Consider the following 288,358-nt stretch of genomic DNA (forward strand, 5'->3'; position numbering starts at 1 on the left):
CTGACAAACATGAAGAAGCTTTAGTGCAGTAAATGCAAAAGACTGGCAACTGTTATGAAGTTATAAAACAATTTATTGGGGTATATAAAAGCCATACTAGCAACCACAATGTACTCCTGATACTAACTTAAATACTGAAGGGTATGATTAGCTACAATTGTACCTTCTGGTATTATTTTCTGAGCATAAGCTATGTAAATTCAGCATGCTACCATTGGTTAAACTAGTAAAATATAGAAATGCACTCAGGAGTTTGCGTACTATTAACTGTATTGTGTAATTAAAAATGTTACTTTAACAGCAAATTTTAATATTTAAGCTACTTTAGATTATTGGAAGTCACCAAAATAGACACTCATTTACTCTTTTACTAAGAATCTGTGTTAGTTTCTTTAAAAAAAGGGGGGAGGAGCGTCTGGGTGACTCAGTTAAGCAGTAGACTTCAGCTCAGGTCATGATCTCAGTTTGTGGGTTCAAGCCCCTCATCGGGCTCTCTGCTGGCAGCTCAGAGCCTGGAGCCTGCTTCCAATTCTGTGTATCCCTCCCTCTTTATCCCTCCCCCGCGTGTGCTCTATCTCTCTCAAAAATAAACAGACATTAAAAAAAAAGATATTAAAAGGAATCTGTGTTAGTTTCTTATTGCTATGGTAACAAATTATCACAACCTTAGTGGCTTAGAACAACACATACTTGTTATTTTAGAGAGTTGCAGGTCAGAAGTCTGAACTGGGTCTTAAGCACTGAGATCAAGTTATGGACAGAACTGCGTTCCTTCTGGAGGCAGAGGAGAATCGGTTTCCTTGCTTTTCCTAGATTCTAGAGGCCATCTACATTCCTTCTCTCTTGGCATTCTTCCTTTTTCAAAGCATCACTACAGCCACTGCTTCTGTCATCACATCTCTTCTCTAACTCTGAACCTCCTGCCTTCCTCTTGTGTTATTGAATACCTACTGTAAGCCAGACCCTATGCTATGTGCTGGGCATATAATGATGAAGAAGACTTCTGTCATGTCAATGCAGCTTACATTTTGGTTGCAGAGACAGAATATAAAGTGTAAGAGTGAACACATTATCCACTGCACTTCGATGTCATTTTCTATGACTTACCTGAGCTTCTTGAATTGTGATGAAGATATTTTAAACTGGCAAATTTATCTCTGCAATTTTTGTTTCAACAGTTTGTTTGGAGTATCTTCGTTCCTTTTCAGCAAATGTGCAATCTTTCTCATTTCTTCCCCTCTCTTTCTTTCTTAGAAGGTGACTGGGGTAGATGGGGATTCCTGACCTTTCAGAGGTAGAAAAGGATCCAGCTGATACCACTACCTCCTCACAAGTCTTTGTTGTGATGAGCTGATCTGGTCTAGTTCTTGGGTCTACTTAAGTGACTTTAAGATGAGGCTACGGAATTTCTCTTTGGCTCTCTGGAGGAATTTCAGAGCTCAGTGGTTCTCCCTGACTGATTCAACCAATCATCTTTGTCTCTTAGGATGCTACATACTTTGCAGCCTATTGTGGCTGCCCAGACATCCTACGTGTGGACCCTGACGAGGCTGTCTACCTTGAAGCTGCTTTCACTGGGGTTACTCACTTGTGTGTATTATGGTTCCAAAAAGCATGTTGCCATTCTGTATTATCTCTGGGACATGGGGTAACTTCTGGGTCCCTTTTGGAAGGTGAGGGAGTTTCTCCAAGTCTCTCCTTCCCCCTTACCTTTTTCTTTTCTCCTTGCTCTCTAATCATGCTTTTTTTTGGCCACCATTGATCTTCTAAGGTTGCTATAAGACCATCTAGCTTGACAGTCTTGTCTCAAAGTCCTATTATGAAGGTGAGACAAAAATGCCCTCTGTTTTTGGCTTTTTTTTCCCAACCTATCTGAAATTTTCTTGCTCTTTATGCCAATATGCCTTGGGAAAAGGAATACTAATACACTCCTCATGCCTTTCCTGCCCTCTCCTTACCTCCTCTTCCCTACATGGGTTAGATAGAATCTTTTTTAGCTTCTAATATTATCATGTCCACAGTGGCTAGCTTTTGAAACATTGACAGAAAAAAATAATTTAGAATATTTTCATTTGATTAATTTAATGGCTAGTTTTTCATTATGAATTTAAAAAGAATCTTTATGGTTGCATATTAAAATATGAGCCCTATGTTCTTAGTAGTATCAGTTTCCTCCCTGACTCCATCCATTGATTTGATTAGTGGCAAAATGCAGGGCAAAAAAGATTTTTAGGATTTGAAAATACTTTGTAATTACCACAGATTTTCCTGATTATTATATTGTATGTAATATTTACAGGCTATGAGTTAATAAGGGAATGATATAAGGAATTATAAAAGGTTACTTATTTTATATTAGGCAGCCAAAGAATACTTTTCTGAAAAGTGACATTTGAGCTGAGACTAAAAAGAAGGAAATGAGCTGCCACTTGAGCATGAGGGGAAGTGTGTTTTAATAAGAAAAGTATGCAGACAATGAATATGCTGTGCGTCCAAAAAAAAAAAAAAATAGAATGAAGACTAGTGTGACAAGAATTGTAATGAGTGGGAAGATATATGGTTCAAGGTAGAGTTGGACAGATAGATGAGATCAAGATCTTAAAAGTCATGGAAGTTTGAATTAGATTTCAAGTATAAAAGTCATTTGAAAGTTTTAAGCTGAGTTGTGACATCCTTTCTGTGTTTTAAGTTTGTTACTATATGGAGAAGCACTGCCTAACAGAATTAGATTATGAGCCACAAATGTAAACCACATGTGTAATTTAAAATTTTCAAGTAGCTCCATTAAAAAAGTAAATAAGGAGGGGCACTTGTGTGGCTCAGTCAGTTAAGCATCTGACTTCAGCTCAGGTCATGGTGTTGTGTTGGGGTTTGTGGGTTTCAGGCCTGCGTCAGGCTCTATGAGCTCAGAGCCTGAAGCCTGCTTCAGATTCTGTGTCTCCCTCTCTCTCTGCCCCTCCCCTGCTCGCACTCTGTCTCTGCCTCTCTCTCTAAAAAATAAACATTCATATTTTTTTTTAATTTTTAAAAATAAATTAAAATTTTAAAAATAAATTATTTAATGCACACTCTATCTAAAACATCACTTTACCACATAACCATAAAAGGTTATTCATTAAAATATTTTATATTCTTATACTAAGTATTCAAAAATCATATGTGATTTTACACAGGTAAGCCATGTTTCAAGTGTTCCATAGCCACCTGTGGCTATTGTCTATCATAGTGGGAAGAACAGATATAGAGCTGGAGCAGGGAAACTTGTTATGGTTAGCATAATCTAAGTAAGAGGTGACTGGGTGGGGCAAGATGGTGGCAGCAGAGATGCAGGTGAAATGAGAAGACTCGTGGGGAGTCAGGCAAAGATGTGCATCAAGGAGGATTCATTGGAGAACTGCTGGTATTTTAGTTTAAAGAACTGAATAGCTGGTTTTATCATTTACTAAAATAGGGTCTGGGTGGTTTTGAAGGAAGACTAAAAGCATAAAAGAGAATTAATTTCTCTAGTTTTGGAAGATAAATGAACGGAAGAAATTAAGACTAGTAAGAAAATCTCTGGGTTTCTAAACTGCATTTCAGTTATAATTTTTCCATTTTTCTTTTACAACTCACCCAAAAGCAACATGAAAAGTGGGAAATTAAATTGTAAAATCCATCTTTGACAAACCAGAAGATACTTGATATCTTCAACCAAAGCCAGTAAATGTCAAACAAAGATATGAAAACAAGAGAGAGGAGACCTGGGTTTTCAATCATGCTTGTGATTGCTCAGGAAATCAATACTTACAGTGCCATCTAGAATTGTGCAGTTCAAAATTTGTGTAATCATTTTAATAGCCCTGCTTACAGACTTTAAGAACTCTCAGAATACACTTCTCTGAAGTTATAGTATACACTGGGGTACAAAACCAATGATGATTTATTTGCTGTATTTGGAAAGGGGGTGTGTAGACTTGTGGTAACTTCCTTGGACCCAGTGTGGTTTCAAAATGAAGCAGTAGACACAAGAATGAACAATGTATTACAAAAGACCAGCCACCTGGTGGTAATTTACAGTAGGCCACCTGTTTATTAGGGAAACATTAGCATTCTGAATACTCCTATGTTGTTGATTCTGATTGGCTGGGTAGAATTCATGCTATCCTGTCTCTGAAAGAAATTTCTGTCTACCTGGAACATGTCCTTGGCTGACTCTGCCACCAGAACACAGAAACTAAGAAAGCAAACAAAAATCTTTGATCCATCCTTCAAGAATGAGTAGTCAGAACAAAGATAGTACAGGAGAAGTGAGAAAATGAAAAAGCAAAGACCTATTAATAACACTCATCAATAAAATATTTCAAAAAGGATTGAGAGATAGGATCTTTATGATACATTTTTATTAAATCAAAAAATTTAAAAGTCCAAAGTTGAGAGCAGAAATAAGAGCTCAGGAAAATTGCAACCGGACAACAGAAAATGAAGCAACGTATGAACAGAAGTCAGAAGAGAAATGGGAAAGAAAACTTAAACTATAATAGCCAAGGCAGCCAGTTTGGAATTAGCCCCACTGAACAGGATAATATTGTAAAAAACACATTAAGTGACAAGGATATCAGAATTGAGAAAAGCAAGAAAAGTTTCTCCTTGGCTAAAATAAAGTTGCTAGCTAAGGAGAAAATTGTGGACATTTAAGACAAAGTAGATTGGATACATGCAATTGGTATCTTTGAAGATATGAAAAATAGAATAGTAAAAATATTAAAATTAATTTGTTTAGACATTGTAGAAATAAAAGCCAGTTCTCCATGTGGAAAGGGTGTAACAAGTGCCAGGCAAAATTGATATATAATATTTAACAATGAGACCTATCTTAAAATTACGAGATTTCAAACATAAAGCACAAATTGTTGGGGAAAAAAAAAAGATACTTAAATATAAGTATAAAGACATCAGTTTTCCTCATAGTCTTCTATCACAATGTTTGGTACTAGAGGAATTTGTATATTGTATATACAAATTGTATATTCAGCTGAAAAGTTGTTAAAGGGTAAAGGAATATGAACATGTAAGAACTCATGGATTTAAGTTTCTCTGATCCTTTCTTGGGAAAAAAAATACATATGTATGTATATGAGTATATATACATACATATACATACATATACATATATACATATATATATAGTTACAAATGTCATTCTAGAAAGCATTATTGGAGAACCTATGTCTAAAGAAATAACAATGAGCATGATTTCCGTTTAATGTATACTAATATAATTATATGTGAAGATGAACATTCTAAAGACAAATGTACATGTTTCAAATCCTGATAATATAAGAATGATAAAAACAACAAAAGTTGGAGGAAAAAGTGCTAGAATGGATGAAAAGTGGTGAAGTATGCTTATCTCCTCATCTTTTATTGCTAGTCATTAGAAGAATTAATTAAAATCCAAGAGAAAACAATAGACATATAAAAAGTTAAAAGGAAACACTAAGAAATTATATAATCAGCTAAAATTGATTATAAATTAGTAGGAAAATGAATGCAAAAATGTTTTTTATGTATAGTGTATTATATATAGCTATATATATAATATATTATATATAATATAATATATATCTATATCTATATATAGATATATATATCTATGTGTATATATATACATACATATATATACATACATATATATATACATATATATACACATAGATATATATATATCTATATTATGTATAGATAGTGAATTTATGGTCTTAAATGTAATCACTAGACAAAAATATAATCTTTACAAATTTTCAGACATCAAACTAATATAAATCATGTAGTGAAATACTTACAAAATGAAAATTCTGGAGAAACAAGAAAAAATATAAAATATCAGAACTGAGAATATATATATCTGCCATGCCCATAAATGTAAATAGGATAAAAATCACCTATTTTAAGACTTTCAGATTTGATCACAAAGTTTATACCCAGCTAAAAATGGTAAACAAGGGAAATAAGTATAGCAAAGTAGAAAGGAAGAAATTCAAAATACCAGTAAAGGGAGAAAACAAGGTTATTTTACTTAGGATTATGTTTATTTAAGATTGTGTAAATGAGGTAAAGGAAGGGCTTTCATAATCAATACTGGTATGTCAACATGAAGATCTAATTTATGGAGTTTATGGATCAGCATTCACAAAATTAAAATGGCAGGAAATAGAATGTGAAATGAACTAACATATCTTTGTTAAAATGCACAGAGTCATTTGAACTTGTATAACTGTTGAATTCTGTGCCTGAATACAGACATTGGTCCTATTTAAGTGTTCGTGGAAGATCCCCAAAATGACTCATATTAGGATATAATGTTAGGACAGAGCCATATACTATATATAGCCCATGTACCAAATCTGGTGTGCTGCCTGATTTTGTAAATTAAGTTTTATTGGAATACAGGCATGCTCATTCTTTCATGTATTGTGTATGCCTGGCTTTCTGTTCCAATGGTAAAGCTGAACAGTTGAGATGGAGACTGAGCATGGACCATGAACTTGAAAATATTTGCTATCTTGCCTGCTATACAAAAAATTTGCTGATCCCTAAATTAGTTTATCAACATAAATGGTTACAAAGTACAGAGAGTATAAATAGATATATATCAATATCTATATATCTGTATCACTGATCACCATATACTAACCATAGAAATGAAAAAGATATTAGAAAATAGCCACCACAGGATGCCTGCATGGCTCCATATGTTTAGAGACAGACTTCTGATTTCAGCTCAGGACATAATCTCATGGTTCGTGGGTTCAAAACCCACGTAGGGGCTCTGCACTGACAGCATGGAACCTGCTTGGGATTCTCTATCTCCCTCTCTCTCTCTGCTCCTCACTTGCTGATGGGCTCTCTCTCTGTTTCTCTCTCTCTCTCTCTCTCTCTCAAAAATAAATAAACCTTAAAAAAAAGAAAAAATTATATTTCTCTTCTCATTCTCTCTCATGGCAATCCTTTAAGTGTAGGCAGTGGACAACTGAGATCACTGACACTTTCAAGGAACTGCAAGATCAAATTATTTTAATAATAATATTAAAATAATCTTTGCCTTTCACTGTTGATATTTGCAGTGATGATGAAAAAGCAATGGTGGGTGAAACTGATGGTACCTAGTAGAAATCAAGACAGTGACACAAAACTTGTCATTGTATTCTTCACTATCCTGAACTTGTAGCAAACAAAATGCTGTTTAATTTAAGATTATCCTTGATAGAGCAGTAAAAAATTTTATCTTAGTAACTCAACTTTTGATTATGTTTGTAAAGTATCTTAAATGATAATGATAAATGTGCATAGAATACTTCTGCTTACAAAGTATAGTATTTTTCTTGGGGAAGAGAACGTGTGTGAATATTTGGGTTGTGAGTTGAACTAGCCACTTTTTAAGTGAAACACTCTTTTCACTTGAATGAATAACTGATAAATTAAGATTATTCAGACTTGGGTATTTGGCAGACATTTTTACAAAAATAAACAAAGTGTGTCTTAAACTTCAGAGAAAAAATTGACATTTGTTGACAATGAAAAAATGTGGGTTTCAAGTGAAAATTAGGAGTTGAGACAACCTGTATCCTCCACTATGGAATCTTCAGCTTCCCAGTACTTAAATATCTTTTGATAAATTTGTAATAATAGTATTGAACATAGATTTTTTTATACAGTATGATGAATCAATTTCTCAAATGACCATAACATAATGTTAAATAATCATAATTAGGTGAATCTATCCACTTAAAGTACAAACTGAGTGAGTGGATTTAATATGAAAAGAAGAAAAGTTTATTGATATAGTTTCAGATTCTACACTACAGCTAATCTTTAGAAAACTACCACTAGATGAGTTTTGATGTAATATTAAAGAAGACCAGTCACAAGGATCTTAAAAGACTATTAAAATAGTCTTCTGTGTGAGACATGCTCTCCTCATACATTTCAATCACAACATTATATCACACCACACAGACTACTATATGCTAGATACAGTCTTGGTTACAGTCTTAGAACACAACATTCAACCAGACTGATGAGACACTTGCTCTCGTTGAACATACATAATTATTTCTTGCTGTTTCTCTGGACCCTGGGACAAATAAGTATTCAATGATTACTGATTTAACTTTGCAAATAGTTCTGTTCTGATTTTACATTATCAGCTAATTTTGCTGATTTCTCTTTCACTATTTTCTACCCTTCTCTTTCGAAGTATGTATTTTTAGGGTACGGTTTTTATTCCCTCTGTACTTTCTTTCTTAGTATTTGTTCAACTTAAATATATTTACCTGTCACCAAATGCTCTTGACTCTTAAATATATGTTGGCCACTACCTTCAATTTCTAATTTTCTACTTCACTCCTTTGCATGAAAATAGCAATAACCATCCAAAACCAACATGTCACAAAACAATTCAATTCTCTATCTCCACTTCTTCATGGCAAAGACTTCTATAAAGACCATCTTGGTCAGTTAGCCAATTATATCACATCAGCAAAACGTGATCATATTTTTTTTTCCACATTGAAACTGAATAACACAGTCTGGTGTGTGTGTGTGTGTGTGTGTGTGTATGTGTATAATTTCACTACTGTTCTCATATGTATTATTTCATTATGCTTTAATGTCTAGCATGCTTTTATTTTGAGAACATTTTATTGAGATGAAATTCATATATACTAAATAAAACAAAAATATCTTAATGTAAAAAATTCAGTAACATTTACTACATTTACAGTGTTTTACAACTATTACTTGTATTTAGTTTCAAAATATTTCTGTCGTCCTCCAGCCCATGACAACCACTACCACTAATCTTTCTATTGGTATAGATCTACCTAATCTGGATATTTCACATAAACATGAAATGGATTCATTGACTTACCATAATGTTCTTGAGATTTATGAATGTTGTAGCATATATTCATATTTCATATTTATTTTAAAGTAACCCCTCTGATAAAAATCCAAGACACATGATGAAATTTTAGGAACCTCAGTCACGATGTAGAAATCATTAAGCTAGCTCAGAATTTAGAGATAAAGTTATACACTTAGAATAAAAATAGTAAAGCAGCACCTGGGTGTCTCAGTCAGGTAAGTGTCCGACTTCAGCTTAGGTCATTATCTCACAGTTCACGAGTTTGAGCCCCACAGATCCTCCGTCTCCCTTTCTTTCTGCCCTTCGTTCATGCTCTCTCTCTCAAAAATAAACATTTTATTTTTTTTTAAGTTTATTTATTTTGAGAGAGCATGAACAATGGACGGGCAGAGAGAGAGAGAGGGAGAGGGAGAATCCCATGCAGACTCTGCACTGACAGCACAGAGCCCAACGTGAGGCTTGAACTAAAAAACCATGAGATCATAACCTGAGCTGAAACCAAGAGTGGGTCATTTAGCTGAATGAGCCACCCAGGCACCCCAGAAATAAACGTTTAAAATTTTTTTTACGGGTGCCTGGGTGGCTCAGTTGGCTAAGCATTCAACTTCAGCACAGGTCTTTCAGTTTGTGGGTTCAAGCCCTGGGTCAGGCTCTGTGCTGACAGCTCAGAGCCTGGAGCCTGCTTCAGATTCTCTCTCTCTCTCTCTCTCTCTCTCTCTCTCTCTCTCTGCCCCTCCCCTGCTCGTGTTCTGTCTCTCTGTCTCTCTCTATCTCTCAAAAATAAACATTACAAAAATTAAAATTTTTTTAAAGAATAAAACTAGTAAAAAGCGAGTACAAAATGGATAACTTAGCTATCATCAGAAACACCTTAAGAGAAAATATCTTGGTGAATGCTGTCATTAGAAACTTGAGTGATATTATATCCAATCAAAAGAATCAAAAGGTATACCTGGCCTAAGGAAAGATGGAATTCATTCACTTGTGTTGTAATCTTATTTTCAGAAATAACGATGTGGTAATCACTAGTAGATATAATGAATTTGTAAGCATTTAGTTAACACAGTCGAAATGAAAAAGAAAATGTATCTGGAAGACACAGATATTTAATTCACAAGGGAAATCTATTTTGTTGTGAGGCAGAGATAGTTCATCAGGCTTCTCTTTAGATGGGATGAAATATCTCTCAAGACAATCTAATTCTCTTTGTTTTTATTCTGTGCTTATCAGGAGCCTTTGAGGTTATTTACTTAGAAGTTTTAGACAGATAAGTACTCCCATGGATAATGGACATGAGTACCTCCTTTTGGAAATAAACACACTGGTGTTTTGGTATACAAGGAATCTGTTTAGCATTAATTAGTCTATAACACCTAGCACAGTACCTGACACAAAACATACTCAATAAATGTAATTTGAATGAACTAGTAAGGGAACACTCATCTTTAATACTTTGTGCTTTGGGATGTTTAATCATTTCATTACTGGGTAGAAAAAGAATAAGTTAATTAATCTGCCTAAGATAATAAAATAAAGAGACAATTTGCTTGTGAAGTTAGAATTATTAATAGAGATTTTAATATAGTAAATATCCAGTAGAAATCAGGATAATTTTGTCAAATGCTATTATCTAGAAATAGGATATACAGGAATATTGTTCACCAGACACACTAGGTTTCTTAAGAATGACTCAGACTCTCAAGGTACACAAGAACTCTCAAGATTCCACTCTGGAAAATACTTTCCATTTGGAGAAATTGCTGATATAATTAACTCTGAAAAGCATGAGATCCCCATGGGCTTCCTTTTTGGTAAGAAATTTCAAGGACAATTGCAAGAGCCAGTTTTTAATAAGATGTAGTTATATTGTTGATTAGTTTGTTTTTTTCAAAGTTACATTTTTGTAATTCTTTAGTTGAAGATATTTCTGCTGTATTACAGCAATGTTGCACCTTGCTCAAAATTCAGCAGATTTTGCTCTCCAAGGATCCCAAGCTGTCTTAGTATATTATTCCTACTATTGAATCTTCCTATTGTGGTGAATCTATTCTAAATGAGTATACATTTAAAGTCTTTTTTCCTCTTATCTTTGTAGTAATTTTCAAAAGAGAATACTATTATATTAAGAGTTTATGAAAATAGTCTTCTGACTGTATTGCCTGGTAAGAGTTATGACAGCTTTCAAAATCATTTATATGGGCATCTTAGTCAATCACCATGAATGCTGCTTGTAGTGAATCCAAAGAGATTGAGTGTGTGTGTGGGGGGGGGGGGAGAACGGGGGGTTATGCAAAGTACCTGATTGCATCCTCCAAATTACAACAAATGTTCCAAAGTGCAACTACAAACAAGGTTGACAACTATATCTTGATTCATTCTCACGCTTTATTTTCTAAAAGAATCTTTGTACATTTTGTGGACATCTGCGGCATTAAGGAGTACCTTCCACAAAGGAGGCTAACAAATATCCCATCATTATCTCAGAAAGAGTTAAGTTAAAGCTGGCCAAAAGTAAGAAGTCTTTTTATTATTTTTGTTAATGTAAAAGGATTTTTTTCAAAAATGTGAAAATTTTAGGGCGACCATGTACTTTCTTATAAGAAAGAAATTTTCTAAGAAATTTCTCCTAAATTACATATGCAATCTCTCATTGAATTTAGTTGGTTACTTCTTCTGGGTATAATTAGATGCATAATTTCTATGTTCACCTAGTGCAATTAATTAAGTGGGAAGATTTCCCCTTGTTCCTGCTTAGAGAGGATGGCACAGATTGATGTATTACAGAGGGCTGGATTGGTTTCTAAAACAGAAATGTTCACATTGAAATTTGAATCACCTTGAAGTGATTGATGAATCGAGAAACTCTTTAAGACTGGGGACCACCGTATATCTTTATATCTCTTCACTCTCCATGTTTAGATAAATTTCTCTTTATGTTTACATGAGAGTTATCAATACTTATAATCAAAATATGCCTATAATCAAACAAAACTACTGAGCACAATTCCATCTATCTAGTCAAAAAACTTTTATATATTATCTGTTATAATCCAAATCCTGCTGGAGGCGCGCGCGCGCACACACACACACACACACACACACACACACACACAAATACCCTGCTTCCTGCTCCTAATCTTGCAATGCAGATACATAAGAGTTGATATGATAGAGGGCCAAACCTGGGGAGTCCTCAGAGAAGAGGATCTGTTTGAGACGGCACTTGAGAGAAAGTAAACACTTCCAGGAAGACCAAAGAATTAGAACTAGTTCAGTAGTTCAGGGGTGTGTGTGTTGTGTGTTTGGGGGAAAAGCAGAAGAAGCTTAAAAAAACAATAGCATTAAAAATCTGAAAGCCTTTGAAAGGATCAGTAGTGCAGTGTTCACATTTTAGGGTGAGAAAAGAGTCCAAGTAAAAGAGGGGACAGGAGTACATGATAGCTTTATAGGCTGTGTCAAGGACTTGGGACTTTTACCTTTTAGAAGATGAGTAAGCACTGCAGAGTTTTAAGTAGGGAATTTCTGTGTTGAAGAAATGTCATTCCCTAGGCATGTGAAGGATGAATTATGTAGAAACCCAAGAAGCAGAGAGATTAGTTAGGAAGCTGCTGATATTATCCAGGCAAGAGATGATAAATTAAGTATGGGAGTAGCATGGATGGAAGGGGAAGATACAATCAGGATGATGGGTCTAGCTCAAAGCTAAGAACATAATAAATGCAAAATGCTTTTTAGCCCTAAGGAGCTTATAAGTTACTTATGTATTTAATTGTCGGGATACAGGGGTGAAAACTGATAAAAATAATTACAAAATGACTAAATGTGTTATAAACACACAGTGTGATAAAAAATGTACACTGTTTAGTGATTTGAATACTTCAAAAACTAGTAAATCTATATGCTGAAGCTATGGCCGCACAGCTACAAAAATATTTCTATAATTCTCTAGCCTCCCCATTAGTCTGAACTTTCTCCAATGTCATTCTACTATAGAAATAGAAAATATCTTCTTCTTGATAAAATAATAGCTTAGGATAATACCAAGGAGGAAGTGGCCATTAAAGGGTGGATATGTTTTATAGGGAAAGTAGGAGATTTGTAGTGGAGGGCTAGCATAAGCACAGGTACAGAGGTAGGAACTGATACGGTGTATGCAAGAGGCAAGAGGAGAAGGATTTGATTGAAGCAGAAGAAAATCACAAGGATGAGAAAATACACTTACATTACTGTCCTGTAAAACATCCGTGTATGAGTGAACCTGCAAAGTTTAAACCCATGTCGTTCAAGGGTCAACCGTACGTGTTGTTTTCAAATCTTTTTCCATATATATGTGTTCTAAATATTCTCTCTTGGTCAAGGGCTTGCCTACTTTTTCTCTTAATTACGTGTTTTATTAAACAAAAGTTTTAAATTTTGAAGATGTCTGATTAAAAAAAAATATATGTCTAATGCTGTCTAAGCCTGTCTAAAAAAATCTTTTGCCTAGATCACACGGATATCCTTCAACTTTATTCCGTATACTTTATATTTTTGACTTTACGTTGAGGTATGTGATCATGTTCAAATAATTTTTCTGTGTGTTGTGAGGTTTCAGTCCATTTACGTTTAATGCAATCATTAGAATGTTTAGATTTATGACTATCATTTGATAAGCTGTTTGTATTTTCTTTATTGCCTTTTGGCTTAGTCATATATATGTTATTATGTTTTAATTTCTCTATTGGATTTTTAGCTGTAGCTCTGAATTATTTTAATGGTTTTTATGATTATCACTGTATGCATACTTAATTTGTCATCTACATTGTTGCATATAAGAAGACCCTTGAATGGTATAGTTCCATTTATCTTCATCTTTTGTCCTATTGTCCTATGTATCACATTTACATGAATTATAAAACCTACAATAGACTTTAATTTTTATTGAAATTTGTTATTTTAACAAAATGAAGAGAAGAAAAAACATTTTTTGTTTAGCTGCATGTAGCACATACCAGGTTTTTTCATTCCTTCCTATAAACCCAGTTTTATCCTACTTTTCATTTTGAAGGGTTTTTTTTTTTTTTTTTTTAAGTTTTTTTTTTTTTTTCAACGTTTTTTATTTATTTCTGGGACAGAGAGAGACAGAGCATGAATGGGGGAGGGGCAGAGAGAGAGGGAGACACAGAATCGGAAACAGGCTCCAGGCTCCGAGCCATCAGCCCAGAGCCTGACGCGGGGCTCGAACTCATGGACCGCGAGATCGTGACCTGGCTGAAGTCGGACGCTCAACCGACTGCGCCACCCAGGCGCCCCATTTTGAAGGGTTTTTTGTTTGTTTTGTTTTGATTTTAGGATCTAGAATTCTGAGTATATTTTTTTCTTTCAGCGCTTGTTTTATTGTTTATAGTCTCTATTATTATTGTGTTCATTTATACCATTATCTGCTTTCTCTAGTTATGGTAGTGATTTTCTCTTTATCTTTAGTTTTTAGCAGTTTAATTATGGTTTGCTTAGCTGTTCTTTCATTCAGTTTGTTTTACTTGAGGCTCATGACATTTTTGGATCTGCAAGTATATATTTAAAAAATGTTTTCAGGAAATTTTCTGCTAGTAATATGTTAAAATATTTTTCTGCCCCAATCTCTCACTTCATCTTATGACTACAATTCCTTGTATGCTCATTTTCTTGAAGTTGTCCTTCAAGTAATTGAGGCTCTCTTCTTTCTATCCCATGACTTTTCTTTCTGTTCTTCAGACTAGATAATTTCTACCAGTCTCTTAAGTTTATTGCCCCATCCAGCTGATGTCCAGTACATCCAGAAAACTTTAATTTTATTTTTTCTACTTCTCATTTCACAGTTCTCATTTGATTCATTTTCATAGTTTACCTTTTCTGAGATTCTCAATCTCTTTTTGCATTATGTCCATATTTTCCTTTAATTATGGAATGTATTTTAAATAGCTGTTTTAATAGGCTTGTCTGATAATTCTAACAGAAGTCTTTTCAGGGTTGGTCTTTATGAACTGCTTTTTCTCCTGATTATGTGTGACATTGCCTGGTGGCTTTTTGTTTGCTTTGTTTCTGTTTTCGTTTTTGTTTTTTATGCTTAAATTTTAAAAACTTCAGGGGTGCCTGGGTGGCTCATTTGGTTGAGCATCTTTCTGACTGATGGATTCAGCTCAGGTCATGATTTCACAGTTCGTGGGTTCAAGCCCCACACCTGCTTAGAATTCTCTCTCTCTCTCTCTCTCAGCCCCTCCCCTGCTTGTGATGTCTCTGTTTCTCTCAATAAATAAACAAAAGTTAAAAAGATAAAAATAAATTCATTTAAATGAATAAAAATTAAAAATAAAAAAAGATAAAATTGCATGTTGGACGTTACAGATGATATACTATAATGATGATTGGATTTTGTTCTACCAGGCAGATAGCTTGGCCAGACTCAAACACTTTCTCTCAGTAGAGAGCAATCAGAGTATCTACTTCTGTCCCTATGGCTACCATCTGCCTCCTTTCTTGGATACTCTCCTATATATGTAGTTAAGAGGTAAATCCAGGATCTGGTACATTTATACAGATTACCATGCATCTCCCTCTGTCTTTCTCAGCTCTGGAGATTCCGGGGCACTTTTTACCTATTCTGGCACACTGAAATTCTCACTTCTAATTCTTTATTTCTCAAGATAGTATGACAGGGGATTTCTGCCTGAGTCCTAGCATACATAATCTCCTTTTGGTGCATATTAGGGCATGCTTCCAGACAAAAGGACACATAAATGCGAATATCACCAAGTGTAGTTTGCCTCTTTAAAAATTGCCTCCTCTCTAATCCCTGCCTATCTCTGATCATTATACAGTACTTTAAATGCAGTCATCTCGGGGCGCCTGGGTGGCGCAGTCGGTTAAGCGTCCGACTTCAGCCAGGTCACGATCTCGCGGTCCGTGAGTTCGAGCCCCGCATCAGGCTCTGGGCTGATGGCTCGGAGCCTGGAGCCTGTTTCCGATTCTGTGTCTCCCTCTCTCTCTGCCCCTCCCCCGTTCATGCTCTGTCTCTCTCTGTCCCAAAAATAAATAAAAAAAAAAAAACGTTGAAAAAAAAAAAAAAAAAAAAAAAAAAAAATAAATGCAGTCATCTCTGCTCTAACAAAACATGTGTTCCTAAAAAATAATTATGACATGCAAAATACTGTAACAAAAACCGTATGATTTATAGAGAAAAAATGGTGTTAGAGATAGAACACTCAAAAACTTCATCTTGCCATTTAAAAAAAAAAAAGGAGGGGCGCCTGGGTGGCTTGGTCGGTTAAGCGTCCGACTTCGGCTCAGGTCATGATCTCATGGTCCGTGCGTTCGAGCCCCGCATCCGGCTCTGTGCTGACAGTTCAGAGCCTGGAGCCTGTTTCAGATTCTGTGTCTCCCTCTCTCTCTGACCCTTCCCCGTTCATGCTCTGTCTCTCTCTGTCTCAAAAATAAATAAGCGTTAAAAAAATTAAAAAAAAAAAAAGGAACATTGGTAAAAATGGTATCCCAGTTCTACATATGCTAAATGGTTAAGAAACACATAAATGCTAAAATAAATGTAGCATCTTACCATGTAAAAGACTTGAAATTTATAGAAGTGGGTGTTGGAAAGACTGCTTCTTAAGAATTCTGAGGTTATCTGAAATGCGACTGAGGTTATCTGAAAGTCGTTAACACCTGACATACATGAGTGTAGTTCATAATACACATGATGAAGTAAGGTAGCTAGTAATTGTGACGGGTGTATGTGTGTGTGTCTGCATTTTAGGTGTTCTTCCGTATCCATGCAGTTTGCTGCCTTTCTGTAATATGTAAAATTTCAGAGATGAAATTAAACACAAGCAAACATGAAATTTTAATTGTTTTCAAATTATGTCTTCATATATCAGTGGCTTTGGAACAAATTTAGTTTCCAGATAAGCATTCTATCGGAAGTGACTGCCGTTACTTTTTTTAGATTTAGACAAAATTTACAATTGTTATTTATAGGAGAATTAGTCTAAAGCTATTTGTTATTACTGAAAGCAGAACCTTCTTTTATTTCTTTTTCATTTTCAACATTATGTGTACTTTTTTTGGTGTCTGATATCTTTCACTTAGCATCATTTTTAAGATTTGTTGATGCTGTTAACATGTAGAAGTATTTTATTTCTTATTGCTGCATAGTATTTCATTTTATAAATATATCACAATTTAGTTTCCATTATACTGTTGATGGACATTTTCTTTATAGTTTTTTGTTATTTTGACTTAGGCTTCTGTGAAGAGTTGTTTGGTTATATTTTGGTCTGTGTTAAGAGTTTTGGGGTACTAGTGTATATGTACATATACCTGTTTTAGATACTGAAAAATAGTTTGCCAAATGAATTGTAACAATTTACATTCTTAGGAGCCTTGAATAAGAGGTCTAGTTGCTCTACATTTTTACTAGTACTTATTATTTTTACTCCTTTAAATTTGAGCTATTTTACTTGAGGTATAAACTCAACTATCTCATTATGGTTTTAATTTGCATTGTTCTAATGACTAGTGAAGTTGAGAACGTTTCATAGGCTTGTTGACCATTTGATCTGACTTGTAAAATGCCTGTATATTTTTTTGTCCGTGTTCTAAATTCAGGTGGCCATTTTCTTACTGGTTTATAGGAGTTCTGTATATGTCCTACATCAAAGCCATTTGTCAGATTCTGTAAATTTCATGTGCATTCAGTATTTGGCTTGCTGTTTTGCTTTCTTAAAGCTGTCTTTCAGTGTTTTATGTTATTTATATCATGTATTTTAATTCTCCCTCTAATCTAAAACACGCAAGACTATAATTATAATTGATCAATATTTACTCACATATTTATGCTTTGTTCTAATCTTATTCTTTCTTGTATTTTAATGCTTTCATGAGGAATCATTTCTTCAACAACTGCTTAAATAACTCTCTTGAAAATGTCTTTTATATTATGTCTCCTGGCAACCAGGTTTTATACTGTCTCTGTTTTTCTGTTTTTCTAGAAATGTATTGTTTGTCTATACATTGAAGAATAGTATTGTAACTACATAATTTTAGTTTAGCCCATGATCATAGCATTCATTCCAGTGTTGTTTAGCATTTATAAATGCGTCTGTCTGGAAATGTAAATGATAGGGACTATACTATTCTAAGGTGGAGGATAAGGAGAGATCATTGTGCCCTAATCCTTATTTTTAAGCATTGAATTTAAGGTATAGGATATGAAATAACTCAAGTAAGCAAAATCTAAGTAAAAATAATAGTTGGTTTCATATCCAGTCTTCCTGATATTTAGCAATGTTTCTTACGCTTTATATATGTCCATAAATATTTATTCATGGAGTTCATTTTTTTTTTCCTGTGGGCCTAACCCATGCTAGTACTATGCTAACCAATGGACAAATTATAGTTAGTGAGGTCGTTAGTCTCTTGGAGCTTGCATTCCATGAATGGAAAAGACAAAGAAAAGTAAACAATAGAATAAATGGGTATGTGAGATAATTTTCAGATAGTAGCAAGTACTTCAGAACAAACAAAACAGGCTAATAGAAATTAACTTTAGGAAGAGGTGGCAATTTAAAATATTATAATTAGGGCAGCCTCTGAGCTGAGACTTGAATGAATCTTGCAAAAATACAGGGGGAGCAAACTGGAGGGAGAGGGAATAAGAAAATGAAACAAGAAATGCACAACCCTGAGGCTGACACCAGCTTGACTCACTTATTGAACCTTGTGTGGAGCAAAGTAAATGATTTGTAGAAGGGTGAAAGATAAAGTTGGAAGACCATGCAAGGCATAGAACAATTAAGTTATTTTAGGCTCTTAAGTAGTTACTACAGGGTTTAAGTAGTAACGTTACAAGATCTGATTTGGACTTTAAACAAAAATCAAAAATACCTTTTCTTTTTAACTTGTTGATGTTTTGCTTGGTACATCCTATTGTGAATTCTAGGCATTCTTTAATATGCCTTATGCCTCTACCAATTTCCTTAAATTTCTTATTTCCCTATTCCTATTTAATAGTCTTAAGTATTCTGGAGACAAGTCTTTCCCTCTTGAAAGCTGAGGAAAATTACCAAATTTTATTAAATATAATTTAATTGATTTTTGTCTTTCCTGATATTTATATATTTAATACATTTTCTTATTTGTATTTTAGAAACATGCATTCATGATGTATTTCAGATTTAAGATGGTTAAAATACACACATAGCCTCCCAATGTGACAAGTTTGAAGGGGAAGCATTTGTGCTCACGTGTAAATAAATTCTAGTATATATGTTTAAAATTACCATTTTCTATAATAACTTTTATTTCTTTGTTACTGTTTGTTGTTTTTTTACTAGCTTAAGTTTATGAACAACCTTTAAGACAGGTTCATTCACAGTAGATACACATATGTAGTACACATTAATAATATGGACATAGAGTTCATATTTGTGCCTCTGTTTGTGTCAAACTAAATGTGTCTTCCTCTGTAGTTGGGGGAAGCAGGAAGTGTCAAAACCTGGCTCAGTAAGAAATTGAATGGCTGAGGGCAATTCTCCCTAAATCAAAGACTTGAAGTAGTCCAGAATGGTTACAATGATGCTTTACACAGAAGCACTTTATAGAATTTTCCCCTAATCTAGAAACCAAAGCACATATGTTCCTACCTTTGTGTGTATGAGGGAGGGGAGAGTCGTTTTAAAACATCATTGTAATGACTTTTTAGGAAGAATTATTTTTACTAAGGGTAAATGAAATAATGGTAGTTAAAAATTCATTGAATAACTGCTACTGACTCAGAGAATCCCTAAATTTCAGTGTAGTAAGTTTTGGTAACTTCATATTTCAGGTCAAATATCCAGTCTTTAAATTAATTCATTGTATCCTTTAAAGTCATTCAGTTGTTTTTTTTTTTTTTTTAATGGAAGAGCAGAATGTCAGTAACTTTAGACAATAGTTATCAAATGATTATAACTTATCAAATCAAAAAGGCTTCCAGCAATTCTTGTAGGTATAAAGAAAAAGCAGTCTGGAAATGAAATTGCAGCTTGAAATCCATGCTAGTTTTTACCTCAAATCTGCATATGCCCTGAATTAAGATTCCTTAAAATAATTATTATATCAAACTTAATACTAGGAAATGTGCCTGGTGAGTAGAAATTTTGGAGGGAGCAATGCACTATGCAAGTACCCATTTAGATTTTCTTTCTGACCTATGTGGAAAAAAAAAAATCTATAGAAGTTAAAGACCTAAAATTATATAGCATTACTAATGCTAAAGAAAGGAAAAAATGTGAAAGAGGTGCAAGTTTTTCAAGGAAGCCCATGGAGGAATTTACTTAGTTCCCAAGGTCACTGTAGTAAATAGGAAAAAGGTACAGTCCACTTCTAATTACAAGGAGTCTCTGGGGAAATAGATAAATGCAATCCAAATTTTCAATTCAGGCATTAGTTTCACCTGTTGGCCACAAATGCCTTTGCCAACAGGAATTTGATGTGACAGTTGTTTTTCAATCCATTTAATGTCCTCACCTTATCTCTTGTGGAAATGGTAGCAGAAGAACTAGAAGAAACCTAAATAATCACAACAAATTAGATAACCGAGCCTGCATTCTTCCTTTAGCTGCTCAGTGATGTAGAAACAAGTACAAGACAAGCAAATAGTTGCGAAAAGTCACACTGCTGATGGGAGTTTCAGGACTGCCATCCAGTGTCTTTAGAATTTCTAAGATAATATTTTCTTTCCTCTAGTGTATATTGCTATTGGGATTAACTAGTAAAACTCAGATGCCATATAGGTTTCTCTGTGAGAACATGGAGTATATTCTAATGGAAAAGACTAACAAAAATAAATGCACATGTATGTGTGTGTATCTTTATATTTGACCTCAAGAAAGAAGAGTTTCACTGCACTTGGGGAAGAGAAATAAGTAGCGACAACTCAAGGAAGAGCCTGATGGATTGTGTTACCGAAGACTCGACAGAAGAGGAAAAGGCAATTGCAGGATGAAATCACTACTCTGGTAGGCAGAAAGCAATTAAGCTATTAAATTCAGTCTCATCAGGGCAGATTATTGCTCACTGCTTGAGAAGAGAGAGAAAGAATAACACAAACAGAAGTGACGATAGAATTTTTAAAACCTCATTTGAAAAGACTGAAAACAGCTACTTTAAGCATCTATTGATTTTTAAGAAAATGCTGAAATGATAGCCCCAAACTGGGAAAACCAGATTTCTTTTTAACAGAAGTATTTGAGCCTGACTTATTGCAGGATAATCAGGTCCAGTTACTCTAGGTTTTGAGAATACCACAATTTAAGGTTGTTTGTTTGTTTGTTTTTTACCTTTTTAAGTTTACAAAATGTAGACTATGTTGATATGGTGATAATGCATACAGGTATTTAGCCTGCAACTTCAAACTTTTTCTCTATGTCACTATTCAGTTAATTGTATTGATATAAGCTTCTGTAATGTCACCTGAGAGATCAACGTGTCTAGGACTCTGATTTTTTAAATACAACTTGCAAATTTTGTTCTGAATACTGAAAATATATTTTATTCAGGGTCATTTATTAAATGGTTAGTTGGAACTTTTGGTTAAGAAATACCTAGGTCAACATTTTTAGTAATATTACTGTTTTGCAACTCATTTTTATGAGTCTTGGAAATAAGTTTTACCTTCATTATTTGGTTATATTAAAACTAACTTGTATATTTCTATTTTATTTATTGTCCTTTTTATATTATTTGAAATGTATGCAGAAAGAGCATCCTAACTTAAATTAGAGGCATATACAAAATCAGCAAACTACAGTTGCTTCTGAAAAACTATTAGCATAATGCAACTAATTAGTTGTAACAATAAAATATGGCAAGAAATAATTTGAGAAAGTAATTTTGTTATTTTAAAGGGAGAAATTTTGAATGTTAGAAATTTATAGTTTAGGGGCGCCTGGGTGGCTCAGTCGGTTAAGCGGCCGACTTCGGCTCAGGTCATGATCTCGCCGTCCGTGAGGGCTGTGAGTTCGAGCCCCGCATAGGGCTCTGTGCTGACAGCTCAGAGCCTGGAGCCTGTTTCAGATTCTGTGTCTCCCTCTCTCTGACCCTCCCCCGTTCATGCTCTGTCTCTCTCTGTCTCAAAAATAAATAAATGTTAAAAAAAAAAATTAAAAAAAAAATTTATAGTTTAGTTATTACTTATCTTAAGCATTGAGAAAATAAAAAGCAATGAATATTTTATAGTTAGAAAAGTGAAGTAAATTCTTACATATATATAAAATCCATGGGTATGTTTACACTTTCCAAAAAGTCAGACGGCTTGTATTTTCCAGGGTCATTGTAATTAGCAAGAAAAAAAAAAACAACCTTATTTTTATATAAAGAACTTTTAAGCCTGTCCATTATGATTATTTAAAATATTTTTTATTCAGCTCATAATGAGCCTTTTACCATTGTTTATTGTTATTAATAATAATATTGTAAAGATATATCTGTGCCCAATATACATATGATTTTAAAAATAAAAAAAATGTGGAGCGCCTGAGTGGCTCAGTTAGTTAAGTGTCCAACTTCTCCTCAGGTCATGATCTCACAGTTCATGAGTTTGAATTCTGTGTCGGGCTCTGTGCTGACAGCCCAGAGCCTGCTTCAGATTCTGTGTCTCCCTCTCTCTCTGCCCCTTCCCTGCTCATGCTATGTCTCTCAAAAATAAATAAACATTAAAAAAAAATTTTTAAGAAAAAATAAATTAAATTAAAAAAATGTAAAGAAAATACATCTTATTCTCTCTTTGTATAGAGACTCAATCCTGCTTGATATTTTAGTTAACAATTTAGTTTTGCCACTTAGCGCAGGAGTTAGAAGGAGTTGGATTTATAATCGAGATGTACAAATGCATTTTCAAGCTAAATTAATATCAACTAAAATGATTATTGAAATGATTTATTTTTTTATTAAAATGATTTTTTCTGAAACTACTTCATAGAAAATCTTATATGTGAATATGAGTTTGATATGAGATATTTTTCATCTATAGCAAAATTTTTCTGCCAAGACAAGAAAATATAACTATTAGTATGATATTTGGAAGAAATAAGCATGAAATGTTTAAATCATGTAAGAACCAATGTAAGCAAGCAGTAATCATCAAATTATTACTGTTGTTCAAAATAATTTTAAGGGAACCAAGAGTGAATTTGATGTGTCACAATAGTAAAATGTTAAAAATTTTTTCTTGTATTACTCAGTCACTCAACGCTCTTAAAGATGCACAGTTTGCTAGGCACTGCACTGGATGTTTAAAAAGAATAAATGCCTAAGGTGCAGACATTGTTGAGAATTTACTCATAATCCAGTGGGAATGATTATTGAGTGTAAACATGCTTATAATTTAATAAAAGATTTAAAAGAAACACTAGATACAAATGTACGGCTTGGATTTCAATGTACGTGTCAGGTTTCACATTTAGGTCTTTAATTTATTTTGTGTTTATTTTTGTGTATGGTATAAGAGAGTGGTCCAGTATCATTCTGTTGCATGTTGCTGTCCAACTTTCCCAACACTATTTGTTGAAGAGACATTATTTTTCCCATTGGATATTCTTTCTTGTCTTGTGGGTTCATTTCTGGGTTTTCTATTCCTTCTATTGTTTTACGTGTCTATTTTTGTGCCAGTACCATATTGTTTTGATTACTACAGCTTTGTAATAGTATAAGTTGAAGTCTGGAATTGTGATGCCTCCTTCTTTGCTTTTCTTTTTCAAGGTTGCTTTGGCTATTCGAGGTCTTTTGTAGTTCCACACAAATTTTAGAATTTTTTGTTCTACCTTGTGAAAATGCTGGTGGTATTTCGATAGAGACTGCATTAAATATGTAGATTGCTTTGGGTAGTATGGACATTTGAATAATATCTGTTCTGCTAATCCATGAGCATTGAATGTCTTTTCATTTCTTTGTGTCATCTCCAATTTCTTTCATCAGTATTCTACAGTTTTCAGAGTACTGGTAGTTCATCTCATTGGTTAGGTTTACTTCTGGGTATCTTATGGTTTTTGCTGCAATTGTAAGTGGGATTGATTCCTTAAATTCTCTTTCTGCTGCTTGATTATCGATGTATAGAAATGCAACATACTTCAGTACGTTGATTTTGTATCCTGCATCTTTACTGAATTCATTTATCAGTTCTAGTAGTAGTAGTTTTGAGTGGAATCTTTCAGATTTTCTATATAGAGCATGATGTTATCTGCAAAATAGTTAAAGTTTTTATTCTTCCTTGCTGATTTTGGATGCATTTCATTTCTTTTTGTTGTCTGCATTTTATTTCTTTTTGTTGTGTGACTAGAACTTCCAGTACTATGTTCAATAAAAATGGTGAGAGTTCACATGCCTGTCTTCTTCCTGACCATAGAGAAAAACTTCTCAGTTGTCCTCCCCATTGAGCATATTAGCTGTGCATTTTCATAGATGGCTTTTATTATCTTGAGCTATGTTCCCTCTAAATCTACTTTGTTGAGGGTTTTTATCATGAATGGATGTTATACTTTGTCAAATGCATTTTCTGCATCTATTGAAATGATCATATGGTTCTTACCCTTCATTTTATTAATGTGATGCATCATGTTGATTTACAAATATTGAGCCACCCTGGCAATCCAGGAGTAAATCCCACTTAATCATGGTGAATGATTTTTAGTGTATTGTTAGATTTGGTTTGCTATTATTTTATTGAGAAGTTTTGCATCCATGATCTTCAGGGGTATTGTGAATTTGGAAGTTTTCCTTCCTTTTCTATTTTATGGAGTAAAATTCTTCAAATGTTTGGTAGAATTCATCTGGGAAGCCATCTGGCCCAGGACTCTTGTTTGTTGGGAATTCTTTGATTATTGATTCAATTTCTTTGCTGGCAATCAGTCTGTTCAAGTTTTCTATTTCTTCCTGTTTCAGTTTTTGTAATTTATGTTTCTAGGAATTTATCCATTTCTTCTAGGTTGTCCAATTTGTTGGCATATAGTTTTTCAAAATATTCTAATTGTTTGTATTCTGTGTTGTTGGTTGTCATTTCTCCTCTTTCATTTGTGATTTTATTTATTTGGGTCCATTCTCTTTTCTTTTTATAGTCTGGCTAGAGGTTTATCCATTTTACTCATTTTTTTTCAAAGAACCAGCTCCTGGTTTCATTTATTTGTTCTATTGGTTTTTAGTTTCTATATCATTTGTTTCTGTTCTATTATTTATTATTTCCTTCCTCTGTTGGCTTTAGGCTTAGTTTATTATTCTTTTTCTAGCTCCTTTAGGTATAAGATTAGGTTGCTTATTTGAGATTTTTCTTGCCTCTTGATATAGGCCTGTACTTCTGTATACTTCCCTCTTAGAACTACTTTTGCTGAATCCCCAAAGTTGTGGACCATTGTGTTTTCATTTTCATTGGTTTCTATGTATTCTTTTAATTTTTTCTTTGATTTCCTGGTCAACCCATTCATTGTTTAATAGTATGTTGCTTGATTGCCATGTATTTGTGGTCTTTGCAATTTTTTTCTTGTGGTTGATTTCTAGTTTCATAGAATTGTGATCAGAAAAGATGTATGGTATGATTTTAATCTTTTTGTATTTGTTGAGGCCTGTTTTGTAGTCTTATATCTGATTTATTCTGGAAGATTTTCCCTGTGCATCTGAAAAGAATGTGTATTCTGCTGTTTTAGGATAGAATGTTCTGATTATATCTGTTAAGTCCATCTGGTCCAGTGTGCCATTCAAAGCCATTGTTTTCTTATTGATTTTCTGCTTAGATTATCTGTATCTGTATCTGTAATTGTGTTAAAGTCCACTACTATTGTCCATTGCTATAATTGTGTTAAAGTCCCCTATACTATTACTGTATTATCATCAGAGTCCCTTTATTTTTGTTGTTAATATTTTTGTATAGTTTGATTCTTTCAAGTTGGGTAATAAATATTTACAACTGTTATATCTTCTTGTTCAATTATCCTCTTCGTTATTACATAGTGTCTTTCTTTGTCTCTTGTTACATTCTTTCTTTTGAGGTCTATTTTGTCCAAAATAAGTACTGCTATTCTGGCTTTCTTTTTCTATCCATTTGCATGATAGTTCTTCATCTCTTCGTTTTCAATCTGCAGGTGTCTTTAGGTCTAAAATGAGTCTCTTCCAGTCAGCATATAGATGGATCTTGTCTTTTTATCAATTCTGACACCCTGTGTGTTTTGCTTGGAGCATGTAGTCCATTTACATTCAAAGTAATTACGGATATATATGAATTTATTGTCATTTTATTACTTGTTTGTGGTTGTTTCTGGAAATTTTCTCCAATAATTTCTTTCTCTTTTATGTTTTGCTGATTTTTCTTTAGTAATCTATTTGGATTTTTTTCTCTTTTGCATGTTTATTAGTGGTTTTTGATATATGGTTACCATATACTTGATATATGGTTTGTATGTAACCTCTTTTTCAAATAGCAGTCTATTAAGTTGATGATCATTCAAGTTTGAACCCATTTTTCACTCTTCTCCACATTTTAGGTATATGTTATCATATTTCATGTCCTTTTTTGTGTGTGAGTTCCTTGACTTGTTTTTACAGAAATATTCATTTTTACTGCTTTTGTGTTTCTTGCCTTTAAACTCTCACTTTTTGTCTCTCCACTTAAACATAACCCTTTAATATTAATTGCAGGGCTGGTTTAGTGGTCACAAAGTCCTTTTGTTTTTGTCTAGGAAACACTTTATCTCTCCTATTCTGAATGATAGCCTTGCTGGAAAGAGTATTCTTGACTGCAGATTTTTCCTATTCTGCATTTTGAATGTTTCATGCCACTCCTTTCTGGCTTGCCACATTTCTGTTGAGAAATCTCTAGCTAGCCTGTGGGTTTTCCCTTGTAAATTAAAGACTGACTTTGTCTTGCTGCTTTTAAGAATTTCTCTTTATCTTTTTTTTGCCAATTTTATTATAATTTATCTTGGTGTTAGCCTGCTTTCATTGATTTTAATGGGAGTTCTTTGTGCCTTCTGGATCTGGATATCTGTTTCTTTCTCCAGATTAGGGAATTCAGCTATTACTTCTTCAAAAACTTTTCTGCCCCTTTTTCTCTCTCTTCTTCTGGGACTCCTATAATATGAATATTATTATGCTTGATGGAGTCACTCAGTTCCCTAAGTGTATTCTCATTTTGCATAATTATTCTTTCATTCTTTTGTTCAGCTTCATTGCTTTCCATTACTTTGTCTTCTAGGTCATTAATTCCTCTGCTTCTTCCAGCCTGCTATTCTTTGCATCCAGCCTGTTTCTAACTTCATATATTGTACTCTTCATCTCTGATTCTTTTTTTTTTTTAACTTTATCTCTATGGTAAGAGTTTCACTGATGTCTTCTATTCTTTCCTCATGCCAAGTGAGTATCCTTATGGTTGTTGCTTTAAGTTCTCAATCAGGCATGTTACTTACATTTGCTTTGCTTAGATCTCTGGTTGTGGCCCTATCTTGTTCTTTCATTTGGGATAAATTCCTCTGTCTGAGCATTTTATCTCAGTCTCTGCCTTCTTCTGTGTTAGAAAAGCCAGTTATGTCTCCTGCTCCTGAAAGTAATGGCCTTATGAAAAAGTGATTCTATAGTGTCCAGGGCCTGGAGCTTCAGGGAGTGTCTCTGATGTGTGCTCCATGCACTCTGCTGTTGTGTTCTGGCTGTCTATCCTTCAGGTCAGTTATCTGCAGAGGTTCTCCTTGTCTGCTGTGGGAATGTTTGGTCCCTAGCATGAATGTGGTGAGTTTTAGAGTATGCTCTGGTCTGTTTGTGAAATGAGACCTGTCACCACCTCCATCAGAACTGAGGCCCTGCAAATCTCTCTGGTTGGGAGACATTGTGTGGATAGGGATTTTTGTTTGTCTTCTGGGGCATGGGCCCACTACACTGGCACTAAGGCAAGAATGGCTGAGAAAGTCCAATTTCACCAGAGCAGAGATGGTGGGGCTTGTTGTAAGCAAGTCAGGAAGCCAGTGTTAGCACTATACTGCTTCCTGTAGGTGACTCTGTTTATGCTGAGGGGGCAAGGAGGGAAATGGCACCCCAGCTCCTTTGTTCCTGAGAGATGTGTCTCTGTGAATGTTGCCTCTCAGGACAGGCTCTCAAAAAAGAAATACTTTCCCCTCCGTGTGCCCAAGGCACCCTTCAGATGTCTGTTTCCATGTTGTCTTCCCCCAGGTTGTTTCATTGTTTTCCTGCCTTTATGCTAAGAGCAACACAATCCCCTCTGGGCTCTATCCCAGCCAAGGCTGCTGATCTTTAAGCAGCAGCTTAAAGCTTAAAAAACTCCAGGAGTTAAGCCTTGCTAGTTGTGAGAACTCCAAAAAAATCAGCCCCTCTCATTTTCCAAGGCAGTGTCTTTGGGGAAACATTCTCCATGTGTGTTCCCCTGTGTGTTCCTTTCTCTCTCTCTCTTTCTTTCTCTCTCTCTCTCTCTCTCTCTCTCTCTTTCTTTCTTTCTCTCATTCCCTCTCCCTCTCTGCCCCCACCCTACTTCTCTGAAACCATGGCTCCCTCTCTTCCACAACAGCTATGGACAAGACCCAGAAAGAGCTGCACTGAGATTGTGGAGGTAAATTGATTATATACTTGGGGGTTGGGGAGGCAAAGACCAGGGGAAATTTCCAAAAGGATTTTCACATGCTAAAGAGAATTCACAGGGTCCTGGAGTCCTAGCTATTATAAAGCTAATGTTGTTTTTACCTCTGGCCACACATTAACATTAAGATAGTTGGGAGTTCCTGGAGGAGTGTCATCCTCTGCTTGTCTCAAGTATTTGTCAGCAGGCTGCAAGTTGTAAGAAAATTTAATTTTATCTACATTTCTTACTGCCTTTGTTTCCCACATTACCATTATTTGGTTTGATGAAAGGAAAAGAGAGAGAATTAAAATGGCTTTAGTGGAAAATAGTCTTATTTTCAAAAAGGGGAGACACATATATTAATTATTGGTGATTAAATAGATCTAGGGAACAAAAATAGTCATCTGTGTGAAGTGACTAGTACTTCTAACTGATTTTTATAAAGCATCAGTTTATAAAGCATATAAAGCATCAGTTTATATTTCCAAGCCAAGATCTCACTTTAGTCCCTTTGTTATTCAAAAAGTCCTAGTATCTTCATTATTGATGTATGTTTTTACTTTCCATCATTTCCTTAGGTAACTTACTTTCGATAGCTGAATATGGAAGTGAAACCAAAGAGATTATTAATAACTATATTCAGTCCGAAGTGATTAATGGGGTAAGAAATAGAGAACTAGAAAGTAAGAGAAATGCAAATCTGAAAAAGAATCCTGGAAAGGAGCTTTACATTCAGTATATTTATAAAGATGTCATAGCGAGGATCAAAATTGTTTGGGAGAAAAGTTAAGGTCAGTGGGAGGGGCATTCCTCTTTGGGCAGCACAGTAGAGTGGAAAGCACAAAACCAGGCTAGCTTGCTGACTGATTGAATCCTCACAACTCTACTACATAGTTGCTGCATGATTATTTAGCTTTTTGTTGGTTTATTTGTTTGTTTTGAGACAGAGAAAAAGAAGGGGAGGGGCAGAGAGGGAAAGAGAGAGAAAATCCCAAGCAGGCTCTAGACTGTCAGCATAGAGGCAGACATGGGGCTCAAACTCTCAAACCATAAGACATTGACCTGAGCTGAAGTTGGACACTCAACTGACTGAGTCACCAGGCACCCCTGATTATTTAACTTTTAAAATGCCACGATTTTTATTTTAAATTAGGTTGCTATTGTCTAATCCACAAGGTTGTTTTGAGTAATAATGAAAGAATATTTGTATAACATTTATTAAATAGTTTTCACTCTAACAAATATTAACCTTCTTTCACGAAAATGTCAGCGTGATATAATTAAAAATGCCTTACTTTCCATTAACATCAAGACATGTACTCTTAAAAGGAACTTTTGTGATATTTATATTCCATGAAATTTTCCCTCTATTATAACGAAACACATTTCTGTCTGTATTGAATTTTAAGTGCCTTTATTGAAGTAAATAAAGTTATTTGAAGTCAGGACTGTATCAGAATCTGAGGGGTTTGGTGTGATAAACATGAATGAAAACATGATCTTTAAATCAGAAGAGTGTATTCAAATCCTGTTCTATCATTTTCCACCTGAGCAGGAGCTTGTTGTAATGGCCTAGTAGTATTATTGATGTGTAACCTGGAGGAATGTTACATTTCTACTATAAAAGAAAAATTGCTTTAAGTTCTGTACTTATGGCACAAGAGGTATGGCACATGAGTGCACGGTAGTACCTCATCAACAGTGATTTGCTTTATGAAGTTTACTTATTATTGCAATACAGGCTAGAAAATTTATTGACGTAACTTCTAGCCTAAAAGTCCATCTCATAAATAGTCTGACCGTGAAAAGTTGTCTTCTTGGAATATTTTATAGTTTTTGCTAATATGGACAAAGTGACTTAGAAACATTGTTGCTGAAATAGCAACAGAGATTTGAATAGGTATAACCTGGCAGAGAAGGTTTGTGTTCTTTCCTCTCTCCTAACCAGAAAATAGAGTTTTGCTGTTACTTGATGCCTTTTTCTTCATAGGAAGAGCTAAACTTATTTGGTATGTTAGATCCAGAATGAGAGGAAGGGAACTTTCCAATAGACGTCTGCTTGCAAGTAGCACTTATGCTAATTTATCCTTCCATGGCAATTCCTCTGATATCTCTGACTCTTCATGCCTTGCCAAGTTGCTGGTAGACACCTGCTGGCCGAAACAGGGACACTTTGCAATACCAGCCTGTGGGGAAGAGTGTATCAATTCTGTCTACCACAGGTTTAATTTGTTTTATTTCATCCTGGTTCCTACAACCTTGACCCTATTTCTTATGTTGCATTTCCCATGTACTAAAAAAACAAAGTCAACACAAGAAGAAAACATTCAGGAACTGCTGAAAAGCACACTATAATATACCATCCTAAATTTAAGGACTATTCTAGTGGTGATGAAACTTGAAAAATGGAAACAACGTGACTTTCTTCTCAGAAGATGTATGGCTCAGCACAAAATAAAGCTCCACTCTCAGGCTCTGTGGTGAGATGGAAATAGTAAACATGCCTCAGAGAAGCTCTAGGTATTGGCCACTTAGCAAGGTTGTTAACTAATGATTTAAAAACATTGCTACCATTTTGAAATAGAAGTGGTTCATACAAAATTTTTATAAGTGTGATTTGTAAATATAACTTGATCAGTGACTTACACTATAAACTTTATCCTCTTGAAATGTACTGTTTCTTCAGTTTTATAGGTATAAGTTAAAAAAATCAGAATATAAGTGGTTTTTTTTTTAATTTTTTTTAACGTTTATTTATTTTTGAGACAGAGAGAGACAGAGCATGAACAGGGGAGGGGCAGAGAGAGAGGGAGACACAGAATCTGAAACAGGCTCCAGGCTCTGAGCTGTCAGCACAGAGCCTGACGGGGGGGCTCGAACTCACGGACCGGTGAGATCATGACCTGAGCCGAAGTCGGACGCTTAATCGACCGAGCCACCCAGGCGCCCCGGAATATAAGTGTTTTTAAGTGGAATGGCGCTATGACTTCACTTTATTGGCACCTGAACTCTGTTCAATATGAGGGGATCTGAGTTAACTATAGTGATTGGCAAGAGGAAGTGATGAAAGTTCACTTACTTCCATTCAAAATCTCTCTTTGGCCAACGTTCATTACTTACTTAACTAGATTATTTGTCAGCACATTATATTACCAAGAAGAGGAATATTGCAATGAAAATTTTCTACACCTCAAAAAAAAAAAGGTTGTTAAACTAAATAATGCTTTCTTTCTCTAAACCATATCTGTAAAAACAAAACAGGAAGGAAAAAACTTTATCCTTTGTTTGAAACAAAAAAACAAAATCCCCCAAAAATCTCATCCTACCTTTTGACGGGTTAATATTTCATAGGACTTTCAAAGAGGAATATGGAGCATGTAGTTTGATGAAATAGAACCGACAAGAATTAGTCATGTCTAACCTCTGACGCGTGAAGCACAGTGATAGTCTGAGAGACTAAAGAAAACTGCTCTTTTCTATTCTGCTCAAATAGTATGATGCTAAAATCCAAGACCTAGAGTTAGGGTGTTTGGATGGAAATTTCAACCACGCCACTTACTAGTGCCGTCCTCTTGGACAACTTTCTTAAATTCTTTGTGCCTTGTCTTTTTCATCCATAAAATGGGGATGTTGAAAGGAATAAATCAGTTAAAAAACGAAAAGGACTACGGACAGTGCTTGTCACACACTTCTCCATTCTCACTACTACTGCTATTACTTTCTTGAACAAACTAATTCCAAGGGACAGTCAGGGTCATCCTGGGGACTGTGTCAAAGAAACAGTATGTAGAAACAGAATACATCAAGTTCAGTATAGTGTGGTAAGGGAGCTATCAAGATCTTGGGCTTCTGGTTTGCTTGTTAGATTAGCAGACTATTTACGTGAAATGTTGGCTTTTGCACCTCACTTTCAATGTTAAATGAAAACATTCTTGCCAAATAAGTACACGATAAAGAATGTTATTTTTGTTAGCAGCTAGGTCAGGGGATGATGTTTCTTTTAACTGTTCGTCCTTAGACTGATAGAAGCTTTTCCAACTCAAAATATTTGGCCCTTAAAAAAATCTCATTTAGCATAATGAACTTGATATTCTGTTGAAATAACAAGACCCAAAACATATATAATTTTTTTGAAATGGGAAACAGAGAAACTTAACTGTATTTGCTGCCATTATCTGTGTTCCTTCAAATTATTTAAACGTTCATATTTTACATTTGATATATCACAGAAGCACATAGCACTTGTCTCTAGAAGTCAAAACTCCAAATAGCCTAGGCTTACATGGTGAGAAACAACCAATGTGAAGAAGATTAAAAGATATAATTTCCTTTAGCATAAACAAGGACTTATTTTTACCTTACGGATAATATTTTCTTTGACTTGAAGGAGCATAGTGATTCAGTGTTAAATAGGACAACATCTAAAAAATTTTAATCATTTATACTGCAAAAAAATGTTGTGTAATGTGTTGAGCTTAGAGTTATTTAGAGTTAATTAGATGTAAAGATAAGGCATAATGAAAATTAAAGTAAGATGATAACATCCTCCATCTTTACCTAGAATGGAATACCAAAAAGGAGGAGCATGTTAGGTAACATAGTAGATCACTGGACGCTTTAAAATAATTCATGTGGTGGTGGTGGTGGGGTGGAGGGGGCTTGGGTGGCTCAGTCAGTTAAGCGTTGGACTTCGGCTCAGGTCATGATCTCACAGTTCACAGTTTGAGCCCCCGTTGGGCTCTGTGCTGACAGCTCAGAGCTGGAGACTACTTCAGATTCTGTCTCCCTCTCTCTCTGCACCTCTCCTCCCTCCCTCTCTCTCTCTCTCAAAAATGAATAAGCAATAAAAAATTTAAATGAAAAATAAAATAATCCATGTTGGTTGGATTGTGGGTTAAAACATCACAGAAGAAAATAATTCGTGGAGATAAAAGAGATACTTACATTTGTGATCTAAAGACCAGGGAGCTTCCGTAAAATAATTCTGTATCTTTTATAGCGATAGTTGCAGGATCTGATCCTGTGGGTGGACAAATTACTTTGTAGGTTGAATTAAACTGACTGTGTCTTTCATGTGGAAGTTAGGATGTTGTTTGAGAAATGGGATTTCAAGTAATGGAACCTGGAAAATGTCAGTGCATTTCAATGATTCAAACAGTCAAAGCACATTAAGACTATCTTGCCACAGAAGTTGCTGCTTCTTTCTTATGAAGCTGGTCTTGCTTTTCTTTAAGGCCCTATCATTATCTTACCTTGTGGTGCACTTTGCCAAGTGATATGATGGTGTATCACTTACTTTATTACCATATTACCTTTAACTAGACAAATACCACCCTAGAAAAATAAGAATAAATCATCATCATCTAGATTTGGAAGACTTTTTATTGCAAATGAAATCTAGGAATGGATTTCTAGAGGAAGGGATATATGTTTAAATTGAATGAAATTTCATGGATGAGGGTAGACTTGGAGGAAAGCCTTGATTCCAACTATAGCTCAAGAAGATGGGAATAAGCCCAATGTTTTTTTTTTGTTTATTTGGTTTTTTTTTTTTTTTTTTTTTTTAGTTTTTCTTGGTTGGTTGGTTTTTGGCTAGTTCCTGGAAACATGAACTCAATTTACTCGTGCTAAGTGAAATTGAAATGGCAGAAATTCCAAGGTAACCTATAAAGGGAGGAACCAAAATACTTAAAAGATAGGAAAGTTGTGAAGAATTTGTTATATGCAATCCTTTGACCACTTTCTACCTATATCCCAAGAAGGCTGGGAAGATCCACTTTCTTCAACAAAATATTTAAAAGCACCATATTCTGTGAATCATGCATTCACTTGAAAATTGGGATGTGAAAATGTGTCCTTGACCCTATATTAAAAAAAAAACAAAACAAAACAAAACACACACACACACTAAAATGAGGTTTGTTAAAAAGAGAAATAAGTTTATACCTTTGACCAATAGACATGCCTTAAAAAAATTACTGGAAAAATTGTATTCATTCTCCTGTCACTGGGAGATAAGAAATCCTTTTAAAATATGAATATGGACTCACAACTGAACATGATTAAATTTTGCATTTTCTTGTTTTTATCTTTCATTGTTGAAGCTGTTTCAGAGGAAAGAGAATCTGTATCTGTAGGGCATTTTGGTGCTTATGCATATTTTATCATTAAGACAAAAGCTTGTGTTGGCATATTTGCTTGGTACAAATAAACTGCAGCACAGAAAAGATAAAACAATTTAAGAATCAGCTAATAAATGAAAATCTTAATTCTGTTTCTATATAAACTTTTTAAATGCTTTACACTAAATATAAACCAAAGTCACTAAGTATTAAAGAATATAATGATAAACTGAAAAACTTTGAGTTGGTTAGTTTTGAGGCATAACTTGTACATAATACAATTAACCAATTTTAAGCATATAATTTGATGTATTTTGACAGATTTACACGGTCACATAGCTATCACCAAAATCATGAAATCAAAAAGTTTCTATCACCCCCCAAAATTGCTTCAAACCATGATGCATTCAATCTCCTTCATTATGATGCTTTGGACACTGGCAACTACTTATCTGTTTTCTATCACTATGATTTTTCTAGACTTTCATATCAAAGTATTATATAATGTTTGTGCTTACATTTTTTTCACTTATGGTAATTTTTTAACTCATAATATCTGTTCTACTAGTTTTCTGCTCAAGCAAATATACACGTCTAGTCTTCTGAGGATTTTTTGTGTATATCAGTAATTTTGCTAAATTAATCCCTAAAGTTTCATGTTTCTTGATGCTAATATAAATTTCATGTTTTAAATTTCAGTTTTATATTGTCTATTGCTAATATACAGAAATGGAATCGGTATATATTGTCCTTTATCCTGTGATTTTTACTAAATCAACCTCCTAGTTATTGTAGCTTTCTGTATATTAGTTTTTTTTTATATAGACGATCACATTATCTGATAATAAATATAGCTTTATTTTTTCCTTTCAATCCATATTTCTTTTCCTGTACTTCTTGCTTTCCTTTCTTTGAATTTTATATTTATGCCTTAGTCACTGACCTACAACTCTAGTAACATGTGGTGAAGCAGACACCTGGTCCAGTTCTCCACCTTAGTAGAAAAAATACTCAGTTTTATGATTTCAACTACAGGAGATTTATAGATGTTATCTGTCAATGTGAGAACAGTTCCTTATATTCCTAGCTTGTTGAGAGTCTTTTTTTTTTTTTTTTTGACACAGGTGACTGTGGGAATTTATTGAAAACTTTTTCTAAATTTATTAGATGATCACTGGCTTTTCTTTTTAATCTGTTGATAAGAGAAATTACATTGTTTGGTTTTTAAATGTTAATCCAAACTTGCACCTTGTATCCCTGATATAAACCATATTTGATCATGAAATATTAAACATTTTATTTATGATTTGATTTAATTTGCCAAAAATTTTTTAAAGGCTCTTGCCTTCATGAATTTAATATTTTTAGTGTGTCTGATTTTGGTGCCCAGGTAAAGCTAGCCTCATAAAATATATAAAGAAGTATGACCTCTTTTTCTGTTATCTGGAAGAGTTTGTAGAAAGTGAGCCAGTGAAGCCATCTGGGCCCAGAATTTTCTCAGTGAGTATGTTTTTAACTATGGCTTGTATTTATTTAACCCATATAGACCATTTATGATATTTATTTCTTCTTAAATGAGGTTTAGTGTCATATAACATTCAGAAATTTTGTTTTCATTTCATCTAAGTTGTCAAATATGGTACAAAATTGTTCACAATAGTCACCTAGTAGAGTTTTAATGTCTATTGAATCTGTAGTGATGTCCTTTTCTCTCATTTCTTGTATTGATAATTTGTGTCTTCCTCTCTTTTTCCACAGTCTGGCTAAAGGTTCATTAATTTCATCATCTTTATAAAGAGCCAAATTTGGTGTTTATCTATTTTTTTCCTATTGTTTTGTACTATACTGTTCATTATTTATTATATCCTTCCTTATGCTTATTTGGAATTAATTTGATATTCTTTCTCCAGTTTATTAAGCTTAAGTTTTAGAAGCTTATCAACTTTTCACAATTTTTCTTCTTCCCTAATTAGAAGTTTTTAGTGTTACAAATTTTTTTTTTAAATACTGCCTTGGATGTATCCCATAATTTTTAAAGTTTTATTTTCATTTTAGTCAAAAATACTTACCATTTCCATTTTGATTATTTCAGTAGCCATGGATTACTTAGAAGTATGTGATTTAATTTAAATGTATTTGGACATTTTTTAGATATTCTGTTAATAATTCCTAATTCTTACTAGAGAAAATATTATTTCAATCCTTTTTTACTTTATTTTTATGGCCTAAAATATGGTCTATTTTGATCAGTGTGCACTTGAAAAAAATGTGTATTCAGTGTTTTTATAACTCTCTAAGTTTTTATTTTAATTCCAGTTAGTTAGCATCTGCTGTTATATTAGTTTCTGGTGTACATTATAGTGATTCAACACTTCCATATAGCCCCTGTGATCATCGTGACAAGTGCACCCCTTCATCCCCATTACCTGTTTATCCCATCCCCCCAGGTCCCTCTCCTCTGAGGGTCCCTATCAGTTCTCCATAATTAGGAATCTGTTTCTTGGTTTGCCTCTCTCTCTCTCTTTTTCCCTTTGCTTGTTTGTTTCTTAAATTCTACATATGAGTGATATCATATGGAATTTGTCTTTCTCTGACTGACTTATCTCATTTAACATTCTATTCTATAGCTCCATCCACGTCTTTGCAAATGGCAAGATTTCATTCTTTTTTTGTGGCTGAATAATATTCTATTGTACATACATACCACATCTTCTTTATCCAATCATTTATTGATGGACACGTGGGCTGTCTCCATATCTTGGCTATTGTAAATAATGCTGCCATAAAGATAGTGATGCATGTATTCCTTCGAATTAGTGTTTTGTATTTCTTGGGTATATACCCAATAGTATAATGGGTAAATCATAGGGCAGTTCTGTTTTTAACTTTTTGAGGAACCTCCATAAAATTTTCCACAGTGGCTACCAGTTTGTATTCCCATCAAATGTGTACCAAGTTTTCTTTTTTTTCAACCTCACCAACACCTCTTCTTTCTTGTGTTGTTGATTTTAGCCTTTCTGACAGGAATGAGGTAACATCTCATAGTTTTGATTTGCATTTCCCTGATTAGTGATGCTGAACATCTTTTCATGTGTTTGTTGGCCATCTCTATGTCTTCTTCAGAGAAATGTCTGTTGATGTTTCCTGATCATTTATACATTGGGTTACTTTCTTTTTGGGTGTTGATTTATAAATTCTTTGTATTTTTGGATACTAACCCTTTATCATATATGTCATTTGCAAATATCTTCTCCCATTTAGTAGGTTGCTTTTTGGTTTTGTTGACTATTTACTTAGCTGTGCAGAAGGTTTTTATTTTGGTGTAGTGCCAATAGTTTATTTTTGCTTTTGTTTTTCTTGCCTCAGGAGATGTACCTAGAAAATTGTTGCTATAGCTGATATCAGAGACACTACTACCTGTGCCCTCTAGTATTTTTTATGTTTTCAGGTCTCACGTTTAGGTCTTTAATCCATTTTTAGTTTATCTGTGTATGGTGTAAAAAAGTGGTCCACTTTCATTCTTTTGCATGTTGCTGTCCAGTTTTCTCAACACCATTTGTTGAAGAGACTGTCTTTTTCCCATCATGTTTTCATTCCTCCTTTGTTGAAAATTAATTGACCATGTAATGGTCATTTATGGATTTTCTAGTCTATTCTATTGATCTATGTGTCTATTTTTGAGCCTATACCATATTGTTTTGATTACTATGTCTTTGTAATATAACTTGGAGTTTAGAATTGAGATACTTCCAGCTTTGCTTTTCTTTTTCAAGGCTGCTTTGACTACTCAGGGTCTATTGTGGTTTCACACAAATTTTAGGATTGTTTGTTCTAACTCTATGAAAAATGCTGGTGTTTAATAGGGATTGAATTAAATGTGTAAATTGCTTTGGGTAGTATAGACATTTTAACAATATTTGTTCTTCCAATCCATGAACATGGAATATCTTTCCATTTCTTTGTGTCCTTTTCAATTCCTTTCATCAGTGTTCTACAGTTTTCAGAATACAGGTATTTCACCTCATTGGTTAGGTTTATTCCTAGGCATTTTATTCCTTTTGGTGCAATTATAAATGTAATTGTTTTCTTAATTTCACGTTCTTCTGCTTCATTATTGGCGTGAGAAATGCAATAGATTTCTGTACATTGATTTTGTATCCTGTGACTTGACTGAATTAGTTTATCAGTTCTAGCAGCTTTTTGATAGTCTTTTGGGTTTTCTATATAGAGTATCATGTCATCTGGAAATAAAGAAAGTTGTACTTATTCCTTTCTGATTTGGATGCATTTTATTTCTTTTTGTTGTCTGATTGCTGTGGCTAGAACTTCTAGTACTATACTGAATAAAAGTGATGAGAGTGGACATCTTCTTGTTCCTGACCTTAGGGGTAAAGGTCTCAATTGTTCTCCATTAAGGATGATTCTAGCTATGGGTTTTTCAAACATGGCCTTTGGTGCATGAGATATGTTCCTTCTAAACCTACTTTGTTTTTATCATGAATGGATGTTGTGCTTTGTCAAATGCTTTGTCTGCAACAATTGAAATGATCATATGTTTGTTATCCTTTATCTTATTAATGTGATGTATCATGTTGATCAACTTGTGAATATTGAATCACCACAATCCAGGAATAAATCCCACTTGATCATGGTGAATGATTTTTTAACATATTGTTGGATTTGGTTTGCTATTATTTTATTGAGAATTTTTGCATCCATGTTCTTCAGGGATATTGGCCTGTAGTTCTCCTTTTTAGTGGTCTTTATCTGGTTTTGGTACCATGGTAATACTGGCCTCATAGAATGAATTTGGAAGTTTTCCTTTCTTTTCTATTTTTGGAATAGTTTGAACAAAATAGGTACTAACAGAATAGGTATTAACTCTTTTTAAATGTTTGATAGAATTCTTCTATGAAACCATCTGGTCCTGGACTTTTGATTGTTGGGAAGTTTTTGATTACTGATTCAATTTCTTTGCCAGTAATTGGTCTGTTCAAATTTTCTATGTCTGTCTGATTCAGTTTGGGGAGATTAAATGTTTCTAGGAATTTATATATTTCCTCCAGGTTGTCCAATTAGTTGACATATATTTTCTTCAGAATATTCTCTTATAATTGTATGTAGTTCTGTGGTGTTGATTATTACTTCTCTCTCATTTGGATTTTATTCGAGTCCTTTCTCTTTTTTCTTGGTAAGTCTGCTAAAGGTTTACCAATTTTATTGATTTTTTTTTTCAAAGAAAACTCCTGGATTCTTTGACCTATGTTTGTTTTTTTTTGTTTGTTTGTTTGTTTTTTAGTTTTTATATCATTTATTTCTGCTCTAATCTTTATTATTTCCTTTCTTCTTCTGGTTTCAGGGTTTATTTGCTCTTTTTCTAGCTCCTTGAAGTGTAAGGTTAAGTTGAGATATTTTTTTCCTCCTTGAGGTAGACTTGTATTGCAATAAACTTACCTCTAAGAGATGCTTTTGCTGTATTTTGGACCATTGTGTTTTCATTTTCATTTGTTTCCATGTATGTTTTTAATTTCTTCTTTGGTTTCCTGGTTGACCCATTCATTGTTATAGCATGTTGCTTAACTTCTGTGGTCTTTCCAAAATTTTTCTTCTGGTTGACTTCTAGTTTCAGAGCATTGTGGTGAGAAAAGATGCATGATTTTGTTGAGGTCGATTTGGGACCTAGTCTGTGTACTATTCTGTAGAATATCCCATATGCACTTGAAAAGAATGTGTATTCTGCTGTTTTAGGATGAAATGTTCTGAATATATCTGTGAAGTCCATCTGGTGCAGTGTGACATTCATTGTTATTCTTTCCTTGTTGATTTTTTTTTTCTTAAAGTTTATTTATTTTGAGAGAGAGAGAGAGCATGCAAGTGAGTGGGAGAAGGGCAGAGAAAAAGGGAAAGAGAAAATCTCAAGCAGGCTCCATGCTATCAGTGCAGAGTCCACCACGGGGCTTGAACTATGAACTGCAAGATCATGACCTGAGCTGAAACCAAGAGTTGGACGCTCAACCGACTGATCCAACAGGTGCCCCTCTTCACTGATTTTCTATTTAGATGATATGTCCATTGACTTAAGTACAGTGATAAATTGCCCTACCATGAATGTATTACTATCCACTAGTTCCTTTATGTTTGTTATTAATTGTTTTATTTTTTGAGTGCTCCTATGTTGGTTGCATAATATTTTTAACTGTTGTATCTTCTTGTGGATTGTCCCTTTCATTATTATATAGTGTTCTTCTTTGTCTCTTGTTACAATCTTTATTTTGAAGTCTAGTTTGTCTGAAAAAGTATTGCCACTCTTTCTTTTGACCCATTTGCTTGGTAAATGTTTCTCTGTCCCCTCACTTTCAATCTGTAGGTGTCTTTAGGTCCAAAATGAGTTTCTTCTAGGCAGCATATAGATGGGTCTTATTTTTTTATCCATTTTGTCACCTTATGTCTTTTTATTGGAGTGTTCAGTTCATTTACATTCAAATTAATTATTGGTAGATCTATATTTGTTGTCATTTTGTTATTTTGTGGTTGTTTCTTAAGATTTTGTCTGATCCATCCTTTTTCTCTTTCAAGGTTTGTTGATTTTTTTAGTAATATATTTGGACTTATTTCTCTTTCTTCTTTGCATATTTTTTAGTGGTTTTTAATACATGGTTTACATTAGGTTTGTATATAACCTCTTCTACATATAGCAATCTATATTAAGTTGATGGTCATTTAAGTGCGCACCCATTCTTTCCTCTTCTCCTCCCCACACTTTAGGTACATGTTGTTATATTTTACATTCTTCTATTTTGTGAGTTCCTTGACCTTTTTTTTACAGAAAGATTCATTTTTTTGCTTTTGTGTGTCCTGCCTTTATACTGTCATTTTTGGTGTGTCGTTTCCACTCAGAGTCCTCTTTAATATTTCTTTCAGGGCTAGATTAGTGGTCGTGAACTCCTTTTTGTTTATCTGGGAAACTCTTTATCTCTCTTTCTATTCTGAATGGTAGCCTTGCTGTTAAGAGTATTCTTGGCTGCATATTTTTCCCATTCAGTGCTTTAAATATATCATGCCATATCTTCTGACTTGGAAAGCTTCTGCTGAAAAATCTCCTGCTAGCCTTATGGTTTCTCCTTGGAAGTTAATGTCTTCTTCTATCTTGTAGCTTTTAAAATTTTTTATTTATCACTATATTTTGCCCATTTACTAAAAATATGTCTTGATGTGGATCTGCTTTTGCCGATTTTGATGAGAATTCTCTGTGCTTGCTGGATCTGGATATCTGTTTCCTTCCTCAGATTAGGGAAGTTTTCAACTATTTCTTCAAATAAATGTTCTCCCCCTCTTTCTCTCTCTTCTTCTTAGAAACTCTTATAATATGATTGTTACTATATTTGATGGAGTCACCCAGTTCCCTAGGTCTATTGTTGTTTTGCATAATTCTTCTTTCTTTGTTTTTTTCAGTTTCATCACTTTCCATTACTTTGTCTTTTAGGTCACTATTTGTTCCTCTACTTCTTCCATCCTGTTGTTCCTTCCGTCAAGTGCGTTTCCCATTTCATTTATTGAGCCTTTATCTCTGTTATGTGATTCCTTTTCTCTGTGTTAAAGGTTTCACTCAAGTCTCCCACTCCATTCTTAAGTCCAGTAAGTATCCTTATGATCAGTACTTTAAATTCTCTATCAGTCATGTTACTTATATCTGCATCACTTAAATCTCTGGCCATGGCCTTGTCCTGTTCTTTAATTTGGGGTAAATTTCTCTGTCTTCTCATTTTTTCTGAGTCTTTCTGTCTGTTTTTCTGTGTTAGGAAAGTCAACTCTGTCTCCTCTTCTTAAGAGTAATGACCTTATGAAGAAGAGGTCCTGTAGAATGTGGTGTCCCCTGATCCCGTGTCTGGCACTTCCAAGAGTGTCCCCAATGCGTGCTGCATGTGCTTTGCTATTGGGTACTGGCTGGTTTATCCTTAAGGCCAGTCATCTGCAGAGGCTCTCCCTTCCTGTTGTGGGCAATGTTTGGTTCCTGGCCTGAATGTGGTGCATTTTAACTAGGCATGCTCTGGTCTGCTTGTAAAATGAGACCTGTTGTCACCGCTGCCAGACCAAGGCTCCACAAAAATTCCCTCATGAGGGCCATGGTGTAAGCAGGGGTTTGGACTCATCTTCTAGGGGGAGGGGTGCGCCTCATGGGAACTGAGGCAAGTGTGACTGGGAAGGGTGGTTCTAGCAGAGCCTGTGGGACAGGCCTTAGGGTAAGCAGTTTAAGTAGCGAATATAAGTGCTGTACTGGTTCTCACAGGTGGATCTGTGCTTATGCTGAGGGGTGGGAAAGGGAAATGGTGCTGGCCAGTTCCTTAGATTCTGGAGGGGGCTCTCTATGAATGCTCTCTCTGAGTTGTGCTCTGAGATGAGTGAATAACCTCCCCACTGTGTGTCCTGGGCACTCATCAGGTTGCTGTTTGCACACTGTATGTCCATGAGTTGTTTGCCTGCTTCCTCTCCAAGAAGTTCACAGTGCCCTCAGGGCTCTATCCCAGCCAAGCCTGTTGATCTTTAAAACTCCAGGCTTTAAGCCCTGCTGGTTGAAATTCAGCCCCTCTTGCTTCATTAGCCAATTGCTATGGGGACTTGTTTTCCCTGTGTGCTCCCTGTGTGCTAGTCTGTCTCTCATCCTTTTCCACATCTCTGGCTCCCTCCCCACTGCAGTGACTATAATCTGTTTCTCTCCCAAAGTCTGCACAGTTTTTAGATGGAGTGTTCTGTGAGGTTCAGTTTGGTCAGTTTGATGTTTTCCTTCTCTAGCCTTACTGCTTTCTGCTTACTTGTTCTGTCAATCATTGAGAGAGACAGATGTATAATCACTAAAACTGATCACAGTTGTGCATTTTTGCCTTCATATATTTTAAGAAAATGTTAATATTAATAATTTACAGGTAATAGAAATTTAATACCAAATTTATTAATTTTAAATTATTCTTATAATGATAATTCACAAACTTTCCATCAAAACTTTGTGATTTCCCCTTATAATGATTAAATTCAGAGACATTCAAATAGAATATTGTACAAAATCTTGAAATTTGCTGGAGCTATGTTCTAGAGTATTCATATTTTTCTCATTTCAAATAGCCCAGTATTGAATAATTTTTATATTTTATTTACAATACCATATGCATGATAAATTTAAGTTATCCTTTCATTATTTTATGAGTAATTCTTCCAAATGGAAATATGGGAGGAGACCAGATAATGTTAGGCCATATAGGCTACAGTGAAGATATGGAGTTTTACTCTAAATATAATAGAAAGCCATTATTCTGTTGGGAATGAAGAAGTGATAGGCTTTAGAAAAAACCCTTGAAGCTGCTATGTGGAGAACAAGCTAAGGGTGAAAACAAAGTCCTTTGTACTAGTATAGTAGTGTAGAAGCAGTGAAAGGAGTGTAAAGTGGTTGTAGGTACCACATAATTTCAAAGGCATTTCTAAGAGATTCTGCAGATGCATTGAAGAGAGTACAAGATTAAAAAAAAAAAAAAAAGTTAAGGCATGTGGGTGGCTCAGTCAGCTAAGCATCTGACTCTAGGTTTTGGCTCAGGTCATGAACTCACTGTTCATGGGTTCCAGCTCCACACTGTGCTCTGCACTGTCAGTGCTTGGGATTCTTTCTCCCTCTCTCTGCCCCTTGCCTGCTCCCCTACTCTCTCTCTCTCAAAATAAATAAATAAACTTAAAAAAAGAAAAAAAGTTAATGATGACTTTTTAGTAAACATCAAAGACATAAAAATAGGCGCTGAACTTGTGAGATTCTTCTTTGTGGATTAGAGATAGATTTTTGAAATCATCTACATAAAGATTTTGTGTGTTGGGGGGGAGACATCCTGGGACAATGAGATACTCTAGATATTCAATAAATTGATCTGAGGAGATAGTGGAAAGCTTAAAATTTAAATATTAGTAAAGAGGTAGATTTATTAAAAGAGACTAAGAAGGAAAGGCCAGTGAGATGAGGCAGAAAAGAAGATAATGTCACAGAAAAATATGTGAAAAATATTTTTATAAAAAAAAAGAACTATCTTTTGTGTTAAATGATGCTAACATGTCAAGTATGATAGGTACTGAGAATTAGCCCTGTTTTTGTGGACAAGGACATCTTTGGTACTATATTAAGAGTCGGCTCAGCAGTAGATGTATTCAAAATCTGATTACGTTGGAAAGTGTGGAGACAGGATTATAAAGAGCTCTTCAAAAAAATTTCTCTAAAGATCTCTGGTTGGATTTCGATTGAACAACTGGGTTAAGAACCTTCATCTTGGTGAATACTATCGCTAGGAGAGAGCAACAAAGCCAGGTTGAGATAGAAGTATTGTAATTCTACTAGTCTCACCTAGTTGATCATTCCCATGCTTCTTGATAGCAGGATTTTGTGCAGAGGATTGAAATATTTGCCTCAGCGAAAGTGCAAGTTGTTAACATGTCATTGACATTTGAACTTGTGAGTGGTTAGACACCTCATTTTTTTTAATTTAAAGTTTATTTATTTTGAGAGAGAGAGACAGAGGAAGAGAGAGAGAGAACAAGCAGGGGAGGGGCAGAGAGAGAAGAGGGCACAGAGGATCTGCAGCCAGCTCTGTGCAGACAGCACAGAGCCTGATGCAGGGCTCAAACTCCTGAACTGTGACATCACAATCTGAGCCAAAGTCAGAAGTTTAACCGACTGAGTCACCCAGGTGCCCCAGAAACCTCACTTTTTAAAATCACAAGACCACTGGGGATCACTTTTAATCAGTAGTGCCAACAAAGCTCTGGAAATTGCAAACAAGTTCTGCATAACATGGTGTCTATGTGCAATGACCCATTAAGGCTACTTAACTTTGTTTCACACACAGTAAGGAAAAGACATAAAGTAAGTCTGGCAGTGTTACTTCCTCTTCTATTTTTTGGAAGAATTTGAGGAAAACTGGTATTAATTCTTCTTTAAGTGTTTGATAGAATTTACCAGTGAAGTCATCAAGTTCTGGACTTCTTTCTTGGAAATTTTTGACTATTGATTCAATCTTATTACTAGTAATTGGTCTGTTCAGATTTTCTCTTTCTTCATGATTTAGTCTGGGTAGGTGCATATTTCTAGGAATTTATCTATAATTAATTCTTAATTCCTGATGACAATGTGAATTGTTAAAGCCACTTTGAAAAGCAATCTGTCACTGTTGATTAAATTGAAGAATGCATGTGCTCTTCGAGAAGCGATTCCTCAGGGAATCTCACCATAGAAATACAATCACCATCAGTTTACCATTTTTGTCCAAGGATGATTTTTGTAGTACTGTTTTAAGAAAATACCCATCAGCAGAAGAAATTATGATTAAATTAGAGAACACCCACATCATAAAACATTATGCAGCCATTAAAGAAATAATTCAGAGTGTGCTCACTTTGCACCTATCCTAAAAGGAATAATTCAGAGCTATATTAGTTGACTTGGAAAAATTTCTACAAGATATTTAATATTATCCCATTATTATAAAATAAAACATGTGTTAGGCATATGTGTGTAAAAGTATATAAATTACATGAACATGGAGATATATGAAAGGGTATAATTAAGTTTAATGTTGGTTGACTTGAGGCGTGCCTGGGTGGCTCAGTCAGCTGAGCGTCTGACTTTGGCTCAGGTCATGATCTCGTGGTCTGTGAGTTTGAGCCCCGCGTCGGGCTCTGTGCTGACAGTTCCTGTTTCAGAGACTGTGTCTCTCTCTCTCTCTCTCTCTGCCCCTCCCCTGCTCATGCTCTGTCTCTCTCTCTCTCTCTCTGTCAAAAATAAATAAATGTAAAAAAAAATTAATGTTGGTTGACTGGATAAAAAAATAGGCTGGATTGTTGTGAAATGGGAGATACATCTTAATACATAGAAGGCCCTATATATTTAGTGAATAATTGATTAATGATAATATCCTAAGAATATTAATATGATCCATGTCATGTCTGTAAGAGTGATTTCTAATAGTTATCCTCTTTTAAAAGCTACCCTCTAAAAATATATATATTTATTGAATGCCTACATACTCTAGATACTCTTCTAGGTGCTGGAGAACAGTAGAGAATAAGCTCAGGGGGGTTTTTTAGTACGGCATACCACAAGGTTCTGTTCTTTATCTTCAGTTGATCAACATGTTTAATAAGGTAAGGTTGAGAATAATCGCAAAACATACAGGATGGTGATTTTAATTGATAGAATCACGATTCATAAATGTCTCAATGGGTTTTATAAACTTTCTACTAAAAGATTAAACTTGGGGTGCCTGGCTGTCTCAGAGGAGCATGTGACCTTTGATCTCAGGGTTGTGAGTTCAAGCCCCAGGCTGGGTATATAAATTACTAAAAAAAATAAATAAATAAACCTTAATTAAAAAAAATATAAGTAGATTAACTTAATATTAACAATAAGGGGGGCGCCTGGGTGGCTCAGTCAGTTAAGCGTCCGACTTCAGCCCAGGTCACGATCTTGCGGTCCATGAGTTCCAGCCCCGCGTGGGGCTCTGGGCTGATGGCTCAGAGCCTGGAGCCTGCTTCCGGTTCCGTGTCTCCCTCTCTCTCTGCCCCTCCCCCATTCATGCTCTGTCTCTCTCTGTCTCAAAAAAAAAAAAAAAAAGTTAATAAAAAAAAAATATTAACAATAAGGCCATTTTTTTTTCCTTTTTGGTCAGAAACATCTACTACTCAAAGGATGGAAGAGTGGTGGTTTACTCATAGTACAAACAAGCTATTTAAAAGTTTTAGAATACTAGAATCTCAATGTTCCATTGGATGATAATATGGGATGACTTTCAGGAGAATGAAAAAAAAAACTAAAATTGTCTTAACAGAATTTCAGTGTGTAGTAAAACATAGTATATACCAGAGACTTGCATTTATATCATATACTGTATTGTAGGTAGACTAAACTCCAGTTGTGATAATTAAGTCTCTATGGAAAACTGTATTAGTAATGGAAAGGGAACAGAGTATCCTGCAAGAGAAACTCTAAGTGGTGAACAGAATCAAAAGGAACTTTATTGAGGAGTAGTTGGGATATTTAATCTGAAGAAAACCTTCACATATTTGAAGTTTTCTCAGATGGGGGAGATATACATTAATTCTTTTTAATCCCCAATTGATAACATTATAAGGAATCATATTTGATGTTAATGATGGACAAATTGCTCACAATACCCAAAAAGAGATTAAATGCCTTAGTAGATAGTATTTTATCATGAGGGGTGTTCAAGTAGATGCAGAATGCCACACAGGTGGCACAGATGGAATCATCAATGTGTTATAGCGTGGAGAGCATCAGTTGATTCGTGAATCAGAATCCAATTCTGAGAATCTCTTAATAAATGAACTTCTTCTGATGAGTCTTACAGTGGATCAAGGCTATTTTTCTGAAAATTCTTCTGCTGTGGAATGATTTGTGGATCTGGCTTAAGTTTGAGAGTAGTAGTGGGAAAAAAACCTTAATTAGAAGACCAATAGTCTGCAAAACAAATATATATTTTTTTAATTCCATATTCAACTCAATTTTTCTTCTCTATCCTTTTATTACTTTTCAGGTTTAAATGTTATTCTGATGGGTTTATAGGAATACAAATTTCCTAAGTATATTCTATACAGAGATCTAATAAAAATAGAAATTAGCTCTCAATTTCAAGTTTTACTCATTTTTTAAAATAAAAAAATATAGCCCAAGTAAAAAGTATGTGTGCCTCAACAGATGCATGCATATAAATGGTATGTATGTAGTATTTCCATTACTAGACTAGTTATTTACCTGCCTCCTGATTTCAACTCATACTAAATTATAACTCTTTTTATTATATAGCACTTAACGGCTTTGTTAAATTTAAAAAAGGACTGATTCTCTTGTGAATTTGTGGTTTATCACTTGACAGAATTTTAATTTTCTATTCAAATCTCCTTCATAACATAAAATGTGAAGCTTCAATTTCTTTCTTATTTAAAATTTTTTTTAATGTTGTTATTTATTTTTTTTTTTAAATTTTTTTTTTCAACGTTTATTTTATTTTTTGGGACAGAGAGAGACAGAGCATGAACGGGGGAGGGAGAGAGAGAGGGAGACACAGAATCGGAAACAGGCTCCAGGCTCTGAGCCATCAGCCCAGAGCCTGACGCGGGGCTCGAACTCACAGACCGTGAGATCGTGACCTGGCTGAAGTCGGACGCTTAACCGTCTGCGCCACCCAGGCGCCCCTGTTGTTATTTATATTTGAAGGAGAGAGAGACAGCATGAGTGGGGGAGGAGCAGAGAGAGAGGGAGACACAGAATTCGAAGCAGGCTCCAGGCTCTGAGCCGTTAGCACAGAGCCCAATGTGGGGCTTGAACCCACGAACTGTGAGATCATGACCTGAGCCAAAATTGGAGGCTCAACCGACTGAGTCACCCAGGTGCCCCTTAAACTTCAATTTCTGAAATCATGTGATTTATTTGTTGATCAAATATTGCAGTGAATTTTTTTCTAATAGTTGATAAATAGAATGATAAATAGAACAGTAGATAAATAGAATGTGATAAAAAGAATGTTTTTCTAATAGTTGATAAATAGAATAGAATAAATAGAATAAATAGAATGATAAAGACTTATGGATATTAGTTGATATATGTACAAGTGCTTTACAAAATGCAAATAGTGTGGGAGATTGAAATATACAAGACATAAAATCTTTTTAAAGTTTTATCCATCAGAAATAGAAATGAAATATTACGTGTAAACAAATTCCTAGTATTTCCCTCAAAGTCATGACATGTAGGAATATCTAGCACCACACTGTTATTCATCATTGTACAAAAAGTGTGAAAGCATTTCAACATATGAGATAAAAGAAATGGGGCATACATATCAAAATGGAAGAGACAATATTATAATTATCTCTGGGTGACAGAAATGTCTTTCTGAAAAGCAAGTCCAAGAAAATAAACATGAGCACTATTAAAATATTGGAATTAAAAGATAAGTTCAATCAAGTTGCTGGATACTGTTGAGCAATCAGGTGTGGAGATTGTGAATTAAGCAAATGAGTCTAATTTAAAGCAACAATCAAGCCTTTGCTCAGTGCAACAGTGCAAACAATAGGCAAAATGAGGTGCTAGCTCCCCAGAGTTCCATTTTCCGCCACAAAATGACACTGTGTGAAGATCAGATGGATGCAGCTCAGGGGAATTATCTTGCTACAAAGGAGCCTGAACAAGGGACCCCTGCCTCTTACACACTCATGGGTCAAGGGGGAAGAGAGACAGGAAAGGGCTAAGTGTGAAATGGTGCTGAGTCAAGATGGAAAACAGTACCTCAGCTGAGGCTCCCAGTAAAGAGGACTTGGCAGGACACCCAGGAAGTGCCTCAGCCAAGGTCCCAAAAAGGATGACACTGAATGAGGTGCCTGGGCTAGGAATGCAGCTGTGTATGTGAAGATGGTTGGACTAGAGAGTAAGGGGCCGAGTCCTTGATTGGACTCTGTGCAGAAAACTGTAATGTACTGGCTTTACCCCAGGTCTGTTGTGGGGAGGGCAGCTACCCTTTATGAAACCTGCCAGACTTGTAACTGCCTCTCACCGGGTCTGAATGGTCACATAAAGGATTTGGGTCCTGAAAGAAGGACCTTCAGATAAAAGTTAAACAAACGTATATAGATAGATGTAGATATATCTATCTCCTCATATTAGCAGAAATTAGCTTAACAAGTACTATAAAAGTTTATTTCATTTTAATGCTCAATTACTGAAAATAAACTTAACCAGAAATGTGCAGTATCCAACTAAAGAACACTAATTTTTTGGAGAACATAGGGTAAGACCTAAATGATTAGGAGACGTGTAAAACTCCCAGATGGGAAGATACCTAACACTATAAAGCTATTATTTTCCCTAAATTTAATCCATAATATATAGGAAATTACATTCAAAATCCCAATGGATGCTCTTGGAACCTGATGAATTAATTACGAATTCTTCTGAACGAGTACAGTGCATTGGAAAAGCCCTGAGCTTGCTTTCCTCAGTAAAAGAAAATGTTTTAGCACCTTAATACAGACCTGATATTTTTGATGTTTGGGATTTCGTTTTTTATGAGGAAGTCATGGGAAAGCATTCAAGAGCCAAGCCACCTGGAAAGAAAAATTAAAGGAGTGTATGATCATAACAAGAAGAGAAAGAGATGAGAAACTAGTCCTCAGGAAATGTGTAGGAGAGTATGACATCATTGGGGTGGTGGTAGCTTTTGTTAAACTTCAGACTTTCAGAAAGACTTATCTTTACAGAAGACACTTTTATCATTTGGTTGTGTTCAATTTTCTGTCAAGCTACTATGCAATATAAAAGTAAGTTATTTTAGAATTTATTTTATGTTCTGAAGTGTTTCAAATGTGCTAAAAAGTAGATAAATGTTAACAACAACATCAGGAAGATTGGATAGCTTTTTCCCTTTCTTGATTCACATTTTAACCTAAAAATAAACTTTTCTTACCTAAGCACATGTGCATGTGTTTTCCTTTCTAAGAAGATAGCACTTGAATGGACATTTCAATTATATTAAGGCCATGTATTTTTAACCGTGAGATTTTATACTTACAGGTTACTGATGTTTTGATTTTTTTTTTCAACCCTGTGTGTTAGGGGATATAAAATGAGGATATTTGATCTCTTAAAGGAACCAATAACTAATGTCATGAGACCATATTTCTAAAAACAAATCTTAACACATATAAGAGAAAGGATAAATATTAGCCTTCTAGGACTAACCTATAGTAGCAGTGGTCAGAGAGGAAATACATATAAAAAAGGAAAAAAACATCATGCTAATATTATTCAAAGATGATTACCAGTCTGAATACTTTATTGTAGGTATTTCCTTCTCTTTTACTCTATACACACATAGATTTTTATTTTTATTTTTTTCAACAAAATGAGATAATATCATATATGCTGTTTCGTAACCTTCTTGCTTTCTAAGTCATGGTTTCTATTTCTTCTTGAAAATTTTTGACTTAATATTTTAATAGTTTGTTGAAACCAATAACTTATTAAGCACATATTACATCTTATTGCCATGCCACTCAAGCCCCTTCTATCGAGCAGTCTGACACAGTCTCTTTTTTATTGTTTACATAGAAAGAATTAAAAAAGTAAAATTAATTAAAAGTATTACATACATATAAATGTACCAATGAAGACATAAGCATAGTGAAGAGAAAGCACAATCATGGAAGGAGTTAATGAGCTGCTACTTAAGATACAGTGCTCACAGCGTCCCTTCTAAGAAGATAGCACTTGAATGGACATTTCAATTATATTAAGGCCATGTATTTTTAACCGTGAGATTTTATACTTACCGGTTACTGATGTTTTGATTTTTTTTTCCAACCCTGTGTCTTAGGGGATATAAAATGAGGACATTTAATCTGATCTCTTAAAGGAACCAATAACTAATGTAATGAGACCATATTTCTAAAAACAAATCTTAACACAAAAGATAAATATTAGCCTTCCAGGACTAACCTATAGTAGCAGTGGTCAGATTATCATTGATTTACTTTATGAGAGCTCATTTCATTACTTTAAACAAGCTGCTTGTATCATTTTACGATTTAAAAATTAAAAGATACCATGTAAGTGTTTTTCTATTGTAAGAACTTTAAAATGTGGATTTTGAAGAGTATTTTAAAATTATAAAAAGTGCAGTTTTAAATCACAGCTTTTCTATGTATAATGCCTTAATATTTTTGGAAGCCAAAAACCAAGTGTTCTTTTGCTTTATACAACAACTTACTCATAGGACTGGCTTGACACCTTGGAGTTAAAATGAGCCCGTAGTTTCATTCTCAATATCTGGTTGCCTTTAGCATCTTGTCCTAAAGAAATTGGATCAACTGCAATAAGATAAATTTTTTCTAAGAAGCATTTCAAGACCTTTCCTTGGTCCTAACTGTTTTGACATCTATTTTCACTGGGAAAAGAAATGGAAGTCAGCTCCCAGCCACTAGCATTAGAGGCTGGGTTAACATTTCCTGCAGGCTATAAAGTCCTGTTTCCATAGAAATAAAGTTTGGATTGTTGAAAATGGAAGACAGATTTTTAAACCAGTGTGTGCTTCTACTAGTGAAAAATTGTGCAGACATATTTTCATGCTTGTAAGACAGGAGTGGTTGAATAATTTGATATGATGAGCTTTCCAATGTGATCTGAAAGTCTATGGGGGAGAAATAAAACTTCCATAAACTTTGAGTAGAGAAGTATGGGAATATTTAGTCTACTAACAATGACATAAGAGGACCATAATGCTTCCTAAGAGGCTAGAAACATCAAAGCTTTCTGTTTATTGCATTTTGAAAGCTTTAACATACTTAGTCTGCAATTCATGACTTAGTTATTCCAGAGATCACAGAAAACTCGTATTCTTAAACCTTGGATTTATTAATTAGAACTAAGAGTAGAAACATTTTCATCCCTTCTAAGATTGAAGTCAAACATTGAATATCTACAATGCTTATTTAATTGCATAATTTGACAGGTTGAAATCAGAGAACACAAATGGAAATAATATCTATAAAGTTTAGTTTGGGAGACTTAATGTTGTCTTTTCTTTTATATGTCCCAGTGTTTTAAAATAGAATCTCACTGGGGAGCCTGGATGGCTCAGTCAGTCAACTCAGGTCATGATCCCTTCATTTGTGAGTTCAAGCCCCATGTCGGGCTCTGTGCTGACAGCTCAGAGCCCGGAGCCTTGAGCCTGTTTCAGATTCTGTGTCTCCCTCTCTCTCTGCCCCACCCCTGTTTGCCCTCCTTCTCTCTGTCTCTCAAAAATGAATAAACAATTTTTTTTTAAAAAACAGAATCTCATTGAAGTTTGTCATTAGAGGATAAGATTAGACATTTTAATAGCCATTGTAGTATTGAAGAATGGGAGAGGAAAGTTATAAATATCAAATGTTCAGATGACTAGTATGAACATCAGAGAAATAGTGACTATAATCTTAAGACTTAGTTTTGACTATATACCCTGCATTAAATTATTTCTCTGAGATACAAAATTATATATTTATCCATGGTTCTTCTTTGCTTCATTTAATAAGAGTGGGGGAATTACTGGTTAGTTTCTTCCCAGAAGTTTTAACAAAGAAAACATATTGGGTTTATCTTTGCATTAATATATACTTCTTCTCTTAAACAGTGGCCCAACTACTGTACTATATTTACTGACAGCCCACATTTGTTGTACTCTGAAAACATATCTGTCATTCAGTCATGAATATAAGTGACATTTTCATTAACATTTGAGACTATGGAACACAGGTCAGAAATCACTCTGTCAAAATAATGCAAAATTACAACATAAAAGTTACCTGGTTAAATTTTCTAGCCTTACATTCTAAACTTGATTTAAGTATTTACAACTCCTATTGTATGTTTGCTTAAAATAAACAAAATACAACTTACCTGAAGTTCCAAATGTTAGGTCTCAAAACTTCTCAGGAATTATAATTTCCTAAGAGGATATTTTAAGCAATTGAGGTGAGCTAATATTAATAGAGGGAAAATCCATAACCATAACGTATCAACAAGACATGATGTGTAGGATTCCTTTGGTTATCCTACTACTAAGGTGTTGATGACAATATGATTTCCTATTTTGCTTCACAGTGCTACATCAATCCAAAATTATTAGACTTTCAGGAAGGTTGAGGGACATTGTAAGTCTGTAACTCTAGGATCTAGAAGTACTTAGTTATAGAGAAGCATAGGTGAGTGGTTTACAGATGGAACACACACACACACACACACACACACACACACACACGTGTGTGTGTGTCTCTTGTAATCACTGTGGGAAATACTGAAAGGTATTTCTCTACCCTCTTTTCTTCACTAAAGTGCTTCTGGGTCTTTTCCAAATAATTGGTGCATATCAAGCTTACATACTCTGCTAAAGTGGTAGATGATAAACAATGCCAAACAATATCTTGGAGAGAGATATCTAATATCCAGGAGGAGAAATGGAAATATGTTCTTAAGTGACATTTCTCCTCATCATACCTTATTAGATGAGTCTTAATGACACAAAGCTCTAAATGAATTAATCTCTGCCTAGATCATTCAAATTGTCTCCTGCTATTATTCTGTGGGCATCCTAAGGATTCCCATTTTTATTCCCATTTTTATTCATTCAACAAATACATATGTGCATATTGAAAACCATATATTCAGGATACAGTATTGAACAACGTAAAGTCCCTGTTCTAATGACATTTCTTTCCTAGTGTTGGGGGTGAGGTGGGGGGTCAAGATGCCAATTAACATATAAATAATGAAATAAGATAATTTCAAGTAGTGATAAATACTAATAAGAAAATAAGTATAGAATAATTAAATAATGAATTACGGACTTATGGCATTAGTTATGAACAGTGAGGAACAGACACTGGATATGGGTCTTCAGGAGATGACCTATGAATAAAAACTGAATGACGAAAAATAGCCTTGGGGTGTACAGAGGAGAATCAATGGAAAGAGGATGAAAACAGAGAAAAAGTCCTGAGATTGAAATGTTGCTACATACAAGAGGGGAAAAAAAAAGTTCAGATGGCCTAAATATAGGTGGGTCTGGAAGTTTAGAAGGGGACATGTCATGTATATAGGTATATGGTCCATGGATGTCAGTGTCAGCATTCTCTGAGAGCTCATTCTTGGTCCCCACCCCAGACCTACCAAATTAGAATCTATAAGACTGATCCCAGGGACCTGTTTTACCAAGTTTTCCAGGTGATTTTTACACATCCTAAAGTTTGAATTAGCACCTGTATATGTACAACTCTAGAAGTGATTATTTAGGTGCTGATATTGACTTTGAAATCTAATCTAATTGAAATGAGAAGTATTTGAGGAAGAGTTACAGCAAGAGAATTGTGTGGCTTAAAAAAATGCTCTGGTTTCTGTAGAGAAGGAAGACTGAAAGGAGAGAGATAATTTTGCAAGCAATGATAGTATGGTAATTGAGAAATGATTTTGGCTTAGACTAGGTTGGATTTAGTGATTTTAAAAAAATATTACCTTTTCCTGAAAATATTAGAGGATGAGTTGGATGTTGGGTATGGAAAAGGAATATTTAAGGAGTTTTACTTGAATTATTTACTGAGATGGAAATAATTGGAAGATGAACAGGGTTGGTAAGGAAAAAAGCAGATAATCAAGACTTCAGTGATGGATCTGTTAAGTTTAAAGTGACTAATATAATATCTAGGATGTATGAAGAATTCTTATAGCTGAATAACAAGAACCCAGCAACCAAACTGATTTTTAAAAGGGAAAAAGATCTGGGGGGCCTGGGTGTCTCAGTTGGTTAAGTGTCTGACTTCGGCTCAGGTCATGATCTCAGGCTTTGTGAGTTCAAGCCCCACATCAGATTCTGTGCAGACAGCTCAGAGCTCTCTGCCCCTCCCCTGCTTGTATATTCATTCTCTCTCTCTCTCTCTCTCTCTCTCTCTCTCTCTCTCTCTGTCTCTCTCAAACATAAACAAACATTAAACTTTTTTTAAAGGGCAAAAGATCTGAGTAGACATTTCAGATGCATGGCAGAGACACACAGGAAAAGATGCTCCAAATCATTAGTCATTAACTAAATATAAATATAAGCCAAAATGATATGTCACTACTTACCCATTAAAAAAAGACTAGAAATTCTTCTGAGTGGCAATGCTAAGTTTTGGTGAGAATATGAAGCACATGCAACTTTCATATAACTTTGGTGTGAATGCAACACTTCTAAAGGAAGGTGAACTTGTCTTCAAAAGAAAAAAAGGTGAGAATGACCTCAGACTTGTGAAAAAGAAGAATTTGAAATACTTATTTTAATATTGTGAATCAAAATTATTTAAACATAAAAACTTACTATATTTAAATGAACTACTGGGACCTCATCAAAATAAAAAGCTTCTGCACAGCTAAGGAAACAATCAGCAAAACTAAAAGGCAACCAACAGAATAGGAGAAGATATTTGCAAATGACATATCAGATAAAGGGTTAGTATCCAAAATCTACAAAGAACTTATCAAACTCAATACCCAAAAAACAAATAATCCAGTGAAGAAATGGGCAAAGACATGAAGAGACACTTCTCCAAAGAAGACATCCCGATGGCCAACTGACACATGAAAAAATGCTCCACATCACTCATCATCAGGGAAATACAAATCAAAACCACAATGAGATACCACCTTACACCTGTCAGAATGGCTAACATTAACAACTCAAGCAACAACAGATGTTGGCAAGGATGCCGAGAAAGAGGATCTCTTTTGCATTGCTGGTGGGAATGCAAGCTGGTGCAGCCAGTCTGGAAAACAGTATGGAGGTTCCTCAAAAAACTAAAACTAGAACTACCCTACAACCCAGCAATTGCACTACTAGGCATTTATCCACGGGATACAAGTGTGCTGTTTCGAAGGGACACATTCACCCCCATGTTTATAGCAGCACTATCGACAATAGCCAAAGTATGGAAAGAGCCCAAATGTCCATCGATGAATGAACGGATAAAGAAGATATGGTATATATATATATATATATATATATATATATATATATATATATACACACAATGGAGTATTACTTGGCAATCAAAAAGAATGAAATTGTCATTTGCAACTATGGGGATGGAACTGGAGGGTATTATGCTAAGTGAAATTAGTCAGAGAAAGACAAAAATCATATGACTTCACTCATATGAGGACTTTAAGAGACAAAACAGATGAACATAAGGGAAGGGAAACAAAAATAATATAGAAACAGGGAGGGGGACAAAACAGAAGAGACTCATAAATATGGAGAACCAAGTGAGGGTTACTAGAGGGGTTGTGGGAGGGGGGAATGAGCTAAATGGGAAGGGACACTAAGGAATCTACTCCTGAAGTCACTGTTGCACTATATGCTAACTAACTTGGATGTAAATTTTAAAAAATAAAAGATAAAATTAAAAAAATTATTATATTTAGCCAAACAGCAAATTGAAAGTTGTGTCCATCAAATATAAAGACCTATTTTTTTAAACCCACAGGGATTCAACAAATCTAGTATGCACAATCCTTCTCTGGAAAAGAAAATTACTATTTGTAGTTAAGCAAAACAACAATGAAAAGAGTTCCAGAAAAGGGAAAGTAGGGGGATCTAAGGCTTACTTAGATCAACAGTGAGCTGAAACCCTATGATGACAGACATACTACAGGCTAGAGTGAAATAAGCCCAAATTATGTAAGTGAGAAGGAATCTGTGAGAGAACTCAAATGAAAAAAATGAACAGCATCATCAGAAGCCTGTGTTACATTAGTATGGAGGTTCCATACATAAAGGGGTGAAGTAAAGCCAATGCTTTCTTTCCATTATGATTAAGGGAAAATGAACAAGCCTGGGACCTAAAAACCAGAAAAATCAGTTATGTGGCATTATTAGTGGCATGGAACTTTGTTTCTTAATATAATAGGTAAATTGAAAAATAATTTAAAGAATAATCATTATATGTTGTCCTTCCTACGATTTCCTTCTTCCATTTCCTAGTGATGTCTGTAAGCAGCATGTATTAATGACATAAAGTAATACCTTCTATTTTATGTGTCTAATCACAGTCCAATCACTTAATTCCATAGAACATAATATATAACAACATTTTATTTGTTTATTTTTTAAATAATCTCTACATCCAACATGGGTCTCGAATTTATGACCCCAAGATTAAGAGTCTCATGCTCTTCCAGCTGAACTGGCCAGGCACCCCAAGATCAACATTTTAAATTGTTGAATTAATCCATACAGAAAACTAGAAAGTCAATGGTTCATCTAAAACAGAAAGGAAATGAAATAAAATAAAATTAAAATAAAATAAAATAAAATAATGAATGCAAATGCTGTAATAGCAATAACATGGGGTGAAAATGGTATTAGGGCTCAGCCAGGAAAGCAGTAGGACATACATGTATATGTATGTACATATATTATGTACATATTATGTATAATAAGGGACTGACTAAGCAAGCCAGAAGTTCAGAGGACAGGCAGGCAGAAAGGGAAGATTATAAATAGTTGGAACCCCGTGGGCATGAGCTGATGTTTGTAGTCTCTTTAGTGCATGCTACTAAGACAAAGCCTTATTTATATGTATCATAAGGTAAGCAATGCTGTATCATTGCATTATCTTTGCCATATTCTATTGATTAGAAAAGAAGCATGTTTGTGAGAGAGTTTTTGAAAGTTTGAAAACACCCCGTTAAATGACAAGTCATTTGAAATAGGATTCTTGTTACTCCATAAAGACAGTTCTTTGTTTTGGAATCACTGGACTACATCTTTGTGGTTTAAAGCAGAGAGAGATGGTTAAGTGATGGAAACTACCAAGACGATTATTAACACTGAAAAATAAGCACCATAAAAATGTAGAAATCTAATTTCGCTATTGGAACAGCTCCTTAGCAGCTATTCACTCCTAATCAGCCTCAAGTTGTAATGAACAGAATAATAAGCACCATTAGAATAATTCACTATTCATCAAGAATAATAAACCACTTAGAATAACAAGGCTAAAATAATAAGCCAATGTTTAAATCACGGGAAAGGAATGGGGGGGAAGAAAAGGAGATTCTCAGAGGAGTTGAGATTATTGCTGCTGTGAGCTGCTGAGCTCCCTTAATGTACTGAATTCTGTAATGACTTACTCAGCTTCCCACCCCTGCCTCGTGCTCAATATCACTCCGTGTGGTTTGTAGACCCCCTATATCAGACACCTAGAGAGACAGAGAAAGATTTCCCAGGCTTTAATGAGGCTAATTCTTATTTATAAATCTGTCTACTATTCTACTTCCATGCAATTTGCTTCCACTGTTCTTCCCACCCAGAATGGGCTTGATTTCTAACTTCCCCTGTTAAAAATCTGTCCATCTTTTAAGATTCAGATCAATACCTATTTCTTTCTTTACCCTTCTTGAATTCAATTCCCCACCTATTTAACCACTCTGGCCAAAGTATAAGTACAATTCAGAGAATCTTAGCAGCAAGATAAATTAAAGATTACTTAGTCCAATTCTTGTTTTACAGATAAGGAATATAGAAGAGAAAATCTTAAGATTTTTCACTTAAAGGAACATCTTTCTAGCCAAACAAGTAATATCAAAGTTCACTTAACAAGGGAACTAAATAGATGTAGTAAGTGAGGAACTTAGGTTACTATTACAAACAGAGAATAAGATAGATAAAAGATAGAATTAAAAGATAGTGAAATAAATCAGAGAAAGATAAATACCATACAATTTCTCTTATATATGCAGTCTAAACAACAACAAAAACAAACCAAGATCATAGATACAGAGAACAGATTCATAGTTGCCAGAGGCAGGGAGGAGGACATAGGAGAAATGGGTGAACTCAATTTGCTTACTTTTTTTCTTAGTTTAAATTTTGTATTCATTTCATTTAAAAACTGGATGTCACTTTCAATAAGAGGTAAACATATAAAATATAATTATATTTGGTTATCTTTACTGCTCCTTCCTTCCTTCCTCTTCACTTCTTTCTGTATTTCCTTAAGAATACTATGTGGTAGTATGTATCGTAAATGTAATCAGAGGGAAGGGTATAGACCCCCCAGGAATAGAAGCAGAGCATCTAGCCAGCCAACACTTTGGGAACAGTAGGAGTTTGAGGGACAGTGACTATGAAACAGAGTGTCCTTTGGATTACCCACTAGGTTCAACTTCTTGGACAACTGTTTTGCCCAAAGATAAAAGCTCTATGGGAGAAAATAAGCGAAATCTGTCTGGGCTGAGGTATTCACAGCGAAGGGAATTTGAACTGGACCTAGACAGATCAGTAGGAATTTGAGGAAAAGGTAAAGATAGGAAATCTTATATAGAAGCAACATTTTCAAATGCAAGGTAGAGAAGTTCTATATAAATTCAGTGCGGTTGAACTCTTGGATGCATAGTACACAATGGCAGGAAATAAGATGGCATCCAATCAAGAACGATATCGAGTTGAAGAGTTTGGCCTTTATTTTGTAGGCAATGCAGAACCCTTAAACACTTTCAAAGAAGAAATGAATGAGTCTAGAATAAAGGCATTTTTGTTAGCGAGGTAGTTTTGCCAATTCCCTAGCAAGAAAATATTGGGAAAAAATAGTACTGGTACTGTCTCCTAATTATTTAAAAAATATTTAATTTATTTTTACTGTCCTTTCGGTTATGTGCTAAGTACTGGGCATATAATGCTGTAATGGCTTCTGTCATCTTGTGGGGACATGCAAATGATCAGGTAATGCGTGTTGGTGTCGAGTGCAGCTTTGCGTAAAATGCTGACATGTAGGAGGGAAATTGAACTTGGTCTTGTAGGGCTCTGGAAAGTTTTTTAAGGATGTTTCATCCACCCTGAAATGTGAGGGTTGGCATCACTTGTCATTACTTATTTAATTATCTATGCGGAGTTTTTATCTGATAGGGCACATTTAATCACTCTCAACAACCTCTCTCTTTTTAAATGTTTTCACATCCCAAATATATAAGACTCTTCAGTGCTTGTTATAGATAAACATATGGACAGTCAGTCTTTACGGTTAAGATAACACTGCTTGCTCTTATAAAACACATAATTAGGACCTCCTAGAGAACAATATCTTAATGAGGTTTGTCCCCATCTGAGTCGGGTACATCTTGTACCCGGTTTTCTCTCTCTTGAGTGGCACCATGCCTGTCTATCCACAATTTTGTAGAAAAGGAAAGAGCTTGTCTAAAAGAAAAACAAAGGTGTCTCTCCTCTACTCTCAGTGCTGTAACTCCACTTTTCTTCTGCCATCCTGGCCACCAAATGTGCTTGGGGTTCCTCATACTACCTAATTCTGTGATACCAGCAAGGTGTCCTACAGTTGAACTCAATTCTGACACTATGTATCTGGAGATAGCATCAGATCACACAGGGTAACCGGTCATTCCTACAGACTGTCTCCCCCTCCATCCACTTCAGACACCAATCACGAGTCCAGGTTGGCACCTGTACATTTGAGCAACAGGCTATAAATCAGAGGTTCCTGTGGGGTGGCTAGGTGGCTCAGTTGGTTGACTGTCCCAGCCTGGTTGGGATTCTCTTTTAGCCCCATCCCCCTGTCACACACGCCTCTCTCTCCCTCTCTCTCTAAAAATAACCAATAAACTTCAAATAAAATGAGTAAACAATAAATCAGAAATTCCCACAACACCCTCCTTAAACTTACTCGTTTGCTAGAGCAGCTCCTAGAACTCAGGAAAACATTTTACTTACTAGATTACGGATTTATTATAAAAGGATAGAACTCAAGCCTTCAGTTTTAAGGTGAAGAACTTCTTAGGATCTAATGTACAACATGGTGACTAGAGTTTACAATACTGCATTGTATACTTGACATTTGCTAAGACAGTAGGTCTTAAGTATTCTCGACACACACATACAGAAGTAATAATTACATGAGGTGATGGATATGTTAATTAACCCGATGGTAGTAATCATGTCACAGAGGATATACATATCAAATCATGGTGTACACTTTATATGCAACTGTTATATGTCAATCATACCTCAACAAATCTAGAGAGATAAAAAAATAATTACAGAAAATGTATATTGTTCAAGGAAGCTAGATGGAGGAGACGCATAGGACAAAGATGTGTGGGAAGGGGCACAGGACTTCCAAGTTCCCTCCACATATTCTACCCTCCCAGTACCTCCCTGTGTTCACCAACCAGGAAGCTCTCTAAGCCATACTTCAGGGTTATGTATGAAGCTGTCATTATGTATGCATGATTGATTGAATCATTGGCTAGTGGTGACTGACTGAACCTCCAGCCTCTCCCCTCCTAAGAGTTCTGGGAGTGGGAAGAAAATTCCACCCGTCAGTTACAGTTGGCTTCCCCGGCAACTAGCTCTCCATCTTAGGAGCTTTCCAAAAGTCCCCTGATTAACATAACTGGGTGTAGATGAAAGGGGCTTGTCATGAGTAACAAAAGACACCTTTATTGCTCTCCTCACTTAGGAAATTCTAAGGCTATCAGGAGCTCTGTTCCAGGAGCAGATGAAGACCAGATATATACGTCTACTTATAAATGACAGTATCAAGCTGCTTTTTGCCCTCTCTCCCTAGGAAAGTTACTAAAAGACTATTATTCTGTCTATCGTTTCCCCTTACAGAATTCATTGGATTTTAACAAACAAGACCCTGTTTCATATTTAATTTACAGACTCAAGCTTTCTTTGCCCTAACAGCTGGAATAGTGAAGCCTCAGTAAGAGTAGGTAAATTGTAATACTTCTCTACCCAAGAAATCTTGCTGAAATTATTTCTACCCCCAGAGCAATCTTTCTTCAATCTGCAATTAAGCATGACACAAAAGGAGAAAGCTCAGATTCACGTCACATGAGCTGCAAATGCTCGAAATCTCCGGAATCAAGGATAGCAACTTTTCAGTTTCTGCGACTTTGACTCCAGACCATGTACCTAATGCAGCCGCTGCAGTGGCCGGAAGCCCAGGAGCCCACGTGGAGTTGTAATCTGTGTTGGCGTCAGAGACCTATAGGAGGAGGTGAGGAGACTCGGGTCATGTTAGTCATCCGTGATGGTGAAGAGAAAAACAGATTGATTTGTTTCAGTACCACACAGAATTAACTTCCGAGGGTTCAGATGAAGAGACTTTATGGAAAAGTTTGTGTACAGAAGTACAGGCAAGAGCAAAGGATGTTGAGATATTACCATGCCTGACGCTGAAAAAGCAAGGGAGGAAATAGTGTTGGCAGAGCCCATTGAGCAGAAGGCATTGAGGACTGGCTGTCTGGGAGGAGCTACAGCCCTGAAGGTTTGCAGCTACTGCCCAGACTTAGGCGGAAGCTAGGAAGAAGCGCCCAGGTTCCTCTCTCATACTGCCCTCAACTCTCTTGCTGACATCTCTATGATCACTGAGTTCATCTGGAAGCTAGCCCAGGAGAGAAGCCAGAGAGAACAATTTGCCTGGTCCCTCTCCAGCAGCCTGGACAGAGAAATGGGAGGTTGTTACTCATTCTTTCTCATACTACAGTTTTCCAAGATGGTGCCATGCATGCCTTGGTGTCTGGATCATTTCTACAAATGACCAGATAAGTCCTCTCCTCAGAACTGTAGACCTATATGTGGTAGAAGCAGGGAATTGTATATTTTATATTACATTTGTAACAGTTCATGTCTCTTTTTTTTTTTTTGACAGTTGTTTAAAACTGTCAACAAAAATAATTCTCAGAAAAACAAGTTTCTTTTCCTGACCAGTACAGAAAAACAGACCCTAATCTGTGTCATAAAAATAGTTACAATTGGGGGCACCTGGGTGGCTCAGTTGGTTAAGTCTCAGGCTTTGGCTTAGGTCATGATCTCATGGTTCATAGGTTCGAGCCCCAAGTCAGGCTCGGTGCTGACAGCTCAGAACCTGGAGCCTGCTTCAGATTCTGGGCCTCCCTTTCTCTCTGACCCTCCCCAACTCATGCTCTCTATCTCTCTCAAAAGTAAATAAACATTAAAAAAATTTTAAAAACAGTTACAATAAAGTTATAAATTGAGATTATTCAATTGTACATAAATAGATTAAGCTATATGCTGTGTTCAGTATAACGAGGTGTGCAAATTGTGTAACTATATTTCATGTTCTGTTAATTTTGCCCTTGCAAATATTATTGGTTGAAGGAGAATCTTTTTAGACACCTAGACAAGAGAAATCATTCTATCCTATACAGCACAACAGTAACTTTTAAAAGTCTGTTTTTCTTATTAGTTTGCTTGATAAGATCTTGCCCAAGAAATAATATTTAAAGAGATGTCTATGTTTTTCTGAATGTATAAGCTTTTGCACTTTTTTCCAAAAAAGTTAAAATCTTGTTCTTTTCCTTTTGGGCATAAGTGCATAACATATAAATTAGGAATATGCTCTATGCCCTCTTTTAAAAAAGAGATTAAGAATGTTTTTCTCATTTAGATCATCAATTTCTTTCATCCATAAGAAAAGAAATCTTGCCATTCGGAACAATATGGATGGACCCTGAGGGCATTACACTAAGTGAAATAAGTCACAGAAAGACAAAGACCGTATGATCTCACTTACATGTGGAATCTTAAAAAAAACAAAAACAAAACCTGAACTCTTAAGTACAGAACAGAATGGTGGTTGTCTGAGGTAGGGGGTTGAGGTAGACAAAATGGGTAAAACATTTCCAAATTTGATAAGGGATTAATATCCAAAATATATAAACAACTCATACAAATTAATAACAAAACAAACAAAAATCCCATTAAAAATAGAATAAACATTTTCCCAAAAGACATACACAGATGACCAACAGGTATATGTAAAGATGTTCAACACCACTAATTATCAGGGAAATACAAAGTGAAACTACAATGAGGTATCTCATCTCAAATCGCTTAGAATGGCTAGTATCAAAAAGGCAAGAAATAGCAAATGTTGACGGGGATACAGAGAAAAGACCATCCTTGTGTACTCTTGGGAATTCAAATTGGTGCAGTCACTATAGAAAAGTGTGATGGCTCCTGAAAAAAAATTAAAAATAGAAGAGTCCTTATGTTTATTGCAACATTATTCACAATTATTCAAGACATGGAAATAACCTAAGTATCCATCAATGGATAAAGAAAATATGACATGTGTATACATACACACCATGCACAATGGAATGTCATTGAGGCATAACACAGAAGGAAATCTTGCTTTTGGAACAACATGGATGAAGCTTGAGAGCATTATGCTAAATGAAATAAGTCAGAGAAAAAGGAATACCATAATATATATAGAATCTGAAAAACAGTATAAAAAACCTGAACTCATAGCTACAGAGAACAGATTAGATTGGCTGTGTCAGAGGCAAAAGGCAGGTGGTGAGAGAAATGGATTAAAGGTGGTCAAAAGGCACAAACTTCCAGTTGTAAAAGAAGTCATGAAGATACAATGTAAAGCATGTGACTATAGTTAGTAATACTGTACTGTATACTTAAAAGTTGCTAAGAAAATAAATCTTAAAAGTTCACATCACAAGAAAAAATTTAGGGGTGCCTGGGTGGCTCAGTCCGTTGAGCATCCAACTCTTGATTTTGACTCAGATTATGATCTCACAATCATGAGATCAAGGACCACATCTGGCTCCATGTTGAGTGTGGAGCTTGCCTGGGGCTCTCTCTCCCTCTCTCTCTCTCTGCTCCTCCCTACCTCATGTGCACACACTCTCTCTCAAAGTAAATAAATGTTTAAAAAATTTTTAACCATGTGTGATGGATGTTAACTAGACTTACTGTAATGATCATTCTGCAATATATAGTATGCTGTAGCCCTGAAATGAATATAAAATTCTATGTCAATTATACCTCAATTTTAAGAAATCAACAGTTTCTAGTTTCCACCTGACCACTTTACTTGAAAATCTTAATCATAACTTACATGTAACATGTTCCAAAAGTGAATCTATCTTCTTCTCTAAATATTTTTTAAAGTTTATTTATTTTTGAGACAGAGGGAGACAGAGCATGAGTGGAGGAGGGGAGAGAGAGAGAGATAGAGACACAGAATCTGAAGCAGGCTCCAGGCTCTGAGCTGTCAGCACAGAGCCTGACACAGGGCTCGAACTCACAAGCTGTGAGATCATGACCTGAGCTGAAGTCAGACACCCAACTGACTGAGCCACCCAGGTGCCCCTTCTCTAAATGTTTTTTTAAATAGTTTTCTATTGCTCTTGAAATTGAAAACAAAACTACTTACATGGCATATGAGGCTCTATGTTAATACTCACACCTTATCTTGTTGTGGTCACAAACTTGTGTAAATTTCTCCAGCAATGTTTGTATATGTTCATTGTTTAAGCGTACCATATTTCCTATAGCTTCAGGAATTAGCTTTGCAAAGGCTGTTCCATTAGTCTCCTTTTCTCTGCCCTGTATGCATTGCCTTAGTTATGCTTAAGCATAAGCAAGTTATGCTTGCTTCAGATCTCTGCTCAAAGTTCAATCTCTCATTATCTCTCTAAAACTTGTATTAGAAATCAAATACTTCTCTGTTTTCTTTTATCGCAATTGCCAGTTTTAATTATTTGATAATTTTTTTTCTCTAAACTATAATCTCTGTGAAGGATTCTGATTCCATGGGTCCAAAATAAACTTATGTCAGGAATTTTTAAAACATGATCCTGCTAAACAGTATAATTTATTTAATTGCAACTCAACTCAGGTGAATGAATGAGAAGTTTTTCCTCTATAAATACACTCATCATCCTAGCTATAAAGTATATTGATCATTGGATTCTTCTATCAGCTTTGATGAGCAAATGAATTAAAATAAGCAGATAGGGGGCACCTGGGTGGCTCAGTCAACTAAGCGTCCAATGCTTGGTTTCTGCTCAGGTCATGATCTTATGGTTTGTGAGTTCAAGCTCCGCATTGGGCTTTGCACTGACAGTGTGGAGCCTGCTTGAGATATTTTCTCTCTCTCTCTCTCTCTCTCCCTCTCTCTCTCTCTCTCTCTCTCTCTCTCTCCCTCTCCCTCTCCCTCTCTCCCTCTCCCTCTCCCTCTCCCTCTCTCTCTCTCCCTCTCCCTCTCCCTCTCCCTCTCCCTCTCTCTCTCTCTCTCTCCCTCTCCCTCTCTCCCTCTCTCTCTCTCCCTCTCCCTCTCTCTCTCTCCCTCTCTCTCTCTCCCTCTCCCTCTCCCTCTCTCTCTCTCCCTCTCTCTCTCTCCCTCTCGCTCTCCCTCTCCCTCTCCCCTTTCCTCCCTCCCTCTCTCTCTTCCTCTGCCCCTCTCCCACCCACTCTCTCTATCTCTCTCTCTCTCAAAATAAGTAAGCTTAAAAAATTAAAAGAAAAGAAAATAGGTTAGATGGGCCATTATAGATTTATAAAGAGGCAACATTTTGTTTCTATATAACCACCATGTAGTCAATCATACAGTGAGAGCTTGTATAAAGTATTCAATTAAACTATGGACAAATCTCTACCTAAGTGAAACAAAGATTTATAAACTTTAGAAACTCATAAATCAATAAATTTTGGAATTGAGAGTCATTTTATAGATGCGTAGCCTTTCGCCTTATGAATAAGGAAAATGAGATATGTGAGTAAATGCTTTGCCCAAAGTCACCCACCTGTTTAATAATAGATGTCTAGATCTAAGACTTTTAATCCCTAGTCTTTTGTTCTTTTTAGATATTTTATCTAAAATTTTATTTGTACCAGGGGCGCCTGGGTTGCTCAGTCGGTTAAGCGTCCGACTTCGGCTCAGGTCATGATCTTGCGGTTTGTGAGTTTGAGCCCCACGTTGGGCTCTGTGCTGACAGCTCAGAGCCTGGAGCCTGCTTTGGATTCTGTGTCTCCCTCTCTTTCTGTCCCTCCCCACTTGTGCTCTGTCTCCTTCTGTCTCTCAAAATTGAATAAATGTAAAAAAAAATCTAGAAACTGTCAAATAGGTCTTAATTTCAAGCCTATTAAACTATTTTATAAAAAGCAGTTGATCTATGATTTTTAGCATACCATTAGAATAGATTTTTAAAACTGTAAATCTAGTAGTTAATAAGGGGGAAAAATCGCAAGTTTCCAGTCTTCAAGTACTAGAGAACTATTTCTTAATGTTTATTTATTTATTTTGAGAGAGAGCTAGCATGAAAGGGGCATAGAAGAGAGAGAATCCCAAGCTGACAGCACAGAGCCCTATGTGGGGCTCTATCTCACAGCCTGGGAGATAGTGACATGAACCGAAATCAACAGTCAGAGGCCTAACTGACTGAGCCACCCTGGCTTCCCCCCTCCCTTAAATGTTTATTTATTTGAGAGAGAGCAAACAGGGGAGGGGCAGAGAAAGAAGAGAACTCTTGAAAGAACTGAGCATCAATCACACTTAGCCGATAACTATGCAGGATATTAGACAAGAGACATACAGAATGTGTGTGGGTGAGAGAAGAGTATAGAAAGAATAAATGAGGTCAAGATATCTTGATGTTAAAAGCATATTACCTTTATGATTTTGATAATAAAGTTACTAGAACAACAACTTCTTGTAGTTAGTTTGCTTTATCTTGTATAATCAAGTGGATCAGCAGCTTATATCTAGAGTTTTCTCTCTAAACTTGTATTCTTTTCATGTATGATTTTAAAATAGATGGCAGGGTATCTGAAAAACTAGAAAATAGACTGGAAATTCTGGAATGAAAATTAAATAATAGCTTTAAAGTATTTTGATATACTCTTTATATTTACTTAGTCTTTTATACCTCTCATAAAATGGAACACTAAATGCAATGGCGATGGCATTCTTCAGCTACAGAGAAATAAGTCTCGTGATTGGATTAATATGCTGCACCAGAGTTTATTTGGTGATAATGAAAACAGTAGGTTTGAAGTTGTTGAGTTATACCACACAGTGATTAAAGAGATATTGGTACCCATAAAGAAAGAAAACAAGCATATTTTCTGCTTGCTATAGGTAAAAAACCAATAACAGGTGATTCACGGCAAACAGATCTCTTTCTCTAAGCCTTGTTAGATACTCGGTAATTCACAACTGTATTTTTTGAGTAACAGGCAACAAGACTAAAACAGCAAGTGCTTCATTTATTTTCTAGCCTGAGTCGAAACTAAGCAGCTCCATGCTGGCACAGCTTTGTGGAGAAACCGGTAACTTTTATTGCTTTCTAAGCAGTTTGAAACTCCCTATGGACTACTGGGTTTTTGACATAGAAATAGGACTCATCAACTAGGCTGGAGCGTTGTCTGCATTTGATAAATCAAATAAGCATTTTAGAGTTTTCTTGAGAAATACATAAAATGCTTGGCATTTCCAAAATACGCTATAATTGCACTTCAAGAAAAGCCCTATAATGTTTTCTGGAATATTCCATACACAGACGTACCTCGTTTTATCGCACTTTGCTTTATTGCACTCCACAGATATTGTGGTTTGTACAAATTGATGGTTTGTGGCTACCTTGCATCAGGCAAGTCTATCTGTGCCATTTTCCCAATAGTATTTGCTTACCTTGTCTCCATTATATTTTGGTAACTCCCACAATTTCAAACTTTTTCATTACTATATTTGTTATGGTGATCTGTGATCTGAGATTATGCCTCAGTAAAACTCTGATGATGGTTAGCATTTGTTAGCAATAAAGTACTTTTTAATTAAGGTATATATATATAGACATAATGTTATTGCACACTTAATAGACTCCAGTACAGTGTAAACATAACTTTTATATGTACCGGGAAACCTTATTATTCATTTGACTCACTTCATTGTAATATTTGCTTTACTGTGGTGGTCTGGAACCAAACCCACGATATTTTTCAGGTATGCCTATACTCCCTACAGGCAATCTTATAGGCTGACCCTTTCTGTGCTTGTGTGTTCTGTATTTATTTACATATGTGTGTGTGTGTATGTATATGTGTGTGTGTGTGTATATATATATATACACACACATATACATACACACACATATATGCATATACATGTATACATATATATACACGTATACATATATATGTGTGTGTGTGTGTATATATATATATACACACACACACACTATACACACACACACACATATACACATACACACTAGCTCACACAGGCTTTGGAGTTTGATTCCATGTGGTAATGACAGATGTTCATAGATGCCTTTTGCCACCTGTAATACCTGTATATATGTTGGATATCTGATTTCCGGTACTGTTTGAGCTGCCCAGAGGCATGTGGGGATTTGAGGTTCAGTGAAATCATGGACAGTATCTTCTAACCCTGCTAGATACAGATTTCCTAATTCAAATTGGAGCTTCATCATTTCTATCTGTGTGATCCTGGGCAAGCTATTGAAATTTCTTTACCTCTGTTTCTTCAGCCTCCAGGTTAAACAGATATGCACCTAGGAGAGAGAGAATAATGTGACTATATGAAAGTCTTTGGTAGTAGTTGACTGAAAATATTTTGTATGAAATACACACATTATAAAATTTTCAGAGAGAGAAATGTCTCAAAAATACCAGAAACTACACATTTTTCATGTCAAGTTGGGATTGTATCTCTGAACAGAGAGCAGTTGAGTGTTTAATCTAGAAAATCTCAAGATAGCATTTTCTGAACATCTCCCATAATATTGCCCAGGATTCTTTCATCAAAGTCTAGAGTGACCACAAGGAAGAAGCAATTACCATGTATCCTGGGATGCTAAGGGCTGACAGTCTTACTTTTATCTCTAAAAATGTACGTTAGTTAATATCATGTCTACTGATTACTGCTCTTTCCTTCTTCTAGAGTTCAGAATCAGCCTCTGTTCAAGTAGATAAGGCTTAGTAATGCAGTAAAACTCACCTTCTTGACCATGCTCCAATTCTCTTATTAAATTCTTTTCTCTTTTTCTACTTCCTTGTCCCCACCTCACTGACAACCAGCTTGTCATGTACAGTTGTGCAGTTTGGACACCACACAAAGGGACCTGCCGGAGGGAGCAGCTAAAGACTGAAATTCAACCTGAATTCCTCTTAGCAAGCAGTGTTTCCAGGAGAAGGGGACATGTTTTTTTTCTAAATTACACAATTAAATAGAGTAGTAATAGCTTATGAGACAACTTAAATATCTTTTTACATTGTAGTAGGAAGGAATGACTAATAAATAAGATTTCAAAATGAAAATTAAAAACAAATCCTAAAGTCCCAAAGGATAAAAGAGGGTCAATTTGTATATATCTATGTATATGTATTACACACACACACCCACACACACACACATCATATTTTCCATTCTATAGAATTAGAGACAGTCAACTTATATTGTTCCATTTTTCTCATAAAGAACCAAGTGAGACCTACAGAAAGACTAACACTGACAGGCTGATTTTAGCTAAAACCCGATCTCTTGGGGCCTCTGCAAAATATTCTTATGCATGCATGTCTAGTATTTGATGGACACCAGCAATGCTTTTGCAAAATTTCCTGTCAGCCCTATGTAGATGCTATAATGAAAGTAAAATATTTAAATCTTTAGCCATAGATGAACTCTCTTCTTGAATTAAGTGATGGGAATCCCATAAAGATACTTCACACATCCATAAAAAAATGAAAATTAGGCTCATGCCATTTGATATTCTGAAACGTGGTGTTTGGCCTGCAGACAAGATCCTTTTAATTCAAGCCATGAAACCTCTTGCATGGAATCAAAGACTAATAGCTGAAATTTCTTATCTTTGGCTGCATTTTTTAGATCTTTTTGGAGCAGTGGTGGGAAGCATTTCAAGACTAATAGCTCTAGCAAGTGGGATTCATCATTCCTCTCTCTCTCTCCTTGGTTTACAGAGCACTTACCTCTAGCTGCAAGTAGAAAAGGGAATATTAGCCATAAAACAATGACAGCCAGACTCTAGCGCTGAGATTCCTGACAATTTAATAAAGATTTTCTCCTTGTGTATTCTTGCCGCTTTTGTGGTTCATGACTGCAGAAAGCATGCTGTGACCCTGATGAAGGAAACGTACCGGCCAAAATAATGTAACTCTTTCCCCTTCACCTCATAAGCACCAATTGTGGTGTAATGCGTTCAAAGCAGCGACTGGCCTTTTAGCTTGGACACTTTCCTTTTTTATGCTTTGTAATAGAGGTGTGGCAGGAGTTATTTTTGACGTTGGTGTCTGCCATCTAACATGGCACTGTAAGACCTAAAAGATATCAAAGACTAAGTTACTGATTATGGTGCAATGTTACATGCTGAATGTTCGGATGATTTACACTTATCCACGCACCTTTCAAAAGTGAGACAACTAAATAGGTAATGCATCAAAATCTTTCCTTGTAAAGAAAAGTTACCTTTGAAAAATGAGAGGAGAATCTGTTCATAAATCATTCCCATCAAACTACTCATTACGTTATTGTGCAAATCCTTATATTCTTCTCCATTTGGAAAGTTAATCACAGATTGTGCTGCCAGGATAGCATGAATATGCATTTCATGGATACAAACAGAAATATTTTCACTTATCTTGGCATATTCCTGGAAATTGAAAAATTTTTAAAAATGTCTAGAATGTTTTTTATGCATATGCCAGAGGAAGATAACGGATGCTTTTGAAGAATCTTTCACAAGCATGCTGTTTCATAAAGTGCACACATTGTTTTATTTTTCTAGAAGCATGATACTTCTTTCCAGTTGGAATTGTAGATTTCTTAGGAAAACTCAAAAGACACTTGAAATTGCCAAATAATTGGGATTGTTGTTTTTCCTTATTTCATGGGGGAAATGCTTTATATTAAAAAAAATACTTCAAAATTAGTATTTATATTTATTTTAAAACATTGTAATATTAATGGAACTGTGAAGCAAATGACAATGTTCACTTAAAAACAGATCTTTTATTAATAGCTGTTGAGCAACCCGTTTATCCTCACAAATCTGCTCTGATCCTTTAAAAAATGTTGAGTTGTGGAGCGCCTGGATGGCTCAGTTGGTTAAGCGTCCAACTTTGGCTCAGGTCATGATCTCATGGTTTGTGAGTTGAAGCCCTGCATTGGGCTCTGACAGCTCAGAGCCTGGAATCTGCTTCCAATTCAGTGTCTCCCTGTCTCTCTGCCCTTCCCCTGCTTGTGTTCTGTCTCTCTCATAAATAAATAAACATTAAAAGAATTAAAAATATTCAGTTGTGAGTAAATATGAAACTGATTATAAAGATATATGGTACCGAAAAATGGGAAATAAAGTTATCAGAGTAGCTAAGGTCCACAGCAGTATATAATATATATTGAATATATTCCATTGCTATCAATTACGTACAGTGTTCTCTTATTGACAGATTTTGTGTAAAACTTCCTTTCCTCTCTGTAAATTGTAAAAAATCTGTGAGTCTATACTATAGACTCTAAACTATAAAGTTTTCACATTTTATGGAAGACATTTCTGACAGTTATTAGATGAGTGAATTTTAAACAAAGTTTCTGAGGCGTAAGCAATTCCACTATACAAAGAATATTACATAAAAATCCCTATCATGCCCTGATATAGATGGAATGAATGACCTGTGAACTTTCTTCCAAATAGAGTACCTGAAAATTCTATAACTGAACTAGAATATTCTGACTATTTATTTTCAAGGCTTCCATGAACACAATTTAGGATTAAAATGCTAAAATTTCAGGGTCCCTGGGTGGCTCAGTCGGTTGAATGTCCAACTTTGGCTCAGGTCATGATCTCCCGGTTGGTGGGTTCAAACTCCGTGTCAGGCTCTGTGCTGACAGCTCAGAGCCTGGAGCCTGTTTCGGATTCTGTGTCAGCCCCTCCCATGCTCATGCTCTGTTTCTTTCTATCTCTCAATAATAAATAAACGTTGAAAAGAAAAAATTTAAATGCTAAAATTTCAAACTTCTAGAAGGGAAAACTAAAATGTTAATGCTGACTTGAATATCTAAATTTAACAAGAATCAAATGCAAGCTTAGTTAATCATAAATAGGCTGTGTCTCCCACACATACACAGCATGAATAAAAACATCAAGTCTTATGATATAATGAATCCAGATAAACTTTATGTGCCAATTAGATTCAATTTTTGTTGAACAAATAACTAGTGAGTGCTCACTGTGTTCTTAGAAGATTGAAAGTTTCAGGAGAGGAACAAAGCAAAAAACAAACTTTAAAGAAATTTTATTTATTATGTTGGAAGTCTATAGGGGATATTTCTGAATGTATGCAGACATGTATGGTCATCAAGAACTGTCAGAATCAGTATTGGCGGTCCCAGAAATCATGACTTATTTGCCTGTGATATCTAAGGTATTGAGTTTCAAGGATATCGGCACCTTGAAATATAGTAGAATAAATGTGTCGTCCACTTTCTAGTGAAGAGTTTAGACTAGCTTATACCTTGGTTCAGAAGCTGTCATGCGGTGTGTGATCATTTTATGCCTTGACTAACCACTGGGTGCCCGATTAAACATTATTTCTGGGTATGTTTGTGAGGGAGTTCTAGAATGAAATTAGCATTTGCATCAGTGGACTCAGTATAAAGTACACTACCCTCCACAGTGTTGGCAAATCGTACCCAATCCAGTGAGGGCCTAAATATATAACAAAAGGTATAGGAAGGAGGAATTTGCCCCCTCCCACCTTTTTACTGCCTTACTAATTGAACTGGGACATCTGACTTGAACTTCTTCAGCTCTTAAACTGAGATTTACACCGGTGGCTTCCCTGATTCTCAGATCTTCAGATTCAGACTGAATTAGACCAGTGGCTTTCCTGGATGTCCTCCTGCTCATAATAAATAGATTCCTCATAACAAAGCTCACTCTCTCTCATATAAAGTATCTTCCTACTGGTTATGTTTCTCTGGAGAACACTGACTAATAATACACAATGTTGACGCTGTAACTTATCAGTTGAAACTGGGCCAAAATTCCATGCACATTACCTTCTAAAAAGCCCTTGTTCTGTAAGATATTGCAGCTGATAGACACCGTGTTTCCTAATGTATTTAGCTGCTTGTTCTGGTAGAAACTAAGTGGAATACCATATAAATTTTCCCTGAGTGGTCTGTAAGTGAGACTGTTCAGGACCTAGTCTAGGGGCTCAATACATATTTGTTAAATGGACCAACACTTTTTACTTCCCTCTCCAAGTGAGGCTCACAGAAGAATTTTGCTAATGAGATATGGGAGTACAAATTTCAAGGGAACAGGGTGATAATTACAACATTAGCTACATCCTTGTCCTTGTATATAAACATTTATTTAATTTTGATGTGTGATTTCCTACCCCCTTGCCTCCTTCCCTCCCCTTTTCCCTTCTTCCTTCCTTATATCATTTCTGCTGAAAGATACTTCTTTTCTCCTCCTCCTCCTTTCATTCTATCCTTTCTTTGGATGGGTAGACCCTTCATGGCTGGTTTTCTGCACAGAATAATAGTAAGATAAATTAATTTCGAATATAAATTCTTGTTCACTGTCTTTCCATTCTTAAAAATGGCGTGAAGTCCATCACTTCCAGGATTTTTCTTCCAGAAACATTTCTGTTTAAAACCCTCACATAAATTGCAATATAAGTATATAATATATTCTCTACTTGGGGAGGTCACTTCTTCCCTATCCATCTTAGAGAACTATTTTGACAAACAAAATAAAATATTTGTGCTAGTGCCTTGCAAACTGAAAGTACTGTGCTCTTAGCTAGTGTAATTATGTTGTGATTATTTCTTTATAGCATAAGTTGTATTTATACATGTAAATGTGTATATATATATATGTATATATACATGTATATATAATGTACATATATATAATGTTTGCCCTTCAGGCAAACATTAAAAATAATAAAGACTCATTGTATTGGTTATTTGCTACACTTAACACTATTTGGGGGTGATTGTTTTTCTTCACTAGTTTCCTTGGATACTAGTTTATGGATCACTTGCATTAAGGTGTGAAAACACAGTTGCAGGAAGTCTGGGTGGCTCAGTTGGTTAAACATCCAACTTATGCTCAGGTCATGATCTCATGGCTCATGGGTTTGAGCTCTGCATTGTGCTCTGTGCTGACAGCTCAGAGCCTGGAGCCTGCTTTGAATTGTGTCTCCCTCTCCCCCGCCACATGCTGTCTTTCTCTTTCGAAAATGAATACACATTAAAAAAATGAAAAAATAAAGAGTTGCCAGGGTTTGACTTAGAAATTTGATTGACATGTGTTACTTACAGCATGAGGACCACACTCTGTGTATGAAACAAACACATACCTCAGGTTCATTTCAATGTAAAAATGACTTAGGATCAAGAGTACTATAAATGATGTGCAAACAGCAAAGACTAATTAAATTTCTCCAGAATACCTATCCTGTGATTTAAATAAATGGGAGCTCTTACTGCTTAACTCGAAGTTTAGCTGGTTCAGGAACATTCATGTCTTCCGTCTCTGAAATAGCAACGGTCTCTGAGAGAATACAACATACAGGGGCTTGTTTCTTGGCTTTGTTGTGGGTTCTTTGTGATGTGGAAAATGTTTGGAGTTTCAAGCCCACAGAAAGAATCCTTGAGCTGTCTTTGGGGCAAAAATGTGGTTTTGTTAAAGCTTGGACACAGGACCTGTGGGCAAAAAGAGCTACACAGGGGTTGTGAGGAGTGACTGATTATATACTTGGGAGTTGGGGGAGGTAAAGGCAAGGGGAAGTCTCCAAAAGGATTTTCATATACCAAAGAGACTCAGAGGATACTGGAGGCCTAGCTATTGTCAAGCTAAAGTTGTTTTTCCCTCTAGCAAAGCATTAAGACAGTTACGAGTTCCTAGAGAAATGTTATAATCTGACTGCCTCAAGTATTTGTTAATGGATTGCAGGTTATAAGGACATTTAATTTTATCCACCATTTCCTTCTGCCTTTATTTTTCATATCGCCTGGATGAACTGATCAAATCTGGAATTGCACCTGGGTTCTTCAACTCAAAGAATAGTTATCTAAACATTGCAAGTCAAGTAATCAAGGAGGGGACTATTTGTAGATATGAAGGAGCACAGTAAATGATTTTAAGAAATACCGTTTAAAATTAAGTTCTTTAAAAGCAGATTTATTTTTTACAATAGAAATTTATAGGGAACACGAGCTTGAAGCACAATTCTCCTTGAAGAAAGAAAGGCTCACTATGGCAGCCTCTGCCTGCTGGTGAAAGGAGATTGTTAAATCTGGGGGGGTTTTATGAACCATTGGTAAAATAGTTTGTAGCATGATTATTATCCATGAAAACAGCATTTACACCATAGAATCTGGCAAACCCTACCAGTCATGACTTCTTCTTTCTTTGTTTTTTGGTGGGGGAATAGGATTGTTTTCCTTTTTTTGCTTCCAGAAAGCTGGTCATTAAACATGTACCAGCATACTACTGGGCTTAAGTCGCCTCTTCAGTAATAGTTTCTTTCATGAAAACTGAAACTAATTTCTGTATACAACCAATAGATATTAATAAATACTCGACATAGCGAACTGTCCTTGATCTCATTCTACCTTTGTATTTATATAAATAAAAGGGATAGGATGACTTCTTTCATAAAACTACTTTAGTGAAAGGAAAAGGTCTGCTTTCAGGGTCTGGGCAAGACAGGGGAGACACTCCTGCTTTGTTTTTGTTTTTTGGTTTTTTTTTGAATGTTTATTTTTGAGAGAGTGCAAGTGGGAGAGGGGAAGGGAGAGGGGGACAGAGGATCTGAAGTGGTCTCTGTGCTGACAGGCAGACAGCAGTGAGCACAATGTGGAGCTTGAACTCAAGAACCGTGAGGTCATGATCTGAGCCAAAGTCAATTGCCCAACCAAGCCACCCAGGTGTGCCTAAAAGCTCCTGCTTTGAAAGCTGTATCTTTTTGCTGTTCACTGAGAGGAACATTTGCCTACTGAATTACATGGCTTATATCCTCCATTTTTCTACTTTCAAGGACATTTTGTTATCCTTAGTTCCTATTGCTCCTGATTTTCCAGTTCAATTGAGTATGTTCTTAGCAATATGTTGCAACAGAGACAATATGGCATACTCCTGGCCCCAAAGAAACTCACAATGTAGTGGAGGTAAATGCAATCACAATTAACTTACATGTAGGTATGCATCGGCCATATTCTAAAAAAACAGAGCTAAGGTTGTTTAAAAGGACAATACATACTCTGCAATTGTAATACAATGAAAGTACTACAAGGCAGATAATTTTGTTATTATTGCTAACATAGTAGGATTAACTCTAATATTAAATTTCAGAAAAGGGCGTGATTATCTGGTTCTGTTCTAGGACCCTATAACAGCTCAAGGTCTACTTTCTTCAAGCAACTATCGCCCCCAAGTGCTCTACCATTAACATGTGATTTTTATTCACTGGCATAAGATAGTTGCTTGACATCCATGTCTTTTTTTTTTAATGTGTATTTAGTTATTTTGAGAGAGAGAAAGAGTGGTCGAGCAGGGAAGGGGCAGAGAGAGGGAGAGAGAGAGAATCCCAGCCAGTTTCCATGCTGTCAGTGCAGAGCCCAGTGTGGGTCTTGAACCCACTTGAGATCATGACCTGAGCTGAAATCAAGAGCCAGACCTCAACAGACTGAGACACCCAGGCACCTCATGTCTTTATTCTCCTCAGCATGAAGGGGAAAAAAATCTCTGTGATTGGTTTATAATGTCCTCAAATTTTACCCATGTAATTGTATTTTTCAGAATTTCCATTTTTTGAAGACTGAATGGTATTCCATCATATGTATATACATCCTTCAATGGACATTTAGGTTGTTTCCACATATTGGCTATTGTAAATAGTGCTGCAATGAACATGGGATTGCAGGGGCGCCTGGGTGGCTCAGTCAGTTAAATGTTTGACTTCAGCTCAGGTCATGATCTCACAGTTCATGGGTTTGAGCCCCACACCAGACTCTGTGCTGAATGCTTGCTCAGAGCCTGGAGCCTGCTTCAGATTCTGTGCGCCCTCACTCTGCCCCTCCTCCATTCATGCTCTGTCTCATTCTGTCTCTCAAAAATAAATAAATGTAAATTAAAAAAAAAGAAAAAAAAAAAAAAGAAAATGGGATTCCAGGTATCTCTTCTAGATTCAGACATTAATTCTTCTGGGTAAACACCCAGAAGTGGGATTACTGGATCATATCGTAATTCTATTTTTAATTTATCGAGGAAACAAAATACCATTTTCCCTAGTGGCTACCCCATTTTGCATTCCCACCAACAGTGTGCAAGAGTTCCACTTGCTCCACATCTTTGAGCATTTGTTGTCTTTTAGGTTTTTTTCCCCAATTTTATTGACTTACTCTCTTAACAATTTTCCTGTATATCCTACAGCAATGTTAGCTGCAGTCATCACGTTGTACATCACATCCCTAGTGCTTATTTATCTTATAACTGGAAGTTTGTACATTTGCCCACCTTCCTCCAATTCCTCTACCCCAGCCCCCTCCTCTGCCAACGACAAATCTGATCTCTTTTTCTATGAGTTTGTTTTTGTTTTTAGATTCAACATATAAGTGAGATCATACAATATTTTTCACTATCTGTCTTATTTCACTTAGCATAATGACTTTTTCCATTGATTTTGTCAAAAATGACAGGACTTCGTCACTTCTTTCTGTATATATGTACCACAACTTCTTTATCCATCCATCCACCAGTGGACACTTAAGTTGTTTCCATGTCTTGGCTATTACAAATAAAGCTCCTATGAAGAGGAGGGAGCAGATTATCAAGTTAGTGTTTTGGGATTTTGAGAGAGGGAATATTCCCAGTAGTAGAACTGCTGGATCATATGGCAGATCTATTTTTTAATTTTTCAAGAATCCTCCATACTATTTTCCATAGTGGCTGTACCAGTTTACAATACCAACAGTATACAAGCTTTCTTTTTCTTCACAACCTTGCCAGCAATTGTTATCTCTTGTCTTTTTCAGTTTTCTTTTTTTATTGAAGTATAACTAACATAAAGTGTTAATTTCTGGTGTACAATATGATTCAACAATTCCATACATTGCTCAGTGCTCATAACTATAACTGTACTCTTCTTTTTGATGTTTATTTATTCATGAGAGAGAGAGAAAGAGAGAGAGAGCAAGCAGGGGAGAAGCAAAGAGAGAGGGAGACACAGAATCTGAAGCAGGCTCCAGGCTCTGAGCTGTCAGCACAGAGCCTGATATGGGGCTCGAACCCACAATGGTGAAATCATGACCTGAGCGGAAGTCAGATGCTTAATCCACTGACCACCCAGACGCCCCTACCTGTACTCTTTTTTTTTTTTTACGTAGAACCAGAGCAATTGTTTATTTTTTTTTCAATATATGAAGTTTATTGTCAAATTGGTTTCCATACAACACCCAGTGCTCATCCCAAAAGTGCCCTCCTCAATACCCATCACCCACCCTCCCCTCCCTCCCACCCCCCATCAACCCTCAGTTTGTTCTCAGTTTTCAAGAGTCTCTTATGCTTTGGATCTCTCCCACACTAACCTCCTTTTTTTCGCCCCTTCCCCTCCCCCATGGGTTTCTGTTAAGTTTCTCAAGATCCACCTAAGAGTGAAACCATATGGTGTCTGTCTTTCTCTGTATGGCTTATTTCACTTAGCATCACACTCTCCAGTTCCATCCATGTTGCTACAAAGGGCCATATTTCATTCTTTCTCATTGCCACGTAGTACTCCATTGTGTATATAAACCACAATTTCTTTATCCATTCATCAGTTGATGGACATTTAGGCTCTTTCCATAATTTGGCTATTGTTGAGAGTGCTGCTATAAACATTGGGGTACAAGTGCCCCTATGCATCCGTACTCCTGTATCCCTTGGGTAAATTCCTAGCAGTGCTATTTCTGGGTCATAGGGTAGGTCTCTTTTTAATTTTCTGAGGAACCTCCACACTGTTTTCCCGAGTGGCTGTACCAATTTGCATTCCCACCAACAGTGCAAGAGGGTTCCCGTTTCTCCACATCCTCTCCAGCATCTATAGTCTCCTGATTTCTTCATTTTGGCCACTCCGACTGGCGTGAGGTGATATCTGAGTGTCGTTTTGATTTGTATTTCCCTGATAAGGAGCGACGTTGAGCATATTTTCATGTGCCTGTTGGCCATCCGGATGTCTTCTTTTCAGAAGTGTCTATTCATGTTTTCTTTTTTTTTTTTTTATTTATTTATTTATTTATTTTTTAATATATGAAATTTACTGTCAAATTGGTTTCCATACAACACCCAGTGCTCATCCCAAAAGGTGCCCTCCTCAATACCCATCACCCACCCTGCCCTCCCTCCCACCCCCCATCAACCCTCAGTTTGTTCTCAGTTTTTAACAGTCTCTTATGCTTTGGCTCTCTCCCACTCTAACCTCTTTTTTTTTTTTTTTCCCTTCCCCTCCCCCATGGGTTTCTGTTACATTTCTCAGGATCCACATAAGAGTGAAACCATATGGTATCTGTCTTTCTCTGTATGGCTTATTTCACTTAGCATCACACTCTCCAGTTCCATCCACGTTGCTACAAAAGGCCATATTTCATTTTTTCTCATTGCCACGTAGTATTCCATTGTGTATCTAAACCACAATTTCTTTATCCATTCATCAGTTGATAGACATTTAGGCTCTTTCCATAATTTGGCTATTGTTGAGAGTGCTGCTATAAACATTGGGGTACAAGTGCCCCTATGCATCAGTACTCCTGTATCCCTTGGATAAATTCCTAGCAGTGCTATTGCTGGGTCATAGGGTAGGTCTATTTTTAATTTTCTGAGGAACCTCCACACTGCTTTCCAGAGCGGCTGCACCAATTTGCATTCCCACCAACAGTGCAAGAGGGTTCCCGTCTCTCCACATCCTCTCCAGCATCTATAGTCTCCTGATTTCTTCATTTTGGCCACTCTGACTGGTGTGAGGTGGTATCTGAGTGTGGTTTTGATTTGTATTTCCCTGATGAGGAGCGACGTTGAACATCTTTTCATGTGCCTGTTGGCCATCCGGATGTCTTCTTTAGAGAAGTGTCTATTCATGTTTTCTGCCCATTTCTTCACTGGGTTATTTGTTTTTCGGGTGTGGAGTTTGATGAGCTCTTTATAGATTTTGGATACTAGCCCTTTGTCCGATGTGTCATTTGCAAATATCTTTTCCCATTCCGTTGGTTGCCTTTTAGTTTTGTTGGTTGTTTCCTTTGCTGTGCAGAAGCTTTTTATCTTCATAAGGTCCCAGTAATTCACTTTTGCTTTTAATTCCCTTGCCTTTGGGGATGTGCCGAGTAAGAGATTGCTACGGCTGAGGTCAGAGAGGTCTTTTCCTGCTTTCTCCTCTAAGGTTTTGATGGTTTCCTGTCTCACATTCAGGTCCTTTATCCATTTTGAGTTTATTTTTGTGAATGGTGTGAGAAAGTGGTCTGTTTTTTGGGTGTGGATTTGGTGAGCTCTTTATAGATTTTGGATACGAGCCCTTTGTCCGATATGTCATTTGCAAATATCTTTTCCCATTCCGTTGGTTGCCTTTTAGTTTTGTTGGTTGTTTCCTTTGCTGTGCAGAAGCTTTTTATCTTCATAAGGTCCCAATAGTTCATTTTTGCTTTTAATTCCCTTGCCTTTGGGGATATGTCAAGTAAGAAATTGCTACGGCTGAGGTCAGAGAGGTCTTTTCCTGCTTTCTCCTCTAGGGTTTTGATGGTTTCCTGTCTCACATTCAGGTCCTTTATCCATTTTGAGTTTATTTTTGTGAATGGTGTGAGAAAGTGGTCTAGTTTCAACCTTCTGCATGTTGCTGTCCAGTTCTCCCAGCACCATTTGTTAAAGAGACTGTCTTTTTTCCATTGGATGTTCTTTCCTGCTTTGTCAAAGATGAGTTGGCCATATGTTTGTGGGTCTAGTTCTGGGGTTTCTATTCTATTCCATTGGTCTATGTGTCTGTTTTTGTGCCAATACCATGCTGTCTTGATGATGACAGCTTTGTAGTAGAGGCTAAAATCTGGGATTGTGATGCCTCCTGCTTTGGTCTTCTTCTTGAAAATTACTTTGGCTATTCGGGGCCTTTTGTGGTTCCATATGAATTTTAGGATGGCTTGTTCTAGTTTCGAGAAGAATGCTGGTGCAATTTTGATTGGGATTGCATTGACTGTGTAGATAGCTTTGGGTAGTATTGACATTTTGACAATATTTATTCTTCCAAACCATGAGCAGGGAATGGCTTTCCATTTCTTTATATCTTCTTCAATTACCTGCAGAAGCTTTCTATAGTTTTCAGCATACAGATCTTTTACATCTTTGGTTAGATTTATTCCTAGGTATTTTATGCTTCTTGGTGCAATTGTGAATGGGATCAGTTTCTTTATTTGTCTTTCTGTTGCTTCATTGTTAGTGTATAAGAATGCAACTGATTTCTGTACATTGATTTTGTATCCTGCAACTTTGCTGAATTCATGTATCAGTTCTAGCAGACTTTTGGTGGAGTCTATCGGATTTTCCATGTATAATATCATGTCATCTGCAAAAAGCGAAAGTTTGACTTCATCTTTGCCAATTTGGATGCCTTTGATTTCCTTTTGTTGTCTGATTGCTGATGCTAGAACTTCCAGCACTATGTTAAACAACAGCGATGAGAGTGGGCATCCCTGTCATGTTCCTGATCTCAGGGAAAAAAGCTCTCCATTTTTCCCCATTGAGGATGATGTTAGCTGTGGGCTTTTCATAAATGGCTTTTATGATCTTTAAGTATGTTCCTTCTATCCCGACTTTCTCAAGGGTTTTTATTAAGAAAGGGTGCTGGATTTTGTCAAAGGCCTTTTCTGCATCGATTGACAGGATCATATGGTTCTTCTCTTTTTTTTTGTTAATGTGATGTATCACGTTGATTGATTTGCGAATGTTGAACCAGCCCTGCAGCCCAGGAATGAATCCCACTTGATCATGGTGAATAATTCTTTTTATATGCCATTGAATTCGATTTGCTAGTATCTTATTGAGAATTTTTGCATCCATATTCATCAGGGATATTGGCCTGTAGTTCTCTTTTTTTCCTGGGTCTCTGTCTGGTTTAGGAATCAAAGTAATACTGGCTTCATAGAATGAGTCTGGAAGTTTTCCTTCCCTTTCTATTTCTTGGAATAGCTTGAGAAGGATAGGTATTATCTCTGCTTTAAACACCTGGTAGAACTCCCCTGGGAAGCCATCTGGTCCTGGACTCTTATTTGTTGGGAGATTTTTGATAACCAATTCAATTTCTTCGCTGGTTATGGGTCTGTTCAAGCTTTCTATTTCCTCCTGATTGAGTTTTGGAAGCATGTGGGTGTTTAGGAATTTGTCCATTTCTTACAGGTTGTCCAGTTTGTTTGCATATAATTTTTCATAGTATTCCCTGATAATTGCTTGTATCTCTGAGGGATTGTTTGTAATAATTCCATTTTCATTCATGATTTGATCTATTTGGGTTATCTCTCTTTTCTTTTTGAGAAGCCTGGTTAGAGGTTTGTCAATTTATTCTTTCAAAAAACCAACTCTTGGTTTCGTTGATCTGCTCTACAGTTTTTTTAGATTCTATATTGTTTATTTCTGCCCTGATCTTTATTATTTCTCTTCTTCTGCTGGGTTTAGGCTGCCTTTGCTGTTCTGCTTCTATTTCCTTTAGGTGTGCTGTTAGATTTTGTATTTGGGATTTTTCTTGTTTCTTGACCTAGGCCTGGATTGCAATGTATTTTCCTCTCAGGACTGCCTTCGCTGCATCCCAAAGCGTTTGGATTGTTGTATTTTCATTTTCGTTTGTTTCCATATATTTTTTAATTTCTTCTCTAATTGCCTGGTTGACCCACTCATTCGTTAGTAGGGTGTTCTTTAACCTCCATGCTTTTGGAGGTTTTCCAGACTTTTTCCTGTGGTTGATTTCAAACTTCATAGCATTGTGGTCTGAAAGTATGCATGTTATGATCTCAATTCTTGTATACTTATGAAGGGCTGTTTTGTGACCCAGTATGTGATCTATCTTGGAGAATGTTCCATGTGTATTTGAGAAGAAAGTATATTCTGGGGGCACCTGGGTGGCTCAGTCGGTTAAGTGGCCGACTTCGGCTCAGGTCATGATCTCGCGCTCCATGAGTTCAAGCCCCGCGTTGGGCTCTGTGCTGACAGCTCAGAGCCTGGAGCCTGTTTCGGATTCTGTGTCTCCCTCTCTCTGACCCTACCCCGTTCATGCTTTGTCTCTCTCTGTCTCAAAAATAAAAACGTTAAAAAAAAATTAAAAAAAGAAAAAGAAAAAAATAAAAAGAAAGTATATTCTGTTGCTTTGGGATGCAGAGTTCTAAATACATCTGTCAAGTCCATCTGATCCAGTGTATCATTCAGGGCCCTTGTTTCTTTATTGACCATGTGTCCAGATGATCTACCCATTGCTGTAAGTGGAGTATTAAAGTCCCCTGCAATTACCACATTCTTATCAATAAGGTGCTTATGTTTGTGAGTAATTGTTTTATATATTTGGGGGCTCTTGTATTTGGCCCATAGACATTTATAATTGTTAGCTCTTCCTGATGGATAGACCCTGTAATTATTATATAATGCCCTTCTTCATCTCTTGTTACAGCCTTTAATTTAAAGTCAAGTTTGTCTGATATAAGTATGGCTACTCCAGCTTTCTTTTGACTTCCAGTAGCATGATAGATAGTTCTCCATCCCCTCACTTTCAACCTGAAGGTGTCCTCAGGTCTAAAGTGAGTCTCTGTAGACTGCAAATAGATGGGTCTTGTTTTTTTATCCATTCTGATACCCTATGTCTTTCGGTTGGAGCCTTTTAGTCCATTTACATTCAGTGTTATTATAGAAAGATATTGGTTTAGAGTCATTTTGATGTCTGTACGTTTCATGCTTGTAGCGATATCTCTGGTACTTTGTCTCACAGGATCCCCCTTAGGATCTCTTGTAGGGCTGGTTTAGTGGTGATGAATTCCTTCAGTTTTTGTTTGGGAAGACCCTTATCTCTCCTTCTATTCTAAATGACAGACTTGCTGGACAAAGGATTCTCAGCTGCATATTTATTTCTGTTCAGCACATTGAAGATCTCCTGCCATTCCTTTCTGGCCTGCCAAGTTTCAGTAGAGAGATCCGTCACAAGTCTTATCGGTCTCCCTTTATATTTAGGGCACGTTTATCCCTCGCTGCTTTCAGAATTTTTTCTCTTTCCTTGTATTTTGCCAGTTTTACTATGATATGTCGTGCAGAAGATCGATTCAAGTTACGTCTGAAGGGAGTTCTCTGTGCCTCTTGGGTTTCAATGCCTTTTTCCTTCCCCAGATCCAGGAAGTTCTCAGCTATTATTTCTTCAAGTACACCTTCAGCACCTTTCCTTCTCTCTTCCTTCTCTGGAATACCAATTATGCATAGATTATTTCTCTTTAGTGCATCACTTAGTTCTCTAATTTTCCCCTCATACTCCTGGATTTTTTTATCTTTTTCTCAGCTTCTTTTTCCATAATGTTATCTTCTAGTTCTTCACCTATTCTCTCCTCTGCCTCTTCAATCCGAGCCATGGTTGTCTCCATTTTATTTTGCAGCTCATTGATAGCATTTTTTTAGCTCCTCCTGGCTGTTCCTTAGTCCTTTGATCTCTGTAGCAAGAGATTCTCTTCTGTCCTTTATACTGTTTTCAAGCCCAGTGATTAATTTTATGACTATTATTCTGAATTCACTTTCTGTTATATTGTTTAAATCCTTTTTGATCAGTTTGTTAGCTGTTGTTATTTCCTGGAGATTCTTTTGAGGGGAATTCTTCCATTTCGTCATTTTGGATAGTCCCTGGAATGGTGCAGAACTGCAGGGCACTTCCCCTGTCTTGAAAAACTTGGTTGGTGGATGGGCCGCAGTCAGACCTGATGTCTGCTCCCAGCCCACCGCTGGGGCCAAAGTCAGACTGGTGTGTACCTTCTCTTCCCCTCTCCTGAGGGTGGGATTCACTGGGGTGGTATGGCCCGTCTGGGCTACTTGCACATTGCCAGGCTTGTGGTGCTGGGGATCTGGCGTATTAGCTGGGGTGGATTGGCAAGGTGCACAGGGGCGGGAGGGGCAGGCTCAGGCTCGCTTTTCCTTCAGATATCCTCTTCGGGAGGGGCCTTGCGGCACCAGGAGGGAGTCAGACCCACCGAGGGAGGGATCTGCAGATGCACAGCGTTGGGTGTTTGCTCGGTGCAAACAAGGTCCCTGACAGAAACTGGTTCCCTTTGGGATTTTGGTTGGGGGATGGGCGAGGGAGATGGCCTGGCGAGCGCCTTTGTTCCCCGCCAAGCTGAGCTCTGCCGTCTGGGGCTCAACAACTCTCCCTCCCGTTGTCCTCCAGCCCTCCCGTTCTGCAAGCAGAGCTGTTACCTTATAACCTTCCAGATGTCAAGTCCCGCTCACTGCAAACACACTCCATCCGGCCCCTCAGCTTTTGCAAGCCAGACTCCGGGGCTATGCTTGGCCGGCGGGCCGCCCCTCTGCCCTGGCTCCCTCCCGCCAGTCTGTGTAGCGTGCACCGCCTCGCTGCCCTTCCTACCCTCTTCCATGGGCCTCTCATCTGCTCTTGGCCCCGGAAACTCCGTTCTCCTAGTCGTCTGGAGGTTTTCTGGGTTATTTAAGCAGGTGTAGGTGGAATCTAAGTGATCAGCAGGATGCGCTTGAGCCCAGGGTCCTCCTACGCCGCCATCTTCCCAGGATCCCCCTAGCTGTACTCTTAATCCTTTTTATTTCACCCTTCTCTTCCCCCCCCTTTTTGCAACTACCAGTTTCCTGTATATGAGTTTGTTTTTTGTCTTTTTTTCCCTTTGTTTATTCATTTCTTTCTTAATTTTCCACATATGAGTGAAATCATATGGTATGTTTTTTTCTGACTTATTTCACTTATTGCCCTCTAGGCCTACCCATGGTGTTTCAAATGGCAAGATCTTATTCTCTTTTATGGCTTAGTAATATTCCATTGTATGTATATACACCACATCTTCTTTATTCATTCACCTATGGAGGGACATTTGGGTTGCTTCCGTAGCTTGGCTATTGTAAATAATGTCGAAATAATCAGGGTGTGTATATTTTTCAAATTAGTATTTTCCAGGGGCACCTCGGTGACTCAGTCAGTTGAGTGTTCAAATCTTGATTTCAGTTCAGGTCATGATCCCAGGATTACAGGATCGAGCCCCACATCAGGCTCTATGTTGAAATTGAAGCCTACTTAAAATTCTCTCTCTCTCCCTCTGCTCCTCTCCCCCACTGCTCACTTGCTCTCTCTCTTAGATAGAAAATAATAGCGTTTTTCATTTTCTTTGGGTAAAAACCCAGTAGTGGAATTAGTGGATCATTTATTAGTGTATAGAAACGCAACAGATTTCTATCTGTTAATTTTGTACTCTATGACTTTACTGAATTCACTTATCAATTCTTATAGTATTATTGGTGGAGTCTTGAGAGTTTTCTATATGTAGTATCATGTCATCTGCAAACACTTAAACCTTTACTGCTTACTAATTTGAATGCCTTTTATTTCCTTTTCTTATCTGATTGCTGCAGCTAAGACTACCGGCAATATTTTGAATGATAGTAGTGGGAGTGGACATTCTTGTCTTGTTCCTGATCTTGGAGGATAACTTTTCAGTCTTTTCCCATTGGGGATGATGTTAGCTGTGAGTTTGGCATAGGTGGCCTTTATTATGTGGAGGTATATTCCCTCTAAACCTACTTTGTTGGGAGTTTTTATTAAGAATGCATGTTGCACTTTGTCAAATGCTTTTTCTGCAACTGTTGAGATAATCATACATCTTGTATCCATAAGTTGTCTTTTTTTTTTTTATTATTCATAGGTTGTCCTTTTTACTTTCTTGATAGTTTGCTGTGCAAAAGCTCTTCTGTTTGGTGTAGTCCTACTTGTTTATGTTTTATGTTTCTTGTGCTTTAGATGTCTTATTCAAAAAGCCATTTGTCAATATTCATGTCAACCAACATTTTTCCTGTTTTCTTCTAGGAGTTTCATGGTTTCAAGTTTTACATTTAAGTCATTAGTGCATTTTGAGTTAATTTTTGTGAGTGGTGTAAGATAGGGGCCTAGTTTCATTCTTTTACATGTAATATCCAATTTTCCCAGCACCATTTATTAAAGAAACTGTCTTTTCTCCATTGACTGTTCCCTCGTCAAATATTAGTTGATATATATATCTTTGGTTTATTTCTGGGCTCTCAGTTCTGTTTGATTGATCTCTTTGTTGTTAAACTACAACCATATTATTTTGATTTTTTATAGTATACTATATACTTTATAGTATAACTTAAATATCAAGAAGTGTAATGACTCCTGCTCTGCTCTTTCTCAGGATTGTTTTGGCTATTCAAGGTCTTTTGTGGTTCCATATACATTTTAGGATTTGTTTTTTTCTAGTTCTATGAATTCCATTGGAATCTTGATAGGGGTTGCATTGAATCTATAAATGGCTTTGGTAATATTGACATTTTAACAATATTAATTTGTCCAATTCATGAACATGGGTTACCATTTGATTTCTTTCATCAGTGTATCATAGTTTTCAGAGTAAATATCTTTCACCTTTTTGGTTAAGTTTGTTTTTAGGTATTTTGTTGTTTTTGACGCTATTGTAAATGGGATCTTTTTTTTTCTTTTTCATATAATTTGTTGGTGTATCAAAACACTACTGATTATGTATGTTAATTTTGTATCGTGCAACTTTAATGAATTTGTTGATTAGATCTAATGTGTTTTGGTGAAGTTTTTAGAATTTTCTATTTATAAAATCATGTCATTTGCAAATACAGAACATTGTACTTCTTTCTTTCTAATTCTGATTTTATTTTTAATTTATTTTTCTTGCTGATTGCTCTAGCTAGGACTTCCAATACTATGTTGAATAGAAATGGCAAGAGTAGTGATTACCTTTGTCATATTCCTGATCTTAGGGAAAAAGCTTTCAACTTTTCACCATTGTGTATAATAGCTGTGGGCTTGTCATATGTTGAGGTACATTCATTCTGTACCTAATTTGTTAAGAGTTTTTATCATGAACGGATGTTGAATTTTGGCAAATGCTTCCTCTGTGTCAATTAACATGATCATATGATTTTTTCTTTTATTCTGTTGTAATACAGCATATTGATTTGTCTGTGTGAAACCATCCTTGAATTCCAAATTCCAAATATAAATCCCACTTGAGCATGGCACATGATCCTTTTTAAAAACCTGCTAAATTTGGTTTGCCTTTGTGGTTTTTTTTGTTTTTGTTTTTGTTTTTTTTTGAGAATTCATCAGGGATATTGGCTTGTAGTTTTCCTATTGAGTCCTTTTCTAGCTTGGGTATCAGGATAATGCTAGCCTTATAAAATAAGTTGAGATCATTCCCCCTTTTTTGAATATTTGGACAAGTTTGAGAAGGATTAACATTAATTCTTTAAATGTTTGGTAAAATTCACCAGTGAAGTCATTTGGTCCTTGATTTTTGTTGTTGTTGTTGTTGGGTGATTTTTCATTACTTATTTAATCTCCATACTAATTGTGTGTCTGTTCAGACTCCATTTCTTCACAATTTAAAATTGGTAGGTTTTGTGTTTCTAGGAATTTATCCATTTCACTTAGGTTATTCAGATTTTTTGGCATATAATTGTTCATAGCAGTCTCTTATGACTCTTTTATTTCTGTAGCATCATTTATAATGTCTATATTTTCACTTCTGATTTATTTTAATCCCTTCTTTTTTACCTAGTCTTTTTGAGGGTTGGTCAATTTTGTTTATATTTTGAAAAAAAAAACAACTCAATCCATTTTTTTTTCCTTTTTGGAAGGTTTCTTTTCATTTATTTTTGCTCTAATCCTTATTTACTTCCTTCTGATAATTTTGAGTTTAGTTTGTTTTTCCAGTTCCTTGAGGTATAATGCTGTTTGAGATCTTCTTCTTTAGTGTAGGTCTTTATCACTATGAAATTTATCCTTAGTACTGCTTTTACTGTATACCATAAGTTTTGGTAAGCTTTGTTTTTTTTTTTTTTCATGTTTCTTAAGGCACTTTGCCATTTCCTTTTTGATTTTCTCTTTGACCCAACAGTCACTCCAGAGTGTGTATATTTTATTTTTTATTTGTATATTTTATTTGTATTTGTATATTTAATTTTCATTCCTTCTTTGATTTCTAGTTTAATTCCATATAGTCAGAACAAATACATGGTATCATTTCAGTTTTCTTAAACATTTTAAACTTGTTTCTTTGACCTAGCTTGTGATCTATCCTGGAGAAAGAGCTGTGTGTGCTTGAATAGAATGGATTCTGTTCTTACGGGATGAACTGTTCTATATTTGTCTGTTAGGTCTATTTGGTCTACAGTATTATTTAAGCCCTCTTTTTCCTTCCTTATTGATAATCTCTCTGGATTTTCTGTCCATTGTTGAAGGAGGTTATTGAAATTTTATTATTTCATTGCTATCTATTTCTTCCTTAATTGCTGTCAATGTTTGCCTTATATATTTAGGTGCTCTCATATTGGGTGCATATAGGTTTATAATTGTTATATCTTCCTGATAAATTGACTCTTTTATCATTATATAATGTCCTTTGGGTCTCTGGTGACAGTTTTGATCTGAAGTCTGTTTTGTCTGATATGTGATGTAAGTATAGCTGCTGCTGTTCTCTTTTGCTTACCATTTGTATGGAGTATTTTTTTTCCATCTCTTCAATTTCAGCCCATTTTAAGTCTAGAGTTCTTATAGATGGTAGAGTTAGGTCTTTTTTTTTAATCCATTCAGCCCCCCGGTGCCTTCATGGACTGGTCTCATAAAGGAGAATATTCTTACCAATCAGCCCAGCATGAGATTCTAGAGGCCTCTACCAACTCTTTCCCTTCCAAGGGAGAAGTAGACAACTTTTGTCTATTCATTCTGTGCTGAGCCAGGGCGCAAGGTCAATGGAACCTACCATCCCAAACTGTTGCTTTTCTTATCCCTGGGCAGGTAGTCTTTGCCAGAACTGTAGGAGCTCCAAATATGGCAACTCAGAAGCCAAAGCTCTTAAAAGCCTCCTCAGAAATGTTGGGGCAATAGACATGTGAACCAATCTCTCCCTCCCTTGGTGAAACTGAAAGTTAGGGAGTCTCTTCCTGATTATACATCATCATTCCAGGAAAGGGTCTCTGGCAGGAAGGTGTCCCAAATCTCCCTACTAGCTTTTGTGAGTGTGGTTTTGCATACTCCCAGGAAATAAGAGCCTTTCAATTTTCTAATTGCTCACAAAGGAAACTTGTCCATTAATTCTTGAATCATTGTGTTTTTCAGGGAATTCTTCCTACCCCACAATGTTTCTGACATTACTTCCTGTACACTCTCAAAATATGGTAAAATGTTGGTAAATTTCCACTGAAGGATAGAATTCCTGAAGTTTTAAGTTAAAAGTGATTATTAACATTAAGGACATATCTATAATTATTTTGAAGAGTCAGTTGTACAAAAGATAGTGGAATAGGAGACTAGAATTTGTTATGATGGGTATCATACTGACTTAAAGTAAGCAACCTTCATATTTTTATAAGGCTATTTTATGATAAGGAATAATCTACAAGATAAAGGAAGGAATAAGTTAAAACAAGGTACAATGAGATATGATTGTTTTCCAGGCTTAAGCATTGGTTCTTGTGGCTTCATATATAAGCAGAACTACTTGTATGAAGGCTAACACCTTCATTTTTTTTCTGTCTCCAAAGAAAACAAAACAAAACCAAAACCCTTTCTCTGTGTCTCTGTAGAAAACAGTCTCAAAGGACCTTATATAAAGACCCGATGTGACCTATCCTGTTTCACAGAAATCAGGTCCTTTAGACAGAAAGTATAAAATGTATTTGGATGATCAGGACAGTAAGTTCTTTCTGGGGGAAGAAAATTAAATATTTCTACAAGTTGTTATGGTGACTCTAATGGGTCCTCATTGATAGGTGTGAGGAGTTTGGTAGGAGATCGACTGGAGAAAAAAAAAATGTTGTCTGAGGCTTTCTGAAGATTACTGAGACAGGCCAGTAGTCTGTTTATACTGCTGCCTCAAGAACTGGGAGCCTATCAGGATATTTAGAACAACGAATGCTTGTGGAAGCTACACTGCTTCATTATTCCATTTCTCAATCAGATCTCAAGAGGTTTTCTTTCCCTCATTCACTCTAGTAGATGTTTTATTGTCTTTAGTCTAGGCCGTGGGCAAAATTGCGGTGGTTGTCCTAAAGGCCAGAGGGCTTGCTGACTTTGTCATAACTTCTTCTAGGTCTTAATATATATTTGGCTCACAGAAGACACCCCCCAAAAGGTTGCACCACCCCTCTCTTCCAATAAACGTTTCTATTTGAATTAAATTATTTGAATATTGTTTACCAATGTTAAATCACCATTCCAAAGATTCATTTAAGGCTTCCAATTTTCCCCCAATTTTAAAAATATTCAATCTGTTCATATATTCACAAAACCATTTATGCCACAGAAAAAGGAATGCTCTAATAATTTTTTAAAGTTTCTTTATTTTGAGAGAGAGAGAACAAGCAGGGGAGTGGCAGAGAGAGGAAAAGAGAGAATCCAAAGCAGGCTCCACACTGTCAGCACAGAGCCCAATGCAGAGCTCGAACTCATGACCCTGGGATCATGACCTGAGCTGAAATTAAAAGTCAGACGCTCAACTGACTGAGCCACCCAGGCACCCCACTCTAATAATTATTCTCACCTGCCTTGAGCTGGTATATGAAGGTGGTGAAAAGAGAAGTAATTTCCCAATGAATATGTATTATGGCAGGTTCAGGAAAACATATTTTTAGCACCTTGATAATATACAAAATGGCCATACATTTGCATGAGCAAACCTTTTGCAAAGAGAGGAATTTAAAGAATGCAAGCACAAGGAAGTGAATGAAATTTCAAACAAATAAGGAATTTTAAAAACAAAAAACACATTTGGTAATAGAATGAGCCTTAGCAATTCACTATGAAACTTGAACGTTTTTTAATTGAATAAAGGTGGTTTTAGAAGCTTACTGAGTTAGAACGTTTTAGTTTGTAAAACTCAACTCATATTTAACTCAACAATTCACATGACCAAATTATAAGAAGGGTAGAAATGACTGCTGCTGTCCCTTCCCCACCAATGAGGAAGTTCTTTCCCAGCTCAATTCAGAAAACCCTTTACCCTATTGTCACCAGAATTCCACCCCAGCCATGCTTCTAAAGCTTTATGTGCATAAAAGTAACCTGGGAATTTTGATGAAATGAAAATTCTGATTACGAAGATTAAGTAAATATGAAGTAGAGTCTGAGATTGTACATTTCTAATGAGCCCTCAAATGAGGCTGATGCTGCTTATATTCAGAATTAAAACAAACAAACAAAAAACACACTGATGCCTGTTTCCTACAGCCAGAGTTTGTGATCTAGTCTATAGAAAGAGGGCCTGGACATTTGGAGTTTTAAATTTCCCCAGGGCAAAGTTTTAGAAGCACCATTTTAGAGCAAGACATGTTTAAATTTCCTCATCAGAAAGCTTGTTAAAATACCTGTTGCCAAGCCCTACCCAGACTCACTAGAGCTGAATCTCCAGGAGAAAGGCCTGGAAAGCAATATATTTAACAGTGATTGCTTCACATTAGAAAAGATTGGTAAACAGCATCCTGGACCAGTCATGGAGGCCAAGTATGTGATGTATAGTATTGGCCTAATGGGTCATGATCCGTTTTTACACCAATCACTCTGTCCTAGGAGGAATCATCATATCGTGTAATTCTTTACACCTTTGTGGAGGATTGTTAAAAAAGAGAATCGGTTCTTCAAAGCAATGGAAGAGAGTGAATCGTCACTCTGAGACTTATTGTGAGTTAGGGAGGCTGCCTCTTAGTTTGTGCCTATTAGAGTTAACCTCCCAATGCAGGATTTTTCATGTATGTGTATTTGCTATTTTTGTAAGCATATGTTATATGTGATATTTAAATTTTGGTTTTTTTTTTCTCTTTTAAATATATACTTAGTGATATTTAAATTTTGTGTATTCTCATTTTCTGTCTTCTTTTGGCCTGCAAATTGTCTGTAGAGGGGTTTTCAATCAAGTCACTTTTCAAGAATCTAGTGATGTTGATGCTGATTCAAGTGTGTGCATATGTAATATAGAAATGTGGTTTCTTAGCAAATATCCTGTAAGATTTTCAATTAAAACGATACAAGTAAGAGACACTGCTGAAACTAAAAGTTATTACCGTGTTCGTGTTGAGAAACAGGCTCTGTTCTTTTTTTTTTTTTTAACTTTTTTTTTTTTTAATGTTTATTTATTTTTGAGAGAGAGAGAGACAGAGCATGAACAGGGGAGGGTCAGAGAGAGAGGGAGACACAGAATCTGAAACAGGCTCCAGGCTCTGAGCTGTCAGCACAAAGCCCGACGTGGGGCTCAAACTCACGGACCGCGAGATCGTGACCTGAGCCGAAGTCGGCCGCTTAACCGACTGAGCCACCCAGGCGCCCCAAAACAGGCTCTGTTCTAAAGCACAAAATATCTCTTCACCACCAAGATAAGTAGACTTGTCCCATAGGTATTGAAAATATTGGGTGGATTGTACAAACACCATTCTTTCGCCACTGATTGTTTAAAAGGTGCAGAAGTGTGAGACTCGGTTTCAAGGCAACACTAGTTTTGTGGAAATCCCCCTTTTGCTCTAATTATGTTTTTTTTCCTACATTAGACAACATATGAAGGATATTCTGTTAGCATAAAATGTGATTGGTATAACATTTTGAGTGCTTTAGTTACAAGATGAGGAGAGTTAGTTGCCATTTGGTATTTCTACCTTTCTTTCAAAGCACTGTCCACTCAGGAGCAGTCCTGGTGGTAGGGCAGAAAACCAAAACAAAACCGGGAGACATACAAGGAAATACTGTCTCCACCCTCCTCCTTCCCCGCCCCACCCCCCAACCATACCCTTGATATTTTGTTTCACTTCCCTCCATCTGAGCATATATCAACTCTCCTGAGGATACCGGAAGAACAGCTTATTTTTCCCTGTGGAAGAACAGCTTATTTTTCCCTGTGGGTCACATGGAAAGGTACTTTGTTCACAGCTGTACACTAATGTTTAAATAGTGGGTGGCAAGTAACAGGAGTTCAATAAATACTTCTTCAATGAACAAATTTGTTCATTCAATTTCCTTAGCTGAACTGAATTAATCTTGTGGGGAAAGGGTTGTGGAATATTTTTTCATATGTCATTTTATCCATCCATCTCATTTGCCACTTTCTTCAATCATCCTCCCTTATATCTAAGACAGCCAGGTTGCTTAAAATAATTCTCTGCCTTCCACTAACCCCTCCCTTCTTGATTTGAGTTTGAAAACTTTTCTTTTCCTTGTTAGTTCTGTTTTTCCTTCTGCTTAAACGTATGTGGTAAACAAAATGTCTCAATATTGGATCCAGATCTCTTTGTGATGTGGTACATTCATATTGTAGGGAGGACATGTCTTGTAAAATTCCCTAGGCAAAGTATAAAATGCAGTCTTTGACAAGAACAAATATGAATAAAATATGCAGTCTCTGAATAATTTCTAAAAGCTTTTATAATTTTTAGACATATTGGTTATCCAATTTTACAAGAAATCTCCCTGTATGTTTAATCCACTGATACAGACTATAATTGCATTCTAAACTACTGACACTGTGCTAATTTTTCCATATATCCCACAGAAAAATTTCCAAAAACTTGAATAAAAAATTTTGGAGAATATCTTCAATTGTAGAAAGCTTAAGTGGTTGAGTAGACCACAATGTTGTAACCCTACTATATGTAATGGGTATTCTCTCAAGCACTTTGTACATTTAACAATTCATGGTATAGCTGTCAAGTTAAGGTCTCCATCGTGAGAGAATCCATCCTAGCTAATTCAAGCAGGATTCATTAAATCATATTATCCCACAGAATCTCTGAGGAGACCAAGGATTTAATTTTGACATGTAATTCAAATTATACCCCCAGGTCAGTCTAGAGGATACAGGCGTGGCATTCACTCTGCGAATGCTGCCCTTGGAAACAAACATTTCTTGCCATCCTCACCACAGTGATTCTTCAGGGAACTTCTTTCCTCAAGTCATTCTTTTCAAAATCAAAGTTGCACACAAATGTATCTTGTTGGAAAAGCCCAGGTCACATGCCCACAGTCACTTGCAAGAAAAGCTGGGTAAGTGAGATTTCTGTCTTTCTAGAAAGGTGACCCATATCATGTAAAGTCCCACAGCGAGAAAGACTGTCTAAAAGAATATGGGAAGACAGGAATGTCCATTACAGCAAATGTTAGAACCACCATGTTACAGATGAAGAACTAAGGCTCAGTGAATTTTTCAAAATTCCACAGCAAAAACTGACTTCAAACTCAGTTCTACCTGGTTCCAAAGCCTGAAGCCTTTGTGCTTTTTGCAGCAATGTCTTCTGTATGCAGCATTTTATCATGATGATTTTTTAAAATCAGATAAAATTGACATATAACATTGTATTAGTTTTAAGTGTATAATATTCATCACCATAGTTATGAGCTGTTTTTTTCCTCTTGTAATGAGAACTTTTAAGATCTACTCTTCTAGTAACTTTGAAATATATGACACAATATTGTTAACTACAGTTATTATGCTTACATTACATCCTCAGGACTAATTTATAGTGTAACGGGAAGTTTATACCTTTGGACTACCTTCACCTATTTCACCCAACCCCACCTCTGGTAACCACCAATCTGTTTTCTATATGTATGAGCTCTGTTTTGTTTTGTTTTCGATTCTACATATATGTGAGAACATACAGTATCTGTCTTACTCTGTCTGGCTTATTTTATTTAGCATAATGTGCTCAAGTCTATCCATGTTATGGCAGCTTGCAGGATAATCTTCCATTGTATCCATATACCACACTAAATTTTCTTTATTCACTTATCTTTTGATGAACACAGCCTGTTTCCATTTCTTGGCTATTGTAAATAATGCTCAATAAACATGGAGGTGCAGAGGTGTTTCCGAGATAGTGATTTATTTTCAGATAAACACCCAGTAGTAGAATTGCTAGTTCATATTGGTAGTTTTATATATATATATATATATATATATATATATATATATATATATATATATATAACTTTCTTTTGAGGAATCTCCATACTGTTTTCTGAAGTAGCTATATCAATTTATATTCTCTCAAACAGCGCACAAGGGCTCACTTTTCTGTCTATCCTTACCAACACCTGTTCTTTCTTGTCTTTTTGATAATATGCAATCTAATGGGTATGAGATCAGCTCTCATTGTTTTGGTTTTCATTTCCCTGATGATTAGTGACATTGGACACATTTCATGGAGCTGTTGGTTGTTTGTATGTCATCTTTGGAAAAATGTTTATTCACATCCTCTGCCCATTTTTTAATTGTTTTTGTTCTACTGAGGTGTAGAAGTCCTTTAGATATTTTGTGTATTAGCCCCTTATCACATATGTGGTTTGCAAATATTTTGCCCCTTTTGGTAGGTTACTTTTTCATATTGTAGAGGGTTTCTTCTGCTAAACGGAAGCTTTTTAGTCGGATGCAGCCCCACTTGTTCATTTTTGCATTTGTTGCCTTTGCTTTTCATGTCAGATCCAAGAAATCTTTGCAAGGGCCAACCCTAACCCTAACCCTGAGGAGGGAGAGAGAGAAACTGGGGAAGAAGGAGAGAGACATTGACTTTTAAAAATTGGCTCAGTGATCAGGGAGGCTGGCAAGTCCAAATCTCCAGGAGGTTGGAGACTCAGGGAAGAGCAAATGTTATAGTTCAAGTCCAAAGGCCTTCAGGCTGAAAAGACAGGGAAAGCCTATGTTGCAGTTTGTCTGAAGACCATCTGCTATCAGAGTTCCCTCTTGTTCAGAGAAGTTCAGTTTTCTGTTCTAGTCAGGACCTCAACTGATTGAATAAAGCAGATCATCCTTCATAATGTGGGCCTCATCCAAAGTCCACTTATTTAACACCCTCAAAGAAACATCCAGAGCACATATCTGGGCACCATGACTCAGTCAAGTTAACTTAAAATGAATGATCACAATGTGTCACAGATGTTATGATGTGCTTCTCTACATCCTATTGACACAGAAATTTCAAAACAGTTAGCTAGCATTAGTTAGGATTAACTGTGAGATACACTCACACACCCCTACCTCATTCTTTTGTGTTTGGAATTTCATTTTACCAAATTTGGAGGTGTGAAAAAAAATTACTATATTTAGAAAAGTTGGCTTTATCTGGTCTCAAGTACTTATTGATGATAAATAATTAGAAGTGGCTGTCATTGGAAGCTAAGTTGGAACATAAATACAAAATATTATTGGTTAATTTTCTTTGAATGTGCTTATACTATTTCTGAGATACTTCTATAATACTGAATACACTTTAAAACTATACTTATGCATCATAGGGAAAATAAAAGAAATTTCTAGATGAATACCCAACAAGTAATAGATATTAATTACAAATTTTCCCTATATATATGTATCCTCAGTATCTGTTTCCTAATTCAAATCAACACAAATGTACATTATAATCTAAATTGGCTGGATATACATACATACCTTTTAAAATTAATTTTGAAGTCATAAACTTTTGAAACTATAAAAGATAAAATAATTTTCATTAGCACATATTTAAAAGTGTTCTTCTTAAAACTAGTGTGTTTTATTCTAACTCATAAAGTGGATTTTAATGATCTACAAAGCAAAACATTTGCCAGATGTGAATGAAAACAGGCAAAGATTGTTCCCCTGCTCACTCCATTTCCATCAGAGCTAAATGGGATTTTGAGATTTCTCATTTATAAAATGAGTTTATAGAATGAGGTAAACATGATTTTTAAAATATATTTTTCTTTTCTTAAAATTTTTTTAATGTTTATTTATTTTTGAGAGAGAGAGAGAGAGCTCGCAAGTGGGGAAGGGGCAGAGAGAGAGGGAGACACAGAATCCAAAGCAGGCTCCAGGCTCTGAGCTGTCAGCACAGAGCCCAACGAGGGGCTGGAACTCGTGCTATGAGATCAAGACCTGAGCCAAAGTCAGATCCTTAACCAGTTGAGCCACCCAGGTGCCCCTAAAATATATTTTTCTAAGTGTGAAAAGAAGTCATTGCAATAAGCCTATTTCTTTAATAGTTATTGTGTCTGTTATAGTAACCATATATTAGACTTTCAAAATAATTATTTCTGCTTTTCATTTTTTTTCCTAGACCTCACTGGAAAAAGGGCCTCTTAGAAGTTTGAGAAAGCCATTAGATTTTCCTAAAATAGTACACACACACCCCAAAAAGAAAGAAAACTTCATTGAATCAAGAGGAAAAATACTTTATTTAGAATTAAAAAAATAATAGAACGCATTTTTTTTTTAGAAGAAAAAATTATTCATCTAGAACACCCCAGAAGAAAATATTTTTAGTAGACTAGATTTGTTAATATAGAGAGTTAAATACTGAATGCCTTAGTTATTCTTTTCTCCTCCCCACCCCCCACTTTTTTTTTTAATGTAGGAAGTCTGGGTGGGAAGAATCTACCTTCTCACTACTATTACCCAATGGAAAATTTAGAACCCTTTTCATTTAATGGGGCATGAACAGAGCAAGTAATTATATACTTGGTTTTTGCCTATCATTAAAATCTCTGTCAAATGTGAAAAGCACAGAAGAGTCAATTTATGGCTATGATTATCTATACATAGATGCAATTGACAGGCCTACATATAGAATAAATTATAAAATTTTAGAGCGCAATTAGATTCAAAGTACTCCTTCACCAAAATACATAATGTAGTATTCTAAGCATATAATTATGAGATTGAGGTAAATTTACAATATTGGCATTTGGATAAAAGTCCTTCATCGCAGAGAGAAATTCCAAGTGCCAACAAACTCAGTATTTTACTGTTGATTTCAATGTGTATGTCTGATGCTTTACATTTATACTGTGTTTAACCATCTCCTTTTCTTTGCTGTCAACTTACTTTAAAAAAAAAAAGTTAGAAAAAAAAATTCCCTCCCAAATCATGGGATCTCTTTTCAAAAGTTGTTCTACAAGTCAAGTAAGAAAGATAAACATTTTTTAGTGATATAAAACAGATAAATATCGTTAGAACCAAGGTGGTTTTCCAACTGAATACACAAGCTGGTAATATTTCCAGTAACATATCTGAGAACTATCAAGAGAGGAAAACAAAACAGAGCAACAAGAACAATAAAAAGACAACAAGAACGCTCCTCTTTGCATGAATTGTACCTGCCTTACTTAGCATAGTTGGTAAGATATCCACATTTTTAGGTTTTCTCTGAATGCTGGTGTACATTCTTCTGCAACAAAGAAACTTTGATCTTGGAATAATTCAAACGAGGAAGGGGGAAGTGTGTTGGAAGTAAATAGTCTCCCTAAATAAACTTTGTGTATTATGTAGAAGGAACTGCCTTTGGAGCTAAGTAGCTGGAATATCCCACTTCTCATCATGGTCATTTTGACTACTGTCGATTTGTTTTGCATCCCTGTAGCCACTTTTATTCCACTACCTGAATGATACAATTAAAATGACTCATCTGTGTGTTTCTTAAATAGGTGATGCTGATTGTATTTTGAATTTAGTGACGAAATTTCATTATGTACCATTACTTGAAATGTTGGTAAAAAGTTATGTTTATAGAGGCTAGTTGGGTGTTTTGGAAAAAAAGAAAAATTTGATATAAGTAATTGTGTTAGTTGAGGCTGCTGTAACAAGTAACCACAGATTGGGTGAGTTGAACAACAAAAATTTCTTTCTCACAGTTCTGTGGACTGGGAAGTCCAAGATCAAGGCTCTGGCAGATCTGGTATCAGGTGAGTACATTCTGCCTGGTTTGTAGACAGCCCTGGTATCATTGTACCTTCTCATCAAAAAGTGAGAGAGAGTATGTGCTAGCGTTAGTCACATCACCCTCTTCTAAGGACACTAATCCCATTCATGGAGGTTCTACATCATGACCTAATTCCCTCCCATAGCCCCCACTTCCTATTACAATTATATAGAGGGTTAGCATTTAAACATAGGAATTTGGGGAGATGAAAACATTTAGTCCACAGTAGATAATTATACTAATCGGTGACTAAGATTTATTAAAACTGATTGTAAATACTAACTAAACTCTAAAAAGGTACTGTCCATAGTAGAGCAAATATATTTCCTATAATACTCAGAAAGTACAGTTTGTTGTGGGGTGCCTGGGTGGCCCAGCTGGTTGACCAACCGACTTCAGCTCAGGTCATGATCCCCCAGTTCGTGGGTTCAAGCCCCACATCAGGCTCTGTGCTGACAGCTCAGAGCCTGGAGGCTGCTTCAGATTCTGTATTTCCCTGTCTCCCTGCCCCTCCTCCCTCAAAAATAAACATTAAAAAACATTTAAAAAGGGGTACCTGGGTGGCTCAGTCAGTTGAATGTCTGACCAGCTCAGGTCATGATCTCATGGTTAGTGGGTTTGAATCCGGCATCGGGCTCTGTGCTGACAGTTCAGATCCTGCTGGAGCCTGCTTTGGATTCTATGTCTCCCTCTCTCTATGCCCCACCCCTGCTGTGCTCTGTCTCTCTCTGTCTCCGAAAAATGAATAAATATTTAAAAACATTTTTTTTAATTTAAAAACAAAGTACAATTTGTCTTAGTTGTTTTATTCTGGGGTGCCTGTGTGTCTCAGTTGGTTAAGCATCCAGCTCTCAGTTTCAACTCAGGTCACGATCTCACAGTTGGTGGGTTTGAGCACCACATCAGGCTCTGCACTGACAGTGAGAACCTGATTGGGACTTCTCTCTCCCTTTCCCTAGCTTGCTCTCTATCTCAAAAATAAGTTAAAAAAAATTTAAATTGTTTTATCCTATTTTATGTTACATATACTATATATTATGTAATTATTACATACAATAAATATACATTAGATTTTTAGGTTAAAATAAAAGTTTACATTATATTACCTTTATGTACTTATTACTTTAGGATTCTCTGTCTTGACTGGGTTTTAATTTTTTTTTTTAACATTTCTTCATTTTTGAAAGGCAGAGAGAGAGAGAGACAGAGTGAGAATGGGGGAGGGGCAGAGAGAGGGAGACACAGAAACAGAAGCAGGCTTCAGGTTCTGAACTGTCAGCACAGAGCTGGATGCGGGGCTCGAACTCACAGACTGAGATCATGACCTGAGCCGAAGTCAGCCACTCAATGCACTAAGCCACCCAGGCGCCCCTTGACTGGGTTTTAAATGAACTGGCAAATAGAATTTATATTTTCTCTCTCTACTTTCACTTCATCACTAAGTAAATATATAAATAATGCCTTCATGTGTGGAGAAGGTACCTTACTGAAGATAGCTAGAAACATGTTTAAAGCGATGTGTTCTTGTCATTTTTTTTTGCTTTTCTAAATTCTCACAGGCATAGTTAATTTTTAAGTTTCTCATCAAATGTGTAGTAGAACAACAAGTAAAAATAATTATTGTTTGACCACATTAGTATAGTCTGGCCCTATTAATTAACCGGACATTATATTTCACTTTTCAATGTCAATTCAAAAACAATAATAAAAATAAACAGGTTTTGGCTTCTCCATTTGGCTTAGAAATGAATTTGCCATTTTCTCAAATAGCATTAGCAGTAGGCCTTAAATAAAAGTCATTTCTAGGTAAGTGCTTGTCTCTTACAAGTCACTTAAGAATTAGATACAACACATTTGTCAGTTAAACAAAACCTTTGTGTACATCCCCCCTGAAGTCAGCAATGGAAATACTTCATCATGATCAGGAGCCAGAGTGTAAGAGGAACACAAAAATGCTGGGTTAAACCTGCCCCAAGGAAGGAAAGTTTTGTTTTGTTTCTGAATTCTCACAGAGGGGACTGATGAGTTAGCCCCTGGAAGAGGCAGTGATTCCATTATTTCTCGGACACTGGAAACCTACTTGGCTGCTTGTAATTAGAATAATCTTGCTGCTATGATTATTTGTCAGTGAAAGACAGGCCCCGTGGATTCATCTGTGGGCCCTGCTACAACATACTGCTCATGCACCCTGGTGATAACGTCTTTGAAAAGTGTCTTTCTCATTGCAAAATTCTAGAGGGAAAAGCAGTAGTTTATATTTCATTTATTCATCTACGCTTTTGTATTGAAGTTCTTTTTTAGAACTTGGATTAATGGCTTGAAAACTGCATCTCAGCATTTGTCCTCATGTCATTGGATTGTCTAGAGGGACACCTTTCAAGTAGGGCTACATTTTACTGACACACTTGCAAGATCTAATTTTCCGTTTTTCCTACATTGGGAGTAGATCAGATGAGAAGATTACTTTTCCAGTCTTTCTGAGCTTTTCAAAACCTAGACTCTTTGTGTGTTTTTTGGTTCTTATTGTTTTGCTGTGTACAATTCTGATCTTTACTTGAAGCTCTCAGCTCCCAATTGTGTATTTTTTAATGTACTCATACCAACAGAAAAATAACAATCATACTGAAGTGGCAAAAATTCTGCAAGTATTATATGACAGAATATATTTCTCTAAAAAGGAAAATCAACAGGGACACCTGGGTGGCTCAGTTGGTTAAGCATCCAACTTCTGCTCAGGTCATGATCTCATGGTTTGTGGGTTTGAGCCCCACATCGGGCTCTGTGCTGACAGCTCAGAGCCTGGAGCCTGCTTCAGATTCTGTGTCTCCCTCTCTGTGGCCCTCCCCTGCTCATGCTCTCTTTTCTCTCAAAGAATAAATAAACATTAAAAAAAAGGAAAATCAATATTTAAGTGGGAATATGTGTGTCAATGATGCTTTGTCTGATGATATGCTCTACCCGGACCTGGGTTAAATTATTTGTCCCTCAGAAGGCCACTTTTTTTCCTGCTTCTTTTACCTCTCTGATTTTTATTTACACCTGTGTTTGTCCTTCAAACTTTCAAAAATGTGTACTGTATGACTCCTAATCTCCTGATACTCCAACTGACCAGATCTGTGAAGAAAGATTAAAAATAGCATATATACCCACTTGCATGCAGAGCCATTGGGAAGATGTTGCTTGCACATTGTGCATTTATCTTTGTTTCTGTGAGGAAGGCTCTTTGTCAGAGCTCATTTGCTTCATGCCTAAAACAACAGCATCGGCACCTCAATATTCTTTCCAAATTAGCCCAGCTCTAAGCAGAGAATATAACTTGCTGAGTGTGCAGAAATTCCGTCAAATACTTAACCCCACTCAACAGTGCTAACATTTTTGAAATTCAGTTACCTTGGTCCCTGGGAATAGGGGACCTATTATGATCCAGTAAGGAATAACATCTTTATCTTGACTTTTTAGACCTTTTCATTATTGTTTTATTTTTTAATGACTTAATATTGTGTAAGATGGTCTACTCTAAATCAGTCTTCAGCTGATGATGTTTTAGGACACTATTGGTTCTCTAATTGGTTTCTTTAAGGTTGTTGGGGACTTACCTTTCCATGTATAAAGCATCCAAACAATTTGGTTCTGGTTTTCGAAAGGTATTGATTAGAAAACAGTGACCAGACAGACCTTTTGTTTTTCAATAATCCTGTGTCAACAGTAATTCTGTTGAAGATGTTTGGTATTTTTTCCTCCCCTTCAGAGTTATATATTCACTAGACTGGGGGTTCAGTATTCTTGAGAAGAGACAGCTAGCTCGAAGAAACATGCTGAATTCATTTATCCAGCATATGTTTACTGAGTATCTTCTAATCTGTATTATTTGCTGTGAAAATACTGAAAAGACATTGGAGAACAGATTGGGTTATTACCTTTATGAGATTAGAGTCCAGTGGAGGATGTAGACATTAATATTTGCAATGTCTGAGGGCACCTGTGTGGCTCAGTCGATTGAGCATCTTTCTCTTGGTTTCGGCTCAGGTCGTGATCTCATAGTTCATGAGTTCAAGCACCATATTGTACTCCGCACTTAGAGTGCAGAGCCTGCTTGGGATTCTCTCCCTCTCTTTCTGTCCTGCCCTCCCCCACCAAACCCCTCCAACCCTCAGCTGTGTGCTTTCTCTCAAAATAAATAAACTTAAAAAGAAATTTTCAATTACTTTTGATGAACTAAATTATTTCCATGGAGGTGGGAGTGCTGACTAGTCCCAGGCCTGGAAAGATTTCCTAAGGAATTAGGAGAAGAAGGAATTTACAGTTAGTGTGGGGAGAGGACCATTCTAGGCCTAGGGAACAGCATATGTAAAGGTTCTGATATGGGAAGAACGTGGCCTCTCATGAAGGGGAAGGAAAAGATGATAAAATCCAAAAGTTACTAAAAGAAGTATTTTTTTCTCTGATTCCAATACCGACTTGTAAGAATTATACAGAAAAAGAAATCCTGAAAGAGATAAACTTATTAATATTCATAAACTGAATTACAGAAACCAAATCCATTTGTGAGAGCCTTATAAATTTTGATTTAGTTCAAGTTCTGCATCAACTCGATTTAGTAAACTGTTTTTCAACACTGTTGCTTTGACTTTCCTACTTGTTAAAGGGCATTTCAGTTCCCACCCTCAGCAATCTGAACTTGTTACTCTTAATAGCTTGTCATACAGTTCAATCTACAGCAAACTAAAAGCTAAATCAATCTTATCTATTTGTCAAAGAATTTACCACCAAAATAAGGTGGGGAAGTTCTGTATCCATATCCTTTTATGTTCTATTTCTTTTCCTTTCATCATCTTCTAGTAAATATTTTCACTTACCAACACTGCCTTTGGTTTTCACCTGAGGTTTCTACTGTTAACCTTTACTTTGCCTAGTCTGCTGCTGCTTTCTAACTATCTTAGCTTCTCAGATCATTCTGGAGGGAAAAATCTTTCCAAGTCGTTTCATTGTCCCTGCTGCTTAGCACAGTCCCTGGGACATGTTAGATATTTAAAAAATGCACTCTTAATTTTTTTTTTAGAAATGTCATTGAAAACTCTCCCTTCCTATTTTCTTTTGGGAGGGTTATCTAAAGGGGACTCCATAAAGGCAGAGATGTTTTTGTTTTCGTGTCTGGTTTATACCTACTCCTTAGAATGGTATCTGGCACATAATAGGCATTCTATAAATATTCATTGAATTAATGATTTAATAAATATTCATATTTTCTAAAGCATTGTATATGAATTCAAAAAACTTGAATACTGCTGGTAGTGTAATAGAATTATATCAAACAATATTTTAAGGCAAAAGTTAACATGACATGAAATTTACTTCCAAATACTTGCCTGTTATTTAGCAAACTATGGGCAGTGTAATTGTTCTAGTACTGGTACATATACCTGATGTAGTGGAGGTTACTGTTAGGCAATTAAAATATACCTGAATAAGTAAAATTTCAATTCAAGATTATACTGCTATGGGATCCTAAGTAACTACATTTACTGATGTTGTTGGCTATGGTCCAAATGCGAAATATCAGGGTTTTTAAATGTACCTGTTGGCATTTGATCTGCTAATTACTGTGTAAAGAAAACGTCCTTGACATTTCAAGAGTTATTTCCAATCATTGCAGTTACAGTGTGCTATATACTGCTTTTCCTTGCAAAAAAAGGGGGGGGGGGAAATCCTATAAAGCTATAATAGCAGATATTGAATAAATATTGTCATTAGAATAGAATAGCTTCTTACAGAATAACAGCCATACTGGTAAAAAGGCAGCCCAAGAATCCCTATGGTATGAGAATCACTATTACTTATGCACTCTTGGAGGTACTGCACTCGGAGTGACCACTACAGTGTGTGGTGTGTGAGTGAGCGATTGCTAAGAAGGTCTAGGCTGCTTGGTTTAAGCCTTTGTCTACGAACCAGTGAGGCACGAATGATTCCTTGCAGAAACCATACTCTGGTATCTTAATTTTCTGCCTCCGGTTTTAGCTGGTACCAAATATGTTCTCCAGTACAAGTTGAGACAAAAGCCTGACAATCAAAAGGAATAAATTTCTAGCTTTAGAAATTAAGCATATGTCAATACTCTTGCAATCTCATTCAATTGCAAATATAAAGAGGTTTTGTATTCTGATTCAAATAAAAAAGACTATAAAAATTAAGACAATTGGAACAGTTTGAGCAGATTTTGATGATATTAAGAAATTGTTTCCTTTATAGAAGTGCGATAATGACATCAGTGTGTTTTTAAAATGGCCTATTTATGAATAAAATGATACGATATTTGGGATTGGCTTCACAATGATCCAGCAAGGGGAGTAGGTATAGGTATGAATGAAACAAGCTTGGTTTTGAGTAGTAGTCATTAAAACTAGGTGTTGGGTCCCTGATGTTCAATACAATATTCTCTTGTGTATAGGTTTTATTTATCTATAATTTAAAACAAAACCTAGAAGCAAGATTCTCCTATAAATGGAAGAGAAGACTGAATAAGGAGGAAAGGATGTTCCTTAGCATAAAGGCAAAGAAAAATGAAATTAGCCTACACGGAGCTGTCTCTTCCCAGTCTATGTTGCATATAGCAGTAACAGAACTACCCCTTTTAAGCAAATATTTTCCTATTTCTTCTGTATTTTACCCAACTATATTTTTAGTTAATGGAAGGAAGCTACTTTCTCTTAAAAAGTTTTTGTATCTTCTACAATAAGCAGAAGCTGATACTTTACTAATAATTTTTAACTAGAAAAAGTAAAATGGAAATTTCTATTAAAGTAACTACAGTATCTAAATTAAGATTAAAGACAATGTAAGTGTATGAATAACTCAGGAAGGATTTTAAACAGAATAGGAATCTCAGAGAGAAGGATAGTTGGTCAAAGGAAGAAATGTAAACAGAGTAAATTAAGTGGAGGGAACTTAGAGATGATGACAAAATACAATTGGGGAAATGGAAAAAGTATTTGGGGCCACTGGTGGCTCAGTCAGTTAGGTGTCGGACTTCAGCTCAGGTCATGATCTCATGGTTTGTGGGTTCAAGCCCCGGATCAGGCTGTGTGCTCACAGCTTGGAGCCTGGAGGCTGCTTCAGATTCTGTGTCTCCCTCTCTCTCTCTGCCCCTCCCCCATGCATGCTCTCTTGTAAAAATAAATATTAAAAAAAATCAAAAAGAAAAAGTATTTAATCCCTACTATGTGTCAGGCACTATTTAAAGAAGTAGGTCTAAAGCAGCAAATAACATACAATTTCTGACTTCATGGAAATGTCTTTTCCCACCTTTATTGAGGTTTTATTGCCAAAGTTGTAAGATATTTAAAGACTATAACTTGATTATTTGATATATGTACGTGTGGTGAAGGGATTCCCCCCATCATGTTAGTTAACACATCCATCACCTCACATATTTACCTTTTTCATTCCTTTCGTAACTATACTCACCAAGTTATACATTAGATCCTGACTTTATACATCTTGTAACTGAAAGTTTACACTCTTTTACCCTATTTCCTCTATCCCCTAACAACTACTTTTTTACTGTTTTTAGTTTGTTTGTTTTTTTAACATTTATTTTTGAGAGAGAGAGAGAGGGAGAGAGAGCACGCACAGAGAAAGGGAGACACAGAATCTGAAGCAGGGTCCAGGCTCCAAGCTGTCAGCACAGAATGGCGGGCTTGAACCCACAAACCATGAGATCATGACCTGAGCTGAAGTCAGATGCCCAACCGACTGAGCCACCCAGGCACCCCCCTTTTTACTGTTTTTAGAAGTTTGGGTTTTCTTTTTAATATTCCTCATATAAATGATACCATTCAGTATATGTCTTTTTCTGTCTGGCTTATGTCACTTAGCATAATGCCCTCCAGTTTCATCCATGTTGCTTGCAAATGACAGGATTTCCTTTTTTTTTTTTTTATGTGTGTATTTATTTTTCAGAGACAGAGCACAAGTGGGGGAAGTGCAATGAGGTGGGGGGGATGGGATCCAAAGAGTGCCCAACACTGACTCCATGCTGACAGCAGTGAACCCCATGTGGGGCTTGAACTCAGGAACCATGATATCATGACCTGAGCCGAAGTTGGCCACTCTACCAACTGAGCCACCCAGGTGCCGTGATTTCCTTATTTTTTTTAAGGCTGAATAATATTCCTGTGTGTGTGTGTCCCATTTTTCTTAATTCATTGATCCAGTGATGAACACTTAGGTTGTTTCTATATGTTGGTTATTGTGAATGATGCTGCATTGAACATGGAAGTACAGATACCTCTTATAATGGCTTCATTTCCTTTGACATACACACAGAAGGGGCACTGCTGTATCCTACGGTGGCTCTATTATTTAATTTCTTGAGGAACGTCCATACTACTTTCCATAGTGGCTGTACCAGTTTACATTCCAACCAAAGGTGTACAGGCTTCCCCTTTTTCCATATCTTCTCCAGCATTTGTTATCTTTTGTCTTTTTGATGAAGGCCATCCTAACAGGTGTGAGGTAATACTTCACTGTGATTTTGATTTCCATTTCCCCAATGATGAGTAATGTTGAACATCTTTTCATGCATCTGTTGGCCATTTGAGTGTCTTCTGTGGGAAAATGTCGATTCAGGCCCTTTGCTATTTTTTTAATAGGGTTGCTTTGGCTTATTCCTAATAAGTTGTATTAGTTTCTTGTATTTTTAAATATTAACCCCTTGTTGGATATGTGGTTTGAAAATATTTTCTCCCATTCCATAGGTTGCCTTTTCATTTCGTTAATGGTTTCCTTTGCTGAAGTCTTTTAGTGTGATGGTATCACACTTATTTATTTTGCTTTTGCTGTGGCAGCCCAGTTTTCTTAACACCGTTTGTTGAAGAGATTTTTTGTTTCCATTGTATATTCTTTGTTCATTGGCTGAAAACCAATTGACCATATGTGCCATATGTGTATGGGCTTATTTCTGGGCTATTTTGTTCCATTTGTATAAGTGTGTTTATGCCAATAACACCCTATTCGATTACCGTGGCTTTGTAATATAGTTTAAAAATCAGGAAGTTTAATGCATCCAGATTTGTTCTTTCTCAAGATTGTTTCCCTATCAAATGTCACAAAATCAAAAAGTTTAAGAGTGAGGGGGCTCACTTTTCTTAGAAGATGGTGCATTTGCCCTTTGCTACATGCTAACATGCACAAGTGGTTGGTCCCTCTTTATTCCATCTGAGCCTTGGGTGAGGGAGGCAAGAAAAACAAAGCCATGGAAGGCCACACAAGCCAAACCTTAATTTTCAATAGTGGTAGTTCTACTTAGTGTTTCATTACTGGTGGAAGCACTGCTCTGAAACCTGGCCGGTTTACTGCATCGTATTTCTGTTTGTTTACCTGTGATATGGGTGACCATCCAGCCTCTGATTGTATGTATCTATACAATTTCACAATCCCCTGTGTCATGCCTGCTCAGGTAATCATTTGGTTTGTCTCTTACCCCTCATTTTGCAACGCACAGATAAGCCCTCTGTTCAAACAAAGTGGTGATAATGACCAACTCAGCAAATTACTAGGTAACTTGTACCACAGTTGAGTTTTCCTCTGAAGACAGACCTCCTACTGGGAAGCATACAGCAGTAAATATAAAGTGGGTACAAAGTAGTTCTTTGTGGAAATAACTTAGGCTTTCTTCTGGTTTGGCTGATGTAGAGATAATGTGTGAAATCAACATGTAGCATCAGATAACCTAGTTGCTTCTCTTTGGTATATAACCTGGTATATTTCTGTAGTGCCTAAGGTAATTGGTTAACTAATTAGAAAGATGATGGGGATAATGATGAATGAGGAGGAGGAGATGATGATTTTTGAGACTAGGTAGAACTTGACTGTACCTGAGAGTTACCTGAGGAGCTTTAAAAAATCTTGATGCCCAGAAACTACCCCATATCAATTATATTAGAATTTCCGTGAGTGGATCTCAGGCCACTTTTGTGCAGTAAAGTTTGAAAACAAATAACACAGGGGGTGCCTGGGTGGCTCAGTCGGTTAAGCATCCAACTTTGGCTCAGGTCACGATCTCAAAGTTTGTGAGTTCGAGCCTCCTGTCAGTCTCTGTGGTGAGAGCTCAGAGGGTAGAGCCTTCGGATTCTATGTCACCCTCTCTCTCTGCCCTACCCCAGCTTGCGCTCTGTCTCTCACTCTCTCAAAAATAAATAAAACATTAAAAAATATTTTTAAAAAAGAAAATAAATGACATAGAGTAAACAACCTATCCATTAACTGAAGTTTCTACCTCAAATAAAGTTTTAGTAGTGTATCTGGATCCACAAAATACTGTGCTTGTTATTTGTTCTTTTACCACCACTTAGGGTCTGTATGAAATTGGCCAATTTCTCTCTCCATTCTGAGTAACAGTTTCCCAGCCTAGAAGCTTGAAGTGATGCCATTTCTCTGAGGGTGGCTCTGGGTGCTAAACGAGTTAATGTGCATGTAGTACATATCACATTATCAAGAACATACTAATCACTACTGAATACAGGCTAACAATTTAACTTCTGTGTATATAGAATAGTTTTGCATCTTGGGAATATTGAGGAAGTAGACAAACCATTTTTGGTATTCTCTGGTGAAGATGATAATCCAGTTTGAGAAATACCATTACAGATAATTCTTCCAGACTTTGAAATAAGGTAGTCCTAGATTTAAACTGACCTATTCATTTACTCGCTTTTTGTTGGAAAAGTTAAACTTCCTGAGCATTCAGTTAGTTCATTTATAAACTGGAGAGAAGGCTTGTTTCTCACAACAATCCTGAAAAATAAATGCACATCCATGACATGGTGTAGGGCATGTAGCAAGTTCTCATAACATGTTGGTTAGCATTATTTTATAATATTACTGTTTGTATACTTTTAGAATTCTTTTGTGGCAAGACAGTTAATGAAGATAGTGTTAGAGGTACAGAAAGAGGATTTGGCAAAAGGATAATAGGAGTACAAGAAAAGGAAGGTAATAAAAGTTGTGGCTTTTGCCTTTATTTCTTGATGCTTAACATTTTGATATTCCTATAATTTTAGTAAGTAAAGATGGTTTGAACTGAGATTAACCAGTGTGACAAAAAGTAATATTTAACACCATTATTGCTAGTGAGAAATATACACCATTTAAGAGATTATCCACTCCATAATAACAGTGGGCATGTAACCTTGGAATGCTGAATTTGTAAAAACTGACATGTATGGTGATATTAAAAAGTGTTCCTGGTAGATACAGATATCTATGAGTACAACTGACCCTTGAACAATACAGTATTAGGGGCACTGGCTCCTGCACAGTCAACATTCCCCATAAACTTTTTGATTCCCCAAAACTTAACTAACCATAGCCTACTGTTAACTGGAAGGAAGCATTATTGACATAAATAATTGATTAACATATATTTTGTATGTTACACGTATCATAAACTTCATTCTAGAGAAAACAAAATGCTATTAAATTCATAAAGAAAATTCATTCACAATACTATATTTATTGATACTATAAGTTTATGTCATTTGTTTACAAGATGAATCATATGTCAGTAGCTGCATCAATATTTTCCTAGATGATAGAAAACACTGTAGATATTGAGTATTACTAACACTAAACATCAAAAATGGAACGATCTTGTGAAAAAGAAATCTTTATTTATAGATATAATGATTCATTCACTGCTAACAAAAAAGTAGCAATATTAATGCTTTATGACAGCTTAGTGTACTTGATATGATTTCTTCATGGTAACCTACCTTGTACTAAAAATGATGAAAATTTTGTGGTGCACAGTATTATCGTCATGTTTATAGAACAAGAAAAAATGGTAATTTGTTTTTTTGAAAAACCACTTACCTGTGATGATAGACTGACACAGTTTCTTCAGGTGGTATGGGGTGGGGGCATACTATATGGTAATATAATTCTTCAAAGTCCTAAAGCAATAAGAAAACACAATATTAATTTTAGTTATTAAATATAAGTCAATTTACACTTATGTAAGGATTGGCTAACCACATCCATACAAATCTTTCACATGATGTTCTACACGGTGAATACTTAGGCAATGAGGATGATAACACAAAAGTGTCTCCTACAGTTCTTGCCATACACTAATTCGATTTTTAATTAAAGACACACACACACACCAGATAATTATTATGCCATACAGTTCATAAACTTATTTGCTTTTCACTAAGTGGAAGTGGGTCATCCTAAAGGTCTTCATCCTCATCATCTTCACATTAAATAGGCTGAGGAGAAAGATGGGGTTGGTCTTACGGTCTCAGAGTGGTAGAAGGGGAGGGAGGAGAGGCGGGCATACTCAATGTAACTTCATGGAAAGATATCAAAATTTATGGCTTTGTAGCTTGTTCATTTCTCAAGAAATATTTATATAGGGCACCAAACCCTCTTCTACCGTTTGCTTTAGTTTCGGTGCCCATATCCTAGAAGGGTCCACATCATAAAATAAGTCGAAAACAGTCTTAAATCATTGGAACACTTCTGCCATAGTGTCCAACGTCAATGTGCTGTGTGGCACTGCTTCTTCTACATCTTCATCATCATCTGGCACTGGGTTCGGAAGAACTCACCTCCATCAAGTTGTCTTCTGTTAATTAGCTCTTGAATTTCTCTAAGTTCCAGATCTTGAAACTCTTCCCCCCCCCCCACGTTTTTTGTTTTGTTTTGTTTTTACCATATCCGCAATCTCTTTTAGGATTTCGTTGGTTAGCTCTGTCATACATCCCGTGAAGTTATGCGCACCATTATCAAGACACCATTTTCTCCAGCAGGATTAGGCTCAGACTTGATGGTTTTCCTATAACAGCATCTTCAGTGGCATTCCTCCAATCCTTCCCGACTTGCATGATGTTCTATCAGGGTTCTCTTCCATAACATTTACAACCCTTTCCATAGAGTACCATGTGTAATGAGCCTTAAAGGTTCTTATGACCCACTGATCTAGGGACTGAATTATAGACGTTGTGCTTGGGGGTAAGAAAACCATTTCAACAACTTCCTAATCTGGGGGTGTGGGGAGTCACAAAGAACATACGTTAGTAAGGAAGAGAAGAAAGCACTAGGATTTAAAGCAGGAAGGGATAAGCTGACTACTGTTTTGTACAAATGCAGTTAGGTTATGATCAGGACTGCCCTTATCTATAAAGCTGCTAATCCCTGAGCCTTAAAAGGAAAAGATAAATACCAACTGCCGTTTTGGGGGTTGCACAACAAGAAGTCCTAGACAAGAACACCTTTTCTTGATTGGTTCTCAGGATGCTTTGTCCCTGAGGTCAAGAAGTACCTTGAAGTGAAGGACTGCATTTTAAAGTTCTTTTGCTGTTGGACAATGTCTCTGGCTACCCAGATCCCCATGAGCCCAACGTGACTTTCATCTGCCGTAAAAATCTGTTGAGGCAGATATCCTTTCTCCTCAATGATTTTCTTAATGGTGTCTAGAAACTTGTCTGCTGTCTCTTGGTTGACAGACGCGCTTCCCCTTCATCTTGACATTTTTAAAGCCAAACCTCTTGATCTGAAATTAAACCACTCTTTGCTGGCACTAAATTCTCCAGCTTTGGATCCTTCACCTTCCTTTTGCTTTAAATTGCCATATGATGACTTCACTTTTTCTTGAATCCTGTTGCTGTCTATAGGAATGCCTTTCTTGTAGCAATCCTGTACCCACATAAAAGCTATATTTTCAATACAAGATAAAAAGGCATTTTGTAAAAAAGTGCGAAGTTTTTGCTCTTGCTGGTGTACCTGCAGCAATGGCTTCATGAATTCCTTTTTTTATTTTTTTTAACAATGGTCCTTACAGCGAATTCATTTATCCTGAAATGGTGGCCAACCTCAGAAGGAGACCTCAATCTATGGTACATATCAAGCATTTCGACTTTTTCTTGTAATGTCATGACTTTTCTCTGTTTCTTGGGAGTGCTTCAAGAATCACTATTGGCACTTTGTATGGTTCCCATGGCGTTATTCAAGGTTTATAGTTTTGCACGGAACACAATGAAAAATACATGAGAATCATGAGATCCCTTTTTACTGCGGTATGCAATTTACTAAAGAGATAACTGCTCATGCGGAGATAATTAGTGTCACAGGGCATTTTGAGTGGATCCTTGCAATACTTGAGCTCACCCAATAGTACCAGGAGGTGGCTGTGAAATTATTACAGTAATACAGTATATACTATAGTTAATTTTATGCAGTTATGATTTAATGCTCATCTTACATTTCTCTTGACCGTGAATGGTGCCATGTTATGGTCTGTGTGTTTCTTTAAGTTTAGATAAATTTTAAAATTTGATCATATATTTGGCTATATTTATTAAAATTACTTTTCAATGTTTATTTATTTTTGAGTGACAGAGAGACAGAGTGTGAGTAGGGAAGGGCAGCGAGAGAGGGAGACACAGAATTCAAAGCAGGCTCCAGGCTCTGAGCCATCAGCACAGAGCCTGAGGCAGGGCTCGAACCCACGACCCGTGAGATCATGGCCTGAGCTGAAGCCCGATGCCCAACCACTGAGCCACCCAAGCACCCCATAGATGTTTTTAACATAAAAAGTTTAATTAAACTATTAAGAACTTCTATAATTTTAATTCAGAAGTTGGTATCTTCTGGGCATTATAATTTTATTATATTAAGGGCTATTTACAAATATTTTTTTGCCTAGGGGCACCTGGGTGGCTCAGTTGGTTGAGCATCCGACTTCAGCTCAGTTCATGATCTCACAGTTTGTGGGTTTGAGCCCCACGTCAGGCTCTGTGCTGATGGCTCAGAGCCTGGAGCCTACTTCGGATTCTGTGTCTCCCTCTCTCTGCTCTTCCCCTGCTCACATGCTGTCTCTCTCTCAAAAATAAATAAAGAATAAAAAAAATGTTTTAAAAAGCAAATGTTTTTTACCTTTAGAAATAACAGATTTGCTGAATTTGCTAACTATTGCATAATGCATTATTTCTAAATAAAATAACTCCTCATTTTTGGAAATTGCATCTTGATTTGTCACAGATTGAGTAAAATAGTTCCTATCACTATAAAAGGAAACAAGAATTCTATATTCTAAAAAATTTCTATTAATTGTTCTTAAGCAATAAACTAACAAGGTGGATAAATTTGTTACAGACCAGGCTTGAGATCTCTTTTCTGTGAAAAGCAGGACAAAACTCCAAAAGAAGGGCTGAGGCACCAGATTTCCCAACTAAAAATAACCTAAGGTTGGTGACTTTACTGTACCCCTCTCTTATTTACTCCATTTTATTCTTTTTTAATCTTCTTTTTTAAAACTTTTTTAATGTTTATTTTTGAGAGAGAGAAAGCACAAGCTGAGAGAGGCAGAGAGAGAGAGAGACAGAGAGAGAGAGAGAGAGAGAGAGAGAGAGAATCCCAACTAGGCTTCATGCTGTCAGCAGGGAGTCCAAAGTGGGATTTGAACTCATGAACCACGAGATCATGACATGACCTGAGGGTGGACGCTTAACCAACTGAGCCATCAAGGTGCCCCTTTAATCTTCTTATTTTGACATAGTTTCAGGCTGAATCAAGAGGTGAAAAAACAGTATAAAGAATTCCCTATCATCTTTATCCAAATTCCTCAAATGTTAACACTTTACCACATTTGCTTTTGCTTCTCTCCTCTCTCCATTTCTCTGCTGTTGAGGAAATATAATTACAAAGAAAATCTCTCAACCCAGAAAACCTTTCCACAAAGGTAGAAGAGAAAGTTTTATTGAATAAGTATTAATCCCAAAAAATTCCAGATGCTTTTCATAGGCAGTCTGCTAAGAAATTGCTTAGACAGAAAGAAATATTGTCCTTTTATATTGCTGAGCAGGTACAAGAACTTTGCAGCCCAGAGCAAGGGACCCACTCCAGTTAGACTCGTACCCTTCCACAGAAAATGGGAGATCTCTTTCCCTAGATGATTATATTTCAGAGATGGTTCCTAGGTCTTTAAAAAAGATTATTCCTGGAGCTGAAAGCTGACAAGAGGCTTATTTAGCTTCTAAAATTTAGCTTCTATTTACTTACCTTTTAAAGATATTGAGAATACACTTACAAGTTGTCTAAAGTACATGCTCTATGAAAAGAGAGAAGGAAAGTCACTTATTTTCAATAGGAATAATTAATCTTCTTTTTAATTTGTATGTGCCTTTACAACACACACATATATGCTTAAAATTTTTATTCTATACCTTTTGAGAGTAAGTTCAGACATCTATATTTACTAACTTGCTTAATCCCACAATACACAGAAAACAGTTTGTGAACTGCTAACCTATACAACTGAAAAAGCATACCTACTCACTGGAGTTCAGCATTTGTGTCTATAAATATTCAAAAGTTAATTTTTTTTTCTTCCCCTCCCTTCAATGAGGACTCATGTGAAACATGGTTCAGTTCATTTGTTTTTGTGGTTTTAGGATTTTTACCTAATCGGGTTGATTTTTAAAAATTATGTTTGAGTGCATGAGACAATAACATGGTTCCAAAGTCAGAACTGCATCAAGGTTATGTTTAGAGAAGTGTCTTTACCCCCTCCCCACATTTCTTCCTTTCCACTTTGTTCTTTCCTTATAAGTCACCAGTCTTCCTAGGCTCATTTTATTCTTCATGAATTCCTTTCCACAAAAATGTGCATCTATCTATTTATTTTCCTATTTCCTCTTATTTTTTACAAAATAATAGTACACTAAAAAAACTCTTTCTTACTTTGCTTTTTCACCTGACACTTGGTTTCTCCTGGACATCATTCTATATTGGTTCATAAAACCTTCCTCATTTTTTTTAAAGAAATGTAGTACTTCCCTGTGTGAATATACCAGTTTTCTCATCCATTATCCAAATAAAGTCATATAAGAAATTACGTTTTCCAAAACAATTCTAGAATGAGTGATTGTGCATGTATATTTTTGTACTGTTGGGGATATAGATCTTCCAAAGGGAAACTCTTATTGTATACATGTAGATTTCTATGCAATCTCTGCGTCTAACACGGGGCTCCAACTCAACTCTGATATCAAGAGCAGCATGCTCTACCGACTAAGCCAGCCAGCCGCCCCTTGTTGGGTGTATCTTTAGGTTAAATTCCTGGAAGTGGGTTGCTGGACAAAAAAGATTGTAAAAATTTGATTTTTCACCAGCAGTGTAGGAGAGTGCTTGTTTTCTTAAAAAAAATTTTAAGGTTTATTTAATTTTGAGAGAGAGAGTGAGCATGAACCGGGGAGGGGCAGAGAGAGAGGGAGATACAGAATCTGAATCAGGCTCCCTGCCGTCAGCACAGAGTCTGATGCGGGGCTTGAACCCACAAAACTTGAGATCATGACCTGCGTCACAGTCGGACACTCAGCTGGGCCACCAGGTGCCCAGAGGAGTGCTTGTTTTCAGATAGTCTGCTCTCGCAGGTCTGATCAGTAAAAGGAAAACCTGACTTAGAATAATCTCAAGTTTTACTTCTGGATGTTAAAGGAATTCAAATATTTTCGAACATTAAATGCCTAAAATATAATTTGATATTTAAGGAATGAAAGGTTTACAAACTTTACCAATATTAACTTATTTTCTACTTTAAAAAGTCAAACCACATGCCTGCTGTTTTGCTCTACTATGCTCCAGTAGGATAGTATCTCATTTCTTATATACTGCCAAGTCTTTGGGTTTACTAATGATTTCTTTTCCTTTGTGAATATTTGTTTTTTACTGTTTATTTTTGAGAGAGAGAGAACGAACATGAGTGGGGGAGGGGCAGAGAGAGAGACAGATACAGAATCCGAAGCAGGCTCCAGGCTCTGACCTGTCAGCCCAGAGCCCGAGGTGGGGCTTGAACTCACAAACTGCGAGATCATGACCTGAGCCGAAGTTGGACGCTTAACCAACTGAGCCACCCAGGTAACACTTTGTGAATGTTTGTATTCCTTATTAAAAATTGTGCCTGGATATCCATTTTTAGTCCCATAGAATGCTATTACAGTCTTGTTGGGAAAAGCTGCCACTTGTTTTCTGATGTATTCTTTAAATGGTAAATATTATACTGGTCCTTTTCTAATTGTCACCTACATACATGCTTGTCTAAATTTCTTAAACTACATTTTGAAAAAATAATCACTAAGGTTTTTTTTTTTTTATTTTTTTAATTTACATCCAACTTAGCATCGTCATCAATGATGATTTCAGGAGTAGATTCCTTAATGCCCCTTATACATTTAGCCCATCCCCCCTCCCACAACCCCACCAGTAACCCTCTGTGTGTTCTCCATATTTAAGAGTCTCATGTTTTTGTCCCTCTCCCTGTTTTTGTATGACTTTTGCTTCCCTTCCCTTATGTTCATCTGTTTTGTATCTTCAAGTCCTCATATGAGTGAAGTCATATGATATTTGTCTTTCTCTAATTTTGCTTAATATAATACCCTCTCGTTCCATCCACGTAGTTGTGAATGAAATTTTGCCATTCTTTTTGATTACTGAGTAATACACATTGTATTTGTACATATATATATATATATATATATATATATACATACATACATATACACATACACCACATATTCTCTATCCATTCATCCATCGATGGACATTTGGGCACTTTCCATACTTCAGCTATTGTTGATAGTGCTGCTGTAAACACTGGAGTGCATGTGCCCCTTCGAAACAACATACCTGCATCCCTTGGATAAATACCTAGTAGTGCAATTGCTGGTTGTAGGGTAGTTCTATTTTTAATTTTTTGAGGAACCTCTGTACTGTTTCCTAGAGTGGCTGCACCAGTTTGCATCCCCACCAGCACTGCAAAAGAGATCCTCTTTCTCTGCATCCTTGCCAACATCTGTTGTTGCTTGAGTTGTTAATGTTAGCCATTCTGACAGATGTGAGGTGGTATCTCATTGTGGTTTTGATTTGTATTTCCCTGATGATGAGTGATGTTGAACATTTTTTCATGTGTCAATTGGCCATCTGGATGTCTTCTTTGGAGAAGTGTCTATTCATGTCTTTTGCCCATTTCCTCACTGGATTATTTGTTTTTTGGGTGTTGAGTTTGATAAGTTTTTTTATAGATTTTGGATACTAATCCTTTATCTGATATGTCATTTGCAAATATCTTCAGTCATTCCATCAGTTGTGTTTTATGTTTTGTTGATTGTTTCCTTTGCTGTGCAGAAGCTTTTTATTTTGATGAGGTCCCAATAGTTCATTTTTGCTTTTGTTTCCCTTGCCTCTGGAGACATGTTCAGTAAGAAGTTGCTGCGGCCAAGGTCAAAGAGGTTTTTGCCTGCCTTCCCCTTGAGGATTTTGATGGTTTCCAGTCTTGCATTTAGGTCTTTCATCTGTTCTGAGTTTATTTTGTGTATGGTGTAAGAAAGTGGTCCAGGTTCATTTTTCTGCATGTCGCTGTCCAGTTTTCCCAGCACCACTTGCTGAAGAGATTGTCTTTATTCTATTGGATAGTCTTTCCTGCTTTGTCAAAGATTAGTTGGTCATACGTTTGTGGGTCCATTTCTGGGGTCTCTGTTCCATTGATCTGAGTGTCTGTTTTTGTGCCAGTACCATTCTGTCTTGATGATTACAGCTTTGTGATACAGCTTGAAGTCCGGGACTGTGATGCCTCCAGCTTTGGTTTTCTTTTTCAAGATTGCTTTGGCTATTTGGGGTCTTTTCTGGTTCCATACAAATTTTAGAATTGTTTGTTCTAGCTGAAAAGAATGCTGGTATTATTTTGATAGGTATTGCATTGTATATGTAGATTGCTTTGGGTAGTATTGACATTTTAACAATATTTGTTCTACCTTGTTGGGAAAAGCTGCCACTTGTTTTTTGAAGCAATATTTGTGCTTCTTCAATTTCTTTCATAAGCTTTCTATAGTTTTCAGTGTATAGATTTTCAATTCTTTGGTTAGATTTATTCCTAGGTATTTTATGGTTGGTGCATAATCACTAAGTTTTAATACTTCATTGCTAAGTATTTGGCTAATTTTCTTATGTTCATGATCTCATTTAAATCCTCACTGTAATTCTATAAAGTAGTTTATTTTTAAACATATAAAGTATGTTTATTTCTCTAAGATCAGAAAAATTAAAATACCCAATTACTAAGAGTCAGAGCTGAGATTCCAAACAGGTTCTTGCTGACCTGGGAATGAGGGATTAACCACTATTCTATTATGCAGTCTTGTAAACCAGGGTTGTTGACTGAGTAAACTCCAAGTTAGCTGAGGGTGAACCTTTGTTTAAAAATCACATTTTCAAGGGCAGTAAGCTCTTCAGGGATTAAAAAGTCAGTAACCATCCTCCCCCCAAAAAAGTTAGTAAACCCCAATCTTGCATTTTTGAGTGACAGGGTAAACCAAATTTATAGGAAGTGAAAGTCGAACTAAGAAAAATTCAAAAAATTCCCCAATTCAAAGGTTTTCAACATAACATTGGGGGAAACAGGACTCTTCTTTCTATGCTATGTACATGTTAACCAATTGTAATATGTATCTAAATTAGGCTTCATATTTATAGACATGGGATAAAGTATTCTAAACCAAGTATTACAAGAGTAAAATTATAAACCTTAGGAATAATTTTATCAGCAAATAAATGGCTCCTGTGTGACAATAACATCACACTGAAATAAATATGCCTCTGAATCCTCTTCCATGACTGATTCTGTTATTCTTCAATGGAGCTGAACTCAGAGTGGGCTATTTTAATCTTTCACATGGCTGCCTTCCCAGGCATGTCAAGTACTCTCAAATTTTAGATTCATCAGTCCAAATCTCTTTGCAGTAGTTATTCATTTTAGGCCTTATAAGCTAACAGAGATGTGCCTGTCACAAAATATGAATGGAAGTTCCTTTTCCTTTCTTTTTATCTACCTTTTTTACCCTCTTGTTGCAGCTGTTATTTCTGGAAACTTGATGCATTCAGGATATCAATTGCACTGATTCACCTCCTACATAAGCTGGTTTCATGCATGAAAAAGCAAAAGCCTTAAAATATTGTAAGTGGAATGAACTTACAGCAAGTATTAAATGTTTTCATTATAGATAAGGTATATATACCTGTCTTGAATCTCAAAAAAAAAAAAAATCCTAAACTTTTTTTCTCATCTTTAATACAAATTACTCATGAAACATGATAAGCGGGAGAAAAATGCAATCTCACTTCAACAGAATAAATTAAATAGTGAATATTTTTACAGTGGATTTTACAGCCATATAGGTCACCACAAGCCACCTCTTTGGGGCATTTAATTTTTCATTCTCATTGTTTTTAAGTCTCTTTATGTAGAAAATGATAACCTTGAAAATCCTGTAATAAGAGACACATTACTGACACTTATGCAGGAAAATTCAGAGACTATTCACTCTCAAGTATAGTTGAAATTCTGTGTTATCTAAACACTTCATACCATAAAATTTACATGACTGAGAATCAAGTAACTTTGAATTTAAATTTTCTTAATATCATTTATTAAAAATCTACTTAGTATGAGGAATAGCTGCATAATGATTTTTATATGCACTATATACAGATGTATTTTATGTAGTCATTATTTTAGAAACATGAACATTTCCCTTTGAAGAAATACCTACCCTATTTTGTCCTAGGTAAGCAGAACATACACATTTCTGATTTCTCCCCCATAATTAAAAAACTGTTGGGCAGATTTCTGTGAGGTTATGGCTTAGTGAATAAGACAATCATATGGGAAATAACAAGTTAGAGGAAAATAAAAATTAAATAGAATACCAAATGGAACATAAGGTATTCAACTAATTTTATCAACTCAGGTCTCTTTTACCTTTAGGCATCTGTTCCCTTTGAATTCCTATAGTTGTATGTAATACTTCCTTCAGATTATTTTGTCAACCTCATACAATGTCAACTTCTGACAAAGAAAAATAGGATTAATTCCAATTCCCCACCCCATAGGCCCAAGTCAGTACTAAATATTAGGCATTATGAAATGCATCTTCAGTTCCTTTTGGAAAGCAATTTCACTTAGTCCATTTTCACTAAAGTTTCAAGTTTATTATTTATTTTGAGAGAGAATCCTAAGCAGGCTCCATGCTGCCAGCACAAAGCCCAATGCAGGGCTTGAACCCACGAAGCCACAAGATCATGACCTGAGCCAAAACCAATGATCAGATGCTTAACCAACTGAGCCCCCATGTGCCCCAATATCCATGATGGTTTTAAATATTTGATTTTAGTTCTTTGGAGCTCATATTTATCAAGATTTTATAGATGCTGCACACATGAGTACATTAATATTCATAGGGATTTTTACAAATGCTAAAGAGGATAGAAATTTTCTCAAATAGGCAACAAAAATATAATTGACGGATGGTTGATTGCTTCTAAACTATTGTATGTCTTTAATCCTTAGGATTGGGACAGAAGGGATGAAAATACAGTCCCAAGTGATTATCTTAATTGGGTTTCTCTAGTAGAAATCTTCTGGATTTCTGACTCCTTTCCTTTTACTTCTTCAAGACTGACTTAAGAATTTGGAGTAGAATTTTGTTTTATGGAGCCTCATTGCTTAAGAGGGGGAGCCTTAGATCTACTTAGTGCTCTTTTGTGTTTTCTCTCATCTCTATTTTGAACTAGTGGTTGGAGTGGTGGGTGCTCATGTGATTGGTTCCACCTGAGTGTCAGGGATACTTGGGCAAATGCTGAACTGCAACTGGTTCTACCTGAATGCTAGGTACAGTCTACGCCTCCAACAATTTCCGACAATCTCAAAGTTTTTGCCCCACCTCTACCTAGGCTACCAAACCTCCCAGATAGATATTCAGAGTCTCCAAAATGGGACATATGGAGCCTTGTGGCTTCCTTACCTGTGGTGCAGAGATGAAGAGTAATTCAGGCTCCTTTGCATAAGTGTTGACTATCAATCATTGCATGCCATTCTGGTAATAGCCCAATGATTAAGGCATCTCCTAAAGCAAGTGTGCCACAGGTAGAATATTGTCACTCCATGTTTTAATACTAACTTGGATGATTAGGATATTTCTAAGGTATCCCCACCAACTCTGGATTCAAATCCTGCAGAAACTGGCATCCTACCCGTTGAATGTCCTTCCTCTTTTCTCTCCTATTGACTTCTCCCTACAACCCACTAGAAACTGGAGGTTCAAGCTTTAGGTTTTTTTAATTCCTCAGCATTATTTCCTTCTTTTATCTAATGCAGAAAACTTAGTTTTCATGAACAAAGAGATGTCCTTTCAATACTTGGAAGAATTCAAACTATAATTTTTTAGTATTCATTCATGATCTAGTAAATGAAAGCTAAGGAAATCCTTTCTTTCTCCACTAATCTCAGATTTCAAGATGAGCTTTTACTGCAAAATTCTGCTTTAAATATCAAAACTGAATATTTACTTTTTTCCCTTAAGTATTCTTCACTTCAGCCTTTAACATTCAATCAACCGACCCCAAGGCAGAAAATTTAATTACATAAAATGTCAAAGGAGAAAAGCACATTGACATAGTTTAGAACTGTTAGAAATGGATGAGACCAATATTCATTTCTCAGGATTACAAAACTCATGTATCATAGCTTCATAATAGAGAAATCTCTTGTCAAATCCAGAAATGGGATTTTACAAAAGTATCATGGAATCGATAGCAGTCAGAATAAATCTCTGTCCCAGTGTCATTCAGACAATAAAAAACAACCAACTAATTGCCCATGCTTTGGAAGTTTACAGGAGAAATTTAATATTTCCTCTGGTTATGACCATTAACCAATTCCAGTGACACCCATACCCAGAATGTGGTTACTACTCAAAAACATTTGTTGTATGAATCAACTAAAACATTTCTTTATCCCTGAGAGAACTATTGTTTGAAAATCTTAAATATCTAATGGAACCACATGTCCCTGTTACACAGGACTCTACCAGGTCGGCTACAACAATTGTTCTGGTAGTAATGGCAACTGCCCCTCAAAACAACACCAATGTATTGATAGTCTTCAGTGATTTAATCCTTTATATCCTTATGGGTGTAAGCTTGTCAAAAAATCTAAACTCCATCAATTTCATCACAGCTAATAAATAATGACACTTCTATAGATAATATTCAAGTCATCTCTCATCTTTGGTGATCAAAGAATAGCTGTAATTGAAATTTACTCTTACCTAATTTTTGTTTTCCATTATAATTAACCCATTTTGAGAGTTTAAGAGATGATTCATTACTGAGTTATCTGTTCATAAATGATGAAGTTTTATTGAAAATAGGTTTCTTTTCCTAGGGATAGTCACATATTCCTACTCCAAGAACTATCCATTCACTGGAAAATATTAGCTAAAACTACATCTGATTATTTTGTGTATCATAATCAAATCTATACAAAGAACTATACTTGGGAATTACGAACATACTTACCATACTCTATTAAAGTCCTAAACTTTCTGAAGGATTATAAATAAAAAGGCCTTATCAAAAGTCAGTATTAAATTTGCAAGACTATTTTAATGTGTTATAGAAAGCTAATGGTTTAAGGGGGCTTCTAGTCCAATTTAATTCAAAGTTTCAGGTACAAGGGGTGATATATTTAACTCAGCCTATTGTAAAGAATTTTCAAAATACTTAAGCTACTTCAAATACTAATGCTACTTAGCATTCATACTGAAAATTTTGTGCATATCATCAGGGATATCTTGAGGCCAATATCATAGGATAATGATGAATAAGGCTTTTGAGTTCACTTATTCAATGTGCCACACTGTAGTTAACACAAATAGTAATGTTGATTTAAGATATGTCTATTCAGAATTTACTGCAGGCTTATTATATACAAATAAGAATACATTATAGATGATGTTATTTTTTACATCCTCATGTTAATTTTACCCTAAAATGTTTAATATTTCCTGGACAACAGAGGTATTTGACTTTAATTAAGATTAGGGGTTTTAGATTGTAAAAGTATAAAAAGATCCAGAGGGAAAATAAGGTAGTACAGCATTGCTATTTTGGAGACTATTTCTTTGCAAACATGTAATATCAAATTAACAGATTTTTTTATCTATACTTTTTGAAAATCAGAACCATCCTACAGTAGTTGATAAAGGCTTAACTGACCTCTCTCTATTGACAGATAGACACACACACACACACCCTGTGAGGCTGGCTTCATCTCTATGCAAGATTGTACAGGTGGAGAGTGGCTTATCTAGATAGACACTGAACCTAGGATTTTTGGCTCCAAATTCTTAAAACCATCACCCTCTTCTACCTAGATCATCTTCAGTTTTGTTGTTTCTATCTCCACAACCAGGAAATAAATACAAATCTCATGCAATTATGTCAGCCCTTTCCTAATATATACTGATATATTTTATGTTATTTGTCATGGTTTGTAGATTTTAATAGCTACTTGTACAGATGAATCTCTCCTAGCAAACAATACTCTATACATGTGGCACATACCAGGTGTTATGGATGACACAAAGAAGGAACAGGCACAAGCTTTATATAAATGGTACACAAACGTATTTTCTGAATGAACTGATCATTTGCTGAATATCTTAGCACACTTTTTCTCAATGTGTTAAATGGGTTCATGGCTATTTTTTGAGACAAGCTCCTGTTCCATCCCAATTATTCCTTTAGTATAAACCTGGACACAAGGAGGTTGAGTACATATGAAGCCTGTATCCTAGTGAGGCTTATTTACTTTCATGAAAGGCTATCAGCACGTTTCTATGCTCAGTTGTACATCAAACCCATGGGTACCCTTCCCTGGCAACATTGCAAAATTGCACTTCATATTCTTGACACAAAATATAGCCTTGATCTTTCTGATAATCATTTTTTCTTAAGTTTGATTACACGAAATGAGGGTCGCCTGGTGATTTAGTCAGTTAAGCATCCGACTTTGGCTCAGGTCATGATCTCACGGTCTGTGGGTTCAAGGCCCACATCGGGCTCTGTGCTGACAGCTCAGAACCTGGAGCCTGCTTCACATTCTGTGTCTCCCCTCTCTCTGCCCCTCCCCTGCTCATGCTCTGTCTCTCAATAATAAGTAAACGTTAAAAAAAAATTTTTTTAAAGAAAGAAATGATACATATGCCAGACACAGATACATTCTTTTCTTGCCCCTTATTAAGAGAATTTTGCTTTTTCTATGGTTCAGCCATACATTTTGTTTACAGTCGCCACCATCTCAAACTTTCTTGCTTCTAGCAGTAGGCATGTGACTTAGTTCAAGTGACTGAAATGTAAGAGGAATTATAAGATATAACAGGTGGGTCTCTTGAAAATTTTTTTCAAAAGGACAGAATAAGACTGCATCTTTCTTCATTCTTCTTCCTGCTTAAAATAGGATACATTGAAGGTACAGGAAAAATTTTGTGACTGAATGGGCTAAAGGCACATGCTAAAGATTTCACAGCAACAAGATAGAATGCCTGGGTCCTCCATGATGCTGAGGAACTTCTGTGTCTTTTCTCCCTCACACTTTGTTACAGGAGTAGTACCCCTCATCTAAGCTCATGATGTTAAGTGTTCCACACTTCCAGCTGAATAGAATTCTAACTCACACAATATTCATGAAAGACTGCTTAAAGCCATGTTTAAGGCAACCTGTGGTCCATAGAATACCTTTAAATAAAGTACTGAGATCTGCAAGTTAATAAGGACCTAATGTGACTTACCCATAGAAACTCCAAAATTAAGGAATATGCATTTTGTTAGATTTTATCCTTAGATCAAACTAGATAATCAGAAAGATGCTTAGATAGATAACATTGTTTTCTTGCCTTGTAAAATTTTACTCACTGATTTGCTTTCCTTCTTTGTTTATGCCACCAGGAAGTACAATACTTAATACATAATCACTTCTAATGACTATGGACTCCGGGACTTGATGAGATCTATTTTATATACTAATCCTAACTCTAACTTTATACTATCATCTTAGTTTTATTTCTGGTCATATTTTCTCAGTTTTTATATTGGTCTATTATTATATAGGCTTATACACAGTTTCATTTATAGAGTAAGGCTGGTTATACAGAACAAAGTATCCTCTATACCACAGGCCATCCCGAACAAGTGAGCAGGAGTCGTTATTACTTCCAGCAGTGGACTGGTGTTTGGATGGCAAAACTATTCTCTGTAATAGCCCCACAAATTGCACAAATAATAGCATTCTTTCCCTTTCTGGTCTATTGATAGTGATGTACACAATTTCTAATAATTTGTTAAAGAAATGGTCTTTGTTTTTTGAGCACTCCCTCTCCATGTTAAAGACCTCAACACTGTCTCAGAAAAAGTGTTCATTTCACTCCACATACAATATCCTAATAATTATGTATGCAGCTTAGGAAATCCAAACCAACAATTACTTTTACCTTTAAGGGAGCTTTCTGAATTGCTTCAACAACAGTCTCCAAATGTTTCAGGCATTTTTCCATGACTGAACTAAAAATAATCAAGCCATCAATACATGTTATTGCAAAAGATCTCATTCTAGGCCACAAATAATCCATCATTTACTTGAAACAATATTATTTTTTAAACACCCTTGAATTATCTCAACAGACTTTTCCAGAATATACCAGTTTATGGTCAGAACGTGAAATAAGCTTTGTGCAAAATGATTTTTATCTACTTTTTTACTCAATAGGAAAATTCCACAATTAATATAATCCTCCATTAAATTAATTACAATAAATTGACACTTTAAAGATAAACAGCAAAATATTTTTTCTCCAGAAACTCAACATACAAAAGCAAATATATTTGTTATTAATAATTTTAAAAGCAATATTTTAAAATAAAATCAAAATTCATGAATAATTATGGATAGGTAAGTGGTTACTATTCTCCTTTTTTTTTAATTCAGTACCAGTTTCCAGAATATTCCGTTATTGAAAAATGAGAAAATATCAGGGAACCACAGATATTTAGAGAGAATATTCCATGAAAATGGCAGTGGCAAATCTTAAACAATTCTCAAATTTCAAGAGTTTAATCTTTTTTTCACACCCCAAGTATTTTATTAGTTTTAGTACTACTTTTACAAGTTAAAAAAACAAAAACAAACAGCCCCCAAGTTCTATTAGCTTGTGTCTTCTCAGCATAGAAATTCTAATAGAAGAAGATTAGGTTTGAAAACAGCATTTATTTTCCTATAATCAGTTAAGGCCACCTGAACATCCATTACTGTCACTATTGCCTCTGCACGTTAGAACAGAACACCCAGGATTTTTACACACCTGTGCATCCCAAAGTGAGCAGAGAGGACCTCAATGTGGGCAGTGGATCCAAGGGAATGGGTGAACCTGTCCTACCCCAGTTTAACACAATCGGGAAAAGGGGAATGGAGAGGGTAAAAAACTGGATGGATGCCATTGGAAGGTAGAGAATTTGCAGAGCTCCAGCCTGCCTGACAGGGGAATCCAGCATGCCATCAGTGAGAAATAAAGACAAGTTTTGAGGCAAGGGAGACAGAACTTGCCAAGTCAGCATTGAGCTTTTGGTAGCATAAAAGGCTACCTCTCCAACAGAGGAGATGGAAAGCAAAAAGTGACAAGTGACTACCTAGTTGCCCTAGTTGATTGAGTCACAGGTTAAGGGATCCATTTCTCTCCAGCAGCACCTGAATTGCTAAGGAAAGATCTCTGGGAGGAAAGTGAAAGAGGCAGACAAGTTTATCAAAGGGCACTGAATGAACATAGGTTCTGATGTTTGTTTCAAGATTCCAGCAGGAGATCTCTCATGAACCTCTGGGAGTGCCTCACTTGAATATCCCCCTACTGGGCCAGTGGGCACCCCCCAAAGCCCCAGATGCTAAGTACACATCTTTCCCACCTCTGCAACTAGCTCTTGCAGCAGGAGAAATCACAAACTTGAGTAATGGTCACCTTCTAGTATGCAAAAGAAAGGATTCTAATTGCCAGACTGTTGAATTATAAGAGACAAAGTAAACATAAATCCTTACCCGAGGAAGGTCTTTGCTACTCTACATGTGAATCGTTAGACATCATGAAAAATCAAGGAAATAGGTGTCACAAAAAAAGAAAATAATTCTCCAATAACTTAACTCAAAGGCATAGAATATTGCAACCTAACTGATAAAGAATTCAAAATAGCTGTTTTAAAGAAATTCAATAAATTACCAAAAAACTCAGAAATAATACTGGTAAAGTCCTCCTTCTGTTGATTAAAGAGACTTAAATTATTAAAAAGAACCAAACAGAATTCTGGAGCTGGAGAATACATTGGCAGCATTGGTAACAGGGCAGACCAGATAGAAAAAAGAATATGTGACTTCAAGGATAGAAATATAAAAATAATTCAGTTCAGAGAAGAGAACAGTTTTAAAAAAAAAACTGTTCATTTAGAAAGCTATCAAATTCATTTAGGAAGTCAAATGCAAGAATCATCAGTGTACTAGAAGAAGAGAGGGAGAAGGGAGCAGAGAGTTTAAAGAAATAACAGCCAAGCATTTCTTAAACCTTGGGAAGGAACTGTACATAAAGTCCACAAAGTTAATACAACACCCTATTATTATAATGCAAAAAGACCTTCTCCAAGACCTAGTAAAATAAAGCTGTCAAAAATAAAGAAACTTAAAGGCAGTCAGAGGAAAAAGGAAATCTACAAAGGAACCCCCATTAGGCTATTAGCAGATTTCTCAACAGAAACTCTATAGGCCAGAAGATAATGGAATGGCATATTCAAAGTATTGAAAAGTAAAAATTGCCAGTCAAGAATGCTTTATCTGTCAAAGTTATCCTTCAAGTACAAAGAAATAAGGCTATCCTAGACAAAAGCTGAGGGAGTTCACCACTATTATAACTGCCTTGCAAGAAATGATAAAAGGAATTCTTCATGCTGAAATTAAAAGATGTCAGTCAGGCAAAATGTGGACATAATGCGAGTGTCTATCCATAGATGAATGGCTAAAGTAGTATGTATATATGAAGAAATATTACTCAAGCATAAAAAAAAAGACTGAAATCTTGCCCTTTGCAATGACATGGAGGAATCTAGAGGATATAATGCTAAGTAAAGTAAATCAGAAAAATGTGGAACTTAAGAAGCCAAACAAATGAACAAACTAAAAATTAAACAAACCAAAAAACAGACTTTTAGATACATAGAACTAATTGGTGGCTACCAGAGAGGAGGTAGTTGGGTGGATGCGTGAAATAGGTGAAGAGTATTAAGAGTACACTTATCAGGATACCTGGGATAGAGCTCAGTCAGTTAGGTGTCCGACTTCAACTCAGGTCATGATTTCACAGTTGGTGAGTTCAAGGTCCAAGTCAGGCTCTGTGCTGACAGTTCAAAACCTGCTTCCAATTTTGTGTCTCCCTCTCTCTGCCTCTGCCCCCACTCTCACTCTTTCTGTCAAAAATAAATAAAAACATTTTAAAAACTACACTTATCATGATGAGCACTAAGTAATGTATAGAATTGTTGAATCACCATATTGTACTCCTGAAACTAATGTAATGCTTTACCTTAATTATATTGGAATTAAAGAAAAAAGATGCTAATCAGGGACACGGAAACATATGGAAGCATACAACATTCTGGTAAAAGTGAAAAATAGAATTAGGAAACTGGAACTTTACTAGAATGGTGTGTTAACAAATTATAGTATAAAGGTTAAAGGGAAAGAGCATTAAAAATGACTATAGCTACTATAATTTGTTAATGAATTCACACCATAAAAAGAGGTAAATTGTGACATCAAAGTTGACATAAAAGTTGAGGAGCAAAAGGGCAGAGATTTTATTGGCAAATGAAGATAAGTTGCTATCAGCATATAATGGACTTTTTATCTATGAGATCTTTTATGTAAGCCTCATGGCAACTGTAAAGCAAAAATCTAGAGTAGTTCGGGAGACATAAAAAAAGTATTCTTATGGAAAACCACCAACTTACAAAGATAGTTAGAAACAGAGGGAAAGGAAACATTGGAGATAAAAACAACCAGGAAGCAAATGACAAGAAGGTGGCAGAAAGTCCTTAGATATCAATAATCACTCTAGATGTAAATGGAAAGTAAAATGGTTGTTACTAGAGGATAGGGGTTAGGCGGATAGGACACATGTCGTTGAAGGTACAAACTTTCAACAAATAGTAAATAAATCCTAGAGATCCAGTGTGCGGTATAGTAAATATAGACAACAATATTGTATTATAATCATCAAACTTGCTAAGAGACTAGAGCTTACTGATTCTTACCACTAAGATGAAAAGATAATTATGTAATGTAATAGAGGTGCTAATTATCTCTACAATAGCAATCATAACAATCTATAAATGTATCAGATTAACATGTTGTACACTTTAAATTTATATACTGTTGTATGTCAAATGTATTTCAGTAATAAAGTTCTTGGTCTTACGTGAATTAAAAAAAAACATTTAGCTCTGATTTTGCATGTGTAAATTTCATTTTTTTAATTTTTAAAGTCTAAGTAAAAGTTATTCACACAACATTACCATCCAACAGACTTTGTATACAGAATTTTACATTTTTTCCTTCCTTTAAATTTTAGCATGAGTAGTCAACAGATAACTAATACTTATTTCTAATGTTGCAAAATCTTTAGGGTGTAAATTTACAACATGGCCTCAGAATTATTAGATATTTAGAAGTAGAACTATTTCAAGCTAATAATTTTTTATATATATAAGAACTCCAAGAATAGTAATTTCTAATGACACATCAAGTCATTTTTCCTCCTTTAGGTAAGGAATGAGAACAGAATCATTGTGTCATGTTATCCACTTCAATATCTTCCTCCTACACATTAAAATGTCTCAGTAGTACTCTGGGTAAATACATTATCGCTTATGATTAGAAACCATTAATTAAATTTGATAATTAATTTTTGGGGTTTGTGTGTGTGGATTAAAAGGTTGCTGACAATTGATTATTTCTCTAAGTAATTGGTGATGTAGTTTGGTTTAAGTTGCCCATTTTCCTATTTTTTCCTATTGGTGCCATCTGTTCTTTTTCACTTATTTTTCCTTTATTCTACCTTCTAGTATTACTTATTAATCCATATAGTCTTTTATATTCCACTCTATCTTTTCTATTGGCTTTACAGCAATACTTTAAAAATAATTTTTAATTGGTAACTCTAGAGATTTCATCATATATCCTTATTATAGTCCAATTTGAGTTACTATTTTACCATTTAACATATAGAAAGATACCTTGCGATAGTATATTCCTATTTTTTTACCCACTGCCCTTCATGCCATTGGTGTCCTACTTTTTACTTCTCCCAGTCAGACCAGGAAAAAAAGTGAAGATAGCTTAAGGGACTAATGAGACATCAAGCAGACCAACATTTGCATTATAGGAGTCCTAGAAGGAGAACAGAGTCAGAAAGGGGCAGAAAATTTATTTAATGAAATAGTAGCTAAGAACTCCCTTAATGTAAAGAAAGAAACAAACATCCAGATCCAAGAAGCCCAGAGAGTTCCATAAAAAGTTGAACCAAATTAGGGGCGCCTGGGTGGCTCAGTCGGTTAAGCGTCCGACTTCGGCTTAGGTCACGATCTCGCGGTCCGTGAGTTCGAGCCCCGCGTCAGGCTCTGGGCTGATGGCTCAGAGCCTGGAGCCTGTCTCCGAGTCTGTATCTCCCTCTCTCTCTGCCCCTCCCCCGTTCATGCTCTGTCTCTCTCTGTCCCAAAAATAAATAAACGTTAAAAAAAAATTTTATAAAAAAAAAAAAAAGTTGAACCAAATTAGACCCACACCAAGACACATTATAATTAAAAAAGTCAAAAATTAAAGAGGTAATCTTAAAAACAGCAAGGGAAAAACTATTTTTTAGCAGAAAATTTGTGGGCAGGAAGGACTGGCATGATTTATTTAAAATGCTGAAAGAAAAAACACCGCCAACCAAGAAGAGTCTACTCAGCAAAGTTGTCCTTCAGAATTGAAGGAGAGAGAACAGGTTTTCCAGACAAGCAGAAGCTAAAGGAGTTGCTCACTGGAATGGCTTTAAAAGAAATGACAAAGAGACTTCTAAAAGCAGATATGAAAGGGCACTAATTAGTAACAGGAAAACATATGACAGTACAGTAAAACCTTAGATTGCATTTAACTTGTTCTGTAAGTGTTCTGCAAGACTAGCAAATACTTCTAATAAATTTTAACTTGATAAACAAGCAATTTCTTGCAATACGAGTAGTACATGATGCTGAACATCACATGATCACCACTGAACCAATGGTTCTTCTCTCTCTGGGATTGTAGGTGATCATCTCCCATACTCAAATGTTTGGTCTCAGGTCATGATGTTTGGCAGAAATCAGTGATTTTTCAGGACATCAGAAGGCGCCCACAACGGGCACTAGTGTATTTTTTGTCACTTCAAAGCACCTATGGATGGTCTTTTGCTTTTCCATGCAAGAGTAAGCTTAGGAATGCTTTGTTTCATTCTTGGTCAGGCTGCTCTGCTGCCTTATTGCCAGTGACATTAAATATAGTATATGAATAAAGTTTGTTAGTATATATTGTAGCCAACATCTGTGCAAGTGTATATAATGGCCCCTATGCAGAAAAAAACTGAAAAGAAAGGTGGTAAGGAGAGGATTATGGTGGAAGGTAAGAAGGAAATCATTGAGAAGTACGAAAGAGTATGTGAGTAGCCAAAATTGAGAGTTTTTATAAGAATTCTGTATGTGCATCGCTTCTGCAGAGAGGAGAAGAGAAAGGCAGAAGAATCCCTCACTTCAAATGAGATTAGGGAGATGTGTAAAATGTGCACAACAGTGAAAAATTTTATAGAAAAGCACCACCCGAATAAGGCTGTAGCAGTGTGAATGATGAATCTGTTAAACAACACTGCAGTGTCACATTTCCACGAAGTCCTCAAAAGGAAGCGAAAGCAAGTATCATTGGATAGGCTCCTTGTTAAAGTTGCACAAAAAGAAAAAGATTCCATTGAGCCAAAATGTAGCAGTGATTCTATTAATGATAATGAAAGTTGTCCTACACAATACACCTCCCTTGTCTCTCTCACAGCCACAAAAGTTTTCAAAGATAAGTGCAAATTAACTTGTATTTTTTCTTTATATTTTCTTTATTATTATATATAATATATATAACATATATATTATATATAATATTTATTAATATTAATATTAATATAATATTAACTTTATTAATATTTCTTTATTATTTATATATTTCTTTATTATTTACAATATTGGAATCATTTTTATATGAATATTTTTGGGTTGTGGAACGAATCATGTTTCCACTATTTCTTATGAGAGAATTCACTTTGATATACAAGTGCTTTGGATTAAAAGAACATTCCCAGAATGAATTATGCTCATAAACCAAAGTTTTACTATATAATCTTATGGGTAACAGGAAATATATAATAAAATTTGGAATAATGTAATGTTGTAAAGGTAGTGGTTAGTCACTTATAAAGCTAACATAAAGGGTAGACAATCAAAGTAGTAAAAATAAGTAAACTACAATAATTTGTTAAGGGCTACACGATATGAAAGCTATAAACTATAACATCAATGACATAAATTTTGGGTGTAAGTGGTTAAAAAAAGTAGAACTTTAGAATATATTCAAACTTAAGGTGTTATCAACTTAAAATGGACTATTATAAATATGTTGTTCTGTGTAACCCTTGTGGTCACCACAAAGCAAAAACCTATAGTATCCACACAAAAGAATATAAGCAGAACTCTAAAGAAAGTCATCAAATCACAAGAGGGTAAGAGAAAATTAACAGAAGGCCTACAGAACAGAACATCATTAACAAAATGTCAATAAGTACGTACCTATCAAAAACCACATTAAATGTAAATGGACTAAATTCTTCAATAAAAAGACATAGTGGTTGAATGGATTTAAGAAAAGAAAGACTCATATGCTGCCTAAAATAGACTCACTTTAGATGTAAGGAATTATATAGGCTGAAAATGAAGGGATGGAAAAAAGATATTCAATGTAAATGTAAACCAACAGAAAGCTTTGGTAGCTATACTTATATCAGAAAAAAAAAAAAGCCTTAAGACAAAAAATGCAATGAGAGACCAAGGTAATTATATAATAATAAAGGGGTCAATCCAGCAAGAGGTTATAATATTTGTAAGTATTTATGTACCTAATATAGGAGAACTTAAATATATAAAACAAATATTAACAGACCTAAAGGGAGACATAGGCAATACAATAATAGACAACTTCAATACCCAACTTTTACCAATGAAGAGATCATTGAGACAAAAAATCAGTAAGAAAACATTGGCTTTAAAGAACACTTTAGACCAGAAGGTCTTAACAGATATATATAGAACATTCCATCCAAAAGCAATACAATACACATTCTTCTCAAGTGAACATGGAAAATTCTCCAGGATAAACCAGATATTAATCTGCCAAGCAAGTCTTAACCAATTTGAGATTGAAATTATATTAAGGATCTTTCCTGACCACATGTTTTAAAAATATAAATTACTTACAAGGAGAATATTGCAAAATTTTAAATGTTAAAATTTAAAATGTTAAATGTTAAATTTTAAAATGTTAAAAACAACATGCTACTGAACAGCCAATGAGTCAAAGAATCAAAAGAGATATTAAAAAACTATCTTGAGCAAAATAAAATGGAAAAAACAAAACCATGGGCTATAGCACAAGCAGTTCTAATGGGTAAGTTCATTGCAATAAGTGGCTATATCAGAAAACAAGAAAAATCTTAAATGTATAACCTTACTTTATACCTCAAGTAACTAGAAAAGAACAAAGTTAACAGAAGGAAAGAAATAAAGAACAGCATGGAAATAAGGAAATAGAGATTGCAAAAACAATAGAAAAGATCAATGAAAATAAGAGCTGTTTTTTTTTTTACATATAGACAAAATAGGCAAACCTTTACTTAAGACTTACCAAGAAAAAAAAAAAAAACATTACAGCAGAAACAACAGATACACAAATGATCATGAGACTACTATCTATTGTATACTAGTAAGTTGGACAACTTAGAAGAAATGGATAAATTCCTAGTAAAATACAACCTACCAACACAATGAGGAAGAAAAAATACATATAAATTGAGGGGCGCCTGGGTGTCTCAGTCAGTTAAGCATCTGACTTCAGTTCAGGTCATGATCTCACAGTCGATGAGTTCAAGCCCCACGTCAGGCTCTGTGTTGACAGATCAGAGCCTAGAGCCTGATTCAGATTCTGTTTCTCCCTCCTTTGCTGCCACTCCCCTGCTCATGCTCTGTCTCTGTCTCTCAAAAAATAAATAAATGTTAAAAAAATTTTTTAAGAAAATATAAATTGATTACTAGTATGGAGATTGAATTGGTAATCAAAAACCTACTAACAAAGAAAAATGTAGGACCAGATGGCTTCACTGGTAAATTCTACCAAACATTTAAAGAAGAATTAATAACAATTCATCTCAAACCCTTTCAAAAAATAGATCATTTCTGAACTCATTTGATAAATAGGACATTTTTTAAGTGACACTGTTTAGAATCAACATTCATGTTTTTTTTAATTTTTTATTGTTTTTTTTTTTTTTTACTTTATTTTGAGAGAGAGAGAGAGGGAAAGAAAGAATCCCAAGCAGGCTCTGCATCATCAGAGCAGACCCCAATGTGGGCTCAAATTCACAAACTGTAAGATCATGACCTGAGCTAAAATCAAGAGTCAGATGCTAAACCAACTGAGCTCCCCAGGCACTCCAGAAGAGAACATTTCTGAGCCAGCATTACCCTGATACCAAAATCAGACAAGGACACTACAAGTAAAGAAAATTATAGGTCAATATCCTTTATGACCACTGGTACAGAAATCCTCAAGAAAATATGAGCAAACTGATTTCAACAGAACATTAAAAGGATAATACACCATTATCAAGTGGTATTTATTCCAGGAATGGAAAGGTGTTTTTATATTTGAAAATCAATGTGATGCACTATATTAAAAAAAATGAAGGATAAAATATTATCATCTGAACAGATACACAAGAACATTTGACAAAACTCTACATCCATAAAAACTATCAACAAAGTACAGGGAGTACACACTTCAACTTAATAAGGGCCATAGAAGACAAACCCATAACTAATAATATACTCATTGGTGAAAGGCTAAAAGCTATTTCCTTGAGGTCAGAAATAAGGATGCCCACATTTGCCACTTTTATTCAACTTATTATCAGAAGTCCTAGCTAGAGCAATTAGGCAAAAAAGAGAAAAATCATCCAAATAACAAAGGAGAAAGTACAACTGTAACTATGTGCAGATGACATGATGTTATATATAGAAAACCCTAAAGACTCCACCAAAAACCTGTTAGAACTAATAACAATCAGCAAAGTTACTGGATAGAAAATCAACATACAGAAGCCAGTTGGTTTCTATATACTGTAATGATCTATCAGAAAGATAAATTAAGAAAATCCCATTTAGGGGCATGTGGGTGGCTCAATCGGTCAAGCATCCAACTTCAGCTCAGGTCATGATCTTGAGATTTGTGGGTTCAAGCCCCACATCAGGCTCTGTGTTGACAGCTCAGAGCCTACAGCTGCTTCAAATTCTGTCTCCCTCTCTCTCTGCCCCTCCCCTGCTCACACTCCCTTTCTCTCTCTCAAAAATAAAACATTAGAAATTTTTAAAAAATAAAATAATACCATTTACATTTGCAACAAAAAGAATACCTAGAAATAAATTTAACCAAGGAGGTGAAAGACATGTACATGGAAAACTATAAGAAACTGATGATAGAAATTGAAGACACAAATAAGTGGAAAGATTTTCCATGCTTGTATATTGGAAGAATTAGTATTGTTAAAATGTCCATCCTACCCAAAGCAGTCTACAGGTTTAATGCAATTCCTACCAAATTCCAATGGCATTTTTCACAGAAATTGAAAAATCCAGGAAGGAAAAAGGTATAACAGATGCAAAGACCATGAAGAGCTTGGCATGTTTAAGTAAGAAAAAAAAAGTCCCAGTACCCAGTCGCAGTACCTTGGCTTTGCTTTTTCTGGAACCCAGAAAAAGAAGAGATTGGTAGAATACAACAGGTGGAAGGTAGATTACGTAGAGTCTTATAGGCCAAGGCAAAAGTTTGGTTTTGATCCTAAATATAGTAAGTCATTACACGTTTCTTTCATTTTATGTTTTTGTTTTAGCAGAGAGCTATGATCTTATTTCAGCTTTTAAAAGATAATTTAGGGGCACCTGAGTGTCTGAGTCAGTTAATCTTCTGACTCTTGATCTCAGCTCAGGTCATGATCTCACAATTGGTGAGATCTGTCTGTGCTGACCTCATGGAGCCTGCCTAGGATTCATTCCCTCCCTCCCTACCTCCCTCCCTTCCTCTCTCTCCCTCTGATCTTTCTCCACCGTCTCTCTCAAAATAAACAAATGAAGCATTTTTTAAAAGAGATAATTTTAGGTTCAGCCTACAAAGAATGTTTTGTAAGAAAACAAGCATGGGGATAGAGATACCAGAGTTCACTTTACAGACAATATGGATTTGGACTAGCATAATGACAGTGAAGATGGAAAGAAGTGAGCCAATTTAAGACACAGTTTAGAGATAGAACAATCATGATCTATTAGTAAATTAAATATGGGCACAAAGCCAATAGAAATAAAGGAAAATCCAGGGTGTTTGACTTGGAAGATAAGTCCTAGAACATTACAGTGCATTACAATATAGTTGTCAAGATGCTACATTTCTTTCCACTAATTATATCATGCAGACATTTTCCTGACAGTGCAGAGACAATAAAATACAATGTAAAGGAGCAATTAATTATGAGTCAGAAGACTTTGGTAGCGTACTTGCTGTACAAGACTTTCTCTCAAACCAAAAGTTATAAAAATAACTCTAAAATGATTCTGAGAATTAAATGAGATACCATCGGCAAAAAAAATCAGTATAATGCCTAGCACATATTATTTATTCAATGTGTTACTTAAATCTGAATATAGACACATATTCAGAAAAAATTCATATTTTATTTTTTTTAAGTTTATTTATTTTGAGATTAATAAAGAGGGGGAGACAGAGAATCCCAAGCAGACTCCACACTGTCAGCACATAGCCCAGTGAGGCTCTCAAACCCACAAAATGTGAGATCATGACCTGACCTTAAACCAAAAGGCTGACACTCAACCAACTGAGCCACCCAGGCGCCCCATCTTTTTTATTAAAGGGTTCTTCAGATATTAATCTTGTCAAGTTTAACATCAATCAAATTTATTTATGCTTAAAGACAATGACTTGTAGTTATTACCAGTATATTTTCTAAAATATGTCACAAACTAAACTATCAAAAGAGGGTATAAGGAAGGCATTGAATAACATGATATGAGTTGTTTTTGTTTTTTTTTTTAGGAGTAAACTCCATCTCAAGTCTTCCTTATGCTTTATACAAGACAAATCTCTCTGAACTGAGGTTTTCATAATGGTAGCAGATGAGCAGAAATTGAATAGATGGTCTTTTGAGCCATATTTATGTCAAAACTCTAGGAGAGAATATGCTACATTTCTTCCTGATAATAGTTAACCAGATGATGGGATTATATACAGAAAAATCCTTTGTCAATTCTAAAGTATTAATTCCTTTTGCAAATATTTATTGAGCATTTGCTATGTCCCTTGCCAACCATCTACATCTTAGAGCTAACAGTCTAGTTGTAGGTAAATAATCAGTAATCGAATTAATGAATCAAAAAATAAAACACATGTAATATTTGGATTAATGAATGAATCAAAAAAACACAAGACAATTATTAAGGGCCAAAGAGGAAATAAACCAGAAGATGTAAGAAATGGACAGTAACTAGGACTGAGTGGGTTACTTAAGACAACGCAGGCCCTACTAAGGAAATATCATTGCAACTGGAACTTGATAGATAAAAGTAACTCACCCTTGTTGCAATAAAATGGTAGAGTTCCAAAGATACATAAAAATAAATACAAATGCCTAAACTAACAAGACCATAGATTGTTGGAGGAAAATAAGTATTTTTAAATGGACAGAGAAAATAAACTCAAAATGGATGAAAGACCTAAATGTAAGACAGGAAGTCTTCAAAATCCTTGAGGAGAAAGCACACAAAAACCTCTTTGACCTTGGCCGCAGCAACTTCTTACTCAACACATCTCTAGAGGCAACGGAAACAAAAGCAAAAATGTACTATTGGGACCTCATCAAAATAAAAAGCTTCTGCACAGTGAAAGAAACAATCAGCAAAACTAAAAGGCAACTGATGGAATGGGAGAAGATACTTGCAAAGACATAGCAGATAAATGGTTAGTACCCAAAAAACAAATAATCCAGTAAAGAAATGGGCAAACGACATGAATAGACACTTCTACAAAGATGACATACAGATGGCCTACTGATACATGAAGAAATGTTCAACATCACTCATCATCAGGGAAATAACAGATCAAACCACAATGAGATGCCCCCTCACACCTGTCAGAATGGCTAACATTCACAACTCAGGCAACAACAGGTGTTGGTGAGGATGCGGAGAAAGAGGATCTCTTTCACACTGCTGGTAGGAATGCAAGCTGGTGCAGCCACTCTGGAAAACGGTATGGAGGTTCCTCAAAAAATTAAAAATAGAACTATCCTATGATGCAGCAATTGCACTACTAGGTATTTATCCAAGGGATACAGGTATGCTGTTTCGAAGGGGCACATGCATCCCAATGTTTATAGCAGCCCTATAAACAATAGCCAAAGTATGGAGAGAGCCCAAATGTCCATCAATGGATGAATGGATAGAGAAGATGTGGTGTGTATATAATCCATTATATATATATAATGGATTATTACTCAGCAATCAAAAAGAATGGCAAGATTTCATGCACAACTACATGGATGGAACTAGAGGGTATTATGCTAAGCAAAATTAGAGAAAAACAAATATATGACTTCATTCATTGAGGACTTTAAGATACAAAACAGATGAACATAAGGGAAGGGAAGCAAAATTCATATAAAACCAGGGAGAGGGACAAAACCTTAAGAGACTCTTAAATATGGGGAACACACAGAGTTACGGGAGGGGTTTTGAAGGAGGGATGGGCTAAATGTGTAAGGGGCATTAAAGAATCTACTCCTGAAATCAAGTTAGTTAGCATATAGTGCAACAATGGATGCAAATTAAAGAAATAAATTTTTAAAATAAAAATAAAATGGACAGAGAAGAAGAAACAGGGTAGAGAATAAGAATGGTAAGATGGCAGGCAGAGGCCACATTACTTATGACTGCATAGGCTATGGAAAGTCATTTGGATATTTTTAAAGCATGACAGAAAATGATTGGAATATTTTAAACAATAGCACTACATATTTTGAAATAACCAATTGGTACAAATGCAAGATTAGAGACAAATAGATCATTTGCAAGGCTGGCAATCATGGACATACTAATCAGAGAAGATGAGAAACAATAAAAATTGGGAAACGTATTGAAATTAAAGTAGACAGGAATTGATGGATTAGATGTACAGAAGTCAATAGTGACTCATATGTATATATATATGTGTGTATATATATGTATACATATGTATATATATGTGTGTATATATATGTATATAGGAACTGGATCAATGATGGCATCATTTACTGAGATGTAGAAGATTGGGACAGGAGCAAGATGAAAACAAAGTTCTGTCTTAGACAAAGTTTAGAATGCCTACTACATATATGTATGGAGTTATTGAAAAGAAAATAGTCATGTGTTATTCTTAAGTTCAGAGATTGGGACTGGATGTATCAACTTGATAGTCATGAGCATAGATGGTATTAAAGTCATAGGACTATATCAGGTCATGTAAGGAGGTGTGGACACAAAAATTCTGAGGATTTCTAGGTTGAGAAACAAAAATTGGCCACTGAATTTATCAACATGGAAGACATTAGACATTTTTATAAAAGAAATGTTAGTAGATTGATGGGCAAAGAGTTTAACTGAAGTCAATTGAAAAGAGAAAAGTAGAAGCAGTGTCTAGAATACATGTTTGAAAAAGAGAAGAGAAATAGGGGAAGGGAGCTAGAGGAATATGTGAAGACTGACATTTATTTTTAAGAAGATACTACAATTTTTATGTTGATGGGAATTTTTAGATAGAAGAGGTATAATTGATTATGAGAAGAACTACACTGTAACTACAGAAGCAAAATCCTTGAGTAGACCACAGGCAATGGATGTAATGACCAAGAGGAGAAAATTGCCTCCATGGGCACAGAGAGAGTTTCACTGACTTCAACAGGAAAGAAGGGAAGGTACAAGGGTATAGGTAGTATGTTACTACAGGTAGTAAGTAAATATCTCCATCTCAACCTCTTCTCTCTACAAGAGTTAGCTGTGTTTAGTGTATGCTGTGGAATCCTGTTGACTTGATTTAAATTGCAGCTCAGTGTGACTAAGACAAACTCTGATCTGTGCCTCAGTATCTTCATCCATAAAATGAGGACAATAATAGTACCTACCTCAAAGTTTTAAGACCCACAGCTGACAGGAAATGACAAATATGTTACTCTTGTAGTTGTCATTACTAATAGTATGGCATTTGCTATCTTACTATAGGCAGCATTCTAGATTGCCACTTGGGTGTCTAGATATCTACCTACCAGGCACCTCAAGCACGGTACGTCTATAACTAGCTAAATATGTAACATCCTAACCTTGTTCATGCAAATCCAAAGGAAGAGAATTCCTGAACCAGATCCTAGGTTATATTTGTCTGTATTTACTTTTTCTTTTGTCTTTTAAATTTTGAAATACTATTTTTTAAGTTCTGTAAGTTAACGTTGTAAAAACATAAAGCAACATCAATTTAGAAAACATTTAGATTGTTCCCTTTTCCCCTTCCATATTCATTTTAATTTTTTTTTAACGTTTATTTATTTTTGAGACAGAGAGAGACAGAGCATGAATGGGGGAGGGTCAGAGAGAGAGGGAGACACAGAATCTGAAACAGGCTCCAGGTTCTGAGCTGTCAGCTCAGAGCCCGATGCGGGGCTTGAACTCATGGACCGCGAGATCATGACCTGAGCCGAAGTTGGCCGCTTTACCGACTGAGCCACCCAGGCGCCCCTCCATATTCATTTTAAATATCCTAATTATCTTCCTGATGTATTTTTAGTTTTTAACAAAATTATATTTATTTCATTTTTTTTTGGCACAGAAGTCAACTTATAAAGGATAAACCTAAATTAAAATCGGTCAATTTCAAATTATTGTAATTGATTTTATTGCAAATTTTAAAAAATATCTGGTAGAAAATGTTCTAAGTTTTCTTTTTGCTGTCAGAACATAAAATGATTTTCATTTTCCTTCTCTTCAATGAAATATAATTAAAATGGTAATATTCTCAACTGAGGGGGGAAACATTCAATTAAAAAACAATCTGCTTTATTAAGTTAGAATTTAATTTCAGGTTTCATTAAATGCAGCTGCATTAAAACACACTTCAGCATTTATATCTGTTTTCAAGATATGTACAGAAATACTTCAGACTGTCAAGGATGTCACATTGTCTTAGTAAAGGCACGAGTAGTTTTAGGAAATGAAATGTTACCACCAAAATTGTAAAATATGATAATCCCTATCAGCAATTAATGATCTGTAACCAAAATGGATATATGAAAGAATTAAACCTTGTAATGAAATATTCCTTAGGGAGAATATTAGGAAAATGTACTTAGAGGTTATTAAAGTCAGTATTTAATTAGGTAGTTACTGTTGCACATAAATTTTATCTCCTTTAAAAAACTTCTGGAGAGGTAGTTTCCCTGTATTTGATAGTTTTCAATCAAAAAAGCAAATAGAATCAAAGGGTTTATACATAATAAATGTGCTATGCATTGAATTGTGCATTACACAGAATCCTAAAATAAAGTTTTCATTAATTACTGAGTATTGTGCTGAGTCTTGGAAAAATAGAAAGTGCTTCAAATATATTTAATCCAGAAATATTTCATATATTTACAACACTAGAAAGTAGAAAAAATGTAGTCTCTCACCTTGTCATTGACATAAACCCCATTTTATATGGTAAGCTTTTAAGGAAACCAAATAAAAACAATTTAAAAATACTTATAAATCTAAGGATATTACACATATATTTTCTAATGCCCTTTGCACTGCATGTCAAAAAGGACCATGTCTTTCACAAAACAGGATTAGGGAAACAAATATACTAGGTTCAACTATATGAAACTCCCAATCTTTGATCACTTTTTATTTGCAAAAATATGTTTTATGATTCAACTTGATATAGTATAAGAGGGTAGGAAAGATATTAATCAGTTTTACATGTTAGAGATACCTACAAGAAGTTAATTTTCCAGTTGTGGTTAAGAGTAGGTATAATATAGAGAACAAACTGAAGGTTGCTGTGGGGCAGAGGGGTTAGATGGGTCAGGGGCATTAAGGAGGGCACTTTCTAGGATGAACACTAGATGCCATAAGTAAGAGATGAATCACTGGGTTCTACCCCTAAAGCCAAGACTACACTGTATTTTAGATAAATTGAACTTAAATTTTAAAAAATACTAAATTTTGCAAATAATTCTAGTTTTAAATCGCTCCACTAGCATCTAACTTTTAACTTCATTAATTCACTTTTAGGTAATCATGTGTAAAAAAGAATAAATAATTTTTTTATTAAGATGAACATGAACATTCAATTTTGAAATCATATAAGAAACAATAATTTATAACCACTTAAATTTTGTGTCTATTTTAAAGGGCATTTATTTTTTCCCCCTGCTTTCACCTAATCACATTCTCAGAACTTTCCAAAATCTATGTGCCACCTTAGAAGCTTCACATTAAGTGTCAGAACATCTACTGTCTACCACATCGGCTTTTTAATACAAGCTTGATATTATCTAATTAGTGAGAACTTTTTCTTCTGGGAAATGAAATTGTGTGAAAGCTCAGTGATTAAAAAACTGCTGCCTAATAGGTCCTCTGTCTCAAGGAACTTGTTAAGGGAGCCATTACTCCAGTGGTGGATTTTCTCTTGTAACTTTCCCCAGTGCCCATCGATGATCTTGGGAAATCAGAGGAAACTCTGTACAGTGAGACCAGAAATTGTGGTTCAACAAGAATCAGTGAAAGGTCAGCATCTTCAGTCTGATCTTTTAGATTTGCATACATTAAATACAAAATTCAATACTCCACAGATTCAATACTTAAGGCTAAGCAGAAAGAAGAGTGTTGGGGAGTATTTAACAATGCTACCTCCACAGCTTTCCTATATATTCTTAAGTAGCTTCAGTGGCAGGTCTTACCTGTTCTTATCACACACAGAAAAATCCTTGACACCAAATTCATAAGAAACATTCTAGTTCACTAATGGTAGAGTTGGTTTTTATTCACTAAGATTCAATCAGAAAAATCTGACAGTAATTCTGTAATTAATAGATGCCTGACATTAAGCATCCGTTATCATCTCAAAGGCAAAGTTGGGCCTCTTCACAAGTAGATAATGTTTTCCTGCTTATAAAATGTTTTTATCTTTGATTTCATTTTACCATTAGTAACATCTAAAATATATAATATCCCATTTTACTGTTGGGGAAAAGTAAACCTAAGTGGATTAGGTTTGCCCAAGTTGATACAGCAAGTAGCAGAAATAAAACTAAAATTTTTGGGATGCCTGGGTGGCTCAGTCGGTTAAATGTCAGACTGCAGCTTAGGACATGATCTCCTGGTTCCTTAGTTCGAGCTCCCTGCTGACAGCTCAGAGTCTGACAGTCAGATTCTGTGTCTCCATCTCCCTCTGCCCCTCCCCTACTTGGGCTCTGCCACTCTCTCTCTCTCTCTCAAAAATAAACACTAAAAAAAATTTTTTAAAGTTCTTACTACATACATATGTCTCTTTTATAACATGGAGATTTTTTTTACATACAATGCTATATTGGTTTCAGGTGCACAATTCTAGTAGTGACTGACAATTCTATACATCACTCAATGCTCACAATAGGTGTAGTCATCATCTGTCACCGTACATTATTACAATATTACAGACTGTATTCCCTGTGCTATACTTGTCATCTCCATGACTTATTTGTAACTAGAAGTTTGTACTGTGCCTATTTCACTATTTTATTATGGAAAATTTTTAATAGACTATGCTAAACATATTACAGGATATACAAAACACTAAAGTTTGAACATTTACATTTTGCTGCCCTTGATTCCCTGCTTTGGAGACCTAGCCACAGTCAATTCCTGTCATTATGTGACATTGTACTGCTTACAATCATGGTCACTGAACGATCAATGACACCCTTGAATTCAATATCAGTCTAGAGGCTCTTAACTCTTTTTAAGTCCTAAGAGAGGAACTAGGAGAAGACTCTGAATGAAACAAACCAAACAAAATCGATAAAACAAACCAAAAACAAGACCAAAACTGAAAAATACCTCACACAAATAACCAAATGAAAAAAGATAACTGTTTAAGAAATTTGGTTTTGGGGCGCCTGGGTGGCGCATTCGGTTAAGCGTCCGACTTCAGCCAGGTCACGATCTCGCGGTCCGTGAGTTCGAGCCCCGCGTCAGGCTCTGGGCTGATGGCTCAGAGCCTGGAGCCTGTTTCCGATTCTGTGTCTCCCTCTCTCTCTGCCCCTCCCCCGTTCATGCTCTGTCTCTCTCTGTCCCAAAAATAAATAAAAAACGTTGAAAAAAAAATGAAAAAAAAAAGAAATTTGGTTTTTGCATAGGTATTCTATCACTAGTAATATATACATATATATATATATATATATACATACACACACATGTATATATATATTGCATTCTTTTATGCTATTCTAATTAATGAATTTGGAGGAAAAAAAAAGATAATACACCAAATTTATTTTTTTCTTTACATGGCTCTTGTCATAGGCTCTAAGTCTAAATTCTCTTTTGGCCAGCAAAAGAGCAGGATGCAGAGATGGCTAATGTCCAGGAAAAGACAAGAGTCCCAAATAAGGGTCCTTGCCCTGTTTTTATTAGGATCAGAAGGCTTACAAACATGGCGATGGACGTGCACAAAGAGACAATCTGTGAACATTAACTTGTGGATGTGAGGGACACGGGGTCTTGAAGATATTTGGGGTTAGGAGTTTGGATTAATACAAAACAAAACCCTGAGGGTAGGAACCAAGATGGCAGAACAGCACAGAAGTTTTTTGTGTGTCTCGTGTCCATGAAATACAGCCAGACCAACACTAAACCATCCTGCACACCTAGAAAACTGATTGGAGGATTAACACAACAATCTGCACAACATGAACCACAGAATTCAGCAGGTATGCGGCACAGAGAGGTGCATTTGGGGAGTGAGAAGCCACAGAAGGTAGGGAACCCCTTTTGCGGGCAGAGAGAGGATGTAGACTGGAGGCAGGAGGGATAATATGGGGAAAAGCACCCCTCACCAAAAGCAGCTGAAGAGAAAGTGGAAAATTGGAAACAGCCGCAGTGACTAAACTAAAAAGGGAGAAAGGAGAGGGTTTAAATTCCATTAAGACTGTAAACAAGGGGAGCACAAAGGCTGCAATTCCGCAGCTAGATACCTGGAAGTGCTCTGGTGGGAAGGGCGAATCCCCAGGAACAGAGTGGGATCAGGGAGGTTCTCAGGCCACACAGGGAAAAGTGGTTCCACTGCTGGAAGGACATTTGGTAGAGACTGTTGAAGCCACCTGGTCCAGCAGACCCCAGAAGGCGGCCACATTCACTGGTGCTGGGGCATTGTCATTAAGGGGGAAGCCTGGTGGCAGATGTGTGTTGTGATTTTCAATAATCCCTGAAAAAGCTGCTGATACACTGTCTCGCGAACTTTTTCGGGGGCAGGCTGGCACCTGGCCACAGTCTTGGGGCATCGGTAGCAGAAGGGTACAGTGGGCGTTCCTGGGTGCAGCTGATTTTCGCCCATTGCTCACTTGGCCATTGCTAGGTGAGACCCTCGCACAGAAGGGGGGAACGGGTCAAGGCCGCAGTCCTTCAGGAGTAACGGGCCAGGGAAAGCAGCCGCATCTGGGACAAAACTCAGGAGAGAGGTACTGCCTGGGGCCTGGTCACAGACAGTGAAAAAGCGGGGAGTGGATGAGAGCTGAAGACAGAGGATAGGTGCACGATTGCTGATCCAGGAGAACAGACTGGGTAGCTGGTGGCGCCATTTTCACCACTCCTGTGCATGCGCATACACACCTACAACACTCCACTGCAGTTGGCTAGAAGCACCATCTAGTGGAGAGCGGAGCTGTTACACTGAGCCCCGCCTAACTGTGCCAACTTCATTCTCTAAGAACACAAGGTTCATGGCTGGCTTAGTTTATAGACTGTAAAGCACTACATAGACTGACTTCTAGGGGAAAATGAAGCAATTTCAGTCCTACTTCAATCTGTTAGCAAGTTCATGTATTCAATTTTCTTTCTTTATTTTTTTTTCTTTTTCTCTTTTACACTTTTCTTTTTCTTGAATACAGAAAGAAAAAATTCATTTTTATTTTCAATTTTTATTAAAAATATTTTCTTTAACTTTTATTACTATATTTTTTACTTTTGTGTAAATTTTTTCAAGTTCTATTTTACTTCCATCATTTTAGTCTATTTTAGTGTATTCGCCTTTTCAAATTTTCAAACAATTTCCTTTTTTCTTTTTTTTCTTTTTCATTTCTTTTTTCTTGAATGCAGAAAGAGAAAAACTTTATTTTTACTTTCAATTTATATTAAAAATATTTTTATTTATATTTTTTACTATATTTTTTGCTTTTATGTAAATTTTTTCAATTTATTTTACTTCCATCATTTTAGTCTACTACAGTGTATTCACTTTTTCAAATTTTCAAATGATATCTTTTTATCTTTTTTCTTTATTTTCTTTTTTCTAAATACAGAAAAAAATTCATATTTATTTTTAATTTTAATAAAAATATTTTTCTTGGGGCGCCTGGGTGGCTCGGTCGGTTGAGCATCCTACTTCGGCTCAGGTCATGATCTCACGGTCCGTGAGTTCTAGCCCTGCGTCGGGCTCTGTGCTGACAGCTCAGAGCCTGGAGCCTGTTTCAGATTCTGTGTCTCCCTCTCTCTGACCCTCCCCCGCTCATGCTCTGTCTCTCTCTGTCTCAAAAATAAATAAATGTTAAAAAAAAAATTTTTTTTTAATATTTTTCTTTAATTTTTTCTACTATACTGTTTACTTTTGTGTAAATGTTTTCAAATTCTATTTTACCCCATCATCTAATTTTAGTCTACTTCAGTGTATTCATTTTTTCAAATTCTCAAACGATTTCCTTTTTCTTCCTCCCCCCGCCCCTTTTTTTCTCTAATCTGTCAAACCACTTTCAACACCCAGACCAAAACACACCTAGGATCTAGCATCATCTATTTTATTTCTGTGTGTGTTTGCCATTTTTAATTTTAATATTTTTTAATTTCAACTCTACCTCATTAATTCCTTTTCTCCCTTCAAAATGACAAAATGAAGGAATTCACCCCAAAAGAAAGAGCACGAAGAAATGACAGCCAGGGATTTACCCAACACAGATAGAAGCAAGATATCTGAACCAGAATTTAAAATCACAATAATAAGAATACTAGCTAGAGTTGAAAATAGATTAGAATCCCTTTCTGCAGAGATGAAAGTAAAAATAGCCAGAATGAAATTAAAAATGCTATAACTGAGCTGCAATCATGGAAGGATGAAGCAGCGGCAAGGATGGATGAGGCAGAACACAGAAGCAGCGATACAGAGGACAAACTTATGGAGAATGATGAAGCAGAAAAAATGAGGGAGATTAAGGCAAAAGAGCACGATTTAACAACTAGAGACATCAGGCTAATTAGAGGTATCAGGGGTGCCTGGGTGGCTCAGAAGGTTAAGTGACCAACTTTGGCTCAGGTCATGATTTCATGGTTTGTGAGTTCAAGCCCCGAGTGGGGCTCTGTGCTGACAGCTCATAACCTGGAGCCTGCTTCCGATTTTGTGTCTCCCTCTGTCTCTGCCCCTCCCCTCTTCACTCTCTGTCTCTCAATAATAAATAACGTTAAAAACAAAAAAGAATTAGAGAAATCAGAAATCCTTTTTAACTCATTAAAAAGGAACATCAGAATCATAGGGGTCCCAGAGGAGGAAGAGGGAGAAATGGGGGTAGAAGTGTTATGTGAGCAAATCATAGCAGAAAACTTTCCTAACCTGGGGAAAGACACAGACATCAAAATCCAGGAAGCACAGAGGACCCACATTAGATTCAACAAAAACGACCATCAACAAGGCATATCATAGTCAAATTCACAAAATACTCAGGTAAGGAGAGAATCATGAAAGCAGCAAGGGAAAAAAAAGTCCCTAACCTACAAGGGAAGACAGATCAGGTTTGCAGCAGACCTATTCACAGAAACTTGGCAGGCCAGAAATGAGTGGCAGGATATATTCAGTGTGCTGAATCAGAAAAATATGCAGCCAAGAATTCTTTATCCAGCAAGGCTGTCATTCAAAATAGAATGAGAGATAAAAAGTTTCTCAAACAATAAAGGAGTTTGTGGCCACTAAACCAGCCCTGCAAGAAATTTTAAAGGGGACTCTCTGAGGGGAGAAAAGATGAATATATATATATATATATATATATATATATATATATATATGAATATATATATATGTGTATATATATATACATATACATATATATGTATATGTATATATATATACACATATATATATATACATACCAAAAGCAACAAAGATGAGAAAGGACCAGAGAACACCACCAGAAACTCCAAATCTCTAAGCATCATAGTGGCAATAAACTCATATCTTTCAGTACTCTAAACGTCAGTGGACTCAATGCTCCAATCAAGACATACGGTAACAGAATGGATAAGAAACAAGAACCATCTATATGCTGTTTATAGGAGACCCACTGTGGACCTAAAGACACCTTCAGGTTGAAAATAAGGGGGTGGAGAACCATCTATCATGCTAATGGTCAACAAAAGAAAGCCAGAGTCACCATGCTTATATCAGACAATCTAGACTTTAAAATAAAGACTGTATCAAGAGATGCAGAAGGGCATTATATCGTAATCAAGGGGTCTATAGACCAAGAAGACCTAACGATTGTAAACATTTATGTGCCAAATGTGGAGGCACCCAAATGTATAAGTCGATTAATCACAAACATAAAGAAACTCATTGATAGTAATACCATGATAGTAGGAGACTTCAACACCCCACTTACAAAGCAAAATCCTGACCCCAGGCAGTGGGGTGGAAGGTTGTTTACAGCAGACATGAGGCACCACCTCTGTTTGTCTTAGCTAGCCTAGGGGATGAGACCAGTAGGATGTATGACCTCAGAGTTAACAAGGCACCTTTTCTTTTGTTAATCATCTCAGCTCTGGGCTGCTTCACCTGCAGCACAGCAGTCTATAGCTCAATTTACCTCTTTACCTAGCTTGGTCCTACCTTCCTGTGAAAGCAGCTTTCTGCTATAGTACTAAATCAGGGGGTGCTTCCACCCTGAATACCTAATCTTGTTTATTTCACATACCTGTGTTCTATATTGGGTCCTTTACCCCACCCTCTCTATACTGGGACTTCTGCCCCGCTTTCTCTATACTTATTTACCTAATCTTGTTTACCCAAATTTGGGTGTGAGCATCCTATGGCTTTGTAATTCTTTATGCCTTGTTAACCCATTGGTGTAAGCCCAGGGAGTTTCTAAGCTTATTCCCCATAGGTTGTCTCCTACCAGTATAAGAGTGAATAATTCCCTAAGAAAAATATATAAAAGTTAAAAAAAAAATACCTTGGAGATTTTGTGTTTTTATATACTTTTGCATTGCATTCTTACATAGGATATGTAGAAAACTAAGCCCAGAAACATTAAATTTTTGATTATTTCTTTACAAGAGTTGTTAAGTACTTACTATTCTATATAAGGATGTTTTGAGAAAACTATTACCATTGATGACTTTGTAATATCACTAAATACATTTTGTGGTTTTTTTATAGCAATATAGTGGTAGCGTTAGGAATTCAACACTCTTTTACATCATCTTTGCCTAGGAGAAAAAAAATAGATGTCAATTGCCATCAAACTGTTGGTGATTGTGTGTGTGTATGTAATACTATTCCCAAATAAAGATTTTAGTCCATGCATGGAATAAATAAAAGGAAGAAACTGGCCAGGTATGATGTGTGGGGTCAATTAATTTAGTTTTCCTAACTATGAACACATCTGTAGACAATTCCAATAATATTAAAACTTTATATGTCAGAAAAAGTGCAGTGCTAAAGATGTAAAAGTTGATCCTCCTGAAGCAATGTACAATTTAGCCTTCATTGGGAAGACAAGAATATTGTTGTGCAGTGGACTGGAGGGAACTTGAATTAGCTCAATTAAGTCATGATTAATTTATGTTAGATCCTGCTCCCTTGAGTCTATAAAAGCCAAGACTTTAGTTAACTGGCAGTATTTAGTTTAATAAAAGTAAAGTCTTTAAAAATGAATTCTGGAGAGAGAAAAAAAAATCTACTGACACAATCAATAGACAGCAAGATTCCCATTTTAATTTGTGTCAATGGAAGTTAAAATAAATTTAGAAACTAATAAGAACAGGGTTGCTCCGTTCAAATGGATAACCAAATTTCCCAGATAGTTATTAGCATGGCTTATACAGCAGCTCTGGGTGGACGTGTGACAAATCTTAAATATGCACAAGAGCAAAGGCTTTCTTTGCGGCAATTGCTGCCACTAGTGATAGTTCATGTTCTCTCCGGATCTAACAAGAAACATTCAGTTGCTAGCATCTTCGGTCAAAAATGATTCTGCAGGGGCTGCAAGTAGATTTTCATTATTCTAATTACCCATCTGAACATAATGCATGAGCCTAATGTGCCTTTGTGTATTTAGGGTATATTGAGAGAGAGTATATGTGGCTATAGACCTAGCTGGGTTCCTGAGCCACAGAGAAAAGAGTAGAGGCTTATTCAATCTATTCAAGGAAAAAACCAAAAATGAATCTTAAGGCAAATGTCTGAGCTCCATTCACACAACAGCTCAGAGAGTCTAAATATTGTGTGAAAATTTTATTGAAGACAGGATTAACAACTCTAGGAATATCTTCTTGGCCCATGAAGAAAAATTATGTAACTGATTGGACTCATCTCATTTTTCTGAAACATTTGAATAAACCCTACCTCGGTAATCTGAGTTCTAGAAAAGTCATGAATGATGTCATCATAGGGGACTGACGCTGAGAGAGCAATTATTGTATGTGATGCAATGAATGTTTTCTACAAGTTCAAATATTATGCTCCCTACACCACCATGTATGGATATTGCTAGACCTAATACCAAAGCAGTTGAGAACTTTGGATCTGGAGTCTAACTGCCTCAGTTTCAGTTCCAATTCTGTCATCTACTAGTAGTGCAGTCTTCAACAATTTATTTATCCTCTTTGACCTCAATTTTTTCATTTAATACTGATTCAAGTGTCCACTATATAGGTTGTCATGAGGATGAAATAAAATATGTATATAACATCCTGAGCACTTTGCCTGACATGCAGTAGAAACTCATGAAATGTATCTCTATTATTCGTCGTTTAATGTCAGTTACCAACTTACTTACAGAGTATAAGTGGTGATATCTGGGGGGCCTTTATCAGTTTCTGGCTAGAACACACAGTTCCATGGTTCTAAGCCCTTTGTTTTATGCTCAGAAAGAAAAAAGAGCAGAATGGGATGAATTAGAACCATTTGTGTACCTACTGGTTATTTTCCATCATTTTTAATATGTCAACATAACTCTCTTATATGTATAATATAAATTTTAAAATCACAGTATGTTATGTCATGCAAAATGTCAAAATCCTAACATTTAATTTGCTTTTTACTTATTTATATTTCTATTTATGTAAGTATAAGTGTAAATATATTTATACTTGTTGATTTTTAACAGAGGAAAGAATCATACTTGAGCTTTTTTTCCTCAAACTTAACAGGTTTTCTGCATTCCTAGGAATTCTGGCTAAGGACATCACGTCAGATATGAAGTAACTGTTCAAAAAATGACAATGAGAAAGACAAACCCGCCATGATTGTAAATGCCTAAGTGCTCACATTATCCTTCATGAACCACACGCTTCAAGTAGTGATCAAGCACAGACAGCCGTCCTTCTCACAGGCAATGTGGCATAAAGTAAGGAGTCCCATCTTTGTGACATGCCATATTTCACTGCCAGCAGGAGAGAATTTTTTGTTGTTGCCAAAGTCAGTCAGTAGATAATGATCTAGTATCTCAAATGTGTCATTTTTCAGAAGCAACTATCATAGTTTCTATTGGTCTGGCAAATCAACAATGCCTTGTTCACATTGAAACATTAACTGTACAATGGAAAGCACGTGTTGTTGACAACAATGCCACTTGTATTAGGATCTTGAAAACAAAACCCAAAGAGAAAGGTATGATAAGTGTTCTGTTCTCTGCAGTGGAGATGATGATGCCCTTGTGTAATGATAGACTGATGTCTCTAAGAGGAAAATAACAAAAATGAACTGCTTTCTAGGTCCGACAAAGGATAGATCACTAGAAATAAATTTTAAGAATTGGTTAGGAAAAAAAAAAACTGTGGAGACCTCGTATATCTGCACAAAAGTCAGGTGCCCTTTTGAAAATTGGGGAAAATGGTCAAAAACAATTACTGTCCCATGTGCCTAATTGTTACCTCAAGCCCTCATTTTCTTATAAAGAAATATCTGTGCCTTGTCAACAACTTGTAAAATACAGATGGACAAAAAAAGATCATTAAATAATCTGTTATCCCACTGCCTACTTTTGCACCAGCATATCACATTTTCTGCAAAGAAACTACTGTGAGCTTTCTAAATTGTGAATCTACTCAGAGCTCCCTAATGGCTCCTGGACACACCTAAAATAAAGTTTAAATTTCCATGCCAACACAGCCCAGGACAACCTGGTCTCAGGCATTCTCTCTTCTTCCTAAATTTTCCACCATTCTCCCGCTAGCTCCTTTTGCTCTAGCCAAGAATTGAATGGAGATTTATCAAACATGTCAAGCACATTCCTAGCATGGGACATTTTTGGCTGCTTCTTGACTGGAATATTCTTCACCCAGATACAGCCTTTGCTGTGCACATCACTCAGAATTCTGCCCAAACATCATCCCTTCAGGGGCCCTCCCTGACAACCCACCCAAAGCAACACCCCTCCCATGACACCCTGTCCTTCACCCTGTTACTTTGTAACCACTGCACCACTTACCAACTTTGTATTGCTGTTCACTTGTTGATCTCCATGTTGTATAAATCCACTAACATGTAAGCTGCTTGAGGATAGGAACTTGATGTTTTGTACATCAGATGCATCCCCAGTGCTGATCAAGTTCTATACCTATTGGGTGCCTCAAACAATATTTATTGACTAAATGAATACCCAAGGTTAACGTTTTGGTTACTAAAGTAAAAAATAATGTGTTGGGGTGCTTATCTGTGCCAGTGGTTCTTCTATATGCTTTATGTGTATAAACTTAATTAATCCTCCCAACAATTGAATGAGAAAGGTATTATTTCTCCCCCCTCTTATGAATGAGGAAATGGAGGCACGGGATGTTGAATAACTTGCCCAAGATGGAGTTAGGAAATGATGGGACTAGAATATGAACCCAAGCAGCCTGGCCTTAGAGCCAAACTCTCAATCACTAGTTCTCCCTCTCACGCTCATACACTCACATGCACAATATGCACACACAGTCATACTGAACAGAGTGTATGGGATATACTTTCCCACGTAATTAAATATCCTCTGGCAATATCAATTTTATGCCTGTGCCATATTCCACTCTGGGGGTTTGCCAGAGGGATTTTTAAACCATTATCATAAGATAAATATTTACAGCTATTTTTCTTCACTACTGTTATAATTAATGTTATTTTCTATAAATCAAATTATCAGATTAAAAAGATGCATGGTCTCCGGGCTTTAAACAAATTTATGTTAGCAAGTGGTTCCCCCAAAAAATTAACTTTATATCCATTTATATTACCCTTATAAACCTGAGCAATATATATATTAAATTTTAATTATTTTGATAAAAATTTTGTATTTGAATTTTAATTATTTGTATGTTTTGAAACCCTTTTCTAGTTTCTAATTGCATTGAAATTTATATGTTGTTTTATGTCAAAAAGGAATTTCATTTATATAATTATGTGTGTGCGCACATGTTTTGTTCAGAGAGAAAGAGACTGCAAAAGCAGAAGAGAAGATCAGAGGGAGGGAGGGAGAGAGGGAGAGAGGGAGAGGGGGAGAGAGAGAGAGAGAGAGAGAGAGAGACAGAGACAGACAATATCTCAAGCAGAGCACAGAGCCTGCTGTGAGTCTGGATCTCATGACCACAGGATCATGACCTGAGCGCAAATCAAGAGTCAGACGCTCAACTGAATTAGCCAACCAGGCCCTCCTTTTTGTGTGTGTATCTTTTATTCTGTGGTTCCCAATTAGTTTTTTACATTATTGAACAAACAGCCTAATGCATACCATATTCAACCTACTTTTAATCTTTGGTTTTGTTTACATGCTTTTATTCTAAAATGGAAAGCAGGTTTGCAAGCACTCTGTTTTGGCAAATGTTTACCTTTGATACGAAGCCAGTCATTGGGCACACTTGGTATTTCCCCTAAAAATGAAGAATTAGTTAAAAGAAACCAAATAAAAAGAGACTAACATTTCACCCAACTATTGACTTGGTCTCCCGTCTCTCTGGGACTACCAGAGAGAACCAACGATGTAGATAATGATATGTGTGCAATAGAAGAAAAATGCCAGATCATTTCATGATTTTATATTTTATCTTCACCTAGCTGGTTACTGAGTAATTTATTACAAAACTGTGCCAGGTCAAAAAAGAGGCATTTAATTTTTCACAGTGGAATAGTGAGCTCAGAATTAACTTCATGCTAGGGGCTATGCTAAGCAATTGATGATGTGTGTGTGTGTGTGTGTGTGTGTACACACACATACATATAGCATATGCACATGTATTTTTTATATATCACACATATCTTACATATACATCACATATTATGTATATAATTTCATGTCAGTTACAAACATTGATGCATAGAGGCACCTGGGTGACTCAATGGATTAAGTGCCTGACTTTTGATTTTGGCTCAGGTCATGATCTCACCTCGTGTCAGCCTCTTTGCTAACAGTGAGGAGCCTGCTTAGGATTCTCTTTGTCTCCCCATCTCTCTCTGCCCCTCTCCTTCTCTCTCTCTCAAAATAAATAAATAAACTTTTTTAAGAAAGAAAAAAACAAATATATTGATGGGTAGATCATCCAGTGGCAAAACTATTCTTTCTCATCTAATTCAATGGAGGTTTTCTATATAAATGCTCCCACTTCTGGAGAACATTTTGATAAGAGGAATACACAAATATTTTTTCAGTGCCTTTCACCAGTGCCCAATGGTAAATAAGAGAAAGAATTTGGGAGAAGAAATTCAATTAAATTATTCTGAGCACTGAGCTTTGAATAACTGTAAGGGTTGCAGAACTCTTTGTATCCAAAGTGATATAAAGAAGTCACCAAGACATGAATCAATACAACACTGACTGTCATGGGTCATTGGAGCAGCCTGGAGAAAGAGACAGAATCAGATGACAAAAGAAGAGGACATTTAAAACAGAACAAGAAAACAGTCTTTTGAGAGGCTGTCTTGAAAAAAGGTATCTCCAATTTCTAGAGAAAAGGGATAAAGTCAAACTTGAACAACTATCAAAAATAGGTGACTAGACTGCACTGTGGATAAACATTTTTAAAATAACCTTTTGGTAAAATATAGGCCATTTTTTCCAAAGAGTAATTTAACTCTTCTCAATAAATAATGATACTTGATTAAGTCTCATGTTAAAAGAACCCCTTTAGATGCTGAAACTATATCTAATCAGCACTAGAATAAATCCCATTGGTTTCAGGTTGGCTAGTAGAGCAGAGTTCCAGCACTTTTAAAATGTCACTATTACCCTTTCCCAAGCCACCATCATCTCTGACTTGGAACACTGCAAAGGTTTTCTAGTGGGCTTCCCTGAGTCCACACTTAGTGCCCTCTACACTTTACTCCCTGTACAACAGGCAAAGTTCAAGTAGGGTTGCCTTATATCAAAGAGTGTCATGCTACTATTTGTACCAGTGCCTTTGTGATGAAATCAATGATTCAGGCAACTTCAAAGGAAAGAATTCATTATTTTTATAACAAATTGGAGATATAACCACTATCCCTCTCCATGTCTGTCCATAGACTCTGAACACAAAGTTCAGATACCTTCTGCTTCTGTGAGCAAAGCATCTTTTCCTGTGTCTCAGTAAGACATTACTCCAGTAAGATGGGGCGCCTGGGTGGCTCAGCCGGTTGAGCGTCTGACTTCGCTCGGGTCACGATCTCACAGTCCGTGAGTTCAAGCCCCGCATCAGCCTCTGTGCTGACAGCTCAGAGCCTGGAGCCTGCTTCAGATTCTGTGTCTCCCTCTCTCTCTGGCCCTCCCCCCCGTTCATGCTCTGTCTCTCTGTCTCAAAAATAAATAAATGTTAAAAAAAATTAAAAAAAAAAGAAGACATTACTCCAGTAAGAGATTATTACTCCAACCAGTAATAATCATTTGATTTCAGGTTACAATTCGTAAACTTGGTTTTCCTTATCTCCCTGACCAGTCCTTAATTTCTATTGATGATTTCTGCTCCTCTTCCCAATTTTGGAGTAGTTGTGCCCATTCTATACTCTTCTATTCTAAAATTATACCAGAGCTGAACTCACTGAGTCCCATGGCTTTATATAGCATTTGTACACTAACAAACTAGAAAAGTAGATCTGGAATTCATCTCTTGCTTGAGTGACTATTTCATTAATGCAGCCACATTCAGCATATCCTTTGTAATGTCCAATGGATAACTCAAAATTAATAAGTCCAAAACAGAACTCTTGAATTTTTCCTCTGGTCCCTAAAGTGTGCATTTCAGAAACTGGGCAGCAAAATCCACTCTGTGGTTCTGCTCTAAAACTGTGAAATCATTCTTAAGTCTTGTCTTTCTCTCATCTACTAACCCACTGCCATATCTATCAGCACATTTTATCTCCACAATCAAAACATATAAAAATAAAATTCAGAACCCAATCACTTCTCACATCTGCTACCACATTGGTCCAAACACCAGCTTCTCTTTTGTGGACTAGTGCAACAATAGCCTGACTGGTTTTACTGTTTTCACCCTTGCTCCAAAAACGCTCGGTGTTTCATTCTGCACCTACAGTGGTGTGTTTAAAATGCAAATCTGATCATTTCACTCTCCTGCTCAAAGTTACCCCAACTGTATTTAGAGTGAAATCCATCTTTCTTACTATTTTCTTCATGCCCTGTCCCCATGCTCTGATCCCTGACCTTAATCTTATAACTCTTCAAGTCTTCTGCTCTAGTCTTACTGTCGTCTTTGTGGTATCACCAAGTCAGGAACAATCTCAACTCCCAGCCTTTTCCCTTTGGTCGCCATGACTCAAAGCCTTTTTCCCAAATCCCACCACATTCGCACATATACACAAATGTTCACAGGACCTACTTTTAGTACATTCAGGCTCTGCTCATCTGTCACCCTCTCAGAGAGGTCTTCACTCAACGTTCACACCACTGTTCACACACATCTCCCATTATTGTAGATCTTCTTGTGATATTTTATTCACCTTCCTAGTCTATTATATCAGTAGCTGTTCATTTGCATATTCTCTGTCCTCCTCACTAGAACATAAACTTTATGAGGTCAAGCATATCACTGGTTTAGTTCTATATGCAAATTGTCTATACCCCCAGTGTCTAGAATGGTACCCAGTACATAGCAATTCTTCTACAAGTATTTTGAATTAATTATTATATTAGCTAGCATTCAAAGTTGTCACCTAACATTGCTTTGTTTTGCAATAGACACGGAACTATTAAAATATATGGCAAAACTAATGCAAAAATTATCAAAATGACTTTTTAAAAATTAGTAGATATAAATGTACAGAAATACCACCAATATCTGGGTATTAATTCTATATCCTGTCACTGTACTGAATTTGTTTCTTCTAGTAGTTTTGTGGTAGAGTCTTCAGGATTTTCTACATATAGTACTATGTAGTCTATAAATAGTGACAGTTTGGCCATAGCACCATTTTTCTAGATAGGTCTCCTAGGACAAGAGAAACAAAAACAAAAATAAACTATGGAACTCCATCAGAATAAAAAGCTTCTGCACAGCAAAGTAAACCATCAACAAAACAAACCAAAAAAAATGAAAATCCATTTTTCTTACTATTTTCTTCATGCCCTGGCCCCATGCTCTGAATGGGAGAAAAGATTTGCAAATGATATGTGCAATAAGGAGATAATATATAAAATATATAAAGAACTTATACAACACCAAAAAAAAATCTTATTTAAAAATGGGCAGAGGACCTGAGTAGAAATTTTTCCAAAGCCATACAGATGGCCAACAGACACATGAAAAGATGCCCAATATTACTAATTATCACGGAAATGCAAATCAATACCACAATGACATATCACCTTATGCCAGTTAGAATGGCTAAAATCAAAATGACAGGAAATAACAAGGGTTGGAAAGAACGTAGAAAAAAAGAACTCTCATGCACTGTTAGTGGGAATGTAAATTGGTAGAGCCACTGTGGAAAACACTATGGAGGTTCCTCAAAAAATTAATAGAAATACCATATAATCCAGTAATACCACTATGGGGTATTTACCCAAAGAAACTGAAAATACTGATTTGAAAAGATATATTCACCCCTATTACAGCCATATCTTGGCTAGGCAAGATTTGATTTTGTCTAGTCATTTACAATGGCTTTTGTAAATCTAAATGTCCATCAATAGATGAATGGATACAGAAAATGTGGTATATATACACAATGAAATTACACATCATAAAAAAGGATGAGATTATGCCATTTGAGAAACACAGATGGACCTAGGAGTAATATGCTAAGTGAAATTAGTTAAACTGAAAAAGACAAATACTATATGATTCCACTCATAAGTGGAATCTCTAAAAAATAAATAAACAAACAAAAAGCAGAATCAGACCTATAAATACAGACAACAAACTGATGGCTGCTAGAGGGGAGAGGGTGAAGGGTTGGACAAAAATAGATGAAGGGGAAAGGGATGTATAAGTTTCAAGTTATGGAATGAGTAAGTCATGGGACTGGAAGACACAATGATATTGTAATAGCAATGTAATGGGACAGATGGTAGTTACACTTCTGGTGACATTAGCAGAACATATAAATTTGTCAAATCACCTAGTTGTACCCTAAAACTAATGTTACGTTATATATCAATTATCATAAATAATAATAAATGGAAAAAAAATAGTAGATGTAAAAGGAGAGATCTGACCCTTGTATTTCCCGTAAACAAATCCACTGAAAAAGGGGGGATGAAGTCATTAATCCAAAATTTTAAACAGATAACATAATTTGTTAATCCATTACCACCATTACACCCAAAATATTTTTGTGTATAAAAAGGTATCACTTCCTCTGTAGATTATTGAATAAAGACTACTTCCTCTTGCACTGTTGGTGGGAATGCCAACTGGTGCAGCCGCTCTGGAAAACAGTGTGGAGGTTCCTCAAAAAATTAAAACTAGAACTACCCTATGACCAGCAATAGCACTGCTAGGAATTTACCCAAGGGATACAGGAGTGCTGATGCATAGGGGGACTTGTACCCCGATGTTTATAGCAGCACTTTAAACAATAGCCAAATTATGGAAAGAACGTAAATGTCCATCAACTGATGAATGGATAAAGAAGATATGGTTTATATATACAATGGAATACTACTTGACAAAGAGCAAGAATGAAATCTGGCCATTTGCAGCAACGTGGATGGATAATAAGCCAGGCAGAGAAAGACAGATACCATATGTTTTCACTTGTATGTGTACCCTGAGAAATTTAAAGAGGACCATGGGGGAGGGACAGGGGGAAAAAAAAGTTACAGAGAGGGAGGGAGGCAAACCATGAGAAACTCTTAAATACAGAGGACAAACTGAGGGTTGATGTGGGGTGGGGGAGAGGGGAAACTGGGTGATGGACATTGAAGAGGGTACGTGTTGGGATGAGCACTGGGTGTTGTATGGAAACCAATTTGACAATAAATTAAAAAAAAAAAAAGACTCCATTCAATATGTGATTGCTTAAATTATATTCTAAATTCTGTTTTTTTCTGTATTGTTTTGTCTCCCCTTTTTTTTTTTACTTTATAGTACACCGTGTTGATTAATGACATATCTTGGGCATATGCCTAAAATTCTTTAGATCTATACTAGTTTATGTTATAGATTTGATTGTGAGAACTCTCCTTCCCCTAGACCAACTCTAAAACAGATTTAAAAATTTTAAATATATAAAATAAAAAAGATTTTCTTAGTACAAATGACTTTTTAAAAAAAATTCTAAAATTCCATTTAAACTCAATATTTATTGACAATAAAAATGTTCTTTTAAATTATGCTTTTTTTAAGGTTTAAGAATACTCAAGGATTTAAAAAATAATTTCAATAGCCTAAATTAATGGTTCAGCTTGTTTCTCCTCCAGACTCATATGTAATTGTTTTTTTTTCTATTCATTAAGGGAAAGTCACCAGTTTCAAAGATCATAATGTTTGTAATTGATCACATATTTTTTAGAATTATTTATTCCAATTTCAAGTTGCCTGGATGTTTTAGCTAGATAATCTTTTTTCTTTATGCATGAGTTATCAGCACTACATTATTTTTAATTTAAAGATTTTCTGATTTTTTTTTTTTGGTAACATATCTCTAAAATTTACCTGAATTTGCTTGTTCTGTGAATTCCTGAGATACATTGTGTATATGGCTAGAGACTAAAGATGTGGCAAATGTTCTCCTTCTTCCCATGCTGGAGCCTCTATCATAACACAGAGCCAATCTAAATGGTATTTAAAAGTTTATGCCCAAGGGAAGTGTTCTCTATTAACTATCAATGTATACAATTAAACCTAAAGCACAGTCACAGTGTTTTAATCAGGAAAGCTCAGAGTCATTTCTGTCCTGTGGGGTAATAAATGAAGGCAAAAGCAATTGAACATACTTTCTGATGTGTTAAGTGATATATGGGCTCTCTTGAGTCACCAAATTGAAAGGGCCACATGCTTAGTTAATCAACACTACACTGCCATATTGGGGGAGAGGTGATAAATTTCACAGATGGTACATTCACAGGGGTCAGGGTAAAATAGACTTGATCAACCACCTCAGTAATTAAAAGGATGTGTTTAAATGCCTATTATCAAATGCTTTACTATAAAAGAGAATTAATTTTTTATTCTCATTCACCATAAGTGAATTTAATAATACTATCAACCACAATGGTCAAAGCTGGCCATTGACTAATATGTACTGACTAATATGTTGACAGTTAGGGTAGAAAATCAGGTCCTGGGAGACCAGTTAATGCACTTCTTTTGAGAATTTTCAGGGCTGATTAGAACAAAACCACATCCAGAGAACCATTAAGACTACACTCAGAAGATAAATTGCTGTTCCTGTAGGCTTTTCTCCTTCAAGGATAAAGCCATGTACTCTCTGCCTAGAAACATTGTTTCTCTTGCACACAATCTCAGTGCAAAAAAATAAAAGCAATTTTTAGACAAAACTTAGTCACCTTCCATTTAAACAGTGTATGCCACAACTTATGTTTGTATATGTGTTAGAATGGGCAAGTGATATTTCTAGAATTAAAAGTTTGGTGCCTGTTTTCTGATAAAATATTTTGTGTTCTGAAATTCCAGCAATTGTTTACATTTTTTTGAAGCATCGAAGTTGAATTAAATAGCATATATGGATTTTTCCTATCAATGGAGAGAACAGGGTTTCCTAAGTCTTTCCAATTCAACAAATTTAAATTTTTTCCTCTATTTCCACCATCTCTTCAGACCTACAGTTGTAATATTGCTATTGGTTTGGTTGGTGGTGGTTTAGTTGGAAAAGAATGGGGTCTTGGAAGATGGCAATTTCCCTCATTTCCATAAATCTTTAGGAACAGAAAAGAAAGCCCTGTATCTCTTCCTCCCCTTTCTGCATCCTCATTATTGGCCCGAAAAATCTGCTCGGAAGTAAACCTAAGGTGAGGCTCCTGGGTGGCTCAGTAAGTTAAGCATCCAACTTGATTTCAGCTCAGGTCATGATCTCACAGTTTGTGGGTTTGAGCCCTACATATGGCTCCATGCTGTGTGGAATCTGGTAGTGATTCTCTCTCTCCCTCTCTCTGCCCCTCCTCCACTCATGCTCTCTCTCTCTCTCAAAATAAATAAACTTTATTAAAAAAGAAAAGTAAGCATAAGGAAAGGAAAGAAAGAGGTATCTCCTTTATATCCCACGCCACATTATGGTCATCCCATCTTATTCTAAAGCTCTGCTTGATCAACCACCATTTAGGTTGAACTTCAAGTCTGAGAATGGTATTAGAAACAGGGGCTACACTTTACTGATGTTCACAAAGTAAATTATTCCTGCGGCAAATTAGTTTGAAAATGTTATGTTAAATATACCCATCTACTGGTCTTACCTGGCCTCTTTTATGTCACTGTCTCACATGAGTAAGCCAATACCTTTGAGCCTCAGTTGGTTCAACAGTAAAACGAAAATTAAAATTATCCCCATTTCATCTCCTTACACATGCAATTCTTAATGATAATTAACAATAAATTAATTAATGTTCCATGTAAAAAATACATAGAGGAGTGAATACCAAGTATTAAGAAACCTCCTCTCCACCCCCACCATTCTCTCCAGAAAACCCAATGCCTCTGAATTATCTTGTTAAATGCCACGTATTCTAAAACACACACACACACACACACACACACACAAAGAAAAAAGAAAAAGAAAGAAAGCCATGGTTGAGTCAAAACTGAATCACAGACAATGGAAAAATATGTAGCATAAGAAATCTTGGAGTAATATTCTAGGATAGTGAAAATATAAAGAAACATATGTAGTATGATTGCACATGCACTGTTCTACACCTTGGTCTTTGCTTTTTTTAATTTTATACTTTATGCTATACAATAATCCTATTCCAATATCTATATCTGACACAGCTATATTATACTGCATCGTGTGAATGTGTCAAAGTATATTTAACTACCTGTTGATGGATATCAGGGTAGTTTTAGATTTTGATAAATATTAAGACCTTCCATAAAGATGTTAATCTATGCGTTTCTGCAAGACCACCCTTAGTGCTGGGCACCCATCCTAAGCCACACTTTAGGAGCTCCTCTGGTCCTGTTCCAACCTGGGCCTTGTGAGGAATGGGAGAAAACCCTAGAATTAAGGGATGTCCACCCTGAATTTATGTACTTTACTCTAGATGATAATCTGAATGCCTGAGACTGGAGAATAGTGTGTCTGAATTGCCCTGACCCTGCTTCCAAGACTGAAAGGCTATCTTCCCTGGATCTGGTCTTCTCAGGGTGGACTGCAAGTGCACACTCTAGATTTAAGGGGTGGCCAACCGGGGTTGTGAGCAGATGCATGGGGATGGATGGAACTTGAGTGCACAGACTAAATTGTCCACACACATGCTGTGAGGCCCCTCCTGGTGAATGATTGCACTGGGACATGAACGGGGGCAGACTGAAAGCTGGAAACTTCCATTTGTATTCTTGTCTTGGGACCTGTAAATGTAAAAGCTCATCTGCTTGTACTAACTGGATCTAACAGGTTTTGTTTACTGAACCCTTGTCATCACTTAGTGTTATATTTTTCTTTTTTGATCTAAGAGCTTCAAAAATCATGTTTTATTTTTATTTAAATTTGCATTTATTTAATGGTTCATATTTTCACACACTGATTGGCACGTCAATTTTTTTTCCAATATACTGACTGTTTTATTGTTTATTTTAACAATTGACATACAATAGGTTCCAGTTCAAGATGGTACCATATGAGAATCCTGATCTCCATTCCTCCCACAGACACACTGAATCTATAGCTATAAATGGAATGATTTCCTCTGGAAAAAAAAAAAACCCAAAAGCTAGCTGAGCAACTCCTGTACATTGGGCAAACAAGAAAAAAAAAAAAGCCTATATCAAAGTGGGTAGGAGAGACTGAAATACAACCCCCAGAATGGCAACTCATAATCAACAGGAAACTCACAAACCTGAGCTCCTCTCTGAGGAACAATTGTTTAAACCCACATCTGGCACACCAACTTTTTTTTAATCTTTTCTTTTTGTATATTTTTTAAAATGTTTATTATTTATTTTTGAGAGAGCATGAGTGGGGGAGGGGCAGAGAGAGAGGGCGACACAGAATCCAAAGCAGACCTGAGGCTCTGAGCTGTTCAGCACACAGCCTGATGCACAGCTCGAACCCACTAACCTTGAGATCATGACCTGAGCCGAAGTCAGAAGCGCAACTGAATGAGCCACCCAGGTGCCCCCTGGGGCCCCAACTTTTAAGACTTGCACCTGAGAGATGAGTCTCAGGTCATCTAGCTTTGGGAGCCTATAGGGCTGGCATCCATGAGTTCCATAAGGCTGTAATGAACTGAGAAATGGCTCCTAGAAGGCTCATACATATGGACTCACCTACCACAGAGCTCACCATAGAAGCAGCTGACTTGCACAGTGCCCAGAATTTCTGAGAAAGAATCTTATTTAATCATTTGAAAAATATGGCCTAAGTGGCAGGCATCTTATTTAACACTGAATACTCCCCTAGGAGTCTTCTGAAGTACTCTCCAAAGATGGGGGCCAACAGGTTCCATCTAGTAGTCTTCTTCTGCCTTCTTCCAGTTCACTGGTATCCCCTATAAAGGAGCGTGTACCCTCATCTGGCTCCCTGAATTTTTTCCACTACCACCCAAGGGACTACTCTAGGTCGCCTGGCTCTGGTCGCCAATTGGAGTTATGCTTGCAGGCCTCACAGGACTGTAACAGAGAGAGCTTTTCACTAGCTACCATCTCCAGAGTACAACAGAGGCTAAGGAGGTCTTTCTGTGAAAGAGGTCTATTAACTTATCTTCAGAATGATAGCTTGAGAGACAGTCTTCTAAATTTTAATTTTTTTTTAACTTTTTAATGTTTATTTATTTTTGAGACAGAGACAGAGTGGGGGAGGAGCAGAGAGAGGCAGACACAGAATCCAAAGCAGGCTTCAGGCTCCAAGCCATCAGCACAGAGTCCAACATGGGACTCGGACTCACAGAACGTGAGATCATGACCTGAGCCAAAGTCAGACGTTCAACCACCCAGGTGCCCTATCAGTCTTATAATTATACATGATCTAAGAGCTGTCATTCTTTCCAGAGACCTTGAAGAGTGGGCAATATCTTCACACACCCCCTCTGCCATGCTCCAAAGTCCCAATATCTTCTGAAAGGGAAGTTATATACACATATTTGGTTCCCTGGTTTTGTAGCTACTGCAGAGAATACCCATTGACTGCCTGGCTCTGGTGGCCAATGGAGCTTATGTTCCTGGTCCCATGGGACTGTAACAAATGGGGACACAGTACTTGACAGGCTACCACACCCAAGGCACACAGCACAGACAACAGACTGAAACATACCCCCAGTCCTCCTGTGAAAGAAGTCTGTTTGGTTGTCCTGGAGCTTTGGCCACAAGGGCAAGCTTCTAGTTTGGCACACATTTAAGAGCCTACTGAGGTACTCTCTGGGGACAAAGGACAGTGGATGACCTCTTCACTCTCTCCCTTTGCCTCATTCCAGACTGCTGGTCACTCTCAGAGAGAAGCTTGTACACTCGTATGCCCCAAACCCCAATTTTTGCAGCTGCTGCCCAGGAAACACTTCAAGATCACCTAGTTCTGGTGGCCAACAGAGCTTACATTCATGGTCCCATCAGACTGTCTATATTTGCATTCTTTAAATGCTGCTGCCTAAGGGTTTGGTTTTCAGTCAGCCTGAATCTGCTGACTAAGATCCTCCTCTTTGGAACACTGAAAGGTCTTGGCATACCCTGAACTATTGGGGGCCACTGAAAATAAGGTAGGCTGCTCAGACAATCACAAAGGTCTGAGAGATAACCAAGAGCTAGAGCAAGGTTGAACAATAAGCTTAAACTTCTACACAAGGACACTCCTTCAAGACTGAAATCATACCAACCATCTCTTCAACCACAGTGGTATGAAACTAGAAATCAATTACAAGAAGAAAACTGGAAATTTCACAAACGTGTGCAGGTTAAACAATATGCCATTAAACAAACAATGTGTCAGAGAAGAACTCAAAACAGAATAAAAAAAAATACCTTGGAACAAATGAATATGAAAATACAACATACCAAACTTATGGGATTTGTGAAAACAGTACTATGAAGGAAGTTTATAGTGATAAGTGCCTATAACAAGAAACAAATATCTCAAATAAACAATCTAACTTTACACTTCAAAGAACTAGAGAAAGAAGAACAAAAAAAGCCCTAAGTTAGTAGAAGGAAGGAAATAACAAAAATCAGAATGGACATAACTAAAATAGAGACTAAAAAGAAAAGATCAAGGAAACTAAGAGGTAGTTTTCTGAAAATAAAGTTGACACCCTTTTAGCTAGACTCACCAAAAAAAGTAAGAGGACTCAGTATCAGAAATTAAAGTAGAGAGTTACAACTGATACCACAGAAATATAAAGAATCATAAGACACTATTACGGTTGCTTTTTGGCCTTTTGACTAAGGTCAAGTAAAGACACTTGAACAAATATACACTAACAAATTGGACAACCTTCAGAAAATGGATAAATTCCTAGAAACCTACAACCCACTAAGAATAAATCATGAAGAAATAGAAAATATGAACACACTGATTACCAGTGAAGCAATTGAATCAGTAATCTCAACAAACTAAAGTCTAAACCCAGATTCCTCACTGTTGAATTCTACCAAATATTTAAAGAAAAGTTGATACCAATTTTTCTCTTCCAAAGAAAAAGAAAAAAAAAAGGAAAATAAAAGAAGAAAACACTTCCAAATTCATGTATGGGGCCAGCATTACCCTATACCAAAACAATTTTCAAGGACATCTCCCCCCCAAAAAAATACAGACCAATATTTCTGATGGACATAGATGTAAAACTCTTCAATGAAATATTAGCAAACTGAAATCAGCAGCTCATCAAAAAGGATAACACACCATGATCAGGTAGGATTTATTCCGGGATACAAGGGTCGTTCAACATCCACAAATCAATCAACATGATACACCACAGTAAAAAAAAAAAAAAAAAAAAAAAAAGGAAAGATAAAAATCATATGATCATCTTAATAAATGCATAAAAAGGGAGGGAAGATGGCGGCGTAGGAGGACGCTGGGCTCACCGCGCGTCCTGCTGATCACTTAGATTCCACCTACACCTGCCTAAAGAACCCAGAAAACCGCCAGAGGATTAGCAGAACGGAGTCTCCAGAGCCAAGCGCAGACAAGAGGCCCACGGAAGAGGGTAGGAAGGGCCGCGAGGCGGTGCGCGCTCCACGGACTGGTGGGAGGGAGCCAGGGTGGAGGGAAGGCTGGCTCGCTCGCCAAGCAGAGCCCCCGAGTCTGGCTGGCAAAAGCGGAGGGGCCGGAGGGACTGTGTTCCAACCGCAAGCGCGACTTAGCGTCTGGGAGGTCATAAGTTAACAGCTCTGCTCAGAAAGCGGGAAGGCTAGAGGACAAAGGGAGGGAGAGCTGCTGAGCCCCCGGACGGCAGAGCTCAGCTTGGCGGGGAACAAAGGCGCTCTCCAGCGCCATCTCCCCCGCCCATCCCCCAGCCAAAATCCCAAAGAGAACCAGTTCCTGCCAGAGAACTTGCTCGCTCTGCGCAAACACATAACTCTGTGCTTCTGCGGAGCCAAACCTCCGGCAGCGGATCTGACTCCCTCCCGCTGCCACAGGGCCCCTCCTGAAGTGGATCACCTAAGGAGAAGCGAGCTAAGCCTGCCCCTCCTGCCCCCGTGCACCTTGCCTACCCACCCCAGCTAATATGCCAGATCCCCAGCACCACAAGCCTGGCAGTGTGCAAGTAGCCCAGATGGGCCACGCCACCCCACAGTGAATCCCGCCCCTAGGAGAGGGGAAGAGAAGGCACACACCAGTCTGACTGTGGCCCCAGCGGTGGGCTGGGGGCAGACATCAGGTCGGACTGCGGCCCCGCCCACCAACTCCAGTTATACACCACAGCACAGGGGAAGTACCCTGCAGGTCCTCACCGCTCCAGGGACTATCCAAAATGACCAAACGGAAGAATTCCCCTCAGAAGAATCTCCAGGAAATAACAACAGCTAATGAACTGATCAAAAAGGATTTAAATAATATAACAGAAAGTGAATTTAGAATAATAGTCATAAAATTAATCGCTGGGCTTGAAAACAGTATACAGGACAGCAGAGAATCTCTTGCTACAGAGATCAAGGGACTAAGGAACAGTCACGAGGAGCTGAAAAGCGCTTTAAACGAAATGCAAAACAAAATGGAAACGACGACGGCTCGGATTGAAGAGGCAGAGGAGAGAATAGGTGAACTAGAAGATAAAGTTATGGAAAAAGAGGAAGCTGAGAGAAAGAGAGATAAAAAAAATCCAGGAGTATGAGGGAAAAATTAGAGAACTAAGTGATACACAAAAAGAAATAATATACGCATAATTGGTATCCCAGAGGAGGAAGAGAGAGGGAAAAGTGCTGAAGGGGTACTTGAAGAAATTATAGCTGAGAACTTCCCTGAACTGGGGAAGGAAAAAGGCATTGAAATCCAAGAGGCACAGAGAACTCCCTTCAGACGTAACTTGAATCGATCTTCTGCACGACATATCATAATGAAACTGGCAAAATACAAGGATAAAGAGAAAATTCTGAAAGCAGCAAGGGATAAACATGCCCTCACATATAAAGGGAGACCTATAAGACTCGTGACTGATCTCTCCTTTGAAACTTGGCAGGCCAGAAAGGCTTGGCACGATATCTTCAGTGTGCTAAACAGAAAAAATATGCAGCTGAGAATCCTTTATCCAGCAAGTCTGTCATTTAGAATAGAAGGAGAGATAAAGGTCTTCCCAAACAAACAAAAACTGAAGGAATTTGTCACCACGAAACCAGCCCTACAAGAGATCCTAAGGGGGATCCTGTGAGACAAAGTACCAGAGACATCACTACAAGCATAAAACATACAGACATCACAATGACTCTAAACCCATATCTTTCTATAATAACACTGAATGTAAATGGATTAAATGCGCAAACAAAAAGACATAGGGTATCAGAATGGATAAAAAAACAAGACCCATCTATTTGCTGTCTACAAGAGACTCATTTTAGATCTGAGGACACCTTTAGATTGAGAGTGAGGGGATGGAGAACTATTTATCATGCTACTGGAAGCCAAAAGAAAGCTGGAGTAGCCATACTTATATCAGACAAACTAGACTTTAAATTAAAGGCTGTAACAAGAGATGAAGAAGGGCATTATATAATAATTACAGGGTCCATCCATCAGGAAGAGCTAACAATTATAAATGTCTATGCGCCGAATACTGGAGCCCCCAGATATATAAAACAATTGCTCATAAACATAAGCAACCTTACTGATAAGAATGTGGTCATTGCAGGGGACTTTAACACCCCACTTACAGAAATGGATAGATCATCTAGACACACAGTCAATAAAGAAACAAGGGCCCTGAATGATACATTGGATCGGATGGACTTGACAGATGTATTTAGAACTCTGCATCCCAAAGCAACAGAATATACTTTCTCCTCGAGTGCACATGGAACATTCTCCAAGATAGATCATATACTGGGTCACAAAACAGCCCTTCATAAGTTTATAAGAATTGAAATTATACCATGCATACTTTCAGACCACAATGCTATGAAGCTTGAAATCAACCACAGGAAAAAGTCTGGAAAACCTCCAAAAGCATGGAGGTTAAAGAACACCCTACTGATGAATGAGTGGGTCAACCAGGCAATTAGAGAAGAAATTAAAAAATATATGGAAACAAACAAAAATGAAAATACACCAATCCAAACGCTTTGGGACGCAGCAAAGGCAGTCCTGAGAGGAAAATACATTGCAATCCAGGCCTATCTCAAGAAACAAGAAAAATCCCAAATACAAAATCTAACAGCACACCTAAAGGGAATAGAAGCAGAACAGCAAAGGCAGCCTAAACCCAGCAGAAGAAGAGAAATAATAAAGATCAGAGCAGAAATAAACAATATAGAATCTAAAAAAACTGTAGAGCAGATCAATAAAACCAAGAGTTGGTTTTTTGAAAGAATAAACAAAATTGACAAACCTCTAGCCAGGCTTCTCAAAAAGAAAAGGGAGATGACCCAAATAGATAAAATCATGAATGAAAATGGAATTATTACAACCAATCCCTCAGAGATACAAACAATTATCAGGGAATACTATGAAAAATTATATGCAAACAAACTGGACAACCTGGAAGAAATGGACAAATTCCTAAACACCCACACGCTTCCAAAACTCAATCAGGAGGAAATAGAAAGCTTGAACAGACCCATAACCAGCGAAGAAATTGAATCGGTTATCAAAAATCTCCCAACAAATAAGAGTCCAGGACCAGATGGCTTCCCAGGGGAGTTCTACCAGACGTTTAAAGCAGAGATAATACCTATCCTTCTCAAGCTATTCCAAGAAATAGAAAGGGAAGGAAAACTTCCAGACTCATTCTATGAAGCCAGTATTGATTCCTAAACCAGACAGAGACCCAGTAAAAAAAAAGAGAACTACAGGCCAATATCTCTGATGAATATGGATGCAAAAATTCTCAATAAGATACTAGCAAATCGAATTCAACAGCATATAAGAAGAATTATTCACCATGATCAAGTGGGATTCATTCCTGGGCTGCAGGGCTGGTTCAACATTCGCAAATCAATCAACGTGATACATCACATTAACAAAAAAAAAGAGAAGAACCATATGATCCTGTCAATCGATGCAGAAAAGGCCTTTGACAAAATCCAGCACCCTTTCTTAATAAAAACCCTTGAGAAAGTCGGGATAGAAGGAACATACTTAAAGATCATAAAAACCATTTATGAAAAGCCCACAGCTAACATCATCCTCAATGGGGAAAAACTGAGAGCTTTTTCCCTGAGATCAGGAACACGACAGGGATGCCCACTCTCACCGCTGTTGTTTAACATAGTGCTGGAAGTTCTAGCATCAGCAATCAGACAACAAAAGGAAATCAAAGGCATCCAAATAGGCAAAGATGAAGTCAAGCTTTCGCTTTTTGCAGATGACATGATATTATACATGGAAAATCCGATAGACTCCACCAAAAGTCTGCTAGAACTGATACATGAATTCAGCAAAGTTGCAGGATACAAAATCAATGTACAGAAATCAGTTGCATTCTTATACACTAACAATGAAGCAACAGAAAGACAAATAAAAAACTGATCCCATTCACAATTGCACCAAGAAGCATAAAATACCTAGGAATAAATCTAACCAAAGATGTAAAAGATCTGTATGCTGAAAACTATAGAAAGCTTATGAAGGTAATTGAAGAAGATATAAAGAAATGGAAAGACATTCCCTGCTCATGGATTGGAAGAATAAATATTGTCAAAATGTCAATACTACCCAAAGCTATCTACACAGTCAATGCAATCCCAATCAAAATTGCACCAGCATTCTTCTCGAAACTAGAACAAGCAATCCTAAAATTCATATGGAACCACAAAAGGCCCCGAATAGCCAAAGTCATTTTGAAGAAGAAGACCAAAGCAGGAGGCATCACAATCCCAGACTTTAGCCTCTACTACAAAGCTGTCATCATCAAGACAGCATGGTATTGGCACAAAAACAGACACATAGACCAATGGAATAGAATAGAAACCCCAGAACTAGACCCACAAACGTATGGCCAACTAATATTTGACAAAGCAGGAAAGAACATCCAATGGAAAAAGACAGTCTCTTTAACAAATGGTGCTGGGAGAACTGGATAGCAACATGCAGAAGGTTGAAACTAGACCACTTTCTCACACCATTCACAAAAATAAACTCAAAATGGATAAAGGACCTGAATGTGAGACAGGAAACCATCAAAACCTTAGAGGAGAAAGCAGGAAAAGACCTCTCTGACCTCAGCCGTAGCAATCTCTTACTCGGCACATCCCCAAAGGCAAGGGAATTAAAAGCAAAAGTGAATTACTGGGACCTTATGAAGATAAAAAGCTTCTGCACAGCAAAGGAAACAACCAACAAAACTAAAAGGCAACCAACGGAATGGGAAAAGATATTTGCAAATGACATATCGGACAAAGGGCTAGTATCCACAATCTATAAAGAGCTCATCAAACTCCACACCCGAAAAACAAATAACCCAGTGAAGAAATGGGCAGAAAACATGAATAGACACTTCTCTAAAGAAGACATCCGGATGGCCAACAGGTACATGAAAAGATGTTCAACGTCGCTCCTTATCAGGAAATACAAATCAAAACCACACTCAGATATCACCTCACGCCAGTCAGAGTGGCCAAAATGAACAAATCAGGAGACTATAGATGCTGGAGAGGATGTGGAGAAACAGGAACCCTCTTGCACTGTTGGTGGGAATGCAAATTGGTGCAGCCGCTCTGGAAAGCAGTGTGGAGGTTCCTCAGAAAGTTAAAAATAGACCTACCCTATGACCCAGCAATAGCACTGCTAGGAATTTATCCAAGGGATACAGGAGTACTGATGCATAGGGGCACTTGTACCCCAATGTTTATAGCAGCACTCTCAACAAAGGCCAAATTATGGAAAGAGCCTAAATGTCCATCAACTGATGAATGGATAAAGAAATTGTGGTTTATATACACAATGGAATACTACGTGGCAATGAGAAAAAATGAAATATGGCCTTTTGTAGCAACGTGGATGGAACTGGAGAGTGTGATGCTAAGTGAAATAAGCCATACAGAGAAAGACAGATACCATATGGTTTCACTCTTATGTGGATCCTGAGAAACGTAACAGAAACCCATGGGGGAGGGGAAGAAAAAAAAAAAAAAAGAGGTTAGAGTGGGAGAGAGCCAAAGCATAAGAGACTGTTAAAGACTGAGAACAAACTGAGGGTTGATGGGGGGTGGGAGGGAGGGCAGGGTGGGTGATGGGTATTGAGGAGGGTACCTTTTGGGATGAGCACTGAGTGTTGTATGGAAACCAATTTGACAGTAAATTTCATATATTAAAAAATAAAAAATAAAAAAAATAAATAAATAAAAAAAATAAATGCATAAAAAGCATTTGACAAAATTCTACATCCATTATTAAAAAAAATTCTCAACAATTTGATTATAGAGGGAGCATAGCTCAATAAAATAAAAGTCAGATATGACAAGCTCACAGCTAACATCATACTCAACGGTGAAAAGCTGAACACTTCTAAAATCATTAACAAGATAAGGATGCCCACTCTTGCCATTTTATCCAGCATATTATTGGAAGTCACTAGTAAGAAAGTATCCAAAATAATAAGAAGAAGAAAACAATCCCATTTACAATTAAATAAAAAAGAGTAAAATAGCTAGGAATAAATTTAACTAAGGAGGCAAAAGACCTGCACACTGAAAATTGTAAGACACCGATGAAAGAAATTGAAGAAGACACAAATAAGTGTAAAGATATTCTATGCTCATGAATTAGAACCATTAATATAATTAAAATGTCCACAAAACCTGAAGTCATATACAGATTCAGTGCAATCCCTATTACAATCCAAATGATGTTTTTCACAGAAATAAAACAAATAATCCTAAAATTTGTATGGAACCACAGAGGACAAAATAGCCAAAGCTATCTTGAGAAAAAAGGACAAAGGAGGCATCACACTTCCTAATTACAAACTGTATTCAAAGCAACAGTAACCAAACACTATTGTATTTCCATAAACTCAGACACATAGATCAGTGGAATAGAATAGAGAGACCAGATATAAACCACACACATATAGAGTCAATTAATTCATAATAAAGGAGGCAAGAATATGCAATGAGGGCATTCTCTTCAACAAATGGTGTTGGGAAAACTGGACAGCCGCATGAAAAAGAATGAAACTGGATTTGAACATAAGACCTAAAACCATAATACTCCTAGAAGACAACACAGGCAGTAAGCCCCTTGACTTTGGTTGATGATATTTTTGACACCAAAAACAAAAACAACAAAAGCAAAAACAAACAAATGAGACTACTTTAAACTTAAAAACTTCAAATTTAAAAGCTTCTGCACAGCAAAGGAAACCATCAACAAAATGATGATGAACCATCAACAGCCTACCAAGTGGAAGAAAATATTTGCCAATCATGTATCTGATAAAGTTAATATCCAAAATATCTAAAGAAGTCAAACCAAAGAAGCTAAAGACAAACCAATTAAAAAATGAGAAGATCTGAACTGACATTTTTTTTCTTCTACCTATGATCTTACTGATATGTGGAGTCTATAACAAAACAAAAAACTCATAGATACAAAGAACAGATGTGGTTGCCGGTGGGGGGCAGGGGGGTGTGTGGAGGACAAGTGAAATGGGTGAAGGTGTCAAAAGGTACAAACATAAAATACCTAAGGAGACGTAATGCACAGCATGGTGACTATAGTTAATAATGCTGTATTTTATATTTGAAAGTTTATCAGTAAATCTTAAAAGTTCTTATCACAAGAAAAAATAAATTTGCAGCTATGTGTGGCAATGAATGTTAGCTAGATTTATTATGGTGATCATTTCACTATATATACAAATATTGAATCATTATGTTGTACACCTGAAACTAATAGGCTGTATGTCAATTATCTCTCAATTAAAAAAATCAAATTAAGTCATTAATCTGTTCTCCTATAAAACTTATTTATTTTGAGAATATTATATAAATGTTTTATTTTTTATGTTGGACATAACTCAGTATTCATTATTTTTATTAAATACCATAGCCTTTTACCTTTATATTGGCATGTTTCATTTACATGTATGTGATAATAAATAGATCTGATCGTTAGTCTACATACTATGTTTTATTGTCAGCTTTAATTATTCATTTTATTGTCACCTATCTCTTGCAATGTCTGTATCTTCTTTTTTTTTCTCCTTCTGGTAGTTGACACTACTTAAAACCTATTCTTAATTTTCAACTATGAATTTACCTTCATAACTTTAGTATACTTAAAACTCAATTTTCTAAGTTATAAGGTTTAGAAAGTATCCATTGTTTCCACAGTATAAAACATTAGACACACTTCCACTTTCTTTAACAACTCTTCTCCTAGTTTATTACCTTAATATTTTCATCTTTGAGTTCCTATTCTGACTTATAAACATGATATGCCTACAAGGTTTTACTCTTTATTCTATATTTATATGAATTCAAAGTACACAGGCAGCTCTTGATATTATAGCTTCCTCATTTCATAGTGTTGCTATTTTACCTTTTCAGTTGTGTGATAGATGACAAAATCGGCCCCAGCACTTCTCAACTTCTCCCACAAGAGGGGAGTTGATGTCTTAAGCCCTTAGCACATGCTTTGACCAGTAGAATGCTGCACATTGATGCCATGAGGCTTATAAGCCAAAACCTCAGGAGGCCTTGCAATTTCAGTTCTTATGGTACTTTTGTTTTGGGGATATTGTCCTCTCCACCTGCAGAAAGTCTGGGGTAGTCATGTAGATGATGAAAGACATGTGATCAGTTTACCTTTGTTGCCCTACCCAACAGCCTACCAACCATCAGACACTAGAATGAGGCCATGCTGGGTTATCCAACTGCAGGAGACATGCAGCTAAAAGCAGATATAGGAGAACCCAGAGAGATGGATCAAGTTGTCTAGATCAGAAAAACTGCTCAGCCTACTCATAGGATCATGAGCTAAATAAAGGGTTATGGATTTAAGCCACTAAATTTCAGGGTCACTTGTTTCATAGCAAAAACTAACTGATAACAAGTTGGTTGGTGGAATTCATAACTAAGATTCTTCCCCCATAGTCTCTCATGGGTAGTATATTCTGAGCCCTTTCTTATTTAAGAATGGTTTCTTATTACCTTTATTCTTGCATAAAAAGCTACTTATTAAACTTTTGCATCAATTTTTTAACTTAAAATTCTGCAGACATGCTCCACCATCTCCTGACATTGCAAGAATCTGAGTGTAGCCTAATTTTTCCCACTTGAAGGTAATTTCTTTTTCCAATGGATGACTATAATACTCTATTCAATCTTGAATATTAATATTATACCATAGTACTCCTCAGGATTGATAATTCCACTTTTTCTTGCAACATGGTGTTCAGTTTACATTTGTAAACTCAGTTCTTTTATAGAAAGTTAATGCTTTTTTGTATTCATTTCAGTCGAATACAAAGACAACAATTAGGCAAATATCAGATCTCCACTCTAGTCTCTATGGCTAATTGTTGTCACAGTTTTGTCTATGGAATTTCCTCAAACATATCCTTACTTCCACATTGTCTAGCAGTGAGACAATGAGCTGAAAAGATTTTACACATAATGTAATTTAATTTTATACAGTCTGAACTAATAAAGAGATATAGCTAAGGCATGCTAGCTGTGTCTCAATTTCTTCACCTATAGAACAGAGATAATAGTAGCAGTAACTAATGGAAGTCTTCCAAATATTCAATGAGCCTGTAAGAATAAGGCCCTCAGAAGAGTTCCTGGTATGTAGTAAGTCAATATTAGCTTTGATTAGCATTATAAATTATTGCTGGCTGTTTTTTCATCATGGATTCTACTTACTGCTTTTAATATGGCTCTCATTTTTGTAATGGCATTCTTGCTATCTTTAATTTCTTTCCTTAACCTACCTGCCTTACTTTTTAATTGCTCCTATTTTTCTATTCTCTTTAGACTCTTTTTCATTCTTTGGTATGGATTTTCTTTTTTTCTTTCCTCAGAGTCCCTGTTCTCTTATATTTCCATATACTTTTTAGAATCAAATTCTACTTTTCTAATGTAGACTAAATTATCCAATGGGCACTACTGTAACCCATTCCAATTTGGTGATCCGCTTGCTCTGAAGAGAGAAATTCCAAAACAGAAGGTAAGACAGCAACCAAGGAATTCAGAATTTATGTATTCCTCTAAAACGACAAACCTAGCTTTGGCTTCCCCTCCCTTCTCCGGCCCATGTCATCTCTATTGCACGTTTTTGTGTTAGAAGTATAGGTTTCATGAGGCAGTGTTCTCATTTTGGACCCGATGCTGCTGGTGCCTCATAGCCCTCCACCTCTGATTTCAGCGGTGGCTCTAGCCGACAGTTCTGCGTGGGCTGTTTCACCTCATACCACCTGCACCAATCTGCAGTGAGAACTGTGTGTTGTACTGTTTTCAGTCTCAACTCCTTCCCAGGTGCTTCAGGAACCTGCTTATTGCTCCCAAGTGCTGCTAGGAAATGGGGGGGGGGGGGTAGTTAGGACCCCTGAGGCAACCTTCAAATCACAAGAGACGGGATCCTGTAGAAAATTGTTCTGCTTATGGTCCTTCAAGCAGGGAATTCTGAGAGCCATTCTGTACACTTCTCAGAGGTCCCAGTGGAATCTCATGTGCATTGCTCACCATGGCAGCTTTGATGACCCATGTGCACACCAGCTTTCCCTCCATCCTCATCTGTCTCTCCAGCCTTGTCCCTCCTTCTTTTATCCTCAACTTTTGCTTCTGGAATCACTGTCTGAAGAGTCTCTGTACCAGAGTCTTTGTGTCAGGCTCTGCTCTGAAGAAACCCAAACTAAGACACACTTTTGTACAATCTCTCTTTAAGCCCTTTACCTCCTATTTCTCTGGAATATGGTATTTAACCCCAAGTAGTCCCTAAACTTTCTGGTAGCCTATTAATGGCCCAAGTTCTTGTGATTTAGATGAGAGTATTATTCCTTTGGCAAATGAGGATCAAATAAATTCAAATTTTCAGATAAAGAGGCATCCTGATCGAGATTTAGAGTTAGATATGATCTTGGCTCATGAAACAGGGGATTTTCTCTTTCCTTTGTTGTTTTCATTCACCTAAGAGGATTTTGGTGAGCAGATTTAAGCAAATGGTAAAACCCTAAAGATAAGAAATCATTTTACCTGTTATCATAGAACTTCCAAAATAATGTGATTGTGGCCCTGTTTCCTCTGCAAAATAAAGAGACTGCTATTAAAATTAAATTCTCTTTGAAATTTATAATTCTGTGTTTGGTGCTAAACCATAGTGCCACAGTGTATCCTTTAGGAAAGGCAAAAGATATCTTCCTTTGTCCATAAAGTTCAGAACGCTTTAGTAATTCAAGCAGAAGTAGATGGTCTAAATTAGGTAAACATAGGAGAAGGAAATTTACCTATTGTTTCTCATTGTCTTGAACTCTATAATCAGGGAAAAGGTTGTATGAATAGCAATATCTACAATAGGAATAAACCACACTTAATTAGTTTCAAACTTCATTTTCATTTAAGTAGAATTATAAACAAATACAGCTAGCTGCAAATTTATCTGCTTTCCTTTGAAAATGAATTACTGATATTTGCATACTGTTTAAAAAGTATAATAGGAAGACATGCTACAATAACAATACAATAAATAATTTTGCAATATGCTTTGCTTTCCTAAGTCACTAAAATTCTGTTTTAAGTATTAGCATCATGGGATGTTGAAATATTTAAAAATCTTAATTTAAAAAATAAATTATTCTACTTGGTTTACCCAATGAGAATTTACTTATATAATGTTTAAATATATATAAGGCCATTATAATTCTAAATGACTCAGTGATATGACACCATCCATGGAACCTAGTTATTTTTTAAGTTTATTTATTTATTTTGAGAGAAGGGGGGGAGAGAGAGAGAGAATCCCAAGCAGCCTCCGTGCTGTCAGTGCAGAGCCCAAAGCAGGGCTCCATTTCACAAACCCTGAGATCATGACCTGAGCCAAAACCAACAGTCGGACATCAACCAACTGAACCACCCAGGTGCTCCCCTACTTATTTAAAACTAGATGTAAAACCATTTGTTTTCAAGCATTTAGTTGTACAGTGATAGCATTTTTTTAATGCCTTCTGTCTTCCACACACAGCTAGACAGCAGGAAGGTGAGAGGAGACCCTGACCACGTAGAACTGACGTCCAGAGAGATTACCATGTGAACAGGCAATCCTAACACAGAATGAGCACTGCCATGGTCAGAGAAAAAGAGCTATCGCAACACCCAGGACTGCTCTCTAATCCAGACTTACATGTTAAGAATGATTTCTCAAAAGAAATCCTTATCTAATTACCTAATAATTGAAATAAAAAGCTTTTCTATTACAAAGCTGCTTCCCAAAAAGAGATCAAAAGAAACTACCTGAAAAATCCCATGCAATTTAGAATTAGTTATTTTGCATTTTCACATCTTTAGATATATAGAGACAATGTTTTCAATATAAATGTGTCTTTGAACAGATTTCTTCTGAAAGTGATTTATTGGCTATGACTAGTTCTCTGTAAGCATCCTAGAAGAACAAAGTTTTGATAGTTAAAATTATTCAGGAGAAAATAACCAAACACTTTCATTAAATACATTTTGATAAAGACAGACTACTGTTGCTAATCCTAATTAAAGCTCTCCACAATGGTCCAAAAAACAAAGAAGAGAAAATAATGATCTTAAAGAGAGACACTGTGATTGCTTTAATGCATTATTCTGGGCTTTTTAGAAGATAAATGTTATATGAAGATAAATAAATATTGGGGGGAAAAAGCTTTATCCTACTTAACTATACTAATATTTAATATTTATTGAACATTAACAATATGTAGGAAATAGTTCAAAATTTCAAGTTAGTCATGGTCTCTGGCAAAAGATAGTTATTTTATTCCTAATTGCATTTGGGTCCCAGCCATAACTCTTATAACACCATGCATTCTCTGATACAGATCTAAATGTTAATTGTTATAGAATTGCTAAATCCTTCACAGATGACCTTAAACAAAGCAATTGTTAAGTGTTCGTGACCCCTAAACATTAAGCAGAGTGACAGAAAAAATTATTAGTATAAAATTATTTAAATATACAGAAAATTTAATGTAATCTATTAAAAAACTAACAGCAAGCTTAACTGTTACAAATTGATATGCAAATATCAATTTCATTTCTATATAGCAAGCAATTGAAAATTGAAAAAATTTTTTAATGTTTATTTTTTTGAGAGAGAGAAGCATAAGTGGGGTAGAGACAGAGACACAGAGAAACAGAGACACAGAATCTGAAGCAAGTTTCAGGCTCTGAGCTGTCAGGAGCTCGAACCCACAAGCTTTAAGATCATGACCTGAGCCAAAGTTGGACACTTAACCAACTGACCCACCCAGGTGCCCCAAAAGTTGAAATTTTATTAAAAAATACCACTTACAATGATCACAAATATATTACATATTCAGGTAGATATCTGACAAAATACTGTAAGATCTAAACACTACAAAATAGTGCTGAGAAAAATTTAAAAGACAAAATAGAGAAAAAAATAAGAGGAGGGATATACCATGTTCAAGAGTCAGACGACTTAATATGGTTAATATGGTGATTCTCTCAAATTAATCTATAGATTTAACACCATCACAGTCCAAATCCCAGTGGGGTTTTTGATAGAAATTGACTAATTTTAAAGTCTTCATGAAATAGCCCAAAGACCTTAGAAAATAACAAAGTTGAAGAACATCACATGATTTCAAGCCTTCTTATAAATCTAGAATAATCAAGCAATGTGATACTGTTATAAAGATAAAAAAAAATAACTCAAACAGAATGGAAAGTTCAGAAATATACCCACATATATATGGACAACTGACTTTCAATAAATTTGAAAGACAATTCATTATAACATAGTCTTTAAACAAACAGTGCTAGAAAAATTGGATGTCCATATGCCAAAAATAGACTTCAATTTATACTTCACATTTTATAGCAAAATTAACATAAAATAGATCATGAGGGGCGCCTGGGTGGCTTGGTCGGTTAAGCGTCCGACTTTGGCTCAGGTCATGATCTCACAGTCCGTGAGTTCGAGCCCCGCGTCAGGCTCTGTGCTGACAGCTTAGAGCCTGGAGCCTGCTTCCGATTCTGTGTCTCCCTCTCTCTCTGACCCTCCCCCATTCATGCTCTGTCTCTCTCTGTCTCAAAAATAAATAAACGTTAAAAAAAAATGTAAAATAGATCATGAATAAAAATGTGAAGGCAAGAACTATTTTAAAAAAATAGAAGAAAATATAGGAGAAAACAATTTGTGACCTTGGGATGAGCAAAGTTTTCCTAGATACAGCACCAGAAGTGTAATCCATAAAAGAAAAACTGATAAATTGGACTTCATTAAAATTAAAATGTGACCTCTTTGAAAGATACTGTTAAGAAAGTGAAAAGACAGATGTCAATGTGAGAAAACATTTGCAAATCATATATCTGATAAAGGAATTGTACCTAGATATATGAGATTTTTAAAATTGTACCCTTTTTTAAAATTAAAAAAATTTTTTTAAACGTTTATTTATTGTTTGAGAGACAGAGCATGAGCAGGGGAGGGGCAGAGAGAGGGAGGGAGACACAGAATCTGAAGCAGGCTCCAGGCTCTGAGCTGTCAGCACAGAGCCCGATGCAGGGCTCCAACCCACGAGCTGTGAGATCATGACCTGATCTGAAGTCGGACACTCAACTGACTGAGCCACTCAGGCGCCCCTAAAATTGTACCCTTTAAACATGCACAGTCTATTGTGTGTCAGCTATACCTCAAGAAAACTGTCTTAACACTTACTGAAATATTTCTACTCCATTAGGTAAACTGCATTTTGTAATGTCACCTTCTGCTTTTCTAGTATGGACTGTTCCCATTATTTCTGGAATAAAATGGAAAGCAGCTCGCAAAATTCACTCTAAGCAGTTTTCAGGCAGTCTTCTGGAATCTGATAAACCTTTGAAAACAGGAATGAAAATGTGTGTTGTCTTTTCATGAGTCCCTTTAGAGGATCACATATCCTCAAATGAACAAGTTATTGTAATAAGACCTGGTGTTTAACCAAGTTAAAACAGTTTACCTTAACTCAGTTTCTTTTCTCAATTTTACCCATCATTCCCTTAGATAGAAATAATTTCCACATATTCAGCCTTTCTTATCAATATTAGATTTTTTTTTAAATGCTTATTTATTTTGAGAGAGAGAGAGATAGAGCACAAGCAGGGGAAGGGGAAGAGAGAGAGGGGGAGAGAGAATTCCAAGCAGGCTCCATGCTGTCATCACAGAACCTGATGCAGGGCTTGAACTCCTGAACTGTGAGATCATGACCTGAGCCCAAATCAAGAGTCAGATGCTCAACTGACTGAGCCACCCAGGGGTCCCTCTTATCGATACTAGATTTTACTTTTTAAAAAAATATGTTTATGTCTGAGAGACAGAAAGAGACAGACTGCAAGTGGGAGAGGGGCAGGGAGAGAGGGCGACACGGAATCTGAAGCAGGCTCCTGGCTCTGAGCTGTCAGCACAAAGCCCAATGCAGGGCTCAAACCCATGAGCTGCAAGATCTTGACCTGCGTCGAAGGCAGATGCTTAACTGACTGAGTCACCCAGGCACGCCAATACTAGATTTTATTTATATTTTTTAATATTAATTTATTTCGGGGAGAGCGCAAGAAGGGGAGGGCCTGAGAGGGGGACAGAGGATCTGAAATGGGCTCTGCACTGACAGGCTGGCAGCAGTGAGCCTGATGTGGGGCTTAAACTCATGAACCGCGAGATCATGACCGGAGCTGAAATTAGACACTCAACTAAGCCACCCAGGTGCCCCCAAAACTAGATTTTAAAGAGCAGTTTTTCCTAGACTATTTGGGCAATGAACAGGAAATTTCACTACTAAATGTATAAATGTCCCTTTTATCAATAAGGACATTATAAAACATCAAATAAAGACTATATACTTCTAATCCATCACCTCATCTAAACTCCTGCACCAGCAAATATGAAATAACATAATTGTGCGCTAAAAACTCTCCTTTAGAATACCATGAGAAATATTAATGTGTCCACTGAGCATCAGAACAAACATAAATGCATTTAAATCATGGATACATTCGTAAATCTAATAAACCAAGCAAGAAATCATGCAACAAGATTGAGAGTCAAATTGGCCTTAAGTATCCATTGATAGAAATATTTATAGAAAGATAAAGTTCCAATGTGGATATAAGGTATGGTGACTTGAGGACAAATACTTATTAAACCTATTCTTAGATATAACTTGATGGGAATGCAAAGTGATGCAGCCACTGTGGAAAACAGTATGGAGGCTCCTTAAAAATTAAAAAAATGAAACTATCCTACAATCCAGTAATCTCATTACTAAATATCTACCAAAGAAAATACAAAAATACTAATTCAATTGGATACATGCTCCCTTAATGTTTACAGCATTATTATTGACAATAGCCAAACTATGAAAGCAGGCCAAGTGTCCATCAACTGATGAATAAAGATGTGGTATATAAATTCAATGAAATATTATTCAGCATGAAAAAGAATGAAATTTCCCTTTTGCAACAACATGGATGAAGCTATAGAGTATAATGCTAGTGGAGTAAGTCAGTCAGAGAAAGACAAATGTCGTATGATTTCACTCATGTGGAATTTAAGAAACCAAACAAATGAGCAAAGGTGTGGAGTGCCTGGGGTGGCTCAGTTGGTTAGCCTTCTGACTGTTGATTTCTTTTTGAAAAAAAAATTTTTTTTAACATTTATTTATTTTTGAGACAGAGAGAGACAAAGCATGAACGGGGGAGGGTCAGAGAGAGGGAGATACAGAATCTGAAACAGACACCAGGCTCTGAGCTGTCAGCACAGAGCCCGACGCCGGGCTCGAACTCACGGACCGCGAGATCATGACCTGAGCCGAAGTCAGCTGCTTAACCAACTGAGCCACTCAGGCGCCCCTGACTGTTGATTTCAACTCAGGTCATGATCCCAGGATCATAAGATCAAGCCCCACGTCTGGCTCTGTGCTAACAGCACTGAGCCTGCTTGGGATTTTCTCTCTCTTTTTTTTCTCTGCCCCTCCCCCTGCTCGCTCTCTTTCTCTCTCTCTCTCTCTCTCTCTCTCTCTCTCTCTCTCTCTCTTTCTCTCTCTCTCTCTCAAAAATAAATAAACATTTTAAAAAATGAGTGAAGAGGAAAAAAGAGAGAGACCAACTAAGAAACAGACTCCTAACTATAGAGAATTGATAGTTACCAAAGGGGAGGTGAGTGGGAGGGTGGGTGAATAGGTAATGGCGATTAAGGAGCACATTTGTCATAATGAGCACTGGGTAAGTTATGGAATTGTTGAATCATTGTATCGTGCATCTCAAGCTGATATAACACTGTATATTAACTATACTGAAATTAAAATTAAAAAAAATAATTGAAAAAAAAACCCTATTCTTAAATATAGAGAGAGAGCATGTGCTTTTGTACAAGATGAAGGTCACTGAGTCATTTTACGTGCCAAACATGACACTTAAACTCAATGCATTTACCCAACATGACTTGCAATACATTTGCAGTATCAGTATTATCACCCAGCTTCTATACACAGAAATGAGAGTCAGAAAAAAGGATCAGGAAAGGGAAGTTTGAGGAGTTTGATTATCTGAATGTAATTTAACTTTAATTTAAAATAAAAATACCAATAGGATCTATGCCTCAAATCAGGAAACATACATGAAAATAGACTTGTGCTTTTAATTTTTCAAAGCATATAAGGTTTTATTTTCCTGCAATTTTAGGATCCTATAGGACCATTCTTTATGAAATGTATCAAGACATTGTCTAATCTATTTAAAGTGTCAAGCATTCAGCACCAGGCCAGAGGGTTAATGTCATCTCAAGAAAAGCCATAATAACTCAAGTACAATTTTTATGTGATACACTCAAAGAAATTACTATAATGAATGAGACATCATCATAAGTACTAGGGGGCATTTTCAAATGAATAATGGCTTAACATGAGCACATAATTAAATCCCAGGCCAAGTGAGTAAAAAATAATTTAACAGCATTGTTAATATATAGTTAGTTGATTTGTTCATTCCATTTAATTTATCATAGTCCACATTGTAAAAGTAAATAAATAAGTCTAATGCAATGTCAGCCTTAAGATAAGCATAGCTTCAGGGTGTCTAAGTGGCTCAGTCAGTTGGTTAAGCATCTGACTCTTGATTTCTACTCTGGTTGTGATCTCAAAGCCCTAGGTCAGGCTCCCTGCTGGACATGGAGCCTGCTTGGGATTCTGTCTCTCCCTCTCCCTCTGCCCCTCCCCTGCTGGCAATCGCACACTCTCCCTGCCTCCCCTCTCCAAAAAACAGCCACTCTGATCACCTTCAGCTCACATCTTTTTCCAGGGAGACAATGACCCCAAGACATTTAAATTATCCTGTTGGTTAACACAAAAGCAAGCTACTTTGCATGAAAAAGGCATTGAACTAAAAAGCACAGTTGTAGATATAAGCACAGACAAGTCTGAGTTTTGTGAACCTGTTTTTCTTTATGTAAAATGAGAATGATCATGGAGAGGAGGTAAAAATATAAAATCTAAAATTCTGCATTCATATGGTGCTCAGGAAATACCAACCAAGAGAACTGAAATGAGGGGAAAAGGACTTATAAAAAAGATATTGTGGAAATCAAAACTTCAAAATTACAATAAATCTTACAATATTTTCTCTATACACCATTTCGAGCTCTTGTTCCAAATTACCTAAGAAAATGTATTAGATTATAAATTATTAGGATCTAAAGGACTGCTAATGATATTTTTAAATCAAGATCTGATTCTTCAAGTTTCTGTCTTAACTCTTCCATAATATTTCTACTGTGTACAGAAGGACTAAATGTCTTTGGCCAAAGTCCTTACCACATTTGTAGCCTTCCTCTTCTAGCTGTGTTTCTCCCTTTCCCCAGCCTTCCTGACTCAACTCTTTGGGAACACTCTGTTACTGTTCCCCAAGGAAACCATACATTTTCCTGATTTCTTCTCTTCCTCATTACACAAGTTCTTATCTTTCCACGCAGTTGTAATGTTGCCTCCGTTGTGAAGGCTTCCCGGATCCTTGCCTAGAAAGTTGGTTGTTCCCTCTTTGTTTATGGTATAGTGAAAAGAACAGAGAATCCAGAGTCCAGCATTAATTGCAAACTTCCAGCTTCCAGCACTGATCATCTGATTCTGAGTCATCTGCCAAATCCCTCTCATCTTGGTTTCAACTCTTTAAGTACTTTAGTTCAGTAATTGCCTTATCATGTAACATGAGGGCCACATTCCCAAATGTACATAAATCATGTATACCAGAACCAAGCACATACTAGATTCTTAAAGAACGATAGCTATTAGTAGTAGTATTCCATACTGCTCTGAGAGTGCACTATTATTTAACTTATGTCTATCCCCCATACTAGACCATCACACAAAGACATCATATTTCATCCTCTTTGAATTCTTAACAGGTAGCATAGCTCCTAGCAGAGAGTGAGCACTTACTGAAGAATGCATGCATGGAAAGATGGATGAATATAAATCATAGAGCACAACACTTTATTTTATAGTTGAAGAAATTGAGGCCTAAACGATTTAGATGACTTGCGGCAAGCCACACTTGTGGCTAAGGAAAGAAAGGAAGTGATAGAACAAAGGTAAGGATGATTGAGTAATCAGGATCTTTCCTACTTGGGAACTGCATTTCCTCCAGTCAATGCTTTTTGGATGAGGTTGCACATTAGGTAGTCCTACTTTCCTCCAGCATCCACAAGTCATGTGACCCAAGCTGACAAATCAGAGTATTTCACTTCACCTCTGGGTTACTGTGATTGGTTCAGGGGTGCAACTGCAGCTCAGGCAAGGCTCTGAGAGTTCTTTAAAAGTCACTATTCTCTAGATTTATGCTGTTCTCAAACAAAACTGAGCTAAAAGAGAGTAGACAAAGACAGGGGAAGAAAATTAATGTTGACATCATCTGAAACTGTCAGGCTGTAGTTGAAGCTCATTGTACTTCCACTGTCTCCTCTGTACAAGTTGAGTTTCTAGCATTTGCAACGGTAAGGATCTCAATACAATTTGTTTCCTAATTTCTAGACCCCGGTTTTTCCTTTACACTCTGATGTCTGCTAAATAACTACCGCATGATGTAAAGTGCTGGAAAACAAGCAGCAGTGTGCTAAGCCAGTTGTTTCGTTTCTAACGGCAAGTCCAATGCATTGAACGCCCGTATCCACCAGTTAATAGACTGCCCCGAACGTGAGTAAGATGATACTGCTAAAACTTGATATTCACAAGTATTACCCCATTTATCGATATCACTTTTAATTAACATATTGTAAGATTTGCCCGTCAGTTTTACTTCACGGACAATGCTTACACAAAGCATTTAACCCTCAGCTAGCAACAACTTTGTCATATTTAAAAACACTGGTCTTTGGGGCGCCTGGGTGGCGCAGTCCGTTAAGCATCCGACTTCAGCCAGGTCACGATCTCACGGTCCGTGAGTTCGAGCCCCGCGTCAGGCTCTGGGCTGATGGCTTGGAGCCTGGAGCCTGTTTCCGATTCTGTGTCTCCCTCTCTCTCTGTCCCTCCCCCGTTCATGCTCTGTCTCTCTCTGTCCCAAAAAATAAAATAAACGTTGAAAAAAAAAAATAAAAACACGGGTCTTTGATACAGTGCTGTCAACACAGTCCTCTCTCTATCACTTGCCTTTGTAGAAACATTTCATTAACACAGAGCAAGTTTTCAAATGAGAAATATAAACTGGGTTTTCCATGTGCAGAATACATTAAACTAGTGTATTTTTTGGAAGAAATTTTTAAAAGCCAAAATCTAAAACGGTTTTATAAACCTTGCATACATGGATCCATTTTTTTCTTCAAACATATTTATCAGGAGTGACAGAAATAAATACAGCAATTTTAAATCTTTGACCTAAACATAGTTTAAACCCCACTGATTGACAGAGCAGGCTGGAATTTAATAAATGTCCTTTATAAACAAGGGTAAGGTAGGTGCATGCACTGGGGTATTGTGGTTGAAATTTAAAACAAACTATCACTAAGTCGCTTATAGTCTACTATTTTATTGTTACACTAATCTTTTAATCATTTTGTTAAACTATCTTCACAATTTAATAGAAATGTTCTTTCAAGTGAAAAAATAATAGAATCCAATGTGTTAAAATAACATATCAAAGATCAGAACACTTAGAGGCTAATTTCCCCAGAAGAACTTTCCAAAGCTTCATCTTCATCAATTATCCTTTCAAAATGGGGTTAAGATTTGAAAAATTTTAATAAAGTATTTATCGTGATAAATATTTGAAAAATATTATGTAACACCAGGTTAAACTAATTATTTATCTTTATAAAACAACCTTGTTTTAAATATCCTGTACTAGAGAAAATACTTTTACTTCCTCACAGTCATTATTCTTGAGTAATTTTAACTGAGAAACAGACACTCATGTTCTTTTTAAATAGCTTCGCCTTTCTTAATTTACTCTAAAAAATGTATGGTTGGAATTTTTAAATCATTAAAATATAATCATAAAATAGATATCAAAGTGTTTAAAGCATTAATTCGTCTATTTCTTCCCCAAAGTCCTCTTCGATCCCATCACCTTTATTCAGCATTTAGTATGTTAGGATGGACTTGTGAGAACAAAATCAAAAACCAAATGAGTCAAATTATCAGCTTTTAATTTAGTATCCCCAAATCCAGGTATGAAACAAATAAAACAGGAAGAATACTTGCTATATAGGTTGTTCCCATTCAAGGGGATATGCAAATTTCCTGTAAAGTGTTGGGAAGGAAAGCCATAGGGTTGGAATGTTAAAGAGAATTTCTAAAAAAGGAAATATATATCCTGATCCTCTCTTGGGTCAAACATCTGGTGTGGGGGTTGGAGAAACGGAGAGGCAAAAATGATAAAATAATCTCAAATAAATATGGAATTTTGAGAGCAAAGAGGACAATTTCTATTTTCCCTAATAAGGCTCCAACTCCAGGAGTTTTTCCAGCCTTATAGAAAAGCCCTCTGGCCAGAGGCTAAAGAACAATGAATTAGAAATGCCTGCAGAAAGATTCTAGGTACCTCATCCTGAGGTCAGCTTCAGAGACCCCAAGGGCTCAGCTCAGAAAGGCAAGTGGTGTGGACAGAGGGATACAGCAACAGATACCAGCATGGACCAGAGAACAGATAGAACTGAGAATATGCAACAAAGGCTTAGTGTGGAAGGCCAGAATAGATGATGATACAGCAATGGGTATCTGACTGGGATGATTGCAACTGAGTACCTGGTATTATTTCCTGACTTCTCTCCCCTCCAGGACCTTGACATTATGTGGTCCTATTAGAACTCTTACACAACCTTAAAGTAAAGAGGATATTTTAGTTAGCTATTGCTGTGTAGCAAATTACCACAAACTTAGGAGACTTAAAATAATACCTATTAGTTATAGTTCTGAGGGTCAAAAGTCTAGAGTGGCCACACTGAGTGGTCTGCTCAGGGTAACACAAGGCTGAAATTAAGGTGTCTGCCAGGCTGAGTTCTCATCTAGAGGCTCAGGAAAAATCTGCTTCTTAACTCATTAAGATTGTTGACAGAATCAGTTCTTTGTGTCTATGGGACTAAGGTCCTTGTTCCTGGCCAGCTATCCAGCCAAGGGCTGTTCTCAGCTTCTAGAAGCCAAACAGGGCACTCTGAGCTCCTAGAGACTGCCTGCATTCCCTTCCATGAGGCTCCTTCTGTCTTCGATGCAATCCATCTTGCCCACATCAAATCCTTCTCAAGCTTCCAACCTATGACTTTTCGGTCTCCGATCTCTAATCCCACATCTAAAGGGTCCATGCCATTAGGCCAGATTCACCTGATAATCTCCCTTTTTTAAAGTCAACTAATTTGGGACCTTAATTATATCTTCAAAATTCATTCACAGCAGTACCTAGATTCATGCTTGATTAAGTGAAACCATATGAACTCCAGAGGGCAGGAATTATGGGGTAGAATTCTGCCTACCACAGAGGAGAGGAGATAATTAATTAGCCTAGGATCTCTAGAACTGATTTAGAAAACCCTGAGAGTATCTATGTGGAATGAAGATGATGGAACACAGGTCAGGATAAAAATTAATCGATATTGAAATTTTTCTTTAAAAACATGGTTTTATATTACACATGCCAGAGTTTGTAACCCATGGAATCTGTACCTATTCAAATAGAGAAGAGTATCACTAGCAAATAGTACTTAAGGTCATGTGTAAACTTAGCATCATGACAGAAAACGATGAGACAAAACTCCTTTAAAATTTTATGCACATCCTCATGTTAGCAGAGCAAACATAGGTACTTGAAATTATAATATTTGATCATCAGTCTTCCAGCCTTTCCTATCTTTAGCTAATTCTATTCCCTGACCCATTCTGGCATTATTTACATCTTAAAATTTCTTTCACCTAAATCTGCAGCTATCCAATTATATCTATTTTCTTTAGATCATGCCCAAGACTATTGAGTAGCAGGCTGGGACATCAAGAAATGTCCAAGTACATAAATCAGAGTTAGAACAGGGTTAGGAGGTGCCATAGGTGGCTCAGTCAGTTAAATATCCAACTTCAGCTCAGGTCATCATCTCACAGTTGGTGGGTTTGAGCCCTGCATCAGGCTCTGGGCTGACAGGTCAGAGTCTGGAGGCTGCTTCAGAATCTGTGTCTCCCTCTCTCTCTCCCCTTCCCCCACTCATATTCTTATTCTCATTCTCTCTCTCTCTCTCTCTCTCTCTCTCTCTGTCTCTTTCTCATGAATATTTAAAAAAAAATAATAGGGTTAAAGTATTATTTTTATCTCCCTAACCAACTTTTTACCACCTGGGTGATTAAACCCAGGTGAGACCCAGGTCTCAGGGTTAGAAGTACACCTAGAGAACATTCAAAGCAGCAGCAGGGTCCTTAACATTCTTCAAAAGCTAAGGAGGGATAAGAAAGACTACAAGTTGCTTTGAAGAGTACTCTTGAATTCCACTTCCTGTAAGAGTACTCTGATCCTTATAGACCAAAAGGGTTTCATGGTGAAATTGCTGCTTGAAAGAACCCTCTATTTTGACAGATAGCTGAGAGTCACGGTTTTCTGAGAATTACAGTCCCCACCCCCTGCCCTGTGAAAATAAAGCAGAAAGACATTGAAGACCGCTATACTGACACTACTTTCCTCCAAAACAAAAATACACAGTTAATTTGCACTAGAGTAGGACTTTAAACATTAAAGTGTTAGTTACAAATATAATCTGTCTGGTATAGGGCTATTGCTTTTATCTTACAAACCAGAGAGTAAATCAGATTTTCAGTCAGGGCTTTACTTGGCTATAGTTATGCTCAACTATTATTGGTAATTACTTTGGCTCTATCCATAGTGCCAAGAGCTCTTCCCATGAACCAGAATAAATAACTAGTCTCCTTTAGGAATAAAAGAGGGACTGAATAAATTGAAGACACTCTTCAATCAGCATCAGGAGCACCAAGCAGCTTCTAAATTTATTCCATTCACACTTGGTTTTTAAAGAAGACTGAGCTATTTATTTCTGTCCTATGGGCAAACTCAGAAGTATAATGGACAAAATGTCAGAGAAAATGAAGAAAAATGATGGTATTCCCCAACAGAATAAATACATCTTTGCAAAAATCAAGTTACCAGAGTTTCTCTAAGCCCCAAGTGATCAGCCGCTGTGAGACATAAAACTGAGCTGAAAGCACTGGGCAAAGGACTTGAGTAAATGAGGACTTATATTTGTAATGAAGTAGCATTGGTAACGACTGATCATCTTTCAAGAGCTGAGGCTCTAGTTCTCAAATCCCTAGATGCTACCTCAATTTTCCTAAAGGTATTTGTATCTTTGGAGCACATTCCCCTCAGGGATCTCAGAGACTCATTGGTAGTGCATGTTTCGAGCTCTAATCTAGGGAGACAAACAGCCTTGTCCATATGCATATGGAGGAACATTTGGGATTTCTGAACCACTACTTCGACATCTGCCAGAAAATGGGGTATTATTAGAAGATGCTGCCTCACATTTAATAATTCAAGCGCAGCCAGTTTTTTTTTTAATGTTTTACATTAATCACTTAACAATGGATGAATATTGACTGCCCTGAGTAATATTTACCAGATCCTGCCAAATAGACCTCTTTGTTGTCCCCAAATTTATCTTAGACATTCCCTGCTCAAGGTCTCTGCTCACCATTTCTCCATAAAACCTGTAATTGTCCTCCCAATGCAGCTGAAAATCTGCTTTCATGAAGCTTTCCCTTAAAATCTAAGACCGAACAATTCCCCTCTTTTCTCTAATTCTAATAGCAGTTTTTATCTGCACTATTCAGATTGATGAGTTCCCGATTTCCCCATGAAGACTTTCTTGTTAAGTCCCTGCAATAGGTTGAATAGTGGCCACTCAAAGATGTCAAGTCCTAATCCCTGGAACTTGTAAATATTATGTTATTTAGATAAACGGTCTTTGCAGAGGTAGTGAAATAAAGAATTTTGAGATGAGATTGCCCTGGATTATCCAGGAGGGCTCTAAATGCCTTCACAAGTGTCTATAAAAGAGAAGCAAAGAGAGATAGCACATTCAGAAAAGAAGGCAATGTGAAGACAGAGACAGAGATTGAAGAGATAGGGCTAGAAACCAAGGAATACCAACAGCTATCAGACACTAGAAGAGGCAAGGAATCAGTTCTTCTCTAGATTCAGTGGAGGGATCACATCCCTGCTGACCATGATTTCAGACTTCTGACTCCAAGAATTATGAGAAAATCTATTTCTGTTGCTTTAAGTCACTAGTTTTGACTAGTTACAGCAGCCAGAGGAAATTAATATAGTCCACCAAATAATTTTGATAATTGATCATTGCTCCTCACAGAGGGAGTATAATGCAGCATATAGCTGACCTTTGCCCTTTTTAGTCAACACTTGGGCTTTTGTAACTCCATATTTACATCTGGCTGGACAGGTTAAAATTTTGTATCCCCCCAATTTTAAGAAAAATGTAGGGGCGCCTGGCTGGCTCAGTCAGTTGGGCGTCCGACTTCGGCTCAGGTCACGATCTCGTGGTCCGTGAGTTCGAGCCCCGCGTGGGGCTCTGGGCCGATGGCTCAGAGCCTGGAGCCTGCTTCTGATTCTGTGTCTCCCTCTCTCTCTGCCCCTCCCCCGTTCATGCTCTGTCTCTCTCTGTCTTAAAAATAAATAAAACGTTAAAAAAATTTTTTTTAATAAAAATAAAAGAAAAATGTAATCCTCTCTTTGCAAGGTTATTCTGATTCTGTTATTCCCCAGTAATATAGTGGTTTAGTTCATGAATTTTTGAAATAAGACACATGAGTTCCAATCTCAGCCCTGACACTTTCTAGCTTTTTTAGATTAGGCAATTCATTTAACCTCTTTAGGCTTCCATTTTCTTATTTATGAAAATTTGATACCTTATAGGATTTCTGAGTGGATGAAATAATTCATATAAAGCACAGTGAGTGGCACATTATAAATGATTAGTAAATGGAAGGTATTTTCATTTTGTGTTTCCTATAGTTTATTCTTCAACCCATATTTACCAAAGGCCCCTTATGAGCTAGGCTGTCTACTAGAATCTAAGATTACAAATCTAAAGAAAGAGATTCCCTCAAAGAATTAAAAGTAGAATTATCATATGACCCAGCAATTAAACCTCTGAAAACATACCCAAAGGAAATAAAAACACTAACTTGAAAAAGTGATCTGCACCACCATTTTCATTGCTGTATTACTGACAATAGCCAAGACAAGTGTGCATTGACTGATGGATGGATGAATTAGTAGTGATATGTGTGAGAGTGTATACACACACAATGGATTATTATTTAGCTATTAAAAACAAGGAAATCCTATAATTTGTGGCAATATAGGTGGATCTTGAGGACATTATGCCAAGTGAAATAAGTCAGAGGAAGACAAATGTATGATCTCCCTTATATGTGGAATCTAAACAAAAACAAAAGCAAAAAAGCAGAAAAAGAGATCAGATTTGGGGTTACCAGGGGTAATTTTATCCTCTAAACATAACCTAAGTGTAAATCTAAATGTCTACCAGTTTAGTTCTCCCAGAGGCCCGTGTTGCTCATAGACTAGCTACTTCCCCTGATTAGTTCCTAATCTTCGTCGGACACTATGTACACCATGAGGCAGAGGCAAGGCTGAGAAGGTTGAACTGGTTCTGACAATTGTGTTGAGCATTCACACGACATTGATTTATGTGATCTTAAAATGGCCACCGAACACTCTATTTGATCCTTTCTAAAAAGTTTTTCATCAAAATAATAAATTACTGAGCTTTCCTGTAGATATTTACAAATAATGTGTGTCACTCTATCTGAGAAAAGGGAAAGTATCCAGGGAGAGAAGTAAAGCTAAAATACACAACCGTCCAGGATCACCAAATTTCTTCATAGTTCATTTCATGCCATAGTCCCAGAATGGAGAAAAGTCCTATAGTAGCAACCTTGCATTCTTCAATTTGGCGACCTACTGCTGGACAGGATCATAATTCTGCAGGAGCTCAGCCATGGTTGAGGATTGGGCTGAGGACTGGGTTACAAAGGTTAATTAAAGAACCCAAAGGATTCAGAAGACAATTAGAATTCAGCACAAAGCATCAGCACTACCTTGGGCTTTATGAGGTATTTTCTCCAGCAAGGCTTTGCTAAATGGGGAGCTATTTTTATGTCACTATAAATTACATTTAATTGTAGGCTTTGTTGCATAATTTACTGCATCTTTGTCTTCTTAAAATTTCTAACTTAGCCTTACTTTTGAGAACATGTTTTTCTTTGTACTTTTCCCTTACACTAGCTGTGTATGTCCATTCCTTTCCCAGTGCAGTCCCAGATTGTCTAAGTACTGGAGGTTTTGTTTTTTGGTCCAGAGTTCTATGGTCCTCACTGAAAGTCAGCTTCAACTTACACTTGCCTTGCTTCCAAACCAAGGTTTGTTCATGGGATAGTCAGTATATTCTGCATTAGGGAAACCCACAGTCTTTTAGAATGAGTTTTAATTTTTGAAAACCTGCTATTATCTTTTAAAATACTCTCTGGTCTTCACTACAGCTCCCTTTTGTGCAAGAGAGAGTAAGTATAAGGCAGGCTTATCCTGAACTCCTTCAATAGAGTTAATTATTAAAAGTGCTAGAAGAAAGGCTCCTGGGTGGCTCAGTTGGTTTAGCGTCTGACTTCAGCTCAGGTCATGATCTCATGGTTCATGAGTTTGAGCCCCACATCGGCATCTGTGCTGACAGCTCAGAACCTGGAGCCTGCTTCAGATTCTGTGTCTCCTTCTCTCTCTTCCCCTCCCCCTGCTCACGCTCTGTCTCTCTCAAAAATAAACATTTAAAAAAGTCTTAAAAAGTGCTACAATAAACTCATGAGAGCAGCTTCATGTCAACAGTTTTATGGCATGAATCAAAGCTACAGTATCAATGTTAGCACCAGAAGACATTAAATCTTACCAAAACACCATACAAATAAAAATTTATATTTGGTGTTAAATAGGTAATATCATTAAGTATGTTTTAAGGTGTTCTTAATAACCTGAATAAGGTAAAAATAATACAGCTCAAAAAGAAATACAAACATGCTACACACATTTAAGTTACACATTGAAGTTATCACTATATGATAACTTATCTATATGATAGCCTAACTTATGTGGCCTCAATTAGGCCACAGACCTCTTAACCATGTTATATTTAGCATCAGGGTTAGCAGGGGACCAAAATGCCAGTTTCATCCTTTTTTGTATCTTTTGGCCTATAGGGAAAATACAGTTCATATTAGAAATTTCAGCAAAGGGATAAACTAAAATGTTTTCATTCCATTAAAGGACATTATGGCACTCTAAAAAGCAGAACATATAAATCAACAAAAAAAGGTACTGATACCAAAATAGAGTCAAGGGCAAACTTTTTGTGTTGAAATATTTGGACTTACAGAAAGTTACAAAAATAGTACAAGGACTTGTCATACACCTTATCAAAGCCCTCAAATGTTAATATTTCAACTCATTTACTTCTCTCCCTACTTCCCTACCCCCTTCTGTCTCTCTGTATGTGTTTACACACCTTTACTTTTTCTGAACCATTGGAAAATACATTGAAGATACAATGTGTCTTACCCTTGAATGATTCAGTATTTTTTTTTAAAATAAGGGTATTGATTGATATAATCATAGTTGCAATTACCAATCAGGAAATGAACTACAATCTAATCTAGAAACTGTACTCAAATTTTGCCAATATCTCACTTAGGTCCCTTATAGCAAAACAAACTTTTTTTCCATGATTCAGGATCTAATTCAGCATCAAATGTTCCATTTAGTTGTATTTCTTTAGGCCAAGTCTAGCAGCTTCCTCAGTCTTTGTAAGACTTTCAGGACCTTGACATTTTTCAAGAGTATAGGTCAGTTATGTTGTATGCTATCTCAGTTTGAATTTCCGTGGTGTTCCTTCATGATTAGATGCAGTTTATACCTTTGGGGAAGGATTATCACCAAGTGTGTGTTTTCATCTCAGTATATCCTATCAGGAGATACATGAATAAATATATTTATCTTATTGCTGGTAATGTTAACTTCAAGTATTTGGTTAAGATAGAGTCATCAGATTTCTCCACTTTATTCATTTTTCCTTTGTAATTATAGTACCTTGTAGAAGATATGTTTTATTTATTTATTTTGACAGAGAGAGAGAGAGAGAGAGAGAGCAAGCAAGTGAGCACAAGCCAAGGAGGAACAGAGACAGAGGGAGAAAGAGAATCCCAAGCAGGTGGGTCTCAAACCCATGAACCGCTAGATTATGACCCAAGCTGAAATCAAGTGTCAGTCGCTTAACAGACTGAGCCACCCATCCACTCCCCCTTGTAGAAGGTATTTTGAGGCTATATAATCATCCTATTTCTTGTCACACATTCACCTGTTAGTTTTATAATCCACTAATGATTCTGCCTAAAACAGTCATTACTAGCAATTGCCCAAAGGTGATTTTTCTTATTCCTTTATTGTTGCTGGGTCAGAAAGTAAAATGTGCTTTAAAAAATAGCAGCAAATATTTGGGGCACCTGGGTGGCTCAGTTGGTTAAGTGTTTGAGTTAACCTGAGTTGGGCTCAGGTCATGATCTCACGGTTTGTGGGTTTGAGCCCCACATCAGGATCTGGGATGACAATTCAGAGCCTGGAGCCTCCTTTGGATTCTGTGTCTCCCTCATTCTCTGCCCCTTCCCTGCTCACACTCTCTCTCTTTCAAAAGTAAACAAACATTAAAAAAACATTCTTTTAATTAAAAAAATAGTGGAAAATATCAATAAACATAAGAGCTTGCTTCAAAGGGCTCTTCCTGATCTGGGCTAATTTAATGATAGCAAATGATTATAACCCGTAGGAAAAAGATAAGACTCCATAGATGATAGCCTTATATAGACAGTTAAATAAAAACTCTTAGAGTAGAAGGCAAGGCACTCTCCAGATACTTTAGAATGAAGGATAAAAATCTTAAATGAATACAATGAAAGAAAACCTCACCTATAATAAAGAAATACAAATTGAAGTAATGACATGCTACCCCATCCATTTATGTCAAGAAGGTTTCGACAATTAATGAAATTGGTAGTATCAACTGCTGATAAGAGAGTGGAAAACATGAGGTCTCAGATACAGTACTGATTTGGGCGTGTACATTGGTAAAACCTTTCTGGATAGGAGTTCACAGTATGCATCAATACTTAAATGAATGGAACACCCTGACCCAGCAATTCCACTTGAAATCATGGAACAACTGAGTAAGTAAAATGTGGCTATAATCAATCTGATTATCTGTCAATAGAATTAGAGTGTTACATAGCTGAAAACGGGATGATTTAGCTCTACTGATTTGGAAAGATTTAACATACTGCTATGTGAAAAATTCAGATTTAAAAATACACGTAAGTGTGATTATTCCATTGTTTTCATGCATATATATGTACACTTGTATGCATATATTCATAAATACACACGTAGTCTCCTAGTCTGATCATCTGTTAAAGGGAGATAACATGGGAACTACTTCACAGATCACAGAGCTTATAAGAGGATAAATGATTATTTTAATCTGAGCATAGTGTCTGACACATGAGCTCAGTAAAAGTTAACTATTATTGTAACTATATTGACTATTATTGTTCCTTGAACAATTTATTATGGTTCTTATTTTCCTAAACTAGAACACAGTTTTGGGAACCATATTGTAATTTGTCTCCTTCTGTTAATCACGAACCCCAATTAGGCAACTTATACCAGATGTAAAATTGACCTTTAAAATCTTTGATGAACCAACTGAAAGACAGAAATTGAATTCTCACCCTTGCTTTGAAGAACATTATCAATATGGACCATTTTATCCTTTCTAAGGAATAAATAGGACAGAAATAAAACGAAATAGCACAGAGATACAGAAAAGAGTAATTTAAAAGTTGCTTAATGAACACCTTAGTCATCTGGTCCAAGAACTACTAATATTTAATACTTCCATATACAAAATTTTACAAAAATAACTACTTATGGATATTTTTATTAATAAAACATACCCTTAAAAGCTATATCAAAATATACTAATTATACTATTACTATTCCTTTATTTTACTTGTTTTAACATTGTGATTGCCATAAATCAACTGCAATCATCTCAGCGAAATTCTGTAGACACAGCATAAATCAAAGAACGTATTTGATTCATCCTAAAACTTAATTAGAAAAGTGTATCTTGTGACCTTTCTGTGGGTGAGTGTTGAATATTTTCTTAACAAATGTCCCCAGGCAAGAAATAATTATGATAAAATGTGAGAAATATACATTAAGGTACATAGCAATGAGGTTATTTATCAACTAATAAGGTATCTCACTGTTTGATATCATGCAAATTTTTATCATTATGGAAATTTAATTTGCACCTTTGATTTCTTTGTGTTTTCCTTTAACCCAGTTCAGCTGTTAGGAGTTACCTTTTATCACAGTAATTGTAGCTCTGATTTATTCCTCTTTTTCAGGCCGACAAAATAGTCATGAAGGTATCTGCCATTAAATGACACAGGAGTTGAAGGTTTCCTTAGTACTCAAAGGCAATTTAATTGTGCTTACAATTGCGGTCACAGGAATTTGCGGGCACTTGGCTTGGTACTCAGCATGGGTGCATTCTAAAAAGTGGTAGCAACCACTCTAACATTCTAATTCTTCATTCTCATCGTCTCACCATTCTTCCCGTTTAGTGGCACAGGTAAATTATCACCTTATTTTTTGGCCAAATCGTAAAACCAAGAACCAGCAGATCTGTTAATCAGAGTTTAATTTAGGATCTGGGCCAGATATTTATTAGGGTGATTCCCTGAACTGGCCTGTGGTTTCAGTGGCACAGTTCACATTCATTCATTTTCTGACAGGAGCTTTTGAACAACATCGCTTTTATACCTCCTACCTCCCTACTGAGATGCCACAGTTCTTAAATTAAATTAAAATAATCCTACAACTAAGTGCCAAAACGTGATGACCTAGTAAAAGGATATAAAAAGTTTGGGACGGTGTCTTATAATTAAAAAAAAAAAATACAGTTGGATAAGATGAGCCTTGAAAATCCTTACTTTTGGCAAGCCTCGAGGCCATAGGCTATGGTCACCTCTCAAACTGGAACCCTGGCTTAGAGGCCAGCCTTAGAGCATTCTGGTCATCCCAGCCACCTGTGTCTGACCACATATTCTACTGCAGATGTCATTCTGAATCTGATTAGATCACACAGATCAGTAAATCTCATTCATGTCCAAAAGTTGTCCATCTAATCTTTGGGGGACATATAAATAAAAGCAGGTGAGTTCAATTCAATAAATATTTACAAAATGATAAGATGCTAAGCCAGTTTTAAGTATTGCAGAAAATATAATCAAAGCATAGTTTGCAATCCCAAGGAATCTTCAATCTAACAGCGTGGTTGGCACACACAAAAACTGGGTACCGGGCAAAAGTGCTAAATTCTGTAAAAGGGCACAAAGTAGAATAAGAAGCCAGCAAAGGAAAGTGATTCTACTAAGGATATCAGTAGCAGAGTCCTTGATATTTTTCTCAGGTTAGTCCAGTGTAAAAGAGTACTGGCCTCCTACAGGCATGGCCAAATGATTCTACAGAAGTGACACTTGTAAAGTCCGTACAAGGTTAAGATGAAAAGACAGAGATCTTATTCTCTATCCTGTGCACACTGTGCTTCATGTCTCCCTGAATCTTTTCATGAGAAAATATTCAAAATCATGCATCAGTAGCCAATTAGAAGATTTATAGAAGTTTAGTTTAACTGGCTTCCCTTAGTAATTATGTAATGATTTCATTACCATTTACTTTATCCACAGAAACACTTACTGTTCAAAAGAACCCACGCATCTGATAATTTCAAGTGAAAGCTATGTTTCGGATTGTTAGTGTACGCCTTGTAACTTACAAAGAGGGAAACAGCTACTCAAAGAGTTTAAGTGACTCTTCCATCGTCACAAGTAGCTAAGATGGGCAGTGCCAGCAACTGATATTTTGTGTGTCTATAGACAAAGACTTTTATATTTTGTTGATCACTGTGTCAAATACTCGAGTACCCATTTTGTCTCAAAGTCCAGCCAGTAATTATTTAAGCATACATCTTTATGCACTTGAACATTGTAAGTATTCTAGTTTAGAGCTCTTTTAAAGATTTGTGGTATGGAAACCAATTTGACAATAAATTATATTTAAAAAAAAAAGAAAAGAAAAAGGAAAAAAAAAAGATTTGTGGTTCTTGCTTAAAGGACTTTATTGCACAGCACTCTGTATAATCTAGCTTCCAGATACATCAGGATCTAAACAGTGATTGCTCACTCCCTTTCCATTTCAAAGCGGAGACATTAAGGGAACATTCAGAAGCTCTTCAGAATGTGGTTCTATTGTTTAACTGATCATCAGGCCTTGATTTTATCATCCTCAACAACCCAGGAAACACGGAATAGATAACTATGTCTACCTACTGCCTCACTCCAAAAGGCATTCTTCATGAGAATAATCCCAGAAATGAGGAACATTTATAAAAGGCTTTAAGGCAAGCAAGCTGTCAAAAGGAAAGAATTGTTAGATTTCTCCAAATTCAAAAGAATGGGTGATAAGCATACAGTTAATATAAAACAGGAGAGAACCGTCTGTGTTGCTTTGCGATAGTGCACTGAGGAAAAAAATAATACTAATGTGATGGCAGTCTTTTCCCAGTATTTTTCTCAGCAATATTTTTATTTATTTTTTTTTTTAATTTTTTTTTTCAACTTTTTTTTTTATTTATTTTTGGACAGAGAGAGACAGAGCATGAACGGGGGAGGGGCAGAGAGAGAGGGAGACACAGAATCGGAAACAGGCTCCAGGCTCCGAGCCATCAGCCCAGAGCCTGACGCCGGGCTCGAACTCACGGACCGCGAGATCGTGACCTGGCTGAAGTCGGACGCTTAACCGACTGCGCCACCCAGGCGCCCCTCTCAGCAATATTTTTATAACAACACCAAGTAATAAGGCCATGTAATGTATCTGGAGTGCTGGGAGAGACTGAAGACTTTCACAGGGTGGTTGATTCCTTAAGAAAATATAGAAAACTTAAATAGGAGCACAAATTAAATATCTCGGACAGATGAAGATAGCATAAGCAAAGGTATGCAAGTCTGCCTTGAATTAAAATATTTTGTATTACCATTTTCATGAGTTTAATCACATCTCTTTTTTAACTGTGCCTAAAATATAGCATATCTATCCTTAGCAGATTAGTTAATATTTCTCACTGGAGTTTATTCTATATGTCCTTTGTCGTATAATGATACCCTGTTGACAAATATATAATAAATATGACATCCCAGACAAGTTGACCTTATATTTGCACATAAACTTTCTGACCATCTCATGGTCATATTACGCCCCTCCAAAAAAAAAATTCCTACGTTACATACAGAAGTGACTAAACATAGTAGTAGTAAAAAGGAAAACAGTGTTGGAAAAAAACCCACTCTGCTTGACAAAATCATAACTACTTTGAGATATGCCTTAAGCCAGTGGTTTCAGATTACACAGTATGGTGCAATATGGTCCAATACAATAAAATTGGGAAGGAGATCTAATATCTAAAGCATCTGATAAAATATTAAGTGGCAAAGTTATATTCTCAATCTGTTTCTAAAGTATGCTGTGAGGATCGACCTCTTAAAAAACTGGGATAGCATTTGACATAGTAATGTTGAATTAAATTGAATTGGACATTGTTCAATCCCACAATATAGCAAGGAGTCATCTCTAGGGAGATTTTGACAGCATGAACAATCAGCAGCGAAGTGGGGAGAATGTTATCTTCTTTTCAAAGATCTTCGGAGGGAGGAAAAGAGCCACTAAACAACACATTGAAAAAGAAAAGCTAATATAATTTCTAATTCTCTGCAACACCATAACAAATACTAATTTGTGTTTCCAAATAATATCACCAGAGGTTTTATGCAACTTATAGTAAACAGAATTAGAAAAGCCAAGAATTGGATTTTATAACATTCCTCACTCCCAAGTTTATGCTACATTCACTAGGAACTATCTTAGCCTAATGCAACACCATGTAAAATATGAAGACTGCATGGACACCTGGGTGGCTCACTTGGTTAAGCATTTGACTATTGATTTTGGCTCAGGTCATGAGTCCAAAGCTCGTGAGTTCCAGCCCTGTGTCGGGCTCTGCACTGACAGCACAGAGCCTGCTTGGGATTCTCTCTCTTCCCCTCTCTTTCTACCCCTCTCCCCAAAATAAATAAATTTTTCAAAAAATACTTTAAACAATAAATAAAATATGAAGACTGCAGGGGAGACAGGGTAGCTTAGTCAGTTACAACACTTGATTCGGGTTCAGGTCACGATCTCCCGGTTCATGGGATCAAGCCCTGCACTGGGCTCTGCACTCAGCATAGAGCCTTCTTGGGATTCTGTCTCTCCCTCTCTCTCTCTGCTCCTTCTGCTTACACAAGGGCTCTCTCTTAAATAAACGTTAAAAAACAAATAAATATATAAATAAATAAAATATGAAGACTGCAAAATGGGAAAGTGAATTTCAATTGTCATTTGATTATTTCAAGGCTGTATTTTCACACTGCAGGCCAAACCCCAATAATTACCTTTCCCTAGAGTTTACAAAACTAGATGTATGATAGAAAATTCTTTTTGAAATGCTGAACAAAACAAAATATGTAGAAAATCCCATTCATTATTTACCTATCAGAGAATAACAAACATAGATTATTTCTCAACTAATTCCTACACAGTCACTAAGAGATGTGACCATTTAGCAATCGATTTACATTTAATAATGATCTACATTTAATAAAAATTACCTATGTAAATTAACTAACATGCTATCATCTTTATTTATGGGGAAATTGTTGACTCTGTGAATCACTACCAAAAAAAATAAAAAATAGAAATAAAAATAATTTTTTAACGCCCTTATCTTCTACATAACATTTAATGAACACGTGACAACCTGGCTTTATAAAGTAATATTAGCTACATGGGCATTTTTCAGCTTTAGAAGAGAAGTGGAATAATGCAAAGAAACAAGATGAAACATTGAAAGAATAATGTGTTTACATCAACAAAAGCATTTTAAATCAGCAATCTTTAATTCATAAAACCACAGACATTGAAGCATAATTCATAGTTCAATAAAAATAAACCAAAGCATTCTGAAAATGTAGAAGTATTTTGAAGTAATAGACCTTAATTTGTATGATAAATAAGGAAAGTAATTACTCTTTTGCCACAGAAATGCATTGTAATTCACTGGTCTTGTAAATTTGAATTGAAATTTCTAAAAGGCATATTGAGTTAGTGCTGCTACATGATACCCATCAGATTAACTATTTTTAGTTTTATTTGTTTTTGGCATCACTTATATGTAGCCTGTTGTTCCTTTGCTAAAATTAAAGTCATCTTTAATTTTATTTGTAATTTAATTGATTATGTAATCTCTTTAGGCAAGTGATTGTGTCTGTTTTATTTAATGGCATCTCCCCTGCTCCTCAAATAGTGTCTGGTGCATAGAAGGCACTCAGTAAATATTTGCTAAATTAATGAATTAATTTAAAAGTTGGACCATGGTAAGAAAGTACATAATAATCCACAAAGGTTAACTATGTACAGCAGAAGAAAAAACAGAATCTAGATAATGAGAATAAACCACTATCCTAGCTGGGCAAACATACGGTATGCCAAATATTAAGGAAACTCAAAAGGAGACTTCATAGTGACTTTGTAGTCTATTTGTGAACATTTATGATACCTTGATTTCTGTGTCAAAGCCAATTTGCTTTGCATTATAATTATGTTTGAGGTGATATTGCATAACCACTAAATGATGGTATTGATTGTGGCTAATGTAGAACTTTTCATGGTAATACAGTAAGACGCAGTCATCAACACATGGCAGAACACATACTTTGGAGCACATCACAGTCTCTTGCTCCAAAGGAAGAGTTCAAAACCTTTTTCTTTAGCATCCATCGCAGTGATTCCAGAAAATGAACTTTTTCAAAACCACATCATAATGAAAAGTTTTCCATCATTTACACAGCTGAACAAAGACATGTGGACAAATACACATAGCCGTTGCACAAACACACATATTCGTCACTAGCAATCCTGTAGCTGCTGCACAGATACCCTGACCATATTGTTGTCAAAACATCTTCAATGTTGCCACGGTGCCATAAAACATTTCTCTTTATAATACTGATCTGTACATACCTTAATAATATGAGAGAATGACACTGGAGACATGGCGTCTACTAGTCTTCCACTACATCTCCTAATCTAACGCTCCTTATTTAAAGAAAAACTGTCTCACATATTCATTAAATACAGGATTTAATTTAATGCTATATGGCCAGCATTGTATCAATGGCTATAGAGAGTTCAAACGAGGTTTAAGACTTGGTTCTTGCCTCTAAAAATCTTAAATTCTAACCAGAGAAATAATATTTCTATACATAAAATGGCCATCTGTCAAACGTACAGAAATCACATAAATGAAAACATCACGATGGATTGATTTTTTACTATGAAACACTTGACCAAGCGTTTTCTCATTTAATTCTCAACAACTACAGTCACTTTGACTCTATAGTTACCATCCTCACTTTACAGTCGAGAAAAACCCAAGTTCCATGAAATTAAACATACTGGCCAAAATCATCAGTAGAATTCAATCCCCATCTGTGCCTTCAAAGATGGCACTAGGAAATACTACAACATCCCAAGACTGTGACTCAAAGCAGTCAGGAGGAGGGGCGTGCTGAGAAGGGTCAAGGCCTGATTTAAACAGGTATGGAGGGAAATATAATTATTTTATATTTATATTTATATTTATATTTATTTAATTTATTAATTAATTTAATTTATATATAATTAAATTTAAATTTAATATATATTAAATATTTATATTTATCTTAATAAAAGACTTTGAACACTGGCCTGAGGAACTAGATTGACTAACATAGGAAATGGAGGAATAGCATACAGGTCCTAGAGAAGAAATAGGATATAAGAATGTGTTTAAAATACTATCCTAATAATTTTGTTAAGCTACATGATAGTTTTGAAAAGTTGGAAGAGATTTACGGAAATCAAAGAACATGAAGAGGTATTATACTATGTGTTAGCCAAAAGGAATTTAAATAAAAACTTGAAACAAAACAAAAATAAAAATAAAACACTGGAGAAAATCTCCATGGGTGTCTGGGGGGGGGGGGGGCGGGGGAGAAGAACATGAGGAGGAGCGAATGAGACCAGAGTAATCATTGTGGAAATGGAGTAAAAGAGATAAAAATCCAAGGAATATTAGACATAAGTGAGAAGGTTTTTGCTGCCTGGCTAATTATAAATACTTTATAGGCTGTGTGTATTCCTGGGAGGCGAGTAACAACAACAATCATAATTTACAGGGTTTTCATTCAGGAAAGGCATTATACCACTTTCATCAACTCTAAAGGGTAGAATTAGAATGAGCTCAGTAGCCAAGAAGATAATAATACCTTCTTGAAATCATCAGAAAAAAAGAACTTTCTAGTGGAGTCCAAATGGGACCAAAAGGGACATGGGGAATTTAATTGATTTGGGTTGTGGTCTTGCAAACTTTTTTGAAATCAGTTTCATAACAATATAAATATTTACCACTACTTAAAGGTACAATTAAAATCGTTAAGAAAGTAAACTTCATGCTATATGTATTAAGATTAAACAACAGAAATTTTAAAAAATTTAAGTGTAATGTATCACATATAAGTTAGTAATCACTTGTTTTTCTTTTTTCTCTGTGTTCTTCACATGATTCCTTTTATAAGGACAACAGTAATATTGGATTAAGGACCCACCATAATCCATTATGACCTCATATTATGTAATTGCATTTACAATAATTCTGTTTGCAAATATGATCACGTTCTGAGGTGCTGGAGGTTAAAACTTTAACACATATTTGAGAGGGTGTATAATTAGACTCATATGTACAAGATACTGTCTAGAGTAAAATTATTACTAGATGATGACCCCCATGATAAATGATATTTTGTCTTATTCTCCACTGAAGCCCTAGCACCTGACCCAAAAAAGTAAATTAAGGAATATGTTTTCACTCACATGTGGATTTTGAGAAACTTAACAGAAGACCATAGGGGAAGGGAAGGGGAAAAAATAGTTACAAACAGAGAGGGAGGGAAGGAGGCAAACCTTAAGAGACTCTTAAATACAGAGAGCAAACTGAGGGTGGATTGGCGGGGTGAGGAAGAGGGGAAAATGGGTGATGGGCATTGAGGAGGGCACTTGTTAGGATGAGCACTGGGTGTTGTATGTAAGTGATGAACCACGGGAATCTACACAAAAAACCAAGAGCACACTTTACACACTGTATGTTAGCCAATTTGATAATAAATTATATTTAAAAAAAGAAGTATCTGTTAAATAAATAATTCAATGTGGCATATGAGTGCAAATTGAAATCATAAAGCTACTATATACTTTGGAAGTCTAATGTGATAGCCCCAACAACAAGCTTCAGAACTAATTTAGTCTGTGAATCACCAGCATTTCTCACCTTTTTATGTACCTGTGATGCCTGGACCTATCACAGAAAACATTTGCAGGATCTTGAGCACTCTCTTGATGCCACTTTGTGTAAAAAGATGAGCTGTGATGAGTTTCTGGAAAATAGCCTATTCTGCAGTGGAGAGTTCAGATGATACCATACAGCTACCCCAAGATGTAGTTGAAATTTTCAAGGAAAAACAACAGGATAGCCTAACAGCTATTGTGTGAGCGAACCAAAGCAAGAGCATCACAGGCAGTTGAAGAAAGGCCTTCTATGAGCCATTGATTAACATTTTTAAGCAACTTGGCACAATTGTAGAAAACAGTGATAGACAAATCAAGGTGACATCCAGCTATAAAGAAAATTCTTTAGCCACGTCTCAGAATAAACTAACAACCTACTCAAATTGCAGCCAGCAGAACAAATGACAAACGTCAGGTATGCACAGTGTAGAGGTGACAGGTAGTTCTGTAACGTCTTTTCAGGCTCATCCACACATAGAAATACTATTGTCACCATTAGTAGGTTGTCTGGAAAAGAATAACACGCTCAGAAAAGTGTATCTCAGACATTTCTGCAATGTACAAGCCTTAAAGATTTTTATTTCGACATATGCCTAACAAATTGTGGGCATTCAATCTACCAGAAGCTGATAGCTCAGTTTCTCAAAATAAGATCCACATGCTCTATAAGTTTTATGTCAGCATTTGACCCAAATAAAATTAACATGACAGAAAAAAAAATCACATTGTACTCAACCATCAGGGCAGAGTGACACAAAGAACCTAAGTTGGTGTCTTAAGAATAGTCAAGAGATGCCCATCCTGACAACCTCACTGCCTGACCTGGTACAAAGGATTTAGACTTTTGATCCTTTGCTTCTTTATGTCAGAAACAAGGGACAGTGGAGCAGTCAGTGCCTCGTCCTGGTTATGTGCAGAGCTTAAGAGACTGCCCTAGATTTGTCAGTGTGTAAATCACCCCTCATGAGAAATATTCTATTATATTCTGGATATTGTGAACAGACAACAAATGCTTTTCGTATTTGCCAAGGGATTACCTGGAGATATTTTGCCCCCTCCCACAAAGTACACATTCACTAAGCACAAGAGTGGTCCAGGCGTAACTCTGTAATCCATGCACAATCTTCGTGTTTGCAAACACTTGTCTAGGACAGGTTCACATTTAAAACCTGTCTGATTTCAATTTAAAGTACAAATACCAATGAGATACTTAAAAGATAAGCCTGTCCTCATATTATTTTATTCGTTAGGTCGGATTTCCAGCTAAGTCTTTAACAGTGTTTTAGAGATATTTTGGTTTAGTGTTACTTGTTAGAAAAGGGTTTAAGCTAAAATGATAAGATAGTACCTTAGACAATTACACTCAGCACAAGATCACATACAAATGACAATTACTGACTAGTAATTAAAATCAATCCCCAGAGAAAATCCTCAAGAATTAATGAATCATAATCTTTTTTAGCATTTTGTATTGATGTATATTTGACACAACAAAAATTGATACATACTTCAAATGCATTATCTGAAGGGTTTACATATTTATATATCATAAAACCATCACCATAATAACCAAGAATAACCATATTCTCTACTCTCCCCAAAGTTTCCTCATACTCCTTTGTAATCCCTCCCTTGTCCCTGACTCCTCCCTTTCTCAAACAATGATTTGCTTGTCAACACAGTAGATTGGCTTGCATTTTCTAGAATTTTATGTAAGTGGAATTATGCAGTATGTACTTTTTTTTTCAGTCTGCTTTTCCTCAGAAAATTTTATTGGAAATTTTCTATTTTATTGGAATATACATATGAACATATACATGTATATGCTTGTATACAAGAAACAATGGCGTATTTTTATTGTTGAGTAGTATTCCAAGGTATAGATATACCACAATTGATTCATACATTCCTATGTTGACAGACATTTTAATTATTTCCAGTTTGGGGGCTATTACAATTAAAGTCACTATGAATATTTGTGTGTAAGTATTTGTATGGACATGTGGTTTCTGTTCTATTGAATAAAACCTGAGTAGAATGAATCATATGTAGGCCTATTTTTAAACTCTTGAGATTTAACCCTAAAGCCAAGCTGTTTTTCAAATTTTACATTCCTGGTGGCTATGTTTGAAAGTTTCTCTACATCCTCATCAATACTTGATAGGATCAGTCTTTTCAATTTCAGCCATTCTAATAGACATCTAATGGTATCTCATTGTAGTTTATTTTGTGTGTACCTAGTGATTAATACTGAACATATTTTCATGTGCCCAATAACCACTTTAAAAGCTTATTATGTAAAGGGTATGTTCAATCCTTGCCCATTTTATATTGAGTTGTTTTTTTTTCTACTTATTGAGTTTTGAGAGCTCTTTATATATACTGCATACAAATCCTCTATTAGATATATGGATATTTGTAAATATTTTCTTCCAGTCTGTGCTTGCTTTTTCTTTCCTTTAACAATGCAGTTCAAAGAAGTGAATATTTATCTCTTTATGAAATGCAGTGTGTCAATTTGTTCTTTATGGGTGACTTTGGTGTCATATCTAAGAAATGTTTGTCTAATCCAAAGTGACAAAGGTTTATTCACGTGATTTTCTTTAGGAGTTCATGATTTTAGGTTTATATTTAACTTTATGATTTTTTTTTACACTCAGATTAGCATTTTCCCAAAACCATCTGTTGAAAATACTAACCCTTTCTCCACTGTATTACCTTGGATCTTTATTAAAACTCAGTTTTCTTTCCAGTATTCCCTCTTATTGAGGTTTCTGGAAGAATTCCAATAGAATTGATATTATTCCTTCCTTAGGTGTTTGGTAGAATTCACCATGCAGCCATCTCAGCCTGGAGTATCCTTTATGAGCTGGGTTTTAACTACAAATGAAATTCCTTTAACAGGGCTATTCATATTATCTGTTTCTTTCAGGGTGAGCTTGGGTGGTTTCTATCATTGTGGACATTTAAGTTACCAAATTGTAAAAACTCCTTCATGATATTTCGTCATTATTCTTTCACATCTATAGAATCTGCAGTGATATTATTTTATTGATAATCTCTATCTTCTCATTTTTCTAATCAATTTGGCTAGAGATGTGTAAATTTTACAGATCTTAAAGAAGCATTCGATCTCATTGATTTTTCTATATTGTGCTTCTGTTTTCTATTTTATCCATTTCCACTCTGTTATTATTCCCTTTCTTCTGCTTTCATGGGTTTCATTAGCTTTTTTTTTCTAGTTTCTTAAAAAGTAAGTGAAGTCACCGATTTAAGATCTTTCTTTTGTTCTAATACATATGTTTAGTATTATAAATGTCTCCCTAAATTCTGCCTACTCACAGATTGGTACATTTGCTCTTTAATTCTCATAAAATTGAAACTACTTTCTAATTTCTTTTTTGACTTACATTTGACCCACAGGTCATTTAGAAGTTTGTTATTTTCCAAATAATTGAGGATTTTCCAGGAACCATTCTTTTATTGATGTCTAGATTAATTTCACTACAATCAAACATACGTTCTATGGTTTAAACCTTTTAAATTTATTGAGACTTATTTTATGACCCACATTATGGTCTATTTTGGTAAATGTTTCACATACACTTGAAAAGAACTTATGTTCTGCTGTTGTAAGGGGTGGTGTTCTTAAAATGCCAATTTATGTGTTGTTTGATTCCAAGTTCTTACTTATCTTTTGCTAATTGTTATAGCACTTATTGAACGGCATTGAAATATCTGACATAATCAAAGATTTATCTCTCTTATCTTTCAGTTCGCATTGTCTGCTTCTTTGAAGCTGTTTTGAAACTCTGTTATTAGATACAAGATTGTTTAGGATTACATGTGCTTTTCACTAAATGATCCCTTTGTTATTACGAAATGTTTTTTTTTATAATATTCTCACCTCTAAAATATAATTCTTCTGATAATACAACTACTTTATTTTGCTTAGTGTTTGTGTGTATATATATAAATATATGTGTGTGCAAATACATATATATACACACACACATATATATTTATATACACATACATATATTTGCACAGATACTAACATTTTAATGTTGTTCCTTTGAGATTTTCCTTTGTACATATGATCACATTTTCTTATAAAGTGAATCTAAAATTATGTACTTGTCTTTTCACTCAATATGTTTAAAGTTAAAAATACACATAGCTTTGTTTCCTGTTAACATTGTTTGATCCATCCCTTAATTTGAACTCACTTATATTTTCACTTTTAACCTATTTGGATACCCTTATTCCCATCAAAATCAAAGAATACAATTCTCATGAAATTATTTTAAACCAGAGCTGATTAACCTAAATGTCTTATGAAATATCGCTTATTAAATACTGATATTTTAAAAAACATTTAATAAGTTATATTCATGCCCTTTTTAATAACATAAATGGTTAGGCTAATATTCATGTATAAAATAAGAAATATATGTTTGTTGTAAGTTTTGGCAAGGAGTAGGCAGATGAATCTAATATCATAATTTGACAGCATGTTATTTTCCATTTTTTTTTTTTTTTTTTTACATTTACTCATTTTTGAGAGACAGAGAGAGACAGAGCACACGCGGGGGAGGGCCAGAGAGAAGGAGACACAGAATCCGAAGCAGGCTCCGGGCTCCGACCTGCCAGCACAGAGCCCATCGCGGGGCTTGAACTCACAGAATGCGAGATCATGACCTGAGCCGAAATCGGACGCTTAACAGACTGAGTCACCCAGGTGCCCCAGCATGTTATTTTTCATTACTGTCTGTACATATGTATTTAAAATGTTAACAACTTATTTGCTAGCAGTTATCACTGCTAATAATTTAAATCAGCGTCTTTTTTCTGGAACCTAATAAGTACATATATTTGATACAGAAATTTCATTTCTACAGTTCTATTTTAGGTAACAATAATGGATATACACAAATTTTCTCAGTAATGATGTTCTTTAAAATAGTATTCAACAACCAGTAAATTATAAATAAATTAAATTTTCAAAGTACATAATTGATTCACAAAAGTATACTACATCCATAAAGCAGAATTCTATGCAGCCAAGAAACTAATAAATATTTAATGTCACAGAGAAGTATTCAGAATATACTATTAACGGAATACAAATTGCATTACCAAACAGCCTACACAGGATTTTGTTTTTTTAAATACGTGTACTAATAAGAGTTCTGAAATGAATATAAGAAATAAAGGTATATTAACATGTTAAAATTAATTATCTTGATATTAGGTTTGTGGATCCTCTTTATTTTGTTGTGTATATATAGTATTTTTACTCCCAAAATTTTATACAATGAATATTTGTTATAACCAAATAAAAATTATCATTCACTATTCATAAAATAATTAAAAACTTTCATTTTTACTGATCAAACATCAATTGGGAAAGGACTCAATGAACATCATGAGTTATGCTGGTATTTAAAAAACAAACAAACAAACAAAACACAACCTTACCCTCAAGATACTAGAAATCAATCCTGACAGACTATGGTTCAGGAAAAACAAACGTTTTAAACAAAGCTAAAACAGTAAAAACTGAAATCAAATTCCCTTTGTGATTAATTCACATGAGACTGCACTCAGCTGCTTTGGAAATATAAAAGATAATTCATACATTAGCTGCTAATACAAAAAAAAAACAAACTTTTCATCAAGTTATACCTTTTAGAATTTTATAATCTCTTGCTAGTTTTTGCCATGTGATATACTAAATACGATTATTGCAATAGCCATCATCCATCCTGGTTTTCTTGTACATAGTGTATTGAAATGTTAGCAGAGAGAGAGAGAGAGAAGAAAAAGAAAGAGGAGGAGGAGGAGGAGGAGGAGGAGGAGGAGGAGGAGGAGGAGGAGGAGGAGGAGGAAGAGAAGCAAAAAGGGAGGGAGAGGGGTAGAATGGGAGTTTTATACTGTTTTTGCTAAACAATTGTGTGAATGTTTGGTGGCTGTTGTTGGGATTACATATATGAGTCAGATAATGGCTAAAAACTACAATGAATTTTGAGTCTTGGGAGGATAATATTTTATGTAATACAAATTAGCAGTCATGTACCAGATACCAGCATACAGCAATAAGTTTTGAGTTCCAAACTTGAGATTCAGAAACAGAGTGCTGCAAGTATTCTTGGAAGCAATAAATATTTCTGAATTGGTTGTTCTAGAAATGTCTTCTAGTTGAATTATCATCTGAGCTGCAATCATGATCATTTACTCTCTGTAAAGTCAGCAGAAACCCTAGATAACAAAGGAATATCAAATAGTACAGATACATTTTCCTATGGAGGAACCATACAGTGCACACCGCCATCTACACAAATAAGAATTTTTCCTCACTTGACCTTTAAACTCTGACAAAGACTCTCCCTTGACCAAATTTTAGTCAGGCCCCTCTGAACTTTCTTATCAACTAGGCCTGTCTTGGCTCCCATCCTGTCTTGAATACCCCCATCTTAGGAAGAATCCTTCTATGTCAGTTTAGTGACAATTCCCTCACACTTGGTATCGGATCAAATTCTTACCCATTACTCTTGATGCCTAAGTCCTGAGCCTACCTTCAGGAAGAATCCCATCAAATTAGTTTAGGAAAAATTCTCCCATCTTTGATGTTACTCATTTTCTCATCCACTGACCTCCTCCACTCTGTTCATTGTCTGTAAATTCTCAGCTGTCTTTGCTCTGTTTGGAGTTGAGCCCAATTTCTTTCCCCCTTGCAATATCCCCAATGCAAGAGTCTTGATTTAAGTTTTCCTTACCATTTTAACAAATGTCAGAATGTTTTTTTTTCTTTTCAGTACTGAAAGACAATCCTGAATCCAGTCAGTAAAAATATATCTTCTATCTAGTCAGTAAAGATATATCCAGTATACACATTTTTTAATTGTAATTCAACTTTATAAATTAAGTTCTATTTTTACTTTACCAGAAAAACTGTTCAGTTCCTCAACTGGTGTTTGTTGAAAACCTGTCAATAATAACTGAAGGGTCTGAGCTCACCATATTCCCAAAATAGCAAGTTAGCTTGCCAGTTTCATTGATGCTGGCAGAAGACATGAGACTCCCGGGTCAGAAACAAAGGACTTTCATTATTTATGGCACAGCAAGCAGCAGGAACATTATCATATTTGCAGCACAGCAGTTCCCCTTTCCCCCAAGTCCTGTGGAAGTGATACAGATGCCCTCAAATGCTTACATGCACAGTGAATTGCATTAGAAGAAACTCAGATCTTAGAGAAACTGAATCTTTTAAGTATGCGGTAATCATGCCTGCTCTTTCCTCTGGACGGAGACTATTTTTCAAGGCTGTTCACTATTCAGACATCCTTCATAAGACAGTCTAGAATAAAGACCCATTAGTGCCTCACTCACAAAATGTTTAGAAATGTGACAGACCTTGGAGAATTGTCTCCCAACACTACATTAGGCCTACCATTATAGGAATCCTGTTAAGCATGTAAGACTAAGGTAATTCACCAAAATGTTCATTTTCATATATTATTTTTTAAAAGCCTGAGATACACTTATACAAAACACTAATTTTGTTACTTAACCAAACAATGTCAGGTATCAGTCCCTTTTTGATAGAAATTCTGGATATCACAAGAATTGGTTTGTGAGATGGAGAAAGATAAGACAAAGTACATTTAATGTCTTTCATCAGCTTCAATTCTGCTCTTTATCCTAAATTATTTCCCCAGAACTTTTCCCTCTATTCTTACTGCCTAAAAGGGAAAAAGAAAGCACTTACTGAGTGTCATCTTCTGTGCTGGGCATTGTAATGAGCACTCTTCTCTTAATGGTCTAACAACTCTCTCCAAACCCCCTATTCGACATATAAATCTGGATATTATGCAGAACCTTAGATTTAGCAAAACCAAAATATCATTCCTCCATCCCACAATGCAAAGCCTGTGGCTCAAGCAGATTTGAATTTTCACTAGATATTAGAGAACAACCAAAGGTTAGCCATGTATCATTTTCTGGTTTTCCAACATTCTCACAAAGAAGAGCCAAAAATAAAAGATGGAAGGAATCCATATTCATTCATTCATTTTTTTCCTCTCTCTCATCTTTATATTGTGATAAATACATCAATGGGAACTCTGAAAATCCATCTGCTTTCATTTTCCTGAGATACAAACTACTCCTGTAAAGCTTAACTTTTACATTTCAAATCGGAATAAATTTAGAGAGGCAGCCTACTGGATTGTCAAGCACATAAACTATACAGATAGGGCCAGGGTCAAATAGTTTAAAGATGACTACAAACCTTTGTACTTTATTCCTTTTAGTCTATTTTCTAAGTCCAGGATAAAATATAGTTCTCAATAAATGAATTTAGATCAATCTAATAATACTGAAATAACTACTTGAAAGGAAGACTAATTGTCCAAATTCTCTACCTAATTTTATAATCAAATTTGAACAACCTCATTTGTGGTGTTAGCATCACTTAGATTTACCCATAGCTCTCATAACACTTCTTAAACATTCAAAATATTATGTAAATTCTTTTCTCTAAATGTATGCTTTTTTTTACTTTGCCTTTAGTCAACGTACAGAGATTATTTTTGTGCAATATGTGTGATATTTAAACATTTCCTTTTGATGTTGCTGAGAATTATAACAAGGTTGGATGTCAACATCAAGTTTACAAGATTTTAACAGCTACATATGTTCCTCATACTAAGGCAAAAATAAAAACCTTCATTTTCCATCCCTGGCATCATCAATAATGTTTTTAAAATATATTTTAATTACATAATTTCTGGATTCATCCTAAGGTTATAGACTGAAAGGGTACAGAACACATTGTCTTTGACAGGAAACATCAGGAGCATGGGACATAGGCAAGGTTTGCCATGGTCTACCCTTCTCAAATGCTCTGAAACATACTACCAGAGCTTAGCTATTTCACAGGATCTAGCACCATCCTGAAAGTAGAAACACAATTTTGAGGTGGGATAAACATGAATAAAAGTATAAGAGATGCTTAATTAAGAGAGATTACAACTTATTCAAACTGTGAATAAGTTTGAGAATTCCGGGAATTTCTGAGATTTGGCTAGGTCTTAGGACATAATGGATAAGGTCCTGTGGTCTAAAGTCAGACAGCCCTGGGCTTGACTTTCAACTTCTATGCTGTTTATTGTGAGATGTTATAAAGTTACTTAATATTTTTTAGACTGCTTTCTCCTATCCAAAATGGGCATGGTAATACCTTCTACATTGTGTTACAGAAAAGATTAAAATAAGACAGAAAGCACCTACTGCAGTTTCAAGAATGTTACCTATTATAACAATGATGATGGCAATGATGAGAGAATGACATTTTCTGACCAATTTGGGGTCCAGATAACCAAAGACCATGTGTATAGAACACTAAAACAAAAAGCCTGATAATTTGATTTTCATACGTCACAAATCTATTGGCTATTTAACCACAACTTTATTTTTCACTGCATTTAGTCTTAACAGGCTTTTTGTGAAAATGCATCCCAAGTCAGATTTCTTAGATTGTTTTTTGGTTTTGCTGTGTTTTTTAGAGATCAGTCACCAGAAAGCAAGGTTCATATAATCCGTAAACAAGTCAAACTTTCAGGAATTTGCCCTAAGGAAATAATCAGAGACATTCACGAAGAATAAGAGTCATACCAATGATTTTTAATGTTTTAAGATAATGTAAATGTATAAAATATGGGACTGGTTACTCAATTTTGAAATATACAAGTATATGGAAGCATATTTAAAGTGGCCTTGTTTGAACATATTTCATGTTTGAAATATAAAAGTTTTTTTTAAAAAAATAAAAATTATAAAATAATTTCAACAGACCTATTTATCCATTTTTATTCACACACATATGTATATGTGTTATATACATAAAAAACACACACATATCTGGATATACATCAGGAAGTTAGTGAGATTTTTATTTATAGCTACTATAGTGAAGAGTGACTTTTATTTTCTTCTTTATATTTGCTATATTTCTAACATAAAATAATATTACCTTTATTATCAAAAAATAACATTCTTAAGTTGACTGCACTCCTACTGCATTCATTTGCATGTATGAAGTAAAATGTCCTGGGACACAAAAAAATATTATGTAAGTAGATCATCCTAGGCTGAAAATGTTTGATTCAGTAAACCTGTTTCTTCAGGGATGAGTCAGTGCTACATTAGGTTATAGATAAACTATTTATTTAAAAGTTAAATTACTTTATAAAACTATAAATTCTATCTACCAATAAATTGCCTGGTGAGGTTCTTAATGATACATCCATAATTCTCTTCTACCCATCAAACCAATAAAGTTGCACATCTAATATAAAGGGGGAAAAGTAATAATGATACTACTAGTTTTGCTCTCTTCCTGAGGCAGAATTCTTAAAAGCTTAAACTAATAAAGGATAATAATAATAACAGATACTAATGAGAGTTTTTATTATTTGAATACTTGCATAGTACATAGCACTGTTTTAAGATGTCTTATTTTCAGATATTATCTTATTCATCTCCTTAACTACATGAGGCAGACATTTACTATCATTACCCCTCCACCAATAAGAACACTCGGTAGGTTAATGTTGTAGGTGACACAGCTAATAACAGCAGAGCTCGATTTTGGACCAAGGTCGTTCTGATGCAAAAGCCCATTTTCCATAAACAATATTGTTTCCCTTAACCATTAACTTACTTCCCAATTATCCCTCCACTTCCAGAATATTTCTGGGCAACAAAACCCTAACATACCTATTATTTTTATATAATAATAATCTAAAGGCTTAATCAAGAATTTTGGACAAGATTATTTTCCTTCCCCACTGTATTAGTTTGCCAAGATGGCCATAACAAAGGATCACAAACTGAGTGGCTTAAACAACAGAAATTGTCTCAATATTCTGGAAACTACAAGTCTAAGACCAAGGTATCAGCAGAGCCATGCTCTCTCCAAAGGCACTAAGGAAAGATCTGTTCCAGGCCTTTCTAGGCAATCCCTTAGCTTGTGGCAGCATTAACTCCGATATTCACAAGGTATTCTGTGTGTGAGTCCCTTCCATAAGGACTCGAGTTCATGTTGGATAAAGGTCCACTCTACTTCAGTATGACCTCAGCTTTACTAACGACATCTAAAGCAGATCTATTTCCAAATAATGTTACATTCTGAGATACTAGGAGTTAGGATGTCAAAATATGAATTTCGAATGAACACAATTCATCTCACAACACTCACCGTACTGTATCTCATTTCTGCTCTGCGTATTTTAGGAACATGTATTTCCATAGACTACCAAAGGGATGGATACCCTCCCAACAAAAAAATTAAGAACATAGTCGTAGAATGTGACACAAAACAAACAAAATTTCAAGATTAAGATCTCCATGGTTCTTAAGCAAGCCTAAAAATCACCGGCGTAGCTGTCTTCATCTCTAGTAAGTACTTCGCAGAGACATGCTTACTCTGTCCTGTACCTTTTAAGACTTATCTATGTTATCAGTCTCCTCATTCCAATATTAAAGCAAAATTTCAGTGATACCTTAAGGCACTTATGTTTTTGCATACTTAAAATGTTTGTAGTTTCGTAAATACATGTTTGCTCATTTTTGTTTAGTAGGGACTATGGGAAAAGGTCCTATTTTATATTTTGGTTTTTTCACAGTGCTTATTATTAGCACTCACAAGAACTAGGTGATAGAGTTTTATGAATATGTTATTAAATTAATGGATTGATGGATGAGTAAACATGTATTTGGAGGTGCTCCATTTGATTCCGTCTCTAAGGTCTACCAGCCTTACGTGTAGGTCTCCTGCTTGAACGTGTGAGCCTCGTTCACCATCCCATGGAATCTGACTTTTCAAACTAAGTTTTCCGTATTTAATATCATAGATTAGTTGACCATATTCAGATGATTTGTTCCACCTCTAGCCTATTAATAGAAATATTTATATTTAACCTCGTAACATTAATAGCCTCTCTTTCTGCCCCTCCCCTGCTCATGCTCCGTCTCTTTCTCTCTCTCTCTCAAAAATAATCATTAAATTTTTTTTTAATTTTTAAAAAAAGAAACAGTAGTGCTTGCTAGAGTTAGTTCCCCATGGAATAAGACATTGTTGGATATACATGCCAACACATATGCTTCAGTATTCTGACATCCGTTTCGCATACAAAAATAGCCCTTTTCTAATAACAAATGTATGGCTGTGCTAAAAACCATCTGCATTTCTGGAGGGGAAAAGAGGTCTAATACACAAAGTATTAAGACCTTGTACTTTTAAAAAATTACTTCTCAGGGCACCAGGGTGGCTCAGTTGGTTAAGCTTCCAACTTTGGCTCAGGTCATGATCTCACAGTCCCTGAGTTCGAGCCGCATGTCAGGTTCTGTGCTGACAGCTCAGAGCCTGGAGCCTGCTTCAGATTCTGTGTCTCCCTCTCTCTCTTCCCCTCCACTCACGTGCCATCTCTGTCTCTCTCAAAAATAAATAAATATTTTAAAAATTGTTTTTAAATTACTTCTTGTGAAGTCCTCAATATCCATTATTCTTATAATAATGCAGTAACCTTGCCAAAGGAGTTGTGCTCTGCCCACCCCTAGAGATTTAAAGATAAACAAGGCAAACATCATCTGGGCACTTATAGTTCAGGCTGGAAAAAGGGAGATAGACTTGACCAATCCCACAAGCTTCTATGATTATTCAAGGCTGAATTATAGATTATAGCTCAAATTTATTTTTGTTCCAACCTGACCAGTTATTGTAAACTCAGAAAGTCTTAATGCTAGAGAGTGTCTTTAATTCAACAAACCAATTCAGTATATAGTCATTTTAAGGGCTAAGCACTGGACTACCCCCTGACTATACAACAGGCCCTGTCTTCGTGGAATGTTCAATCAAATGAGGCATACAGTAAACAGAGACGTAAAACACATTGGGACAAGTGTCATGACTGCAGTAACCACAAAGTGCTACAGAAGCACTTAGACTAGATGGCACCTGACCCAGGTGTTAGTGGTCCAGGAACTGCTTTCTGGGGGAAGTTACACCTGAACTGAGGACACTAGGGCAACTGGGAGTTCACAAAGAGAAGCACAGGATGGGAAGCATGGAATGAAACAGACAAGTGAGAGGACCCAAGCAAAAGCAAGAGAGTGTTGGTTTGAAAAATAAAAATACAAATACAAATCCCACAAAGTTTAGTGTGACTGAGGAGTTCAGATTAAAGAAAGAAGTAGAAAAAGGTGAGCCTGGGAAGATAAGCAGGTACCAGGTTATGAATAGCCTTGTGATCCACAGTGCACATTTTGAACTTTAGGGGTAAATATGAAGCCATTGAGGGATATTAGTAAAAGAAGTGCCATATGGTAAGACCAGAAAATTCTATCTCTTTCTCAGATTCTTCCTTTAGGTACTGGGGTGATGGGGGAAAAAAGCTGCTGACTATCTTCTTCATTATCATGTTCATCTACTGGAAAATGGGTAAGAAATGGGGCAACCATGTAATGTATCATTCACAAATAGTTGTGTTAGAGTAAGTATAAAGTGAGGAGTAGGGTCACCCTAAATTTAAACCTCTTCTTTGACCTTTTGTCTACCCCACTAGTTTTTATTCAAATCCTATTGAAAACGCAGAAATCAAATCCTGACTTTCTAATAATCAGTAAGAATGTGTTCATTTGTAAGGCCAAAGGATTACCATTCTCTTCAGAATTAATTGTATCCTCTCTGCTTTTTGGGATACAACCTCCTTTTGCTGGACTCATTTACAATTTGTATCTCATTACAATTCCTAAGTATGTTTATACTATACTTGGGTTTAAAAAGTCTTTACTTCATAGTTGTTGGTCTCAGAATTTTTCCTAAAACAATGTATCTTGGTTTTAATGGATCATTTCTCTAATGTGCAGAGAGCACTTTCAATTATTCCCATCTCTGAGCTGTTAGTCACGGAATTATCAGCCATTAGGTCGTAAAAGACAGGAACTATGCCTTCCTGGATGGAATAAGTTACATGTCTGAGTACTTTCTAGGTGAAGGAGCCAAATTATGTTATTTTTATTGTTGTTTCTGTCAATTCTCTAACATATAAAGGTACTGTTATCACCACATTACACAAGAGGAAGATGAGAAATTGGACAATGGTAGAACTGAAATTTTTGTTAGTTTCCAAATTGTCCTTGATTATTTATTATTAGCTGCCAAGTGAAGTTGCTGCTTAGCAATGATTATTTTTTCTTAATAAAAATATTGTAACAACACATGGACATTCATTGTAAAAAAACGTTAAGCTCCCTTTCAGTTATTAAAAGTTGCTGAAGACAAATAGTGGTTTACTTATGAATTAAAATGTTACATTGACCTTGTCATGGAAGTTATCAGCAGAGAGGAGCTTTTTTGTTGCAAAGTATATTGTTAGGATACAAACTGGAAAAATCATTGAGACTAAAACATAATTCCTAAAATTATTTTCGTTTCTAAATACAGACACTATTATTTAAGTAAAACATAGCTGATGGGTGCCTGGGTAGCTCAGTGAGTTAAACGTCTGACTTCAGCTCAGGTCTTGATCTCACAGTTCATGAGTTCAAGCCCCATGTCAGGCTCTGTGCTGAAAGCTCAGAGCCTGAAGCCTGCTTTGGATTCTGTGCCTCCCTCTCTCTCTGCCCCTCTGCTCATGCTCGGTGTCTGTCTGTCTCTCTCTCTCTCTCAAAAATAAAAATAAACATTAAAAAGCTAAAAAAATAATAAGAAATAAGGAAGCGTAGCTGACACATTTTATATTTATTTATTGATCCTCAAATAAAATCCTTTTAAAGCTTTTTTTATTCCTCCTGAATTTCAGGATTCTAGTTATGAAATTAATTATCAATATCTATTAATGAAATTAATAATTTCGTTTCCCTTAAATTTCTTTTAAAATTCATACACTAGAAACATCCTTCATCTGGCATTAAGAACATATACAAAGATCTAGTTATGTATAATTAATTTTGGTTTATATTTTAAATGTTCTTTCTTACATTTGAATCCACTACTGTGAGTCCCTCCATTTCCTTGGAAACTTCAGTGACTTTCACTCCACTCTTTTTTCAGCCATTCAGGTCCATGCCCACAGTCTAATGTTTCGCATCCCTTGATACTGAAATAATAAATGCAAACATTTGTCTAAGTTCCATGTCTTCCTCTAGCTCTCTCTTTCAATTACTTATTTATGCTTTGTTCAACACTCAACCTGTAGAGACCCGAGTCTTGTTCTGCAGATTGTTTTATCATTTGACCATGGTTTGGGGATATTTTTCTATGGGTGTATGTGTGTGTGTATGTGTGTCTATCTGTTATCATTTTCTAGTAAGTGTGTAAGCAAAGGGAAAGGAGCATTTCCATTGGTGTAAGTTATGTATAATTAGTTATATATTTATCCAGCAGAGCTGAAGGCTCACAGCGCCATAAGGCTGAAGTCTGCACTGCAGTTGCCACATGGATGACACCTGGACCCCAGGAGTCACTGATAAACTGTCATTAGTCCTGAGCTCTTAGACTCCTTTATGCCCAGTGTGAGACTGAGTCAACCCAAGTCAGCATGTCAGCACCACTCTGACATGATCACACAAAACAAATATATCACAAGCTATCAGGAGCAAATTGCTCATCCAGTTTCCCTTTGGAAACTGGACCCAGCCACAGAGCCTCTAGACAACTCCATGGTCACAAATCCTCTCGTTTTTCTGGTCGACACCATGTGTGGAGTAGAAGAGTGGAGAAACAAGTATGAGGGTCCACACATGGTTCAGTCTGGCCTGAAGTATCTTGTCCAGATAGCATTGCCAGCCCCAACCAGTCCTAGGCACCAGACAGGTCTTAGAAAATTCCAAGAAAGGCATTCCCAAGTGTGACAACACCCTGAATCACAAAGCTTGGAGCAGCCTCACTTGCCCAGGTCAAAGGGAGGTACAGAATGCTGGTTTCAGAGAAGGAACATTCTAAGATCATCTAGAAAGGGAGAGTCCAAGAGTCCAAGGCAGCTGTCACACTTCCAACCTAGCCTCAGAAATCCAACAGCATTATTTCTGTCTCATTTTATTGGAAACAAGAGTATGACTGTGGGGAGACCAGAAGCAAGGGGAGGAGAATTAGACTCCAGCTCTTGATGGGGGTGGTCAAGGCCACATTCCAAAAGAGCAGGCAGGATGGATGATATTGGTGCTACTACCTTTGGAAAATACACCACAGCTTTAATTTTGCCTCCATAGCACAAACAGTGTTTAACTCTAACTCCTATCCACTTCTCTATATTCTCCACGAGACTGTTAGGTGATTGAGTGACTAAACACCAACACTTTGCTCTTCACGCTCCTTGACCCTGTTGATGGAGGTAGTATGAGGAAATGAAAACAAATGTCTGAAAATCAATTAGCAATCAAATTCTACTGACTGATGTGCAATTAATCACATTTTAAAATGTCTAAAAAGTACATAGTAAAATTGTTTTTTGCTTTTATGAGAAAAATCAACTTCTGTGGAGAACTGGGTCAAATTCAGCCCTTTGCCATAAAGCTTTTGCATAATATTCAAAACTCTTCTATGCTTAGTTCAATGTAACACAACAAGGAGAACACAGAAGATAACCTTTGGGCAGAGAAGTGTGTATGCCAAGGATAGTATTGCCTCCCAATGCCCATGGAAGGACCGTGAATGCATCCCGAGAGTAAGGAATTGAGCTGCTTTAATAACGAAGATGAAATTAATAGCTCTAATCTGTTTATCTATTCTCATTCCAGTCTGCTCCATCTTACCATGTCTGGAAGTTTTCAGCCTCAAAAAAAAAGCCCAGCTCTTTATGAGTCTGTCATCTTGTGCTAATCTTCAGATGCTGAAAATCACTTTAAACCCATTCTTGTCATTTTGGATTTGCGTAAGTGTCTTGAAAGAAAAGCCTAAAAAGGCAAAGGCTGATTTAGTGTGAATGAACATGCCATAAACCATTTCAAACCTTATATCATTCATGTAAATCTTTCATGATTTAAAATTTTTCAACTTGCCAATAACAAGTATTCCAGTGTCTGGCTAGATGCAATAGCAAAGGCTGAGAAGGCACTTTCATTAAAATCTTCCCTCCTGAGACACTTGCAAGTTTGGGAGAGGGTAGAATAAAGGAACCTTCACTTCAGCCTGGAATTTGCACCCTTGGTCTAAACACATCAAGTACTAGTTGAGGGCATAAGAAAATTCTACAAGTCTTCATTAAAATACCAAAGGTAAATACGTTATTTGCCACTCAGACACGGAAATGTTTTTGCTACTTAAATTCTTCTATATCCAGATCAGTTTGGTAAACATATTTTTAATTTAGTCAAGTAAATGATTGAAAAGATAACTTATAAATTTGGAATTTAGCTTAACTAACTTGGCTTTACTGTTTTTCAAAGTGAACATGGTTGTAGACCCTCACTCACACAGTAGCTTGGAATAGAGTCAAATCTCTGACTGGTGTATCAACACTTGGCCCACAAAAAAAGCATCTGGGCTCCTAAATATCAGCTTTCATCAAACACAAGTCATCCATCCATGAATTAATCTAATTCAGACCATACCAAAGTCTTCACGTTAATTTGTGCCATCAAGAAATGGCCATTACATTTCAACTAAATTTTTAAAAACCCTAAGCTATTAGTGGCTTACAGGCATCACTCTGACTTCCCCATTATACTGACCTGACACATGTGTTGCTGCAGTGTTTAAAAAGAGAAATTTCAGGGGCATCTGGGTGGCTCAGTCAGTTAAGCATCTGATTCTTGACTTCAGCTCAGGCCATCATCTCAGTGTTCCTGAGATACAGCCCCACGTCGAGCCCCACATGGACAGCACAGAGCCTGCTTGAGATATTCTCTCTCTCTCTCTCTCTCTCTCTCTCTCTGTCTCCCTCTGCCCCTCACCCCTCTCAAAACAAATAAACATGAAAAAAGAGAGAGAGAGAGAGACTTCATAAAATGAAATTACTAAAAAGAAAATCCACAGATATTTGGCAGATACTAAGTAAACAATCCTATATCTATATCTATATCTATATCTATATATAGATATATATCTATATATATCTATATATAGATATAGATGTGTGTGTGTATGCTATTCTTAAATCTCAACTAAAAAATATAAACTCTTATCACTGAGGGTGGAGGGTAAGAAGTTCATGTTTAATGCCTGTGACTCAGAACAGCATTGTAGTGTGTTTTTAGAGTTCTTATTTATGGGAGTTGTTCAGTTCCAGTCAGTGAGGAGGCCATGAGCTAATGTCTTACACCTGCCTGTAGAGACTATGGCGAGCAGTGGAGACAATGAGCCTAATAAGGCTGAGTCTCCCCTCCGACAATGCACAGAGCAGGCCTCTACACAGTTTGTATTAAGGATTGCAAAAAGGAAAGGGCCCAAAGCAGCTCTTTCACCTGAGGAGCCACAGGGACCACCATGAGAAGCATATTGCTTGGGATGAATTGTTCCTTTCATGCTCTCCTATGTAAAAGCGACACACATACACAACGAAGACACTACGCTGACAGATGACTTGTGTTTTAAACTGAGAACCATCCTTGTGCTCTGTCCCCACTCCCAGCGCTGTGTACCATTTCCCCAGAGACACCTTGAATGCTACTATTTAAAGTGACAAAAACACGCAATATCTAACCTGAGCATCTGTAACATTTAATCAACATATCCAATCCTTTCAGTTCCTTTCTTATTGACTCTCCCACATACCTGAATTCTCCACAGCATTTGCCTCAAAACTTTTCCAGTTAATGGTGATGGTTATACAGCCTTGTGAATATACTAAAAGCAACTGAATTATATAGTCTTTAAAACGGTGAATTGTATGGTATGTGAATTATAACTTAATTTTTTAAAAAAGAAAGAGGTAGGACCCCAAGATATAGATAAGAGCCACCAACAAATAGGTCAGTGATTCCTCAGGAAGCCTAAAATCTTTCAGTGCGTATTCTATAATCTTGTCTCTAGCATTGCTGGTACAGCAGACCCGGCAAGTGCACTAGTAGTTTGCACTTCAGCAAACCCCAGAGGTGATCCTGATGGAGGTGATGGAGGTAAATGGTCCTGATGGAAGTGCAGGACATCTTTGGAAAATGTTAATATTTTTGCAGATATGACAAAGAATGCTCACGAATGAGAACTGGAGTGGAAAGAAAGAAGGATGGAATTCTAGTGAGGGGAGGGCATCACTTTCACTTCTGAACTAATCAGTGTTTAAGAGTTGACCAATGCTTGTTGATTAATAGGAATTCACTATCAGGGCTTGAATGTTTATATTAAGACAGTTATTAGGAGAGATTCTTTTGATTCCAAATAAGTGATATTAATGAGAAACTGTAGGCATCAGCTTAGGTTAATAGGTAGACCTATGTTGGCAGGCAGACCTTTCTTTTTTCCCCTCAAAGCACACACCACAGGTGGCTTCCTACTTTCCCATGCCTAGGGCCAGCTCTACTCTCACATATTAGCCTTTTGAGGTTCCAAAGACCCGGATCTGAAATCCCAAGTTCTGTAAAATACTGACTCTAAAACCTTTCACCAAATAACTATGAAAGTCATTAAATGCTTACTGGACTTCAGTGTAGTCTCCTCTCCCTGAAGAAGGAATAAAATAATCTATGCAGGTTAATGCATACCAAGCCTGAAAGATTTGAAGCCCGTAACAAGACTTTCACTGAAAGCTTGGTATGACTAAGTGGGGTTATTTGAATTATGTTATGTAAATTTGTCTTAAGAGACATTTAAACGAGTAATAGAACTGCTTTCTTCTTCTTCTGCCATGTGGGTGAATTTTAATTTACTCTTTTAATATCATTACAAAAGCAATGAAGAACAATACATATTCCTGCTAATACTAATGTTAGGGCCATTAAGCTATTAATTACATATCTAGAGTATATCTAAAATGTTGCTAGCTTGCTTATGTATAATAAAGATATAAGGGGGCGCCTGGGTGGCGCAGTCGGTCAAGCGTCCGACTTCAGCCAGGTCACGATCTCGCGGTCCGTGAGTTCGAGCCCCGCGTCAGGCTCTGGGCTGATGGCTCGGAGCCTGGAGCCTGTTTCCGATTCTGTGTCTCCCTCTCTCTCTGCCCCTCCCCCGTTCATGCTCTGTCTCTCTCTGTCCCAAAAATAAATAAAAAACATTAAAAAAAAATTTAAAAAAAAAAAAAAAAAAAAAAAAAAAAAAAAAAAGATATAAGTCTTTCTAAAATATCTAACAGTACTTAATATAAAACTAGGGCATAATTTCTAATCACCCTTAACATATTGCCCTTATAAAACACAGTCTACCATGGTTGTTTGTCCTTTGAGGTTTCAACTGTAAAGGGAAAAAAAAGTAGACACAAATTTCAAGACAAACCTTAAACCTTCTAAAAGGTACTGAAATCTAACTCTGAATCTGAAAGACCAATATTTTAACATAAAACTTTGTTAATCATAAGTCAGTTGTGTTCCACTCTATTATCTTTTTTTAAGTTTATTTTGAGAGATGAGAGATGAGAGATGAGAGATGAGAGATGAGAGAGAGAGAGAGAGAGAACGAGAGAACGAACACACAAGCAGAGGAGGGACAGAGAGAGAGGGAGGGACAGAGGGAATCCCAAGCAGGATCTGCACTCCCAGTGCAGAGCCCAATGTGGGGCTCAAACTCATGAACCGCAAGATCATGACCTGAGCCGAAACCAAGAGCCAAATGCTTAACAGACTGAGCCACCCAGGCACCCCTTGTTCCACTAATTTAAAAGAACTGTATGTATTTATTAAAATTCATTTGGGATGGAAATTTTAAATACTGTGATCAATTCAAACTCTTTCCTATATATTCTTTCCTATCTCTTTCCTATATAACTTCTTCCTTGTTATTAACCAACCCACTGAATATTAATCCCACGGTTGGGAATCACGGAACTAGCACAACCTATTTTCTGTGCTCTCTTTAGCTATACTGTAGCAGTGAGCTGTGTCCATTATCACCATCTCAGATTAAGTGCTACTCCACTTAAATTCTAACATCAGCATTGTGAGCCTGGATTTGAAGTCTTGGCGATCGTGATAAAAATACCAACTCCCAGAATGCATATGATACTTGATATTCTTCAGGGCCATTTATTCCACAGCAATGACTGAGAAACTTCTAAGAGGTTCAGCATTGTACTTGACATTATAGATACCCAGGCAGATAAGACATAAGTCCTCTCCTCCAGGGAAATGGTCTAGTAAAGATTACCAATGCTTGGGGCGCCTGGGTGGCGCAGTCGGTTAAGCGTCCGACTTCAGCCAGGTCACGATCTCGTGGTCCGTGAGTTCGAGCCCCGCGTCAGGCTCTGGGCTGATGGCTCAGAGCCTGGAGCCTGTTTCCGATTCTGTGTCTCCCTCTCTCTCTGCCCCTCCCCCGTTCATGCTCTGTCTCTCTCTGTCCCAAAAATAAATAAAAAACGTTGAAAGAAAAAAAAATTTTTTTTAAATTAAAAAAAAAAAAAAAAGATTACCAATGCTTTAGCACCAAGATATACTAGTGTATTGGGCTATGATGAATATATATAATAAACATGGAAACAAGGAAGAGGGTAGTTATTCCTACCTGAATTAAAGAGGACTCCTGAAAATTTATTCCAGAAAAAACAATGCTAAATGTTAAAAATAATAAGCAATCTTTTATCCAGTGTACAAAGAGGATGTATCAATCAGGATTAGAAACAGATGGCATATTCCAAGTAAGCTAATGTGTGGGGAGTTGATTGACAAAGATCATTCATTTCTGAGTAACCTAGTTTCTACACTTAAATAACCACTTGACAGCTTTCAAGACCCAATACTACTTGTATAGTTACTAATAAACACCACCATTTAAGTATCTACCCTGGGTCAAGCACTTCACTAACAACACTTTTAGAAAAATAGGTAGGTATTCATTCATTCATTCATTCATTCATTCAGTATAAATTCAATGAGTCCCTACCATTTGCCAGGCATTGTTTAAGCCCTGGAGATACAGCTGTGATCAAAGCAGTCACGGCCTTTTCCTTCATGGAAATTTCATGGGAGGAGGAAGACATTAACAAGTAGGTAAGATAATTTTGGCTAGTGATAAGTATAGAGAAAAAAAAAATAGGCTTAATGTGGCTGTGTAATCATGTAAGGAGGCTATTTTAGGAAAGGCCTCTGCTAAGAGAAAACATTTGAAATAAACATGAGTCATGAAAAAAAACCTGACTTGCAGGACCAGGAAGGGAGCATTCCAGATGGAGGGAGAGTTAAAAGTAAAAACTGCCAAATGAGTCTGGCATATTCAAGAAATAGGCAGAAGGCTTCAGTGCAGGACAGGAGGGAACAGGCAAAAGAGTTCTGGGGAGTAGGGATGCCATTGGATGATGTCTTAGAGGTGAGGAAAAGCCAGGTCATGTTGGGCCTTATGGGCCATGGTTTCATTTTCTCTCCTTTAGAGTAAAGATTGTCACTTGCTCTATTTGTATGGGTGGTAAGTAGCAGAGTCCATATTCAAACCATGCCTGTCTGACTTAGCCTATTTCACTACATTAAGAGAAAAAGATTCTGTCATTTTATTGAGTTTCACCCCCTACCAAATGGGTTAGAAAGTGTAGGCTGAAATTGCTTTAAGACAGTATAAAAGTGAGAGACCATATAGGCTAGTGATTTTTGTACTGCTACACATAACACTGGTGTCACATTCTTGACACTCAAATTCGGCCATTGCAAAAGCTATTTCACTATATTGATGAAATAAGAAGAGATCATGCCTAAGGAAGTTCAAATTATATCCCAAAATAAATAAGGAAATGTTCAAATGTGACATATGATCATCTAGCTCACAACAGAGCTCAATTAAATTTTCTGTGATTCAAGTTAAAAGAGATGTATTAAAACCCTAGGGTATCATTTATATAATGAGAATTTCTTCCGGTTAACCTGTTGGAATCTGGAGTCTCTAAGATGCACTCATCTGCTAGGTGAATTTCAACACTGTATTTGAATTAGGTGATTGCACTGAGGAAAAAAAAACTGATTGCTGCATTTTCAAGCTTAGAAACACGTTGGGGGATGGATTGGGACAGGATGGGTATGGAATGAAAAGATGTAAAAGGTAGGAAATTATAGGGTATTAAGCAATTGAAACTCATCTGAGTAAAAGCAAAAGCAGTTTCAGTGCAGTGTGAATCATTAAGTCAGCACTGAATGCCACTGGTTACTATAGGAACTTGGGTAATGGAAAATGAAAACAGCTGGATTTATGACTCCCATAAATGTGTTAAACAGCTGCCTACACAGTGCCAATGAAGACTATTGAGAGTGGTAAATGGCGATACTTTTACATACAAGTAAGTGCAAAGGAAAATGAATAAATTGATAAATCTTTACCTTTTAAGACACAGATTAAATATTGTATTAATGAATGACCAAAAATAATTTTAAACCACCAGTTTATTATAAGAGTTAAAAAATCATAAAGCTTCTATGTATATTTTTTTCTCAGTTGTTGGGTTGAGTTGAATTTGGTCTCCTACAAAACAAACCAGCAAAGCTTACTGTCAGCCAGCCATGCTCCACCAAGTGCCTCAAATAACGACAGAAATGTAAGTGATACATAGTATAACATACACAGATATTGACTCACTGTGTTGTATACCTAAAACTAATGTAAAAAACATTGTGTGTCAAGTATACTATTAAAAAGTGATGGTTGTATATAATATTAATTATAACTAAGAAAAGCAAAAGTATCCATTCTAAACCACAATAAGCTACACATATTAATGTCATCTTATAACTAACAAAGGACTGTTTATCTCAAGTCTGTTATACTCTTGATTTCCTTTCTTCTAGCCCCAGGTTCATGGCTGAATTCAGGATCTCGTTTGCTTACCCATGGGCAATTGCAAAGACCACCTAAACTGTGTTCTTCAAGCATCCTTCTCCAGTCTATCCTCCACACTTGCCATCTGGGTCATCTTTCTAAAACATCACTTCCTGCTGAAATGCAGGATCCCCAGACCTACAGGATACAAGCAAAACTGCTCACTTGGGTGTACGTGTGTTTTAGAACCTGGATCCACCTAAGATTTTTAGTTTTATCCTTTAAGGGTGAGAGGTGCACATTAGAATACCTTTGTGAAAGAAGGAGTTTTAATAATCACACTGGGAAAACAAGCACAAAACAGACTGTTGAGGTAAATCAGGAAATATGATTATTTTACTTAAGAGTCCACACTGAAGACTTTTTAACATTTTCTAAACTTTCCCCAGATAAGTCAGTTTCTCTCTCTTGTGTGCTCCCAGAGTACTTGGAATGTTCCTCTATTAGCAATTTCACAAAGTTTTGTGGGCATCCTTATCATAGCTATTTTCCCCCACTAGGTTCACATGTCCAAGAAATCAAAGATGCATCTTTGCATTTTGAGTACAAGCACAAAGCACATACTTACAAGGTGTGTAATAAATGTTTCTGGATGGTGAATTAATAAATGTTTGGTTAAATAAATAAATAAATAAATAGTGTAATAAATGTTTCTGGATGGTGAAGCAGAGGCCTGACTTACTTAGAAGCAATAATACTGAAACATGAAACAAAGATCAGATAGAGATCCAATCACCCAGATGAATCTATATAATTCTGCTGCATAGGAACTCTGAGTATTCATCCCAAAGGAGAATATTGTATATAAATAATCAATATTGCTGATCCAAATTATTATGCAGGATTTGGTACTTGTATTTATTCTTTGAGATGAAAGAATAACTTTACATTCTCCCTTTAAATGGCAATGTGCAAAGATAAAATAAAAAAATTAATCTTGGTTTAAGAATGCATTGCCCTTTGTTAAATAGCATTTGTTATGGTTCCAAACACATCTTTTCCTAGTCACACCAGGACTTTACCATTTCTTCTCAAATTCTTAACTAAGGTATGATCCTGCAATTATTCTGCTCAATTGATTAAGATAGTTTCCACTTTACTCCTCACTATCCTTTCTCTCCTGCGAGATGTTTCCTACATAGGAACATCGCAACTGATTCTGCATAATCACCATAGCAGAAATAAGTGAACAAAAGATGTAGCTGGAATGGAAACATCTATGCCTCCAGATGGTACATCATTAGGGATCTTGCTGAAAAATGCTCAGATTTTCAAGTCTATTTTCTTATTTTGCAGAAACATGTATTTGATTTTTTAAATATTTTACTTACAAGGATATAAAATAAAATGCCTTAAAATGAGAATATAAGGATGTACATTCACAGGCTAGCCTTGTATTATTAGTTTAAGTAACTTTATAGCAATCTGCATGGGACAAATGATCTTTTCTAGTAAAATATAAGGAGAGCACCCTCTTCCAAAATCTTGCAAACCCTCCCCCTAAGTAGAGCCCTGGTCATTTTTTAGAAATCCCAAGACAGCCTCATCAGCCCCCTGAGATTCAGCCACACATACCTCACCAGGGTTCCTCAGTCTAATGCTTACAAACAAATGTTATCAAACATACATGAAGCCAGTTGTCTTTAATTCATCTTCACCTCCAACACTCTTGGTCACATTTCCTTACTACTCTGCATTTTTTCTCTCCTATTTACTCTATTTTTCTTTTGATAAAATTTTATCATGAAAAAATGTTTGTTGCAGGCAACTTAGAAAATATTTTAAAAGTAGAACAAAATCATCCATAGGAATATTGGAATACCAATATCCATACAGACACCAACATCCAGATACACTGATACACTGATAAATATATATGTATGTATGTATGTATGTATATATACATATTCACACACACATATACATACACATACATATGTATATACACATATGTATGTGTATGTATATTCCTATTTACATACATACATATGTATGTATATGTGTATATATACACACACACATATATACATATACATACATTATAACATTGTTTGCATCATCCAGTCACATCTTCTAGAAACTTCCCCTGTCCACAGCCCCAACCCATGGGGCAGAACCAGAGGTCTTGCTTTACCACATGACCCTATGCTCCTGGTCACAACTGATTAGATCAGGAGGGCAATTCTTGATTGGCCAAAAAATCAGTTTCACTCTCTTCACACTCTGTCTCAAAAATCCGAGTTAAGATCCAGGGAGACGGACGACAATAATGGTAGTTACTACTGATATTAATGTTTTATGTAGGCAGATAAAGAGGGATGGAGGAGACAGAAAGACACAGAAGCTAGAAATAAGAGAGAACATACAGTCCTTGAGAGACAGAGATTAGGACATCAACCCCCAGTAGTTACTCAGCGTTGATTCCCATGACTCATGGCAATAATTTAACCAATCCATGATCTGCAAAACTGCTCTTTGTATCTTACAATAATTCCCCACCCTTCTTATTCAGCTTTTATTCTTCTGTCATTGTTACTATGATATATTCATAACCAGTTATGTGTATAAATGTTATAGGATTTTGTTTTGCGACCAACTTTTTCAATGAATACATCTTGAGACAGTCTATGTTGTTAATTATTCTATATTTTCGTGACTGCATCATTCTCTACCATGTAATATACCATCGTTCATGTAACCATGTCTGGCTGCAGACATTGAGATTCTAATCAATGTCTTATTGTTGAAACTCCACCCCTTCTCCTTCAGCCTTTGCAGAATCCCTTTTCTGTTACAAATAACCCCTCCGATATGCTCAGCCTTTACACAGACTCGTCTCCACTACTATGCTTAACTCCCCAGGAGAAGCTGTTTAAATTCCAGGGGGTTGATGGTAGAGTCTCAGGACTTTTAGACTTTTTTACCTCTCCATTCTTGGGAACAGAAAATAACAAAGTAACAAGAAACCAGGAGCCAGACTGCATAACTGGGGTTCAAATTCCAGCTCCACCATATGCTACCTGTGTAATCTGACCTAAGTTATATAACTGCTCCAGACCGTTTCCTCATCTGAAAAACATGGAGATAATAATGTGCCTGCTTTGTAAAATTGTAAATGATGAGTTAAGGGCAATCAAGCACTTAGTGGACTCTCTGGCATACTCTAATATTAGCCATTACTACTATGAGAATTTCTTCACTTAGATTTATCCATCTGTTATAGACAGTTTTAGCCTCCTCATTGATGGAGCTCTTTAGATTCTTTCAAAGTTTTATTTTCCAACTTATAGTTATGATAAACCCAGGACAATTTAACTTCCATAAAATTTCATTTATCATTAAGTTTATTTAAATATTTTTAATGTTCTATTCATTTTTGAGAGCACACAAGCAGGGAGGGGCAGAGAGAGGAGGACAGAGGACCCAAAGTGGGCTCTGTGCTGACAGCAGCAAGCCAGATGTGGGGCTCAAACTCACAAGCCTCAAGATCATGACTGGTGTCTGACTCAAGTCTGACACTCAATTGAATGAGCCAGCCAGGCACCCCTATCATTAAATTTAAACTAAATTTCAATTTAACTTACTACAATCTAATTTTCCACCTTATATTTATTATAATCCTATGAAAATTTAACTTCCGTGAAACCTCCAAAAACCTCATCTTATAATTCCTAAACTACCTTTCCTCCAACAATCATCATTTTGGTTCACTTTCAGTGTCTTCTTCTCAAGACAACACCAAGGATCGTGTGATCACCAAAAAGTACTCCATCTAAGAAACCACCAACCATTCAAAGCCACATCTCTCAGAGCAGTCAACCTAAGAAAAGGGCAGCACATAAGATCACTCTCAACCTGGAACCTTCCTATTTACATACATCCTTCTTTAATTCTATTCTCAGAAGACTAAATGGTCCTGTTCCTGCTCAAGGCCAAATTTCCTGCTCAAATCTTGTTCCTTTCTCCTCCTCCTTCAGGATTTTGCTTACTTTGTGATGACAGTTCAGATTCTTTTATACACAACTTCTTTTCTAATCTACCATGTCCTTCCCTTCATCTGAAAACAAACTCAAGTCTATCAGAGGAAAAAAAAATGTTTCCTTGTGCCTTTCATTCATCTCTAGATCCTGCCCAGATAATTTTTCCATGTCTTATCCAACTTTCCTTAAAAAGGAATCTGCACACATTTTATTTCCACCTCCTCACCTCCCATTCACTAATTCAATATTACATATAATCAGCAAAACTGACCACATGCTCCCTAATGCCTGGCAGTTAGCCCATACCTAATCACCTAACACTTAATTGTCAAATCCATAAACATTTCTCAGCCTGTCTCTTTCTGGACTTTCTCTGCTGTTTTGGAGTGTTTATCACTTCATCAATTTTCATTCCACATGTTAACATCCTGGTTTTTAAAATTTTCTTTCTACCTAGTCTCAAAGACAAATTGCACTGGATGGAGTTAAACAGGCAAAGAAGACTTTACTCAAGACTACTGCAATAGAGGAGAGAGACTGAACTCCACTGAAAAGCAAGATTTTTAAACACTGGAGTGAGCTAATGGAAGAGTACTGGAGGAATTTAGGTGGGGCGATTAGTCAATGGGATAAGGCCAACTGTATTTGCTAATTGGGGTTTATGAAAGTTAGGCTCCTATTCTCCCACAGACTGGGAGATAGGGACACTATCTTTCTTGATGATTCCATTTGAAAGAATGCCCCAAGCTTTTGAGAAAGGTATTCCTGAGTTATAAAACTGTCAAGGTGGTTGGGAGATTTGCATTTCAAAATGACAGAAAAAAAAAAAAAAAAGTACAACTGCAAGTTTTTCTAAAGGGAAGAAAAGGAAGTTTAACAGTCTATAGTCAAGGAAGAAATCTATCTAAAGTTTAGCCATGCTAGGGGAAATGTTAAGCCCACACTGATCCCTCTGTGTTTTCCCCTCATCCCTTGCTTTTCTTCTTAAATGTAGGAGTCTTTAACAGTTATTCTTTTACCCACCACTCTCTTTACTCAAGACCTCCTAGGAAAACTTGACCATCTCATGGCTTTGGTTACCACCTGTTATGTATCCTCAATAGCTCTTCTCATTCCTTTGCTAACCCCAAATCACAAATTTTATCTCTTAAATATTTCCCAAGTTCACCCTCTCATGTTAATTCCTACTATAATTTCTTACCTCAATCATTGCTACAGCTTCTTAAATCAGTGCCATCCTAGGAGTCCCCCTTCACACAGCTGTCAAGTATCTATCTGAGGTGAAAATCTAACATGTCACTCCAGAGCTTAAAGCTCTTCAGATGCTCCACAGAATCAGAGGACAAAGCCTTCCTGACGTGGACAGCAGACAGGCCTCCACAAAGAGGTCCTAGCCCCTCTCCACAGCCTTTGCTCTCAAAATTTTGTCCTATGCACATTGTGTTGTCTCTCATCTCTAATCTTCGGCTCGTATCTTTCTCTACCTAGGTCATTCCGATTCTCTCAACAAACCAAGTCCAACCTATCCAGTAAATCAGCCTAATTATCACTTTCCTCAAAAGTCCCTGATTCCTTCAAATTGGCTAAAGTGCCCTCTGTAATGCTCCAAAGGTAACACTCTGCACTTAAGTATCTGTGTGTGTTTGTGTATTTCCCACTAAACATGAACTCTTTACAAAGGCTTCATCTTTTCCATTTTTATGTCATAGCAAAAAGCACAATGCTAATACATAGATGTTTAATAATTGTTTGTTGAAGTATTAACTGAGTGACCAAATAAATTAGTAAATGGAAGGATGCCTTAGACATATTTTTAACACTCACAGCCAGATCCTAAAGAAAGTAAATACTTCCAAACATAGAGATATATGCATTTGTTAGTAAGCAGGCATCACATTTTCTTAAAACCTGTACTGTAAGTTTTAATCCTAACTATGACATTTTAAGTGCTTTAACCATACACTGTATAAACTTCTCTTGGATGGAGGGGGCATGTTTGAACATATTCAAAGGCAGAATTCACTAAACCTGATAGTGGACTTTAGACAATTAGAATCTTCCAAAGTCATGACAATATACCAGGCTAGTTCAGCAGTAAGCCTCCGGTGCCATTCTTAAAGATGAAGGGCAAAAAGCTCACTAGTTTTACATTCCGCTTTGGCAATGTGAGGAATGCTTCAAAAATATGTTAGTCGGGGCGCCTGGGTGGCGCAGTCGGTTAAGCGTCCGACTTCAGCCAGGTCACGATCTCGCGGTCCGTGAGTTCGAGCCCCGCGTCGGGCTCTGGGCTGATGGCTCGGAGCCTGGAGCCTGTTTCCGATTCTGTGTCTCCCTCTCTCTCTGCCCCTCCCCCGTTCATGCTCTGTCTCTCTCTGTCCCAAAAACTAAATAAAAAAAAAAAAAAAAAAAAAATATGTTAGTCAATCTAATATTTTTAAAGCACTACTTTCACCACCATATTTCATTTACATCCATTATGCTAATTAATAAGCCATTAATTCTGCCAATGAAAACCCATTGCTAAATTTGCTAATTAGCTAATCTTTGGTGCTAGGGATAAAGGGAACTAAAGCACTTATCACAGTGCCTCGGGAGTGTGACCTTGCTAATTAAATGCTTGTTGACCACCCTTGGAGTGTGAATATTGGATTGGGGCAACTGACTGCCCCTCCATGCAGATTAAAGGTAACTAATGCACATTTACATCACACTGTTTACTGAAGTATTATAAAGTAGATTATGGACATCATAACAGCCACCACCTGGCATAAATGTAAACTCTGGCTATGAATGAAAGAATTCCCAAACCCTGGTTTAGCTCTTCCACAGAATGAGAAAATTGTGGTCCTAGATTTATTCTCTAATGGACTCTGCAGTCATTTTACAAATGTGGTCTCTACAATCAATACTTAAGAAGAGAGAAAAGGAAGTGTATTTGATGTACCTGTCCAAAGGTTTAGCACTATACCTCAGAGGAAAATGTTTCCTCATGTCTTTATTATGTTATCAGCTTATGACCTGGAGTATAAAGATAAATTTTTTCAAAGTGCTTCTTTTTATTAACAAGAGAAAAAATAAATAAGAACTTTCAGCATTCCAAGATACAACGCTTGCTTCTGTAATGTCATAATATTAATCTTTACCTCTGCAATGGTGATGAATAACATGTAGCATTATTGTTGTTTAGACTAGAAAAAGACATATTAGCAAAGATAATCTAAGGGAGATTGTACTGTATCATGACTCTGAAACCTGCAGTATTAATACAGTTCACAAACCCGTAGGATAAAGATATGACTTTCTTCTGGAAGTCAAAACATCATAGCTCAACACATGGTGCAGCTTATTGAAATATATTTTGATATATCTTCCCTCCATTTATCTTGGATGTGAATGCTAGTCAATTTCATATCTCAAATATGGTTTTCTGTGTCCTATGCTGAAATAGCATGGGTGACAAGGAAAGACTCCTGAATGTTAAATACTAAATCTTTGTTCAGTTCTTATAAAGGTAAAGAATTACAAAAAAAATGGACTCAAGAACAAGAGAAAATGTTGACATATTGAGGTAGTTTTAGTTCTCCATGCCAATATGATAGTGAATAGTATACACATATACACACACACAAACGCAATAGGTATTAATCATGTTTCATCTTTATGCAATAGGTGTTACATATTACAAATTATTTCACCTCAGCTTTGTATAACTTAAGTAGAGTTTGGTCAAAAACCTTGAGTCTTATTTTTACATGACCTAAAGGCTTCTTTACTACAGAGTGTCCGTTTGCTCTGGAATACTCTGTAAATTCATCAAGCTAGTAAGTAGAGTTTTCCATTCAGGGCTGTCATAAGTGGGAATGACCATCCTGGTTATCTGTCTAAAATACTAGTATTAAAAATTCAGCTAACCTATTCAAAGTAAAATTATGATGTAAGCAATTATTTTAAGTAGGATTTACCCTAGCAAACTTTTTTTATAAAAGCCTATTTGTTTTACAAATGCAAAAAATGTTACTCTTAGCATTCACCACCTCCTTTGTTCTATTTCCTCATGATTATACTCTACAGCTATCCGTGGGCCACGCATGGATTCTCACAAGTGAAACCTTTCCTGAGCTTACCCATTCCCAACACAGGCAGTGTTCAAACCTTTCCATTTCTCGTTCCATTGAAATGTCCTCCCTGTATCTCATTTACTCTGGTCCTAGATATCCATTAGGAAAGCAAATGAACTAATTTACACTGTGCTATTTGCTATAGCTTGAATGGTTGTGTCCTCTCAATATTTATATGTTAAAATCCTAACTCCCAAAGGCAATGGTATTAGGAGATAGAGTTGGAGAGAAGCAAACGGGTCATGAGGGCAGCACTCTCATGAGTAGTATAAATGCTCTTAGAAAATAGACCCCACAAAAAAATAGACCCCACAGAACTCTCTGGCCCTCTTCTGTGTGAAGGCATAGCAAAAAGGCCCAATCTAGGAAGTGAGCCTCACCAAACACAGAATCTGCCAGCACCATAATCTTGGACTTCCCAGCCCAAGAAAATTATTTCCCAAAAAAATTTCTGTTGTTTGTAATCCACCCAATCGATGGCATTTTGTTATAGCAGTCCAGACTAAGACATCATTAATATAATAGCTTCATAGAGAATCCTCTAAGAAACAAATTTGAATATGAATATATTCATTCTCCAACAAATATTCATTGAGTGTCTCCAATGTTCTAAACATTGTTCTAGTCTAGATCATTAAGAGTACACCAGTGAAGGGCATCTGGGTGGCTCAGTCAGTTAATTGTCTGACTTCTGCTAAGGTCATGATCTTGCCGTTTATAAGTTCAAGCCCCATGATGGGCTCTGAACTGTCCCTGAAGCCTGCTTTGGATTCTGTGTCTCCATCTCTCTCTGCCCCTTCCTCTCTCTCTCCCTTGATCTCTGTCTCAATTTCAAAGATAAATAAACATTTAAAAAACAAACGAGTACATCAGTGAAAAATGTAAGTGAAGAAAGCAGACAATGATCTGGAGTTTACATTCTAGGAATAAGATAGACAATAAATAGAAATGTATTCATATAGTAAAAGAATGACATATATTAAAAGGCAGTTAGTATTATGGGCAAAAATTTTTTAAAATGAAACAGTATAGGGGCACCTGGGTGGCTCAATGGGTTAAGCATCCAATTTCAGCTCAGGTCAAGATCTCACAGTCCACGAGTTCGAGCCCCAGGTCAGGTTCTGTGCTGACAGCTCAGACCCTGGAGCCTGCTTCAGATTCTGTGTCTCCCTCTCTCTCTGCCCCTCCCCTGCTCATACTCTGCCTCTGTCTCAAAAATAAATTAAAACATTTAAAAAAAAATTTTAATTAAAAAAAATGAAACAGTGTAAGCAGATCAGTAGTGCAGGGAGAGGGGAAAGGATTACAATCAGTGAATGGTGACATAGGACCAGAGACCTGAAAGAGGTGAGGAACAAGGTATTCAGATATATAAGCAAAGCACATTCCTGGCAGAGAGGCCCTGAGGGAGGAGCAGGCCTGGTATGCTTGAAGTACAGCAAAGACAGTGTGGCTGAGCAAACTGAGTCAGGAGGAGAATAGCAAGACAGCAGCATCAAAAAGGGAGAAGGAATAGAGGGGAAACAGCAGATTATCTAGGGCCCCGTTAATAAAAACCTTATGAACTTAATCTATCATGGTCAGACACACTGTAAGAATTCCAGTTCAAACCGCCTATTTATTTCCTTTATTCATTCAGTAATTTTTGAGTGCTCAGTGACTGTTACGCATTATGTGAAGTGCTGGGGATTCAAAAGTACCAAGACTGCCTTTGGAGAGTTCATAATTTAGCAGAACGACAAAACAGCCAATTACAGCATCAAGTAATAAGATGGGAATATTTATAAGACACACTCAGAGTAGAGGGGAAATATGCCCACTATGGAGTGCCGCAGATAAGACAGGAATTGGTCAGTCAGGAAAGGGCAGGCAGTACTTGAGCTGAGATGAGCTGGCAGAAATTTTGGTGTCTTATATATGGGAAGGGCGTTCTAGGCAAAAGAGATGGATAAGCAAGTCAGAAAGTAATAAAAAACCATAATGTTTTTGGGTATTGTAAACAGTTCAGTAGCTTCCCAGCAAGAGAATGTATTGTCTCATAAACATCAGAATAAAGCAAGTTCTTTCCTATCACAGTGCCCTGTCTTGATGGGCAAATTGGTTGGGGATCCTTAATAGGAAGAATGGCAGAACTAGCCACCCACAAATTTTCATTCCATTTCAGGAACGTAAGGTTACATGGTCCTTTGTGGGGTTCTTGGAATTACAAAGGCATCTCACCCAAATGGAGACAACTGTACAAGACACATCTGAGCCTCCCCAGGTCCTGCAATCACAGAATGTGGCAATTCATTAGCATGGCATCCTCCTCCTCAAGCTACTGTTGCTCACATAACCTTTCGTTCTAACAACAAGTCCGCTGGATAAGTATTATCTGCTCCCATTTTATGTTACGTTAGTGGGAAAATGGTTTTAAATTACTGCAACAGCTTGTTTCTTTGTTTTAGGCCATCTTTGACATTCCTCTCTGGAGTAGATAGAATTTAGGTTAAGAAAGTTCAGTAACGGGTCATTTTTAGTGTTCATCAAAGGTAGCCATCAGAGCCTAGTGTAGGATGAGAGCTGTTAAGACGAAGAAAAGCCCCTGGAAGAGTCAGCAGAGTGGAACCCCAGGAGAAGGATATCAGCAAAGGAGCCCTCATGACCAAATAACCAAAGGTCCTTCAGGACTATGACATCGGATATTCAATTTTAAGCAGTTCTTAAAATGACACTGATCCTTTCCCTTCCCACCTCTATTACACACCAAGAAAAGAAAAGAGTAGCATCTACTAATAGGAGAAAGCTATGGGGAAAGACCAAAGTTGACAGAGAAGGTATAACAGCAATTAGGGTTTCAAGAATAGAGCAGAAGAATTTTCTGAATGTTATGTCTCCTACTCTTTTTCCCCATTGTCATCATCTTGGTCCAAGCAACTGTCATCCTTGGCCTAAACTACTGGCAAAGCCTCTCAAATAATTTGACACTCATTTCTTCCCTGGCCCCAACCCTCAACCTACCCAGTTTCTTCTTAAAATGTTAGTCATCTCTTTCAATCATCTTCACAAAACCATTCCATTGCACTGGAACTGAAATCTAAAATCGTCTCCAGGGGCGCCTGGGTGGCGCAGTCGGTTAAGCGTCCGACTTCAGCCAGGTCACGATCTCGCGGTCCGTGAGTTCGAGCCCCGCGTCAGGCTCTGGGCTGATGGCTCGGAGCCTGGAGCCTGTTTCCGATTCTGTGTCTCCCTCTCTCTCTGCCCCTCCCCTGTTCATGCTCTGTCTCTCTCTGTCCCAAAAATAAATAAAAAACGTTGAAAATTTAAAAAAAAAAAAAAAAAAAAGAAAAAATAAAATCGTCTCCATGGCCTTTACTGTCTGTCCTGATTTGACATCTATCTACCTCTCCTATCATATCTCACACCAATCTTAAGACACTGTAGCCCTCCTGGTCTTTTAACAGAAGGCTGGTGTCTTGGCACATGCTGTTCTTTCTTCCTGGAGTGCAAATTCCATTACCCTGCCTGGTACCTGCTCACTCTTCATATAGGAGTTAAAGTTCTGCCTGACTCCATCCCTCACATCATGACCTCTATATGAAATTCATCATGATTTGCAATCGTGTTTATTGTCTTGTTTGTTGTCCTCCTAACCCATGAGACTGTAAGTTTCATAAGGGTAATCATTATGCCCCTTTCCCATTGTAGTCCAAGTGTTTAGCAGAAGGCCTGGTGCACAGTATGTATCACACAGTCAAAAAATTGTCCATACTTCAATGCAGAAAAAATCCAGCTCCTTAATTTTTTCCCTAATTAATCTTTTCCTCACCATCCCAACTGCAGAGTATATCAAACAACAACCACAAAATCAGAAAACAAACAAATGATACTAAATGCTGACTTGGATAAAATCAATATGATGAAATGTCTCTTTTTAGATAAAGCAAACTTTAAGGCAAAACTTCTCGGTTTCACATTTCTGTCCCCAGCTCCTGGTTGTTCTTAAGATGGCTTCAGGGTATAGCTCAGGAAGATAGGCATAGTTTATGTAATCCAGAGGCAAAAGAGTTTTGAGGGTGTGCTCTCGTTCCTTTGGTTTCTAGGGTAATGGTTTCTGCCTCCGGGATTGCTGTTTAGAATCCAGGTTCTCAGAGCTGCGGGTCATTTCTGTTGCCATCATCTTAATCTTTTTCAGGCAGATAAATGCTTCAGGTAGACTATGGAGTTAGTGTTACACACAACAAATGGGGAAAAATTGCTTAGTGTGTTTGTACATTATTTCTCTTACTAAATGAGACCTCACTCAATAAATAGTCACTGTATAAAAGAAATGTTTAGGTTTTTAAATTGTTTTTCACAAGGTAAAAAACAGAAAATGGCAACAAGCCTACCGACTATCCCCTCAGTTGGTAATAAAACTCTGTAAAATTTAAGTGTATGCTATAGTCTTTCTTTGCCTTACTACAATTTTATCTTGCAGAAATAACAGGATCTATAAGTTTAATTTTAACAAGAAAAAAATTAGTGCTATAGGAGTTCATGGTTGAGGCTTACATCTCCAGACTTTAGGCTTAGGACAAAACAAAGCAAAAAGACCCCTATTTTGCTCATCTCTTCTCCAAGGAAAATAATCTTCAATGGATAAAGTAAAACTCACATGATTTAAAGTTATTTAAAACTTACATGATTTAGGGGTGCCTGGGTGGCGCAGTCGGTTAAGCGTCCGACTTCAGCCAGGTCACGATCTCGCGGTCCGTGAGTTCGAGCCCCGCGTCAGGCTCTGGGCTGATGGCTCGGAGCCTGGAGCCTGTTTCCGATTCTGTGTCTCCCTCTCTCTCTGCCCCTCCCCCGTTCATGCTCTGTCTCTCTCTGTCCCAAAAATAAATAAAAAACGTTGAAAAAAAAAAAATTAAAAAAAATAAAAAATAAAAAAAAATAAAACTTACATGATTTAAATGAGAGTTTGAGGCTTAGAAAAACTCTGTCCCAAGATATGGAAAAACATCACAATTATAATTTTAAAGTTGCTGCCCATAATTTTGAGAAATTTTGACTAATGAGAAAGATACCAGGAAAGCTTCAAGAACAATATTGTTTTGGAGCTGCTCCTTTAAAGATAAAAGTAAGTGAAAGTGGTCTTCAAAGGAAAAGGAAGAAGGGCTCAGAGTTGGGCAAACACGAAGTAAAAGTTAACTATACTGTTGGTATGTGTATGGAGGTGGTTAAACAGAAGCCTGGAAAGGGTAGACATCAAATCCTGGAAAACCAGGAATGTCAGACTAAGTAGTGTAGTGATTTTTATTTATTCTTCAATCCTAGGGACACAACTCAAAACTTATATCCTTCTTCATTGTTATTTATTTTGTCAAAGAAATACTGCCTAGTGTAAGTACACTTTTGAGATTCCATGCCTACATATGTAGTCAAATATGATTCATTCAGTCATTTCAACTCCATGTAATTTTTTAAAATCAGTTATTCTCAACAAGAGACCTTAAATCAACGGAAGTAGAGTCAAGTGAACATGCCCCAGGAAGGCTTCCTGAAGAGATAAGGTCTTAACACTCATTTTGAAGGGAGGTAGACAAATTTTATCAAAGAAAAAAGAATTTCCAAGGATAGAAAATAGGGAGAGAACTAAAAAGCAAAAAGGCCAAGAGATGGAGCATTATTTGTTAGGCTAATAAAGAGAAATATGAAGTTATATTATAGAAGGAAGAGCTATATTTCACATTACCTATTTCCACTTACTACAAAGTGCCCAAGGACAGAAAGCTTGACTTACTACCTACAAAAAGAAATTATTATTTCCAAAGATTTGATAGATTTTCCTGCCTTGGCCAGTCATGCCAATGTTCTTTCCTTCCTTAATGTGACTCATGATGCTTTCTGTGTTTTTTCCCAAGAAAAAAATCAGAATGTGTCTGTTTAACAATATATCTTTTACACTGCCATCCAATTTTTACAATCATAGGTGGAAATAGATTTCTCCATAGTTTATACCCCACTTTCCAAAGATAGTAGAAATTCACATTAATGATCACCTCTGTTTTACCCCTTTCAGAGGGCAGAAATGATAGTTCTTGTGTATGAAAGAAGAATGAGTAAGAAAGTAAAATGAAAGTTTAGGATTTAAACAGAAAAAGAAATCTCAGTTTCAGGTTTCTTTATAAAAAGTGTCCACAATACTCTTTAGAAAACATACTATGAATAAATACTATGTTGCTTAGATCCACTGGAAATTGCTCTGAGCATACTCGAGGCACTGCATAAGTGTTTATTAAAGTGATTCAGGATGAAGGTAGGCCCTGAAGAACAAGTAGGTAAGACCTTAACACTGCATTGCTTAGTGTTTTCAACAGGGACCAACAATTAAGAGACTGTTTACAGTCTACAATCTATAATCAAGGGTGAACATACAATAAAAATTATTGGCTTCATAATGTTTATAGCTAAATTAAAAACAATCTTTAGCTTCTTGTTCCAACTGTGATGAAATAAGAGGTATGGGATTTACAACTATAAAACTGGACAACAGGCAGCACATGGCTGTGATCTCTGAACAACGGGAAAAAGCAATGGGATCTCTGTGACTGTACCAGTCTATTGCCTGGAATCTGTTGCGAGGCCACAATACAAGGAGCAGAACCCAACCAGAGTCCAAAGTCCCCCCAAGTTTAAGAAAGAGAATGGAGTCTGAGGAGGCAAAGGCAGCTCAAATTTGCTACCTTGCATACTGCAGAGGAGGGCACTGCATAGAGACAGTTCTAGAGTCTTTAGCTAACTATTGATCTGCTCATATATACAAAGAAACTACCCAAGACCAGGACAATAACCACTGACAAGTGGTAGGCAAAGTTAACACAGGGCTATAAATCATTCATATTTTTTAGCAGACAGATTAGAAATATCTCATAATACAAAGGGCATTATATCAAGTCAAGTTATGTATTAACCTACATAAATGTAAATCACCTATACTAAAGATATCTACTAAGGAAAGATATCTCCTTAGTAGAGAGGCTAAATTAGCCCTAGATTAAGGCTTCTCTGCCTAACAAAGTTTAAAATAAAGCTTCAAATGATTCAATTGATTTCAAATAACATAACTTTATGCTAGAATAAAGCCCAATGCAATTTAAAAGAGTGTAACAGCCAAGAACATATAATTTACAGTAAGTACAATTCAATAAAAACATTATTAGGTATGGAGAGAAAAAGGAACTTATGACTATAAGAATTATCAATCAATAGAACCAGAAAGAGAAATAAAGAGATGAGAGAAATGGATGATACAATAAGTGTATATTGAACTTCTAGAGATAACATAATGATCTCATCTAGGGCTCTTTTCAGAGATTGATACCAGAATAAATAAAGAAAAAAAGATGAGTGAACTTGAAGACAGCAACAGAAACTGTTAAAAATAAAGCACAGAGGGGAAAAGGTGAACAGAGCATCAATTATTCATGGGATGAGTTCAAAGCTAACATACTTGTAATTAGAATCACAGAAGGAGAAGAACACACTAAAATATATTTGAAGAAATAAGATCTTTAAAAACTCTAAATCTGATGGAAAATATGAAACCTCAGATCTAAGAATATCAGCAAACCTGTAGTAAAAAAAAATAATAATAATACAACACACACACGCACACACACAGCCACATCACATTAAAATTGCTGAAGACCAGAGGTAAGAGAAAAATCTCAAAAGCAGCCTAAGAAAGAGAGAAAGATTATAAAAAATAATGAGATGCTGCCAAATGTTTAACAACATGTACTCTTGAGAAAGAAAAACAAACAAATACAACTTGTAGTATTTGCTGATTCCTAACATATAAATACTCACACTTGGCCTATTTCAGCCTATCAATCTGATGTCCATGAATGCTGAATTTACAAGTGAGGGACACAATCAGCTTTCACAAGGTGGTATAAGCCAGACCCAACACACCATTGTATACAGAGGTCAAATCTAAGAATGGTAGCAGAATTCTTATCAGAGCAATACAAGCAATAACACTGTTAGTTTAAAATAGTTGTAAGAAAAAAAGTCAACTTGGACATTTTTATCAAAGAAAATATCTTTTAGAAATAAAATGCAAACTAAATATCTTACTTAAGCAGAAGCTTAACCTAAATAAAGCTTAACCTACATAAATGTAAATCACCTATACTAAGGTGATTATAATAATAAGTTAAGGCAGAAGTATAATGATATCAGATGGAAATGCGACAAGTGACAGAAATGGTGAACATACCAGTAAACATAAAAGGCATGTATTTCTCACTTTAAAACCTGTAAGTGATAACTGACTGTTCAAAGCAGAAATAACTACACACTTGAACATTTATTGCACATGTATAAGTAAAATCTATGCCAACAATAGCACAAGGACAGGAAAAGAAAGGGAGCTATATAGTTTTACGATTCTTATATTCCAGGTAATATAATATTTGAAGATAGATTATAGTAAGCCAAAGATGCGAATTTTAAAATTTAGAAAACAAGTAAATAAAATGGTATAGATTTTAAACCAAGAGTAGAAATGAAATTGGGAGCATAAAAATTAACCCAAAAATGTAAGGGGGAAAATACAACAAAAAAAATGGGACAAATGAAAAACCAATGTCAAGATAGTTAAGTAAACCCGTATTTATGGGTACTGTATTAAATATAAATGATCTGTAGGGGCACTTGTACCCCAATGTTTATAGCAGCACTCTGAACAATAGCCAAATTATGGAAAGAGCCTAAATGTCCATCAACTGATGAATGGATAAAGAAATTGTGGTTTATATACACAATGGAGTACTACGTGGCAAATGAGAAAGAATGAAATATGGCCCTTTGTAGCAATGTGGATGGAACTGGAGAGTGTGATGCTAAGTGAAATAAGCCATACAGAGAAAGACAGATACCATATGTTTTCACTCTTATGTGGATCCTGAAAAACTTAACAGAAGACCATGGAGGAGGGGAAGGAAAAAAAAAAAAAAAAGAGGTTAGAGTGGGAGACAGCCAAAGCATAAGAGACTGTTAAAAACTGAGAACAAACTGAGGGTTGATGGGGGGTGGGAGGGAGGGGAGGGTGGGTGATGGGTATTGAGAAGGGCACCTTTTGGGATGAGCACTGGGTGTTGTATGGAAACCAGTTTGACAATAAACTTCATGTATTGAAAAAATAAATAAATAAAATGGATGTAATAGGGAAATATATATATATATAAATGATCTAGGGGCACCTGAGTGACTCAGTCAGTTAAATATCCAACTCTTGATCTCAGCTCAGGTCTTGATCTCACAGACATGAGTTCAAGTCCCGTGTTAGGTTTTACACTAAGCATGGAGCCCTATATATAAAAAATCCACATATTCCAATTAAAAGATAGATTGAAAGATTGGATAAAAAGAAAGACTCTGATATATATTCTCAACAAAAAGCCTGCTTTAAACATAAAGACACAGTTAAAAGTTAAAGAATAGAAAATAATGTTCTATGTATACAGTAATTTTTTTTGAGTGGCTATATTAGTATCAGACAAATGAAATTTCAGGACACTAAAAGCATGAATTGTCAAAGAATATATTGGACTTCATCAAAACTTAAAACTTTGGATATATTGGGCTTCACCAAAACTTAAACTTTTTCTCTTCAGAAGACACTCTTCAGAAACAACAAAGAAAGCAAGCCATGCCTGTAAGAATATATTTTAAAAATAATTATTACATAAAGGATTTGTAACCAGAATATAAGACAAACAACCCAGCTTTTTTAAAAATGAATAAAAGATTCTGATAGACACTTCACCATAGAAGATATACAAATGATCATCAAATATAGAAAAAAAAATAGTAACATCTATAGTCATTAAGGAAATACAAATTAAAACCACAGTAAGATACCACTAAACACCCAGTAAATACCACTTTTAAATTACCAATACTGACAATAATCAAATTTTGGTAAAAACATGAAGCTACTGTAAATGGTCACACATTTCTGGCATGAATGCAAAATTGTACAACTTTGGAAAGCAGTTTGACAGTGTTGTATAATGTTTAACATTCACTTACATGCAATCCAGACACCCCACTCCTAGGTATTTACTGAAAAGAAACGAAAACATTTGCGCAAGATTTGTACTTGAATATACAAAAAATTATTATTCATATTAGACAAAATACAGGACACTTTCCAAATGTCTATTGTTTTATGGCTATATAAACAAGCTGTTATATCCATATGATGGAATACAGTTCAGTAATAAAGAGGGGAAAAAGTGCTGATGTATACAATAATATAGGTAAAGTATTAAAACACTATGCTAAAGAAAACAATCCAGATACAAATGGCTATCTTCTTTTTTATTCCATTTAAGTTAAATTCCAGAAAAGACAAAACTATAGTTACAGAAAGCAAATCAGAGGTTTGCACAGGCCAGGAGTAGGGTTGGGGATTGACTGCAAAGGCACACAGAGAAACCAGGACGGTGACAGAAATGTTCCACATCATTTTGGTAATTTAGACAACTGTGTATATTTTTGTTAAGACTCATTGAAAATAATTTAATTTTATTATATTTAAATTACACATCCATAAATCTGATGATGAGGGAAAAACAATTTATTTTTTTTTTATTTATTTTTGGGACAGAGAGAGACAGAGCATGAACGGGGGAGGGGCAGAGAGAGAGGGAGACACAGAATCAGAAACAGGCTCCAGGCTCCGAGCCATCAGCCCAGAGCCTGACGCAGGGCTCGAACTCACGGACCGCGAGATGGTGACCTGGCTGAAGTCAGACGCTTAACCGACTGTGCCACCCAGGCGCCCCGAGGGAAAAACACTTTAGTTTAATTCCCATCAAAAACCCAAACTCCATTAACACTTGGGCTCACTGAAACTTATAATCAAGATTGGAATTAATGATAATTATAGAGATGAAAACTAAGGCCCACAGAAGTTGATTAACTTCTCTTATATGACCACACATTGTAGTTTGCCTGGACAGTCCCCATTTATTTCTGTTACCCTAGTGGCATCATTATTAATGGTACCCTCTTCCACTTTCAAAAACCCCCCAGTTTGCATAAGAAATGTTGTGGTTACTATACCTCTATCATTTGGCAAATCAGTAACATAGCAAAGTCCAAACTCATGGTTCCTTGCTCCCAACCACTACTTCCCACTGAACCACACGGCTGTTAGTCTGAAATAGGAGGCTAGGGAACTTTACTGTAAGTCATCTTGTTAGATTTGATAGAGGTAAACATTCTCCTTTAATATGCACATATATATACTCCTACAGTCACATACATAGATGTTTACACATATGAATTCACACACAGGAGTTTACGGTCAGAGCCTTCCCACTTGCCAGTGTTGAAGATCAAATACACTGTGTCCCAAGGAAGATCACAGCTATCTCTGAGTATGGCCTTAGTACTTTACTTCAGTTCTCCATGTCTCAATTCATCCTTTGTAAAAGATTACCTCTAAGTTTTGGTTATCTCAACTGAAAATATATAACCTCGAATTTAAGAACCACTATGTGTTACGTGTTGAATTGTGCCCCCCAAAAGATATGAAATTCTAACCCCCAATACCTCAGAATGTGACCAGATATAGTTAAGAGGAGACCACACTGAGTAGGGTGAGCCCCTCATCCAATATAATTGGTGTCCTTATGAAAAGAGAAAAGACACAGAGACAGAAACACACAGGGAAAAAGATAGCCATGAGATGGAGGCAGAGACTGGAGTGATGCATGTAAAGTCAAGAAATGCTACAGTTTGCCAGCAAACATCAGAAACTAGAAGAGGTAAATAAGGATTTTCCCCTAATGACATCAGAGGAAGCCTGACCCTGCCAACTCCTTTATTTTGGACTTATAGCCTCCAGAACTGTGAAACAATTCATTTCTGTTGCTCTAAGACATCTAGTTCGTGGTAATTTGTTGCAGCAACCCTCAGAAACTAATACAGTAGGTGACCTGCTTAGTAAATTCTCAAATACCAGGATTGTAGAATTTTACTAACATTTATACATTTACTCCCTAATTCTGACTGGCTGAATTTTTAGAATGTTTTATTAACCTTTTATCTCTCACCAATATCGCCATTCAGGTAAAGCCATGTTTCACATCTAGATTTATAGAAACTTTCATAGCCTAAAACCCTGCCTACTTTACAAATCCTTCCATTACTCATTCCAGCACCATGACAACCAATGCCCCTTATTTCTGCATTTACAATAAGCAGGGAGACTCAGCAACCTATACTCTGGGTATGTGGATATCTCAGTCTACTCTGGCTGCTATACCAAAATACCATAAACTGGGTAACTTATAAATGACAGGCATGTCTTGGTTCTGGTGTTTGAGAAGGCCAAGATCATGGTATCACTGGATTTGGTGTCTGGTGAGAGCCCACTTCCTGATTCATAGATGGAGTCTTTTTGCCATGTCCCCACATGGTAAAAGGAAGAAGGAAGTTCTGTCGGCCTGTTTATAAGGGCAATAATCCCATTCATGAGGGATCACCCTCCTGACTAATCACCTCCCAAGGCCCCATCTCCTAATACCATCGCCTTAGGGGTTAGGATTTCAATATATGAATTTTGGGGGTATGGGGAGACACAAACAGGCCATAGGAATAGATCAGCCAAACTAAGAGGCAAGGAGATGTTATCAAAATAAATGGAAAGAGAATCTTCAGTTCTTTCCTCTTCAACTTTATATCTTTCCATAAGAAAACCTTTGAAAATTCTCCCTGATGGTTACTCCTGCACTTTCCTGATGTTTCAGAGCATTGCAGCACCCACATTAAATGTCCTTTACATGGGGCAGTGAACCCTCAGCTCCAGAGTATCAACATCACTTAAATTTTTTGTGTTTTTCCCAAAGGCCAGGAAAAGTCCAAAAACTGGAACATGGCCATGTCAGAGAAAATTGAGTTAAAGTGATCCCATCTCTTAGATCAGAATTACTTATGTGGCTCTAACAGCAACACCCACCTTCTCCTGACTGTATGAAAACCACTACCTAAAGAAAACACTCATTTAAGAGTGCCTTAAAACAAACAAACAAACAAACAAACAAAGGATAGCCATTATAGATATTCGTCTGTCATCTATCACATTCATTTATCGACCTTGGTATAAGTTAAAACCTGCAAATTTTTTTTAGAAAAGATATGTTACCAAATGGAATCTGTACTATGGTCCCAGTGTTTTAGCCTTTTTATTGTGGTAAATAAATATTTAATATAAAATTTACTATTTTAGATATTTTTAAGTGTTCAATTCAGTGGCCCTAGGTACATTTACAATGTTGTACAAACATCCCCACTATCCATTTCCAGAATTTTTTCATCATCCCAAACATAAACTCTGTACCCATTTGATCATAACTCCCCTTCCTCCCTCCCCCAGTATGGTCCCACTTTTGTAATAAAAGTGTGTGTATGTGTATGTGTGTGTATATATAAATATATATATAAATAAATATATAAAAAATGGGTAACTGGATTAAAGGTCACTTTTAAACTTTTTGAACGTCATAGAATAAATGAGTTAGAATAGGTATATAGCCCTTAGAAACAGCACCTGAAACCACAGTATGCAAATACTGGTGTTATAAGTATCATTTGTTTTGCTCGTCCTTATTTTTCTGTTTTTTTCTAGAGTGACTTCCTTTTATAATCAAAATAAAGGTTATTATGACATTTTTAATAACAGAAAGCCCATGAAGTCACTACAAAATAGGTAAGTATCCAAATCATAAAATATGACTTAAAAAGCAAAACAACAATATAAGATATGTAACCATGCATATAAGTAAGCAAGCCTATCAGTGGAACAGTCCTAAAATACAGCAATAAAAAAGGATCTACCCAGAAAAATAGAGGTCAGGCCAAACCAGAGAACAAAGATTTGACAAGATTTCACCCCTTGCAAGTCTGTTTCTGAACAGTTTCCCATGGTCTCACTAGGGTCTACCCATTATGCTCTTGCATCATCCATGGCCTGATTTCTTTTAGCTGTGATTCATTTCATATCAACCCTGGGTCCAGGGCTAATTTTTCAGCTACACAAAGAAATATAGTAGCACAAATCCTGATTAGGAACTTCTGAAAACGCAGGATTTCCTGTGTGCACAGATCAGCAGTGTTGAGTTCTGTCAAAAACGTAGGCCTATATCTTCTTTTTCTTTTATTCTTCAAACATATTCTGTCTCAGCGCCCACATATTCTATGTACATTCCTCTCATTTACTGCTGCTCTGAATGTGAGCATTTTATAGTCAGTGGTGCAACGCTTATATCCTCCATAGATTCCTCTTCAATACGTGTAACTGACTCCAACTCTTTAAAATGTAGCTCTTTACACACAAAGGTGTTGAACACAGCCATTTGTATCATCTCTGCTAAATTATACAGTTTCAGCTTTATCATGAAATTTTAAGACTACTCAGAAAGTCACTAAATTATGTATTCTGCTTACCAGAGAAAGAGGATACGTCATCAGGGTCTGATACTTTAACACTTTGGGGGCCTAATGTCTTATTCAGTCCTTCTTAGTGACGAATCCAGACCACATTTGCATTAATAGCCTTAACCCTAGTCACAGGTTTAATTTGTTTGAAACTATATTTAGGCCTTTGGGAGCCTCTATAATGAATTTCATTAAATGGAAAGATTATATAATGTACTCTTTTATGATTAACTAACTCTGTATAAAGATGGTATTTATAATTAAACTCATAATTTGACTCGTGTCATTATCATAATAATTAATCAAGTCATTTTACCCCACAAGTGTTCAAAAACTGCAGTGTATGTGAAACAGAAACAATTCTAAATCACAAAAAAAATGCAACTTTCCCATACATTTCAGAAATGCTCCAGTCTTCTGTCAGTCCTTTTAGCTAATGGCCACTTCCCTGACTCCCCTCCACTTTTCATTACTTAAAAGATGACAATACTTTTATCTAGAACATCCTCATTTCAGATCGGAGGGACTGTATAGCTTAGGCACATATGATCTTTTTGCTTTTAACAGAGAGGATTTGCTACTTTCCTCAGGTTACTCAACTTTGCGTGTGTGGTCTGTGGCGACAACATTAAATAAACGGGCAGTATTAACCAGAATCCCCATGAAACCCACTTTCAGAAGTATGACCTGATAACCTGGTGAAAGCATTGGCACTAGACAGCATAGAATTTCCCCATTTCAAAAATGAGAAGGAAGACTCAGGACTCACAGCAGCCCAGAAAAACCCACACAAATGCTCCCCAGGAATTACAATTAACCCCAATGAACTGCCACATTCTAGGCTTTCAGAGGATTTATCTAAAACATCACTGATCATAATGCATCCCTGTCCTTGCACAAGTTTACAGTAACAGCTGCAGGCCAAGGAAATGCTACAGGCAAAACAAACAGTAGCATCATTATGACTATTTTTAGCCTGCAGGATGGAGTCAGCCCAGGGCTGCTGGTTGGGCTCAGAGCCCAGGTACTCAGGCTTCAGCATTCCACAGCACAGCTGAGCAGGATCATTTCAGCAACGAGTCAGGATCCTTCGGAAAACCCTGACTGAGCATAGCATCCTCTATGAAATTGTTATACTCATATTTAAGGAAACAGTACAAGGCACAGTGTGAATTCTGTGGTACCAAAGGTTTTCCCATCCAAACCACGTTCCTGGGGGACACAGGTGTGTAGTGAACACAAATAATGACATTTTGGCTTTTTTTTTTTAATTTTCTAGTCCTACTTACCTTTCAAAATTTAGCTCAAACAATGTCTTCTGCAAGAAGCCTTTCGCACTCACCTACCCCAAGCATTTACCATGCTGTGCTGCGATCCATGACTATAAAAGCCTTTCAAGTAAAAAACCATCTTTCATTCATCTTTGTAGCCCCAACACTTAGCACAACACCTAACAGGACCTAAAATAATTGGTTTACTGAATGAATAAACAAACGTCCTTTCCAGCTCTGCATCCAGGAAGATTGAGATAGGCCAGTCAGATACCCAGCACAGCCTTCACAAATGAGGAAAAGGACAGCTAACTCTGGTGAAAGTGGGGAAGCTTAGGAAAGTGCAGAGAAAGATCCACTTGGCTCTATAGGACAGGCCCAGGATGAGCACCAATTAATAAAAAGGAAGGACAAAAGAAGGTTTCACTTATTAACTTTGCCCAGGACTAACCTGGGGTTTTGTAAGGTAAGTTAAATGTGATCAAGCTTAGACTTTGTGGAATGACCTTAAACAGAATGACCTTATATCAAGATTTCTAAAAGTCCCATATACACTCTAATAAGCAGGAGGGGCATCAAATCTTAATGATATATTTTAAAAATACTTAGATTTACAGTTCCCCTTGACCATGTGGTTCTTCAGTGTCCTCAATGGGGCATTACTGCTCCACCTTAGAAGTATTTTGGAAATTTGTGGGGGTTCTTGATCTTCTAGTATAAATGTTCCTGTGCATTACATACTGAAATGTATTTTATTATTACTTTTCCTTTGTATTTCCCTAAATTACAATTTTCTATTTTCAAATCAAGTGTACCTAGGTTTTATTATCTATATATTTTTTAAAGAAAGTAAAGAGAACATTACATATTTTCTATGTAAAAGCTCAGTCTCAATTCCAGGCATCCCAGAAAATGGACCAAGAAAATGTGGAATGGGTAATGCACACTATACTTGACTTTCTTCGAGTCTTCATGTCGCATATCCTTCAGCTACAAGGAAGCTTTGCCCCCGGAGACTCCACCTAGAACTCTCAGACAAGGATGTTATGCTTCAACATTTGAGACAGATGCTAGTGACTATCATGTTGTCAGATCTGCTAGCTTTGGAGGCAGAGAACAGCTTATGCCACTGTGGAGATCAAGGAAAGTCCAGAGGTTGCACTTAAATTTGTCCTTGAAGAACAGAATAGCAGGGAGGAGAGTTCCAGTTCAAAATGACATTGTAAGAAGACTCTAAACTCACCTCCTCCATGGACACATCAAATTATATCTATTAATAGAAGAACTCCCCATGAGGAACTAAAGGTTGGCTGAATAACCAAAGACAGAATGGTAAGAGTACAGTAAGAGATATAGAGACATGGTAACAAAGAGTATACTCACCCCCAACACTACAAATAGCAGTGGGAAGGGATAGTACTGAGGAACTGGGAACAGATTCCTCTATCTTTGAGCACAGAAGAAACAAAAAACAAAACATACAAACAAACCAACAAATACCTCAGGTTTAAAAGAGTATCTAGTGTACAAAAGAGACAACACTGGAAGTCTATCAAGTGGCAGAGGAGCTACAAGAAAGCTCTCTAGGTTAGAGGAACTGGAGAATGATATGGTTTATGTTCTCATCCCCACCTTGGAAGCCTAGACCACAGCAGGGTTCAGACACCATGGCAGGTAGGTCTGGTATGCTTGTGAATTAACTAGGCTTGTGAATTCAGTGAGCCCAGAGTCCACAGACACACAGCAGCCCTAAGACCCTCTGGGACACAGAAGAAAAGCCATAGTTTAGAAGGGCTAGAGAACTGTGGGAACATTCTCTACCTCTTCCCTTTAAAAGCCCAGACCAGAGCAGGGTCCAGTTCACAGTGAGCTTGCAACCTCAGTGAATCCAGGGACTACAATCTCACACCAGCCATCCCATGGTGCTGGGGCACAGAAAGCAAGCCATGTTTCTCTGAAAGTTTTGTTGTTATTGTTTCTGTTGTTTTTACTTCTTAAATTTTTTAATTTTTTTTCTTTTTGCTTTTGTTTTTTTTCTTTCTTGTTCTTTTTATTCTTCTCCTTTTTCTTTTAGTTTTCCTTTTATTATTTTTTTCTTCTCTCTGTAAAAAGCCATGGTTTATATACAGCCACAGCTCTGGCAAGCCAGCAAAAGTCACCACGCATACAGTCTGCATAGGAATCACCAAACACAAGACCACTCCCTTCAACTTTAGGAAAAGTAGCCATTTCACCTAATCCATAGAAACACGGGAAGTCAAACAAAATGAAAAGACAGATGGATATGCTCCAAAAGAAAAAACCTCAGTGAAAGAATTAAATGAAACAGAGATAAGCCATATGTTTAAAAGAATTTAAAGTAATGATTACAAATATATTCATTGGGCTAGAGAAAAGAATGGAAGAACTCAGTGCGACCTTCAATAAAGAGATAGAAAGTATTAACAAGAATCAATCAGAGATGAAGAATAACTGAAATAAAAAACACACCAGAAACAATCAACAGTACACTAGAGTATGCAGAAGAATGTATCAGCTATCTGCAAGACAATGTAATGGAAAGTACACAAGCTGAAGAGCAAAAGAAAAAAAAAAGAAAAAGAAAAAAAAAATTAAGTGAGGATAGATTAAGAGAATTTTGGACAACATCAAGCAAACAATTATTTGCATTTTAAGGGTCCCAGAAGAAAAAAAGAGAGAGAGAGAGAGAGAGAGAGAGAAAGGGGTAGAAATCTTAATTTAAGGAATAATAACTGAAAACTTCCCTAACCTAAGAAGGGGGGAAAAAAAAAACAACAAACATCTAAGTCCAAGCAGCACAAAGAGTTCCAAACTAGATGGACTCAAAGAGAGGTCCACACCATGATGGATGATAATTAAAATGTAAAAAAAAAAAAAAAAAAAAAGATAAAGAGAGAATCTTGAAAACAACACAAGAGAAATAAAAAGTTACCTACAAGGGGAAAAACTTGTAAGACTGTGAGTGGATTTTCTTTTTCTTTTTTTTTTTTTTTTAAATTTTTTTTTTTCAACGTTTTTTATTTATTTTTGGGACAGAGAGAGACAGAGCATGAACGGGGGAGGGGCAGAGAGAGAGGGAGACACAGAATCGGAAACAGGCTCCAGGCTCCGAGCCATCAGCCCAGAGCCTGACGGAGGGCTCGAACTCACGGACCGCGAGATCGTGACCTGGCTGAAGTCGGACGCTTAACCGACTGCGCCACCCAGGCGCCCAGTGAGTGGATTTTCTAGCAGAAACTTTGCAAGCCATAAGAGAGTGGCATGATATACTAAAAACACTGAAAGGAAAAAATCTACCGCCAAGAATACTCTACCCAGCGAAGTTATGATTCGGATTTAAAGGAGATATAAAGAATTTCTCAAACAAAATAAAAAGAAGTTTATCACTACTAACCAGCCTCACAAGAAATGTTAAAGGGATTCTGTTAAGTGGAAAAGATAATTAGATCAAAAAAAAAAAATAAAAATAAAAAAAAAAAGAAAAGATAATTAGACATAAGAAAAATATAAATAGAAGGATGTAAAATATGACAACACATACATAAAATGTGAAGAAGTGAGTAAAAATAGAAATGGAAAAAGAAAAAAGTTTTTTTCTTGTTTTTTTTCTTTTTTATACAATGTATTTGAACTTAAGTGATCATCAAATTAATAAGGACTGCTATTTACTTAGGATATCATATGTGAGCTTCATGGTAACCACAAACTCAAAACCCAAGATAGACACACAAAACATAAAGAGAAAAACAGCCAAACAAAACATTATAAATCCTCACTGATCACAAAAAGAGAGAGCAAGAGAAGAAAGGAACCAAGAAGATCTACTAAAACCAGGAAACAAATTTTAAAATGGCAATATGTACATGCCTATCAATAATTACTTTAAATGTAAATGGCTTAAATGCTCCAATCAAAATACATAGAGTGGCAGAATGTATAAAAGAAAAAAATCTGTATACTGCCTACAAGAGATACACTTCACACTTAAAGACGCATACAGACTGAAAGTGAAGGCATGGAAAAACACTCACCATGAAAATTGAAGAAAAAAAAAAAAAAGAACAGGAGCAGCAATACTTACATCAGACAAAATAGACTTTGAAACAAAAACTATAATAAGAGACAAAGAATAGTATTACACAATGATAAATCTAACAAGAGGATGCAACAACTGTAAATATCTATACACCCAATGCTGGAGCACCTAAATATATAAAGCAAATATTAACAGACATAAAAAGATAAATTGATGGTAATATAATAATAGTAAGAGACTTTAACCTTCCACCTACATCAAAGGATAGATCATCCAGACAGAAAATCAATATGGAAACAAGGTCTTTGAATGACATACTGGACCAGATAGACCTAACAGATATTTATAGAACATTCCATCCAAAAACCATAGGATACCCATTCTTTTCACATGCACAAGGAACATTCTCTAAAACAGATCACATAATCAGGCCATTAAAAAGGCCTCAATAAATTTAATAATATTGAAATCATACCATGAATTTTTACTCACCACAATGGTATGAAACTAGAAATACATCACAAGATTGGCTCCCCCAAAAAAATTCACAAACAGATGGAGACTAAACAACATGATACTGAACAACCAGTGGGTCAATAAACTATCAAAGAATAATTTTAAAAAATACATGGAGACAAATGAAAACCAAACACAAAGTTCCAAAATCTCTGGGACACAGTGAAAGCAGTTCTACAAGGAAGTGTATATCAACATAGGCCTACCTCAAGGAACAAACAAATAAAACCTCCGTCTAATCATACACCAAAAGGAACCACAAAAATACGAACAAACACAGGCCATGGTGTGTATAAGAAAGGAAATAATAAAGATAAAGGCAGAATAAATGATGTAGAGATTAAAAAAAAAAAACAGAAAAAAATCAATGATACTAAAAGCTTTTTTTGTAAAGATAAAATTGGCAAACCCTAGGTCAGACTCATCAAAAGAAAAGGTGACAAAAACCCAAGTAAGTAAAATTAGAAATAATAGAGAAGTAACAATTGATGTCACAGAAATAAAAAAGGATTGTAAGAGAATACTATGAAAAAATGTATGACAACAAACTGGACAACCTAGAAGAAATGGATCAATTCCTAGAAACACACAACCTTCCAAAACTGAATCAGAAAGAAATATAAAATCTTTTTTTGCGTTTATTTATTTATTTTGAGAAAGAGAAGGAGTGCAAGCAGAGGAGGGGCAGAGAAAGAGAGGGAGTGAGAGAAATCCCAAGTAGGTTCTGCCCTGAGAGAGATCGTGACCTGATCAAGAGTTAGACACTTAAATAACTGAGCCACGCAGTTTCCCCAAAATCGAGTATCTTAACAGACCAATTACAAGTAAGAAACTGGAACAGGTGATCAAAAAAAAAAAACAAAAAATAAAGGTGAAGGACTGCATGCTTTCACAAGTGAATTCTAACAAATATTTAAAGAAGATCTGATACCTATTCTCCAACTATTCTGAAGAAGCAGCAGCAGCAGCAGCAGCAGGAGGAGGAAAGCTTTCAAATACATTCTATGAGGCCAGTATTACCAGATACCAAAACCAAACCAAACCACTACAAAAACAATAAATAAATAAAATAAAACCACAGGGCAATAGCCCTGATGAACACAGATAGAACAAAAATCCTGAACAAAATACTAGCACACCACATACAGCAATACAGTAAAAAGATAATTCACCCCAGAAATGGGACTTATTTCTGTAATAGAAGAATGGTTTAATATTTGCAAATCAATAAACATCATATCCACATCAACAAAATTAAACATAAAAATCATGTCATCATCTCAATATGCAGAAAAACATTTGACAAGATTCAACATCTATTCATGATAAAAACTCTCAATAAAATGGGTTTAGAGGGAATATTCCTCAGTACAATAAAGGCCACATATGAAAACCCCACAGCTAACATTATCCACAATGATGAAAAACTCAGAGTTTTCCCTCTAAAGTCTGGAATACAATAAGGACATCTACTGTCACCACTTTTATTCAATGTAGTACTAGCAGTCCTAGCCACAGCAATCAGACAAAAAAAATAAATAAGAGGCATCCATATTGGTAAAGAAGTTAAACTGTCACTGTCTGCAGATGACATAACTCTATACATAGAAAATCCTCAAGATCCCACCAAAAAACTACTAGAGGTAATAAATGAATTCAGGGAAGTGGCAGGATACAAAATAAATACACAGAAAGTGGTAACATTTCTATACATTAACAATGAAGTCACAGAAATAGAAATTTAAAAAACAGCACCATATACAATTGTAACCCCCCCAAATAAAATACCTAGGAATAAACTTAACCAAAGAGGTAAATATATTTACTCTGAAAACAATAAAAAATTGATGAAAGAAATTGAAGATGAGACAAATGGCAAGATATTCCACATTCATAGATTGGAAGAATTACTATTATCAAAACGTCCTTATTACCCAATCTACAAATTCAATGCAATCCCTATTGGAATACCAGCAGCATTTTTTGCAAAACTAGAAAAAATATTATTAAAATTTATATAGAACCACAGAAGACCCTGAATAGTTAAGTCAACCCTAAGAAAGTAGGTATCACAATTCCACATTTTAAAATACACTACAAAGCTATAATAATCAAAATACTAGGGTACTAACACACACACACACACACACACACACACACACACACACACACACACATATATATAGATCAACAAACGGGTTAGAGACTCCAGAAATAAACCCCCATATATACAGTCAATTAATCTATAATAAATAGGCAAGAATATACAATGGGGAGAAAAGTATTTTCAATAAATGGTGCTTGGAATACTGAACACCCACATGTAATGTAAAAGAAGAAACTGGACTACTTTCTAACAACATACACAAAAATAAGCTCAAAATGGAGTAAAGACCTAAATGTGATACCTGAAACTATAAAAATCCTAAAAGAGAATTCAGGCAGTGATTTCTTGGACATCAGCATAGCAATATTTATATTTTTATAGATACCACCCCAAGGCAAAGGAAACAAAAGCAAAAGTAAACTATTGGGATTCCATCAAAATAAAATACTTTTGCAAAGCAAAAGAAACCATCAACAAAACAAAAAGACAATCTACTGAATAGAAAAAGATATTTGTAAAAGATATATCCAATAAGGAGTTAATACCCCAAATAGATAAAGAACTTCTACAACACCAAAACAAAATCTGAGTAAAGAATGGGCACAGGACCTGAAGATATATTTTTCCAAAGAAGACATGCAGATGGCCAACAGACACATAAGAAGATTTTCGATATCACTAATCATCAGAGAAATGCAAATCAAAACCTATACTACCTCATACCTGTCAGACTGGCTGAAATCAAAAAGACAAGAAATTAAGTGTTAGTGAGGATGTGGAGAAAAAGGGAACTTTGTGCACTGTTGGTAGGAATGTAAATTGGTACAGTCACTGTGAGGAAAAAATATGGAAATTCCTCAAAAAATTAAAAATAGAAATACCATATGATCCAATAATTCCACTATTGGCTATTCACCCATGGAAAACAAAACACTAACCCAAAAAGATATATGTACCCCTATGTTTATAGCAGCATTATTTATAATAGCCCGGACATGGAAACAACCCAAGTGTCTACCAATAGCTGAATGGATAAGGAAAATGTGGCATGCATACACACACACACATACACACACACACACACACACACACACACACACACACACACACACACACAGTGGAATATTACACAGCCATAAAAATGGATGAGATCATGGCATTTGAGACAACATGGATGGACCTAGCGGGTATTATGCTAAGTGAAATAAGTCAGACTGAGAAAGACAAATACCATGTGATTCCACTCAAATGGAATCTTAAAGAATAAACTAAAAGCAGAATCAGAACTATAAATACAGTGAACAACAACAAAAATACAGTGAACAAACTGATGGTTTCCAGAATGGTGGGGAGTGGGGCATGGTCAAAATAAGTGAAGGGGAGAGGGAAATACAGGTTTCCGTTTATGAAATAAGTCATGGGGAGGGAGGGTCAGGGGGAAAGGCACAGTATAAGGAAGACAGTCAATGATGTTGTAATAGCAATGTAATAGGGCAGGTGGTAGATACCCTTATGGTGAAAATGGCATAATGTGTAAACTTGTCAAACCACCAAGTGTACACCTGAAACTAATTTAACATTGTAAGTCTACTATACTCAAATAAAGGGGACAAAAGAATAGCACTGTTAGGTTTTCCCTACTTTTCTTTCTTCTCTTCTACTAAAAAAAAAAAGTGCAAAGCATTGGATCAATCATAATCCTTTGCCTGTAACACACCATTATCACTGGTCCACACCAAAGGATCCAAATCTCTTGACCAAGATAGTTATAGCAGAACAGAATCTTATTCCAGGATTAAATAACAAAGCCACTACAAAGCTAAAATTACATAAATCTAATTACCTTAGAAGTTTCCTTACTTACATCAAGCATAAAGTACACTGTACATGATTTTCATGAATAACCCTGAATAGCAATTATTATGCATATCAAAGTTTTACAATAATAGACGAAATTTAAAAATCATCCATGCAGACTTCTGATTATTTGAACATTTCTGCTGCTGTAACTCTCAAATGCTTGGCAGCCAATGGGGATGGGTGGAGACTTTCAAAATATTCTCACTTTCCTGTAAGATTTATTCAATTCTGTTTTTCTTAAGACTTCTTAAGGGTTTTTTCTTTCTTTTTCTAATCTTAGAATACTTTTAGATGTACAAAAAAGTTGCAAAAATTGTAAAGTGAGTTCCCATGTATCCCAAACTCAGTTTCCCAAATTATTAACATCTTATATTAGTGTGGTACCTTTTTCATAATTTATGAACCAATATATCAACACACTATTATTTATTAAAATTCATAATTTTTGCACATTTCTTTAATTTTGTCCTTTTTTTGTTCCAGGAGCTCATCCAAGATTCCACATTATATTTAATTATCATGTCTCATTAGGCTCATGTTGGCTGTAATTTTCTCAGATTTTCCTTGTTTTTGATAACCTTGATGTTTTTGAGGAGTACTGGTCAGGTATTTGGTAGAATGTTCCTCAAATGGGATTTGTCTGATGTTCTCCTTAAGATTGACTGGCATTATAGAGTTTTAGAAAAAACAAACAAACCACAGACATAAAGTGCCACTCTCATCACATCACAGCACATCATCATGATTTATAACTGTTGGTGTTAACCTTGTTCCCTAAGCTGAGGGTTTATCATGTTTCTTCCATGTAAAGCTATTGTTTTCCCCTCTTGACATATGGCAGGTACTCTTTGGAAGAAAATTATTCATACCACACTTAAGGAGTGAATTATGATCATGATCCTCCTCCTTGAGGACACACTATCTACATAAATTATTTGGAATTCTTCTGCACAGATCTATTTCTCCATTTATGCAATCACTCATTTCAATCACTATAGAGTCATGAATACTTATTTTATAATTTGATACTGCTTTATTTATAGCATTGCTCCAATGGTTCTAGCTTTGGCCATTGCAAGAGCTTTCAGTTGGCTCCTGTGTTACTCTGAAGGGTTTTTTTCCCCTCTTGTAGCACTTCCATGATTTTTAACACTACAAGACTACAAGATATTCCAGGCTTCTCTGATTCAAAATTTTATGGATGATTCTAGCTTTCTCTCCTTGCTTGTCTATAGCCTCTCATTCCACCAGTAAAAAGAAGCTTGTTCCCAACATCAGCCAGTGTTCAATTTGAAAATACATACATGCATAGTGGTTCCAGGGTTTTTTACCCATACCTCAGTGGGAACTATTATCAACTAGAATACAGTGCTTGTATGCATTTCCAGTTGTCATCAACCTTTCATTCTCCATTCATTTCCAAAGTTACTTAGGTCATCAGCTTTTCCTCTCACCTCCATTGGTGAGGTTATTTTTACATTTTTAAAAAATTTTTTTAATGTTTATTTATTCTTGAGAGAGAGAGAGAGAGAGCATGGGCAGGGGAAGGGCAGAGAGAGGGAGACACAGAATCTGAAGCAGGCTCCAGGCTCTGAGCTGTCAGCACAGAGCCCAGTACGGGGCTCAAACTCACAAACCATGAGATCATGACCTGAGCTGAAGTCGGACACCCAGCTGACTAAGCCACCCAGATGCCCCATTTTTTTACATTTTAATATAGTTATATTATTTCATCACATTCTGCATTCCATCCCAGAATTCCCCACCTTCTTAAACCATTTTTTCTAATTTGCATACAGTAGAGTTCACTCTGTGCTGTTAAATTCTTTAGCTCTTGAGAAATGTATAGTGTCATGAATCCAGTGTAATAGTATCATATAGAATAGCTTCTTCACCCTAAAACCTTCCTTGCACTTCATCCACTTAATTCTTCTTCCTTCCCCAAATTCTTGGCAACCCTTGATCTGTCCATCAGCTCCAAGTTTTACTTTTCTCAGGCTGTTTTGTAAATGGAGTCATACAATATCAAGACTTTTCAGACTTGTCTCTTTCTCCTGGTAATATGCAATTAAGCTTTTTCCATGTTTTTGCATAGCTTGATAGTCCTTTCCTTTTTATCGCTAAATACTTTTCTATAGCATGAATGTATCAGTTTTCTTTTTTTTATCTATTCACCTATTGAAAAACATTCTAGTTCCTTCTGGGTTTGAGTGATTATGAATAAAGCTGCTATGAACACCCACATGCAAGTTGTTATATGGACACAAATTTTCAAATCAATTGAGTAAATGCCTACTAGCACAATTCCTAGGTTGTATGGCAAGACTGTGTTTGGCTTTGTAAGAAATTGCCAAACGATATTCCAAAATGACTATACCATTTTGTTCTCCCACCAGCAAAGAGGAAGAGTTCTTATTGCTCTCCGTTTATGGCAGAAATTGGTCTTGTCTCCTCTTGGATTTCAACCATTCTAATATATGTGCAGTGGTAGCACGTTGTTCTTTTAACACAAAAATAATGTTGAGCATCTCTTCACATATTTATTTGCCATCTCAATACCTTCTTGGGTGAGGTGTCTGTTCAGATCTTTTGCCAATTTTCTTATTTTTTTGATACTTTTGAATTTTAGGAGTTTTGTAGGTTTGGGATGTCTTTTATCAGATATGTGATTTGTAAATATGTTCTTCTAGTCAGTGACTTACTGTTTTATTCTTTTAAGAGTGTTTCATAAAGCCAAGTTTAATTTAAATAATGGCTAACTTATCAAATAACCCAAGGTCACACAGACTTTTCTCCTATATTTTCTTCTGGAATTATTATAGTTTTGCATTTTTTATTTAGACTCATGATCCATTTTGGTTAAATTTTGTGTGGCTAGGTTCTATGGGAGTTAGGGTTTTTGCTTTGTTTTCACATGTGAATGCCCAGTTCCATACTGCAAGCTGCTCTAAGGAGCTGGGAGTGGAAGAGTGAGGTGGAGGGATAATGCTGGTTGAACTAAGAAACTAAAACCAGTGTATGAATTAAATGAATAAATGATGTGACCCTACTGTGCTCACGATGAGGATATTTTATCTTTCTCCTTTTACAGCTCCTCCAGGGAAGCCATGTGGTAAACAAGCTTCAGAAGGCCTACTTCAGAGTTCTCATTTGCCTCTGAGAAAAATGCCTGCCTGAACTACTTCACAGGGCTGTTTTAGAGGACAAAAGGGATTATGAAAAATTAAGGCACTTTGAAAAATCCAAAGGCCAGTACAAATGTAATTGAACATGCACCACTTTAAATGAACACTCTTCCTTTAAGCTCCCTTCCTACACTGTGTCTGAGAGGAAGAATCATTCCCTTCTTTACCGGAGAACTTTTCATCATATGAACATTCAATATAGAGAGCATTTCCATGTCAGGCTGAGGCCTGATGTGCTCTGATTGGCATTCTCTGCAGAGTAATTGATAAGATTAAGCATCCCCTAACCTCACTTCATTCTTCCTTCCCCTTCCCCCTTTCCTTTTCTGTAAAGAGCTGACGGAAGCCACGTTAAAGGATACATTTTGTTTTATTTTTTATAAAGATGAATTTAGGCATATTAAACATTTTAAGAGTTTATCTGAGCAAAAATCAATTGAAATAGGGCAGTGCCAAACCGGAAGTGGTTGGGAGTGCTCCACGTAGAGGAGCTAGGGAAAGATTCCATAGAAAAAGGCAGAAGCAAAGCAAGGAAATTATATGATTGGCTATAATTTATTGCTTGCCCTTAGGTTTTGATTTCTCAACATTGAGGCACTTACAGGCTTAGGTTTTGGATTTCTTACATAGTCTGCTAATGTCTTAAAACCACCTCAGTTTAACGGCCTCCTTGTTTAATTAAACACTTTGCACATGTATTTAGCAAACAGCCCAGCTGCCTGAGCTTACAAGGGAACAAGATCCTATTTTGAGCCCTCTTCAACACCATGCTTTCTTTACCTGGAGGAAGCTGAATCATCCTTTGCCTCCACCTCCAGGTCATAAGTTGAATATCAGGCACAACCCCCTGCCACAGAGCTACCTACCTAGTAGACATCAGCCCTACATCATCCAAATCATCTGCCAAGACATTCTTCGGGGACTGGCAGTATGAAGCAGCATTAATCCTCAAGACTAGAGTTTGGCAACAGAAAACTAATCACTAAGTGAAAAGCTAGCCAATTCTTGAGCTTTTGTCTTCTTTATGAGTTTCCCTCAGCCCCAAGTTCCTTTTCAATAAAAAGGGAAAATCTGAGCTTCTGGTCCACCTGTGTCCTCAATAGATTGCCAAATCATTCTAGCTTTGAAATAAACTACCATGCCTCCAAAATGTGAAATCTCTCTGTGCCTTCTCAAATTGAAATGAAAAGGAAAATACTACAAATTGAAGATTTCAAATGCAAGATCTGAGTATGACTCAGTTCTCTCCTTCCTTCAGCAAACTGATCATCAAGTATAAAACATTTCCTAATGAGAAGACATGACACTTTTCTAGAAAAAAATGCAGATGGGTAGTGATACAGTCAATATTTATATTTCTATTAGCCTGAAATCCCAGTAGAGACATTTGTAATTAATTGCAAATATATTTTGAACACAGAAGATTTAACAAGAATACCATGTTCACGTTACATTCTAATTCTGTTGATCTGGGTCTTTCTATCTCTGGAAACAACTTGTGTAATGAATACCTAACCTTTGCTATGTGAAATGAGGGACTAAATGAAGCTCACATTTAAATGTAACTGAAAATGTGTCAAATGAGTTGTAAGTGGATAAAGCATGTCAGAATGATTATTTTCTAAAGGTGACAGACACTTTAGCTATATTTCCAGGTATGTGCAGAAGCTATTAAAATTCTAGCAAGGTCTATCAGGTTCAGAGAATGACACTGGAAATTTATTACAGGTGCCAAATTCAGTCATATTCTGAAGCGTGTTAATGTTTCCCACTGCAGACTCCTATAAAATTCATTTCAAGATCTTTGGGGGAAAGTGTATTTATAAAAACCAGAGCTTCCAAAGGAGAAATGAAGAAATGGAAGAGTAAGTGTGTGTGTGGGTATGTGTGTGGGTGTGTGTGTGTGGGGGGTGTAAACTGCTATATTATCAAACAAGATAAACTAAAAAAAAAATCCAAAATAGCTCTATGTTCCTCACCTTCCAAAAGGCCATATATCCAAAGCATTCAACAAACCTACAACTACCATAGCTTTAGTCTTTCCTACTTTTGTATAAAGTGTACATGGTGATATCACCATGGTCTTATCTGCTCCCAAATCAACCAGGGTTCCAAACAAGCTTCATATTTATTAACTGTAGTCTAAATACCCCCTGAACATATAACCAAATCCCTTCCATCATAAAACCAAACAGAGCAGGAAAGAATCATGGGTGAAATGAATTTTCTTTGTTTCTTTCTCTAATTCTTTTACCTCTTCCCCATTTTCTTTTGTTTATTGGTTGGTTTATTTGGTTACGTGGCTAGATAGTTTCTGCCTGCTTATGGCAAATCAGGGCATTTATCTTCATGACTTAAAGTTTTATGCTTCAAATTGTCTTTAAAGTCTTTAACTCTATCCGTAGTTAGGATAATTTAAGAAATAATCCTCATAGGAGCACATTTATCTCCTCAGATATAAGTAACTGACTCTGCACTAATTTAGCAAAACTATGCTGGAAAGAACATATCGAAAGTAAACTCATTTTGTTAAAGAATCATCATAATTGGGAGGGTGAACTCTGATGGGAATGAGCCCCACAGGGCAAGTACAGTTGTGAAATACAGGGAGTAAAGTATGCAATATACGTCTCTGATTACAGTATGATACTACATCCCAGTGAACAGTGAAAACCCTTCTGTGGAGTGACTGTAAACTATGTTGCAACAACGCATCGATTCCAACAACTTACTGATTTGACCTAATTGACATGAAGAAGAATGTGTCAGTCTGTGAGATTACAGAACATGGAAAAGTTCCATCTAAAATCTAAAAATGAGAGAGAGTGGGAAAGGAAATTATAGTTCAAGCCTTCACTCAATCCCCATCTCGCAGGATACTGAAACTATTTTCCACATTCCACTTATGCAGATAAACTGTCAGGAAATCCATAGCTACAGAGACCTAGCTGGCAAACTGCTTTGTCACTCTCTCAGGAATATAGGTTGACCCATTTCTGAACTACATCTTTATGCTCCTGGCACTTTATGGACCTGGTTTAGGAAAATCTTGGGTAAATGTGTGGACTCATATTCTTCTCATGACTATCAGAGGTTTTTCCATTGCTACTAGTGTCTGAGATTACTAATCACCCTAAAACAAGATGAGAGAGTAAAAATTAATTTTCCCATACATGTTTAAAATTCTCAAGTTAACATTTTTTTGTCATGTCTCACTAACAATGAGCTCACACTTTTGGTTCAGATTCATCTCATTGCCTGCCCCCACAATTCAAATCTTCTACCCTTCTTACTAGACCTCACTCCTTACCCCAGGGCTACTTTCTCCTCTAAGGCCCTGAAGAAAACATAGAAAACAGGTAAGAACCACAAAAAAAAATTAGATCGCATATGTCTATCCATAAAGGCAAGATCATTTCATTGAAAACAAATATACCACTTAGAAAACACAGAATGCACCCCCAAGAAGAAGAAATTGGAATGGGAAAAGGTCAACAGTTGTCTCAAACATTTGGAAATTTTGTTCCTAGTTTGCTAGGTAATTTGCAATCTGAAAGGTGGTGATAGCTGATGGGGACTTGCTGGTGGTAGCCATGTGACATGCTTGTATCTGTAGGCTCCCCACACTGCCGTATGTTGTTTCTGTCCCATATATGTGACCTATGTCAGGAACATATCAGTATTTCCTTCAATCATCTACCCCAGGAGGTCTTCCATATCTGTCCACAACAATATGGCTTTCGTTGCTCTCCCTTTTAACCTCGTTCATGCACTTCTTAGTGTGCTACCTACAAATAGAAGCTTCTCCAAACAAACCCATCCCGAAAGGAGTACACCTGCTGTTTGAAGTTGATCATGTATTGTTGATACATGACAAGAGGAAAATTGCACTCCTCAACTCTCATGTTGCTTTTATACTCACTGTCAAGGGAGAAGACATTTAGACTAAATGAGTACAACAAATATTTGTTATCTAGGAATTAAAGTTCAAAATGAGAGAAGTTTGTAAGGGAACATTTATAGGGGTAAGTAAGTTCAGATCTTTTGACCTGAGAATTGTATTTCAGGTTACTGAAGAAACCTTCACTTGACGTTGACAAATTGATGTAAGCAACATTGCATCAGTAGAAAAAGTGAAATTTGCAAAAAACAATGAAGAAAGTAAATGTGATTCTACTTTTCAAAGGGGGCAAGGTATGTTTAGTACAAACTTAAACTGTACACAGGACCCAATTATGAGAGGAAAGGATGGGAGCATCATGAGCTCAGAGGTTGGTATCCTTTCATGAATGATAGAAGTCCCTTTTATATAGATCTACCCTATGACCCAGCAGTAGCACTGCTAGGAATTTACCCGAGGGATACAGGAGTGCTGATGCATAGGGGCACTTGTACCCCAATGTTTATAGCAGCACTCTCAACAATAGCCAAATTATGGAAAGAGCCTATCCAACTAATGAATGGATAAAGAAATTGTGGTTTATATACACAATGGAATACTACTTGACAATAAGAATGAAATATGGCCTTTTGTAGCAACGTGGATGGAACTGGAGAGTGTTATGCTAAGTGAAATAAGTCATATAGAGAAAGACAGATACCATAGGTTTTCACTCTTGTGTGGATCCTGAGAAACTTAACAGAAGACCATGGGGGAGGGAAAGGGAAAAAAAAGAGAGAGGGAGCCAAACCATAAAAGATTTAAAAACTGAGAACAAACTGAGGGTTGATGGGGGGTGGGAGGGAGGGGAGGCTGGGTGATGGGCATTTGAGGAGGGCACCTGTTGGGATGAGCACTGGTTGTTGTATGGAAATCAATTTGACAATAAATTTCATATTAAAAAAAAAGAAGTCCCTTTTAGGAATCTGACTTAAGTTATGAATATGTTTGCCCTAAGAGATTTATAACTGAAATATAGAATGGATATCCATCCTTCCAAAATATGTACATGCACATAAAAACTTTGGATGCCATTTCAGGAAGTTTATAAACCTCCTTAATTTCATTTATGACTTGATTAATGAGCCAATAAGAAAGATCATATCTGGTTGAAACCACTTCTTAACAAGGTTGCTAACTAGTGGATCTATAAAAAAAAAAAAAAGGTCAATACATATATTGATTTAAACAAAACGCTTGATAGACTCATCATATTCTGTGGACAGTATGATCGAAAAAAAAAGTGTATTGGCTACTAGTAAAACTAGTTTGTTATTCCTCTAACAAATATTCACTAAGCATCTGTTATGTGCCATTTATTATAGGCACTAGGAAAAATTAATGCACAAAATAGGTAAGGTACCATTATTTGAAGACCTTGTAGCCTAGTGGAAAATTCAAACAACAAACAAAATAATTTCAGACAGTGATAAGTGGTACAAAGTAATCAAGCAAAATGATGACATAAACAGTAAGGTGTGTGGGAATACAAGTATTTCAGAAAGTCTAGGAAAATGTCCCTGATGCAGTCATACTTGATCTACAATTTAAATTTTATGAATAGACATCCATGTGAAGAACAGGAAAAAAAACATCCTGGACAGAAAGCAAAGAAGGTATAAAGACCTACATGAAATGGAACAAGCTTGGTTTCTTCAAGGAAGAGAAAGAAGTTAAAGGAGATAGGCAAAAGCCAAAACATAGAGGACCTTAAGATGTGGTGAGGACTTTGGGTTTAAGTGAGAAGAGAATGTATTTGTGTATTTTAAGCCAAACCATGACATAATCTGATATACTGGTTGCAGTATGGCAAATAGATACTGCTGGGTGGGAGGAGCAGAGCTAGAGAGGGAGTAGAATGGAAGGCCTAGACTAGGGCAATGGTTATGGAGATGGAGAGAAATCAATCTACTAACAGTATGTTTTTGGAAAATTTGTTGACAGGTTGGATATGGAAAAGAAGAAATTAAAGGGTACTACTAAGTGTTGTCTTGAGCATCCAGGGAGGATGGTCAATTTATTTACAGAGATAAAAGAAGACTAGTGAAGGAGCAAGTTTGGTGAAGTGTGGGTGGATACAGGACAAATTTAGAGTGAAATTACTTTGTTCTCAAGTGGTTCTTGTCAGGGATTAGTACTACTCTATTACAAAGTATTTGGTGATGTGGAAATTGACAATACCTTTGGTCTTCTCCTGCTCAATTTTTTTCATTAATAGAATTAAAGTAGAAAAGTAGTATTTATTAAATCTATAAATGAAAAGAATTGAAGTTGAAATTTATAGTGAAAGTATGTGCCAAATATAATAAAATTAAATTTAAAAGGAAAAATACAAAGTTCTCTTGAATCCAAAACCTGTATATTTAAGCTTGAGTTGGAAGATGTGGTTTGTATCAGCATGTAAAAAAGGCCATGAGTTTTGGTCAACTATAAATTCAAATGCCTAAGATACTGAATATAAAGTGCTTGGCATATAGACTGATATATAACCATACTGAATCTGTGATGTTCTTGTTATTATTTTCATTTTTATCATAGTTTTAAAAGTTTAAGATATCATGTATCTGTTAAATAAACTAATGTGTTTTTACGATGAATTAATAGAAGTAGAGTACCTAGAAAATAGGAAGTAATAATTTTAACTTATTTTAGGCTGATGAAACTACACATAAATTATTATATTTAATTATGTAATGGTTACAGACATGCTGCCCTTGCTGGTCAACCAGGATAGTGAAGGGACGGACTAACAATGCATCACATGAAGAATGTTGAAAAATGAGGATATTTAGTCAGCCATAAAAAAGAATGAGATCTTGCCATTTGCAACAACATGAATGGACGTACAGGGTATAATGCTAAGTGAAATAAGTGATTCAGAGAAAGACAAATACCCTGTGATTTCACTCATATGTGGAATTTAAAAAACAAAATAAGAGAGAAAAACAAAACAGACTCTTACACATAGAGAACTGCTGGTTGCCAGAGGGAAGATGAGTGGAGGGATGGGTGAAATAAAGGAGATTATGAGTATCTTTTTCTTGATTAGCATTGAGAAACATATAGAATCCTTGAATTATTAATTGTACACCTGAAACTACTAACACTGTATGTTAATTATACTGAAGAAGAAGAAGAAGAAGAAGAAGAAGAAGAAGAAGAAGAAGAAGAAGGAGAAGAAGAAGAAGAAGAAGAAGAAGAAGAAGAAGAAGAAGAAGAAGAAGAAGAAGAAGAAGGAGAAGAAAGTGGCAAAGGGGACATATGAAGGACTTTCGTGTAGAAAGTCGACTTTTGCTCCATATCTCCAGTAAACTGAAGGACAGTTGTAGAAAAGTAATAAGGAGATAAATTTTGACTCACATTTTCCAATGAAAAAAAGGACTCCTGTAGCTGGAGATTTATAAAACACAGGGATATTGGAGAATTGTCTGAGTGCCCCTGGGCAAGAGTGTTACAGAGGATCAAGAAGTGGATAGTTATGCCAGATGACTATGAATGTCCTTGTCAGCCCAATGATTCACGCTTGCTTTATATGTGCACAAATATAGTATTATACAGTACAGTTTGACTTTTTGTGGGGGTGAAGAGGCAACAAAACCGTAACAGTGGTCTATTTTTTAGTTTGAGAATGTCCGAGACAGTACACGCACACAGGCTCGGTATATGCTATATATTTTGCAAAATTATATGTGGAAAATCTTTCCCCATGATCAGAGCTGGTGCATATAAAATTGTCAACAGAAGGGGTCATGTCCTCAAACTCCTACCAAGAAATAGCCAGTCAATGATTTGGTTTTGCTTGTATACATGAAAGAGACCCTATTTCCACATTTCTCATTACTAAGTCATCACTACTAAGATACAGTTATAAAATTTCATTTGATTCATGGGAAAATATTAAGAAATCTAGGTCTTCCCTGAGCTCATTATTGAAACAAAGCATGTACCTTACTAGATGGCTTTGCTGCCACAAATAAGATCTTACTAAAATTGATTTATGATTCCAAAACCATTTATCAACTGCCCACTTCCCAGAATGCGTAACTCAGCAATTTTATGAATTATCTGGAAGTTCTAGACTTGCATATCCAATAACATACTATCTCCACTTGGATGTTTCACAGAGTCCCTATATTTAACATATCCCAAACCAGCTCTTGATTTCTGTCTCTAAAGGTTTCCATACCTCCAGTCTCCCCCCATCAAAAAACCCTATCTCTGTCAACCCAGCTGCTCAAACCAAAAGCCTGGAGGTCATCCCTAAGATCTCTTTTTCCCTCTCCTTCTCCTAAGACTGGTTGATTGCTTCTTCACAGTGTATATGGAACCATTTAGCTTTTTGCTGTCTCCTTAGCCATTTCACTAGTCAAGGTAACCATCATATTTTTCCTGATCTGTTATGACAGCCCCCTACCAGTCTTCCAGCTGCCACCTTCACTTATTCCTGTCTATGCTTTTCAAAAATCAGAGATATTGACTTAAATTATAAACGAGATACTGTCACTTCCCTGTTTAAATTCCTTCAATGATTTCTCCCAGTCACTTGGAATATTACTTTCTTCCCATCACCCTCGAAGCCTCAATTTATATGGTGTCTACTTATCTCTCTATCCTTATCTCACGCTTCTCACTCCTCCTCTCATTATGCTTCATATTTCTTTCAGGACTTCAAAACCACCAAGCCCTTCTGCATTCTGGGTCGTTCAGATATTCTTTCTTCTGCCTAGAATGTTCTGTCCCCAGCTTTTCTCTTGCTGGCCCCTTCTCAACTCTCAAGTTTCACCTAGATTATCCCTCTTGGGCTCCCATGAAAACCTCTCTAAAGCAGATTCCCTGTCCCACAACTCCCCCATCCTGCCTATTATCTCCAGCTCATTTACCACTCTACTCATTTCCTCTTTAGCATTTACTCAAATTTATGATTTTTTCACTTATGTACCTATTTTTTGTCCCCATACTGTAAGCTCCAAGGGCAGTTTTGTTTATTGTGTATTGAGCAAAAACATAGCATAAAAGTTAGGGGCATAGGCTCTGGAGCTGGACTGCTTGGATTCAAGTCATGCTTTGCAAATTCACAAATTTCTGACCTTGACTTGTGTGATTTCAATGACTTCTTATGTGAAATATGACAAGTAAACAGTACTTACTTGAAAGGTCTTTAGGAGGATTAAGCAACATATATAAAGTGCTTAGTATACAGTAAACACACACTAAATGTCAGCTAGTATTATTTTGGTGCCTAGCATTAATAAGTGCTGAATAAATATTTATTAAAAGAATGACTGCCTCCAGGGGACTGGGTGGCTCATTTGTTTAAGTGTCTGGCTTCAACCCAGGTCATGATCTCACGGTTCGGTTCGTGAGCTCAAGGCCTGCGTGGGACTCTATGCTGACAGTTTGGAGCCTGGAGCCTGCTTCGGATTCTGTGTCTCCTTCCCTCTCTGCCTCTCTCCTGCTCATGTGCTGTCTTATCTGTCTCTCTCTCTCTCTCAAAAATAAACAAACATTTAAAAATTTAAAAAAAGTAAAAAGAATGACTGCCTCAAGCAGTGGTCTTCACAAGAGATGTCAAAACTAAACTAACTGGAGAAATCTTTCACATTAAGAAATAATCCTTACCTGGAAGAGATTTATAACTTCAAGTAAATTTTCACTGCTGTTCCCTTTTCACTCATTCTGGGTTGACTTCCCAAATGACTTTTCTAAACATTCATCACTTTCTTCAAGCCCTCAGTAGACCACCTCACAGCCTTCATTTTATAGCACAACAAATGTGCTATAAAATTTGCTGAAAATATTTTTGGCATGACCAAGAACACCCAGTTTTCCTCTTCTCTACTTCCAAATTGAACTTCTCCTTTAAATTACCTTTCCTAGCAACTCAGTGAAAGACCTTCCTTTTTTTTCCAGGGCCAACGTTTTTCCTATACTTCTAAATTTTATATTCTCTTAACTCCTCTAGATGTAATTCTATTTTGTCTTCCTTCCAACTCAACCTGTACCTCTATGTTGACTCCTTCCTCTCAGTCTACAAGAATGCTGATTTCTTCACCCCACATATTATATTGTTCCTTCTGTATACATAAAGCCTTTCTCACAAATATTTTTGTCTATCAAAAAATTGAATTATCTTTCAAAGTCTAGTGTAAATGTCACTTCCTTTGCTTGGCCTACCCTATTTATTCCTTTTCTTCCTAGGCAAAATTCGTAACTTTTTTCTTTTGTCTCTAATTGCACTTCATTTATATTTTTATTTCAAATTATTTTTAGAACAATGTAGATAGATAGGTATTCCCTCTGCTAGCTTTTGAGCCCCTTAAGGGCAATGCCTTTCATCATTCATTTTTTAATCTTTACTAATTGAGCATGTACACTGTTTCTTTCAGCACTTATCATGTTTTGGTCACTGTGCTAAGACCTTACTTTGAATCCTCAGACTATGAAAAGGGAAACTGTATTATTCCCACTTAAAGATGAAGAAATTGAACCTTTAAGTGGTCAGTTTACTTGCCTAATACACCAGCTAGTATTCTTAGCCTTTTTATTGTATTTCCTCCCAGAAGTTTTGGGAAGGAGAGAAAAGAAGGAATGAGGTAAAAGAAGCAAAACAAAATTAGTATCATAAACACCATCTCCAAATACCTTTCACCAATAGTTGAGATTCTTTTATTATTTCAAGCCATTGTGATAAATTTTTTTAACAGTGACTAAAAACTAAAGATTAGGATGACATCAATAGGTAAGATTATATTCTGGTTAATCAAGCTTATTCAACTATCAGACTTTTCTTGGTTTATTTCACTCTGTAACATTCCCAGACCATTGTTACCAAGATTTTACGTTGAAAGGAAATAGCAGAAAAAACTTGAGTCAAATTCTGAGTTTTAGAAATGTTGAAAGGGTTTTAATGGAGGGGACTATAGGCATTAGTAAATATAAAAAACTGAATAAAATAAACAACACAATTTTCTTTTATTGTAGTAAGTCATTCATAATTTGGGGATGCCTGACTTTTGTTCAATTTAGATGAGTACCATCAGGTGATATTAGAAAGATAAAGAAGAAAGAGGGAGCCAGAATATATAAATGACAAAGAGAAAAAAGGTAGAATTAGAAAGAGAAGTAAAAGCAGTTAATTGGGTAGAGGCAGAGAGCTGAAGAAAATAATTTATTCAACTTCTCTTACCTAAGTAGCAATATTTTAATTCTCTGTCCTTAACAGCATTGACAATAAAACTATTAGACTCATATATTTGAAAGTTATCAAACACATGCCTTATAACAGGTGAAAGACTAGAAACAACCCCAACATGCATCCATACAAATGGTTAAATTGTTATTGAAAACAGCAGGCTACACAATATTTATATCAGACAAAGTAGACTCTAAAACAAAGACTGTAACAAGAGACAATAAAGGACACTATATAATAATAGAGGGGACAATCCAACAAAAAGATAAAGCAATTGTAAATATTTATGCACCTAGCATGGAAGAATCAAAAGACATAAAACTGTTAATAACAAACATAAAGGAACTAATCAATAACAATACAATAAGAGTAGGGACCTTCGCACCCCACTGACATCAACAGACAGATTATCTAAACAGAAAATTAACAAGGAAACAATGGCTTTGAATGACACACTGGACCAGATGGACTTAACAGATATAGTTAGAATATTCCATCCTAAAACAGCAGAATACACCCTCAAGTGCACATGGAACATCCTCCTCCAGGATAGATCAAATATTAGGCCACAAAACAAACCTCAACAAATTGAAAGAGTGAAGTCATACCATGCCTCTTTTCTGACCACACCACAATGAAGCTAGAAGTCAACCACAAGAAAAAATCTGAAGAGACCACAAATGCTACTAAACAATGAATATGTTAACCAGGAAATAAAAACCATTCATATAAACAATGAATATGTTAACCAGAAAATAAAAGAAGAAATAAAAAACACATGGAAACAAATGAAAATGAAAATAACAGTTCAAAACCTTTGGGACACAGCAAAAGCACTTCTAAGAGGGAAGTATATAGCAATGCAAGCTTACCTCAAGAAGCAAGAAAAATCTCAAACAATGTAACCTTATACCTAAAGAAGCTAGAAAATGAACAAACAAAATCTAAAATCAGCAGAGGGAAGGAAATAAACTTAAGAGCAGAAATAAATAAAATAGAAACTAAAAAAACAACAGAACAGATCAATGAAGTCAGGAGATGATGTTTAGAAAAAATAAGTAAAATTGATAAACCTCTAGTCAGACTTAACAAGAATAAGAGAAAGGACTGAAATAAATTAAATCACAAATGAAAGAGGATAAATAATAACAAGCACCACAGAAATACAAACAATTAGTAGAGAATACTATGGAAAACTATATATGCCAACAAAGTGTAAACTTAAAAGAAATGTTTAAATTCCTAGAAACATATTAAAAACTGAATCAGGAAGAAATAGAAAATTTCAACAGACTGATTACATGCAAAGAAATTGAATCAGTAATCAAAAACTCCCAACAAACAAAAGTCCAGGACCAGATGACTTCACAGGTGAATTCTACCAAACATTTAAAAAAGAGTTAACACCATTTTTCTCACGCTATGCCAAAAAATGGAAAGGAAGAAAAATTTCCAAATTCATTCTATGAGGTCAACTTTACCATAATATCAAAACCAAATAACACCACTAAAAGAGAGAACTACAGGCCAGTATCTATGATGAACATAAATGCAATAAAATTCTCAAGAAAACACTAGCAAACCAAATCCAATAATATATTTTAAAAAATCATTCGCCACCATCATGTGGGATTTATTCCTGGGTACAAGAGTGGTTCAATATTCACAAATCAATGTGACACATCACATCAATGAGAGAAAGGATAAGAATTATATAATCATTCATTTCTTTATCGTGTCAGATGAAGAAAAAGCATCTGACAAAGTATATCCATTCATGTTAAAATCCCTTAACAGATGGGCACTGAGGAGGGCACCTGTTGGGATGAGAACTGGGTGTTGTATGGAAACCAATTTGACAATAAGTTATATTTAATATAAAAAAATCTCTCAACAAAGTAGGTTTAGAGGGAACCTACCTCAACATAATAAAGGCCATGTATGATAAAATCACCGCTAACATCCTCCTCAATGGGGAAAAACTGAGAGCCTTTTCCCTAAGGTCAGGAACAAGACAAGGATGTCCACTCTCACCACTTTTATTCAACATAGTAGTGGAAGTCCTAACCATAATAGACAAGAAAAAGAAATAAAAGCTATCCTAATCAGTATGGAAAAAGTAAAACTTTTGCTATTTGCAAATGACATGATACTATGTATAAAAACCCTCAAGACTCCACCAAAAAAACCGCTAGAACTGATAGATGAGTTCAGCGAAATTGCAGCATACAAAAATCAATGTACAGAAATCTGTTACATTTGTATACACCAATAATGAAGCAGCAGAAAAACAAATTAAGAAAACAGTCCCATTTACAGTTGCACCAAAAATAAAAAGATACCCAGGAGCAAGTCTAATGAAAGAGGTGGAAAAACCTAGATTCTGAAAACTATAAAACACTGATGAAAGACATTGAAGACCACACAAAGAAATGTGAAGACATTCCTTGCTTATGGATTGGAGGAACAAATATTGTTAAAGTGTCTATACTATCTAAAGCAATCTACACATTTAATTCAATCCCCATTAAAAATACCAGAAGCATTTTTCACAGATCGAGAACAAACAATCCTAAAATTTATATGGAACCACAAAAGACCTCAAATAGCCAAAACTGGAGGCATCATAATTCCAGGCTTCAAGTTATATTACAAAGCTGTAGTAACTAAAACAGTATGGAACTGGCACAAAAACAGACGTATAGATCAATTAAACAGAATAGAAAATCCAGAAATGAACCCACAACTATATGGTCAGTTAATCTTCAACAAAGCAGGAAAGAATATCCAATGGGGAAAAAAACCAGAAAACGGTATTGGGAAAACTGGACAGCTAAATGCAAAAGAAGGAATTTGGACCACTTTCTCACACATACACAAAAACTCAAAATGGCTTAAAGACCTAAATGTGAGACCTGAAACCATAAAAACTGTAGAAGAGATTACAAGCAAGAATTTCTCTGACATCAGCAACTTTTTTTCTAGATAGGTCCCCTAAGACAAGGGAAACAAAAGCAAAACTAAACTATCAGCACTACATCAAAATAAAAAGTTTGTGCCCAGCAAAGGAAATAATCAACTAAAAGGCAACCTATTGAATGGGAGAAGATATTTACAAATGATCTGAGAAAGGGTTAGTATCCAAAACATATAAAGACCTTATATAACTTAACACCTGAAAAACAAATAATTCAATTTTTAAAAATGGGCAGAAGACATGAACAAACATTTTTCCAAAGAAGGCGTACATATGGCCAACAGACACATGAAAAGACGATCACCACGTATCATCAGGGAATCGCAAATCAAAAACTATGATGAGATACCACCTCACGCCCATCATGTGGCCTAAAATTAAAACAAAAAAAATCATACAGGAAACAACACGTGTTGGCAAAATATGGAGAAAAAGGAACTCTCTTGCACTGTTGGTGAGAATGCAAACTGGTACAGCTACTCTGGAAAACAATATGGAGGGTCCATATTTACCCAAAAAAATAAAAAACACTAATTCAAAGGGATACATGCACCCCAACTTATAGCAGCATTATTTACAACAGGCAAGTTATGGAAGCAGACCAAGCGTTCATCAATTGATGAATGGATAAAGATGCGTGTGTATAGATATAGATATAGATATATAGATATGGATATTGATGATATAAATACAGATGCATATACACATACATACAATGGAATATTATGTAGCCACAAAAAGGAATGAAATCTTGTCATTTGAAGCAACAAGGATGGAGCTAGAGAGTGCAATGCTAAGTGAAATGAAACAGAGAAAGACGAATACCATATTATTTCACTCATATGTGGAATTTAAGAAACAACAAATAAGCAAAGGGGAAGAGAGAGAGAGAGAGAGAAACCAAGAGACACACTCTTAATTATAGAGAACTGATGGTTACCAGGGTGGGGGAATGGGTGAAATAGGGAATGGGGATTATGGAGTGCCCTTGTCATGCTGAGTGCCAGGTGATTACAACAAAAACTTTTTCAAAGTTTTTAACAATATCTTTAAAAAGCTGCAAAAAATTTATACGGTGCAGAAGTTAGCTTTTTATAAACAAATTGGACTACACGTTATATATACATTGTGTACATGCACATATTGCTATATAAATGGTATAAAATTACTTGTTATCTTTGCTCATTTCCAGATGGATAATAGGATTGAAGAAGAAGTGAATTTCACTTTCTACGTACAAAATTAGTATTTAAATATTTTATAAAAGATTTATTTTTGAAATTTTACAGTAAGTATATATTACCTGGATATATACATATATGTATGTACGCAGATATTCTAAAATATAGTAATTTCTCTGAATACAATATCTGATTAATGACAAAAATTTTTAGAACTTAACTTTTTTCTTGGAAGTTACAATTAACAAGTAAATCACCAAATTGTAAACTAGAGAGTTAAGACTGTCGGGTTCACTCTTCCCCTTAGATGAGGAAATAACCATAAAGGGGACAGTGAGCTATCTAAAGTCTCATAGACATTTAGCATTAGAGCTAGAAAGAATTAATCAATGAAGAAAAGGGAAGTTGCTCAACTAAGTTAACAAGTGATCAGGTAGAAAACGTATGATAAGGTGCTGGTATGCATAGGAACCAAGACGACAGGAGTGTTTTCTTTTGTTCCTCTAAAGAAATCACTTCTGCTCTGAGCCCCTCAGTACTTGAGGGCAGGAGTCAGAGAAACCTCAAAGGCTACAGCAAACTTAAAGAGAAAAATGAAGTGTCTTGTTCCAATAGAAAAGTCAAAAGAGCGATTCATTTCCAACAATATTTATTGCTTTCCTACCGTGTGCCAGACTGAACACATCTGACAATGTTTGAGAACAAGGAGAAAAAAAACAGAGGTCATAGGAAGCCTCTAATCATTACACAAACACCCAGACCAAATTATAATAGGTAACACTGTACCATTCAGCAAAAATCATCTGAGCGCATCCCCAAAACAACAAAAGCCAAAATAATTTAACTGGATGACTATTACAGTAGTACAAACACTATCAAAGACTGCTTGTCTTTATGCTTCTTAGTTAAAGTAAATTTAGCCTAATGAATAAAAAGGACGCTGTTACACTTCTCACTACTGTTCAGGATCACATCAGGGAAGACTTGTTGGCAGTCCATTCTGAGTATGATTTAGCAGTAGACTCTTCGAGGTTACCACACACACTACATGTGCACCTTCTTTCAGGACAACAAACACCAACTTCTGCTTTTCACTCTTTTAGACAAGATTCAGCTTTTAGGTTTAAAAGTTCTAGATCCAGGGGCACCTGGGTGGTTCAGTCGGTTAAGCCTCTGACTCTTGGTTTAGGGTCAGGTCACCATCTCACAGTTTTGTGGGTTCAAGCCCTGCACTGGGACCTGCACTGGCAGCACAGAGCCTGTCTGGGATTCTCTCTGTCCCTCTCCCACTTGTGCTGTCTCTCTCAAAATGAATAAACTTAATAAAATGAATAAATAAAAGGTCCAGATCCAGACCCTCTCAACAATTACAATAAAATAACTATTTTCTAAGAAAACCTCTGTACTTGTAACTGGTGAAATCTGAATAAGCTCTATAGATTGTACCAATGCCAGTTTCCTAGCTTAGATAACATCCGATAGTTGCTCGAAATGTTAACATGTGGGTGGGGAAGCTGAAGAAAGGATGCATGGAACTTCCCTGTATATTTATTTGCAAACTCCTGTGAGTCACAGTTATGTCAAGATAAAAAGTTAAAAGAAATCTCAGGGGACACTTTTAACTGAAATCAAAAATGGGACTTACATTACAAATCAAGCAGCCAATCCCTTGGTTTAAAGGGCTATGAATTGTTACCTACAGGGGTTCATTTCCATACACTGCCAATCGAACTGACTTACTTTTAGAGGGTTTTCTGTTTAACAAGCATTCAAATAACATTACAAGAGCTAAGAGAAATTGCCCTGTTGGCAGCTGTAAGACACCTGGGCCACACTTCATCTTGTTAATAGAGTTTCAATGCAGATTTGTCTATGTTCTTATTTCACAGCGGCTCTCATTTTCTTCCATTTGTTCTTCATAAAGTATTTTCATCATCAGAAATGTGATTTAATAACAAGTACTAAACATTTCCTCAAATCATATTCTCTTGATCACATTTCTTTATCTTTCTGGTGAAATATTAATTTTCTTTTGTATCACAGAAGCTGATTTAATATGGTCTAATGTTGGAATGAGAAAAAAACAATCTCTTTGACTTTACATGGTATCTTC

General features: G+C 36.2%; 2 long non-coding RNA genes across 2 annotated transcripts; one reads left to right on the forward strand and one right to left on the reverse strand.

Moving 5' to 3' along the window:
- Positions 1-28,299: 28,299 nt before the first annotated feature.
- LOC131517162 (uncharacterized) lies at positions 28,300-157,535 on the forward strand. The gene is made up of 3 exons (XR_009264434.1): positions 28,300-28,493; positions 101,968-102,018; positions 156,092-157,535. It is a non-coding gene; the product is annotated as an uncharacterized LOC131517162 (long non-coding RNA).
- Positions 113,903-129,490, reverse strand: LOC131517161 (uncharacterized). The gene is made up of 3 exons (XR_009264433.1): positions 129,416-129,490; positions 118,091-118,143; positions 113,903-113,983 (listed from the first exon to the last, which is right to left on the reverse strand). It is a non-coding gene; the product is annotated as an uncharacterized LOC131517161 (long non-coding RNA).
- Positions 157,536-288,358: the final 130,823 nt, after the last annotated feature.

This window comes from Neofelis nebulosa, chromosome 7 (genome assembly GCF_028018385.1).
Source record: "Neofelis nebulosa isolate mNeoNeb1 chromosome 7, mNeoNeb1.pri, whole genome shotgun sequence".
NCBI lineage: Eukaryota > Metazoa > Chordata > Mammalia > Carnivora > Felidae > Neofelis > Neofelis nebulosa.